Source organism: Mytilus galloprovincialis, chromosome 5, assembly GCF_965363235.1.
Source record: "Mytilus galloprovincialis chromosome 5, xbMytGall1.hap1.1, whole genome shotgun sequence".
NCBI classification, from domain to species: Eukaryota; Metazoa; Mollusca; class Bivalvia; order Mytilida; family Mytilidae; genus Mytilus; species Mytilus galloprovincialis.
Window position 1 is genome coordinate 13,315,203 of NC_134842.1, and position 288,358 is coordinate 13,603,560.

The 288,358-nt window shown below is 32.6% G+C and overlaps 4 protein-coding genes and 2 long non-coding RNA genes across 19 annotated transcripts; 5 read left to right on the forward strand and 1 right to left on the reverse strand.

Annotated features, from left to right (window-relative positions):
• The first annotated feature begins 4,814 nt into the window (after nt 1-4,814).
• LOC143075190 (uncharacterized) lies at nt 4,815-15,498 on the forward strand. 2 transcript variants are annotated; one of them, XM_076250529.1, is made up of 6 exons: nt 4,815-5,105; nt 6,475-6,572; nt 8,307-8,430; nt 10,049-10,212; nt 11,167-11,380; nt 13,781-15,498. In XM_076250529.1, exons 2-6 carry the CDS (start codon nt 6,497-6,499, stop codon nt 14,280-14,282), a joined length of 1,080 nt encoding a protein of 359 aa, XP_076106644.1. In that variant the 5' UTR covers nt 4,815-5,105; nt 6,475-6,496; the 3' UTR covers nt 14,283-15,498. The 2 variants fall into 2 exon arrangements, with proteins under 2 accessions (XP_076106644.1, XP_076106643.1); XM_076250528.1 differs by lacking the exon at nt 4,815-5,105 and having other exon boundaries at nt 5,526-6,572.
• A 53,344-nt stretch (nt 15,499-68,842) lies between these two features.
• On the forward strand, nt 68,843-88,052 carry LOC143075191 (uncharacterized). 3 transcript variants are annotated; one of them, XM_076250530.1, is made up of 6 exons: nt 68,843-68,899; nt 70,114-70,219; nt 72,237-72,363; nt 84,315-84,478; nt 85,998-86,211; nt 87,520-88,052. In XM_076250530.1, the coding sequence occupies exons 2-6, from the start codon at nt 70,156-70,158 to the stop codon at nt 87,557-87,559; spliced, it is 609 nt and encodes a 202-aa protein (XP_076106645.1). In that variant the 5' UTR covers nt 68,843-68,899; nt 70,114-70,155; the 3' UTR covers nt 87,560-88,052. The 3 variants fall into 3 exon arrangements, with proteins under 3 accessions (XP_076106645.1, XP_076106647.1, XP_076106646.1); XM_076250532.1 differs by lacking the exon at nt 68,843-68,899 and adding an exon at nt 68,910-68,960; XM_076250531.1 differs by lacking the exon at nt 68,843-68,899 and having other exon boundaries at nt 70,043-70,219.
• Nucleotides 88,053-93,169: 5,117 nt separating this feature from the next.
• On the forward strand, nt 93,170-173,411 carry LOC143075192 (uncharacterized). Of its 4 annotated transcripts, none has more exons than XM_076250533.1 (6): nt 93,170-93,229; nt 98,285-98,382; nt 99,887-100,010; nt 102,187-102,350; nt 103,685-103,907; nt 105,024-105,980. In XM_076250533.1, exons 1-6 carry the CDS (start codon nt 93,183-93,185, stop codon nt 105,523-105,525), a joined length of 1,158 nt encoding a protein of 385 aa, XP_076106648.1. In that variant the 5' UTR covers nt 93,170-93,182; the 3' UTR covers nt 105,526-105,980. The 4 variants fall into 4 exon arrangements, with proteins under 4 accessions (XP_076106648.1, XP_076106650.1, XP_076106649.1 ...); XM_076250535.1 differs by lacking the exon at nt 93,170-93,229 and adding an exon at nt 96,961-97,121; XM_076250536.1 differs by lacking the exons at nt 93,170-93,229; nt 98,285-98,382; nt 99,887-100,010; ... (1 more) ...; nt 103,685-103,907; nt 105,024-105,980 and adding exons at nt 161,551-161,634; nt 163,831-163,915; nt 165,219-165,345; ... (1 more) ...; nt 169,770-169,983; nt 172,890-173,411.
• On the forward strand, nt 113,921-152,272 carry LOC143075189 (uncharacterized). Of its 5 annotated transcripts, XR_012978245.1 has the most exons (7): nt 118,610-118,744; nt 119,913-120,003; nt 130,236-130,341; nt 130,633-130,799; nt 134,636-134,852; nt 145,417-145,559; nt 150,312-152,270. It is a non-coding gene; the product is annotated as an uncharacterized LOC143075189 (long non-coding RNA). The 5 variants fall into 5 exon arrangements; XR_012978244.1 differs by lacking the exons at nt 118,610-118,744; nt 145,417-145,559 and adding an exon at nt 113,921-113,964 and having other exon boundaries at nt 150,312-152,268; XR_012978247.1 differs by lacking the exon at nt 145,417-145,559 and having other exon boundaries at nt 134,621-134,852; nt 150,312-152,272.
• A 3,795-nt stretch (nt 173,412-177,206) lies between the features above and the next one.
• On the forward strand, nt 177,207-182,564 carry LOC143075194 (uncharacterized). Of its 4 annotated transcripts, XM_076250537.1 has the most exons (6): nt 177,207-177,257; nt 178,373-178,575; nt 179,552-179,675; nt 180,660-180,826; nt 181,167-181,386; nt 181,965-182,564. In XM_076250537.1, the coding sequence occupies exons 2-6, from the start codon at nt 178,449-178,451 to the stop codon at nt 182,500-182,502; spliced, it is 1,176 nt and encodes a 391-aa protein (XP_076106652.1). In that variant the 5' UTR covers nt 177,207-177,257; nt 178,373-178,448; the 3' UTR covers nt 182,503-182,564. The 4 variants fall into 4 exon arrangements, with proteins under 4 accessions (XP_076106652.1, XP_076106655.1, XP_076106654.1 ...); XM_076250540.1 differs by lacking the exon at nt 181,167-181,386; XM_076250539.1 differs by lacking the exon at nt 179,552-179,675.
• Nucleotides 182,565-221,221: 38,657 nt separating this feature from the next.
• LOC143075195 (uncharacterized) lies at nt 221,222-223,581 on the reverse strand. Its single transcript, XR_012978249.1, has 2 exons — nt 223,250-223,581; nt 221,222-221,783 (listed from the first exon to the last, which is right to left on the reverse strand). It is a non-coding gene; the product is annotated as an uncharacterized LOC143075195 (long non-coding RNA).
• Between the last annotated feature and the right edge of the window lie 64,777 nt (nt 223,582-288,358).

A 288,358-nucleotide genomic window follows, 5' to 3' on the forward strand; every position in this document is an offset into this window, starting at 1 on the left:
AGTAAGTGAAATCTCTCGTAAATTAGAAGAAAATGAAAACAAATGAAGTTTTAGACGTTTTTGCCGCCATTTTGGAACAGGAAGTCACTTTTTCGCCATGTATGTATTGTGTCATCGTACTGTCGGAACAGTTATCTACGTTCTATCAAAACTTACATTGGATTATACCTTCAACACATCTTTCCAGGGATTTACGAAATATAGCCATATTCAACGTTTTTGCCACCATTTTGGAATCGAAAGTAAATTTTTCGTCGTACATGTAGTTTTCATCGACTTTAGGAACTGTAGTCTATGTTTTATCAAAACTTACTTTGGATTTTACCTAAAGTACTGTTTTTAATGTATTACCAACTGTAGCCATTTTCAACGTAATTGCCGCCATTTTGGAACCGGAAGTCCCTTTTTCGTCATTTATGTATTGTTTCATCGTATTTTAGGAACTGTAATTTACGTTTTATCAAAACTTACTTTGGATTATACCTATTACACAGCTTTCGAATGATTGACGAAATGTAGCCAATTGGATATGACGCAATTTGTAAAATGAGTGGTGGCAATCTTGAAAAAATGCAAATTTTTATGGCCAGCAGCTGATTTTGCTTTGATTATCGCTAAGTCAACCTTTACACCAAATTTCATGCTTGTATCACGATTTGCACAATTATTTCCATAATATCTCCCACTATAAATACATACTAAATTTCGATTGATTAAATGTTCACTTATTCCCTTAATTCATCCAATTGTAAAAATATTAACTTATAAAAGTCAATAAAAGATTTGGTCGCCTAAAATTAACCCATACTGATCCAAATACATTTATGCTCCATCTCCTACTAGACCGTACGAGTAAACGCATACAGTCCGGACCGTATGCGTACGGCCCAAATACTCATATGGTCTGGAACATTACATTGTATATGCCTCTTTCAAGTCAGAAGCCTGAAATTCAGTGGTTGTTGTTTTTTGTCGGGTTACATTTTTTTTTGTGTACACTGATTAGGCCGTCTTCTAGTTTTGAATTGTTTTATATTTGTGATTTCAGTGCCTTTTGTAGCTGACTTTGCGATATCGGGTTTGCAAATTGTTGAAGGACGTATTTCTGTTAATTTTTGTGTCATTTGGTCTCTTGTGGAGGATTGTCTCATTGACAATCATACCACATCGTTTTTTTTTAGATAGGTGTTTGTATAAATTTGATTTGAATGGTTCCTTACGCTCAAACAGACATGAATTTACTGTATAGCCCTATCTAACATAAATATAATAGGTGAAAAAACCGTTATGTCAAAAATAAGACCGTTTAGAAATTTAAATATACTAGTAACACAATGTATCTTAATATATGAAGGTACATGTATATATGGAATTTCTTCTAGATACAATTGTATAAACATAACAATTGTATAAACGCAGTATAAATATGATTCAAGTGTTCCCGCTGTTTTTACTGTTCAGCCATACCTGTTCAGACTAAAAATAGCAATGAAATACACATCTTGTGTTTATTATTACATGTGTTAAATGTTGTTTATAATCATTTTGTTTATCATGTGACGGATTGGTATGTATTTGTACATTTTATATAACACACCTACTTGTTGTTCTACACAACATGCACAATACTTCATTATTATTTAGGCAAGCCGGCAGTCGAAAAAATGCAATTACAAAGATACTATACCGCACAAGGTAAATCGTACATACACACCGACAAAACCATATGTTAGACTGAAATATATATCAACCAATCTGAGACTACTATGTTATAGTAGTCTCATCATCAATTGAACAACTGAAAACTAACTATCGTATTCCTTCATAACTTAATTGGTACAGATATTTTCAAAAGACAAGTAGTGAGTTTGTCACGAAATAGAAGTTAATTTTTTCATAATATAAATTCTTAATGGAATAACTATTCTGGTATATCATTTTCATTAGAATAAATATAACAGTATATGTTATAACAGTATATGTTCCTAACGGAATAAATGGTAAAAAATATATATGTTCCAACGACCAACAGGGACAAATAATATGACATTGTTTATAAGAACGTTTTCAGTGGAACTTTTATCACTAGGTGAAACAAATATACGTTGACAGGTTAACTTTGTTGTATGACAGTTGCATAGAGTTCTGTTATATTGACGAAATAGTGTACATGTATACCAGTGTATACATTATAAGACTTAGTTTAAAACTGAGAATGGAAATCAGGAAATGTGTCAAAGAGACCAAACCAAAGTGCAGAAAACAGCCGAAGGCCACCAATATGTCTTCAACACAGCGAGCACATCCCGCATCGGAGTTGTGTCTCAGTTGGCCTCCAAACAAAAATGTATACCAGTTCAGTGACAACAGACGTCATATCCAACTCCGAAATATATAAATGAACTAAAATTAAAACTCATATAAGTAAGTAAGTAAGTAAGTAAGTAAGTAAGTAAGTAAGTAAGTAAGTAAGTAAGTAAGTAAGTAAATAAGTAAGTAAGTAAGTAAGTAAGTAAGTAAGTAAGTAAGTAAGTAAGTAAGTAATGACTTTATTTAAAGAGGGTGACTCAATTAGCTTTCGCTAATCTACATCAATACGCACAGTAAAACTCAGGTTAAAGAAAGAACTACATTAAAAAAGAAAAACAAGCAAACCTAAAAAAAAGGACAAAAACTACATATAAAAACTAATCAAGACACCAACAAATTTTTTTTTGTAACTGATAGAAAATCCTAATTTGTTTAATATGGTTTAATAACATATTTTTGACATACACTCACAATCCCGACAAAAACAGTAACCGAATGTTAAAGAAGGTTAAAAAAAAGCCTGCTTGATAAATGTATATTTGTTATTTAAATTTTAGCATAAAACTCATATCAATCAAAACATATATAATTATAATATACATCAAAGATGACAACTGGCTAGTGTCCGCTTTCTGATCATAGTTATGTAGAAATAAAAGCAGCAGTAGTATATCGCTGTTCAATATTCACAAATCAATTAAGTGAAAACAAATCTGAGTCACAAATCAAAACCGAGGGAATGTATCTACTGCAAGTGTAAAATAACGGAACAACAGAAATACTGAACTGCTACAAAAACAAACACCAACATACATTGAAACGAAATATTTTATAACAAATGCTATATTGCTGATATGGTACAGTTGACTATACTAACCTCCCGCTAATATGGCAATGTTGAAAATACCGCTAAAATGCAATACTGCTATTAGAAAAACATACATATAATAGTACATAACAACGGACAACTTCCATCCATTTACAGTACACCACAATAGAATTAAGAACGGTGCGTCCCACGAAAGTATCAACGCTACGAAATGTAACATTACATGTTAATTTCTAAAATCAGGATATAAAAATGGAATTAAGTTTGCACTGATTTTTGTTTAACTGTTTCAAGAATATTAATATAGAAAAAAAATGTATAACCTGTATTAACTAACCATGTAAGTTTTTTTTCTAAATCAAAACTTTATAAAAATAAATAAATCCTGTGCATAGGAGCCTATAGTTGTTTTAACCTTAATTTCATATAAAATATATTAACAAGATGATTAGTTATCTTAACTTAATATTTTTCAAACGATTGCTGGTTTAAAATAATCAATTCAGGTTTTTTTCCTTTTTCTTTTGTTGGTCTTATTTAAATACAAAAGCAATGTTTGTGGATAGGTACAAATGTATCATATTTTTTTTTATGGTTTTTAGATGATCAACGACTTACTACTTTAGATGACAGTAACCAATCCAACGCCGTACAGTAAACGCAGTAGTTTGGCCGTCTCCCGCGTTAACAATCACTCCAAAACCCATTGTATCATCGGGGAGTGGTATGCCGATTAACGTCCGAGGGCTATATCCTAGGTGTTAGATGCTTGACCTTCATTTCACTGCCTCACGGCTTTGGTCCTGACTCGGGGGGGCCACTTGCTATATAATTAGTGGTAGGGATGAGCCGCTGGAATAGGTCACTTTTTCATGCTCTATCATGATATATGAAAAGGGTGAGAAATTCAGATGAAATATATCAATAGGTTGATATTATCACTTGCTTGATTATATCGTAAGTATCTGAAACTAATCAGATGTCCGCATTTATTCTTGATGCGGTTAAACCACAGTCGTAAATCCATCAGTTATTTGTCAAACCAATTAAACTCTATTTATTCTGATGTGGTATTTCCACTGATGCCAGTGATAGATGCAATAAATCCAACTATTTTGACATTTGCACCTAATTATCATTCAAGGGTTTGTATACATAAAACATGATAACAATTATTTAAAGAAATTCCATAGTGACAGCGTCCTTTACGAGGGAACGGCAATGAAACTGTTTCTCAGTTTTTAATTAATAATTAAACATGTTAAAATCAGTTAAGGTGTTACGCTCTGGGGTGATATTACATTTATCTGACCATAGATGTAAAACCATCTATGATCTGACCAAACGTCTTTTATATGTATTGTATTTTGGAATTGAAATATCTTTATAATGAAAGATGTAAAATGGGCAATACGAAAAAAGTGTTTAAGATATATAACGAATTTATTGGGAAAAGAAGGTGATTTTATTGCGACTATTTTGCTTCTTAATAAGAACGTAATGATAAGCGGTGAAAATATTGAAATATATCTATAGGTCTGTTTTTTGTTAATTAATATATGACAAGGTATATATTTTTGATTAACAAAATATATGAAAAGGGTGGGGTACTTGATGTCTCAGCTGCTCACCCCTACCAAAAGAAGTTTGAAGTGGCCCCCCCCCCGAGGGTCCTGATAACGCTTCCTGTCATCTTTAGAACTACGTCCACGAATCATCTACCAGTACTCCACCATCGAGGTTAGCAGGCTGCCAAGCTGACCAAACTGGTCCTGAAAGCAGCCGTTGTGAAGAAATAACATCAAATTAGTCAACATATCAAATCAAAACAACTCACAAAACCAAGATGGCGACCTCCAAAATGGCGACCACCACTCGTTCCTGACTGATGGCAAAATTATTCAAACGTTCACCAAACGCCTTCGGGCACCGAGCCGACCGTGCGAGGGCTGTATAACCAGTCAAGGTCGTTAAACAATTCCATATATATAAAGTATAAGTATTAAGAGAATGTATGATTTTAAGTGCATATCTGTATAAGAATACATGTTCGGTTATGTTTTAATCTACAATAAACAATATCAATATAAGAAACATTAACATAACACAAGTCAAAGATATTATAACTGTTGTGAATTTTTAACCTATTCAGAATGGTTTATTCAAAGGATCGACAAGTTTTAAATGAATCGTACTTGTATCAAAATTTAGGTGCTCTATAAACATCATCTCCGTAAAAATATGGATGTGATAAATAAAGGCAACAGTAGTATACCGCTGTTCAAATCTCATAAATCCATGGACAAAAAACAAAATCGGGATAACAAACTAAAACCGAGGGAAACGCATTAAATATAAGAGGAGAACAACGACATAACACTAAAATGTAACACATTTGTAACCCATTTGTAGCATTTTCTACAGATGCAGCAAAATTTCCATATCTTGTATTTATATCTTTGAAAGATTTAAGTAAATGTTTGAAGTTGAAGACGAAACTCCGAAGTTAAATCATTATAATATGAACTTTTTATAATATATTTGCCAATTTGAGGTTTGTTACTTTCTGATTGACCGAAATTTGAAATGTGATAGTTCAAGCGAGGATGTTGAGTTTTAGAGAGAAAGATAATGCACAATAATTTCATCATATATACCAGGATTCAAAATTTTATATTTGCTCTAGACGCGTGTTCCGTCTATAAAAGACAAGTCAGTGATGCTCGAATAAAAAAAGTTTAAAAGGCAAAAAAAAGTAGAAAAGCAAATCAGACAAATTAGGGTTCTGAACCAATGTCATTGCCAGAGGGAATGTAGTGGTCATTTTATTTGAAAGCTTGTTTGATTATGATAATATATTAATAGAGTTATCAAAAATATTGATAAAGGATAGGAGTAAACTGTTGCTGTTCATTATTTGCATCTTGTATTTATTTGGTACATACATCAAATTCACCTATTCCGTTTTAGATAAGACAACTGTCTTTTTTTCAAAAAATGGTAAAATTAGGTATAAATTGTAACAAGTGAAGGCATATGATCGTGACTTCTGCACTATTTTTACGTGAAATTCTGTTGTAACCTTCTCTTATGCAACGTTCGTTTAAAACAAACAATTGTTCTTCACAAAGCATTTTGAACAAAGAGGTGTCAAAATGCATCGTCTTTGCTTATACGAGTAGAGTTAACATTAATAATTTGATTTTTACATCTTAGATTGTGCCATGTCAATATTGTATTACCGACTGCCCTTTGATATAGAAAATAAAATTCATGTTTTCACACTTTACTTCAGCTTTTATTATGAACGTAATGTTATTATGTTACATTTTCAGGAAGCAATTACTTCCGGTTGATATGGGACAACGTTGGTCCAGCTTCGAGGGAGTAACGTGTTCTAAAGATACAGCTTTCAAGAAAGCTTGGCAAATTTGTAAGATTCAAATCGAATGTGTTTGATATTCTTCCTAATTGTATGTTACATCTACATTATACATAAACATTATAATTTTAACACAAGTATCTCTAATACATAAAGCAAATTCCAAATGAAATCTTTTTTCAACAAACCCCTTTCGAGTTCGTTGCATTTGCGTCCAAAACTTTTGTTTTAATGGACATCATGCGTGAGTGTAGGGGCAAAGTCACTTCCCTCTCATGTTGAGCGAGCGGTTGATAGATATGATGCCATTTTGCACGAAATATTCGACAAATTGAATTATTGTAATTGATAATCAGTACCGTTGTCATTAGGGACTTGGGATAAATTACCTATGGGATAGCAATTATTTCTAGTTTATACTGCAAAACCACGACCACGAAGACGCTTGTAATAGTTCATGTTACAGGAAATCATCCTATCTGGTAAACAACTTCATTACGGCGCGAATAAATGACGAAATATCCGGTTGGTGGACAACTCGTAAGTGGTCAATTGTTTTTCTTCATATCTCACTTGCTAATCACAGGACGATGTTTGGAATTTACGACACAAGTTGTAATTTCATGTTTTCACTTACTCTCTGTGTCTTTATTTTATTATCGATGTTTCATGTTCTTGCCTTGAATACATACTTAATACGATGCAAGATTTGTCCCTGTATAAGACTTTTGAATCAGTTTCGGATGATTCATGTATTTCATATGCCCTGTCGCAACAGCTGGTAAAGATAGAATTTGATTTCGTGAAATGTTATTTTTTTCACGTGCGCTTTGTTTTTCTGTTAATAAGCATCTACATACGTTATTTGCAATGGATATTGATATAGTATCTTATATTTCAGACACCAGATATTTAAAAGTGAAGTCCTATTTTTATTTCTTGGCATCACTTAATGTTTAAACTGCTGTCCAGCTTTTGTTTTTGTTTTAAAGTACAAAATGATGAAAACTTAGTAATCTTTCTTCTATATTATTCATTTATCAAAGAAAACATGTCTTCGCTTTGTCAGAGGTTCAACATCAACCCGGCATGAAGACTGCTATATTTATACATACATGTAGTTTCTACATATTATCGTTTTATTAAATTTAACGTCCGAGCCGTCAATACTCTTGATTAGCCTACCTGTGTAATGTATTCATACTTAATAGGTCATTCAAAAAAGTATTCTGCAACACACGCTAAGTCTTCATCATATTATCAATATTTGCTTTCTCTGTCGTATAAGTTTGGCGGGGGTTATACAAATGTGTGATCCCTTAACATTGTACAGTGATTAAAAGAAAAGAAGATGTGGTATGATTTCCAATTTTTTTCCAATTTCAAAATGACACATAATTTAACAACTATAAGTCAATGTACGCCCTTCAACAATGTGCAAGCCTATGATAGTAAAGCCCAGAACAAGGTCAAACTGATAAAACTCAGTTGTTAATGGCTTGACTTATAAGAGATTCAGATTATCGTTTTTCTACTGATTCTTAAAATGTGTAATTTCCTGTGTATTTTAAACTTTCATTTTAATAAATGAATGGACTCGGAATGAAGAGACAAAACGACTTCGAATTTTGATATACTAGAAGGTCGATTTTAACGTATTTTTCATACAATCCCTAATCATGTTTAAAAGATTAGAAATTTAACGTGTAAATAAATCATGATAATTGTCTTAAACAAACCCATTTCTTTAACATTTTTACCATGTGTTATTTTTTTCTTTTACAGCAGACAGCAGTAATGTCGATGTAACAATTATAATGAAAATACAGACAGAAACGAAACAATTCGGTGAAGTAGTGGATCGTTGGACAAGACATACAGAACTAACAGCATTGACAATAGCTTGTTTGTATGTAATGATATAACCAATCTGTTGTGTTGGTTGTTGTAGTCGAGCCTTTTGATTTGTGATTAGGTTTCATTGACTTCCTTCTATTTAATTCAATTTGTTATTTTGATTTTTTTTGTATTGATAAATACACAGTTCATGATAAGTGAAAGCACCAGTAGTGTGCTGATTAACCTCATGAAAGAGTACAACTCAATGTAATAAACACAAACTTAGGATTAGCAGAAACAACAAGAAAAAAACGACTGTTGCATTTAAAGATCTCAGACAACGACACACTGTTGATAGTGAGTTGAGACATATCAATTTTTTGTGTGAGGTGAGTGTCCACACAAGAGCATGAAGTATCAATTGCATTTATCGATCTGTCTCAATATTGTCAAATATATCAACATAAAGAATAGGCCTTCTAGTTTCGGAAGTATCCTGCATGCTGAATTCGTTGCGGTATTTGAGATTCGATCGAAATGTTATGTCATTGAATGACCGTACAACATCAAAATGTCAAAAAAAAATCTTAAAATGAATTTTAAAGGATGTTGCAAGATGTTTCTTCTAATCGTCTTTGAGAGGTTTTTTAATGCTTAACATGAATACAAAATTAAGTCGGCAGGTTTGGATACAGGTTATTTTTGGTAGAAAACAAATGTATTTTACAAATTTACATTTTGTATGACCTTAAACAGGAAATATGAATATGCGATATTAATTACAGGTGACTGTGTTACCAATGCGACGATGTATATGATCATTTAAACTATTATAGATAATAGTAGATTAAAGCCAAAAAAAAAAAAAAAAAAATAAATAAAAATCCTCATTCATAAATTTAACATAATTTTACCGGAGGCCCTCTTTTGCTTTAGAAAGAATTGTGGTAAGAAATTGTTAAGATGGACGGTTTAAAAAAAATATATATATACATCATTCTATATGACGTTAATCTGTTCTTATACATCCCGTCATTGTGTTATTGTTCTATGGTAATGTTTGTATTGTTATATTTGAATTTTGCTAACATGCTTTGTCTATGAGACTTTTTATGTGTTTTGTTCCCCTTTTTTTACATATGGCGTGGCTCTGTTATTATACATCCTGTCATTGTGTTATTGTGTCTATGTTTTTTTTTTATATTTGTTTGTTTTTATAGTGATTGAGATAATAACACAATGTGGACTGCTGTACTCTTATTCTTGACATTTTTACCTATTATGACTGTTGGCTTTGTTCACACCTCGTTGTCAGTATAATGGAATTTTACGCGACGGTCATACAAGTGAGAGTTTAGCTAACTATAAAACCAGTTTCTACTAAAGAAAATGCCTGTACCAAGTTAGGAGTATGACAGTTCGATATGTTTGAAATTTCAATTTTGCCATGTGATTAAGGAATATCCGTATTGAATTTTCCTTGGAGTTCAACATGTGTGTGGTTTAACTTTTTGAAATGCAGGTATCCAATTAAACGACGGGAGATTTTTATTGTCCTTATTAATGTTAACGAAATGAGATATCAGGATATACATACTTGAAAGGGAATAAAATCAAGATTAAAATCCTAAATAATTTGTTGAATCTTTAGCAATCACAATTTACCTCTGATTGAACTTACATTTCAGGAATAATGATGTTAAACTTGTTAAAAAATTGATAAAGAAAGGTGCAGATGTTAATTTAGTTGCCAGGGGAGATCAACATGAAAATTACAAAAACAGTGTTCCACCCATATTCTATGCTGCAAATAATAGAAATGCTGACATTGTTAAACTTCTGATAAACGCAGGTACGTGGTATATTTTTTTTATTGTTGGTTCTCAATGTCCATGGGCCAGTGGCACACATTGCATACAGCCAGTCAAAAAACATGCGATTTTTAGATAAAGTTTTTTTTTTTTATCTCATTTTAGAATAAATCACTTTAAAAGAGGGACGAAAGATACCAAAGAGACAGTCATCGACAATAAACTGACAACGCCATGGCTAAAAATGAAAAGGACAAACAGACAAACAATAGTACACATAACACAACATAGAACACTAAAGAATAAACAACACGAACCCCACCAAAAACTAGGGGTGATCTCAGGTGCTCCGGAAGGGTAAGCAGATCCTGCTCCAAATGTGGCACCCGTTGTGTTGCTTATGAGATAACAAATCCGGTAAATAATCTAATTCGGTAGGTCACATTTATGAAGGGGAAGGGGACTGTAGTTACGACGTGAGGAACATATCCGATGTCATTTGTGAAACGGTTTAACTAGAGAAGATCATCAAAGAAATATGAGCTTGTGGAATAAAAAGGAAACTGAATATTCATTGACAAAAAGGACGCATACTGGTATCAAAACAAATTACCCAACTTTTTGTAGGAACAGGATATCAATATGCATCAAATCGAATAAAAGTCGTGCAGACATTTAAGATATTCATATGTGTTGATATAATTTTAGTTTTAAAGTCGCGTATTAGGGAGAATATTCAGAGCTTATTTTGACATCAAAATGACATAAATTCCATATTTGTAATTTATAAAACATATTAATGGTATCTACATCAGTGATCTGTCACAATTCTTTGGACAACTATCCATATATACAACTACACTAAAAACGCTCTTTGTCTACATTATTTAATTTAATTTCGCTGTCTTAATATGATAAATGTACTTCAAACATATAATGTAGGTCATTTGTATATCAAAGTTACCTAAAAGCACCTGTTGTGTATTATATTGAAGGTGTGGACATTAACAGATTTCAAGGACTTCCACAGTGTATAAATTTACAGAAACCAGATGACCTACGTGCAATCATTGGTCCAAATAGGCCTCAATCTTTTGGATTTTCAAGACATTCTGGTAGTCCCCAAATGTTTTTGAAAGTACTTGAGCAGTTTTTAAATGCTGGTGTAAAACTAAACACTACATCTTGGGGACCATGTCTTTTTTTAGGGTAAGTGTTTGTATATTGATGTTGATGTTTAAATTATATCTGGTTGAAATACATTCATTTAAGAATATAACAATGTACATGCTTAACCTTAAAAAAAGGTACAACCTGCTTAGCAGTATCATAAATTTTGTCAGCGTTTGTGTGATTTGTCATGGGAAAAGTTAGTTTAGTTTTACTTAAAGACTATTTATTTTCGTTCTTATGTTGTACTGTTATACCACTGTCCCAGATTAGGAGGAGGGTTGGGATCCCACTAACATGTTTAACCCCGCCACATTATTTATGTATGTGCTGGCCCAAGTCAGGAGCCTGTAATTCAGTGGTTGTCGTTTGTTTATGTGTTACATATTTGTTTTTCGTTCATTTTTTTTTATATAAATAAGGCCGTTAGTTTTCTCGTTTGAATTGTTTTACATTGTCTTATCGGGGCCTTTTATAGCTGACTAGGCGGTATGGGCTTTGCTCATTGTTGAATGCCGTACGGTGACCTATAGTTGTTAATGTCTGTGTCATTTTGGTCTTTTGTGGATAGTTGTCTCATTGGCAATCATACCACATCTTCTTTTTTATATATCAGTTATATTATGTTTTGTTATATGTCAAAAGTCATAACCTACATAGACATAACGCAGAGATGGGCACGACCTGTTATAATGGCCACGAACAGATAGACTTTAACAAAATATACATCAGAAAGCCAAAAATATAAGTCAGAAGGCATAGGAATTAAAATACAGATCACCTTAATTATACTGATCTAAGATAATATAACAAAGAAGATGATGTATGATTGTCAATGAGACAGTTCTCCACAAGAGACCAGATAACACAGAAATAAACAACTATTGGTCACCGTGCGGCCTTCAACAATGAGCAACGCATAGTCAGCTATAAAAGACCCCGAAATGACAATGAAAAATAATTCAGACGAGAAAACTAACGGCCTAATTTATATACAAAAAATGAAGTTAATCGTTAGTCATTATATATTTTTAATACGTTCTCTAATGATTGAAATTGTTGCACAAGAAAATGATACTCTCGTACATTAGAAACCGCAAGGTTGACTGGAGAATAGTTATACGGTCACTTTGGTTTTCTATCGACTAGCAAATAAAAAACCCGAAAGATACAAGAGGGAAGTCAAACTCATAAATCGAAAATAACCTGGCAACGCCATGACTTAAAATGAATAGGACAAACAGACACAACATTATTATAAACGTTATTCGAAGTGGTGCGTACGTTTAACCGTGCGGGATGTGCAAGTACTCCACAACGTCCGGTCAGAGCAGGAGCGTTAAATCCGATCCATCGGATAAGAGAGTGACATACTCTCTGCATGTCAAGAACCCTTGCAACAACTCTATTTGAAGTCCGTAGGTCGTCTTTTACAAGGTACAATTCTTGCCCCTTTCAAAAATACCCTCATTTTCAGTGGCATTAAAGAATTACACACGTACAATCTTAAACACAATATGATAAATGATTGATTGGTGGTTACATAACGACAGTGGTACATATTGTATGCAAGTATTTCATGCATGTTTTCTTGTCATCCCCTTTTTTTTTCATATGCCATTTTTGTTTTTCTTTATGGACACAGTTTTTAGTTTTTATATTAATGAAGATTATAACACAGCATTGACTACTTTATACACCAATATTTTATATTTTAACCTTTTTTAGCTGGTTTGTTTTGTCTATATCATCAAATTGTATGTGACTGTTATACAGGTTGGATGTTTAGCTAGCTTTAAAATATTTTATATTCTTGAAATCGCCTGTACCCAGTCTGATATATGACTGTTCTTTCAATTCGTTTGTTGTCTTTGAGCTCTTGGTTTTGCGCTTTGAAAAGGGACATTCTGTTTGAATTTTCCGTCGAGTTTATTATTTTGTTTTTCTCCTTTTCATTCTACCTTCATGTTGGAGGGATTTTATTACAGGACGTACCTACTGTTTGAATTTGTGTTTGTCCTCAATATGCGTATCATATTTAATACATAAGCATATGTACAATTTTATCAAGTTGATTAAGTTGTATAACAATACAAGACGAACGACGAAAATCAATGTACAGTCAAACAGTCAAACCTGTTTTAAGACACCATTCAAGGGAGATAAAAAAAACAGTGGTCTCCTAAAACAGGTTCAATTAATATGAAAGGTACTAAAGAAGGATCTAAGATTGATAGTCCTTTAAAACAGGTTTTTGTTAAATACATGTGGTATATTACACAGGTTTGACTGTAATTGGTTTTGTATCATTACATACTCAGCCTTCCATTTATTGTAGTCCGGTAAAATAGGCGAACTGAATTTAGAATTTGTATTTAAATCAGATTTGTAATTACAACCTCATTTTTACAATTTATAACTTTCTTTTATACATAACAGGAGAGGTAAGGTTTATGAGGCAAATCGTCCAACGACATTACACATATCCAGTCCGTGGTTTATTTGTACTGCAGCAATAGTGTTACTACAACATGGAGTGGATCCCAACTTGTATAGTTTTGGAGATATTTTACGTCAATGTGGGGAACACTGCATGTTCTCTCGGCAAGAGGACTACTGTATGGATGACAAAATATTTTTAGCAACATTTGTATCTTCTGGGTATGATTTGACCGTATCTGATATGAATTGCTATGAAAACGATTACTTTCAAATTGAAACTGACTATCACTTACTTAAAGGTTTTGGAAGACCGCCAAGTTTAAAGCACCTTGCTCGAACACAAATTCGGAAACACATCAGGTTCGTCAATATGGACACATCTGTATTTCCAATAATCGACAAGTTAAAACTTCCTACGATTCTTAAGGATTTTTTGAAACTATTCGACGTTAGTCCTGCTGATATATCGGCAATTGTTTGCTATGAACACAGACGATGATAACTGTATAATAAATGTATGTAAAAGTGTCATTTCCTGGAATCTCACATGAACCTCACATTCAATCATTGTTATTTTAACATGACACAAAAGAATATATTATATGATCCAATGAACGCTCACAAAACACGACGAATAAGCGGAATCATGATAATTAGAAATTGAACGAAATTTAATTTCCTTTTTGAATATATTACCATATTGTGTTTTTTTACGTGTAAACCTCATCAACCGAACATTGTACAATATATTATTTGCATCCGAACTATAAAGAGTTCATGTTTCCAAAAGAAATAACAGTAAAATGAATTATATTTCATATTTACCTGTAAAATCGTTATGGGGCTCAAAATGGAAGGGTTCTATAGGATTCTGACAGTACTGAAACTGTACTGACACAATCAGTACTGAAACAGTACTGTAAAAATCAGTACTGAATTTATAGAACTAGTTTCGATACAGTCATTAAACAGACACAAGTTGTTTCCTTTTTTTCCCTTTTCCTTTTACGATATTTAAATTTTGAATAAAATATTCGTCCAAACCGAATTTTAACAACTTGTGTCTGGTCAGTTATTATATAATAATGAACAGTACTGAAATAAAAGAAAGTATAACATTACAAGTTTTCAGTCTTGCCAAACAGTACTGATATGTACGAGGGTAGAAATGTTCCAAAGTAAACGTGGGAAATTCTTGTTAGTGTATCCCTTTTAGTCCAATTGTTTTATTTTTATTTGTATATTATTCACAAAATAAACATTGCAAACAAGCACAAATTTCAACAAGTATAAAATCGTGAAATAATTTGTCTACACCAAATCGGAGTTGTACCATATTTAAAACACAGATAATTTACAAAATTTTCCATCAGCTTCACATGAATATTCCTTTAACCAATCATTATTTTCGTTAACCTGGCTTTTCTATGCAATGTAAATTGCTATAGTATGATATTACCGACTGTACATACTTAACCATATAATAGATGTAGGGAAGTAAGTGTACAACTGCTTATTCTTCCAAACAAGGAGAAACCCAAGGTATTAAGCGTGTTTGTTGTAATATGTAACTACTTTTTATGAATTGTATTGTGAACCATCGTTTCTGCCTGTGTCTTTGTTTAGTGTGCAATCATTACGTTTATTAATCGCATATTTTTTCAAAGATTTCTTGTACAATATGAAATGCTGAAATTAAGAGCGACAGTATTCAATCGATGTTCAAATTTGATTAATTGAACTAAGAAGAGATAAATCATGATAACAGACGAAAACTTTAAAAATCGCTCAAACTTCGAAAAAAAACCGCGACAGGATGCGACGGTAGGGTAAAAGTCTCATCCTATGCATGCATCGATTTTGTTACATTTTGTCAAAACTTCATAAATAGATATAGGAAACAATCGGTAAGATTACAGTTGTGGTGACAATTCTTGTATCTAAAGATGACCAGTGTGTTGCAAACATATATGAACAAACATGTTGTATTACACTATTTTTTCATGTTATTCACAAAGGAACAACTGCCTATGCTTAAAAGGCAAGTTATCTTTCTCCTGAACTCTTGTATATATGGAATTACCTTTGTTCAAATTGTTGAAAAACATACTGCTTGTTATCATGCAATGAAGTTTTTGTTTTATCTTGCAACGCCTCATATAGGTTAACAGAATATCAAAATAGCTTAAATATGAAACTAAGGAATTGTGGTATGATTGACAATGAAACAGCTTGCCTGTAAATTTCCAATGAACAGATGTAGGCAATTGCAGGCAACCGTACGACTTTCAACAATGAAAAAACCCATATCAAGTCAACTATGAAAGCCACCGACCTGAAAAATATGAAACTATTCAATTGAGAAAACTAATGCCTATTTTATAACAATAATTTACGAAAAACAAATCGTATATTTGAATTAAATAGATATGGCAAAAGCTGTTGCTAAGTCTGCCAGTAGAGCATAAGGATTGTTAATTGCCAAAAGTAAAGCTAATGGTGGTTTTGAGTTTCAATTTTTACAAACGTTTTGATACACTGGTTATGCCATTTATTGAATATGGTGCCTCAATATGAAGAGCTAGGGAATTTACATGTATTAATGCAAATAAAAATAGAGCTATGCGATTTTTTAAGGGTGTTGGAAAATATACTCCAAATTTATCATGATATGGAGATACGGGCTGGATGCCATGTATAGTTAAACAATGGTCATGTATTTTTAGACATTGGTCAAGATTTTTGAAAATGAATAATACCAGACTTAATAAAAAAGTGTTTGTACGGTCAAATAGAATATGTAACAATAAAATTAAAATCTAGAATTTTAAATTTGGAGAACCTTATACCAAAAAGTTTTGTAATATAAACTGTACTTTTAATAACAAAAGATATGAGACATATTGAGAGTAATGTTTTTGATATTTACAAGAGAAAATGGTGTAATGATTTAAACACACAAATGATCGCAGTAAACCGCGTACCAATATGTTGTTTAAAGAAGAATATCATGAAGAACATTATTTAAGTGTTCATATGCCAGGAAAATATAAAAGAGTCGTTCCTAAAATTGATGTGGCGTGGCGCCAATTAGAATTGAAACAGGCAGATATGAAAGGATTTTATGTGAAAATTGATTTTGTTTTAATGATTTATGTATGCAATAGAAACTCATTGAAGATGAGAAGCATGTTTAACTCAAATGCTCTTGATATTCATATGTAAGCTTAAGACAAGAGCTTTTTACTAGAGCAGTTTCTTTTAATAGTGTTTTTTTTTAGACGTAATTGATAATGAAAATATTAAATATTTTTGATAAATGAATATTGTGCTTATATTCTGGCAAAATCTGCAACGATATTTTATTTCAAAGGAAGAATGTTTTACATAGATAAAAACAAAGTGTTTTTTTATCGATTTGTCCATTTGTATGTAAAAGTCTCTCATAACTCTTTTGAGAGTGGCTCTCGAATACTTTTAAGGTTGTTTTGTAGTTTTAATTAAAGCGTGCTGTCCATTGTATTCATGTTTGTATTGTACATGTAGAGAGGTGAGATTATAATATAATATTTGATTGATTTGAATTGATTTGTAAACCTAGCCATTGTTCAATCAATCCTTCGTCATCTTCTAATTTAAACATTTATAAATACTGTGAAACTATGTATTCACACCAAATCTGAGCTGTACTTTATTTTAAACGCAGATGAATGACGAAATTGAATACACTTGAATATTCCTTCTACCAATCTGTATTTTTCGTTGAACCTGGCATTTTGTATGCAATATGAAGAGAATATCATATGACTTTTTCAATATCGCATCCGTATCAACCCGAGACACCAATATAATTCCAAGAGCTCTGCTCGAGGGATTATATTGGTTGAGGGTTGATACGGTGGCGATATTGAAAAAGCCATATGATATTCTGAAATGACGTCATACAGATTAGGGATTTGATAAAGCCTTTGCAACAGTGACTGCAATCGATGACTGTAAAAGTTGTAATTTTGTTCAGGTCTGACGAGTTTATGCAGAAGTATAGTGCTTGCACTCAAATAATCAGTTTTCAAGACTTTTTTTGTCTTGCTTGAAGATATTGATTTGATGATTGGTATATAGTTTTATCATTACAAGATACAGATCAACTTCAAATTATGATCCGGTCTTATGATTTTGTGCAGAGGTATGGTCCTTGGACTTAGAAAAATTCACTCTGATAATTAATGTTCCACATCTATTTTGTCATGATTCAAGATTGATTGATTGATTGTTGGTTGCTTTACGCCGCATTAGCACAAAAAGGCTATATCGCGGCGAGTCATGATTGAAGATATTGACTTGATACATGCATTTGTTTAACAGATTAACACCAGTTAACATCATGTCTAGTTATAGACCAAAGTTAGCATTTTGTTCCAGTAAAATGAATTTGTAACCGGTAGCGGACTATGTTTTGCAAGGCAATACTCGCAGAATGCTTCTTATGAAATATTCCATGTAAACTATCAAATACTGGAAACAAGAGCCACAGTATTCAACCGATGTTCAAATCTCATTAATTGCACTAAAAAGTAATAAACAAAACCGTAGTAAATCGCACAAACTCCGAAAGGAATGCGAGAGGATGCGACGGTAGTGTAAAAATCTTATCCTATGCATGCATCACTTTTGTTATTGTAATGTTTATTTGTGTATTTTTCTGTCTTGAATGTTCTTGCATTTATATGTACTGTAGTCCTGTCATGTAATGTTATCATTTTAGTGTTATATTTAACATTGCAATAAAAGCGCCAGGTTTGACTAGCCACAAAACCAGATTCAACCCACCATTTGTTCGTGAAATGTCCTGTACCAAGTCAGGAAAATGGCAGTTGTTATCTTATAGTTCGTTTCAGTGTGTGTTGCATTGCATTGCAGTGTTTCTGTTGTTTCGTTGTTTTCCTATTAAAGTTAATGTGTTTACCTCAGTTTTAGTTTGTAAACCGGATTTGTATTCTTTCCATCGATTTATGACTTTCGAACAGCGGTATACTACTGTTGCATTTATTTGCTACATTTTGTAAAAACTTCACAAAAAGATGTTGGAAACAATCGGTAAAATTACAGTTTTGGTAACAATTCTGGTATCTAAAGATCTTACACCCGTGAGTTGAAAACTTGTATGAATAAACATGTTGTATTACACTGTGTTTTCATTTTATATCTATTACATTCACAGAAGAACAACTGTTTATGCATAAAAGTCAAGCCATCTATCTCTTGAACTCTTGTGTAAATGGAAATACATGCGTTCAAATTGTTGCAATACCTGTTGTTTCATTTCTAGTCATCATGCAATTATGTCTGATTTTTACATCTTGCAACGCCTCATACAGGTTAACAGTAAATTGAACATAAAACTATGGGGATGTGGTATAATTGCCAATACATTAATCAACTAGCCACCAAATGTCAAATGAAGCGGATGTAACACTTACGGTTGCCCGTACGACCTTCCACATTGAGAAACAATTTACGAAAAATTAATATAGCATGAACCAAGGACAATCACCAAACTTCAGTTTTCTGTCTTGCAATAGGCCTAGATAGAATTTGGCGGTGTTTGTGAGCGCTCAATACTCCCGAAACCTGGGACATCGGTGTCACTGTCCAACATACGAATTTGGCGGTGTTAAACATGTTTGTGAGCGCTCAATACTCCCGTAACCTGGGGCATTGGTGTCACTGTCCAACATAAGAATTTGGCGGTGTTAAACATGTTTGTGAGCGCTCAATACCCCCGTAACCTGGGACATCGGTGTCACTGTCCAACATAAGAACAAACAAAAATTATGTCGATATATTAAAGCTGTTAATGTGAAAGTCTCTCCTCCTGGTTAATGTATATCATTTTCCTCATACATGCACTGTATATGATATTGTTGTATATACTTATTGTCTCTATAACTATGTCATTAGTTGATGAGAATAAAATTCATTCATTCATTCATTCATAAACATCTGGTGAAAAGTCTTGACTCAATAGATCGATACAAAGCAGAAAACATGAAACAAAAACACAGAAGGGACGCGCAAGGAGTTGTTTTTATCCCTTGCAACAAAAAGACATTAAAGGGATAATTCGCGATTTTTCACTTTTCATCTTATTATGTTCATAATACCATAAAAAACATATTCACCAAGTTTTTTTTTTATATGAAAACTAAAAATTGGGAATTATTAATTTTATTTCTTCAAACTTCCTGACTTATGTGACGTAGTTTAAGGCTTTTTGCATGCCGGGATTGAAATTAATCTCATTTAAGTCTTGTTCGTTAACCATCTAATAACGCGATTTAAAGCGCATCGACGACTTTTGGTGTTGCTATTAACCAACAAAAAATAAGTGATAGCCATGCAACTTTTAAAATTAGATTGTAGGATTTATGTGTGGATTTTTTTAAACGAATTTTAGTAATAAAAGTAAATCAGACAATAGAACATTTTTATGATTTTTTTCTACAAATATTTTAAACAAACATATGAAATTGACATGATCGATAGTTTATGAAAAATACATGTTTGTATCTTGACCTTTTTGCTTCATTCCAGCAAACATTTACACTTGCTTGTACTGTGGAAATAAAATGTGTATTGTTTTGTGACACTTAGTGAATGTTGAATACGTAGTTCAAACTCAAGGTAATTAAAAGATTAGCATTGTGTAATTCTAATCTTTTGATCTTCATTCAGTGAATTCTAAACACGAGTGTATGAACTAAAAATTGTACTATTTTAAATTAGAATTGGCAACCTTTAATATTTCAAACAGATCATTAACAATTGCAATTATATAATTTAGTCCATCCAAAGCGATCTTTATTTACCTATTTAAGGAATTAATGTTCTCATCAAAATATTTTAAATTTCACAACGCATGAATAATACTTCAGCTATTTGAAAAAATATGTTTTAAAAATTGACAGGAAATTTAAAGGATCTTCTTGGAATGGAATCGAAAAATTACGAACAGATATTCTTTTCAAGTGTGAAAAACATCAACAAAATTTATACATAATCGGGAATGTCCTTATTGAAATAGTCTTCGTCTCACAACGTATAATACTTAAGCTATTTGACCAACGATGTTTAACAAAAAGACAGAACGAATTTGATGTCATCTTTCCCTATTTCTGAATGTACTTATAAGTCTGTTTTAACTGGCAAGAATCGTTTTGAAGTCCTGATACGAGAATTACTGAGCGACAGAACAGAATGATATAGGCATAGGGAAGGACGATAACAACTCTTATTGTAATTGATATAGCATTGAAACAAACATTTCACATTAAACATAATGTATTTATCAACACCATAATTATCAACACTAATATACTTACTTCCCCTTTAAAATTAGAATAAAACAAGGTGATCAATGGAAATACCTTCTAGTCAGATTGAAACATATCATGTAATAAATTAAGTTTCATTAAACGATTTTTTTATGTACAATATATCCTGTTCACATTGCTTTATGTACATCAACAATTTACTGTGAAACACCAACATGTGATGATGATATTGACTTTATAGCAAACTCACCAAGAAATAATCTCGATGATGCAAAGTTATAGCAATTACAAACAAAATATGTTATCCGACCAACTAAAAGTGTTGTCCTTTCACAGGTAGTAACAATAGTTCACTCTTATAATTCCCAATTAAGGAGCAGAAAATCATTCAACCATATTAAGCTGTACACCTGGGTAATAAACATTATGCCAATTTTAAAGAGACTATCACCACGCATATATGAAAACATCTCCGAAGCAAGACAAAGTATGTATGGCCTAATGGGCGCAGGACTTCACGGAAAAATGGCCTTTATTCTACAACACGAAATCATATATATACTTGTACTAGTATGCCATACAGATGTTGTTTCGTCATTCTCCTTCTGGTTAAGAAACATCTAGATGATATAGAGGTATTTACAGAAAATCAAAGCAAATTCTATCTATGCCAAAAAATACGTTACAATCCATAAATGTGCTTTAAACACATAAAAAAAATTGAGCTATGGAGTCATCTGTGGAGAAAGACCATGCCTTAAGACAACTTGCTCTTGTTGGATTCTCAACCTCTAGCTGGTTTGAAAATATTCAAATCTCCTTCCCAGTTATGACCTTCTATCAGGACAATTTTCAGGACATTCTTGATAAGAGCAAGAACCGGTCGAAGTCAATAGCAAAATAAAATCAGTTGACAATTATTACAAACTCAAACAGCATCCAAGAATAGGCTTTATTCATTTCTCCGCTTCTTATCAATCGGAGATTATCACACCTGAGTATAGCCAGCTTATATACCTCTTCTCAAGATATAAGTAGATTATATGCTAAGCTGAAACTGCTGCCAGGTACTTAATATCTGCAAAGCAACAAATGTTCCTTCAATTTAAATACAGTATATCCAATATGTGCAAGGGAATGCTAGAAACAATAGATCATTTCCTTATGGAATGTCCAACTCTGTATGAAATCTGAACACCCGATCTATACGAATCATATTATAAGTTATATACGTTTATATCCGTAGATATGAATATTTTAACACCCTGAAGTATTCAAGTACATCCTAGGGCGAAGCCGATGGGTGTACAGGGCACCGAAAGGTGTTAGAATATCCATATCTACAGGTATGAACGTAAATAACGAATTATCGCCGGTCTAAGTCTAAATCTGACGATTTTTTTTTTTTATAGAAATCAGACTACAAAGTTTAACGTGAAAGCAACGTTTTCTCCGTTTTTAAATATCTTTTATTAAAATTTGGGAATTTGACATATTTTTTACGTGTAGACAAATATAAGAAATTTTTAATCCAGAAACAGAGAAACTGAAATGGGTCGAATTTGGCGCTCAATGATGTGAGAGTTACATCATAGACTGTGTGACGTCAACGTGGGTCATTCGAATAGCTATGTTAGTAGCTCCATTCTTTTGATAGAATAGTGATGCATTTACTATAAAGAGTGTAATTAATCGACATAATAAGATAAAATCGTTAGTGAATTAAGTATAGTCATCATAAATAATCTACAGAATTCGATATTTCATAAGGAATAACAATGGAACTAAGGAAACGCGCATGAAGTTCCCCGATGAAATGGATAACATCGTCCGGGGATATGGGTTAACAACACTCAGGGGCTATGGGTTTGTAACGACGTGAATTAACCAATCAAAATCCTAAAAATAAACTAAGCCGGGGACAGATCTTTATATGTATTTTTGATGTGTGCATGAAATGTAGTACTCATAGGAACATCACCCCAGACACAATCTCTATATGGGCTCCAAGTAGCTTCATTTGTGCTTGTGGTAACAAGCGTAATTGTTCTGATGCTAGCTAAACTATAAAATACATAACCAGTACGCTATGTTTTGCTCTACACGGACAACGAACACGTATCATCGTAGCCCTTTTGCCTATCAAAGGCAAGGGTCTTTGATAGTAACCAACACTAATTCCGCAAAGCGTCCCTTGTATATCATTTTAGGTTTTATAAATGTTTTATCCGACATTGTGCAAAGTGCTCCTTGGAAGGAGCCCATTTTTTTTTATAACAGAACATATATATAACGACATTTGTAACGGATCTTTGTGTTGACATTTTAATTTTTATGCTGAAGAAATGCCCGCATGTACCAACAGTTTAAATTGCATATTGCCTGTTGATAACGAACGTGATCAGGCATGTATAATTGCAATCCAGAGAGGAAAACGCAATAAATCAGCACCGAAATATAACACCGCAACATGTACAAATAAATAAACAAAAGATATCTAGAAGTCAATGAGACTGCAACCTGTACACTTTTTATAGAAGTATGCACTTGTATATATTCAACGAGCATGTCTTATCAGCTGGTTTGAATAAGTAAGCAAGCCTTGTCTACCGGTATTATCTTGAATTATACAGACATTTGTAATAATTGGTAAAGAATCAATTAGAGATATCTGGACAAATAAACCCAAAAACAGTGATTACTATCTCCAGTCTTCCGAAGATTTGATTGAAGTACATGTTAAGTACGAATAAAAGTTCTATTCGTAGGGTAAAAATAAATAAGGAGTCAAATGATGTATGATTTAGGATTCATGTTCACACTACACGAACTTCATTAACAGTGGTTGGCTCCTTAAACAAAATCTTCTCCAAATAAGCCAAGAGGAAGAACGACTGAAGTTGACATTAAATAAATTTACAACAGCATTATGCATTGGTTTCTCGATACGATACTGTATAGCGGGTTATTTTCGAGGGTGTAAAATTTCGCGATTTTCATTGAATAATGTATACGAAATATTTTGATGGTTATTATTAGACGGATTCAATACCTTTGCATGTGTCGTTTTAAATTGGCGGAATTTATTTAGCGATTTTGTTCTATTCGCGAAAATAAGCAAAAATGTGCACCCCGCGAAAATAACACGCTATACGGTATTCTGAAATCTGAATGTTTTCGCGATCTTAGACTTATAATATATTAAGATATGACACTACTCTGATAACAAACGTATATTGTGTGATGGTATTGACAATGTTAATTCTAAACGATGGAACTGTAAACATGTGATTGATTGTGTTTCTTTTAAAAAGTGGCAAACAAAAAGCTCTTGAAATGCTAATTAGCTACGCTTAGCTACGATGTGCAAATATACATGTAGGTCAAAGTACTAAAACAAAGAAATGGCACATATTACTTAATAGGTTTGGCTGAACAATTTAACCATATTGGTTTAATACTGACAAAGTCAATTTCATATCACGAATCTTAAATTTGTATTTCCTTGGTGATATTTAACTAATCGAACCAATCGAATTGCAAATTGTTGAAGATCTGTTGATTGCGTGTGTTGTTTGGTACTCTCAACATATTTCTTATATCTTAATTCGTTTCCGTCTTAGATTTATATATGTATCCCAATGATGAAGTCATAATACATCGGATAAACTTTTTGTTTCATGTATAAGGTACGCACAAGTCTAAACAACACATCGAATGTGTATGTTAGGTTAAATGTACTACTCGATAAAAAAATATAACAATATCAAAATGTCAAACTTTATTAAAGGATATTAACTGCTTATAATTTTGGGTCCAACGTATATTGTTAGAGTTTAATAGCAGTGCATCATAAAGTCTTTGAAGGCTGACTGACATGTAAATAATGTATTAAATATGTTGAATTACTATGTAATATCAGGTTGCACTTAAGAATTGAATACTTCTCTTTGTAACTTCATTGGGGTGTAAAAGCGCTTAAATCTAAAAATGTGAACACGGTCAACGCTTTTACAACCCTATGAAGTTACAGAAAGAAGCATTTAAATACTTATAATTACATTTTTTAGCTAGGATGAAAACACAATTTTTATCAAGGTTTTTTATTTATTTTTACTTGTGCACTTTAATGTGGGACCTCGTGTCATCGTGAGTGATACATTTGATTGTGTAATGAAGTTGATTAAGGAATAACGCGAGATTGCAGTTAGCCAATCCAAATAACGTATTATAATGGAATATACATCTAATTTAATTATTTTTAAATAAAAAAAATATATATATATATACATGTTGTTTATGCTATCTTAACTGCAGTGAAAGAGTTATAAACACTAAACAGGCTCGAACCGCTGTTTATTTGTACAAAAATCAGGTCGCCCTCAGCTAGATTCACGTTAATAGTTTGGGATGCCATATTATAATCTTTACTGGTGAATAGCCACACCATAATCACTCCATTCTTTCTTAGAGTAAGGTGAGAAGGTTGATCGCCTGACATCATGGAAACAGACAAAGAGTAAACACCAGCTCGACCTGTCGGAACAGTAAAAATACCCGTATCTAAATTATATACAGGTGGGGATCCTGTATCACAATGGACCTGGTTGTATTTGACTCTATTTCCTACTGTAACTGGTGTATCACCTACAGGCAATGTCGCTGTAAATGCAACTGAAAAAAACATTTAAAAAGAATGAACAAAAAATATATATTATGCACTTCCCCATATATAGACGCTCATACAGTTCTTTAGAATAAAAGGCCCTACTGAAACTCTTGGACACTTTATCATGCGGTCAGCTGTCTATTGCAAGTTAAATGTTTACTGATAAAATAATCATAATTCTTGAATTTTACAATATGTGTTCTGTTCGTGCAAATGCATATTTTGTATTGGCTGCAAGTCAAATGATTCCAATTGAAGTTGAAGCAATAGAAATTGATACAGATCGTAATATTAAATATAAATAATCTGTCGTTTTTATGAATGCAAACTAAATCTTTAAACACTAAATTCTGTCAGAAATTGTTATTAAAATGAGAGCAGTTTTATTCCATCTGAAAGCTGTTATACCTTTCGGCCGTAGTTTCTATATATACACTTATATTTACTTTAAAATGGTCAACTTTGATGTATGAGAAACTTCAAATGGAAGAAAACTGCTTTCATTTCAGTAACATTTTTGAAGAAATTTGTGCTAAAACATTAACTTTGCATTCGAAATATAATAACAGATTGTTTATTTTTATTTCAAAGATCTGTAAATAAAGGAATTAAGCCCTTTCGCATAATTTATCCAAATTGAAAGACAGAAAAATTACCATGCAAGAACGTTTTGTAAAAATGTGAAATAAAGTTGTTTTCATGAAAACAAGCTAAGATATCAAAACCACTCTTTTTAATATCGGTTCAGCAATTTGATTTAGAAAATGTAAAGTTACATCGTAAAGCTGACATGTTTGTGTAATTATTATATAGTACGTCAAACCATCATGGGTTACTATATTTATTGTTTGGTAATATCGACATATACATTTCTGTCTTTCATTAATGCGGGTAAATTTGGTTGTTTGACTTACCTAATTGCTTTATCAAGAGTACGGATTTCTAATGCAGGTAAATAAAAGGAAGTGATATTAGCGCTCTGTATTGAAGACGACCATCAGTTTTATTGTACACCAATATTGCTTTTATATAGAATGTTAATATCACCCTGGGAGACCAAATGTCAAATGTTTATTCAAAATACATATATATGTAACCAGTTTTTATAGATGCTATAACCAAGATAATGAATATAACTGGACTGCTTCAATATAAAACAGATTTAAACTTTGCTTTCGATCCAACCGTTATAGGACTTCAAGAATGTGGTCTTCGTTTTAAAATGCAATGTACGTAAATTGTTTGTCATTTAAAAGTGTATCAAAGTCGATTTCGGTTTGCAAAAAAGGTAAATCTGTAATGTTTTGAATTTCAGTTAAAATTGAAAACCTAATGTAATGTTTATATTAAGAAAGAAAGACATTCAATCACAACTTTAAATCGTGATTAGCATAAAGTATTACCTGATGTAGATGGACTAGGTAGCGGAGCTCGACATACATGTATCAACACAAACAGGGTGCATGTAAAAATAGATGTCTTTATCATTGCAATTGACAGGCAATCATCGACTCTGTAATAATGAAAATTACTCAAATATAATATCCATATATATAAACCAGTCTAAATTGAAAACAACGTTCAAACCTATGATTGCGTTGGATAAAAACCGCAATTTTTATACGTGTGTATGTAAAACAGATTTCGTTGTAGAGGGGTCTACATATATATATAGGCGTAAAAAATAATTTTCACATGTGCAGATATATATATTCATTAAATAAAAAAATAAAATAAGTAAAAAGTTAACAGTTCCATTCTATCGATTTCATCCTTCCATTGGGACTCTTCAGGATAACTGATGTAGTGTCGCTATAGGCGACGTCGTTAAGGAGGTTTATGACGTTCCGTCATTGTTCGTTATTAAAAGTTCTCTGGATTTAATTTTGATCGGAACGTTGTTATTAAATAACGTTCCATCTCTTTTCTATATGCTTCATCCCGTCTACATTTAAAAATAGGCATTATTTGAAAATGCTTTTTACCACAAATGTCAAGATGGGCACTAATTGGCGAATTTCTGTATTATGGGTGTTTTATTTGTTCTTTGTGAACTCGCACCCGTTCACAGAGGCTATTCCCGGTCTGTCCAATATAATTTTCATTGGCAAAAAATTTCATGTGAACGTCAATATGACTTGTAAGACAACAAACCTTATTTACTGCGTCACATGTCCTGGTTGTCACGAAAATTACATCGTTTAAATCAAAATGTCGTTTATTCTTAAACAAGTGAAATAAATAAAAAAAGTTTAAATGATGTTCAGTGTTTTGTAATGACTTGAAACGGAAATATTTTACGGCCTTTTCGAGTACGATTTTCGATTATTATCACTGTTTCATTTCCGTTGATTAATCATCAAAACGCAGACTACTCAAAGAGTATAAATAGTTTAACTGTCTGATTTATTCTCCCCAGCTACTTTATATTTGCTAGATGAAATGAAATGTTTGAGCATAAAAATTAGGTATTGGGATGAGAAATCAGAAATTACTTCTAACAATATTGACCATTTGCAGATGTCTTTACTAATCATTTAAGTTCAATTTCATGGCCAATAAAAATCCCATTAGTTATGTTCCGTAGACATTAAGATTTTTTTACTTATAGAAATGAAAGTCATACTATATTCTTTTCTTGAATTCCTAGGATTTCTTTGAACTAACAGAATTTTTAATTGCCTGCCTTTTGCAGATTTCATTTTTACCATACTGAATGTAATTGCCTTAGTTCGTTAATAAAAAGTATCAATACATGTACTTTGTCATATTGGCCCTGCAACATGCCCTTGGTAATAATAATGACCTGGTACAGTTGTAATGGCCCTCGGCGTTGCCTCAGGGCCATAACAACCATCCTTATCCATTGTTTATACCTCGGGCATGTTACAGAGCCAATATGGAAAAGTCCACAAATTTAGACTATAATAATCTATCTTGACGGGGAATGGGATTGTGGAAAAACATATAATTTTCTTTTTTTGTTCGAATTGGTAACTTGCAACACTCATCGACAATCCCAGGCTTATATTGTAACACCCAATGCATGCGTTATTACTGTACAGCACTTACCAGTGATGCTTGAAATAAAACAGACAAATTTACATTTAAAGATTGACCGCAGTGTACAAAAAAAATAAGAGGGATGTGCAAAATATGGCTAACTGAACCTAAGACACTGGAAAAAAAGACCTTGCAAAACACAAACACTTACCGTCAATTAATTATGGAAATTCTACCAAACAGAAACAGTAACCGTTGTAAATAATATATGGAATGCCTACTAAAACACAAACCCTTACCCTGATCAATAATTGATGGAATTCCTACTAAAACAAAAACACAAACCCTTACAGCCCGTAACAGAGAAGTGATCGAATTGATGTTTCTTTACCGTCAAAATTAGCTAACTTAATTGAGTAGTGACCGAACTATTGGTACTTTAACGTTAAAACGATTGAGGTAAATTGTACCGTGTCTCCCCTTTTCAGGTCTGTCATTCGTCTAATTCCTGTTTGGCGGGGCATCTCTGTCTCATAGACACATTTTCTCTGTTTTCTATTACAGTTTATACAGGAAAATTTTGTTGAAATTTATTTTTTTCATATGACAAAATATTGAGGCAGCAGATTTTTTTAAGTCAAAATCAGGTTCAGAATATTGTTTCTAAATACTACCAGGCCCCTTCCTCCATGAAAATTAAATGGTCCGTGGCAAAAATCAAAAATTCCCACATGTTCAACTTCAAAATTTGACCAGATTCTATTCTTAGCTGTCGGATAATATAATTTTTGACATGCCTGAACTCATTGACGATAATGTAAGGTGCTCTATTAGAAAAAAATGGATTTCTAGTTCGGGTTTGAAAAAGAAATTTCGCCTTTTCTTGAGCCTGTTTTGTACATTTAGTTTAACAGATATGATCCAATGGAAATTTTCACTTGGAACCTTCGGTAAATAGGAAAATAAAAAGATATGGGGTAATTTACAGAGAGACCACACTCCATCCATGAGAAAAACGGAGGGAATTTAAAAATCTAGAGGTCTCCACAAGGCTTTCAATAAGGATGGAATCTCACTCCTTCTGAAAAGCTCTAAATCGCCTCAACGTGTACATACGTTTGGTCATCAAGAGATTCTGGTTTCTCTCTTTGTGTGTCATAAACAATCAATTCGGATTTGAATTTAATTTACCGAAACATTTCCGTACATTAAATCTTAGGACGGTCAGCACATTTTAAGGAAGCAACAGATCGAAGTACAATTTTAAGTAGTACATAGATGTGCAATAATTCAGCTTCCTGTACATGTTCATGAAGTTCTAAATTTTGAATGTTGATTTCTTTAAAAAAACACCACTTTTTTACAATAAAAAATCTCAAAATGTCCGTTAACAATGAAAAAGTTTGACCATGAAAAATCACATATCTAAGAAAAGCAGTCGTTCAATTGATTATAAGAAAGTTTCAGTATATCATGTCAAATTCCTTTAATTTGAGAGTTTTCCTTTAGTTACAAATGTAGCTCCATGTCTGATGGTGAAATAAAAATGAATGTCTCAGAAAGTGGTGAATTAGTTTCCTTAAATGACAGATGAATCGGGCCAAGCTTAGTAACAACTTACAGTTAACAGACTACTGTAACATTGACGCATTCGTCGATTTGTTTAAAAGATTTGTGTTTATGACCAAAAATTTATATACAACTTCATTTATAAATTAATCTGAATTTCATAGCGCGTCGTTACAATAATGAAAGTTATAAAAAAAAATCTATAACCAGCAGATCTATACTTCTATGAAGAAAGTATTCTTGTACAAAAGGGTATGTATTATAAAATGGTCCTAACTATAGAATAGATAGTTTACCACAGAAATCTTAAACGGAAGTTTCGACAATTTTAAACAGAAGAGATTTGAAAATAAATTTAACTTTAAATAAACACTGAAATAATTTTAATACCTCGAAGGTGTAAAGAATAAACCAACAATCTCAATCTTTAAAAGTGTCTTCATTGCACTAACCGACTAGTTCATGTTTACAGTAGAAACAGAGGATGTGACTCCAATAAATTCATTATCATTGTAGTCATGAATATTTATCGCTTATATAAAATTGATAAAGATTTTATCGAGGTCGCACCAACTGTTTCTACAGCTAAGATCAGTTACATGTAACACAAGCATTAGCCTTTCAAAAAGGGCTAGTCGACTCTTAGCTGATGAAAATGGAAAGTGCTCTCGCTTTGTAGATTAATTCATTTACAAGAATAGCCACGTGCATCAATCAACAAATTTTACCACACACGTGAGGTCACACGTTATGAAGTAGTATATATCATTTAACGTTGTTGTTTACGAAACTCCAGAAGATTCGACTATTTATAGATAAAAGTTACTTGTGTACCAATATCATGAATATGCATGATTAATGACCAGGCAAAATCTAATTGCTAAAATAGAGAGGACAAATCCGATACTCTACGGGATTGAAGGACATTTACTAGGTTTGGATTGTCCTAACCAATCAATAAACTTTGATTATTCACGTCTCGTAATATCTTCCAATCAGGTAGCAAGAAAAATTCACGCACTAACTGTCCATCGTTCAATTCTAAATATCGACTCCTAGGAGTCGATAATGATCTCGTCGATTCGCACAAAGAAGCCATTGTTTATGACAGAACATACATTCTAGATTATGTATTTTTGTTTCCGTCAGTTCGAAAATATTTGATCATTTCAACTCCTTTGTATTTCATAATATGTGTCATGAACAAAGACATATGTTCGATTGAATAATGATTTCCTCGTAACAAATGATAGAAATTTCGGAGATCCCGTATTTGATCCTTTACAGTTAAAATGAAAATGCCAATGACAGAGGTTGATTATAAAACATGTTTTACTGTGTTAAAAAAAAAACCCGACTTAAACAATGAAAACTTACACGTTGGACATGAAATATTTTGTCGATGAAGAAAATTAAATTATGTCACTTCTGAAATAAGTTTGTCGATAACGTAACTTATTCTGACGGTAAAGAAACGCGAATTCGATCACTACTCTGTTACGGGCTGTATCAATAACTTATGGAATTCCTACTAAAACACAAACACTTACCGTTATCAATAATTGTTTGAATTCCTACTAAAACACAAACGTTTACCATTATCAATAATTGATGGAATTCCTACTAAAACACAAACACTTACCCTTCTTAATAATTGTTTGAATTTTTACTTAAACACAAACACTAACCCTTATCAATAATTGATGGAATTTTTTACTAAAACACAAACTCTTATCCTTTACAATAATTGATGGAAATCCTACCTAAAACACAAACATTTACCCTTATTAATAATTGTTTGAATTTTTGCTAAAACACAAACACTAACCCTTATTAATAATTAATGGAATTCTTACTAAAACACAAACACTTACCCATATTAATAATTGTTTGAATTTCTACTATAAGAGAAACACTTAACCTTATCAATAATTGATGGAATTCCTACTAAAACACAAACATTTACCCTTATCGATAATTATGGAATTCCTACTCAAACACAAACACTAACCATTGTCAATAATTAATTGAATTCCTAATAAAACACAAACATTAACAATTGTCAATAATTTATGGAATTCCTACTAAAATACAAACACTTATCCGTGTAAATTATTTATGGAAATCTTACCTAGACACACACACTAACCTTGTCAATAATTGTTGAATTCCTACTAAAAAACAAACACTTACCCTTATTAATAATTGATGGAATTCCGACTAAAACACCAACACTTACACTTATCAATAATTTATGTGATTCCGACTAAAACACAAACACTAACCATTGTCAATACTTATGGAATTTCTACTGAATCACAAACTCTAACCATTGTCAATACTTAAAGGAGAAGGAAACCCAAAATAAAAAATGTATTTATATCAAAGAATAGTTTGAAGTAGTGTAAGCGTTTCTTTTTTTAAATATATCTGATAGAATGGTAAAATGGTCAGATGAAAGTAGGCAATTTTGAATTTCCCGCTATTTTATTGGCAGCGACATTTTGTGGAACTCTTTCGAATTGAAAAAAAGAAACACAAAGATCGTAGTTTGCTACGTCACACCGTCAATTCCGGTTTTCCCACTAAGCTGAAACATCACAAGACGCACGTAATTTCTCATCGCAAACAGATTATGCCTTCCTGTTAAGCCAATAATTGTACAAATACAAAAGGGAGGTGTGATAAAAGCTGTTTTGAAATCCCTGATCCCAGAAATCCGCTGAGAAAAGAAAACAGTGCAAACTGTGGATCGACCACCTACGGAATGACAAGCTAAACATATACACTTTCCAATGGAGCAAAAGTCGTGTTGTATGCCAAGATCATTTTGAAGAAAACTGTTTTGATAGAAGCTTAAACTGTTTTGATAGAAACTTAATGGCCGAATCAAAGGAACATTGAAACTGAAGCCGGGATCAGAGCTAACAATAGTAAAGCCAGGTTCAAGCGTAAGGCATAAGAAACAAGACATACACTCTACCCAGCAGTTACTAGAGCAATTTTGAGAATTCAATGCTTCCCATATTATACACTTGTACACAGCAGGTGATTTAACTGTATAAATCCCAGGCACTTGTTTCTACTATGTGGTGTCAATACTGAAACTTAGGTGTTTGTTTACCTTGCCATTTTCTGCATATTGGGGAAAAATGTGCAGTGAAAGCCAGGTCAGTTGTCAATTTTTTTTATAGTACATGTATCATACAAACAGTGCATCTTTTTCATAATTAAGGCATGCCATGCATGAACACTTTTCTTGATGCACAGGGTTCACTGTTGTATATGTACTGAGAGGGACGTTTGAGAGGGACTTTTAAGGTGTAAAAAACGGCCAATATTTTTCAATTCTTTAGATGAACCTAAACCAAGGATAAAATATAGGTCCTTTCCTTAACCAGTTTGGGAATAATATGATTCCTCTGCCCTCAATGACAGATAACCTCTTTTTCAAAAACACCTCTTTTTACTTCAAAAGGGCACACATTTATAATACATTATTTGCAGAAATTTTTCTTAAAGAACAATACATCTATCTGCTATTAAATTCACAAAAAAATTCTATTATCGCCTATGCATTTTGGAATACGTATGGCCTCATTTGTCAATCTTCTTTATTAATGAAAATAAATGGACCCTTGACCTCTTTTAGAAAAGTTAATTCAAATTAATATAAAGAATTTGACCCTTGTCTTAGGAACATTCCCTCGTTTTTGGGTTTTTTTCCCAACCTGTTGATAAGAATAAATAAGGCACCAATCATTTATCATTTAATGGGGGCATTGTTTTTTTTTCTCTGAACAAACAATTTTTTTTCAGAAACAATCTATTTATTTCAATAACAAACATTATCAAGATTTTTTTTTCTAAAACATCATGTTGAATATTTGTTTGTACTTTGAAAAGAAATTCAGATTCAAACTATATTTAAAAAAAAAAAAAGTAAGATGAAAATTTCAACAATTAATTTATGGTCTAGGCCAAAACACTTGTAAGACAGTACATTTAAACTAAATTTCGGAGAAAAAAAATCAAGAATGCATGTTTACATGCAATTTCAATGTTCTTTACATCCATATATCATGTATTATATATCATGATCCCTTCTTTTTTTATTATGCATAAACTTATAAGTGTTTCTATTGTAGTTTTAGCTAAGAGACAGTACTGTAGCTTTTATAGGTGAGAAAAATGATGTCGGTTCTAAAATTTCTGGTGTTAAAAGGAAGAGTGTGGTTGAACATAGACATTGCGCACCAAAGAAAGACAAGCCTTCATCAGTGGAGCACCAGGAACAAAAGCAAGACTTTTCATCTATTGACATGATTGAGGTACATGTACAATGTAAATTAGTTATTAACAAGCCACAGGCTTTATTATTATTATTACATAAAAGCATATTTAGAACAAGTTAGACATGTTAATAGAAGAGCATATTCTAATAAAATTTGACAACTATGATACTATGCCAACATGGGATTTATAAACCTTATAAGTTAAGATGTCAAATTATAATTTCATATACACTACTAACTAGCAGTTGTTTATCTTAATGCCTGTTATAGAATAAAAAAACATAGGGATAACTATAAACACAAAAAGATGTGGTATGATTGTCAAAGACACAACTCGCCATTCAAGACCAAAAGCAGTGAACATAAACAATAATATGTCACAGTGAGGTTTTCAATGTAGAGCCTTGACTTACACCACAATGTAAGCTATAAATGGTCCCACAAAATACCATTGTGAAACAATTCAGACAGGACAAAGTAACGGCCAGATTTAAATATGAAAACAATACACGAAAAACATATAGTACACTCAGTAACAAGCGACAACAAATAACTTTCATGTACAAGTTACAGGCTCGGCGACAGTTTCGCATCCACATATTTTGAACCCTGTCTATGCCACTGGTGTATGTATCTTTCTGAAATTGTACCAAAAGGTTCCATATCACAAAAGGAATGCTGGTATTGAGTTTGAGGGTAATTGTCCTAATGGTTTAGGAATTTGGTGCCCAAAACAAGCAATTTTCTAGTTTCCAGACGATAAATTGTGTTTAAGTGTATGGATCTCTCTAAAATTGTAATGCAAGGTATCACAACACAACGGGAAGGCTATTGAATTTTGGGGGTAATTGCCACAAACTTTCAGTAATTAGGAGCCAAAAAGGGGCCAAAAACAAGCATTTTTTTCTAGTTTCCAGACAATTACTTGAGGTCAAGTGTATGGATCTCTCTGAAATTGTACAGCAAGGCACCATTACACAAAGGGAGAGCTGGGATTGAGTTTGTGGGTACTGAAAGTGGGGTTAAAAAAAGGGGGGGGGTAATTTTTTTTTCTTTCTTAATTGTTTTTAATTTTTCCATTGATTTATAATTCTTATTTGTGCATTTAAACAAAAACAAAAATGATATGACAGGAGATACCCACCAGATATAATGTGTAAATTATGATATAAAGTACTGCGCAATAACAGGTAATCTTCAATTGCATATCGTATTGCACTATATAGCACAATATTGCACCAAAGCAAGAAATCTTCAATTGCACAGTATTGTGCAATAGCAAGAAATCTTCAATAGAAATTTAATAGAAATATTTCAACCATTTCAAAATTTAAAGATCTTTCACCACAATTATTTTGTGTCAGAAACCTATATCATGTCAAAAATTTGATCATAATCCAAATTCAGACAGTTTCAAACTTGAATATTGTGTCCAAACTTGCACCAACTGTTCAGGGTTCGACCACTGCGGTCGTATCAGGCTGTTGTGTTCATATTCCGGCCGGGTTTCACCTCTGCAGCTGGATCAAACTGTGCCGAGTGTAGCCTTTTATTATGATTTAAGTCTGTTTCTAACTCTCTGATACAATAATCAATAGGTAAATTATATTGAGTGTACAATTAGGCCAAGTAAAAAAGTATGTGTATCTAGGGTTTCCCTAACTACCCTATATTTTTTTATGAAAGAAAATTCCTAGACCCTAAACTTTGTGTTTGCTATTTTTGGACAAGCACTCTTAAAAAACAAAATTTCTTCGCATTGAACCATGGTAAAAATTAAAAAAAATTCTATCTACCTTAATTTTTATGGAGAATAAATCTTAAACACACCTATTTTTTTGTTTGGCTTTATGTGATACCTGTTGTGGAACTTTTATCCTTAAGACTTTGAACATGAATCAGCAATGATAAGTCAAGCTGGCAAAACATGTTAGCATGTGAACTCTTATGAATATATTATTAAGTTTCAAAATAAAAAAAAATCATGACATACATAATTATGTATAAATGTGTATATCAAACAAGTATTTATTCACAATATTTTTTTTTTGTGAAAAGGATTGTTGAATTGTTCAACTGCAGCATATTGGAATGATGATCATTGTTAATATTTGTGCTTTTGTCTTTTCATGTCCCATCTGAATCAATTTTGTGTGTGTTCCAGAAATACTTTCCTGTGGTCACCCTTGTGAAACTTGTATCAGGTAAAATGGAAATGAAGGCTTTAACATGTTAACAATCAAGGATCATAGCTATTCCAAGTCAAAGGACAGTACTTTAAATGCTTCACATAAAGAAGACAATTTAATAATACAACCGCATACTACTACATTTAACTTTATATCATCAACACCCAATAAGCAGGATTTTGTTGAGGCTTATTCAAAAAGGGATACTTGTACAGCTAACAAAAATGAATCATTTTTAGATGAAACATTCATTAGTCTGCCTCATGATGATTCAATGACAAGGATTGTATAATCGATTCTGAAGGAAGTGAATGCGATTCAGTTGAACAAGTCATCATAACGCCAGAACAGTTACATATTAAGGAAAACAAATATCTTGTTTTTGAAAGTGCTATTGAGACTCTAGTCAATATGTTAAAATGTAATTTATGTGGATGTCCAGTAGATCCAAATGACACCATAAAAGACATAACTGGTGGTACAGTTCTCACGTTAAAGATATTTTGCACTAGTGGGCCTTTGATAACTAATTGGAGTTTGCAGCCATTTGTCGGTAAAATGCCTGTAGGAAACTTACTGGTGAGTGCGGCGACCTTATTTTCTGGACAAACTTTTACTCATTTATCGCAATTTTCAAAACTTTTAAACATGTAATGCATATCACATACAACATTAAACAAGATTCAGAGAGATTGTTTAAGGCCGGTCGTTAAACACACATGGTCATTGCTTCAAAAAGCTGACTTAGACAAAATAAAACAACAGGGAACCAGTTTCCGCCTTGCTGGTGACGGGTGATGTGACTCGCCTGGTTTCAGTGCCAAGTTCTGTACGTACTCACTTCTTGACAGTTTGTAGTGATAAAGGTTACAGAAACGAGTTCCTCCTCTAAAATGGAAGTAGAAGGTTTTAGAAGATGCATGACTTACTTATTAGATCAAGGATTCACAATTGAAGTTTTGGCAACTGATCGTCATGTGCAAATTAGAAGTATTATGAAAAATGTAGATCATCAATTTGATGTATGGCATTTATGCAAATCACTAAAGAAAAATTTGACTGGAAAAGCTAAGTCAAAAGGTTGTGAAGATTTGAATTTTTGGATTAAAGCCATTTGCAACCATTTATGGTGGTGCGCCAGTAACTGTGAGGGTGACAAGGCCCTGCTATAAGAGAGTTGGTTGTCAATTTGTGATCACATAGTCAACACACACACCTTTGAAGGAAAAATTTTCAAACAATGTGCTCACACTTTTATTCCAATAGATGTTGCTGCAAAGAAAAAATGGCTTGTAAGAAAATCAAAGGCCCACAAGGCACTTAAGGAAGTTGTTCTTGATAAGCGACTGAGAAAAGACATATGTCATACTGGCAATTTAGAAGTATATCATACTATTGGCCTTATGTTAAAATATTGTCCAAAACGACAGGAATTTGATTATGATCAAATGGTGACAAGGACAACTTTAGCTGTTATTGATCACAACTTAAATCAGAATCGGGACCACAAGATTAACAAAAATGGGGAGAAGGCATACAAGTTAGTGTGCTCTAAAGCCACCGGACAATGGGTTGTAAAACCAGTATTCAAAAACAAATCTTATCAATGGGTATATGCAATGATGGAAAATGTACTTGTGCAAAAAGACACAATTGGGCTCCAGTACAAGAAAGGCAGAATGAGAGCAACATTGCACCGAGTCCAGCTCCTCATATAACAGAACTTATTCATAATTTGTTTTCGAGATTTGATAAAACTTCTAAGTAATTTTATTTCACCTTTTATTTGTTATAGAATTTTTTGCTACAATCATATACATTGCATATTTTTAAATGCAGAACTTTCTTTCAGGTAGCATGATCGTCTTAATTAAAATGCTGATTCTTTGATTTTAAACTCATCTATTGTTTTTATTGTTCGTTTTCAGGACGTACATGTTTTATTGTATACTATTGTCTGGTTGTCTGTCTGTTCGTCAACATGTCGGACATTAATTCAAAAACACTTTAACCAATTTGCATAAAACTTTAGTTAATTGTTTATATCTATTGACGTCAGCTCCCTTAATTTTTTTTTATTAATTTTAAAATTTCAATATTCGAGAAATGGGGATTTTTTCATTAAAAAAGCTTTGGGATTTTTCCAGTTTTGGGACAAATCTCATGAAACTTTAGTAAATAGTTTATATGTATTGGTGTTAGCTTCCTGTTGATTTTTATAAATTTTAAATTTTACGTTATAAGTTATGAGTTTTTAGTCATTAAAAAGGTATTTCCAGTTTTCAGAAAATAACTCAAAACCGATTTCAGCAAATCTCATGAAACTTTGGTGAATTGTTTATACATGTATTTATTGACGTAAGTTTCATTTCGATTTCATGGCACAGCTGTTTATTTTACCTGGGCATGGTGAAAAAAGAATTACTATAAAGGGCAAAGACTTGACAACTCAATTATGTGTCCTGGTTGGATGATATGTTTGCACTTAGAATATCTGACTCAGGTGGTTACCCTCTTAAATTTATAAATTTCATAAACAAAAATATTGGAGCCTAAGCATGCAGTAGTTCTTTTGGTTTTGACTCCATTTTCAAGATTCACTGAACATAGAAGTACATGTATGATAGTTGGAAACACTACACTCGCCGGTAAACTTTTCATGCCCCGCCTACAATAGTAGAGGGGCATTATGTGTTTTGGTCTGTGGGTCTGTTCGTCTGTCCTTATTATGTGGTCTGTGCAAAAATGTATTTTGCATGCCAATTTAGGGTTTTAAGCACTTTTGTATGGTTCACTGAACATAGAAAATGAAAGTGCAAGTTTGGCATTTTTGTCTTTATTGGTACAGGGCATCATTGTCTAGTACATATAGTACAAAACACTATTCATATAAAAATCGAGCTGACATTGGTGGTCTAGTTAAAAGCACATTTCTTACAAAAATAAAACTGACAATGTAGTTCTAATACAGAGTACTATTCATATAAAAATCCAGAATACAGTGGTGGTCTAGTACATTGCACGATTCATATTCATCACATACAATTCACTGTTATCGTTATCAATCCAATTTCATAAATCATGTACCGTATATAGTTTAGTAATATGCTCAACTTGATGTTGAAGTCCAGCGAAACGAGACAATTTGTCATTAACCATTCATCTTTTGGAAGGGGGCGTGTTTTTTTTTTTTTTTTTTTTTATTATTTCATATTTCTTGAATAAAAGTTTAATGAACAGGAGTGTTTCCATTGATGATTTAGGGGGAAATGAATTTGTCCTTGAGTCTCCCAAAAAACATTTCTGATTCCGAACATTCCGATCACCCACACATAAAATAAAGATCTTTTACGGTTATTGAAAGTAAGTGAAAATAAGCCAAAATCAAAATTTAGAAAATGACCTTGACCTTTGACCTTGACCTAATTTTCATTTTTTTGGACTAAGGACCTCAAATCTAAAGACCCTAGGTCTCTATCACATATGATTTACCAGTAAGAAATGCATATTACTTATATCAAACATAAAGGGGGGGGGGGGGGCTCCCATATGGAATCTATAAACGGCTTCGGTCAAAATAAAACAAAACATCCTGAGGATATAACGAGCAATTTGATAAAATAAATTTGTCGGTTTCTTATACGGTTGCGAAGCCTTAGAGATCACAAGAAAAACAGTGTTCGGGGAGATAACTCTTATATGGGAAAGTATTCGGTTAAGCGGTGTCAGTTTCAAAAGCGTATAAACTGTTCGATATCACATTCCAAATATCTAAGCGACATCTTGTGAAACAAAACAAAAAACAGCGAAGGAAAAAATTAGGATGGAAAAAAAATAATAATCAGAAGAAAACCAATAGGTCTTTCCACGGAAAAGTGGAAAGACCTAATAAATATACTAAAATACACAAAATCTGGAAAACATATTTTTAATGATGACAAAGGTAAGAAAAAAGAAAAAAAAAGTGTGATGTTAAACAAATAAGTCCAGAACATCATCAATAGCCAACTTGAATCCAGTATAATCACCATCATCATTTAGGAATGCATCTCTGATTTTTCTAACAACACAGGATGGAATAACCACTCTATTACCCTTTCCAAGTCTGTCACCTTTCAGCATCAACTATTTGTCTGTAGGCAACTAACCGTGACTTTCTGAAATAGGATAAATACATATACAATGACTGATTTCTGTGAGATTTCACAGTTTGATATTGTGCATGGTAGACTCACACACTTCACTTGTCTTGTGGGATATTCTACTTGAGACCTGGTATATACCAGCATGTTTTTTTTTGTTTTTTTTATAGTTTCAGGTTAATGTCTCATTGATATAAATATCGGCCTCTCCTTTTTTTCAAATTAATTATATAAATTATATTTTTGAAATTATAAATTTATCAAATAGTAATCCCTACACCATGTTTCAATATATTATGCTCTGTGTAAAATATTCTGCATGTATCAAAAAGGCTAAGAAGAAAAACTTTTTCTCTGGGAAAAAATGTCCAAGATGTTCTAACGCTTATTTTCTTAACCCCCCCCCCCACTCTTTTCACCGCACCGTAATGACAACAATGATATCAGATAATATTATATAAAACGGCAAAACGGCACTTTCTTGTAGTTAAAAAAATCACAGTTCCAATGGTTCCCTCTTCCATTTTTTTCGCATATTTAAAGAAATTACCTTGAGTTTAGCTGGTCAGGTGCACGACCACGTTGCCTCTTAAATCACCATCTGTATAAATGCCAGTGCCAAAACATCGGAGTTTAAAATAAGGTTGTCAAAACTCTCAATTTGCGTAATGCACTGATAGTCCTCTAAATTTGGGTAGACAAACTCTGCATGTCAGCAACATACACATTCCTCTGTGGACGGCATTTGCTGGCAATTTCCACAATCACACCATTCTTCCAGAGTCGGGAATGCCTGTTGTGATGTTGGCTCGGCTACGGAATTAGTGTTCAAAATTATATGGAACCAAACCCATTTTATCTTCTCTATCCATGAATAATCGATGAATGTTTTTGTTTTGCTTTGATGGTATTACGTAATCGAACGTTGGAATCTAAATAAACGGGGTTACGTAACTAATAAAAACAAAATGGTATCTGCCATGAAGGCGGGAAATGTAAAAAGGGTAATATATTTATATAATTTTTACAGGTTTCTGACATTATGTCAAAGATATAAGACGTTATATTACTATACAAATATAAAATAGTTTCTTAACACAATTAGATTTTGAGAAGGTTTCCTTCCCCTTTAATTGAATTCCTACTAAATCACAAACATTAACAATTGTCAATAATTTATGGAATTCCTACTAAAATACAAACACTTATCCGTGTAAATAATTTATGGAAATCCTACCTAAACACAAACACTTACCATTGTCAATAATTGTTGAATTCCTACTAAAATACAAACCCTTATCCGTGTAAGTTATTTATGGAAATCCTACCTAAACACAAACACTTACCATTGTCAATAATTGTTGAACTCCTATTAAGAAGAAAACACGTATCCTTGTAAATAATTGATGGAATTTTTACTAAAACACAAACGCTAACCATTGTCAATAATTAATGGAATTCCTACTAAAACACAAACACTTACCAATGTCAATAACTGATGGGATTACTACTAAAACACAAACACTAACCATTGTCAACATTTCATGAAATTCCTACTAAAACAAAAACACGTATCATAGTAAATAATTGATGGAAATCTTACCTAAACACAAACACTAACATTGTCAATAATTCATGAAAATTGCAACTTAAAAACAAACACTTATCCTTGCAATTAATTGATGGAATTCCTACTAAAACACAAACACTAACCATTGTCAATAATTCATGAAATTCCTACTAAACACAAACACGTATCATAGTAAATAATTGATGGAAATCCTACCTAAACACAAACCCTTACATTGTCAATAATTCATGAAAATTACAACTTAAAAACAAACACTTATCCTTGTCATTAATTGATGGAAATTCTACTAAACCATCAACACTAACCATTGTCAAAAATTAATGGAATTCGTATTAAAACTCAAACACTTACCCTGATCAATAATTGATGAATTCCTACTAAAACACAAACACTAACCATTGTCAATAATTCATGTGATGCCTACTAAAATACTAACACTTATCCTTGTAAATAATTGATGGAAATCCTACCTAAACACAAGAACTAACTATTGTCAATAAGAAATGGAAATCCTACTAAAACACAAACATTTACCCTTACCAATAATTTATTGAATTCTACTTAAACAGAAACACTTACCCTTCTCAATAATTGATAGAATTCCTACTAAAACACAAACACTTACCATTGTCATTAGTTCATGAAAATTCCTATGAAAATACTCACACTTATCCTTGTAAATAATTGATGAAAATCCTACCTAAACACAAGCACTAACTATTGTCAATGATTAATGGAATTCCTACTAAATCACAAACATTAACAATTGTCAATAATTTATAGAATTCCTACTAAAATACAAACACTTATCCGTGTAAATAATTTATGGAAATTCTACCTAGACATAAACACTAACCTTGTCAATAATTGTTGAAATCCTACTAAATCACAAACACTTACCCTTACCAATAATTTATTGAAATCCGACTATAACACAAATATAAACCCTTATCAATAATTTATGGAATTCCTACTAAAACACAAACACTTACCCTTATCAATAATTTATGGAATTCCTACTAAAACACAAACACTTATCCTTACCAATAATTTATGGAATTCCTCCTTAAAACACAAACACCTACCGTTATCAATAATTGTTTCAATTGTACTAAATCACAAACACTAACCATTGTTAATAATTTATGGAACTCCTACTAAAATACAAACACTTATCCTTGTAGATAATTGATGGGGTTCCTACCAAAACTCAAACACTAACCATTATCAATCATTTGTGGAATTTCTACAAAAATACAAACACTTATGCTGTAAATAATTGATGGAATTCCTACCAAAACTCAAACACTAACCATTGTCAATAATTAATGGAATTCCCACTAAATCACAAACACCTACCGTTATCAATAATTTATGGAATCCCTACTTAAACACAAACACTTACCGTTGTCAATAATTAATGGCGCTGCTTGCTCTACAACTCTGAAGTTAAAGTTTTGTCAAAGGGCTGTGATATATGTTAAAGGGAACACCAGTTTATATATTTTGAATCATTGGCATGCATATGTAAATACATCAAACAAAAAGAAAATAGAACGCAAATATATGCAATAAAAAAACGGTAATTGATATTTTAATGCATAGAAAATTTTTAAAGATTTTTTATCTGTAAAATATCTTTACTTCTGAAACAAGTGGAAAGCCTTCCTTTCCACCAAAAGATGTAATCTTGACACCATGAAAATGAATAAATGAACGTTAAAAGGATCTGATGTACATTTGTGTACTAACATTAAGTACATGTGGCTTTTCAAATATAGTCGAGTGAATTTAATGCATCCACCTAACATACAGCTATGTTATATATCATTTGCAAGCTTATTAACTGCACTTTCTGTTTTGCACGGTTCTCAATAACTCGAACGTTGCAATTTTTGTGATATCAATGTCAAATGTCAAAACTGAACATTCTTAAATATTGCTAGATTTAACAAAAAAGCCATTTTCTTGTACTTCTATGGTATTTTTTTTCTAAAAATAAACTTATCATTATTAAACATACAACCATAATTCTCAATATTATAAAAGGAATACTAAAACACAAACCCTTACTGTTGTTCATTATTGATGGAATTCCTATTAAAACACAAACACTCACCGTTGTCAATAATTTATGGAATTTCTACTAAAACACAAACACTCACTGTTATCAATAATTGACGGAATTCCTACTAAAACACAAACTTTTACCCTTATTAATAATTGCTTGAATTCCTACTAAAACACAAACATTTACCCTTACCATTAATTTATTGAATTTCTACTAAAACACAAACACTTACCCTTATTAATAATTGCTTGAATTCCTACTAAAACACAAACATTTACCATTGTCAATAATTCATGAAAGTTCCTACTAAAATGCAAACACTTATCCTTGTAAATAATTGATGGAAATCCTACCTAAACACAAGTACTAACTATTGTCAATATTTATTGAATTCCTACTGAATTACAAACACTTATCCTTGTAAATAATTAATGGAAATCCTACCTAAACATAAACACTAACCCTTATTAATAATTTATGGAATTCAACTAAAACACAAACACTTACCCTTACTAATAATTTATGGAAATCCGACTAAAACACAAATATAAACCCTTATCAATAATTTATGGAATTCTTACTAAAACACAAACACTTACCCTTATCAATAATTTATGGAATTCTTCCTTAAAACACAAACACCTACCGCCATCAATAACTGTTTCAATTGTACTAAATCACAAACACTAACCATTGTTAATAATTTATGGAACTCCTACTAAAATACAAACACTTATCCTTGTAGATAATTGATGGAATTCCTACCAAAACTCAAACACTAACCATTATCAATCATTTATGGAATTTCTACAAAAATACAAACACTTATGCTGTAAATAATTGATGGAATTCCTACCAAAACTCAAACACTAACCATTGTCAATAATTAATGGAATTCCCACTAAATCACAAACACCTACCGTTATCAATAATTTATGGAATCCCTACTTAAACACAAACACTTACCGTTGTCAATAATTAATGGCGCTGCTTGCTCTACAACTCTGAAGTTAAAGTTTTGTCAAAGGGCTGTGATATATGTTAAAGGGAACACCAGTTTATATATTTTGAATCATTGGCATGCATATGTAAATACATCAAACAAAAAGAAAATAGAACGCAAATATATGCAATAAAAAAACGGTAATTGATATTTTAATGCATAGAAAATTTTTAAAGATTTTTTATCTGTAAAATATCTTTACTTCTGAAACAAGTGGAAAGCCTTCCTTTCCACCAAAAGATGTAATCATGACACCATGAAAATGAATAAATGAACATTAAAAGGATCTGATGTACATTTGTGTACTAACATTAAGTACATGTGACTTTTCAAATATAGTCGAGTGAATTTAATCACTACAAATCATTAAAGTCTGAAATGGCCTATATCTGTACTCGACTGTACTGATTTTTACTCGACCAGTCTGAATTGGTCTGACTTTTACTTGACATTACTCGACCCCAGTCTGAACCATACTTGACTGTACTGAATCGTACTTGACCCTTATCTTTGCCGTTGAAAATAGTCTGAACTATTACTCGACCAGTCTGAAACAGTCTTAACCCATTCTCGACATGTACTCGACCTATTTTCCAGTCTAAACCATACTTAACCAAAGGTCTGAACAATACTCGACCAGTCTGAACCATACTAGACCAAAAAACCTCTACTTTTTTAACTGTTAAAATAAATTTCTTTTTAACTGACATATATAACAACAGCCAACAAAATTTATAAAAGATTTTAACCTTATAAAAAATATATTATATATAATTTATATCAAAAAGGGATGAAATTAAATAGATAAATAAAATTGTTTTTTCTGATTAGTGGTGAAATATAAAGTATAACCTCTGCTTGGGGGCAAACTCATAAATAAGATCACACCTGGTCAGAGGTATTAAATTCTAAATAACATTGATTTAAAATTGCAACATCCTGTTTAAAGAAAATAAGAAGGCCTCTCGAATATACTTCTTCTTCTTTGTATAAGCTTCCTATAGACAGGAACACCTCTAATGATATTAGAGTATATATGAGGGTACATGTATGTACTAGATAAGTAATACACGAATTTAAGAAAATAAGGCTTTCTTTTTTACCTGTAAAACACACATGTACTGAGGTAATTAGAACATATTAAAGTGCTTTATGTATGCCATGTTAATTTGACAAAAAAATGCTTAAATTAATTGAAAAAAAAATTTGCTGTTACTTTGGAATACATTTCCTTTTTTAAAAAAGGTTATCAAGGATTGCTATGGAAATTCTATTATAATGATTATATTAAATTCTTGATTTAATAAAACAAAACAATTAAGCTCTCATTTTTTTAAAAATTTATTAGTTGTTTTATATTCTATTTTATATATATCTTTAAAAAAACATTCACTGCATTATTACCTGAACTCAACTGACACCATAAATCTATACTAGGCTTAAGTTAATGGTGAAAATAGTCCAGTTACCATAAAATACTTCCGAAATATTCATAAAATTTTGAATAATATTAAAAATATTAATCACAATTCATGTTTTTTAGATTATTTGATCAGCTTGTTTTCATTATATTTTAAAAGTTGATATGTATTATTATGTAAGTTTTGATTAATATTGAGTTGAAGTTATATTATGATTGATTATTGTGAAATTTTAATTTCAATACTATACATTTTTAATTTCAAGTTGTTGTTCAAATTTCATTTTTATTAAAAAAAAATCCTAAATTGATAAAATTCAGTTGATAGATAGATACAAAGAATAGGTCTAGTTTGGTTAAGACTTGGTCGAGTATGGTTCAGACTAAGTCGAGTATGGTTCAGACTAGGTCAAGTACGGTTCAGACTAGGTCGAGTACGGTTCAGACTAAGTCGAGTACGGTTCAGACTCGTATAAAACAGTTAAGAACTAGACAAGTGCACATTCAGACTGTTAAGTATGGTTCAGACTACAGTCGAGTATTATCAAGTAAATCTCAGACGAATTCAGACTGGTCGAGTAAAAATCAGTACAGTTAAGTACAGATATAGGCCATTTCAGACTTTTAATGGTTTGTAGTGAATGCATCCACCTAACATACAGCTATGTTATATATCATTTGCAAGCTGATTAACTGCACTTTCTGTTTTGCCCGGTTCTCAATAACTCGAACGTTGCAATTTTTGTGATATCAATTTCAAATGTCAAAACTGAACATTCTTAAATATTGCTAGATTTAACAAAAAAGCCATTTTCTTGTACTTCTGTGGTATTTTTTTTTCTAAAAATAAACTTATCATTATTAAACATACACCCCTAATTCTCAATATTATAAAAGGGATACTAAAACACAAACCCTTACTGTTATCAATTATTGATGGATTCCTATTAAAACACAAACACTCGCCGTTGTCAATAATTTATGGAATTTCTACTAAAACACAAACACTCACCGTTATCAATAATTGACGGAATTCCTACCAAAACACAAACTTTTACCCTTATTAATAATTGCTTGAATTCCTACTAAAACACAAACATTTACCATTGTCAATAATTCATGAAAGTTCCTACTAAAATACAAACACTTATCCTTGTAAATAATTGATGGAAATCCTACCTAAACACAAGTACTAACTATTGTCAATATTTATTGAATTCCTACTGAATTACAAACACTTATCCTTGTAAATAATTAATGGAAATCCTACCTAAACATAAACACTAACCCTTATTAATAATCTATGGAGTTCAACTAAAACACAAACACTTACCCTAACCAATAATATATGGAAATCCGACTAAAACACAAATATAAACCCTTATCAATAATTTATGGAATTCTTACTAAAACACAAAAACTTACCCTTATCAATAATTTATGGAATTCCTCCTTAAAACACAAACACCTACCGTTATCAATAATTGTTTCAATTGTACTAAATCACAAACACTAACCATTGTCAATAATTTATATTGAATTCCTACTAAAATACAAACACTAATCCTTGTAACTAATTTATGGAATTCCTACCAAAACACAAACACTAACCATTATCAATCATTTATGGAATTTCTACAAAAAAACAAACACCTATCCTTGTAGATAATTGATGGAATTCCAGCTAAAACACAAAACTAACCATTGTCAATAATTAATGGAATTCCCACTAAATCACAAACACCTACCGTTATCAATAATTATGGAATCCCTACTTAAACACAAACACTTACTGTTGTCAATAATTTATGGCGCTGCTTGCTCTACAACTCTGAAGTTAAAGTTTTGTCAAAGGGGTGTGATATATGTAAAAGGGAACACCAGTTTATATATTTTGAATCATTGGCATGCATATGTAAATACATCAAACAAAAAGAAATAGGACGCAAATGTATACAATAAAAAAAACGGTAATTGATATTTTAATGCATAGAAAGTATTTGAAGATTTTTATCTGTAAAATTTCTTTATTTCTTAAACAAGTGAAACGCATTGCTTTGCACCAAAATATGTAATCATGAAACCATGAAAATGAATCAATAAACATTAAAAGGATCTGATGTACATTTGTGTACTTACATTAAGTACATTTGGCTTTTCAAATATAGTGAATTTAATGCATCCACCTAACATACAGCTATGTTATATATCATTCGCAAGCTTATTAACTGCACTTTCTGTTTTGATCGGTTGTCAATAACTCGAACGTTGCAATTTTTGTGATATCAATGTCAAATGTCAAAACTGAACTGTCTTAAATATTGCTAGGTTTTACAAAAAAGCCATTTTCTTGTACTTCTATGGTATTTTTGTTTTTTAAAATAAACTTATCATTATTAAACATACTACCATAACTCTTAATATAAAAAGAGTACTTAAACACAAACCCTCACCCTGATCAATAATTTATGGAATTTCTACTAAAACACAAATACTCACCGTTGTCAATAATTGACGGAATTCCTACTAAAACACAAACTTTTACCCTTATTAATAATTGCTTGAATTCCTACTAAAACACAAACATTTACCCTTACCAATAGTTTATTGAATTTCTACTAAAACACAAACACTTACCCTTATTAATAATTGTTTGAATTCCTACTAAAACACAAACATATCCCATTGTCAATAATTCATGAAAATTCCTACTAAAATACAAACTCTTATCCTTGTCAGTAATTGATGGAAATCCTACCCAAACACAAGTACTAACTATTGTCAATATTTATTGAATTCCTACTGAATTACAAACACTTATCCTTGTAAATAATTAATGGAAATCCTACCTAGACATAAACACTAACCCTTATCAATAATTTATGGAATTCCTACTAAAACACAAACACTTACCTTTACCAATAATTTATGGAAATCCGACTAGAAATCAAATATAAACCCTTATCAATAATTTATGGAATTCCTACTAAGACACAAACACTTACCCTTAATTAATTGCAATACTCATATAAGAAGACCCTATATCAATACTGAACGAATAACAATGAGACGAAGAACAACGATCATGAGTTGTTGACGTATTTTCTAAACTATGTTAAAAATTAATCTAGAGTTGTCTCTCTTTGTCTGTTGTTAATTGTAATTCACAAATACCAAAATTAAAATACTACAGACTTTCTGTATATCATACTCATTTGTGTAGAGGTTCCATCCTCTGTATTTCATTTACAACTTATACAAAAACAATCCTTTGAATTAAACATACATTTTATTACACCAACTTGTATTTACATTTTCATGACTAGAATATACATTTTTACTTTGTGGCATTACTTTGGCTACAGAGTATTCTATAATATTTTGTTGAGGCGCCAGGGTGACTACCGATTACCTTTACACAATGGCTATCAGCTGACCTATGTTGACATAGTGTCATAAAACCCCTGGTAGTTAAACACGGTTACACCACCACCTACCATGGGGAGTGACCGGGGAAAACACTCGTATTACCAATGCTCCAGTTATTAGTGCCCCACCTGTTGGCAGATGTAGGCCTCCCCTCTATAAGATGAGGTGGAGGAGGTCCCAGAGTCACCCATCTGTAGACCCCACCGTTACCACTAACCACATTTTCCAAACCTGCAAATTTTAGAACTTGTCAGGCCCAAAGCAGGGGCCTAGTGAAATAATCCCCCAATCACTACCAGTCTTCCTGGACCGCCACATGAGATCCCAAGTCAGCTACCAAATCTGACATGGGTTCTCACCTCCACAAAATTTTCATTATTGAATCTTAGGAAAAGTTTATTATGTTGTGCGTAGGAAAGACTCAACCCCCACACCCTTGTATATTATTCAAGAAAACCTGATTTCCAGTTTGTGACAAATAAGTTCCATTTGTTCTGTATAAAGACACTTCACTTGCCCTAATGTTCTCATGTAATATAGCTTTACCCCCATTTTCTGTAACAAAGTTTTGGCCACTAAATTCACTCTTTTTCTGTTCTGTTCTATTATTGCACCCGCATTCAAGGGTGCAACATGCCAGTATCGCTCTGTAGCATTGAAGACCATATTATAATAACCTTTTTAAATAAAGCCTGGTAACGTAGAGTAGACCATTTTTACATTTTCAATTAAACCATTCCCTGTCAATTCTAAATCTGTCAAATCATTAGCTCCACAGAGAATAATAATACAATGAGGAGATGGTAAAAAACAAATATTCTGTTTACATCCAGTAGGGAATCCAAATCTTAAAGAGACTATAGAGACAATAACAAGTGAAAACAAGGAGCTATCGTTCATAAACTCGGAACAGTTACTTATCAAGTCCAATTTGGAGATTTAGTATGGAAGAGACATATTGATCAGATTCGTGAATTCGTACCGCAGGAAAATAAAGACATACCAAACATACTTGAAATTACCATATCTGATATTGACACTGAATTCATAACAATACCAACATGTAATTCAATTGCGATACCGAAAACTCTGAAAAACAATGAATCCGAACAAACTAAAATAACCGAAAATAAAACAGTTGAAAATGCTTATGATACTATCGTTATGCACCGCACAGAAAGAGTAAGAAAGGCACCAGAGAGACTTATTGAAAACATATTACTATAAATTTTTGTGGTTAAGTTAGTGTAGTGATATAACTGTAGGTGTAGGATTTCATAATTGAACATTAAATATATAGACAGTAAAACTTGTAGCTATTTAGTTCAATTGAGTGCAAATTGAATTTATTACTTTCAATCACTAGAGATTAATTTTGTTTATCTTGATCTTCTAAAAAAAATTGTACTATGGGAGATGTGATGTGTAATAGCCAATTTTCACCGTGTATATTTCCCCAAGATAAATTGGGATTCTTTTCTATTTTTAGCCTAAATTGCTCGTCATAGGTGGCCCAGTTTTCTGACCTCGTTGCCGCTAGTCTTATATCGCGCATATATTTTAACAATTCCTGTGCCCGTGTGCTGTATTTCTCAATTTAGACACTCATAAAAACCATGAATGCTGAAGTCCATTCATTTATGGACAAATAAACACTCGACGATCATTTTTCAATGCAAATTTTCCCCCTTTTTAATTTCAAATCGCCCTCGTCCACCTCTTCCATTGCTTTTTGCGTTCTCAAAAGTTAATGAAGCTCAATAAACTTTCCCTCCCAAATTTTTTCCTTAATTTTAAAAGGCACGTGTTCCCCATTACTGTGTCATAAATGCTAAATTCTTGTGACGGAGTGAAATCAATGGAATTATTTGCAATTTCAAAAGTTTGGTGAAAAGGGTCGTGCCTTAAAGAGGGGAACGCTCGTGCATCCTCCTCCGACTCATTACCTGATGAGAAATCAGTAGTTTCCACCGGTCCTTCTGCCACCACGTGTCCGACCCCTTGTGTTTTCTTGGCAGTTCTTCTCTGGCCAGCTCCGTCCTTCTTTTGTGGGATTTCCCCGTTCTGTATTCTCTGTCCGCCTGTCCTGTTAGCCGTTCTTCTGTTCTTTCCCATGGCCCTTGATGGCGATCCTATGGCATTTCTCTTGTTTGGCATCTTTTCTTTTTCTTTTAAATAGTTTAACTAATTTGTGAAACACCTGCTTTCTAGTCGACAGCGATTAACAAGTGCCCGATACTGGAATTCCGAAATTCTAATTCAAGCTGATACGGAAATTCCAAAATTCTGATTCAAGCTGCGAGCGCCATCTATGGCCATGCCGAATATGGCAATGAGCTACAGACTGCAACACCCACGCACCCACACAAATATTTGATTGAATTAAACCAGATTATTGAAAATATAAAATTTTTATAATCTCTATTATCAATAATTTATGGAATTCCTACTAAAACACAAACACTTATCCTTACCAATAGTTTATGGAATTCCTCCTTAAAACACAAACACCTACCGTTATCAATAATTGTTTCAATTGTACTAAATCACAAACACTAACCATTGTCAATAATTTATGGAATTCCTACTATAATACAAACACTCATCCTTGTAAATAATTGATGGAATTCCTACCAAAACACAAACACTAACCATTATCAATCATTTACGGAATTTCTACAAAAATACAAACACTTATCCTTGTACATAATTGATGGAATTCCAGCTAAAACACAAAACTAACCATTGTCAATAATTAATGGAATTCCCACTAAATCACAAACACCTACCGTTATCAATAATTTGTGGAATCCCTACTTAAACACAAACACTTACCGTTGTCAATAATTAATGGCGCTGCTTGCTCTACAACTCTGAAGTTAAAGATTTGTCAAAGGGTGTGATATATGTTAAAGGGAACACCAGTTCATATATTTTGAATCATTGGCATGCATATGTAAATACATCAAACAAAAAGAAATAGGACGCAAATGTATACAATTAAAAAAGCGGTAATTGATATGTTAATGCATAGAAAGTATTTGAAGATTTTTAGCTGTAAAATTTCTTTACTTCTGAAACAAGTGAAAAGCATTGCTTTGCACCAAAAGATGTAATCATGAAACCATGAAAATGCTTCAATGAACATTAAAAGGATCTGATGTACATTTTTGTATTTACATAAAGTACGTGTGAATTTTCAAATATAGTCGAGTGACCCACCTAACATAGTATAAATAACACATAGGATAGAGGGTGTTAGAGCAGATTGGTACCCCGAGAAAACATTGTCAACAGCGGCGAAGCGATACCAGGTTACTGACTGTATATGACATAGAAATATACAGTCAACGCATTGTGACTGCTCAAATAGAATGAGTGCAGTATAAGATGTTTTATTTTTTTATTTGAAAGTCAGATAATAGAATCCAAGCCAAAACGCAAAACTTTAAGCATTCTAAAAAATTGTCACCCGCTCAGCCATGTGATAGAGTAAATAAACACCATCGTATTAGCCAATCAAAATATGGCATTTTAACTTGAAGGATAATAAACAGCTGTGATATATATCATTCTAAAGCTTATTAACTGCTTTTTCTGTTTTGCCCGGTTGTCAATAACTTGTACAGTGCAATTTTCCATTATCAATGTCAAAGGTAAAAACTGAACATTCTTAATTTTTGCTAGATTTAACAAAAATATTCGGCTTACGATCGTTCCTGATGAAGATAAATTCAGAAATGCGCTTTGGAGTCCTGCAGTGTTTTACGGATTGCATGACGATCATATATTGCGTTTTATCATTTCTAATAGTTTTGAGTATTGAAACAGAAGGAATATCGAATCCATGGTGTCGGAATGAAAGTTGTGTTAGCCTCGAAAATAGGATGTTGTTGATATATAGTTTACGTTGCTACACGCTATTCACAATGAATTTAAGAGTAAGATAAATATCAGTAGCTTGTAGCAAGGATAATGTTCCCACTCGTCTTATAATTACAGCCCTTCTGTCCATGTTATAACTGGTGATTTAAACAAAATTCAACATGAAAATCTCCGGAAGGTGATTTCTCATTGTCCCAAGTTTAGAGAACCCCAACACATCAATTGGAATCCTGAATTTAAAATAACTATGGATTCCATTGAGGACTACGCCAGAGCATGGGCTAAACGAGAAGAAGTTGAACTAGACACTTTGTCACAATGGGTAAAAACTATCAGGTCGCATTCATCAGTTGAAAAGTGTGAATGATCGACCAAAGTCCGTTTTCAGAAACAAAGAGGCCGTGAAATGTCTTTTATGTCTTCATGATAAGTGTGTTGTATTTCTTCAAATAATTTTGTCTTTGTATGTAAATCGTATTACTACGAATGTCGTATAAAAGAATGAGGAATAAATGAGGATTTAGGTAATCCCACATACAAAGACATATCATTTGACATTGATGAGATTTTAGTAAATTATAAGTCCTTCATGGCTTCAATGAACATTACATTGAACACCACATCGGAGGACTTTCCTTGTTTGTATTGGATACCCGAGCTTCACAAAATTCCGTACAAACAACGGTACATTGCAGGCTCATATGCATGATCCACTAAGGAATCGTCCGTTAGACTGACTAAAATTCTGTCCACAGTGATGGAGGGTCTTCAGAAATACTGTGAAACTGTTTACTCGCGTAGGGGTATTTACCATATGTGGATTCTAAAAAATTCTAAAGAACTTCTAGATAATTTTAAATCTCGGTCTTTTTCTGAAATTAGTTCTATCAAAACTTTGGATTTTTCAACCCTGTTTACCACCATTCCTCATGTGAAATTGAAAAATCGACTGAAAAAATAATCAAGAATGCCTTTCAACATAAAAATGGTTGCATACGCTATAAATTTATTACTTTGGAATATCAAAAGGCATATTTTGTTAATAGTGAACAAAAGGGTAAAACATGCTACACAATGAGAACAAGTGATCAGTATGCTGTAGTTTCATATCGACAATATATTTGTTGAATTTGGAGGTAGATCTTTTCAACAAATTGTCGACATTACTATGGGAACGAACTGTGCGCCTCTCCTTGTCGACATCTTCTTCTTTTCATATGAATCGGAGTTCCTTCAGACACTTGTCAAACACAATGAGATAAAAGAAGCCAAATTATTTAATTTCACTTTCATATATATTGATGATGTTCTTTCCATTATCAATCCGAACTTTTCTGATTGGGTTCCTTTAATATATCCCCAGAACAAGAAATTAAAGAAATAACAGACACGGCTTCCTCCGGCTCATATTTAGACTTATATCTCGAATTTGACATGCATAGTCATCTCAGTACCAGAATCTTTGACCAACGAGACGATTTTAATTTTATAATTATAAATTTCCCCCACCTTAGTAGCAATATACCAACTTCACCTGCATATGGGATATACATTTCCCAACTTATTCGATATTCAAGAGCTTGCAGCTCCAACTCATACTTTGTAAAACGTCACCAGTGTCTGAGCAGAAAGTTGATGAACCAGAGGAAAGTCAAAAACGTCTCGTCCTTTTTTTTAAAAAGTTAATCGGAAGGTAACTAGACCTTATTGATAAACATTCCGTATCAATTTCACAATTAATACATGATGGTCTTGATGTATAGATTATGCGTACTGACGTTGTTTATCATCTTAAAAACGTGTTATAATGTTCTTTCATGTGTCTTTGATCTATTATTAATATTAGTTTTTCTGTTTGGTTTGTTTTCTGTAATATTCATTCGACTTGGCTCGGTACTTATACATCCCGTCAATGTGTGTTTATTATCTTTCAGTTTTGCTTGTGTATTTTGTATATAAGACTTTTTGTGTTTATTTGGTTCTTATAACGTGACTCTGTACTTTAAAAGATCCCGTCATTAAATTATTGATCTATTTTATGTCATTATATAACTGTTCTATTTTATGTCATTATGTTCTATTATAAATTTGAAAATACTTTGGACGAAAAACGACAAAATTATTTACCCGCGTAATGGTATTAACCGTATGTGTTTTTTTTTATATTTCTAAAGAACATCTGGACAATTTTAAATCTCGGTCATTTTCTGAAATTATTTCTTACATAACTTTTGATTTTCAACCCTGTATTTCACCATTCCCAATGTGAAATTGTAATTGTTTTGAATAAACATTGAACGACAACATTTTTTTCCTATGTGACGTTAACATTTTCTGAGGTCAGACACGTGAAGCAATGAATGTGTTTTTTTTAAATTTTATAGATGCTTTTGTGTCTTTTTGTAAATGATTGTTTGTTTTGAGATCGTAACACAATGATGACAGCTGTATCCATATTTTGACTTTTGTTTATTATGTCTGAATTCTAATTCTTATTAGAAATTTCACTCCTGATTATACTGATTATGGCTATTATTATAAAAATTGATATAACTAAATATACTCGGAACAATGATCCAATAATCCAGATTATTTAATGATGTTTTTTTCAAAAGAAGATATAGTTGAACCAGGCTAGGTATAATGCTCAATACAATATTTGTCTTTTAATAGATGCAATTCAAATATAAGACATTTACAAAGAGTCAAACAGTTCAAATTAAGGTATCAATCAAAATAATTACCCCTTCTATATTTGAAAATATATATTTCATGTTATAACTTGTAATGTTCATTTATGCATTTTCGTGGTTTCATGATTACATCGTTTGGTGCAAAACAATGTTCATCACTTGTTTAAGAAGTAAAAGAAAATTTCAGATAAAAATATTCAAATACTTTCTATGCATTAGGATATCAATTACCGTTGTATGATTGCATACATTTGCGTCCTCTTCCCTTACACATATATCCACACCCCTTAATTGACAAAACTTTAATTTCATAGTTGTATAGTACACAGCGCCGTACGTTTTTGACCATGGTTAGTGTTTGTATTTAGATAGGAATTCAATAAATTATTTACAAGGGTAAGTGTTTGTGTTTTTGTAGGAATTCTATAAATTATTGGTAGGAATAAGTGTTAAGTAGGAAAAAGTAGGATAAATAAAGGACAACGGTCAGTGTTTTGGGTTTAAGTACGAACTCCTAAATTATTGATAAGGGTAAGTGTTTGTGTTTTTGTAGGAATTCTATAAATTATTGGTAGGAATAAGTGTGAAGTAGCAAAAAGTAGCATAAATAAAGGACAACGGTCAGTGTTTTGTATTTTAGTATGAACTCCATAAGTTATTGATAAGGGTAAGTGTTTGTGTTTTAGTAGAAATTGCATTAATTATTGACAACGAGTCATGCTACAGTGCTAATATGACAAATTCCATGTATTGATACTTTTATAAACCAACTAAGGCAACTACATTCAGTATGATTAGTAAAGTGCAGACAATTAAAAAAAATATATTAGAGCAAAGAAATCATAAAAATTAAAAAAAGAAGATATGTTGATTTTTAAACTTATATGAGTAAAAAAGTTGAATGCCTAAGGGACATAACTAAGATTGTTTGTTTTACCTATACAAGTAGCTCTGACTGAATACAGAAATTTAAACAATTAAACAAAGAATAAGAATCTTACCGTGAAGTAGACACAAGAATTAATAGCAGAACTTGTATTTTAGCATTCACAAAGGATTTTTGGTCGACATTGTCAAAAGTAATTTCTGATTTCTCATCCAAGTACTTGATTTTATGCTCTTACATTTCATTTGATCTAGCAAATATAAAGAAGCTGGGAAGAAAAAATCAGACGGTTTAACTATTCTTACACTTTGAGTAGTCTGCGCTGTGATAATAATCGAAAATCGTCCTCGGAAAGGCTGTGAAATATTCCCGTTTCAAGTCATTACAATACCCTGAACATCATTTAAACTTTTTTGTATGATATTAAGTTTAAATAAAAAAAAATGTTTTTAAAATTGTCACTTAAAGAATAAACGTCATTTTGATTTAAACGATGTCCCGCTTCATCTGTTTATAATGCATTGCTGCGATTTCGTAATGCATGACTGAGATTACGTAATGACTGTTTGTAGCAATATCTCCGTTCAAAATGACCGGTTGTTGAAATTTTTCTTTTATAAAGTATGGGCATTTCTAACATATTGTATGAAGTTGGTTAATGAATATGGTTACAATAAGTCGTAGTTTTGTGTCTTGCTGCAAGTAGTTATTTATTGAACCCTTTTTGCTCCTTTTTAACTTTTTTAAATTTGGTTTAGGAAGCCAGTAAATTAAATCGTAGACAAAACTTATTTGGTTCCGATGGACATATTTGTAACGAAATAAGACCGCAATATGAATATCAAACCTCTTCTGTCAACAGACCGCACTAAGATGTGTTAGAATATGAAATGTCTAACACTGATTCAGAATTGGTTGTTATCATTTATAATGTAGAATTCATGGTTTCAATAAATGTTAATATTTTATTACATTACGCTTTCAGTATTTCATGATAATGTTTTAAATGGTTTAATCGCAAATAAAACAAAATGTCTTCTGAAGAGTCGTTCTGAGAACCTTTGTTTGGAACGCTTCAAACTGAATATTTGACACTTCTTTTACATTCGTCCGTTGTTTGTATTTTGTACAATCGGGAATTTGATTTGGTCAGGTTTTATGAACACCCCGTTTGTTGAATCTATTTTTGATTTCTGTATTTCTGTCGATATATTTTCACAGAAAAAAAGTGATTACCTGTATGGTTTGTTCCTGAAAACAAAACGATTCTTCATTGATTTAATATATATATATATATATATATATATATATATATATATATATATATATATATATACATATATATATACACCCCTCTACAAAGAAATTTGTTTTACATACACACGTATAAAAAATGCGGTTTTTATCCAACGCAATCATAGGTTTGAACGTTGTTTTCAATTTAGACTTGTTTATATATATAGATATTATATTTGAGTAATTTTCATTATTACAGAGTCGATGATTGCCTGTCAATTGCAATGATAAAGACATCTATTTTTACATGCACCCTGTTTGTGTTGATACATGTATGTCGAGCTCCGCTACCTAGTCCATCTACATCAGGTAATACTTTATGCTAATCACGATTTAAAGTTGTGATTGAATGTCTTTCTTTCTTAATATAAACATAACATTAGGTTTTCAATTTTCACTGGAATACAAAACATTACAGATTTACCTTTTGAAAATCGAAATCGACTTTGATACACTTTTAAATGACAGACAATTTACGTACATTGCATTTTAAAACGAAGACTACATTCTTCAAGTCCTATAATGGTTTGATCGAAGGCAAAGTTTAAAACTGTTTTATAATGAAGCAGTCCAGTTATATTCATAAGCTTGGTTATAACAGCATCTATAAAAACTGGTTACATATATACGTGATTTTAAATAAACATTTGACATTTGGTCTCCCAGGGTGATATTAATATGCTATATAACAACAATATTGGTGTACAATAAAACTGATGGACGTCTTCAATTCAGAGAGTTAATATCACTTCCTTTTATTTACCTGCATTAGAAATCCGTACTCTTGATAAACCAACTATGTATGTCAAACAACCAAATGTACCCGCATGAATGAAAGACAGAAATGTATATGTCGGTATTACCAAACAATAATTATAGTAACCCATGATGGATTGACTAATATAATAAATACACAAACATGTCAGCTTTACGATGTAACTATACATTTTCTAAATCAAATTGGTGAACCGATATTTAAAAGAGTGGTTTTGATATCTTAGCTTGTTTTCATTAAAACAACTTTATTTCACATTTTCACAAAACGTTCTTGCATGGTAATTTTTCTGTCATTCAATTTTAATAAATTATGCGAAAGGGCTTTAATTTCTTTATTTACAGATCTTTGAAATAAAAATAAACAATCTGTTATTATATTTCAAATGCAAAGTTAATGTTTTAACACAAATTTCTTCAAAATTGTTACTGAAATGAAAGCAAATTTCTTCCATTTGAAATTTCTCATACATCAAAGCTGACCATATTTATCGAAAGGTATAACAGCTTTCAGATGGAATAAAACTACTCTCATTTTAATAACAATTTCTGACAGAATTTAGTGTTTAAAGATTTACTTTGCATTCATAAAAACGACAGATTATTTATAATTATTATTAAGATCTGTATCAATTTCAATTGCTTCACCTCAATCGGAATTATTTGACTTGCAGCCAATACAAAATATGCATTTGTACGAACAGAACACATATTGTAAAAATTCAATAATTATGATTTTTTTACAGTAAACATTTAACTTGCAATCGACAGCTGACCGCATGATGAAGTGTACAAGAGTTTCAGTAGGGCCTTTCGTTCTGAAGAACTGTATGAGCGTCTATATATGTGTATGTGCATAATATACATTTTTTATTCATTCTTTTTAAATCTTTTTTTTCAGTTGCATTCACAGCGACATTGCCTGTTGGTGATACACCAGTTACAGTAGGAAATAGAGTCAAATACAACCAGTTCCATTTTGTTACAGGATCCCGACCTGTATATGATCTAGATACGGGTATTTTTACTGTTCCGACAGGTCGAGCTGGTGTTTACTCTTTGTCTGTTTCCATGACGTCAGGCGATCAACCTTCTCACTTTACTCTAAGAACGGATGGAGTGATTATGGTTTAGCTATTCACTAGAAAAGATTATAATATGGCATCCCAAACTATTAACGTGAATCTGGCAGAGGGCGACCTGATTTTTGTACAAATGAACAGCGGGTCGAGCCTGTTTAGTGATTATAACACTTTCAGTGCAGTTAAGATAGCATAAATGACTAATGTGTACCTTATACATGAAACAAAAAGTGCATCCGATGTATGTATTGTAAGTATATCAACCATATCGTACTATTTTGATATGAGCGTCACTGATGAGTCTTATGTAGACGAAACGCGCGTCTGGCGTACTAAATTATAATCCTGGTACCTTTGATAACTATTTATACCACTGGGTCGATGCCTCTGCTGGTGGACGTTTCATCCCCGAGGGTATCACCACCCCATTAGTTAGCACTTCGGTGTTGACATGAATATCAATTATGTGGTAATTTTTATAAATTTCCTGTTTACAAAACTTTGAATTTTTCGAAAAACTAAGGATTTTCTTATCCCAGGCATAGATTACCTTAGCCGTATTTGGCACAACTTTTTGGAATTTTGGATCCTCAATGCTCTTCAACTTTGTATTTGTTTGGTTTATAACTATTTTTATAAGAGCGTCAGTGATGAGTCTTATGTAGACGAAACGCTCGTCTGGGGTACTAAATTATAATCCTGGTACCTTAGATAACTATTTATGCATTGTATTATGACTTCAACATTGTGATACATATATATATCTAAGACGGAAATGAATTAAGCTATGAGGGAATACGTCTATGAGAGTACCAAACAATACAATCTACAGATCTTCAACAATTTGAAATTCGATTGGTTAATTTATAGTTGCATATCACAAAGGAAATACAAAATTAAGATTCACCAGTATAATAAAATTCATCAGTTGAATTTACGCACTAAGTTTCGAAAACGCAATGCAATTCAAATTGTCCGTTTGACATTCGTGAAAAAAATGGATATACTTAATCATTTACTGAATAAACAACTAACTAACAGTCTTATGCTACATATGTATGAACAAGATATAAGTCATGACAATTATCGTCTGTTTTAATCATTATGTGTTTTTATTCACTTTGAGCTGAGTGTGTTGGTCTAATGTGAAAAACGACCCATTTCACATTTACATGTTCTCGTCCTTGAAACAAAACTTTCAACTAAATATTTAACTCTTTGTTAAGATATTCAAACTCATAAGTTGAAAACGAACTTACCATGTCCTGGAAATTATAAACCCAGAAAAAAGACGAAAAAACACATGCACATTTTACAAAACACAACAAAAAATGAAAGATCACAAATTAAATTCAACCAGATACCGGAAGTGATTGCGGGTGCTTAAGAAGAATAATGAGACCTTGCCGCCGTCGTGTTGCTTAAGTTAGTAAAAACCAAGTGATAAGTTTTCGGTAATATACTTTCAAGCAATTGAGGTCGTGTTTTTGGTTCCGACAATTTGAACGTATTCGTCGTCATCTGTGAAACATATATCTTCTAACGACCAATCCATTTTATGACGGCGTCCTTTTGTGAATGAATGATATCAATTTCACCATTTGGAACACTTAGTTTAAAAGCTTCTATGTAAGCAGCAAGGATATCATGAAAGGAAATGAAGCTCTGGAATAGCGTAGACCCATCGAAACAACATCTGATAAACAAATTTAATAATACTTTTAGATATTTGGATGATATTTTGGCTCTCATTAATGACGACTTCAGTATGTATACTAAAGAAATTTATCCCGTTGAACTTACTTTAAATAAAGCTAATACTAACAATGACCACTGCCCTTTCCTCGATCTTGATATCTATATCACACACGGAAAGCTTAATACTAAAATTTATGATAAAAGAGATGATTTTTCATTTCCTATCGTTAATTATCCATTTTAAGATGGTGACATTCCCTTGTCACCATCTTACGATGTTTATATATTTTAACTTGTACGATTCGCTCGTGTATGTAACAATGTTTTAGATTTTAACGAGAGAAATTTATGTATTACTGAAAAATTATTACACCAGGGTTTTCGATATCACAAACTAGTCAAAACATTTACTAAATTTTATCATCGGCATAAGCACATCATTCGAAAATATAGCTCAACATGCAGACTTCTTATACGTTCAGGTATTTCACATCCAATTTTTATGGAAATATTCTTTATAAAGCACAAAAATGTCAGTATTCACCTCAGAAACTAACACAACCTTTAAACAGACTTATTTAGAAGGGATATAGTTACCATACTGTTGTCAGGTCATTAAAGATTGCATATTTTGGTGTTAATATTGATTCAATTATATGGTTGTTGCATCGGAACTAAACACATTTATTAAAAAACCAGTTGTTGGCATGACACGGGTTATGTTCTTCTCATATATGTTATGATGGTACGATACTAAACCCTTAACGGGAAGTATTGTGCCTGATATTCATATGATGAAATCATAATCTTTCAATCAGTTTAATTGAAGTCTGGAGCTGGCATGTCAGTTAACTGCTAGTAGTCTGTTGTTATTTATGTATTATTGTCATTTTGTTTATTTTCTTTGGTTACATCTTCTGACATCAGACTCAGACTTTTCTTGAACTGAATTTTTAAATACGCGTATAGTTATGCGTTTACTTTTCTACATTGGCTAGAGGTATAGGGGGAGGGTTGAGATCTCATAAACATGTTTAACCCCGCCGCATTTTTGCGACTGTCCCAAGTTAGGAGCCTCTCGCTTTTGTTAGTCTTGTACTATTTTAATTTTAGTTTCTTGTGTACAATTTGTAAATTAGTATGGCGTTCATTATCACTGAACTAGTATATATTTGTTTAGGGCCAGCTGAAGGACGCCTTCGGGTGCGGGAATTTCTCGCTACATTGAAGACCTGTTGGTGACCTTCTGCTGTCGTTTTTTCTATGGTCGGGTTGTTGTCTCTTTGACACATTCCTCATTTCCATACTCAATTTTATTTATATCAATATAAAAATATATACTCAATTTGCAGGTGCTGCTGGAATGTTAATACTTAGGAATGAAAGATCACCATCGGGAAGTTAAAATCATTTATTTTGTTGTAAAGTTTTGTTCTAAATCGATTTCAGAGTTTTTATATCGAATGTAAAGCTACAAAAAAAAGCGCGTCGGACCCACGACATTTATCATGTAGTATTATAATCATGAAAGCTTGACAACTGAATTGGGAAATCAATGCGAAAACTTAAATATTGAAACATAACATGCATAATTTTCAACGAATTATAAACCCTATCTAAATATAGAATGAATGGTTTTTTGAAAATAAAGATTTTGAATAGCTGAATATTAAAATCAAACGGATTATCCAAAAAAAATATCAAAGTATCCAAGATCAGGCATTTGTTTTACCCTGCTTTGAAGGAAATGGGTTTATACGTCCGTTCGTCTCTATGTCCATCATACTTCTTTCCTCGCATGTATTTCAGAAATTGCAAGTAATAGCTTTCTGAACTTTTTATACATATCAAGTAAAATTCAGACTCTATTGTGTTGATGAGTTTTCTTACATCTACATCTCTCTATAAGTACTGGTCGACTAAAAACCAGTACAGTCGCGTACAAGTATACGCCATTTCAGACTTTGTTGTGTTTGTTACAAAGAGTAAGAACAAATCCGAACTGGATTTATATTTTTTTATGATTTTTTTATGATTTTTTTATGATTTTTTTATGATTTTTTTCAATGGTTTTATGAACAATTACTCTATGATTTTTTTAACGTATAAAAATGTAACAAAAACTATTTAAAATCGTTGAGATTTCCTTGTTTCATTCTTTTTTAATAGCTAATAACCTTATTGTTCAAGTGGATGAATCATTACTAGTACTACTATACTGATTTATAAATATAAATTTATAAATATAAATGTACAATTTTTGTACATCCATGTCGTTAACATTGTTACAGGCTAAAAATAAAAAAGCATATTTTAAGATGTCAAAATATGTTTAACCCTTGCATCCTTCAGTTGGGGAAGACTACCAATATATTTTTTTTTATCAATATTATGCAAAAATGTCAATATTACAAAGGAGAAAAGTCTAGTTATAATTACCTATGGTTAAAATCCAGAACAGATATGGGGAACATATCAAATAGGTAACAACCCGAACAAAGAGCAGATAACAGCCGAAGTCCACCAACGGGTCTTAAACGCATGGAGAAAATCCCGCCCCCGGGAGTGGTTCTCAGCGTGGTGTTACATCTTTATATTTAGGAACGTGTATAGGAAAAATAAAACCGTTTTGGTACATTTCGCGGAACTTATTTCAATGATCAACATTCATCAAACATTCTCAGTATGACAAAGGCGAACAAATTTACAACGGAAAACTTAAAATTGCTAGTTTTAGATATGGAAAAAATATTTCAGTAACTTTTCAGAGAGAAAACTTTGTACGTATGTTACTTTTCAATGAAACTTTGCTTGCAAACATATCTTGGTGTTGTTGGAGGAAGGTAACGCATATCAAGAATTCTTATAACCAATTACTTATAGAGAAAGGTAGATGTAAGAACACTCCTCGGTACAATAGAGTATTTCAAAAATGGTGCGGTAATGTAATTGAGGATAAAATATTGTCTTTTCAATTGTGAGTCTATCAGAGGAACGAAAAGATATGATATCAGTGATAACTAATTGTTGGAAGAACTTTAAAGAATCAAATCCCAACAAATAACCTGATATGGTAAATGAATAATGAAGATGAGAAATTATTCTAAACATTATGCATATTTAGTAAGAAAAAAAAACGTTTTGAAGGGAATGACACAAACACGTCTATCGAAGTATTTCCTTTTTTAATTCGTAACTAGATCTCAGATTATATTTTCTCTTAAACTTTAGAATTTTCCATTTATGAGGTCTAGAGCATCGTCCTTTTGTGAATATTGCAGAGTGACTAACCCCCTTACCGATGTGTATTAGACATGAGGAAAACCACTTTTTTAGAAAAATAAGCATGTATTTAAAGCTGGTTCTAAATTATCACTTTTTGATAACCTCTCCATTGTCGTGATAAGTTCATCTCTGATATTTACTGGTCATGTTGTCAACTACTCAAGATGAATCTATGTTACTTGTTTATTTTTTCGTTATATATTTAATATCTATTTTGTTTCAAATCGACCGACTAAAAACTAATAATATCTTAGGTTGGTCATGATTATGTGTTTTCATTGGAATTTTTATGATCGCAAGGTTCATAATAATTATCATTTCTAATCACTTATACTATAATGTTAATGTATCTTGCCTGACAAGAGCCCAATGTGAACATAGTTTTAAATTGTAATTATCACCCCAAGTCAATGAGCAGATCGGCTTGCTCGAAAACTTAGTCGTAGCAAAAAGGTAAAGTTCTTTTGAATATCTACTGTTTTATAATTTTTTGTTAAGACATTTTGAATATTGTTCCGGCTGGTTGGATATTAAGTGTCAATTATCGAATAACGAATAACAAGCCGACTTCTTATATCGAATGCATACATTTCCGCTTTTAATAGCTGATCACACGGACATTACTGTTAGTCTATAAATAGAAATGATATGTACAATATACATATCGTCGCTGTCTTCTAAAATGTCGTATATGACTTTTTTTGGCTAAAAATACTTTTTGACACCAATGTTCTGGGCGGGAGGACATCTTTGGTATTACAAAATAGCATACAGTTAGACCAATCAAAATGTGTGAAATAAGACATATTACAAAATTGCCAATATCAGTTGTTTGTAAAGTAAGCTTCCAAAATGGTGTATGAAAACTTGAAAATCGTTGAAGAATGGCTTTGGGAAAAAAATAATTGTAAATTTCCTTATTTCTGTGAAAATAGTTTAAGTTCTTGGATAATCCAGAAATGTCAAAGCTTTTATTTCACTGCTATTTACAAAAATGTTCAAGTTCACATACGACATTTTGGAAGCATGTATTTTGCCTAAATTTTCAAAGCCTGTTTGTGAGATATTTTTTTATTGAAAAATTTGTAATTTACAACAATTTAGAAGCCCAGCGACGATATATTACGTCGTATTTTTATCATTACACGTGTGATATCCTTTGTCGAATAGGTATGTATTCGTAAATCTATAGGATTCTAAGTAATTTTATAGTTCAATCAAAAGTTTCTGTCCTCCTAGATGAATTATATTTTCCCCAGTTATGTAAACAATCGAAGAGATTGTATATTGTTACACAGAATATGAACAAATCTGAATTGCATTAATAGAACTTTGTAACGATTTTATTTCAATTTTGTCCTGAACAGTTACTTTATGGTTTTATAATAATTTGTTAAAAATGTATAACAAACCTATTTACTTCTTTATTGTGTCATATACCCTGTTACTACCAAATTTAAATCAATGTAATGTCCGACTGAAAAATATCACAGCTCTTGCTTAGTTTCATTCGTTAAAACAACATTTTGGTTCAATAGTTCGGATGTAACACGTCTTCCGATTGTCTGAAAGTATTTTATCTATCAGCTAATGGAATTTCATACACAAACGAAAATAAAACAGCCACTTAATTCGTGTTTTAAACTTCAAAATAATATTTGATAGAAAACTTAAAGTACTTGAAGCAAATAATATGAACCAACAACTACAAACAAATTATACTTTCGACGTTATCAATAAGTAAACCCCTCAATAAGTAAGCATTATTTCAAATTCAAAAACATGAAATGGTGTTTTTCAAATTCTAATAGCAAAATCATTTTTATTGTCAATAAACCTTTACAGTATCTTTTTGTCAATGCAAATTTAAACAACCAATAAACAACAAAATAAAAAAAACCAATACAAAACAAATATGTGATATATCCTCCATATTACGATATTCAAAAGCCATGTTCGATGAGACATCTGCCCTCCATTCTAATAACCTAAAAAAGGCATTAATTCTTACATGTTTAAAGAAAGCAGGGTTTAGTATGTAAGATAAATTTGCTCATCGGGGAAATGAATGAACTGATCATTATTTAGTTGTACATCATCAAATAAATTTTGTCTGAATGTATTTTTGTCGAAGATTTTACAGGTTTTACACGGTCTCTGTCCTTCATGAATATTATTGTCACTATCATTTTTGTAAGACCATGATCACTTTTGTACAAAGTTCCTGATAAAAAAATCATGAAACAATAGGTAAGAATTGGCTTCAAGTGAAGGTTTAACTTTTAATACAGAAAAAGATTGCTAATCTCGTCGATTTTATTTATTTTACATTTATATAGCTTTATATGGTTGTTTATTTCATTTTTAGTTTCTGGTTTTAAATGATTTAAATCTGTTATATTCTCACATTTGACCAATTCGTCATTAAGGTTATTATCTGGTACGACGTTTTTATCATATGTATACAAAGAATATACAACTTGTAAATCAAGAAAACTCGACAGTTTCTTTATCAAAATGACTTGGTAGATGTACTTGTCTCTAAAATCAAGTACATATATACTTTAATATATGAAGGTATAATGTAATTTATTCAGAGACAAGTGCATGTGCGACTTGGATATGGCCTAGAAGAAAATCTACTAAAAACTCCCCAAGATGTATTTGCACATAATTTTAATTCAAGTGTTCCCGCCGTTTTGACTGTTAAGACATACCTGTTTAAACTATAAATAGACATGAAATACACATCTTGTGTTTATTATTACATGTGTTCAAAATTACCTATCATGTGACGGAAAGGTATGTATTCATAAATTGTACAGCAAGCACTTGCTATTCTGCACGATAACTCGTTATTTAGGTAAGCGGACATTTGACAATAATCAAACAAAACAACGAACTCCACGGTAAAAAAAGGGGGAAAGTAAATACTAACTGTCAAACCCGATTGAGGTACTGTTAAAACAACTCATATATTCCTGACATATTACAGTAACTGTTACTTTTTCACGAACAAAATTGTTTGACAGCTTCCTATACCTTGTCACTGTTTTTCGTTGACCATATACAAATATGGAGGATTAGTATGATTATATAACAAATGGACAAATATCCACCAGAGTTCAAATGAAGTGCATTCAGCAATCATGAGCATGCCCACTCGGATATTAAAGGCACTGACTGACAAATATGAAAAAAATCAGTTTGTAATGTATCAATAATCAATGATAATATGACAAATAAATAGTGATCAAATTATTATTTCTGCAGAAATTATTTTGTTGAAAAAGACTTGACTTTGTTTAATTGTTAAATTATCAATGTAATCAATATGTAAACACTTGTATGAAATTGAACTTAATTGTACTGCTCAAATTATTGGGCGTCATAATTGACAATAACAAACTTTGTATTTGTACTTGTATTGTAGCTTATTTGATCGGAAAAGGGGAGTATAGAGAGTGTACTTTTTCTATTAGAAAATATACCATTTTGGCATAAATATTCCCAAAAAGTGTAAGCCTTGCTATTCTCGATTTCGTCAGTTGTTATTCCATTTTCATGAATTACGCCCCCCTTTTTCCCAATTGTCATAAATCCCTGATGGAGAACGTGAAAATAACAATAACTGTATTCAAAGAGGGTGAATCAATTAGAATTCACTTATCTACCTTGAGGCTCTCACATACAGCACACAGAACAAAAATTACAGATACTACACATTTTTGAACATATAACTAAACTTTCATGCTATATATATAAATATTAGATTGTTAGCAATACAATTTTGTTAATTTAACTTCTCATATGCAAATACCGTGTAATACAGAAGATTATTTTGACCTTAGATGAGCGATGAATTCCTCCGTCCCTCAATAGGTTAAACGCGTAGATTGAACTCTTTTGAGCTTTGAATTTTGTTGAAGTGCAACAGTGCTATGCTAGTATTGTATTTATGACTAAAGTAAAATGTACTTTAAATACAAAACAGTTGTTTTTTCTCTTTACTGCAGCATTGCACATTGTCGTTGATTTTTCTTTTTCCGGAAAAATATATGGGACAACTTTGGTCAAACTCCGATGGAGTAACATGTCCTAAAGAGACAGCTTGGCAAATTTGTAAGTTACAAAATCAGATGTGTGTTGGTTATTTTCTTCATAACTTTCCGTTATAACAACATGATACACAAAAATGATATGCATTATGTGCAAATATTTCTATTACATATGTCAAATTTAAATAGCAATCGCAATCTAAATTTTAATTCCAAGAAAATGAAATGAACTTATAAACAAAGGTTTTCCAACTATGAGTTTTTTCTACATACAAACTCACCTTGTTATTTGTGTTTCATGTCCCTCGATGGAATACCTTATTCTGCCATGTTTATAACTGTATACTACTATTGAATCAAAAGGGCATTTCATATGCTTAACACGGTTGGAACATCTGGTCTGAATCCAATGAATGTTGTGAAATTTCATTCTTTCTCGCAAGCATTCTTTTTGTAAATATAATTATGATGTGTGAGTAAACATGGTAAATTCTTACTTTTAGATTAAAGGTAAATGAATATACTCCTTTTCAAATGTTTAGAAATCTCTTTAATACTGTTTTTTCAAATTTTGTACAAGTATGATCATTTGATACTAACGGCACTAAGGTCTTAAGCACTCACGAACAGAGAATACTTCAAATATAAAGAGGATTGTTTATGTTTTCTGAGGGATTATGATGACAGATTTTCAGACAAGGATATACGAAAAACCTTTGCACTTTTAAAACAAATCCTATGCAGACTTCATATTTTTTCTCTTAAATATGAAAAAGATAATGTTGTATGAATGTAAATATACTCATCATTAATTACACCGGGGTTTTCGATATTACAAACTAGTGAAAACATTTACTAAATTTTATCATCGGTACAAAGACATCATTCGTAAATATAACTCTACATGCAGACATCTTATACGTTCAGGTATTTCACATCCAATTTTTTATGGTAATATTCTTTACAAAGCACAACAATGTCATTATTCACCTCAGAAGCTAACAAAACCTTTGAATAGACTTATTAAGAAGGGATATAGTTACGATACTGTTGTCAGGTCATTAAAGATTGCATATTTTGGTTTTAATATTGATTCACTTATAGGGTCTTTGCATCGGAAACACATTTATTTCAAAATCAGTTGTTGGCATGACACGGGTTATGTTCTTCTCATATATTTTATGATGGTATAATAATAAACCCCTAACGAGAGGGATTGTGCCTGATATTCATATGATGACGACATAATCTTTCATCCAGTTTAATTGAGGTCTGGAGATGTCATGTCAGTAACTGCTAGTAGTCTGTTGTTATTTATGTATTATTGTCGTTTTGTTTATTTTCTCTTGTTATCTCTTCTAACATCGGACTCGGACTTCTCTTGAACTGTATTTTACTGTACGTATTGTTATTGTTATGCGTTTACTTTGACGTTTGACGATCGAAACAAATAAGTAAAAAGGACAAAATTAAAGGAAAACGTTAATGAACATTCAAAACTAAAATATCCGAGATGAGGCATCTTTCCAACAGACACAAAATGACGTACAAGTAGGTAAATTGTGACCATCGTACAGCCTTCAACACTGAGAAAAATCTATACCGTATATTACATTATAAAGCCTCGACATTACAAATGTAAATCAATTCAATCTAGAAAAGTAAAAAACTAACGATCTATATGTGTACACAAAAATCAACGACAAATCAAAAATGATATATTGCAACAAACTACAACCACTAACTGCAGGCTCCTTACTTCGGCAATGTACATTCAGAACGAAGGGGGGTCTATCAACAGAGTTGTGAGCGACGAACTCTTAATACACTTTGTACAATCGAACAGTACAATACAAGAACAAGCTGTACAATATAATAACCGGTAAAACAAATAAGATATACCACAATAATAGAGAAAGACAGAAAAGTTTGAAATATTTAACATTATAAAGTATAGGAGTCATAACGCAAATTATTGATGTTGTATTGTTTTTTGGATAAGATTTCATGAGCAGGGTCTCCCACAATTTATTACAGTTGATATAAGGAAGAGTTGATAATTTATTCTTTTGTGTTTACAGCAAACAGCGATAATGTTGATCAAACAATTATTATGCGTGAAAAGACAGAAACGAAACGTCGTCATAGTGATACAGTTGATCGATGGACAAGATATACAGAACTAACAGCATTGACAATCGCTTGTTTGTAAGTAATAATTGGATATAGGTTGCATTTCTGTAAATATCGACAATGCAATTTCCAATAGGAACTCCTTTTACAACTAAAACTGTCCCACTTTTACTATGAAGTTTGAAAAACATTATATCCTAGAATGTAAAGCTTGTATGCACTACTATTTGTTTCAAATGTCAAAATATAGGTCTGTGCGGCATATTTTCAACGTGTATATACCCGGAAGTTCTAAAGTTTAAGGTGATACTAAAGTTCTGTAGGCTTCTACCCCTCTTGTTATTTTGTTGAAGTATTTATGTATCTCTAGCTTAAATGTATTTATTTATGTCGCACTGATAAGAAACATAAATCAGGTGCAAAGGCATATGTTGTGGTTTTCAACAGGACAAACAAAAATACCCAAACAGCAATATGCATCAATGGTCAATGATTTTTAATGACTGCAAAGAGTAAATATAAGCGCTGCTCAACAATTAAAATTAAAAATGAGAATATATTATGAGTTTACTTTGCATTTGCATATAGATCCTCAGGTATACTATGCATATTGTTAACTGTGAATGTATGCTGAGTCATCACAGTAAAGACCAAGGATTTCCCAATCTTCACAAAATATTTGTATAACTTTATATTTGAGTAAATTTCATTCTGATAATAAACCAGATTTGGTAAAATTATACATGTTCTCTTTCATACCAAATAAGTGTTACATTTCTGTAAATATCGACACTGTATTGTCCGATAGGAACCCCTTAAATGGCTAAAACTGTAACACTTTTACTATGAAGTTTTGAAAACAATTATATCCTTGAATGGAGAATTCAAATACACTACTGATTATTTCCAAGTTCAAAATATAGGGCTGTGCAGCATATTCGAAACGTTTATATACCCCGAATTTCTCAGAGTTTAAATTTATACTAACATTCTGTACTCCCCCAATCTTGACTTCATTATAATTTGACCGCTATGCATGTATATAATTTCTGGTAACATTACCAAGTTATATCTCTACGAGATGCGACATAGAGATCATATATGTGAACCAGTACGTAAGAAGAACGAAATATCTATGAATATTATATATCTCCCTGAAAGAGGCGTGGTTTGTGAAACAGTTGTATTTACAAAGTGCAACCTATAACTTCGTCCATTGGTTGATATAGTCGAGCATTTGTTACGTCTGGTTTAATTGAAAAAAAATCACAAAAATACTGAACTCCGAGGAAAATTCAAAACGGAAAGACTTTAATCAAATGGCAAAATCAAATGATAAAACACATCAAACGAATGGACAACAACTATCATAGTCCTGACTTGGTACAGACATTTTAAATGTAGACAATGGTGGTTGAACGTGGTTTTAAAGCGCTTAACCTCTCACTTGTCTGACAGTCGCGTCAAATTCCTTTACATTGACGGCGATGCGTGAACAAAATGTCACCAATAGGGGAACAACAACAACAGGAACCCCACCAAAAATGGCGGTGATTTCAGGTGCTTCGAAAGGGTACGCAGATCCTGTTCCACAAATGGCACCTGCTGTGTTGCTCATGCTATTACAAAGCCGTTAAATAGTCTTATTCGGTAGGTCACATTTGTGAAGTACTTATCCTGCCGATGAGTGGAGTTTTCTCAGGTAAAGTCTTTATTTCTTGATTTATGAGATATAAACATCGGTTCGAAGTAAAAAAAACAAAAAATACCGAAGTTCACCCAACTGTCTCAACTAGGGCGAAACGATATTGAAATTAAGCAGACTTTGAAGTTTCTGTTATATTCTTAATTTCAAACTCACTTAGGTATATGATATGCAAGCACTCACTAAAATGTAGGTAATTGAGTGACATGCCATCATCAATTTATCTATCAGTAAAATTAAAGAACTTTGTAAGACTTTTTGGGTCTTTTTTATTCCTCAATTGTGTGTACATAGATCGTCGTGTTGGGATTTATAATGTGTACCAAAGAGATATCGACATCTGCCGAAAGAGCCATCCAAACTCTACCCTCCGTGTATTTGTTTTTTGAATCAGTCCGGCTCTTCAAAAAAATATATTTTGCATGACCCAAACAAATAAGGTGAATCCATGATTTCCATTTATGCAGACGAAGGTCTCTATAATGAGACGATGTATTTCATATTTCAATTGAGCATGGCCAATAGTAGTGTAAAGCGTAAGAAAATAAAATAAGTGGGTCTCAAGATCCTGTGTCGCTTACCTGTATCTACTGTGGTTTGGGAAATCATGTACAATAACGTAAATCATTATAAATAGTATAAGATACCCAAAAAGTGATTGAGACCAAGTTGTGTTTAATTTATCCTCGTAGTTAAATTAAAAGCAGGTCATCCCAGTGTAGTCTATCAATAGTTACTGAACACCCTTTTTCCTTATTTAGATTAGTGTTCAAGTTATGACCATTTGAAATTTTTTTAACAATTTTCACATAGAATTCTATAGTAGAGCCCTATGTTCTATTTTCAGCCATGCTGGCTAGCAGGGTCATTGTTAGACTTTTCAAACAAGATACCCTAAGGAAATTGTGGTAAAGTTTAATTCTATTTGGCCCAGTAGATTAAGTGGTGACGATTTTTGTTAAAGATTACAAAAATTGTTATAAATATTGTAAAAAAATCAACTATAAATGGTATTAAGGTGGCTCACCCCAATAGTGACCCCCGGTAGAATTTTTTTATTTTCACATATTCTGTAGATTTTTTTATGCTGAATCCAAAAATGCAAAGAAAAAAGGGGGTCACCAGGCTCGTTTTCTCCTCAAATTGAAGCGAAATGTGCGATTTTGACCCTATTTCCAAACATGCCCACCCTTCCAACAATAACCGTTACATCAAATTCAAAGACTTTTAAAACCAAGTCAGTATGATTTTTATGTGAAAAAACATTAGAATTTGAAATGTAAACCTTTCCCTTGGTTGTTTTTGACTTAAAAATCCTTTTATTTTCAGATTAATGTCTAAATTTTGCATTTTCTAATTTTAGTTTAAGGCAAAAAATATTGGTTTAATCGATTTTTCGTAAAATTTCCCCGGTAGATTTTTTTTTAAAAACAGATATGTCAAAGCTATGAACTTTTCGAACATTTTAAGGTAAAATAAAATGCAATCTAATTAAAAACCGATCTCTCATCGCTCCTGTTTCTGATATGTCGCGTGGGAGTTCTAACGAAACCCGCTTTGAGGTCACATGTGAGTGACCTCGTGTGTGTCTTTTTCGACCAATGAAATTGAGTCTTCCACGATCTTGGAAGTTTAACGTAAGGCAAAGGGATGTAACTCATTTCATTTACGACGAAATCGTCAGTCAAAATAATTCATAAACTTTTTTGATTGGCTTATTAATAGGTCGTCAACTCATTTGCATATCTTTATAAATTCATGACTTTTAGTTCACTCACATGTGACCTCAAAGCCGGTTTCGTTAGATCTCCCACGCGACATATCAGAAACAGGAGCGATGAGAGATCGGTTTTTAATTAGATTGAATAAAATGGGGGTCACCAGGCTTTTAAAAAAGTTACGAGCTTTTGTTTAACCCCTCTACCCCATAAGGTCTGATTTCATTGCACTCCATTAATTACTTAATTGTGAATTCTTTATTGATGGCTTTAATAAAATAATGTTTGTAATTATATCAATAAACGATTGCTGAATATAAATGTGGTTATCGTATTACTGTTTCTTATCAAAAAGTGAAATTTTGATTATCTTGGTGAAATACGGTAATTTTGTCTGGCGCGAGTTGCTTCCCTCTAATTTGGCGCCATTATCGGACCAGAGGAATTTCAAGGTTGCCATTGCCGAGCAGCATACTATATTGATGAATACGACCATGTACATGCATAACAGACATTGTGGCGAATATACAACGATGAAGGTAGAGTTATTACATAAGAAAACATAGATTTCGATATATTAGGCAGCCAAATGTTATCAGTATAACGAAAAATACAAACTTGGGGGTTGTCTCAAAATACTCGCTACTGTTGAAAATCACTGCGGCTGAAACCTTGCACGGGCTCAATTTCTGTTCCATGTTTAATATTATAGATCGTTATAGCTGGTATCTTATTTATGTGTTTATTTTACCTTTTACAGACAAGTTGTAAACATGTCTGGCCAGTTTTGCAAAATATCCGTGTGCAAACGGCCGAAGAGGAAGGGATGACATCTACTGTCATTTTTACGCTACCGTTAGCAATGGTTAGTGTCAATGAATTAGTCTTTTTTAATCATCATTTTTAATAACTTATTTCGTAGCCAAGTTAGGTTCATATTAGTCCGAGATTAGCCCCAGCTTGTCTGGCAAAACAGCCGTTGAACGTCAGAGAAATCTCGGACTAGGGTCATATGTATGTGGGGTACCCCATAACTTCCATCGGAACAGTTTCTACTCCTTGACCCCAACTATATTTCTCTTCCCATTTTACTCTAAACCCCCCCTCCTTTTTACTTCAATTCTTCCATCTCCTTGCCCCAAGACAAAATATATTTCAAAGATACCCCCTTTTCCCTGATCCCTCATTCCCCTGTCTCCTTACCCCTGTCCACCCCTCTATTAAGGTCTGGGGTTTGATTGACTTCTTTATTTTCTTGAGAATATGATATAATTGGCCTAATTTGTAAATGATAAACCCTACAGTAGGAGGCAAACGAAAGATTCATCTTTATCAATCACAATTTGTTTACCATTAACCCCCCCCCCCCTAATTCTGTTAGGTATACAAAAATGTCTTAAGGTCTAGTAATAGAAGTATCAGGGTTAAACATGTACAGAATGCGGCCATAAGTATTTGTCACTTGAGATTTTTAGCTGTTTTTATATATTGTATATAATATAAAAAAGAAGATGTGGTACGATTGCCAATGAGACAACTATCCACAAAAGACCAAAATGACACAGACATTAAAACAACTATAGGTGTATACATTTTTTCAAAAAAAAAATATTTTGGATTGATTTTAAGCATTCTGGTACCAATAGAAGCAGTATTATCACAGGTTTATTTTTTGGTTATATTTTTTTTGTGTCTCATTTTCATTATTTTCTGTTCAGAAATTCGATATACATGTATATTCAACCAAATTAAATTATAAAAAAATATTTTATGTTTTCTCAAGGGAAAACAAAAATAAATGAAAACGAACCTATTATCAAATAAACACATATTAATTTAGACCATTTTAGTTCTTTTAAGGTTACCCTTGCATTGTCAGTCTTATCAAACTTGCATGTACCTCCCAAATTTGGTTTCTGTTCTCCAACTTCAGTTTGCCTCTACCAACGTTATGAAACTAATACACAATTAATGCATATATATATGCTTACTACATTGTACCAACAAGCACACATGAAGTTTCAATTTTTGGTGGGGTCGCTTTTACTTTTCTAGAGTTATGCCCCTTTACAAATTAAAAAAATGCTGAAATTTTGTTCCTTTCTTTAACACAGGTTTGCTTCATCCAAATGTTCTGAAACTTATATGCAATGCTTACTACAACAACACTCAGATCAAGTACAAATTTGGGTGGTGTCACCCTTTTCATCCTTTATATGCAAGCGGCTGCTCGTCTGTGTCCCATGGACACATTACCATTATGAACTAGTCTACATCTATATGCTTTTGAATGTCAATAATTGTTGATTTTCTGACAGATTTACTCTTATATTTAATTTCAGTATTTAAGTACATTTGTACATGTACATTGCAAATGGAAGGAGTGAGCTTGGAATGTTCAACTTTACTTGGAAACTATTGGCAAAGTACTGACAGAATTTCATGAGAAGCCAGTATCATATTCTAGTCTTGCAACCGGAAACTATGCGTAAAGTGCTGAAACTTAAGAACAACATTCTACATGTATATATGCAATATATGTTGCCACAATCCACTTAAGGAGCTAAGATCAACTATAAATTGGAACTACATGTATATGCTTTAGTGCTGTCAAAATCCTTTAAAAAAATCAAATCAAAAGGACCTACTTCACCTATATAGCTACCTGTCCCAATGATGAATACAGATCATATATATGAGTCTACTCTTATAAATAAAACAGTGAAGGAGAATAAAAATAAAGAAAATATAGAGCTGCTCAGCTACATGTAATGATTGTACATGTACATGATGTATAAATGGCAACAATTCGTACATGTATACTAGTACATTGAAATTAATTATATTAATAGATGTTTTATAAATTTGATCTCATAGATATTAGAGGAATAAAATCAAATTTGAAAAAATTTGATTTAGTTGAGCCTTTTTTTTAACACCAGTTTTCAGGACATATTATGGTATACCATTGACTGTCCGTCGTCAGCATGTCGGACATATACTCAAAAATAATAAATACTAATAGGTACATGTAGTAGTCAATATTGTGTAATCAATAGGTCATCTTCATGTATATTTGGTGTATGAAATGATTATTAAATGTCTTATCACAAATTAAAATATCAAATGAGAGGATGTGATATGATTGTAAATGAGACACAACAGACCAAATAACACAGAAATAACTATACCTGTAGGTCACCATATGGACTTCAATAATGAGTAAAACATATTCTGCATAGTTGATTTTAAAGGCCTCGAAATGACAAATGAACAATTTAAAACATTTAAAATGAGAAAACTAATGGGTGATGTATGTACAAAATAATAAATGAATAACAAATATGTCTGTCTTGCAGGGTTTATCTGAACTTAACCTCATTTTCATGGACTTGTCTGTTTCTTGAATTCTAAATATGTTTCAAAATATTTGGTTGATGGGATGATTGTTACAGAGTCCGACATAGGGTGGGGGCTCATTGGTGGATTATATTGCAAATAACTGAAGCCAGCCCCGCTTTGGCAGTCAGTCCCCACATTGCCACTAGAGAAATAAAATAACTAAGAAAAAAAAATTAAATCACGATAATTTCCTGTCGATATGCACATCTACATAGTATGTCCTTATTATCTACAAAGTTTCATGAAATTCTGTTGTGTGGTTTCAGAGGAGTTTCAATGACAAGCTGTTTGCAGTTGTATACTGCAGCAAATAAGTTCAAAGGGGCATAACTCCTAGAAAAATAATTCGTAATTTCCTGTCGATATGCACATCTACATGGTATGTCCTTATTATCTAGAAAGGTTTTATGAAATTCTGTTGTGCGGTTTGAGAGGAGATGCAGTGACAAACTGTTGCAGTAGTATATTGAAGCAAATAGGTTCAAAGGGGCCTTACTCCTAGAAAAAAAATATGTATATCTAAATAGTATGTCCTTATCTAAAAAGGTTTCATAAAATTCTATTGTGCGGTTTGAGAGGAGATGCGATGACAAACTTGCAGTAGTATATTGAAGCAAATAAGTTCAAAGGGGCATAACTCCTAGAAAAAGTTTGAATCATAATTTCCTGTCGATATGCACATCTGCATAGTATGTCCTTATTATCTAAAAAGGTTTCCTGAAATTTTGTTGGGCGGTTTGAGAGGAGTTGTGATGACAAGAAACAGGACTGATAGACTGGCTGATGGACGGACGGACGGGTCAAAAATGTTATACCCTGCGCCACTTCCTTGTGTAGGTTATAAAAATAGGAAGATGGGGTGTCATTGTTTATGAGGCAACTCTTCACCAGAGACCAATTTACATAGAAGATAACAATTATGTCCCTATACGGACTTCAACAATTACTATAAACTGATATACCACATAGTCAAACAAATAAAAGTCCCAGAAATTACGTTTTTTTTTTATATGACTGCACATAATGAAAATTAAAGTTGTGCATACTGAATGATCACTGGCAAGTATTTCAAGCATAATACGGATGAGAACATGCAGATAAGTATCAATTATGAAAGTTATGCAAAGTAAGACGGGAGCTAGATTTATGGACTGCCATAAAAAAAAAACGAATGGACAATTACGCTTGGTGCATGTGTAGGCAAAATTCCCCCTTTTTACCCTACGAGGCTTCGTATGTATACATCCAGCTGTTTGAACACCCTGTATAATCAAGGGGTCATCTGTCAGATTAGTCATATTTCTATGTTAACCATACGATATGAAAATAAGCAGATGTGGTATGATTGCCAATGAAACAACTATCCACCAAAGTTCATATTTAAAATTCAATATTATAAATAAAAAAAACATTATCTCCTTTTATCATCACGCATAGATCGATGATTAGTTATGCATTTCTTTGCCACGGTAAGATCAAATCAGTGTTCACAAACAAAATTGTCATTCACATTTTTTGCCGCATTGACATCACTCAACTATATTTGTGATCATTTGTTTTAATCAAGAACTTTCCTTATTAGCTTACCTTTTAAAAAAGCATTTCAAAAATTAAGATTAAAGTTAAAGTTTGCCAACATCACCGGCTAATAAAGCGTTCTTCAGGGAGTAGCTTTTAAATTACAATCCAAACTTTTCTTGAACCTAGTAGTAGTATAGATTTTTTTTATATATAAAGTCTTTAGTAGTGTTTGAGACTGCCCGGCACGATGCGGGTGAATGTCCTAGCAAAATCCCGACATGGTGAAACCAAAAATTTTGCGGTTCTCCGCAAAGCATGCAGTATTTAGGAATTATATCATAGACCGATATATAAGGTCGGAATACTAGGCCAGTCCCGGTTACTTTTGACAGTGATGGATCCAGGGGGAGGGTTCCGGGTTCCCCCTTTTTTGGACGATCAATGCCTTTGAATGGGGAAATATAGTTGGAACACCCCCTTTTTGTCCTGGGTTGGGAACCCCCTTTTGAAATGGCTGGATCCGCCCGATTGATCGTTGCTGGATCCATTAGTCTATTTTAATAACATTCAGTGTTCTGATTCAATTATTTTAGTTTAAATGCTGATATTTCTTTTTTTTTAATATGAACTCGGTTGACATATTGATAGATACAACAGAAAATTGCAAATCAACAAAATAACAATTCACAAAATAAGTAATAGAAAAGTATCATAAAAATAGAAAACATTGGTCCCGATGTCTTAGATTATAGGACTAAGTCTAGTGTTCCGGAAATCATGGAATTGTGATACGAGAAAAATTATCAGATGATTTTCGTGCAGGTAAACATATCTTTAAATGAAAATGTTAAGTATTAAGTCTGTTAGAAAATTGACATGTTCAAATTTGTTTTGGTATAACTATAATTATCAAAATTTTGCAGTGGAAAAATATATCGCATACTCGGGAATAATCTCCTAAAAATACTTGGAAATAAAGATATTTCAAGTTTTAAATATATTTATGACAGAAACAAACTGTTATAAAACGCCAAACGGATTATATCATGATAACAAACCCGCCCCGATGTTTTAAACCATACTATACGGGCAGAGACATATATACACATACATGTCTCTGATACGGGTCACAAGTTTACCTGTTTTTGAAAGCTGTACGATGACATGAAGTTGTTTACATCGCTATCATTTGTTTACAGTTAATCACTGCGTCATTGGCAAAACATTTTCAAAAATAAATATCCACGACATCATTTAATTCAACTGGTATTTAAGTGAATTCAAAATATGGTACGAACGGACCCAAGAGGCGACCGTGTAAGATGAGAATGCGTTTTGGGAGCGAAGCGGCACCAAATACCGTCGACGTCATACATGTGACTTTGTCAGTATTTATATATTCTTTTTTTTTAATGTTATGCTTAAATCATGTATATTTTTCTCCTTTTAAACTTTTATGCGAAAAATGAAGAAAGCACTGTGAATTTCTGACCGTTCGTATTTCCTGTTTTGAAGAACGTTTAGCGTCACTTGTTTACATCGTCAAGGGTGCTTTCATACACGCCCGCGTTCCAAGGTCGTCAAAGCTATTTTTGAGAAGACCCCTTAAAGCGACCGTTTCCAAGGAACTCGTCGTAAGAAACATGCGTTAAAATATGCGCATTGGTAAAGGGCCGAGCCACCTTAACTCCTGGAGAGGTCAATTGACCATTTTGACCATGATGACGTATTCGTAGATCCTACTTTGCTGAATATAATAATATTCAAGATAATAACCAAAAACTGCAAAATGTCCTTAAAATTACCAATTCAGGAACAGCAACCCAACAACGGGTTGTCTGATTCGTCTGAAATCTTCAGGGCAGATAGATCTAAACCTGATGAACCGTTTTACACACGTCAAGTTTACTCTCTATGCTTTAGTTTTAGAGAAATAAGCCAAAAACTGCATTTACCACCTATATTATATTTTATGTCATTGCGGCCATGTTGGTTGGCAAGCGGGGTCGTCGGACCCATTTCTTTAAATTCGATACTCCAATGATGATTGTGGCCAATTTTGTTTAAACCTGGCTTAGTGGTTTCAGAGGAGAAGATTTTTGTTAAAGGATGACGGCCGACGACGACGATGGACGCTAAGGGACGAGAAAAGCTCATTTGGCCTTTCAGGCCAGATGCGCTACTAAAAATTTGATATTACTGCATATATGTTAAGATTTCAAAAGTATAGTCAGTAGCTGTTTATGATTTAAAACGCCACATCTGAATGACATTGCTGGTTGAATATACCTTATCACAATATTTCTGAAAACCATTATTTATAACTGTTGAAAGAATGGGGTTACGATTGTAGAAAATTGATAAATGGAACATTTTAACAAACGGTTTTATATCGTTCTTTAGGAGTCATACCACCAAATGTTAGTACGTCACATCCGGATGCATACGATAAAGGATAAATAGGCAAATATTCCATTGAATTCGACAGTTGTAGGAAATAATTCCTGCATGTTATTGCAGTAAAAAAATCTGGGTCATAAACAAATATATATCTTAGTTCTTTCAAAGCACCATTATTTTTTATTTTGGTGTTTCTATAGAATATTTTTGGAAACTGCAGGTAACATGTTTACTAAAGCTTGTACATAGGTAAAGTGGTGAAAATTTGATTGATTAACTAACAGTGATGGTTGTTTTTCTTATATGCCATGAAATTTGTATGAAATTTTGTTTGTGATACTGGACAGGATAAAACTTTACTCATGCCAAGTTTTACTTTATTTGAAACAAAGATAAATTCTGCACATTGTTTTGAAAATCAACAAATATTGATGATGTACTGTCTCTTAATAATAATAGATTCAGTGATCACTTACATTTAATATATCCAAGTGAACTTGAAATAAAAGATACTACCGACACAGATAAATCTGCTTCATATTTAGACCTTTTTCTCGAAATGACTACTGATGGTAGGTTGAATACCAAAATTTATGACAAACGCGATGATTTTAATTTTCCTATAGTGAACTTTCCATTTCTGTGTAGCAACATCCCAGCGGCACCAGCATATGGAGTGTATGTGTCTCAATTGATACGTTACTCTAGCATGTCTAGAGCTTGCTCAAATTACGTTGATTTTGTTGAACGAGGAATACTGCTTTCTCAAAAGTTGCTAAGACATGGCTATGAATCAATCAAATTAAGGTCATCACTCAAGAAATTTTTCGGTCGCCATCATGAGCTGATTGGCCATTATGACAAAAGTTAGTCAGAAATCATATCTCATATTCTTCCTCAGTCATAATAACCTTCCATCATTACCGAACTGAACAAAGAAATAACACGACGGGTGCCGTAAATGGTGCAGGAAATGCTTACCCTTCCGGAGCACCTGATTTTACTCCCGGTTTTTAGTGGAGTTCGTGTTGTTTTTTATTTATTATTTATAACTGTTGATGAAAATGTCCTTTGGTTTTTTTAGTCTTTGTTTACTCCTTTGTTTTGATTGTTTTTGTCTTATACAGCCGGGATATTTTTATCGTCCTTATTTGTATTAAAACCAAAGAAGTGATAAGAAAATACATGACCGAAAGTAAATAAAAACGTAATTTTACACCTTAAGACTATCATAAATTATTCGCAATTATAGTTAACATCTTATTGAACTTATATTACAGGAATAATGATGTAAAACTTGTTAAGGAATTGATAAAGAAAGGTGCAGATGTTAATTTAGTTGCCAGAGGAGATCAGCATACAAATTACGAAAACAGTGTGCCACCAATATTCTATGCTGCAAATAACAGTAGCGTGGAAATTGTGAAACTTCTTACAGATGCAGGTACGTGGTATATTGCAGAGGTTGGGGTAGTCAGTTCGATATCGGCTGTTGAATTTAGTTATTCCATTTGTATCTACTACTTTGATTCTATGTATTGTAAACCACCATTTTCTTCTTCAGAATAGTTACTCGTATTTCGTCATGTTTACTGTACCAAAAAGTAAAATAAAAAAATACCGAACTCCCAGTAATATTTTAAAACGGAAAGTCCCTAATCAAATGGCAAAAATAGAAGCTTAAACGCATCAAACGAATGGATTAGAACTTTCATATTCCTGTCATGGTACATAGATTTTCCGAAGAAGAAAATGGTGGATTACAATACCCCAATAGGTTTTTTAGGTTTGTGATACAAAATGGAATACAAACAATGACACACACAAGTTCGAATTAGAGTGAAGTATCCAAGTAATTATTGGAAAGAAAAATATATTAATAAGCAGCAAATCGAATGACAGTCGTACATTCATTTTAGACAAATATATGTGATTTTAATACAATTTATATGTAACAATTTTTTTCATTTGCTAAAAGTTACCGTCAAATCCACAGTTGACCAGGCGTAACTAAGGACGGACCCGCTATTTTGAATTGATTGGATCAACAAATGTTCGATTACTACAATATTGTCGAAAATAAAACAACACCTATCACGAAATCGCCGTTTTAATGTGATTTTATCTGAATTTGAATCGTAGAGGTAACGTTATAACCTCCAGTTTGTAGAGTTTCATTTGTATGATGTCACTTTAAGCCATGACGTCTTTGCGCTAAAATTATTCATGAAGTTTCGCGGGAAGTTTTTGTATGTCCAATTTATACATTTTTTCAAACTCTAACGTATTATTTCTTTTTGTAATGCATTAGAATCGGAATAACAGTTCTGTAGTTGAAGAGTTGCCACCGTCAATCTTGATTTGACGGTCGCAAAATTCCGTTAACTATCTTCGCTACGTGTTGCCAGACGTGAAACTACATTAGCGACCATCAAATCGACTATTGACGGTGGCAACTCTTCAACTACAGTACTGTTATTCCTTAAATAACTGTCAAATAATGTTAGCTCACATTTCAATGGATAATTCTTTATCTATATTCAACCAGAAAAAAACATAGTTTACTAAATAAAAAAAAACAATGGTCTAATTTCTTAGTTTATATTTTAGTTTTACGACCTTGTATCCGAGCGGACTTACAGACTTAATTGTGGCATCAAAACAAGCGTAACTCCTTATTTGTAACACAAACACTATATTGTGTATTGTGTACTGTTGTCTGTTGGTCTTTTCTTTTTCAGCAATGGCGTTGTCAGTTCATTTACGCACATGAGTTTGAAAGTCCCTTTGGTACCTGCGGCCTCTCTTTAAATTGTATCTACCTCTATATTGATCCATAATTCTTTGCAAAGTTATCTCTGTATACAACTACAACAAAACAGCTATATTTTCTATATTTTTTAATTTTATTTTCTCGTTTCAATTTTTCCAACATTCCTGTAAAGTAGTGTCTTATATTGCAGGAGTTGATATAAATAGATTCCAGGGACTTCCACAATGTATCAATTTACAGAAACCACCTGACGCACGTGCAATCATTGGTCCAAATCGGCTTCAGTACTTTGGATTTTCAAGACATTCTGGTGGTCCTCAAATGTTTTTAAAAGTACTAGATCAGTATTTAAATGCTGGCGTTAAACTTAACACTACATCTTGGGGACCATGTCTCTTTTTAGGGTAAGTTTGATTTCATTTTTAAACAAGTTTATAATCCTGGTACTTTTGATAACTATTTGTTTTAATTGCTATGTTTACTCGTCGATATTTTTATTGAATTTTTTCAAGATAAAATCATTAAAGATTTATGTAAATATACAAGACCAACTTTCAAAAAGGTATAAAGTGCTTCGCAGTATCATAAATTTTGTTTTTTGTGTCTTTTAGATTTTTCAGTTAAAATGAAGGAGTTTTTATTTTATCCGTATAAGTATTTATAAGGTCTCTATATTTTTAATTTTTGGATTCTCTTGTTTGGGTATCATTTTATTATTAGTTATATGTCATGAAATCAAAAATTGTAAGGACGCTCATAAAGCAGAGATGAGCCTTCCGTTCAGTTGACCACGAATTGGTCTAGCTTTTAACAAAACATACAAGAGAATAACCCAAGCATCTTATTCCTTGGACCTTGGAATTAAAATTTAGTTCACATTGATAAGACTGACTCAAGATGAATGAATGTTTATAAATGCATATTTCATTACGTTCTCTAATGATTGAAATTATTGCAGGTAAAAGCGACACTCTTGTCTTTATCGTTAGTTTAAGGTGGTGCCTAACACTACAGGGAGATAACTCTGTAAAATCAGCTAAACGTTTTAATCACGTTGTGTTGTTAATGGAATAGTAAGCTTCTCAATGATCAAAACTAGTGTTGGTCAAACTGCTATGTAACCAGTATAATTTTTCTGATAAAATGGTTGGTTCAAATTTTTTCAAAATTTTATATTTTTGTCAAAGGGTCAAAGTAAATGCTTTGTCAAAATTTTATGAAAATTAAACGAGCCAAATTAATTTTAGTGAAGGTGTTTGGTACCACCTTAAGGTGATACATCACACTACAGGGAGATAACGTTGTATAAATCAGCTGAACGTTTTAATCACGTACTATTGTTAGGGAAATAGTAAGCTTCTCAATGATCTAAGTTTGTCAAACTGCTATATATCCAATTAAGTTTTTCCGATAAAATGTGTGATTTTATATTTTTTTCGTTGACGGGTCAAATTAAATCATTTTGTCAAAATTTTATGAAAAATGAAATTTAACAAGCAAAATTATTTTTAGTCAAGGTACATGTATTTGATACTACCTTAAGTAAACAGTGAGAGTTAAACATGGTTTAAATTAATTATATTCAGATGATGACAAAAATATATTGTTGACGTTATCACTTGCGTGCGATTCGTTGGCACATGATGTATTTCAGTCACATCGTAAATGAAGACTCTTTATTAAAGCTTATATCTCTTTCATATATTATACAGGAGAGGTAGGGTTTATGAAGCAAATCGTCCAACGACCTAACACATATCCGGACCGTGGTTTATTTGTATTACAGCAATAATGTTACTACAACATGGAGTGGATCCGAACTTGTACAAATTTGGAGATGTTTTATGTCAACAAAGAGAACATTGTATGTTCTCTCGACAGAACGATTACTGTGTTGATGACAAGACATTTGTGGCAACATTTTTGGCCGCTGGATACGATCTTACCGTATCTGATATGAATCGCTATGAAAATGATTACTTTAAAAGTGGAACTGACTATCAAATAGTGAACGACTTTGGAAGAACGCCAAGGTTAAAGCACCTTGCTCGAACACAAATTCGGAAACATATCAGATCCGTAAATGAAGATACATCTGTATTTCCGGTAATTGACAAGTTAACACTTCCAACAATTCTTAAAGATTTTTTAAAACTATATGACGTGAGTCCTTCTGATATGTCATCGATTGTTTGCTATGAACACAGACGATGATTACTGTATAATAAAGTGTATAAAATTGTAATTTTACTTACGTTTCTGCAGAGCATCGCCTTAGATCATCGTTAGTTCAACCTGAAACAAAGGAACAACTGCCTATGCTTAAATGCAAGTTATCTGTCTCTAGAACTCTTGTGTATAGGGAATCACCTTTATTCAAATTGTTGAAAAAACTATTGCTTGTTTTCATGCAATGACGTTTGTTTGTTTTTTGTTTTGTGTTATCTTGCAACGCCTTATATAGGTTAAAAGAATAACAAAATAACTTGAATATAAAACAAAGAAAATGCGGTATTATTGCCAATGAAACAGCTGGCCTCCAAATGTCCAATGAAGCGGATGTAAGCACTTGCAGACAACCGTACGACCCTCAATAATTCGAAACCCCCATATCAAAAGTCAGTTATAAAAGCCCTCGACATGAAAAATATAAACAATTCAATTGAGAGAATTAATTGCTGCATTTATAACAAAACAATTTACAAAAATTAATATGGCATGAACAAACGGCAATCACTGAACTACAGGCTTCTGTCTTGCAATAGGCATAAACAGAATTTGGCGGGGTTAAACATGTTTGTGAGTGCTCAATACTCCGTTAACCTTCGACATCGGTGTCACTGTTCAAAATGAGAACAAACTATAAAAATTCTGAAGAAAAGTCTTAACTCATCAGATCGATACATCATGGTAACAGGCAAAAACTTAGGAAATTGCACAAACTCCGAAAGGAACGCGACATGATGCGATGATGGGGATAAAGTATCATCCTATGCATACATTGTTTTAACTACATTTTGTCAAATATCACAAAGAGATATAGGAAACAATCGGTAAAGTTACAGTTTTGGTGACCATTCTGGTATCTAAAGATGAATAAACATCCTGTATTACACTGTTTTTGTTCATGTTTTATCTCTTAGATTCACAAAGGAACAACTGCTTATGCTTAAAAGGCAAGTTATCTTTCTCCAGAACTCTTGTTTATAGGGAATCACCTTTATTCAAATTGTTGAAAAACCTATTACTTGTTTTCATGCAATGACGTTTGTTTGTTTTTTGTGTTGTGTTATCTTGCAACGCTTCATATAGGTTAACAGAATAACAAAATAACTTGAATATAAAACAAAGGAAATGCGGTATAATTGCCAATGAAACAGCTGGCCTCCCAATTTCCAATGAAACAGCTGGCCTCCAAATTTCCAATGAAGCGAATGTAAATACTTACAGACAACCGTACGACCCTCAATAATGAGAAAGTACCATATCAAAAGTCAGCTATAAAAGCCTTCGACATGAAAAATATAAACAATTCAATTGAGAAAATTAATATGCTGCATTTATAACAAAAAAACTTACGAAAAATAAATATGGCACTGAACTACAGGCTTCTGTCTTGCAATAGGCATAACCAGAATTTGGCGGGGTTAAACATGTTTGTGAGTGCTCAATACTCCCCGAACCTGGGACATCAGTGTCACAATTCAAAATAAGAACAAACTATAAAAATCTGGTGAAAATTCTTAACTCATCAGATCGATACAAAGCAGAAAACTTCTAACAAAAGCACAAAACGAACGCGCAAGGTATTTATTCATCCCTTACAACAAAGAGACACGAAGTACAAATTTGAGAGAACTCACAGTTATTGACAGCCAGTTCGAAGCTAATAACAACTTATAAGAACATGTATCTAAGACTAAATAAAGGCAACAGTATACCGCTGTTCAAAACTCGTAAATCGATGGACAAAAAACAAAATTGGGGTAACAAACTAAAACTGAGGGAAACGCATTAAATATAAGAGGAGAACAAAGACACAACATTAAAATGTAACATACACATAAACGGACTAAGCATTAGACAAAATCCGATGAGAATAACAAATATAACCTCAAAACCAAATACATGAATTTGGGAAAGAAAAGTACCGTGACACGTCTAAAAGTAATGTGAATTCACACTCAAATATAAGAGAAAACAAACGACACAACGGAAACACAACGTTAAAATGTTACACACACAGAAACGAACTATAATAAAACAATGGCCATTTTCCTGACTTGGTACAGGACATTTTTAAAGATAAAAATGGTGGGTTGAACCTGGTTTTGTGGCATGCCAAACCTCGCACTTTAATGACAATGTTAAATATAACATTGAAATGACAACATAATATTACAGGACTACAATACAAATAAATAGGAGAACGTATTAGACAAAGAAACACATGATTAATAGATAACAAAAGGCATCGGGTTTAAAATTCAATACGCCAAAAACGCGCCTCGTCCACACAAGACCCACCAGTGACGTCTAGATATAAAACATCAAAAGTAAAAAAAAAAGGTACAAAGTTGTACAGCACTGAAGATCAAAAGTTGAAAAGGTTGTGTCAAATACGGCTATGTTTTTATGCTTGGGATAAGAACATCATTATTATTTAGAACAATGTATGCTGTGCAAACAGTAAATTTTATCAAATGAATATAAAAGATATACATAATGAAACTGAAGTATTAACTAATTACAGAAAACAAAACCCGAATACATAATGCAAAGACCAACACAGAAAAATAGACACACCTGACTTAGTCCAGGCCTCAACGCAAAAAATCATAAAAATAACGTCACATACGAAGTGGTGAAAAGGCACAAAAATTACGTCACATTTGAATTTCTGAAACATCACAAAAATGACGTCACATTTGAAAAACTATATCTCAAAAGTAAGATAGAATTAGGATTTATTTAACATTATAATAGGACTAAATACTGATTTTACATTTAAACACAATGCACATTGAAATACTTGTTAATAGCAATTAACTATAATATATATATGTCCAGTTTGTTTTGAATCCAACTTCAAACGTAAATTATCGTAGATTACCTTGAACAAAATCAAATCTAATAAATGAAGGCGGTGATTAATTTTCTTTACCATAACACATGAATATAATAGAAAAGACGTCAACAAATTTGATAAAATCCGACGAGAACCACAAATACAACATCAAACTAAACACATGAATTTGGGATAGACAATGCGAATTCACCCTCAGCAAAACAGTCACAATCGGAAATAAGTCTCGTTCGGTAATTAAAAGATAAGACGACGTAATGACAAACCACAATCTACCATGAGGTAAAAATGTCCTTAGCTAGTTTGGTCAAAGACACTAAAATATCAATCAGTACACATCCAATATCCAATGGATTTAGTTTAAAGACGTGAAATGCCAAAATAAAGGTATCAACAGATTGCAGTTCCATGAAAGTGCATATGTGTATAACAATAATGTTTAGTAATTATTAAATTTACTAATAAAAACAAAATATTTTTATACCAATATTATATACATTGTGGTATTGTACTAAAGTAATTTGTGTATGCTTTTCTTTGATTTTGCTAATATGCTTGGTCTATATGCCATTTTGTGCTTCTTTGTTAAATATCTTTTTTTAGTGATTAGGATTATAAAACAATATTGACTATTGTGCCCCTGTTTTTGACATTTTTGCCTGTTATGTCTGTGTTGTTCACACATCGTTGTCAATATAAAGGATTGATTATACAAAATAAACAATTGTGTAAAAACAGTATAATCATAATTCAAGTGTTCCGGCCGTTGTTACTGTTAAGCCATACCTGTGTTATCTAAAATTAGAAATGAAATAAACATCTTGTGTTCATTATTACACATGTTAAAAATTATTTATCATCATTTTGTTTTTCATTTGACGAATAGGTATGTATACGTAAATTTTATATAGCACACACACACACTTCTTATTCTTAACAATTATTCATTATTTAGGCAAGCCGCCAGTCGGAAAATAAATTACAAAAGTACCGAACCGTCCAAGGTAAATTCAATAAGTGGGAAAATGCATACACACTGACAAAACCATACGTGTGTATGTTCGACTATATCAACCAGTTGAACGACTAAAGATTAACTTTCGTATTCCTTCATAATTTGGTACAGGCATTTTCAAAAGAAAATTGTGAGTTAAACCTGGTTATTCAGTTTATAGTTCCGTTATTTGACAAAAATAGAATAAGACATGATGATATGATGATATTATGTGACAAAAACTGGGATGAGACAAAACGCCACAAAATTTTAAAAATCCTCATCAATGGGCAATAATTTCAATAAGAAGATTGAACGATTTCCTCCATATATTATCTTAATCACAGAACTTGTCGTGCTGATAATTTTTGCTCATTTCAGTTTCTATCTGTCTATTATAATTTTTAAGATATAAGGCAAAAACGCAAACAAAATAAAACAAAAAATCATCATCAAAGGGCGATAACTTTCATGAGAAGTCGACTGACGATTTTGACTTTCAGACTTATTTGTAGATTGATTAATTTTCTTTACCATAACACATGAATATAATAGAAAAGACGTCAACAAATTTGACAAAATCCGACGAGAACCACAAATACAACATCAAACTAAACACATGAATTTGGGATAGACAATGCGAATTCACCCTCAGCAAAACAGTCACAATCGGAAATAAGTCTCGTTCGGTAATTAAAAGATAAGACGACGTAATGACAAACCACAATCTACCATGAGGTAAAAATGTCCTTAGCTAGTTTGGTCAAAGACACTAAAATATCAATCAGTACACATCCAATATCCAATGGATTTAGTTTAAAGACGTGAAATGCCAAAATAAAGGTATCAACAGATTGCAGTTCCATGAAAGTGCATATGTGTATAACAATAATGTTTAGTAATGATTAAATTTACTAATAAAAACAAAATATTTTTATACCAATATTATATACATTGTGGTATTGTACTAAAGTAATTTGTGTATGCTTTTCTTTGATTTTGCTAATATGCTTGGTCTATATGCCATTTTGTGCTTCTTTGTTAAATATCTTTTTTTAGTGATTAGGATTATAAAACAATATTGACTATTGTGCCCCTGTTTTTGACATTTTTGCCTGTTATGTCTGTGTTGTTCACGCATCGTTGTCAATATAAAGGATTGATTATACAAAATAAACAATTGTGAAAAAACAGTATAATCATAATTCAAGTGTTTCCGCCGTTGTTACTGTTAAGCCATACCTGTGTTATCTAAAATTAGAAATGAAATAAACATCTTGTGTTCATTATTACACATGTTAAATAGTATTTATCATCATTTTGTTTTTCATTTGACGAATAGGTATGTATACGTAAATTTTATATAGCACACACCCACACTTCTTATTCTTAACAATTATTCATTATTTAGGCAAGCCGCCAGTCGGAAAATAAATTACAAAAGTACCGAACCGTCCAAGGTAAATTCAATAAGTGGGAAAATGCATACACACTGACAAAACCATATGTGTGTATGTTCGACTATATCAACCAGTTGAACGACTAAAGATTAACTTTCGTGTTCCTTCATAATTTGGTACAGGCATTTTCAAAAGAAAATTGTGAGTTAAACCTGGTTATTCAGTTTATAGTTACGTTATTTGACAAAAATAGAATAAGACATGATGATATGATGATATTATGTGACAAAAACTGGGATGAGACAAAACGCCACAAAATTTTAAAAATCCTCATCAATGGGCAATAATTTCAATAAGAAGATTGAACGATTTCCTCCATATATTATCTTAATCACAGAACTTGTCGTGCTGATAATTTTTGCTCATTTCAGTTTCTATCTGTCTATTATAATTTTTAAGATATAAGGCAAAAACGCAAACAAAATAAAACAAAAAATCATCATCAAAGGGCGATAACTTTCATGAGAAGTCGACTGACGATTTTGACTTTCAGACTTATTTGTAGAACTAGTAATGCTGATCATTTTTGCGTTTTAAATTTGTCTGTTCCTATAATAGTTGTAAAGATTGTGGTCAATTTTATATTTTAAACAAATATCTTTGGTCTCTAGATATTCAATAGTCTCAGGTTTTCTAAATCAAGTAATAACTAAACTATTATTTAAGGTATCAGAAATTATCTGACCTCCTATACATTTCTAGGAATGTGATTGGTTAAAAGCGTCCGCGTGAAGACCGTGTATATTTGATATTAGGTTAGTCGGGAGGCGAGGCTTATTTCATATATGGTTAGTAGTGGAGTAACGTCCCTTTATATTCCATATTAGGTAGTAGGGAGGCGGGGCTTATTTCATACACGGTTAGTAGTGGTGTTACATCCCTTAATAAAAACAAAACGGAACTGAGAAAAAATCTTAAAGGTTTCAACAGACGAAGAAATTGATGATTAAGATTGAAATAAATTCATTAAACACATTTAAACCTCACACGTTGTTATCGTTGGTTATTTATTTTAGAATCAATGGAAGTAGTTTCTTAATGCTAACAGTATTGAAGAATGACTTGCTCATTTTGATAGACCACAAGTCTAAATTTTACACGTTAAGATAGTCGGTAAGATAAATTCGTTACATAGTGTGCTAGTGACGTAATACGGTATATATACGGGGTCAATAAATTCCATATGGAGATTCGAGCTTCGCTCTCACCCCATATAGAATTTACCGACTCCATATATACCGTATTAGGTCACTATCACACTATATTACTAATATATCATTAATAATAAAAAAGAATACAAGGAAATCAAGTACAATATTTCTAAACGGTTGTATTGTAATTTTAGTGTATGTATTGTTTACCTCTTGGATTCTTTGACGATCCGTTCAAATTCAATCATCATCATGTTTTCAATGGGAAAACCTCTTTTTATAAGCCGAATCACACAATAACATTACGTGCACGAAAATAGAACGTTACAGTTCAAGGTTAATCATGTAAATCACTGTCAGTACGTACATAAATATAGAATTTTAAAGTAACAAGCACGATTTCATACGTCTCGACACCGATTTAACAATATGAAGCATGTAAATACAAGTAACTAAAGAAATGTAAGATTCATAACAAGCTAGAAAACAAAGATGGTATCACGATGACAATTAAGGTACATTTGAAAAGTTAATGGACCGAAATACCTCACGGTTAATTTTTGTCTTATCTTGTAGATAAATATAATATCCTTTCATTCAGGCATGTCGTAGAGTGCCAAAAGGATGCAGATTTTTTAAAACTGCGGTCAAAGGTCAAAACGGGGGATTCTGAAAAATCGCAAATTTTAGACATTTTGGACACTTTCTCAGTAGTCTCTCATCTTAACTGAGATTTTTTTTCGATGGAAGCATGCGCTGGGAATGCTGCAAAAATACTACAGCTAGTCATATTCATGTCTGACTAACAGAGATTAGTGATATGGCGTGAATATAAAATTTGAATCCTGGTATCTACAATGTATGATGAGTTTATTTGAAACCACTGGGTCGATGACACTGCTGGTGGAGATTTTCTTTACCCGAGGGTATCACCAGCCCAGTAGTCAGCGCCTATGTGTTGATTTGAGTTATCATTGATATGTTCATAATTATAAATTAACTGTTTACAAAACTTAGAAGTTTTGAAAAATTAAGGTTTCTCTACCTCAGGAATAGATTACCGTAGATGTATTTGGCAAAACTTTTTGGAATTTTTTATCCTCAATGCTCTTTATCTTTGTACTTCATTTGGCTCTAAAAACATTTTTTGATGCGAGCGTCACTGATTAGTCTTTTGGAGACGAAACGCGCGTCTGACGTGCATATAAAATTCTAATCCTGGTATCTATGATGATTTTATTTGCAACATGTTAAAAAAAAAAAAAACACACATTCAAGGAATGAATGTAATGTTTTTTCTGTCTATGAAGAAATAACATAAACAAATGGTGCACACTGAATAACGCGCGTAACATGTTATTTAACAGTGTGCACCACATTTTTTATGTTATTTCGAATAGACAGAAAAAATATTACAGTCATTTCTTATATTCAATTCTAAATTCCATTTTAAACCGTAGAAAACCATGAAAAAACGTTGATGACGTCACGGTCACATGACTTAATTATGTCTATGGGCTCATAACAAAATAACGTCAGCTAATCAGAAGACACGTTACATCCAAAATTAAATTATATCTTTATATACGGAATTTATCGACAAAAATATTTATAATTAAGATTTAGCCACGCAATAATATATGGCCAAATATAAAGATATTTTGGGGAAAGTTTTGTTAAAATGCCATAAAGAACAGAGTAGAAATAAGAATTGTAAGGTTAACACTCGGTTAATGATGTTATGAACAAAAAATGATGAAATTCTTGGCTGATTATTTAAACTTAAAAGGATGTGAGAACTATAAAAATTAGTCTTTATGTTCATGAAACTATAGTATATGAAGTTTGTTTTTATGTTTATAAATAAATCAGTACTAGACCAAAAGCACATTGAGAAGATCTGTCCCCCTTTTTTTATAACACAACGACATACGTGGTTGTCGTTTGTTGATGTGGTTCATAAATGTTTCTAGTTTCTATGGTTATGATAAGATCGTTTCAATGGTTTTACAGTAGTCTTTTAAGGAGCCCTTACTGTTCGGTGTGAGCCAAGAATCCGTTTTGAAAACCGTTCTTTGACCTATGATGGTTAACTTTTACAAATTATGACCTGGATTGAGAGTTGTCTCATTGGAACTCACACCACATCTTCTTATATCTATAAACAATGGAAGAATAGTAGACTTGATAGACCGATATATGTGAGAACTACAAACAACGATTCACAGGGATAATCTTGTTAATGGCCACGGAAGATGCAATGCTAGCTGCTGTCACCCGATCAATGATACTATTCTCTTCTATCCTGCTGATCGGTTCTGCACCACCCAATATCTACTTCGGTGTGTTATGTTAATAACAATATCAATTTTTAAAGAAGCAATAAAATAACAACAGTTAAAGATATGATTGCAGTTGTGAATTGATAACCTATTTAGAATGGTTTATTCAAGAGATCAACAAGTTTTAAAGAATCGTACTTGTATGAAAATTTACGTAATTTATAAGAATCATCTCTGTAAACATACGGATGTGATAACTTTTTTGTAATATTTTTTTCAGATGCTGCTAATATTTCAAATCTTACATTTTTATCTATGCAAGATTTCAGCAAATATTGAAGGTGAGGACAAAACCCCGAAGTTAAATCATTATATTTGAACTTTCTAAAATAAAGATGCCAATTGGAGATTTGTTACTTTCTGAATAACCACACATTAAAATCAGATAGTGCAAGTCTATGAACACGTATTCCTGTATCATTCCTATATATCATAAGGATGTTAAGTTATAGAGAGGGGAATAAATGACAAATTCGGGTTCTGAACAGCTTCTAGGCACAATGTTATCGCCGAAGAGAATGTAGTGGTAATTCTATTTGAAAGCTTCCATACTTATGGAGGCAAGTTTGATTATAATAATATATCAAAAAAATTACAAAAGAAACAACTGATTAAGGTGGTACCTAACATTACAGGGAGATAACTATGTAACGTCAGCTAAACGTTTTAATTGCGTCGTGTTGTAAAGGGAATATAAAGTTTCTTAATGATCAAAATTGGTGCTTGTCAAACTGCTATATAACCAGTGTATTTTTTCTGACAAAACGGTTGGTTCAAAGTTTTAATTTTTTTATATGTTTGTTAAAAGGTCAAAGTAAATACTTTGTCAAAATTTTATTAAAATTAAACGAGCCAAATTAGTTTTACTGAAAATGTTAGGTACCACCTTAAGGTTTTGAGTTAACTTTCACTTTTCATTATTGCATCTTGTATTTTTTTGGAAATACATAAATTAATCTATTCAGTTTTAAATAAGACCACTACCGTACGGTGACCTATATTTGTTAATGTCTGTGTCATTTTGGTCTTTTGTGGATAGTTGTCTCATTGGCAATCATACCACATCTTCTTTTTTAGATACTCTCTTTTTTTCCAAAAATGTTAAAATTAGGTATAAATTGTAACTAGTGAAGGCATATGGTCGTGACTTCTGCACTGTTTTGCGTGAAATCTTCTTGTTACCTCTTCTATGTGGTTTCCCCTAGTCGTATATACCAAACAGTTGTTCTTCACAAAGCATTTTGACCAAAAAGGTGTCAAAGTCTACCGTCTTATACGAGTAGAGTAAGCATTTATAAATAAATTTTACAACTTCGATTGTGCAACAGATCCATGGTTGTATTGTATTACAAACTGTTCGAATTAAAAAAATCAAAATACAAGCTATCTCGTTTTTACTGCAGCATTGATTATGAACCTGTTGTCGTTATTTTTTTATTTTCAGGAAAAAATTGCTTGCTGTTAATATGGGACAAAGTTGGTGCAGCTCCGATAGAGTAACATGTTCTAAACGTACAGCTTTAAAGACAGCTTGGCAAATTTGTAAGATACAAAATCAGATGTGTTACTTTCTTCTTCATAATTGCATGTTACATCTACATTTTACACAAACCTATAATATATTGTATTCATAATACATGTGCATATGTTACAGTGAATTTGTATAATCAGGGATCATGTAGAATTCCTGATGTAGAATCACTAAAATAATAAGTGATTCTATTGATTCATTGAAAATGATCAGTGATTTTCTATAATCACTGAAAATTTTAATTATTATTCTACAAATTCCCTAATATGATTTCAGGGATTATCAATAAGCAAACGCTTCAAAGATGATGAAACAAATTAACATAGACAAATTATCATTTTTTTTCTTATTCCTTGAAACTATTTTAAGTAAACAGTTTTCATTCCTGATCTACTATGTGAATCTTAAGTGATGAGTTTTCCCCTTTATATTTCATTCAAGTGTCGAACATCATTATGTCACTAACAGATAAGCTCGGCATGGGCACAGATGTTTGTGCTGAAAACTCTATTTCTCTGAGACGTGCCGTAAAATCTGATTCGATTTGGAGAACAAGGTTTTTATCAATGTTGATATTGTGGTAAAAACAGATGTGAATTTGATAGATATGCCTGTAAAAAAGCAGGGCAAATGTGTAATAGTAGATGCAATCCAAATTTAGTTTGTAAATAAAATGTTTATTTTTAAAACATTGTGCATAACATTAACATATATCAAAATGATTGTACGCATAAAATTAATAGTTTTGATAACAATTTCATTTTATTTTATATTCTCAACCTAAAAACAAATGCTGAAACAATACGATAAAAAGAATAATCATTATGCCATTTAATATTTTCATACTGACTTCATCAACCCGCCCGTGTGGGCTCGCTTGATATTATTAATGCTGATACAGTCAGTATTAAAAAGGGCTTGCTTGATATTATTACTGATAAAGTCTGTATTAAAATCAAAACATTTTTTTTAAATATATTTCAATATGTTATATATTTTAGTATCATTTCAGTTATTCTGTATAATCCCTGACGTTTTTTCTAGTGATTATACATAATCCCTGAAAATTTTAGATTATATATAATCCCTTAACTTTTTTGCTTTCTCTGTCTTTTAAAATGTTGCGGTATTATATAAGTTTGTTTACTCTTCCCAAAAAATTAAACAGTTGGCTTAAAGCATAGAAGAAAATCATACTATTCAAACTCAGTTGGAAAGGCTTGACTTATCAGATCGTCAGGTTATCAATTTTATACGATTTCTGAAAATATTTAATTTCCTTTGTATCAACTCACATTTCAATTCTGGAAAAAGAACGGAAGGAAGAAACAAAACGACTTGGAATTTTGTAAAAATAGTAAGTCAATTTCGGCGTATTTTTCAAATAAGCCCTTATCATGTTTTAAAATATTAGGAACTCATCTTGTAAATAGTGGCTTAAACATTTTTTTTTTATATAGGATTTGTAAACTCATTTCTTTAACATTTACCATGAATCTTTCTGCTTTCTTACAGCAGGCAGCAATAATGTCGATAAGACAATTACTATGAAAGTAAAGACTGAAACGATACGATTTCCGAATGAGGTTCGTCGATGGACAAAACATACTGATCTAACAGCATTAACAATCGCTTGTTTGTAAGTACTAATTGGATATACCGTCATACGTTGGATGTTATAGTCGAGCGTTTTGATTGGTCAGGTTTTATGTACTCCCCTTATTTAATTCACCTTGAAGCTTTGTATTTTTTTTAAACATACTTAACTGATGATATCAAATGAAGGCACCAGTAGTTGGCCGATAAACCTAACATACTTAACGGATGATATCAAATGAAGGCACCAGTAGTTAGCCGATAAACCTAACATACTTAACTGATGATATCAAATGAAGGCACCAGTAGTTAGCCGATAAACCTAACATACTTAACTGATGATATCAAAAGAAGGCACCAGTAGTTTGCTAATAAAACTTATGAAAGAATACAAATCATGGTAATAAACCATGAGCGAGATTGTTTTACACTAGTCATTGTGGGACTCTTTATATGTTGCTGTTCGATGTTAGCCAAGCCTCTGTGTTGAAGTCTCTTCTTTGACCTATAACTGTTTACCTTTTAAACATTGTAAATTGGATGGGCAGATGTGTCTTTGGCACTCATATCACATATCACATTTTCTTATTCAAAGAGACCTTTGTCGACAGGATAATAATCTCTTTCTATGCATGAATCAGCAGCCATGCACATCCCCACTCACCAAAAGTGCCACCACAGAAAATAGAACACAATCGGTAACATGATAGATTAGACGACTATAGTAGCATCTAAACAAGGAAAACTGCAATATTATGTCGCTAGGTTTGAGACACATATATATCGTATCAGTCAACGAATTCGTGATAATAATGGATTTTTTTTTAATGCAGAGTCGATTTCAGTCTACCTTACTCCATATTCCTTTGGACCAAATTTTATTTAAGAAGCCATGCTAATGAGGTCCATATATATAGTTACATGCCCGAGTGTAATGTATCAATTGAGATATGTAAACGCCATACGATGCTGTAAAGCATATGTTGTTTTGCTTTGAAAAGGGAAGTTAATAATTTCAAAGTTGAAATCACCTCGTTTATTAGCAAACTCACAATTTTGACAAAGTAGTTTCATTTTGTCATGTAAAGATTTATCTCATTACTGAATATGAATTATTACACTGTAACTATTTTGAAGTATGCATAGGTTCAATCATACACATATTGAATAAAATATGAAACATTTAACCTTAAAATTAGGTGCTGCTGAAGTTTTATCATCTCCTTTAATAGATGGAGCATAATCAATATAATTCCAACTTCGAATTCAGTAATGAATGTAAAAGACTCGAAATTGCAAAGCAGAACGCAATGTAAGATGGACAAAAGTACACAATAAAAGGATTGGTAAAACAATCTAACAAACTCAATTTAATATTTGTTGAGTGAAGAGAATAGGGTTTTAGTTTGCATTTACGTCATATATATGTGTATGTTATCAGTATCTTCCATTGATTTGATTTGAAAAGTTAAAATGGTGAAATATAATTTCCTTTTTGTATATCCATGGCAACAATCTGCATTTATTTACAATAACATATTGCAAAATGGGGCGTGAAAATGTCACATATTCCCCCCAAATTTGGTGTAAAATAGAACTTCAATGCCTTTGAGTGATACGTTTTCTGAAACTGTTGTCATTAATCTACCACATGATCAAATAAAACATGTAAAACATGGGTGTCTTTCGCCTTTTTTTTTCCGTCAAATTTCAACTTAAAGTTCGTGCGAATAAAAGTTGGAAAAAACATTACAATAATTGCCGGACAAATGTTTTGTATGGATATGCAAATACGGACTCTTATACAGAAAACATCCCATAATACATAAATTACACAATCTTGATGTTCCTTTAAACCCACTATGAAGGCTATTTTGATTTTAGCTATCCACAAATGAATTTTATTGCACACTAGCACTTTATTTGAAAAATCCACAGGGGCCGAAGCTACACATCTAACTGTGGTGTGCTTCCTAATACTTTAGAAATTGTTTAGTCGAACGGTTCAAAAAACGGCTATACATCATTCTTTTTGAAGATGTTTTAGGTTCAGGTATTTAATAAAAAGACGAGAGATTTTTATCGTGCTTAATTATGTGAAACAAAGGAGAGATCAGGAAATACATGTTGGAAAGGGAATAAAAACATGATGTAAATCCTAAATAGTTTGTTGAATCTTTAGCAATTACAGTTTACCTCTAATTGAACTGACATTTCAGGAAGAATGATGTTAAACTTGTTAAAAAATTGATAAAGAAAGGTGCAGATGTTAATTTAGTTGCCAGAGGAGATAAACATATAAATTATGAAAACAGCGCGCCACCCATATTCTATGCTGCGAACAACTGTAACGTCGACATTGTAAAACTTCTCATAGATGCAGGTAAGTGGTATATAATTCGGAGTTTAGTGTTTGATTTTCGACCTAGGAGTTAAGATATCCCCTTTGTAGCCCCCGCCTTTTTGTTTAAGTAAAAGTTACAAAGGCATTCATTTTATTTCATATTTACTGGAGATAAATAATTAAAATGTCTTCTTTGGAAAGAGTTGTTTCACAATCTGTGCGTAGTTTTGAATTCTAAATTTTTCTCTATTCCTAAGTTTGCAAATACCTATCATTTGAGTGGTAGTTATTCCAATTGCAATGTACAGTTTTCAATTTACACAAATATGCATGGCTATTATAAAAGATTGTTATAGATAGGTATCTTGATCGTGATGTTTTATGCGAACTATGCTTATCTTTGAAATGTTTCCAACACCACATAAAATTGCACTAAGAATGTAGAGAAACTGACGATTCAATATAACAAAATGTAATACTATATGTACACTGACTTAGATGTTGACTAATACATGTAATAGCCACCGAAAGTAAAATCATTAGTGGTCTCCTAGACTTTACTGAATTTTGAGATAGGTAAAACAAATAAAATATCCTGGTTATTTTCAAAGCTTATGAATGTGTTTAAGTGTACTTTGCACTTTCAACGTAACTTTAAGTTTTACACAAGATGGCGTCCAGTAACTGTACTTGTGGTTTTTAAATTGGGATTTTATATTAGAGTTGAATTTTTTTTTAAATTAGGCAAGACCAGCATAGTTGGTAAGGTATTTGGTATAGAATAGCATATAACATATATGACATAAAAATACTGTACCCAAGTACCTGTAGAAAATATTCAGCAAATCGAATGACAGTCGTACAGAAATTGCAGAGAAAAATATATGGGAAAAAGTAAAATCACAAAAATACCGAGCTCCGAGAATATTCAAAACGGAAAGTCCCTAATCAAATGACAAAATCAAAAGCTCAAAAACATCAAACTAATGGATAACAACTGTCATATTCCCGACTTGGGAACGACTGTAAAATATATTAGCCTACATTTCAACAGATTATGCTATCTATATTTTCAACCAGCAAAACATGTTTGCCTTAATAATAAATAATGGTCTTATTTGACGTTGAAGTATTATAATCGGAATTCCATATTTTTTATACATAAACCATGTTATGGTATCTACCTCTTTGGTACATCCGATGGTCACAAGTCTTTGCCTAATTATCTCTATATGCAACTACAATAAAACGGCTATATTTTCTACATTACTTAATTTGATCTCGCTGTTCTTATTCTGCCAAATACTCTTCCAACATATGGGGACATTTACAAAGTCATACATTAAAATCATATGTAGTATACAATTTTGAAGGAGTGGACATTAACAAATTCCAGGGAATTCCACAAGATATCAATTTACAGAAACCACCTGACGCACATGCAATCATTTATCCAACATGTCCGAGTAGATGGCAGGATTTTGGATTTACAAGACTTTCCTGTGGTCCACATATGCTTTTAAAAGTACTCGAGCATTATTTAAACGCTGGCGTTAAACTTAACACTACATCTTGGGGACCATGTCTCTTTTTAGGGTAAGTTTTTTTCTGGAATACGCTTTTTTTAGTACGTAGTTCTGTCGAGTTTTTCAAATTAACATATAATAAAAGTAAGTTCGTTTTGGTATTTAGATGTTTGGCTTAAATTTTATTCATTTAATCAAGGTTATAAGCCTGGTACCTTTGATAACTAATTATAGAATTGGGAATGTACTACGGAGAGAGGAGAAAATTATACACGGACGATTTGAATCCGGAATTGAATATACTAACAGTTTTTGTATTTAAGTCCCGATCGCACTGGAGTATACAATGCGACTTGTTGTTATCAAATAGTTTGTTTCTATGTATGTTGGCGTTTGTTTTTGTTGCACCTCAGTGTTAATGTTGTTCCATTGTTTTCCTCTAAGAGTTGTTATGTTTCCGTCGATTTTAGTTTGTTACTCGGATTTGTGTTCTCTCAATCGATTTATGACTTTTGAAAAGCGGTGTACTATTATTGCCTTCATTTAGCCTAACCCTCCGCTTAAATGGCAATATTAAAAGATATCGCTGAAATTGACAACACTACGTGACAGTACAAACAAACGCAATAACCGTGAATAAATTAATAAAATGTAAGAAAAACATGTAAATACCAATACGAAAAAATCACGCCCATCTTTGAAGAGAGAAAGAAGCCTTATTTGGTATATACAAATAAATCAGAGGTAACAATCAAAACATAGTTTGCCTATATGCAAAGAAATATACTTGAGACATAAAACATATTTGCACCTAGAACAAGTTGCAGAACAAAGAATTAAATAAGTTAGAAGCGTAATTTGGTTTATTTCTTACACGGATTTCCACTTATTGTAAGCTTATACAATAAGTGTCAAATCAAGGTCAGAAAACGAAGCGAAAACACAGGATCTGTATTATAATCATATTAGTAATTTCCGTCTCTTTATTTCAATTCTAAAAATAAAACAACTCGCTATAGATGAGTCCGCAACGCTTTTCTGAATTTATCTTCATTAGGAACGCTCAATGCCGAATATTTGAAAGCAAAATCTGTAAAAGAACCATCTGAGATCATCTTTGTCTGAGGGAGTAGAGCCGTAGTTTCTAAATAATTTCAAAATTATATCTTTCTTTTATATATTTCAGGAGAGGCAAGGTTTATGAAGCAAATCAGCCAACTACCTTAGAAATATGCGAACCGTGGTTTATTTGTACTACAGCAATAATGTTACTACATCATGGAGTTGATCCGAACTTGTACAAATTTAGAGATGTTTTATGTCAACAAGGGCTACACTGCCCTTCCGATCGACCAGTGAACTACTGTATTGAAAAAAAGACATTTTTAGCAACATTTTTAGCTGCTGGATATAATCTTACCGTATCTGATATGAATCGCTATGAAAATGATCACTATAAAAGTGAAACTGACTATCAAATAGTGAACGACTTTGGAAGAACGCAAAGGTTAAAGCACCTTGCTCGAACACAAATTCGGAAACATATCAGATCCGTAAATGAAGATACATCTGTATTTCCGATTATCGACAAGTTAACACTTCCAACGATTCTTAAAGATTTTTTAAAATTATATGACGTCAGTCCTGTCGATTTGTCGTCCATTGTTTGCTATGAACACAGACGATGATTACTGTATAATAAATGTATATAAAAGTATCATTTCCTGAAATCTCTGCAGAACCTTATCTTTAATCAATGTTATTTTAACTTGTCATAAAAGAATATATATGATCTAAAGAACGTTCACAAAACACGACGAATAATTTTCTGAAACGCGGAATCACGATAATTAAAGATTGAACGAAAATTACCTTTTTGTATATATTAACAAATTGTGAACATGTTTTAAGCGTGTTAACCTCATCTACCTTACATTGTACAATCAATCTTTCATCATTTAAATATCAAATTTGCATCCAAACTATAAAGAGTGCATGTTTCAGATTTTTTACAGTAAAACGAATACTAGTTCATATTAACCTGTAAGATCATTGTGGGCTCATATGGAAGGATCCTATCCCTTTTTATCCAATTGTTTTATTTTTATTTGTACATGTTTACAAAATTAAAGTATAAAATCTTTAAATTATTTATTTACACCAAATCTGGGTTGTACTATATTTTAAACGCAGATAATTTACAAAGTTTGTCATGGGCTACACATTTATTTTCCTTTTGCAATTCTTTATTTTTCGTTGAACCTGGCATTTTTAATGTAATGTTGATTGCTATAGTATGATTTCCTCGACTGTATATTTTACCATATTTTACCATATTACACAAAGGGAAAAACGTTTCACCAAAGGGTGAGATATGTGAAAAAGGAACTGCTTACTCCTCCACACAAGAATAAACCACAGGTATTAAACTGGGTTTTATTGTTCTATCTTTACTTTGTCTGTATTGTGTTGTGAACCATCGTTTCCGCAATATCATTTATTTAGTCTTTATTGAAGATATTGACTAGATATTTGTTAAATAGTTTACAACATGACTTGTAATATATCAAGTTAGCATTTTGTTCCAGTACAATGAATTTGTAACCGGTAGGGGCTATGTTTTGCAAGGCAATACTCACATAATGCTTGTTTTAAAAGATGTCTTTTACAATATCAAATACTAAAAATAAGACCGACAGTATTTAACCGATGTTCAAATCTCATTCATTGAACTAAGACGAGATAAATCAAGGTAACAAACAAACGTACAAACTCCAAAAGGACGGCGACAGGATGCGATGGTAGGGATAATCAAGGTAACAAACAAACGCACAAACTCCAAAAGGAACGCGACATGATGCGATGGTAGGAATAAAGTCTCATCCTATGCATGCATCGATTTTGCTACATTCTGTCAAAACTTCACAAATAGATATAGGAAAAAATCGGTAAAATTACAGTTTTGGTGACAATTTTGATATCTAAAGATCTAAGACCAGTGTGTTGTAAATATTTATATAAACATGTTGTATTACACTATGTTTTCATTTTATATCTATTACATTCACAAAGGAGCAACTGTTTATAAAATTGAAAATGGAAATGGGAAATGTGTCAAAGAGACAACAACCCATCCATAGAAAAAACAACAGCATAAAAGGCAAGTTATCTATCTCCTGAACGCTTGTGTAAATGGAATAACATGTGTTCAAATTGTTGAAATACCTGTTGTTTCATTTCTTGTCATCATGCAATGATGTCTGATTTTCAAACCTTGCAACGCCACATATAGGTTAACAGAATTACTTGAATATAAAACTAACGACATGTGGTATGATTGCTAATGAATCAATCAGGTAGCCACCAAATTTCAAATGCAGTGGATGTAAACAATATAATTATAGGCAACCGTATGACCGTCATTTATGAGAAAAACCAATATCATATAGTCGGATATAAAAGGCCCCGACATGAAAATTAAACAATTCAATTGAGAAAACTAATGGCCTAATTTATTACAAAACAAATTATGAAAAATGAATATGACATAAACCAATGACATCCACTAAACTACACGCTCCTGACTTGGAGCAGACACATAAAGCATGTGTCGGGTTTAAACATGTTTGAGAGCACTCAACTCTCCCCTAACCTAGGACAGTGGCGTCATTGTTCAACAGAGGAACAAACTATAAAAATCAGGTGAAAAGGGCTTAACTCATCAGATCGATACAAAACAGAAAACATTTAACAAAATCATCGACGAGACGTAGCAGGGTATTTAACAGCCCAAACAACACAAGAAAGAAGTACAGATCTGCGAGAACTCTAAGTTATAATTGACAGCTAGTTCAAAGCCAAAAACAACTATTAAAAAATCATGTGTCTAAAATGTCAATCAGTATACATCCAATATCTAATGTATTTAGTGTAAAGACGTGCAATGCCAAATTATAGGTATGGACAGATTGTAGTACCATGAAAGTGTATATGTGCATAACAATAATGTTTCATCCCCGAGGGTATCCCCAGCCCAGTCATTAATATCAATTATATGGTCATTTTTATAAATTTCCTGTTTACAAAAGAATGATTTTTTCGAAATACTAAGAATTTTCTTATTCCAGGCAAATATTACCTTAGCCGTATTTGGCACAATTTTTTGGAATTTTGGGTCCTCAATGCTCTATAATAAAGGCAACAGCAATATACTGCTGTTCGAAATTCATAAATCTATTGAGAAAAAAACAAATCCGGGTTACAAACTAAAAATAAGGGAAACACATCAAATATAAGAGGTGAACTACGACACAACAGAAACACAATATTAAAATGTAACACACACAGAAACGAACTATAATATGAGCCAGTCCATGCGAAAAGGTACAAAAAGTCCTTTTGGTAAATTTCACAGGACACGTTATCGAAGTATGTTATAGTATTTTTGAAAAACGATTTTATCCGAAAAAAAATTACATTAATGTAAACATTCATAAGATTGTCAATTCTATCCCGAATTTGTCAACTAAAACAGAAAAAGACGTAGAAATATCTGAATTTTTGGTATTTGAGCAAGTGTAAAATCATTTGTTACCCGGACTTATGCTATACCGACCAGAAACTATAAAAGTTTATGACACTACAGAGACAAAAGTCAAGAATTTCCGTCAGTTCTACAGGTTTATAGAAAGTAAGACAACATTAAAACATGAGGGAAAATACAAAAACTATGACATCTTGTGTTTTAGAAATTGAAATTGAAGTTAAGTTAAGTTATTTAATATTATATGAATCAACCTTAGTTGCACGGGATTCGAACCGTTGCCCGGTTTAATTGCATTGATATCCGCATCGTAAGCGAGAGCCTTATCCCCACTGCTCCCGGGGTTAACATTATCAATTGGCAAATCAAGCCATGTAAACTGTACTTTGAAAATGATTGAAATATATGAAATAATTCACTAAAAATCTTGATAAAACTAAAGGGGGGATCTCAACACTCGCAGGTGCGTGTAGCTCACAGCTTGATGATATGAGGGAAAGTAAATGTGTTTTATAAATCACAAATCTACTACCAATAATTATGCACACTTTTTAGAATTTCGTAAATTTTTCGTTTTTGTACCTTTTCGCATGGACTGGCTCATATAACATTTTTCTGACTTGGTACAGGACGTTTGAAGAAAAAAATGGTGGGTTGAACCTGTGGCTAGCCAAACCTAGCACTTTTATGGCAATTTTAAACGTAACACTAAAATGACACCTTTAGATGACAGGAATACAGTAAAAATGCAAGAACATTCAGGACAGTGAATTCCGCAAATAAACAAAACAATACATTACGTTTCGACAACGAAACAACATAAACAACAGAAACACTGAAGTGAAAAAAAAACAACAAAAAAAAAACCCACACAAACGACAATGCAACACACACAGAAACAAACTATACGAAAACAATTGCCATTGTCCTGACTTGGTACAGGACATTTTGTAGAACAAATGGTGGGTTGAACCTGGTTTTGTGACTAGCCAAACCTCCCGCTTTCATGGCAATGTTAAATATAACATTAAAATGACAACATTACATGACAAGACTACAAATAAATGGGAGAACATATAGGACAGAGAAACACACAAATAGTAGCTATCAAAAGGTACCATGTTTATAATTTAATACGTCAGACGCGCGCTATGTCTACACAAGACTAAACAGTGACGCTCAGATCAAAACAGTTCGAAAGCCAAAACAGGTACAAAGTTGAAGAGCATTGAGGACCAAAAGTTCCAAAACATTGTGGCTAATAATAAGGTTTTTGCCTGGGATAAGAACATCCTTTTTAATTAGAATAATTCATACTTTTGCGAACAGTAAATTTATAAAAATTACTACATAATAGATATACATGATAACACCGAAGTGTGGTGACTAACCAACTACAGAATAAATACGAATACATAAAACAACCTAAACCAGCACACAAAAAGTCACAGCCGAGTTAGCCGAACAGATCGACGCACACAAAGTGACTTTGTACTTGTTTGGCTTTATAACTATTTTGATCTGAGCGTCACTGATGAGTCTTATGTAGACGAAATGTGCGTCTGGCGTATTAAATTATAAGCCTGGTACCTTTCATAACTATTTAGTATGGGTTTAATTTACTGATAACAAAATCATTGTTTAAACCAATAAAATCATTATTCAAAGATCTATTTACAGTGTTGAATTGGTAACCTTTTATACTCAGTTAACTTTAAGGATTGATAAGTTTACCAGGGGTCGTATCTAAATTTTCGGGCTCTGTAAACAACATCACCATAACATTTCGGATGTGCAATTCGTTTAAACTAAGTTTTCTACCGGTATTGTCAAACTTTCCAACCAAATATGTGTATCTTTGGACAAATTTAGTAAAGGTTCTAAGTAATTTGTGGTACAAAATCCCTGCCTTAATTATTTACAAGTAATACATAGATTACGTTAATTAAAATCATGTTTTTCACTAAAAAGCGAACATTCTGTGTAAAGTTAAAGTTAGCATTTAGTTTTACATTTTTGGTAACTTTTCAATACTGCACCAAAATATATAAACACCTCGAAGGGAGATATATATATTTATTATTTCCCACAAAAGCTGTTATTGTTTTACTGCAAAATATATAATCAGAACAATATGGACTTTTCTGTGTATCCATTGTTTTGTCTTGTTCTCCTCAAATTTACATGAAAGATTTATCAAAGCCACGGATGAGCTCCGTATTCAGAGACAATCTGAAATGGTAACCATGTTATTGGAGAAACGATTCATACATATAGCCAATATTTTGAACAATATAGGTAGTAATTGAATTATTTTTATGTCAAACATCCTCTTCATATTCATATGAAAGTTTCCATTCATTTAATTTTGTAAGACATTTTTTTATTAAGAGGATTTGTAAAATATTTGTAAGACTTAGAGGTCATAAACCATACTATTAGTCCTTGGTAAATTTCGCAACCGATAAAATTGAGTCGTTATCAGATACCTGTCACAATTTGTCATTACCTTAAACAGTTTAAGATAGTTGTATCATACTTATGTTTCTATAACAAGTGACGGTTTTTTTTTTGGCTTTTAGCATTCCGCTTCTGGTCTCTATGGCAGTTCGTATGGTTTAATTTGTCCTTTTAGCTTTTGAATACTATTTATTGCATATCTAGATTTTTTTCAGTCCTCTTATGTGCTATTGATTGTCAACATTGATTCTCCACTATGTTAAATCTAAAGCATTACTGTAAAGTATCATTTCAGATTACCAAAACTGTATTTTGCAAAATAGGTGGAATATTATTCTTTTTTCGATTTTAAACATAACTTATTAATTACCACCTATTATTATATACCTTTTTGAGCTTTTGATTTTGTCATTTGAGTTCAGTATTTTTGAATTTTACTTTTTAAATAAACGTCGTGCAGGGAAGACATTAAGGGGACCCTGCATTATTACAGTCTCATTTGTCTGGGAAAATGCAAACGAGGAAATAAAAACTATAATTGAAAATGATTTTCATCTATCTATATATTTTTTACGCTATGTTTAATCATTTGAACAACATATTTTTTTCATCTGTATATTTTTCTCATAAGATATTTCTGTTTATTAAGCAGTTTCAATTTTAAAGCACTCTTTCGTTCTTTTTTATGCTGATTTTTTTTTCATTACGGATGAATGATCTTTTACAACGTGCTGTTCGTTAAAATTTATTTAAAAATACGTGTTATTTATTATGTGATAATAGTGTGAGCTCACTCACTTACATTTTTTTTTAAATTTAAACCAGAAGCGTAGCTTTTTCTTTAAAACAGGAACTTTTGACATACAATGTGTCCTGTTGTGAGCTTTCTTATGAGGCAATATTTTAGCAGCACATGTATGTTGAGTATATATCTCCCAGTTGATACAATATTCAAGAGCTTATGTTTCCCAGATACCATATATTCAAACTCATAAATCGAAAATAAACTGACAACGCCATGACAAAAAAAAGATAAAGAAAAAGAGACGAACAATAGTACACAAACACAACATAGAAAAATAAAGACTATGCAACACGAACCCCACCAAAAAAATAGGGATAATCACAGGTGCTCCGGGAGGGTAAGCAGATCATGCTCAACATGTGGCACCCTAAAAAAAGATTGCTGTTAAGAAGGATGCCTCTGAATCAGCGGTATTACGATAAAATTGGAGTCTATTTCCGTAGTTTGACGAAAGGCATAAACGACCATGTGTGTATTCAATTTGATGAAGAAACTTGCATACCCTCTTAGGTTTACAACTTATTGCCAGTTATTGACGTGGAAAATTGGATCGAGAAACTCGGTGAGTACTACTACCCTTGTGTACTAATTGATTAAACACACAGGCTTAAAGGGTGTTCGTTTTTTTATAAAATTTAGGTTCCTATCTAGTATTTTGTGGATTGTTTTTTTTTCTGTAATTAATGGTGTTCTTTCTTTTTCGTCTTATGTTTTTTTTAAACCTAACCTTGATATCTTCTCTATTTTCTTTTGTCATAAAGTAAAGTGTCGAGCATGAGAATAAAGTGTACATTCACAACATTCATTGACAGTCAAAACATGTGACAATCACAATACATAAAATAGACAAATATCTTAAATTAACAATTCTCGTTTGAAAGGAAAAGTCATGTTTTCAGGCGAATACTGAACATCCGCTCGAAAATGTTCTAATTAAGAAATATAGAATTATTTGTTTATGTTATTTTCAGAAATCTAATCTACGTAATGAAGATGAACATCCGATTTTGTCATCTGATAGACCTGAGTAATTTGGATAAGGCAAACATGTACACTCATGCCACGATCAACACATAGTAAAGACATATTAGGATACCGTTGTTCAAAAGGTGAACCTCTTCATGGGGGTTTTTGATGATGTGATTACTTTTTATAGTGATTATTTGATAATCAGACCAAATATTTCATGATTGTTTGATTATTATATAATCTATGACTGTATTATTTATTATTTGATAATCTTGTTTTAAAAAATAGTTAATTACTTGGACACCCCCATGATAGGCCTCAATAGTTATAAATCGATTGAAAAAAATAAACATATCTGAGTTACAAAATAAAACCGAAGGAAACACATCAACTATAACATGAATAACAAAAAACAACGGACCAACAGAAACACTGAAGTGCAACAAAAACAAACGTCATTATACATATAAACGAACTTTTTGATGACAACTGCCATATTCCTGACTTGGTACAGGATATTTTAAGCCAAAATGGTGGGTTGAAACTGGTTTTTATCCAATAAAAGAAGATAGATTATTGAGACGATTTTATGGTTGATATATGACCTGTTTGAAAATACACATGGGGGTGAGCAGTCGGAGCCAATACCACCCCACCCTTTTCCCTTTTGGGGAAAAAAGTATTGTTAATCAAAAGAAAATGAAACGGGACTCTGAAAAACATTTAAACAAGAAGACTGTAGAAGGGTTTTTTTCTGTATTTTTAGTCAGAAGTCACCTTTCCAACTTTTCAACTACTACTGTGCAAGTTTATATCATTCTATAACTAATGTATTATAGTAATTTGAAGGTTATTAGGACTTTGACAGGATTAGTTCAGAAATCATATATAGTAAGCTACATATAGATTTTTTTTAACGTAACGTGTCACTTTGAGGCCCTAGAATATTCGTGTATCAAAAATGAAAACATTTAGAGCCATCTTTTTGATAGTATTGGACAATCATAATTTACGATAGAAAATTATTTATATCGGGGGTTTCCCTGATATATCACTACATTTTACAACATGATTATCATTTCAAGAATTCTTTTGAATATCTACTGTTTTATAATTTTTTGCTAAGAAATTTTAAATATTGTTCCAGCTGGTTGAATATTAAGTGTCATTTATCGAATAACGAAGAACGAACCAACCCACCGCATATATCGAATGCATGTATTTCCGCCTTTAGTAACTGATCACACGGACATAACTGATAATCTATTAATAGAAATGATATTTCCATATATATATACATATACATCGTACTGTTATCATTCAAGCAGTTATTTATCCTTTGACGAATAGGTATGTATTTATTATTCTACAGTATAGGATTCTAATAGGTATGTATTTATTATTCTACAGTATAGGATTCTAAGTCATTTTATAGTTAAAATCAAAAGTTTCTGTCTCCTAGATGAAATATATTTTTCTCAGGTATGTTAATAATTGAAAAGATTGTACCTTTTACTACAAACCAGTAAAAATCTGAAATGGCCTATATCTGTAGTCGACTGTACGGATTTTTACTCGACCAGTCTGAATTGGTCTGAAATTTATTTGATATTACTCGACTGTAGTCTGAACCATACTTAACAGTCTGATCATAATATACTTGACCAGTGATTAACCATTTTATACGTGTCTGAACCATATTCGACATAGTCTAGACCATGCTCGACCTAGTCTGAACCATACTCGACCTAGTCTGTACCATACTCGATGAAGTCTTAACCACCCTAGACCTATTTGGCTTTTTGTATATATCTATTGTAAGATACACCTGTGACTTAATTTTTTTGTTCAAACTCTCCATTATTTTTCAGAAATGGAGTTATTTTTTATTGTTACTCTTCATTTATCCGGACGTTTTGTCCTTTTAATATTTCCATGGACACTTCTTAAAAAGTGTTCACCCATAGGCATAATTCAAAAGGATGTAACGCGAAATTGAACATTGTTGAATGAAGATAAAACTAAAACGACTTATTTCTTATTCGTGCCCTCAAACGTAAATAAAGTATTTATGAACAAAAACTCAAACACATATCTATAGGAAACAGTTCGCCAGACGAGTGCAGCAAAGTTTTATTATCAAATAATTCAACTGTCCTCAAATCACTTTGCCAGCACACTAAGACCGCTGCAGCATACATGTCTTACAAACATATCTACAATGAGAAATAATGAAATAGAATCTTTCATATCACAAAACCATAATTTCATAATGTTATTTTTAACATCTGCAGAAAAAGCATAATGCATGTACAATATTATAAGCTTATACAAAAGATGTACACAAGGGGAGGGGGTGGGGGGAAACTTCACTACACTAAGACTGAGCTTCGAATGGTCAAGCTATGAAAATGTATTTACCAGTCCGTGCTATCATACAAAGAACTTTAAACTCTTAACTTTGTTAAGGTGACTTATTGTTATGCTAAAATAATTTAAATACTATTGTAAACATAAACACATGTTCCCAATATAACAACAAACCCATGTGCTATCGATAGTTAATAAATACATTAATACTTGATTTTTTTTTAAATTGGGATCGTAGTAATGCAATGAACATTAAATATCCCATTACTTGTATTAACAAACAGCTTTTATTTGCGAGACGTAATTCCATTGTGTAAAATAAAGTGTTGTAATCACTAAAATTCAACAATATAATCCACAATTTGTTTTCCGATGCAAATCTTGGCTGAATTTCTGTCACAGATAGTATCCAAGTGGGTAAAAACGAATATTTCCTATTGAGTCTCATTCCTCTGTGCAGCTACAAAATATCAAATGTTTTAACTGTGTGTGAGTCAGTGAATCATATTGTAATATTGAACACATTTACTGTATTCATTAATGAAAGAAAGAGAAAATATAGTTCACATAAAGATTAGATTTAAATTTTACTGTTTAACAAATGTTTAAGATATCATTTCCTTAGAATATTTTAATTTTCCACAGCAAAAATCGTATATATATATATATGTATATATATACGAGTCTAAATTGAAAACTACGATCAAACCTATGTTTGCGTTGGATAAAAACCGCAATTTTTTATACGTGTACATGTAAAACAAATTTCGTTGTAGAAGGGTCTAAATACAGCAAAAACAACATTTTCCAAGAGACCAAAAAAGTGAAGAAGTATATTTAAACAAAACGCATGTGACTAACAGGTCGAACAACTGATGTTTTTTTAACCCTGCTGACTGCCATTGGCAGTATATATATATTGTATATATACAACTCGTCTATACATCAACCCAACAATGTTAGATCTGTAAATTTGCTTTCACAATTTTTTTGTTTTTCCCTCGCCGGGATTCGAACCCATGCTACTGAGATATCGTGACACCAAATCGCCTGCACTTTAGCCGTCCCGCTAGACCACACGACCATCTGGGCTTCACTCTATATATATATATATAACACCCGGCCACCGAAAGCTTCATTTTTATGAAGCCCAGGTGGTCGTGTGGTCTAGTGCATCGGTTACAGTGTTACGATTTGGTGTCACGATATCTGAGTAGCATGAGTTCGCGTAATATAATCGAATTCATTCACTGTTGTTATATGTCCAGTGGAAAATATAACAGATATATCGGCAGTGCAAATAAACGGCGTTAATCTTGAAATAAATGTTTAAATGAAATCAAAAGGTAGACCGTTGCCCACTTAAGTTAAATACATAAAAAACGGAATCCAGAATGTTTTTAATCATGCAGATTTTTGTTTCAAAAACCTTTTGCCTTCCTTTCTGATATTAGGAAAGGATGAAACATTCTTTCAGTTTGCTTATATCAGTGTATTGCTATTTAGAAATGTTTTGTTCGTTGTAATTAGCAAAGGAAACGACAAAATGTTCTGTTCTGCATGAAATACTACTTTCTTGTTTCATTATATTTCATCGAATAAAATGTTTTATAAATATAGAACCACATTTGGTTTTGTAAATCCAAGAATTTATATTACCATGATAATAGAAGTTCCATATTAATCCTTGATAACTTTTGAATGAAGGAAATATGTTCCAAAGTTGCAGTCAAAATTTGTGTTGATAAATTTAGAAAAGTTTTGTCAAAATTAAAGACATGGCATACAAGAAGCACTTTGATAATGTTTAATTACCTCAGTTTATGTGTATTTTACAGGTAAAAAGAAATCCATATTTTTCTTAAACTCGTGTATTACTTTTCTAGTCAATTCAAAATGTCTTGTGATTTAAGATTTACAGGATGTTGTAATTTCAAATTGATGTTATTTAAAATTCATTGCTTTCTGACCAGGTGTGATTTATTTTAATGAATTTGCAGACGGCATTACTTTATAGTTTACCACCAATCGGAAGAACAATATAACTAATTTCTTTTATATTGTTTTATCTCTTTTTGATTTATATTATATTTATGTATATCTCAAACTGTAATAAGAATAGATATATATTTCTGATATGAGGTCAAACAATTTCAGTAATTGTGTAAGTTGCTGTTACCTCATTAAAAAGATAGTTATATACCTATTGTATGTAAACATGAAACCTATATAGATTTTATTAAGGAATTTAGGAAAATTAAGTTTTGTTTTAAAAAAAACATAGGCCAAAGAAGAAGCACCTTAATAAGGTTTCATTACCCTAATTATAGGCGTGGTTTTCAGGTAAAAGAAAATCTTGTTTTTCTAACAGAACTCTAACATTTTGAAATTAGATAATTTAACTATCTCGATTGGATAAATCTGAAAATCATGTAAGGATGTAAAAATTGGTTTATTTATATCATTATTCTCTTGTGACAGTTGTCATGTCAGTTTAAAAAAAGTTATTCTAACAGTTAGAATAAAAAAATAGAGGTAATTAGGTCAAAATATCGTTCAGACCTTTGGTTGAGTATGGTTCAGACCGAAAAAAATATAGGTCGAGAACTGGTCTAGTATTGGTCGAGTACAGGTCAAGAATGGGTTAAGACTGTTACAGACTGGTTGGGTACTAGTTCAGACTTTTGGCAAATATAAGGGTCTAGTACAAATCAGTACAGTTGAGTATGGTTACGTAAAATGCAGACCGATTCAGACTGGTCTAAATCAGTACAGTCGCGTACAGATATACGCCATTTCAGACTTTTACCGGTTTGTAGTCTTTGTTACAAAGAATATGAACAAATCTAGACTGGATTGATCAATTTTTGTGATGATTTTTTTCAATGGTTTCATGAACAATTACTCCATGTTGTTTTTAACGTAAAAAAAATGTAACAAACAACCTATTAAAAATCACTCCTCTTACCTTGTTTCATTCGTTTGAAGTCCATTTTTTTCAATAGCCAATTTTTCTGGTGAATTAACTACTAGTACTAATATATTAATACGATAAATATCAGTATATATTATTGTACTTCTGGATCCTTTTCAGTGGCACAGGATAAAAATAAGGGCTTTAAAAGAATATTTTAAGTTGTCAATGTTTTTCCATCCTTCAGTTAAAAGAAACATTCACGTATTTGATCACAAAATCAAACCTATCATTTTATACAATTGCGAAAAATAATTTGCTTTAATAAATCAATTGCCTGCTCAATTCAGAATGGGATTATCTTTTTTGAAAACTATCAGAGTCTAAACTTTAACTAACCTGTTGAAAATGTTCTAACTAAAGAGTGTAAAATAATAAAAGAAACAAAAATACTGAATTTCGTGGAAAATTCTAAACGGAATATATGCAAATGGCAAAATCAAAATCTTAAACATATCTGGATCCTTTACAGTGGCACAGTATAAAAAATCATGTATTCTTGATGTTCTAAAGGAAGTACTTACTGTTCTATTTAAGTTTTACGGAGTTTGGAAGACTAATAATATATTATTAAAAAAAATAATTTAATACTATTACAGGGGTGAACAATCTAGTATTAATTTCCTAAAGTCATATCTTATCATATAACGTGAACATAATTTTAAATTGTTCTGACCACCTCAAGCCAATAAGAAGATCAGCGTGCTCGAAAACTTAGTCGAAGAAAAAAACATATATTTGGGAAAATTGTATTATGCTTAGGACTGAATGGAACACGTCTAAATGGTAACTAAGAAGTGCTTTATATTTTGTCTTTACATAATTACTATTTGTAGTATTATTGATATTATTTTATAAATGTGCAGTTAAGATTAACATATTTCTTTTTAAATGTCAGTGTAACAAGTTCCAATACAAATGTCTCGATAAAAAATGAAACTGAAACATTATGTATGAGCATGTATATTTTTACATATAGTTTCTTTTAAGAACATACGATTGTGGTTTAGAAATACCTGTTTATAAGTATGGTTTCCGGCGTAATAAACTGTTAATTTTTTCAACTTTATCTTAAGAAAAATCACTGTTCTATTGACCCGCGTCATCGGTGTTACCATGGACATGTGTCCTATCTGTCAGAACATTGGGAATTCCTAATTAATGTGTCCTTTATTTGCTGTTTGTGGACACTGAATAATTAGCTGTTGTTCATAATTGTTTTTCCTTTAATGTTTTGTCAGATTGTATATTTTTTCGTTTGAATTAATTCGCAATTTGTTAACACGTGTATTTTATAGCTGACTATACGATGTGGGATTGCTCATATTTAAAGGCCGTAAGGAGTAAAATTGAGAATGGAAATGGGGAATGTGTCAAAGAGACAACAACCCGACCAAATAAAAAACAACAACAGCAGAGGGTCACCAACAGGTCTTCAATGTAGCGAGAAATTCCCGCACCCGGAGGCGTCCTTCAGCTGGCCCCTAAACAAATATATAGACCTATATTTGCTTTTATCCGCTTCATTTGCACTCTGTTGGATAGTTGTTTTATGTAGACGTCTTCAAATTCGTGCATTTTCCTTAACTTTTCCTATGTTGCAATGCTAATTTTATTACGTCAGTCACAGTAAGAGCAAACTGTTCAATGACAACCGGTGTAAAACATTCATAAAAACAACCCGAGATTTTTCTATGCAATCATACCTCATCTTATATCTTGTAATTCATATGGTTCAGCTCGGCACTTATTTTATCGAAGATACGTTTTGCTTTACTTACTTAATTTTAGTATGAAAAATCTGTATTTCGACCACGGGTCATCAGTTATCACCCCTTGGCCCGTTAATAGTTAAATGGAGATGTGTCCCAAATATATGTTTCTATTCTTTACTATAAAATACTTAAACAAAATTATTGCTGGTTTTGTTAAGTATGTTATGTGACTCTTTCAGGAAAAAATACGTTTAATTAAGATGGGACAGCTTTGGTCTAACGAAGTGAGATGTTCTAAAGATGAGGCTGACAAAACAGCTTGGCGAATATGTAAGCATTAAAATTATATTTTCTTTTTCTCATTCAGAGCTGGAAATCTTCATAAAAAGTTTGCTAATATTATAGTAGGTTGCCAGTTAACTAATTTGATCGATTTAGGTTAATGGAAAAACACACGGCTTTGTTTTATATTATTGGAAAGGAGAACTCAAGCCTCATCGAAATACCGATGTCGTCGTTGTCTACAGTGGTCACGATTGTCAAAGCTTAAATTTCAAGGGAATTGCAGATACACGTTTAGACAACGTGCCGCCCCAGATTGTAAGGAAAGATCTTTTAGCTATAAGGAATCAAATTCACCAAGTAATGAAGAACTCTGGATCTAGAACAATATAAAGAGGTCAAATTTGAAGCAGAATAATTGATCTGGAACTTGCCAATGCCTAACAAATTCTGTAAAACAGATATCGAGGAACAGCAACTTAGTAATATTGCATATATGCAATGGCGGATCCAGGGGTGGGGTGGGGGGTTAGTCCGGAAGTCGGAACCCCCCTTTTTTGGCCGATCAATGCATTTGAATGGGGACATATAGCTAGAACCCTCTTTATCCTGGGTTGGGAAACCCCCCTTTTTTAAATGGATGGATCCGCCGCAGATATGAGTTTGAGGTTATGATGAATAGGACCAAAGTAATATTGTATATATGAGTTTTGAGATCATGATGAATAGGACCAAAGTAATATTGTATATATGAGTTTTGAGGTCATGATGAATAGAACTCAAGTAATATTGTATATATGAGTTTTGAAGTCATGATGAATAGGACCAAAGTATATTGTATATATGTGTTTTGAGGTCATGATGAATAGGACTAAAGTAATGTTGTATATATGTGTTTTGAGGACATGATGAATAGAACTAAAGGAATATTGTATATATGAGTTTTGAGGTCATGATGAATAGGACTAAAGTAATATTGTATATATGAGTTTTGAGATTATGATGAATAGGACCAAAGTAATATTGTATATATGAGTTTTGAGGTCATCATGAATAGAACTCAAGTAATATTGTATATATGAGTTTTGAGGTCATGATGAATAGGACCAAAGTAATATTGTATATATGAGTTTTGAGGTCATGATGAATAGGACTAAAGTAATATTGTATATATGAGTTTTGAGGTCATGATGAATAGAACTCAAGTAATATTGTATATATGAGTTTTGAGATCATGATGAATAGGACTAAAGTAATGTTGTATATATAAGTTTTGAGGTCATGATGAATTGGACTAAAGGAATATTGTATATATGAGTTTTGAGGTCATGATGAATAGGACTAAAATAATATTGTATATATGAGTGTTGAGGTCATGATGAATAGGACTAAAGTAATGTTGTATATATGAGTTTTGAGGTCATGATGAATAGGACTAAAGGAATTTTTTATATATGGGTTTTGAGGTCCTAATGATTAGGACTTAAGGAATATTGTATATATGACTTTTGAGGTCATGATAAATAGGACTAAATTAATATTGTATATATGAGTTTTGAGTTCATGATGAATTGGACCAAAATAATATTGTATATATGAGTGTTGAGGTCATGATGAATAGGACCAAAGTAATATTGTATATATGAGTTTTGAGGACATGATGAACAGAACTCAAATAATATTGTATATATGAGTGTTGAGGTCATGATGAATTGGACTAAAGGAATATTGTATATATGAGTTTTGAGGTCATGATGAATTGGACTAAAGGAATATTGTATATATGAGTTTTGAGGTCATGATGAATAGGACTAAAATAATATTGTATATATGAGTGTTGAGGTCATGCTGAATAGGACCAAAGTAATATTGTATATATGAGTTTTGAGGTCATGATGAATAGGACTAAAATAATATTGTATATATGAGTGTTGAGGTCATGATGAATAGGACTAAAGGAATTTTTTTATATGGGTTTTGGGGTCCTAATGATTAGGACTAAAGGAATATTGTATATATGACTTTTGAGGTCATGATGAATAGGACTAAAGTAATATTGTATATATGAGTTTTGAGGTCATGATGAATTGGACCAAAATAATATTGTATATATGAGTGTTGAGGTCATGATGAATAGGACTAAAAGATTTTTTTTATATGGGTTTTGAGGTCCTAATGATTAGGACTAAAGGAATTTTTTATATATGGGTTTTGAGGTCCTAATGATTAAGACTAAAGGAATATTGTATATATGACTTTTGAGGTCATGATGAATAGGACTAAAGTAATATTATATATATATGAGTTTTGAGGTCATGATGAATAGAACTAAAGGAATATTGTATATATGAGTTTTGAGGTCATGATGAATAGGACCAAAGTAATATTGTATATATGAGTTTTGAAGACATGATGAATAGAACGCAAGTAATATTGTATATATGAGTTTTGAGGTCATGATGAATTGGACTAAAGGAATATTGTATATATGAGTTTTGAGATCATGATGAATAGGACCAAAGTAATATTGTATATATGAGTTTTGAGGTCATGATAAATAGGACTAAAGTCATATTGTATATATGAGTTTTGAGGTCATGATGAATAGAACTCAAGTAATATTGTATATATGAGTTTTGAGGTCATGATGAATAGGACCAAAGTAATATTGTATATATGTGTTTTGAGGTCATGATAAATAGGACTAAAGTCATATTGTATATATGAGTTTTGAGGTCATGATGAATAGAACTCAAGTAGTATTGTATATATGAGTTTTGAGGTCATGATGAATAGGACCAAAGTAATGTTGTATATATGAGTTTTGAGGTCATGATGAATTGGACTAAAGTAATATTGTATATATGTGTTTTGAGGTCATGATAAATAGGACTAAAGTCATATTGTATATATGAGTTTTGAGGTCATGATGAATAGAACTCAAGTAGTATTGTATATATGAGTTTTGAGGTCATGATGAATAGGACCAAAGTAATTTATTATATATGAGTTTTGAGGTCATGATGAATTGGACTAAAGTAATATTGTATATATGAGTGTTGAGGTCATGATGAATTGGACTAAAGTAATGTTGTATATATGAGTTTTGAGGTCATGATGATAGGACCAAAGTAATATTGTATATATGAGTTTTGAGGTCATGATGAATAGAACCAAAGTAATGCTGTATATATGAATGTTGAGGTCATGATGAATAGGACTAAAATAATATTGTATATATGAGTGTTGAGGTCATGATGAATAGGACTAAAGGAATTTTTTATATGGGTTTTGAGGTCCTAATGATTAGGACTAAAGCAATATTGTATATATGAGTTTTGAGGTCATGATGAATAGAACCAAAGGAATATTGTATATATGAGTTTTGAGGTCATGATGAATAAGACCAAAGTAATATTGTATATATGAATTTTAAGGTCATGATGAATAGAACTAAAGGAATATTGTTTATATGAGTTTTGAGGTCATGATGAATAGGACTAAAATAATATTGTATATATGAGTTTTGAGGTCATGATGAATAGGACTAAAGTAATGTTGTATATATGAGTTTTGAGGTCATGATGAATAGAACCAAAGTAATATTGTATATATGAGTTTTGAGGTCATGATGAATAGTACCAAAGGAATATTGTATATATGAGTTTTGAGGTCCTGATGAATAGAACTCAAGTAATATTGTATATACGAGTTTTGAGGTCATGATGAATAGGACCAAAGTAATATTGTATATGTGAGTTTTGAGGTCATGATGAATAGGACTAAAGTAATGTTGTATATATGAGTTTTGAGGTCATGATGAATAGAACCAAAGGAATATTGTATATATGAGTTTTGAGGTCATGATGAATACGACCAAAGCAATATTGTATATATGAGTTTTGAGGTCATGATGAATAGGACCAAAGGAATATTGTATATATGAGTTTTGAGGTCATGATGAATAGGACCAAAGTAATATTGTATATATGAGTTTTGAGGTCATGATGAATAGAACTCAAGTAATATTGTATATATGAGTTTTGAGGTCATGATGAATAACACCAAAGTAATATTGTATATATGAGTTTTGAGGTCATAATGAATAGAACTAAAATAATATTGTATATATGAGTGTTGAGGTCATGATGAATAGGACCAAAGTAATATTGTATATATGAGTTTTGAGGTCATGATGAATAGAACTAAAGGAATATTGTATATATGAGTTTTGAGGTCATGATGAATAGGACTAAAATAATATTGTATATATGAGTTTTGAGGTCATGATGAATAGGACTAAAGTAATATTGTATATATGAGTTTTGAGGTCATGATGAATAGGACCAAAATAATATTTTATATATGAGTTTTGAGATCATGATGGTTAGGACTAAAGGAATATTGTATATATGAGTTTTGAGGTCATGATGAATTGTACTAAAGTAATATTGTATATATGAGTTTTGAGGTCATGATGAATAGAACCAAAGGAATATTGTATATATGAGTTTTGAGGTCATGATGAACAGGACCAAAATAATATTGTATATATGACTTTTGAGGTCCTGATGAATAGGACTAAAATAATATTGTATATATGAGTGTTGAGGTCATGATGAATAGGACTAAAGGAATTTTTTATATATGGGTTTTGAGGTCCTAATGATTAGGACTAAAGGAATATTGTATATATGACTTTTGAGGTCATGATGAATAGGACTAAAGTAATATTGTATATATATGAGTTTTGAGGACATGATGAATAGAACGCAAGTAATATTGTATATATGAGTTTTGAGGTCATGATGAATAGAACTCAAGTAATTTTGTATATATGAGTTTTGAGGTCATGATGAATAGAACTAAAATAATGTTGTATATTTGAGTTTTGAGGTCATGATGAATTGGACCAAAATAATATTGTTTATATGAGTTTTGAGGTCATGATGAATAGGGCTAAAATGATATTGTATATATGAGTGTTGAGGTCATGATGAATAGGACTAAAGGAATTTTTTATATATGGGTTTTTAGGTCCTAATGATTAAGACTAAAGGAATATTGTATATATGACTTTTGAGGTCATAATGAATAGGACTAAAGTAATATTATATATATGAGTTCTAAGATCATGTTGAATAAGACCAAAGTAATATTGTATATATGAGTTTTGAGGTCATGATGAATAGAACTCAAGTAATATTGTATATATGAGTTTTGAGGTCATGATGAATAGAACCAAAGTAATGCTGTATATATGAATGTTGAGGTCATGATGAATAGGACTAAAATAATATTGTATATATGAGTGTTGAGGTCATGATGAATAGGACTAAAGGAATTTTTTATATGGGTTTTGAGGTCCTAATGATTAGGACTAAAGCAATATTGTATATATGAGTTTTGAGGTCATGATGAATAGAACCAAAGGAATATTGTATATATGAGTTTTGAGGTCATGATGAATAAGACCAAAGTAATATTGTATATATGAATTTTGAGGTCATGATGAATAGAACTAAAGGAATATTGTTTATATGAGTTTTGAGGTCATGATAAATAGGACTAAAATAATATTGTATATATGAGTTTTGAGGTCATGATGAATAGGACTAAAGTAATGTTGTATATATGAGTTTTGAGGTCATGATGAATAGAACCAAAGTAATATTGTATATATGAGTTTTGAGGTCATGATGAATAGTACCAAAGGAATATTGTATATATGAGTTTTGAGGTCATGATGAATAGAACTCAAGTAATATTGTATATACGAGTTTTGAGGTCATGATGAATAGGACCAAAGTAATATTGTATATGTGAGTTTTGAGGTCATGATGAATAGGACTAAAGTAATGTTGTATATATGAGTTTTGAGGTCATGATGAATAGAACCAAAGGAATATTGTATATATGAGTTTTGAGGTCATGATGAATACGACCAAAGCAATATTGTATATATGAGTTTTGAGGTCATGATGAATAGGACCAAAGGAATATTGTATATATGAGTTTTGAGGTCATGATGAATAGGACCAAAGTAATATTGTATATATGAGTTTTGAGGTCATGATGAATAGAACTCAAGTAATATTGTATATATGAGTTTTGAGGTCAAGATGAATAACACCAAAGTAATATTGTATATATGAGTTTTGAGGTCATAATGAATAGAACTAAAATAATATTGTATATATGAGTGTTGAGGTCATGATGAATAGGACCAAAGTAATATTGTATATATGAGTTTTGAGGTCATGATGAATAGAACTAAAGGAATATTGTATATATGAGTTTTGAGGTCATGATGAATAGGACTAAAATAATATTGTATATATGAGTTTTGAGGTCATGATGAATAGGACTAAAGTAATATTGTATATATGAGTTGTGAGGTCATGATAAATAGGACTAAAGTAATGTTGTACATATGAGTTTTGAGGTCATGATGAATAGAACTAAAGGAATATTGTATATATGAGTTTTGAGGTCATGATGAATAGGACCAAAATAATATTTTATATATGAGTTTTGAGATCATGATGGTTAGGACTAAAGGAATATTGTATATATGAGTTTTGAGGTCATGATGAATTGTACTAAAGTAATATTGTATATATGAGTTTTGAGGTCATGATGAATAGAACCAAAGGAATATTGTATATATGAGTTTTGAGGTCATGATGAACAGGACCAAAATAATATTGTATATATGACTTTTGAGGTCCTGATGAATAGGACTAAAATAATATTGTATATATGAGTGTTGAGGTCATGATGAATAGGACTAAAAGAATTTTTTATATATGGGTTTTGAGGTCCTAATGATTAGGACTAAAGGAATATTGTATATATGACTTTTGAGGTCATGATGAATAGGACTAAAGTAATATTGTATATATATGAGTTTTGAGGACATGATGAATAGAACGCAAGTAATATTGTATATATGAGTTTTGAGGTCATGATGAATAGAACTCAAGTAATTTTGTATATATGAGTTTTGAGGTCATGATGAATAGAACTAAAATAATGTTGTATATTTGAGTTTTGAGGTCATGATGAATTGGACCAAAATAATATTGTTTATATGAGTTTTGAGGTCATGATGAATAGGGCTAAAATGATATTGTATATATGAGTGTTGAGGTCATGATGAATAGGACTAAAGGAATTTTTTATATATGGGTTTTTAGGTCCTAATGATTAAGACTAAAGGAATATTGTATATATGACTTTTGAGGTCATAATGAATAGGACTAAAGTAATATTATATATATGAGTTCTAAGATCATGTTGAATAAGACCAAAGTAATATTGTATATATGAGTTTTGAGGTCATGATGAATAAAACTCAAGTAATATTGTATATATGAGTTTTGAGGTCATGATGAATAGGACCAAAGTAATATTGTATATATGAGTTTTGAAGTAATGATGAATAGGACTAAAATAATGTTTTATATATGAGTTTTGAGGTCATGATGAATAGGACCAAAGTAATATTGTATATATGAGTTTTGAGGTCATGATGAATAGGACTAAAGTAATGTTGTATATATGAGTTTTGAGGTCATGATGAATAGGACCAAAGTAATAATGTATATATGAGTTTTGAGGTCATGATGAATAGAACTCAAGTAATATTGTATATATGAGTTTTGAGGTCATGATGAATAAGACCAAAGTAATATTGTATATATGAGTTTTGAGGTCATAATGAATAGAACTAAAATAATATTGTATATATGAGTGTTGAGGTCATGATGAATAGGACCAAAGTAATATTGTACATATGAGTTTTGAGGTCATGATGGATAGAACTAAAGGAATATTGTATTTATGAGTTTTGAGGTCATGATGAATAGGACTAAAATAATATTGTTTTTGAGGTCATGATGAATTGTACTAAAGTAATATTGTATATATGAGTTTTGAGGTCATGATGAATAGAACCAAAGGAATATTGTATATATGAGTTTTGAGGTCATGATGAATAGGACCAAAATAATATTGTATAAATGAGTTTTGAGGTCATGATGAATAGGACTAAAGTAATATTGTATATATGAGTTTTGAGGTCATGATAAATAGGACTAAAGTAATGTTGTATATATGAGTTTTGAGATCATGTTGAATAGGACCAAAGTAATATTGTATATATGAGTTTTGAGGTCATGATGAATAGAACTCAAGTAATATTGTATATATGAGTTTTGAGGTCATGATGAATAGAACTAAAATAATGTTGTATATTTGAGTTTTGAGGTCATGATGAATTGGACCAAAATAATATTGTATATATGAGTTTTGAGGTCATGATGAATAGGGCTAAAATAATATTGTATATATGAGTGTTGAGGTCATGATGAATAGGACTAAAGGAATTTTTTATATATGGGTTTTTAGGTCCTAATGATTAGGACTAAAGGAATATTGTATATATGACTTTAAAGGTCATAATGAATAGGACTAAAGTAATATTATATATATGAGTTCTGAGATCATGTTGAATAAGACCAAAGTAATATTGTATATATGAGTTTTGAGGTCATGATGAATAGAACTCAAGTAATATTGTATATATGAGTTTTGAGGTGATGATGAATAGGACTAAAGTAATATTGTATACATGAGTTTTGAAGTAATGATGAATAGGACTAAAATAATATTGTATATATGAGATTTGAGGTCATGATGAATAGGACCAAAGTAATGTTGTATATATGAGTTTTGAGGTCATGATGAATTGGACTAAAGTAATATTGTAGATATGAGTGTTGAAGTCATGATGAATTGGACTAAAGTAATGTTGTATATATGAGTTTTGAGGTCATGATGAATAGGACCAAAGTAATATTGTATATATGAGTTTTGAGGTCATGATGAATAGATTCAAAGTAATGCTGTATATATGAATGTTGAGGTCATGATGAATAGGACTAAAATAATATTGTATATATGAGTGTTGAGGTCATGATGAATAGGACTAAAGGAATTTTTTATATATGCGTTTTGAGGTTCTAATGATAAGGACTAAAGGAATATTGTATATATGACTTTTGAGGTCCTGATGAATAGGACTAAAGTAATATTGTATATATGAGTTTTGAGGTCATGATGAATTGGACCAAACTAATATTGTATATATGAGTTTTGAGGTCGTGATGAATAGAACCAAAGGAATATTGTATATATGAGTTTTGAGGTCATGATGAATAGGACCAAAGTAATATTGTATATATGAGTTTTGAGGTCATGATGAATAGAACTCAAGTAATATTGTATATATGAGTTTTGAGGTCATGATGAATAGGACCAAAGTAATATTGTATATATGAGTTTTGAGGTCATGATGAATAGAACTAAAGGAATATTGTATATATGAGTTTTGAGGTCATGATGAATAGGACTAAAATAATATTGTATATATGAGTTTTGAGGTCATGATGAATAGAACTAAAGTAATGTTGTATATATGAGTTTTGAGGTCATGATGAATAGAACCAAAGGAATATTGTATATATGAGTTTTGAGATCATGATGAATAGTACCAAAGTAATATTGTATATATGAGTTTTGAGGTCATGATGAATAGAACTCAAGTAATATTGTATATATGAGTTTTGAGGTCATGATGAATAGGACCAAAGTAATATTGTATATATGAATTTTGAGGTCATGATGAATAGGACTTAAGTAATATTGTATATATGAGTTTTGAGGTCATGATGAATAGGACTAAAGTAATGTTGTATATATGAGTTTTGAGGTCATGATGAATAGAACAAAAGGAATATTGTATATATGAGTTTTGAGGTCATGATGAATAGGACCAAAATAATATTTTATATATGAGTTTTGAGATCATGATGGTTAGGACTAAAGGAATATTGTATATATGAGTTTTGAGGTCATGATGAATTGGACTAAAGTAATATTGTATATATGAGTTTTGAGGTCATGATGGATAGGACTAAAATAATATTGTATATATGAGTGTTGAGGTTATGATGAATAGGACTAAAGGAATATTCTATATATGAGTTTTGAGGTCATGATGAGTAGGACTTTATTAATATTGTATATATGAGTTTTGAGGTCATGATAAATAGGACCAAAGGAATATTGTATATATGAGTTTTGAGGTCATGATGAATAGGACCAAAGGAAACAGAGTGCATAATGTGCTTTTTATTTTTGTGTTCATTATTTATCCGTTTACATAATTTGTATAAGAATACATAAGTTATTGATACATATATTTCTGCTTTCAGCAGACAGTGATAATGTCGATCAGATAATTGTTGTGCATCATCAGATAAATAATAATTCTAGTGAAGAAGTTGATACAGAACTAACAGCTTTGACAATAGCTTGTTTGTAAGTAATAAAATATAAAATAGATATTGTCCGTTATAACTTTATGTTTTGGGTTTCTATCTTCATTTAATTGTGTTTCTCCTGAAGGATCACTTATTCTATTTGCATGACTTTGGTTATTTGGTATTAACGGCGATGGGAAATTTGCATATGTCTCTTAATGGTAAACAAACATTTAAAGAACGTTTAGCAAGAAATTTCTGCTCGGGAACGATAATTTACCTGAATTATAAAAAGATTTGTTGAATCTGTATCGATCGTAATTTCAATCTAATTAAACTGAAATTGCAGGCAACACGATGTCAAACTCGTCAAAAAATTAATACAGAAAGGTGCAGATGTTCATTTGGTTCCCAGAGGAGTTCGCCGTTTTACAGAAACCGATAACTGTGGACCACCCATATACTGTGCGGCAACCCACAATGATGTTGAAATTATAAAACTTCTCATAGATGCAGGTACTTGATTAAATTTTGGTTGTACAGACAATTAGTTATACAAAATTTGCTTTTTCCAAAACTAGAATTAAATGTAAATTACTTTTATGAAAAAAGTGATGTTAATGGTAATTAATTTTAACCCTTTATAATACGCTTATTTAAATATTTTTGTGGCCAAAACATGGATATGATTTCACCTTTTTTATTGTATCAAGAGACATTTTGTTTGTGATTTTAAATGGGCCTATTTCAAAAACAGCTGTAATACTAGGTAAAACAAATCTCTTCACAAGGAAACATTATAGGCAGAAAAAAGTAAAATCACATAAATACTGAACTCCGGGGAAAATTCAAATCAACTGGCAAAATCAAAAGCTCAAACACATCAAACGAATGGATAACAACTGTCATATTCCTGACTTATAATCCTGATACTTTTGATAATTGGTACAGGCATTGTCTAATGTAGAAAATGGTTGACTAAACCTGGTTTTAAGCTAGCTAAACCTCTCGCCTGTATGACTGTCGCATCAAATTCCATTATATTGACAACGATGTGTTGTAAACAAAACAAACAGACATAATAGGTAAAAAAATAGGGGTACAGCTGTCAACACCGTGTTATAGTCTTAATCACTATGAAAACAAACAAATATGTAACAAACAAAAAAAGGCACATTAGCAAAAATTAAATACAAGAATACAAAAAATTACCATAGCACAATAACACAATGACGGGATGTATAAGTACAGAGCAACGTCGTATATATCAAAGAAACATAAAAAAGCATATATAGACAAAACACCTTAGCAAAATTGAAAGACAAGAATACAAAATTATCATAGAACAATAACATGAATAACACAATGACGGGATGTCCAGTGTATAAGTACAGAGTCACGTCAAATGGATATAGCCAAAAACAGACTAAACAGTAATAGTAATATTCATAAAGACAACAAAAGAATACTAAAACACGTTATAAAGATGATAAACCATGTCAGTACCTAGAATCTATACTTAAAGACCATCGTGTATTATTTGTGAAGTTGATACGGAATATTTATCAACAAGGTCTTGGTACCTTCCGATGAACATTTTTAGAAAAAGGACAAGACGTTGCTTGACATACCCCTGGTTCATCAACTTTCTACTAAGACATTGGTGACGTTTCACAAAGTCTGAGTAGGAGATGCAAGCTCTTGAATATCGAAGAAGATGGAAAATGTATATCTCATATGCAGTTCAAGTTGGTATATTGCTACTAAAAAATATAAGTTGGGGGAAATTGATAATTTCAAAATTAAAATCGCCTCGTTTGTCATAGATTCTGGTACTGAGATGACCGTGTATGTCAGATTCGAGGTATTAGTCTAAAAATGAGGCGGAGGAAACCGTGTCTGTTGTTTCTTAAATGTCTAGTTCTTGGGGATATATCATTGGAACCCAATCAGAAAAGTTTGGATTGTTAATGGAGGGAACATCATCAATATATCTGAATGTGCTATTAAATGACCTGGCTTCTTTGATCTTCTTGTTTTTGACAAGTGTCTGAAAGAACTCCGATTCATATGAAAAAAAAGAAGAGGTTTTCAAGGAGAGGCGCACAGTTCATTCACATAGGAATGCCGACAATTTGTTGAAAAAAGTCTACCTCTAAATTCAACAAATATGTTGTGAATAAGGAACTCCAACATACTGATCACTTGTTCCTCTGTGTAGCATGTTTAACCTTTTCGTTCCCTATTGACAAAATATGCCGTATGGTATCCCAAAGTAAAACAGTTTTTATGTTGAAAAGCATTGTGGATTATTTCTTTCAGACGGGTTTTCAATTTCACATGAAGAATTGTGGTATACAGGGTTGAAAAATCAAACGTTTTGATAGAACTAATTTTAGAAAAGATCGAGATTGAAAACTATCCAGAAGTTCTTTAGAGTTTTTTAGAATCCACATATGGTTAATACCACTACGCTAGTAAACAGTTTCATAGTATGTTTGATGACCCTCTTTCACTGCGGACAGAACTTTTGTCTATCAAATGGACAATTCTTTAGTCAAACATGCAGTTGAGCCGGCAATGTACCGTTGTTTGTACGGAATTTTGTGAAGCTTAGGTATCAAATACAAACAAGGTAAGTTCTCCGATTTGTTGTTCAATGCAATGTTCATTGAAGTCATAAAGGACTTATGATTCGCCAAAATCTCATCCTTGTCCAATGATATGTTTGTGTATGTAGGATTACCTGAGTGCTAATTTTTCTTATTCTTTTACAAGACACTCGTAGTAACGTCAGCACATTTTGAAGGACGTTTTTCTTCCTATACGGACACTGACGTAAAACTTAGTATAATATACTTGTGGCTTAAACAGTTATTAATAAATAAAACCATTGGAAAGCTTCTTAATATCTTTATGTTTAAGATAGATAAAAAGAGCATCCTTATTATGAAAAAAGCATATATATATATATATATGCTGCGTATAATTCAAGTGTCTTTAGCCCCTCCCACGTAATTTTAAAGCTTTAAACAAGATATCGTCGAGCTCATTGCCTTGTTGTTTTCAAATATAGGTATTGTATCAGTGTCAAATCAAAACTAGGCAAGACAACCAATGTAGTGTTGGTTATGTGATATTAATTCAGACGATTGTAGCTTACCTTTCCGGAGCACCCGAGATCACCCCCAGTTTTTAGTGGGGTTCGTGTTGCTTAGTTTTTGGTTTCCATGTTATGTCTTGGTGTACTATTATTTGTCTGTTTGTTGTTTTCTTATAAAGCCTTGATGTTGTCAGTTTATTTTCCTTCTATGAGTTTGAATGGCCCTCTGGGATCTTTCGCCCCTCTTTTACCAATGTTTAAATATCTTTAAACGATTAGGAAGAGACAAGTCAGAGTAACAAAATTGAACTGATGGAATCATATGAACTCCAAAAAGAACGAGACAAGGCCTTTCGGTCATAAAACTTTCGAGCACGATTTTTGTACTCAGACTTAAGAATCAACCTATCAAAATACTGGATTTTGTGTTTCGAGCACTTATTTTGTACTCGGAGTACTGAGTAAAGTTTTATGACCGAGTGTCCAGGTTCGTCGAAAGAGTAAGCGTTTCCTGCAATGCATGCATCACCTGCCATGAGAATTCATATTAATAACATTAGAAATTGAATATTCTATTCAAACAATTTCAAATACAATATAGAAGTCCTATACCAAATTGCCTATGGAAGAAAGATGGCAAAATTCAGCGAATTACATCGCAGTCATAAGGGAATCGCAGAGACAAATATGCATGAAAAACCGTCAAATTATGGCTAAAATGTTTCCTTAATGAAGATAAAGGTTTTATTTGATATTTGATATTTAAGTTCGAATTTGAATTTACTGCTTAAATCCTGAAAAACACGTTAAAAACAAAAAGAACAGATTTACTACCAAATACAATAATCATATGGTTTTAAAAGAAAGTGCCTTCTGGTATAGATTTTGCGCCCTTTATGGCCTTTTATGAAAATTGAAAATTTAACCATGGAATATCCCAACCAAGAAACAATCCAATCACGTATCAAGGAGCATATTCAGAGCTTCTCGGATCATCGACATTACTGGAATTTCAAACTCTTAATATGAAAACAAAGTTAATAGTATATACCTTTATAATATATCTAACGGTCAACATTTATTTGCATAATTATTTCTATATACAACTACAATAAAACGAGAATAATTTTGATGTTATTTAATCTGATCTATCTGTTTCAATTTGGTTAAAAGTAATTTTAACATGAGTCATGACATGAAGGACACAAAAATCATTAATCTAAAGTACATGTAGTTTATTATATTTTAGGAGTGGACATTAACAGATTCCAAGGATTCAATCAGTTTACATATTTACCGAAATCACCTGACAAACGTGCAATCATTGGCCCATATCGACGGGATGATTTTCCATTTGCTACATACTCTTTTCTTGGTCATGAAATGTTTTTAAAAGTGGTTGAACAGTACTTAAATGCTGGCGTTAAATTTAACACTACATCCTGGGGGCCATGTCTCTTTTTAGGGTAAGTAATATTTCATTTTAAAAAATATGCTTTGTTCAAATAGCTACGTACTTCTTTCGAGTTTTCAATCTGATCAGACTTAGAAAATAGAATTTAAGAAGATTTAAGTTTAAATTAAAAATCCCATGCCTATCATTGCAGAAACAAAACCATAGTTTGAAATTACAAGTAATATCAAAGATAGCAATCAATGTGTATTTATCTATCTGCAAAGCTTGTTATACTTGTAACATAAAATATATGTTCTAATATCATCTGAATGAATTTCCATCCTCAAAAATTTGTAAATGTTCTATAACTAGAATAGAAGAAGTTAAATAAGAAAGAAAAACTCATCAAAGATACCAAGCTTAAAAATTGGTATGCTAAACATTCGTTTCGTCTACAAAAGACCCATCAGTGGCGTTCGAATAAAAACATTTTTAGTGAGTTTAATTGTATCTCTTGACTTTGTTGTAGTCTCATATACGTCTTACCTTTATATCCAAAATCCATTGAAAGTACATGGTTACTGCTTATTCGTGTATGTGACAATTTTTACTTCCGGCTCATAAAAAAAGTAATGCATGATATCATAACACAGATTTTCCTGCACTACATATTAAATATAGTTGTGAATTGAAAATTATATAACTGCAAATTTTAACTTTGAATAACCATCAAATGTATCAATAAAATGATATTTGATATATATGTTAACCAAACAACAACCAATCTACACGAAAAACCAAAAGACACATAGAAGTTATCATACGGATTTTCCCCCAAAAGAAAGCAAGTCAAGCTCTTAATCGTCCAAAGTCTCAAACAATGTGAATAAATTTAACAGAAACTGTTAAAGATTTATAGCACCTGAGATCATCCTCGGGTTTTGTTGGACTTTTGTGTTGCTTAGTCTTTAGTTTTCTTTTTTTCATTAGTTGTCAGTTTATTTTCGAGTTTGGATGTCCCTTTGGTATCTTTCACCTCTATTTTAACATCAGCACCATACTACCTTAGTTCATCTGAAAATGTATTGCTTTAAGAATTTTTGCGTGAAACAAAAAAAAGTTAACTCTTTTATGCGTTAAGCTTACGTTGAAGAATAAAATTGAGAATGGAAATGGGGAATGTGTCAAAGAGACAACAACCCGACCATAGAAAAAACAACAGCAGAAGGTCACTAACAGGTCTTCAATGTAGCGAGACATTCCCGCACCCGGAGGCGTTCTTCAGCTGGCCCCTAAACAAATATATAATACTCCAGTTGTCTATGACTTCATATTCGGCGCCATTCTATTGGGTACCTAAAACTAGATGCATAAATGTTTACCAGGTTTCGATTCATTTCCACGACAAAGAACGCTACATGCTTTGATACAAGTTACTTTCTATTAAGAGGTCAGCTCAGTAAGCACTTTGCTTCACAATGAATGTGAAAATTTTAATTCTTATAAAAACCATGCTCAAACATAGGAATAACAACAACAAAGATATGTTTGACGATATATTTAGAAATATTAGATTTTAATACTTTCATTGCTACGAAGCTCATTTAACATATATTATAGTCTATAAAATTCAAAAATTCGTAATCAAGTTAAAATTTTATGAATTATTTATATTTATTTCAATTATTTATACATACCAGTCAGAAACATACATTTGGATAGATTTCAAAGCAATACTTCTACTGAACTGGAGGCGTATGCTGTATAAATTTCTGTCATCTAAATTGTACCATATGTACAAATGTCTATATAAATAGTACAACACAAAATAATGTTCATCATGAAATCATCATATTTAAAATACTTCCACCAATAACAAATTCTCCAACGCAACTAGCCGAAAAATTTAACATATATACAAATTGTCTAATACATTGACTGACAAAGCCCTCAGATAGAATTCTCCAAATATGGATTCTGAACTCCAATCAGCTGCTTCTAAGATAGAATTTATAGATGCACCTTTGTATAAAGCCCAAGAGGGTCCAATTGCTCTAGTTAAATGTGGCTTGATATTTTTCAATGAAGAATCAGGGTACGCTAATTTAATAAATTGAACGATCCATTTAGAAACAGTTTGTGACGTTACAGGCTTATGTGGTTCACATGTAGAAAGGAATAGTTTTCCCTGTTGGTCTTTATCTAAACTACTTCTAAATTTCTTTGGTTTTTTTCTTTATATTGTAACAAACATGTAACAAGTTCTAACTTTTTATTGTCTGTGAATGCAGGAACAACAATTTTTGAATTTCTATGATTTTGTCGATCCTACTTTGCCAAACCACATCTAATAAATGTAATGCCTTTTTGTTGCATCCTCATACAGGAATGGTTCACTCTGAGAGACTGCAAATCGCTATAGAGATTAGAAAAACAGTTTTAAATGACAAATGTTTCAAATCAATATTTTGAATAGGTACGTTCAAAGGGTTCTTTCTGTAATAGATTTAGAACCAACTGCAAATCCCGTTCCGGTAATATTTTTGAGGTTGGCAGTCTAGATTTAAAAACCCTTTTATAAGTCTTGTTATATATAAATGTTGACCTTCTGCAAGATTATCAACCTGAGGTAAAACATTGAAAAGCATAGACCTGTATCCTGCAATAGTCCTATATTGCAATCCATTTTCAAACAGATAGGCTAAAAAATCTGCTACCTGATCTAAAGTTGCATTAAGGGGGTTAATTTCCCTTGTACCACACCAGCTACAGTACTTTTTGAATTTTGCACTATAGTCTTTCTGGGTTCCTTTCCTCCATGAAGCTAAGAGTAAATTTCTAGCTTCTTGAAAAAAGCCCTCTGCTTGGAACAATCTGTCGATAGAAGCCAAGCAGTCAGACTGAATACCCCCGGGCCCGGATGAAACACTTGGGACCTCGGTTGACAGAGAAGGTCTCAATGTATCTGGAGACTGACTGGGTAATCTATCAATAGTTGAAGTAATTCCGGGAACCCGTGTCTCCTGGGCCACAAAGGAGCTTTCAGGAGAATCTGACACTGGAACTGCCTAATATATTGCAATATCTTGGGTATAAGGCAGATTGGGGGATATGCATAGGCATACATTTTCTCCCAAGATAGTGTCAGGGCATCCAAGGCAAAAGCTTGAGGATGTGGAATCCATGAGCAAAACACTTTCGTCTGACGATTCTCTGCCGAGGCAAATAAATCCATCAGAGGTTGATCCCACAAGAAAAAAAGTTTCTGTACAATTTGAGTGTTCAGTGACTACTCTGTGTGCAGAATTGTTTTCCTGCCCGGGTAATCTGCAATTATGTTTTCTTTCCCATTATATGAGCTGCTTTCAGGGTTATATTGGATTGAATTGCTAAAGTCCAAAGTTCCCAGATGGTTTTGTAACACAACTGAGGTAATTTGGTCCCCCATTGTTTGTTGATGTACTGGACCACTGTTGTGTTGTCTGTTTTATCAGTACAGATTTCCCTATCAGATATTTTAGAAAATGTTTGATTGTAAGCACTACTGCTTCTAATTCCAGGTAATTTATGTGTTTCTTGCTCTCTGAAACATACCATTTCACTTGAAAAATGTTCTTGTCTATTTCACCCCCATAACCTGTTTTTGAAGCATCTTTAGTAATGGTTATACAAGTCGGTTGAGGTCGCAAAGAGCGGCCTTTCAGCGTGTTCGCTGAATTTAACCACCAAATTAGATTAGATTTGAGAAGTTGTGTCACTGGGAATAATATTTTGAACTCTTGACATGCTGGTCTCCCAAAGGAGAAGATGGATTTGAATTGGTCTCATGTACAACCGACAATGGAATTAGTTCTATACATGAGGCCATTATCCCCAGAAGATGAAGAAAATCTAAAGCCGTTACTAGGATTACTTTCATTATTTTTTGAATGGCTAGATTCAACTTGTCTATTCGTTCCTGTGTTGGGAACATTAACCATTTTTCCAGGTCAAACAGTGCCCCGAAATAAATCAATTTCTGACTCGGAACTAGTTTGGATTTTTCTTTGTTCACTATGAACCCTAGTGATACCAAGAGATTGAGACATTCCGCTCCATCTAGATTCGCTTTTTGTTGATTTATTACTTACCAATCGTCCAGATATATTACTAATCTTATATTTTTCGTTCTCAAGTAGGCTGCCACTACGGATACTATTTTTGTAAAGACTCGTGGGGCAGATGTTGGACCGAAGCACAGAGCTTTGAATTGAAATGCTTGATTTTGAAGGTAAAATCTTAGATATTGGCAATGACTTGGAAATATTGGGACATGTAGGTACGTATCGCTCAGGTCGAGCGTTATGGGCCAATCTCCTGGTTTTACTATATTCAAGACTTTGTTCAGTGAATCCACCTTGAAAATTTTTTTCTGAAGATACCCATTGAGCGGTCTCAGATTTATGACTGGTCCCTTCTTCCCATTTTTTTTTGTGGGGGACCAGAAAACATGTGCTGTAAAAACCTGATTGAATTTGTTCTTTCTGAACCGATTCTATTGCATATTTTTCTTTTAAAATATTTACCTCTAAAAATAAAATTTCCATATTCTTTTTAGATACTATTGTTTGTTTTATTCCTTGCCAAATTGGTTTCTTTATGAACTCTAGTTTGTAACCTTTTTCTATTACAGACAAAACCCATTGGTCGTTTGTAATGTTTTTCCAATTTTCTAGAAAAAATCTGAGACGACCCCCTACTGGTATCTTGTTTTGATTTTGAAATAAAATTACCTGTATCTCTGAGTCAGATGGACAGTTTCTTTGGGATACGAAAAGAACCCCAGGAACCGGTACCACTGTTTGATGTCTTGGTATCTTTGTCTTTCTTGCCTTTATTTCCAAAGCCACCTCTCTGTAAAGACTTATGAGACGAATTTAAAGAAGACTGTCTATTAGTATTAAAAGACGGTTTCTTATAATTGTTATTGTTATTATTATAAGTTGAGTTCCCTGTTAACTTTGTTTGTTTATTTGAACAACTATCACAACTATCGTAGTCCAACTTTCTTTTGTTGTTTTTGTGAAATTCGGGTAACAAATCTTCCAATTGTTCCCTTTGCTCTTTCCTTTTCTCAAGTTGTTTTTCAAGACCTTGTCCTAAAACACCATCATCAGAAAGCGGTAAATAAAGTACCTTAGCTTGAATATCATTAAATTATTTATGCCTGCATCTGTTGCAGCACATTTTCTTCTAATCATATGATGAAAGGCTCCAGCTCTAACCACTTGGTCAAGAGATTTGGTTGACATGGCAAAAAAAAACTAATTGACAATTTTCTTCACTAGCATTGTCATTTTCTAAATAACCCAACAAAGTGCCTAAAGCTTGTTGCATGTAAGAAATAGATATAATTCCCATTCTGGAAGCTACCTGTCCAGAATAGGCTAGCTTCTCAATTTGTTTCACAGGTTGAGAAAATAACTGTTTTTGTTTGTCCCAAAGATTTCACAGTTTTATTTGTATGCACACGTTTAATCATAGGTTCAAGCATATCATCTAAACTTGGCACTTGTAATACAGGTAAAGAGTTTTCATGCACAAGGAAACATGATCTATATTATACCTTATATGCAGACAAACGTTCAGGATGTTGAGTTCTCCAAGAGTAAGATAAAATCTTAACTTGAGAATTATCCAAAATCAAACCTACTGACTCATCACTATTGTCACCTGGTAAATCATCTTTAAAAATGTTAGCTAGTCTATCAACTTTATTGAAATTGTTGCCTATAGTGTTAATTTTACCTGAAGAATTTTCATCAACAGTAGATATATTCTGTACACTTGAATTTAAGTATTTAGTAAACCTGTCAGTTTACTTAGAATTACTGTTTTTTTTTTCAAGGAAATGACTACTCACTAATTGAATATCACTCTCTTCATGATCTGAAATCAGACCCAACAGATCTCGTCTCTCTCGACGGTCTAATTGTTAAGATATTTCTGAGCGTTCATAAAAATCTCTTATAATTCTTCTACTTAAAACCTCATTCAAGTTAGGTTCCAGAGGTGTTAATGGTCTACGTTCCCTATGTACAAGTACGTTATCCATTCTCGTAACCTCGTTCTCCTGCGTTGCTCACTCACCAGTATGAGAACTATCTGCACTTTTATTAGCTGTCTGTAGCAGACCAAAATATTTATCAAATCTTTTATCAAAGCTTTCTTCCAAGCTGAAGAGCTTATTTCTATGTCCGCTGTCTTGGACGAGCGTCTCTTTGACTTACTTGTTTTGTTGCCAGTTATGACCATTTTTCCCCGTGTACCTGTACTTTCTGTAATACTAATACCGACAGTATCACTTTCTTCTTCAACTTCTGATATTCTATTCGTTTCTTCCATACATTGTAGTTAAACAATTAAAAGTTTATTGTCAAATGACAAAATAAATGCGGCAGTAAAATATTTACTGACCAAAAGCGAACTGAACGTGTTTTGTACACACCGAAAGATAAACTGAAGCATGGCTACACATCCGATCTGATTCAGGGAATGTTTGAAACAAGATCATATGTGTGTTTGCGAGTTATAAACGTAGTAAAGAAAGATAATCCAAAAGTATGTTTCTGACTGGTAACTATAAATAATTGAAATAAAATTATAAAAATTATGGCGTATCATAATGACAAAACATCAAATAAACTGAGGACTATATTTTTTTCGACGATTCTTATAATGATATAGTCATATGCATTAAATAAAAATATTTAAAACATAGTTATATGATTTACTATATAGTTACTATGGCAACTCAAAGGAGGCAAGTTTTCCAATTCAAATCACTAACAAATTGTTAACAATTGTGAAAGTCTTCTCCGTAAATACGCAACATTGCAGACTTTACTAAACCACAATGACTTAAGGAAAAGTACTCATACGCTATCGTTATAAAATATAATTTGGTAGTCGGCGATTCTAGAAATGTTTTTGAAGTTTTCCAAAAATTTTAATTTTTTCGATTTTATACTTCAAGACCATCATGTATTATTAGTAAAGTTGATACCGAATAATAATCAACAAGGTCTTGGCATCTTCCAATGAACATTTTTAGAGGACGAGACGTTCTGTGACATAACCTTGACTCATTGACTTTCTGCTCAGACGCTGGTGACGTTTTATAAAGTCTTAAGTAGCAGCTGCAAGCTCTTGAAAACCGAATGAGTGGGGAACCGTATATATAGCATCAAGATAAGTTAGAAAAAAAACTCACATTTCTACATCTTAATCAACAAAAGCATAACTTTTCCATAGCAACAGAATAATTACCTTAGCAACAGGATACAATTTTGACTATTTTTTGCTGGTTTTATTTTGGTAAACATGTAGTTAACATTCAATATAAAAAAAAAACAAATAGAAAATAAAGAAAAAAAAACAATATCAGGCTTCATCAACTCAGTAGTTAGTACTTCGGTACTGACATGATTTATAACCAACAATCGAAAATTGCCTGTTTATAAATATTGAAATTATAAAGAAACTAAGGTTTCAACTACCTCAGGCAAAGTTGGCCTTGGCTGGATTTGGCAATTTTTTTGGGGTTATATTTGATTAATAGCTCTTCAACGTTTTCGGTCCTTATAAATCCTTGGCTTTCAAATATTCGGTTTCGAGTGTTCCTGATGAAGGTGAATCCGTAATACGCGTCGGACGCATGAGTCGGACGCATGCGTCGGACGCATGACATTTATAAAGTGTTGTTTTAATTTTTTTCATATTATCTCACTTATATATAACATGTTGCTTTTACGGTAGACTTTGTATGAAAGCCCGTTGACATCAATAATGCCTTTAATTGCTGTGTATGCTTACATAAAATCATGTATCCACAGAACCTTAAAAGAAAATATAGATTTTCAACAATTGTTTGAAAAAAGAATCAACACACAATACCACGAAATAAAGTACACTAGCAACACAACAATATAAAATAAAGGATAAAGCAGTTTGTTATTTATCGTACTCGTCATAAACATGCATGGAATATTTGCCACTGGACTTTGAGCAACCTACATTTCTACATTTAATTATGCTACTTATTTTGCATTATATCGAGGCTGATGGAATTGACTCCACATTATCATCTTAACATCGTCCGTTTAAAGATAAAAGTATTGGCTTACAAGCTGTGGGTATTATGGGAATTACAATTTTTTTAAACATTGGGCAAACGATTTGGTAAGTGACTACATAATAAACAACAATCATAAATAAAAGCATTACCTTAACAAGATTGTCTACAGCCTAAGATTAGTTTAGATAGAAGAAATTAAATTTTATTAATCTAAGATTAAGTCCTTAATATTAAGTCACTCATTCACATAAAATAAATGCCATAGGGGCTAAAAAGTCACACAATTTAGCACAAACCTTCATTTCTATCAGAGATGTGTGAATTGACAATATATCGATCTTAATGACTTGTAATTGCCTAGAATAGAAACGTTACAGAGTTATTAACCACAGTCATTCATACATAAAAAATAAGTTTCGGTATTAGTTTCATTTCAATCCCAGATGTGCATACTAACAATATATAATACTCTGCTTTTGCTATATCTGAATCTTAGTACTGTTATGTATGTGCAAGAAAAACAAATGTAACTTTCTTTAGGATTTCAATGTAAAACTTGGGTCTAATTCATTAAAAAGTTCTTACTTAATCAGAAAGTATATTCACCCATTGTAAAACTACTGCGAACAAATTTTTTCCCACTGATATTCTATTTCATGTTTAGCCCTTTTAGTCGATATGGAAGCAATTTATTATCGAAAATGTTCTTTTTTCCCTAATATATTTACCGGTATGTAAGAACTAAGGTTTTTACATTTTCTGATTTAATAGCTTATATATTTGCATTACCTTTCTACTCATTAAAGTAAAAACATTAGTTGGTTAACAGTATATGTAGCAGTGGCCTCGAGCTGAGGCATATACATGTCATCATGTAAGTTCTGCAACACTGCAATAAAATGATAAAAAGATAATTAAATTAGCAGAATATCAAGAAATAGTTGGGTTTTCCAAGTCAGTCTATGACAAGACCTAGTTTCCGTCATTGTTGTTTTTATATTTGTTTCAAGGAAACGAGTTTTGGCAGATTTCTGTATTGTTCAACTATTTTTGGAAATATCTGTTTTTATTTTTATGTATTGTTACAATCAATCAAAAGAAACTCCATCTATAATCCGTAAACAATTTTTCTAAAACATTTTTTTTGTTTTTTGGATAAGATTGACTTGTGACCTTAAATCAAAAAGGCGTCTTCCCCTTCCATTTATCGTCCATCAGCAGAATTTTGATTGAAGACAGGCAACCATAATGAAACGATTTTTCGAATTTTATATTTATTTTTAGTAACGGTGACCTTCACCCTTGCCCTTTGGACCCCTAAATCAATAGACTTTCTCCTCTCTTTAATTTGTATTAGATCCATTCCAATAAAGCCAGGGATACTTAAGTTACTTTCCATAAATCGGGTCCGACACAAGGACAGGCAGACGGAAAAAACAGTTGCTATATATATATAAACAAAATATATCTAGGTGAGCGACAAAGGCTCTATAAAGGCTCTAGTTCGTTTCTAAATTAGTTAACAAAACGATGACATATAATGTACCTTAAATAAGACAAGATCTGGGACTTTTGACACATGATGACACTGTATTTTACAAAAACACCTATGTACATAGACCTAGGTAAGCGATACGGGCTCTTTATATATCTTTGGGAAAATGAGTGTCATCATCATGTGTCAAAGAACCAGAACTTTTCTTATTCAATGCACATTCTATGTCATTGTTTTACAAAATAATTTAGAAAGGAACTAAGGCTCTAAAGAGCCTGTGTCGCTAACCTAGTTCTATGTGCATAATCAACACTGTACTCTCTCCAACATTGTAGACAAGAACAGAGTTTATGACAACAAAAAAATATTTTTTTTCGTTGATTTTGTATTACTGATCATTTTGTCTGTTTAGTTTTTATTTGTTTTCTTTAGTTTTTTCTCAAAACACAAAAGAGGGTAAAAAAATCCTTATTTAAGGGCAATAACTCCTATGAAGAGTGACATTCTACAACTAGTAACAACATGTATATCGGAAACATTTAACTTGTCTGTTGATCTTGCCTGGCTGATCATTATTGCTATTTAAAGTTTTTATTCATCTATTATAATTTCTATTATATAAGGCAAAATGCAAAAACAATATTTCAAAATCGTCATTACAGAGCAATAACACCATAAGGAGTCGTCGGACATTTTCCTCCATATGGTTTTAAATGTATATCTTGTCTTGGTGATCTTTTTTGCTTTTTTAAGTTTCTATCTATCTATTATAATGTTTTGCAACTTAAAGTTTACCTCCATTTATTATAGTTTTCAAAATAAAAGGAAAAAGTAAAAAAATGGTGAAACTTGTCTTTTAATTGCAATAACTCCTATAAGAAGTCGTCTGACAGTTTTAACGTCATGAACAATTGGTAAAGCTCAACATTCTGAACATTTTTGCTCTGTCAGAATTTCTCTATTTATAACAGTTTTCAAAATAACAGACTAAACTTGCATTTTACCCCTATATTCTATTTTTAGCCATGTCGGCCATCTTGGTTGCCAGGCGGGGTCATCGGACACATTTTAAAAAACTAGATACCCCAATGATGAGTGTGATTAAAATTGGTTAAATTTGGCAAAGCAGTTTTAGAGGAGAAGATTTTTGTAAATAGTTATCAAAGGTACCAAGAATATAATTTAGTACGCCAAACAGAAGACTCATCAGTGACGCTCATATCAAAATAGTTATTAAGCCAAACAAATACAAAGTTGAAGAGCATTGAGGATAAAAAATTCCAAAAAGTTGTGCCAAATACGGCTAAGGTTATCTATCCATGGGATAAGAAAAAGTTAACGACTACGGACGACGAACGCCAAGTGATGAGAAAAGTTTGCTTGACCTTTTGGTCAGGTGAGCTAATAAAAGGGTAAGTAATACGCCTATCTTAAAACAAACTTTAAGTTCATCCAAAGCGTGTTGTGCTCGTACAGTCTCACAAAGCAGATTTTGAGGTGGTATGATGTTAATACTACACGAACGTTTATAAGAATGAAATTATGAATTCTTCTATAATTGAAGGCCTTGTACTCTGCGGAAGTTCAAATAGAAATCTAGTATGTCACTGCCACATCTAAGCTTAATGCTCCGTTCAAAAATTTGACTTGAATTGAAACATGTATTGGCAACCTAAACTACACCAAAAAAAGACATGCAAATATCGTTGCATCTGAGCTTCTACTAAGTGTTCTCCTAATAATCGTTCCGTGTTGTTAACTAGTTCCCTAACTAAAATTAAAACAAAATATGTTATTTACTTTCGTAATAAAGCATATGCAAATAATGGAATTAATTATTTTTTGAGTGCTAAGAAGCCCTATGCGCCAACTTTCTGTTACCGAAAAAAAGGCAACAGTAGTATACCGCTGTTCGAAAGTCATAAATCGATTGAGAGAAAACAAATCCGGGTTACAAACTAAAACCGAGGGAAACACATCAACTGTAAGAGGAAAACAACGAAACAACATAAACACTGAAGTGAATGAAAAACAAACGACAAGGCAACACACACAGAAACAATCTATAAGATAACAACTGCTATTTTCCTGACTTGCTATCGGACAAAAAAAATGATGGGTTGAACCTGGTTTTGTGGCTAGCCGAACCTCGCGCTTTTATTGCAGTGTTAAATATAACACTAAAATGACAACATTACATGACAGGAATACAATACAAATAAATGCAAGAATATTTAGGAGAGAAAAATACACAAATAAACAATACAATAGTACATTTCGACATATTAACTACAGAATAAAAACAAACACGTAAAACGACATAGGACAGCACACAAAAACAGCACAACAGAACCACGAACTGTCTTTCACACGATTGGATCAACACCACAAAAGTAACGTCACAGGTAAATTTCTAAAAATTTGATATAGTTCAAGATCAGGTTTGTAACTATGTCATTTGATCTATTTTATAACAATTACAAGAATTGTGTTAGTAATTTGATAATTAATTGTATTATCTAGCTATGTTGGTATTTCTTCTAAATCAAACTGTAAAACAAATAAATCGTGTACATATAGTTGCTTTAAACTAAAATCCTATAAATGAACTGGGTGATTAATTATCTTTACTTTTACATTCGAATAGAAAATAAAAAAAATTTGAATTACAAACGATAAGACTGTTAACAAAAGCCGACCAGAATTACAAATACAACGTCATAACTAAATATATGAATTTTGGATAAACAAATACCGTGACACGTCTTATAGCAATGCGAATTCACACTCAGCAAACCAGTGATATTCGGAAATAGGTCATGTTCGTTACTTAAAAGAACAGACGATGTAAATGGTAAACCACAATATAAGACGTGGTAAAAATGTTAGTTTAGACACAGACCATATCGTATGGATCAACCAATTCGTGATGGTGTCCATGACATTTACGGAGTGTCATTTTTAATCTTTCCTCCTCATCACTTTGTTGGAGCAGTTTCTGCGTAAGGAGCACACTCATGTATATAGTGTAAACATGCACGAGCATAACGTATCAACTGAGCTATGTAAATAAAGGCAACAGTAGTATACCGCTGTTCAAAACTCATAAATCCATGGACAAAAAACAAAATCGGGGTAACAAACTAAAACCGAGGGAAACGCATTAAATATAAGAGAAGAACAACGACATAACACTAAAATGTAACACACATAGACAAATCACACGAGAATAACAAATATAACATATATATATATATATATATAACATCAAAACCAAATACATGAATTTGGGATAGACAAGTACCGTGACATGTCTTATCGCAATGTGAATTTACACTCAAAAATAGGAGAAAACAAACGACACAACGTTATAATGTAATACACACAGAAACGAACTATAATATAAATAAAGGCAACAGTAGTATACCGCTGTTCAAAACTCATAAATCTATGGACAAAAAACAAAATCGGGGTAACAAACTAAAACCGAGGGAAACGCATTAAATATAAGAGGAGAACAACGACATAACACTAAAATGTAACACACATAGACAAAATCCCACGAGAATAACAAATATAACATATATATATAACATCAAAACCAAATACATGAATTTGGGATAGACAAGTACCGTGACACGTCTTATCGCAATGAGAATTTACACTCAAAATTAAGAGAAAACAAACGACACAACGTTATAATGTAATACACACAGAAACGAACTATAATATAACAATGGCCATATTCCTGACTTGGTACAGGGCATTTATAACAATGGCCATATTCCTGACTTGGTACAGGGCATTTTTAAAGGAAAAAATCGTGGGTTGAACCTGGTTTTGTGGCATGCCAAACCTCGCACTTTTATGGCCATGTGAAATATAACATCAAAATGACAACACAGGACTACAATATAAATAAATTGGAGAACACAATTGACAAAGAATCACACGAACAACAGCCAACAATTGCAAGCCGTACTAAACCTGAACGTTTGTAAATCTCGAAAATGTCAAAGTCGTTGCAAGTTCTTCTGTTAGTGACACAAGAGGAGCCAATACCCGTAAACAATTCCGTGCTTTATCCTTTGACACAAAGCTGAGAGAAATGGAAACACCAATTGGTACACGAATATGGAATACAAATCGTATATACTACCATATACCATATTTTCAAAAGAAAAGAGTTTGTTTGCACTTTCCTGTCATTTTAATGAAAAATCTCAATGGTTACTGACCGTGCCTCTTAACATTTCGACGTCCCATTACGAGTATACACATTCAAAACATCCCACTGATGCATCACATTCTATGGAACAATATAAGAATAAGGAGATAAAGTATGATTGCCAATGAGATAGTAATCCACCAGACACCAAAGGTTGAGGATGTACATAAAGATCAGCGTACGACCTTTATTTTTAAAATGTTTCAATAAAAGTTCAGAAGTCCATGTAGAACGAAATGAAGTGCATGTTACAACTGTTTCATTATTCGTGCAAATGTATTCATATCCTAGAATAATTCAAATCAAAATACTTTAATAATTAACAGGATTTTCGGAGGAAATATCGGTAATTGATTTGGGGATGTATGGCGGGCGGGCGAACGGGCGGGCGGGGGTGGTTAGGGGTGAGCGGCTGCCCAACAGTTTCCGTTCATTAACATGCAAACGCTTTCACGATTTCTTTTCATATTTGGATATGTTGTTTCCTGTGACTAAATGAAGGTCAAGTTCAATTTTCACGATTTTAGCTTCTCTCGTTTTTGAGTTTTCGAATTTTTAGAAGTCCATATATATACTTATTATATGATTGAGTTATTTCGTTTGAACAGAAATTGTGAGTTGCAAATATCGTTTTCATTAGATCATAATCTATTTGTTTTATTAAAATATATATTTTATTACATTACATTGTGTAGATAAAATTGATGACATTGATAGATAAGTTGAAGATCTATATTGGTTTGTGACAAATGAAACTATTAATTAGTGTTTTTAAATAATTTTTACCTGTTAATAGATAACAAAACATCTGGTAAATATCTTATCCATATTATCACACAATTATTATTGCAGTGACAGATTTATTTGAAAACTTGCTGTTTCCTAAGTGTTATGATAAGATCTATAGGACAGTATAAATAAAGTTTGAAATTAACTGTTCATTATTAGACATTTTGAAGATAATTACAGATCAGTTTTATAGATTTTTAATAGATATTGTATTAATGATAAATGACATTGTGGATTTTTCTTCATCTTTTCTTTTATAAATTGTTTGAAGAATTTTGTGGTTGGTTTGTTTGTTATTCTGTATAAACTAATTTTCTGAATGCTATATATATATTTAGGAGCAAACTCCTTTAAAAATAAGCTTAGTTTGTCTTTTAATAAACATATCTTTAGATTTCTGATTATGGGCCTAGTTTTCAAGATGGTCCAAATCGGGGTCCAAAATTACACTGAGTTTGATTTCAACATAAATTGAATATATATAGGGTTCTTTGAAAAGCTGAATCTAAACCTGTATTTATTTTCATTATTAATTAGATAATACCCCATTGAGGTCCAAGGGGTCCTAAATTAAACTTTTGTTTGATTTCATCAACAATTCAAAAATTGAATTCTTGGGGTTCTTTGCTATGCTTATGAAAACAATGTTATTAGATTTTGGATATTGGACCATAAAAGGTAAATTTCCGATTTCAAATTTTTCAGTTCTTTGACCAAATTCATTTTGTGTCAGTAACCTATACTGTGTCAAATATTTAATCACAATCCAAATTCAGAGCTGTTTGAAGCCTAAATGTTGTGACCATACTTGCTCAGCTGTTCAGTCTTTGACCTCTAAAGGAAAATGTTGTTTTCTGTCACTCTTACAGCTCTTGTTTTTACTTTATTTTTTATATTTTAGGAGAGGTAAGGTTTATACGAAATTATCAAATCCTCTAGGAATTACTGTGCCGTGGTTTTTATGTACTGCAGCTATAATGTTACTACAACATGGTGTGGATCCGAAATGGTATAAGATTGGTGATGTCTTACATCAATTACAGGAACACTTCAGGTTCTATCGGTTCTTTCATGGTGATTATAACTGTATTGAAGAAGAGACATTTTTAACAACATTTTTGGCTGCTGGGTATGATCTAACCGTATCTGATATGAACTGCTGTAAAGAATATTTTGATAGAAGTAACACGGACATTTTTAAAATAATGCACGATTATAGTAGACCGTCAAGTTTAAAGCACCTTGTTCGAGCGAAAATTCGGAACCACATCAGATCCGTAAATATGGACACATCTGTATTTCCGGTAATTGACAAGTTAACACTTCCTACGATTCTTCAAGATTTTTTAAAACTATATGACGTTAGTCCCTCCGATATGACATCAATGATTTGCTATAAAGACAGCCCAATAAATCGGCATTGAGTAACAAATGCTATTTAATTCATTTCATTACTCTTCATTACTCATCAAACCTGACATATTTTTTTAATGTGCATGCAATGTAGATTGTTTTAGATAAATAACGTACTTGTGATGGTCCTTTTAATTCGGTTGACAGTAATGACACTTCCACAAAATCTTATCAAACATAATTTAATCAAATGGTATTTTGAAAAATCTGATTGAAGATTTATTTTAATCCTTCTCCTGTAATGAAAAGGTAAATATGCTAGATATACTTACTGGAACTATGATAAGATGTTGTCCTTGACAAAATTAACTTACGTTTCCGCATTAAAGAATATCGAAAGGTTTTAAGTATTCATATAGAAACCAATTGTGCCCCTTTAATAGCAGACTTGTTTCTGCCAGTATGAATCCCAGTGTATGACCTAACTCAGTATAGATTTTTCTAATTATATGGAAACTTACAAAAGGGACTTACTTTAACTGTTTTTTTTTTTGTGGCCTTCTATTTGTTTTGATTCGAGCGGCACTGATGAGTCTTATCTCGAAATGGATATTTCAGTTTCCCAAAGGAAAAAAAAACCCAAAACATTATCCTACTAAAGAGACGATTTTTCGTTCCCTGTTGTTTCTATATATAACTGGTAAATTATTAAGTATTAGATTTCGTTACCATGAATCTCTTCAAACTAAATTCTTTCATAAATACAAAGTTTGGAATTTGGCCATACCTGTAGAAATATCATATCCTAAATGTGATTGTGATGGTTATAGAGCACATTAAATTAAATACGATCAATGTTAACTTATTGATCCTTTGACAAAACTAATAAGTGAATAATATCATAATTAAACACTGTAGTGAGATATTTAAATATGTTTTTTATCGTTACTAACATTGCTTTTTTTTCAAATTGCTTTACGTTCATGGTCCTACATCACAACAACATTACAATCACATTTAAGATATGATATTTCTACAGGTACGGCCAAACGTCCAAACTTTGTATTTATGAAAGAATTTAGTTTGAAGAGATTTGTGGTATCGATTTGCTCGTGTATGCAACAACGTATTTGATTTCAACGAAAGACATCTCTGTATTACTGAACCAGGTGCTCCGCAGGGCGCAGCTTTATACGACCGCAGAGGTCGAACCCTGAAGACATTTTCTTTTTATTTATGAAATCTGAAATGAGAAAAATTTACCCCCCTTTTTTTCACATCCCCGTTTCCCTTTTTCCAAAACTGATATCAATTAAAATTTCTAATGGAGTTTGCAACAATAACTACTCTTTTAAATACATCATAAAATATTTAAATGTAAAATAAAGTGCTTGTTATCACTGAATGGTAAAGATTGGTTGGTAGTAAAAGTGAATATGAGCTAAGGCTCCGTGTTGAAGGCCGTACTTTAACCTATAATGGTTTACTTTTTAAATTGTTATTTGTATGGAGAGTTGTCTCATTGGCACTCACACCACATCTTCCTATATCTATATACATTGTTTATTGTATAAAACAATAAAAAAAAACCTCATCAGCAACATTTTATATTGGCAAATTTCCAATGAAGTTATTTACATAAATTTATTGGCAAATAAAAATAGAAAATGACATCATAGTCATGTCTGGCAACTTTCCAACATATATTATCAACTACTATTCTATACAAAGAAAGATAACTCCAATTGAAAATTAATTGCTATTGCACAATATTGTGCAATTAGATATTTCTTGCTATTGTGCAATACTGTGCAATTGAAAAATGCTATTGCACAATACTTGATATGGAATCCTGATTTGGACCAACTTGAAAACTGGGCCCATAATCAAAAATCAAAGTACATGTTTAGATAAAGCATATCAAATAAGCCCAAGAATTTAATTTTTGTTAATATCAAACTTAGTTTAATTTTGGACCCTTTGGAACATAATGTAGACCAATTTGAAAACTGGACCAAAAATTAAGAATCTACATACACAGTTAGATTTGGCATATCAAAGAACCCATTTATTCAATTTTTGATGAAATCAAACAAAGTTTAATTTTGGACCCCCATTTGGACCAACTTGAAAACTAGACCAATAATTAAAAATCTAAGTACATTTTTAAATTCAGCATATCAAAGAACCCCAAGGATTCAATTTTTGTTAAAATCAAACTAAGTTTAATTTTGGACCCTTTGGACCTTAATGTAGACCAATTTGAAAACGGGACCAAAAATTAAGAATCTACATAGTATTACATAGTTAGATTCGGCATATCAAAGAACCCAAATTATTCAATTTTTTATGAAATCACACAAAGTTCAATTTTGGACCCTTTGGGCCCTTTATTCCTAAACTGTTGGGACCAAAACTTCCAAAATCAAACCCAACCTTCCTTTTATGGTCATAAACCTTGTGTTTAAATTTCATAGATTTCTATTTACTTATACTAAAGTTATGGTGCAAAAACAAAAAATAATGCTTATTTGGGCCCCTTTTTGGCTCCTAATTCATAAACTGTTGTGACCTCAACTCCAAAAATCAATCCCAACCTTCCTTTTGTGGTCATAAACCTTGTGTTTAAATTTCATAGATTTCTATTCACTTAAACTAAAGTTATAGTGCGAAAACCAAGAAAATGCTTATTTGGGCCCTTTTTGGCCCCTAATTCCTAAAATGTTAGGACTAAAACTCCCAAAATCAATCCCAACCTTTTTTTTTGTGGTCATAAACCTTGTGTTAAAATTTCATTGATTTCTATTAATTTTTACTAAAGTTAGAGTGCGAAAACTAAAAGTATACGGACGACGACGACGACGCAAGACGCAAGACGACGCAGGACGACGACGCCAACGTGATAGCAATATACGACCAAAAATTTAAATTTTTGCGGTCGTATAAAAATAATTACACCAGGGTTTTCGATATCACAAACTAGTCAAAACATTTACTTAAATTTATCATTGGTATAAGGACATCATTCGTAAACCTAAATCAACATGCAGACATCTTATACGTTCAGGTATTTCACATCCAATATTTTATGGTAATATTCTTTACAAAGCACAAAAGTGTCGGCATTCACCTCAAAAGCTATCCAAACCTTTAAACAGACTTATTCGGAAATGATATGGTTACGATACTGTTGTCAGGTTACTAAGGATTGCATATTTTGGTATTAATATTGATTCACTCATAGGGTCTTTGCATCGGAAATAAACACTATTATTATAAAACCAGTTGTTGGCATGATACGGGTAATGTTCTTCTCATATACATTTCATGATGGTATGATACTAAACCCCTAACGGGATGGATTGTACTTGATTTTCGTATGATGAAGACATAATCTTTCAATCAGTTTAATTATGGTCTGGAGTTGGTATGTCAGTAACTGCTATTAGTCCTTTGTTAATTTATGTATCATTGTCATTTTGCTTAGTTTCTTTTGTTACCTTTTCTGACATCGGACTCTGACTTTTTTAAAACTGAGTTTTACTGTGCGTATTGCTATATGTTTCTTTATTCTACATTGGCTAGAGGTAGAGGGGGAGGGTTGAGATCTCACAAAACATGTTTAACCCCGCCGCATTTTTGCGCCTGTCCCAAGTCAGGAGCCTCTGGCCTTTGTTAGTCTTGTATGTTTTTAGTTCATTTATATGTTTTGGAGTTTAGTGTGACTTCCATTTTCACTGAACTAGTACATAATTTTATTTAGGGGCCAGCTGAGGACCACCTCCGGGTGCGGAATTTTCTCGCTGCGTTGAAGACCCATTGGTGGCCTTCGGCTGTTGTCTGCTCTTTGGTCGGGTTGTTGTCTCTTTGACATATTCCCCATTTCCATTCTCAATTTTACAAATACGCCGTCACTTCAAGTCAGAATGGGGATGTTTAATCCGATGCCTCTAGAAAAAAGAATACCACGCCCTCTATACGTTAAAAACCATTGAAACAACTCAACAGAAAAATTGAAATTGACAAGTTTTTAGGTTATATGCTTTCTTTTATAATATACATTGTTGTTCCACCTTGGTTTTACGAGTTCAAAAAAAGATCGACAAAATTCATCCGTTTTTGAAGATTTTTTGTAGAAGTTTGACACTACGAATTCGAATGATTTGCATTTAATAGAGTACGTTTGGATTTGAATTTTATAACTGTATTTTTTTACGCTAAATGAAAAAGAATCGACCTATTTTATTATTTTATACCTTGATTAAACAACAATATCAAATTCATTTATCTCAGAAACATAATTTCGACTTGGAATGCTTTGTTGGAGTTTCACATTGGCATTGCCAACAATTCCAGCCAGATACGAGGCCTAACGCATAATCAATGGAGTTAAAGAAAGTAAACTTACTTCCTCCTATAGAAGCATATAAGTAAATTGGATGTGCTGCATAACCGACATTCAAATACTGCTATGTTTCCTGAAGATGTATAACTTTTGCTGTCAAATGTTAGAGCATCTAATGAGAGGGTGATTGGTCACGTCATTTGAGATCGTCATCTCAAATGTTAATTTTTTTCTAACCAATCGTATCGATTTCTCTAGGTGGATGCCAGTATGCTTCAAGTTCCAAAGAAAATTCGATCACAATTTACGGGTGGCGACTTTGCTTTTTGATTCCGGGAAATTTTAACATGTTGACCGACATGGTAACAGTAAAAACATATAAAAATTAGTCATATTCTAAGCCCTGTAGTGTTTGCTACAAAGAGTATGAACAAATCTGAACTGGATTAATCAATTTTTTCGTTGATTTTTTTCAAAGGTTTAGCTACCTATAAAACCAGGTTTAATCCACCATTTTCTTCATAAAAAAGAATCTGTACCAAGTCAGGAATATGACAGTTGCTATTCATTCGTTTGATGTTTTTGAGATTTTGATTTTGCCATTTGATTAGGTTTTTTCTGTTTTGTATTTTCCTCGGAGTTCAGTATTTTTGTGATTTTACTTTTTTTATAAAGAATTACTCCTTGCTGTTTTAAACGTATACAACTGTAACAAAAAAAACTATCCAATATCACTGCCCTTATCTAAGTTACCTTGTTGCATTTGTTAAAAAATCATTGTGTTCAATAGCCAATAGCCGAATGTTTCTAGTGAATTTACTTCTAGTACTACTATATTAATACGATAAATAGTAGTTATTTTTGTACATCTGGATCCTTTTCATTGGGAAAGGATAAGAATAAAGGCTTTAAAAGAATATTTTAAGTGGTCAATATGTTTCCATCCTTTAGTCAAAAGTAGCATTCATGTATTTGATCATAAAATAAAACCTATCATTTAATACAATAACAAATGGCAAAATTAAAATCTCACACAAATCTGGATCCTTTACAGAATTACAGAATAAAGAACAAAGTATTCTTGAAGTTCCAAAGGAAGTACTTACTGGCATATGTTAACGGATTTGGAAAACTAACAATATATTATAAACATTATAAATGCAATAATTAAATACTATTACAGGGGAGAAAAATAGAGTACTAATTTCATAAGATTAAATCTTAATAAGTTAAGAAATTGTATAAGTAAAATAAACCGTGGAACTTATTTCAATCATCAACTTTCATCTAGCATTCTCAGTATGACAGGGGCAAACAAATTGACAACAGAAAACCTGTATATATATATCAGATCGGTTCTGGATGTTTCTCTTTTATCTTCAATATATACATGTATATATTTTGAATTGCGACTATCTATAGTTCCGTAACTTTCCATCTAGACGTATAAACCACCGATCGACAAGTGCGTTCATTTTTGTTAAATCAATGTTCCAAAATGTCCATAATTATTGACATCGAGTATACACTGCAATTTATTTTTCCCAATTTACCCTTAAAAAATGTGTAAATAGATTTTTATTTCATTAAATCTTTTCTTGGAAGTATATAGATTTTCATAAATATCATTCTTTACATCAGAAATGTTATTTATAAACAAGCGTGAGAGTTTAGTAATGACTAGTATATCCCTGCTGTGGCCGAGAGAAATCTGCGTGCAGAGTGTTATCCCTCAATATGATACGTCAATGCATGGTCGCAGTGATATTTGCCATTTGTTACTAGCACGTCATGGTGTGAGCATAGATATAATATGTAAGATTAGAAAATATTTCAACAACTATTCATAAGGAAAACATTGTACATATGTTACTTTTCAATGTAGTTTTGGTTGCAAACAATATAATATTGGTTTGTTTAAAACACTTGATGAAAGTTAACGTTGAACAAGATTTCTCCTAACCACTTACTTATAGGGGAGGTAGATGTAATAACACTCCTCGACACAATAGAATTTGCAGTAATTAGATAGAAGACAAAATATTCCCTTTTCAATTGTCTATCAGAACAACGAAAATATATGATATCAATGACAACTAATTTTGAAAACAATTTAAAGAATCAAACCCCACATATAACCTGATATGGTAAATGAATAATGAAGATGAGAAATTATTAGAAGAACGAACTATGCATATTCATTAAGAAAACAACCGTTTTGATGGGATTGACACAAACACATATATGGAAGTATTTCATTTCTATATTCGTAACTAGAACTCAGATAATATATTTTCTCTTAAACTTTATAATTTTCCATTATTGAGGTCTAGAGCATCGTTCTGTTGTAAATCTTGCAGAGTGATTTAGCCCATACTGATGTGCATAAGACATGAGGAAAACCACTATTTTTGTAAAATAAGCATGCATTTGAAGCTGGTTCTAAATTATCACTCCTTGATTACCTCTCCAGTGTCGTGATTAGTTCATCTCTGATATGTACTGTTCATGTTGTCAACTATCTATGTTCTTTGTTTTATTTTTTCGTTATATATTTAATATCTTTTATTAAATCGACCTTAAAACATCACACACTTAAGACTGATAATAATTTATGTTGTTCATGGTTATGTGTTTTCATTGAAATCTTTAATTATCACATGGTTCATAATAATTATCATTTTCAATTACTTTTTTTATGAATTGCATGTATCTTGCCTGAAGAGGGCCTATAATTGGTTGATAAATTGTCAAATGTCGAAAACTTTGTTGTTGAAAAAAGCAATATTTTGAGAAATTGTGATATGCGTAGGGCTTTGTGATACACTATGAAAATTGGAAACTGGGAATGATATAGATTTTGTCTGTACATGATTATCTTTCTTTTCTTTTATAAATATGCAGTTAAGATTAACATTCTTTTTTTCAGTGTTATAATTAGTTCCTAATACAAATGTCTCGATAAAACATAAAACTGAACATTATGTATTTGTATTACAATAACCTATTTTAACAGATAGTTTCTTTTAAGAATATACGAATGTGGGTTAGAAATAACTTTTAATCAGTATGGTTCCGGCCTAACAAACTATATATGTGTCAACTTTATCAGCAGAAAAATCATTTTTCTATTGACCCGCGTCCTCGGTTTTCCTATGGACATGTGTCCTATCTTTTCTAAATTAGAATAGACATTATGATACCTTCTAAAACACCAACGATACTTCATTCTTTTCATATCCGGAGGTTTAGTCGATAGATACTTTATTCAACATTTGTTCCTTTGCCATTGACAAAACTACAAGATAGGATCTTTTAAGTGGTCGATGACACTGCTGGTGGAGTTTTTATTTCCCGCGGTTATCACCATTTAGTCAGCATTTCTGTGTTGACATGAATTATCATTGATATGGTGATAATTATGAATTAACTGTTTACAAAACTTTACATATTTGAAAAACCTAATGCATTTCTGCCTCAGGATTAGAAATGCTTTTCAACTTCGTAATTTTTTTGGCCTTTTTAACTTTTGTTTTATTCTAGCGTCATTGATGGGTCTTTTGTTGACAAAACGCGCGTCTGGCGCAAATACAAAATTTCAATCCTGGTATCTATGATGAGTTTATTTAAGCATTGAATTATAAATAAAAAAGTGGCGTGGTTAAACGTCTATGTCAAACCAAGATACCAAAGCAATAAACAAAGGGACAGCTTGAAGTCTACAACATTGAAGCATATACATTACGCAAATCTCATTCTTTTTCTGTCTCTGAAAAATTTCTTTCATGTAAGTCAATAAAATTATATCCAATTTTGTTTAAGGTAAAGTTTGCATGATACCTGGAATTTTTTCTTTTAGTATCATTTAGTTTTGGGAGGAGTACCCGATAATTTAATGAAAAAAATCAAATATCGCCCGTCCTGTTTTTTTTGTGAGAAATGAGTTATGAAACTTATACACATTGCTAATTACCACAAAACACTGATCAAGTTTAATTTGAGTAGTGTCACTTTTACCATTCTAGAGTTTAAATTTGGGTAGTGTCACTTTTACCATTCTAGAGTTTAAATTTGGGTAGTGTCACTTTTACCATTCTAGAGTTTAAATTTGGGTAGTGTCACTTTTAACATTCTAGAGTTTAAATTTGGGTAGTGTCACTTTTAACATTCTAGAGTTTAAATTTGGGTAGTGTCACTTTTAACATTCTAGAGTTATGGCCCTTTACAAATGGAAAAAATGCTGATTTTTTCGTTTCTGTTCTTTTACTTTAATAGTTTGCCTTAACCTAATATTTTGAAACTTATACACAATGCTTATTACCACAAAACACAGACCTAATTTGAATTTGGTGGCCTTACGTTTACTGTTCTATAGAAATTCCCCTTTTCAAATTGAATAAATTGCCTCGCTGAGCGCAGCTGGATACAACCGCAGATGTCCAACCATAAAAAGTTGGGGCCAAAATGGACACAATATTCACGCTTGATACAGGTTTGAATTTGGATTGTAATTAAATATTTGACACATACATGTAATAGGTTTCTGCCACAGAATAACTGTAGTCAAAGAACTAAAGGGTTGATTCTGCATTCCTTTGATCAGGAAAAACAATAAATAATTAAAGTAAAAAACACAAAACAACAATTAAATATTGTTTCTGTTAGCGTTTTCATCGCATCTCTTACAGTTAACTAGATATAATTGACGTCATTAATAGTAACGACTTGTAAGGTTACTACATAGTACCGTCTCACGGTCGTCGTCATATAAAATGCGGAATAATATTTACATACCGATAGTTCACTTCCTATTCAAGGATGGATGTAATGCTCTACAACTTCGTACTTTATTTGGCCTTTTAAACTTTTTTGGATTCGAGCGTCACTGATGAGTCTTTTGTAGACGAAACGCGCGTCTGGCGTATATACAAATTTTAGTCCTGGTATCTATGATTAGTTTATTTTGTACAGGTGAATTAAGTTTTAAAAAAAAAAAAAATATCTTGCAAGGCTAAAAGTACATTTAATGTTCGTGGAATGTCATGCACAAACGAAATTAAAACAGCCACTTAATTCGTGTTTCAAACTTCAAAATAATATTTGATAGAAAACCTAAAGCACTGTTATCAAATAATATGAGTCAACAACTACAAACTAATTATACTATCAATGATTAAACCTCTAAACAAATAAGCATTCTTTCAATTTTTAAAACACGAGATGCTGTTTTTTTTTCAAATTCTAAAAGTAAAATCGTTGTTATTGTCATTATACCTTTACAGTATTTTTGTGGCATTGCTAATTTAAACAACCAAAAACAAACAAAATAGGAACAAAACTGAATACCAAAAAAAAGTGATAAATTTTCCATATTACATTTTTTAATAGCCATGTTCGATCATGTAAAATAAAAAAAAGTCAATAATTCTTACATGTTGAAATGAAGCAGGGTTTAGTATGTAAGATAAATTTGCTCATCAGGGAAATGATTGAAATGTTCATCATCTAATTGTACATCATCAAATAAATTTTGTCTGAATTTTTTTCTTCTGAAGATTTACAGGTTTTACACAGTCTCTGTTCTCATTGAATTTTAATGTAACTATCATTTTTTAGTTCAAGACCATGATCACTTATGTTAATTTTTGTACACATTTCCTGATAAAAAAAATCATGAAACAGTAGATTAACATTGGCTTCTAGTGAAGATCTAATTTGAAATACAGAAAACTGCTACTCTAGTCGATTGTATCTAATTTATATTTATAAATCTTTATAAAGTAGTTTATTTCATTATTAGTTTCTGATTTTAAATTTTTTAAATGAATATCAATTATGTGGCCATTTTTATAAATTTCCAGTTTACAAAACTTTGAATTTTTTGAAAAACTAAGGATTTTCTTATCCCAGCAATAGATTAACCTAGCCATAGTTGGCACAACTTTTTGGAATTTTGGGTCCTCAATGCTCTTCAACTTTATACTTATTCGGCTTTATAACTTTTTTGATCTGAGCGTCACTGATGAGTCTTATGTAGACGAAACGCGCGTCTGGCTTATTAAATTATAATCCTGATAACTAATTATATCTGTTATGTTCTCACAGTTGACCAATTTGTGTTTATAATGCATACGGTTATAGTCTGGTAAGACGATTTTATCATTTGTATACAAAGAATATAAACCTTGTAAATCAAGAGATTTCAAAAATTCGACAAACAAAATGACTTAGTAGAGGTATTTGTCTCTAAAACAAATACATATATACTTTTAATATATATATGAAGGTATAAGGTAATTTTATCAGAGACAAGTGACTGTGCGCCTTGAATATGGTGTGGAAGACAAACTACAAAGAACTCCCCAAGATGTATTTGCACAGAATTCTAATTCAAGTGTTCCCGCCATTGTGACTGTTAATACATACCTGTTTCATCTATAAATAGACATGAAATACACATCTTGTGTTTATTATTACATGTGTTCAATATCATTCATCATCATTTTGTTTATCATGTGACGGAAAGGTATGTATTCATAAATTGCACAGCAAGCACTTGCTTTCTGCACGATAACTCATTATTTAGGTAAGCGGACGTTGGAAATAATTAAACAAAACAACGAACTCCAAGGTAAAATAAAAAAAGGGGGAAAGTCAATTCTAACTGTCAAAGCTGATTGAAGTACTGTAAAAACAACTCATATTCCTAACATATTACAGTTACTTTTTCCCGAAAAAAATGGTTTGACAGCTTCCTATACTCGTCATTGTTTTTTAGTTGACCATATAAAAATATGGAGATTTGGTATGATTGACAAATGGACAAATATCCACCAGAGTTTAAGGTTCATGTGGACCCTATGGCTAAAATGGCCGTATTTTCAGCTCAAAATTTACTCTGAGTACAGACAAACCTGCGCATCTGTAAAAAATTTCAGGCATAGCATGCCCTAGATAAATAAATTTCAAATATGTTTTAAGTTTTAGAAAAATAAAAACTTACCAGGATTTTGCCGTGCACTTTTTTCATTCCTCCAGAAGGTGCCAAAATAAACTAAGTTGAGAAACAGGTTTGAGAACTTCCCCACAGGTAATAATTGAAGTGAGCTGTATTGCTTGACTTGGACATGAGATGGACAATGGATACCTGACAAGAATTGGTTATTTAAACTGTGTACCTGAGTGGACCATATCAAGGTAAACTCAACTGTTTGTTAATTTTATCATCTTCTGCAGGGACGAAAAAAAGTTTTCAGCAAAATCCAGTTAAGTTATGAATTTTCTAAATCATACAATGTATTTGAATTGTATTTATCTAGGGCATGCTATGCCTTAAAACTTTTCCAGATGCATAGGTTTGCCTGTACTCAGAGTAAATCTTGAGGTGAAAATACGGCCATTTTAGCCATAGGGTCCACATGAACCTTAAATGAAGTGCATTCAGCAATTATAGGTAACGGTTTGGCCCACTCGGATATTAAAGGCACTGACATGAAAAATATGAAAAAAAATCAATTGGAGAAAAAAATGGCTTAATTTTCAACAATAATAATGTGACACATATACATGATATAGTGATCAGTAGCGGATTTGATCGGGAAAGGGGAGTTTAGAGATTGTACCTTTTCTATTAGAAAATATACCATTTTGGCATAAATATTCCCCAAAACTGTAAGCCTTGCTATTTTCGAGCTCGTCAGATTTCATTCCTTTTTCATGAATTACGCCCCCCTTTTTTTTCTCTTCTCATAAAGCCAACCCCTGATGGTGAACGTGACAATAATAATAATAATAACTTTTATTTAAAGAGGGTGAATCAATATAAAATCACTTATCTACCTTGAGGCTCTAACATACAGCACACAGAACAAAAATTATAGATACTACAAATTTTTGAACATATAACTAAATTTTCACAATATAGTTGTTAATTTCTGTGTCATTATGGTCTCTTGTTGAGAGTTGTCTCATTGGCAATCATACCACATCTTCTTTTTTTATATATTTCATGCTATATATATATATATATATGATTGTTTGTAGAAAAGGAAAGAAAAAAAAAGAATCTCAGATAAAATAATGATCGGGATCTAGCAGATAAAATTGTGTAAACTCGCGACTGAAGATATAAAAAAGAAAATGTGGTATGATTGCCAATGAGACAACTGTCCACAAGATACCAAAATGACACAGACATTAACAACTATGGATCACCGTACAGCCTTTAACAATGAACAAAGCCCATACCGCATAGTCAGCTATAAAAGGCCCGATAAGACAATGTAAAACAATTCAAACGAGAACACTAACAGCCTTTATTTATATAAAAAAATGAACGAAAAACAAATATGTAACACATAAACAAACGACAACCACTGAATTACAGGCTCCTAAAGTCATAAATACAAGCACTGCTTTTACGTTAACTGTTGTTGAAAGACTGGAGCAATACAATTTTGTTAATTTTACTTCTCCTATGCAAAGACCGTGTATAACAGAAGATTATTTTGACCTTAGATGAGCGATGAATTCCTCCTTTACTCAATATGTTAACCGCGTAGATTGAAAAATTGATAACTTCTCGTTTTGGCTTTGAATTTTGTTGAAGTGCAACAGTGCTATGCTAGTACTGTATTTATGACTTTAGTACTTTAAATACAAAACGGTTGTTTTTCTTTCTTTACTGCAGCATTGAACATTGTCGTTAATTTTTCTTTTTCAGGAAAAAAATATGGGACAACTTTGGTCAAACTCCGATGGAGTAACATGTTCTAAAGATACAGCTTTAAATACAGCTTGGCAAATTTGTAAGATACAAAATCAGATGTGTGTTGGTTATTTCTTCATAACTTTCTGTTATAACTACATGATATACAAAAATGATATGCATCATGTGCATATATTTCTATTACATCTATCAAATTCAAAAAGTAATTGCAATCTCAATTATATTTCCAAGGAAGTGAAATGAACTTATCAACAAAGGTTTTCTAATTCTGAGTTTTTAACGTACAAACCCACCTTGTTATCGGTGTTTCATGTCCCTCAAAGGAATGCCTAACTCTGCCAGGCTTATAACTGTATATTATTATTGAATCATTAGGGCATTTCAGATGCATACCTGGTGGAAACACCTGGTCTGAATCCCATGAATGTTGTGAAATTTCATTCTTTCACGTACTTTTGTACAAGTAGGGCTATGCGATACTAATGGCACTAAGGTCTTAAGTACTCATGAACAGAGAATACTTCAAATATAAAGAGGTTCGTTTATGTTTTCTGAGAAATATGATGACAGATTTTAAGACAAGGATGTACGAAAGACCTTTGCACTTTTAAAACAAATCCTATGCAGACCATTTTTTTTCTCTCTCTTAAATATGAAAAAGGTAATGTAGTATGATTGTAAATACACTCATCATAGATATCAAGAATAACATTTCGTAAGGTAGACGCACGTTTCGTTCACCACAAACTTGTTATTGACGATCGAATCAAATAAGTAAAAAGGGAAAAGTTCAAGAAATTCAATTAGCACTCAGAACTAAAATATAAGAGATGAGGCATCTCTCCAGAAAAGAAAAAAATGACGTAGCAGTTATTAAATTCAAGGCCATCTTACAATCTTCAACACTGAGCAAAATCTATACCGTATATAACATTATAAAGGCATCGACATTACAAATGAAAAAGAATTCAATTTAGAAAAGTAAAAAACTAACGATATATATGTGTACACAAAAATAAACGAAGAATCAAAATGATATATTGCAACAAACTACAATTGCAGGCTCGTTACTTTGGCAATGTACATTTAGAACGTAGCGGGGTTTGATTAACAGAGTTGTGGGCGCCGAACCTTCCATTTACCTTGGAAAATCGTACAGTACAATACAAGAACAAGCTGTATAATATATTAACCGATAAAACAAATAAGATATACAACAATAATAGAGAAAGACAGAAAAGTTTGAAATAATTAACATTATAAATTATAGGAGTCATAACGAAGATTATTTGATATTGTATTGTTTCATGAGCAGGTTTCCCAAAATGTATTACAGTTGATACTTTAAGAAGGGTTGATAATTTATTCTTTTGTGTTTACAGCAAACAGCGATAATGTAGATCAGACAATTATTATGCGTGAAAAGATAGAAACGAAACGTCGTCATAGTGATACAGTTGATCGATGGACAAGACATACAGAACTAACAGCATTGACAATTGCTTGTTTGTAAGTAATAATTGGATATACGTTGCATTTTTGTAAATATCGACAACGCAATTTCCAATAGGAACTCCTTTTATAACTAAAACTGTTCCATTTTTACTATGAAGTTTTGAAAAAAGTTATTTCTAGAATGGAAAGTTTGTATGCATTACTATTTGTTTAAATTTGACCGCTATGCATGTATATAATATCTGGTAACATTACCAAGTAATGTCTCTACGAGATGCAACATAAAGATCATATCTGAGAACCAGTTCGTGAACGGAACGAAATATCTTCGAATTTATATATCTCCCCGAAAGAGACGTGGTTTGTGAAACAGCTGTATTTACAAAGTACAACCTATAACTTCCGTTGGTTCATATAGTCGAGCATTTGTTACGTCTGGTTTAATGGAAAAAAGTAATATCACAAAAATACTGAACTCCGAGGAAAATTCAAAACAAAAAGTCCCTAATCAAATGGCAAAATCAAATGATAAAACACAAATTGCACCTGTTGTGTTGTTCATGTTATTACAAAGCCGTTAAAGTCTTATTCGGTAGGTCACATTCATTAAAAGGGAAGGGGATGGTAGATACAACATTAGGAACATATCCAAAGTGCTTGTCCTGCCGATGGAGTGGAGTTTTATCAGGTTCAGTTTCACCTGTTATCACCAACGGCGAAACGAAATAGAAATGAAGCAGACTTTTAAGTTTCAGTAATATTCTTAATTTCAAACTCACTTACTTGGTATATGATATGCAAGCACTCCCTGAAATGTAGGTTATTGAGTGACAGGCCATCATCAATTTATCTATCAGTAAAATTTTGCAAGATTTATTTTTTGTCATTTTTATGCCTCATTTGTGTACATAGATAGTTCTTCATGTTGGGATTTACAATTTGTACCATAGAGATATCAACATCTGCCGAAAGAGCCATCCAAACTCTACCTTCCGTGTATTTTTTTTTTTGAAACAGTACGTCTCTTCAAAAAAAAATATTTTGCATGACAAACAAGAAAGGTGAATCCATGATATCCACTTATGCAGATGAAGGTCTCTATAATGAGACAGTGTATTTCATCTTTCAATTGAGCATGTGCAATAGTAGTGTAAAGCGTAAGAAAATAAAATTAGAGGCTCTCAAGAGCCTGTGTCGCTTACCTGTATCTACTGTGGTTTTGGAAATCATGTAAAATAAGGTTAAAATCATTATAAATAGTATAAGATACCCCCAATAGTGATTGAGACCAAGTTGTGTTTAATTTAGCCTCGTAGTTAAAGCATGTCATCCCAGTGTAGTCTAACAATAGTTACTAAAGACCCCTTATCATTATTTAGATTAGTGTTCAAGTTGTGACCATTTGAAATTGTTTTTTAACAATTTTTCCATACGTTTCCCATAGACTTCTATTTTCAGCCATAATGGCTGTCAGGGTCATTGGATAGACTTTTCAACAAGATACTCTTCTAATAATTGTGCCAAAGTTAAATTCTATTTGGCCCAGTAAATTAAGGGGAGACGATTTTTGTAAAAGATTACAAAAATTGTTAAAAACATTGTTGAAAATCGAATATAAAGGGTAATAACTCCTTACGCGGTCAATTTACCATTTTGGCCATTATGACTTATTCGTACATTGTACTTTGCTGAACAGTACTGCTGTTAACAGTTTATCTCTATCTATAATAATATTGAAGATATTAACCAAACACTGCAAAATTTCCTTAAAATTACCTATTCAGGGACAGCAACCCAACAATGGGTTGTCTGGTTCGTCTTCAGGGCAGATAGATCTAAACCTGGTGAACCGTTTTACTCTGTATGCTTTAGCTTCAGAGATATAAGCCAAAAACTGCATTTACCTGCTATGTTCAATTTTAAGTCATTGCGGCCATGTTGGTTGGCAAGCGGGGTCGTCGGACACTTTTTTTTTTAAATTCGATACCCCAATGATGACTGGGACCAATTTTGTTTAAATTTGGCCTAGTGGTTTCAAAGGACGACGGACGACGACGACGATGGACGCTAAGGGATGAGAAAACCTCATATGGCTTTCAGGCCAGATGAGCTACTAAAAACACGATAGGGATAAAAAGGAAAATATTCCCTTGAATAAGACAGTTGTAGGATATTAATCCTACATTTTATTTTAGTAAAAAAAATCAAGGTCATAAACAAATATCTATCTTGGTTCTTTCAAAGCACCCTTCTTTTTTTATTTTGGTGTTCCTATAGAATATTTTTTGGAAACTTCAGGTAACATGGTTAATACTACATTGTAAAGCTTGTACATAGGTAAAGTGGTGAAAATTGGATTGATTAACTAACAGTGATGGTTGTTTTTTTCTTATATGCCATGAAATTTGTGATGAAAGTTTGTTTGTAATACTGGACAGGATAAAACTTTACTCATGCCAAGTTTTACTTTATTTGAAACAAAGATAAATTCTGCACATTTTTTTGAAAATCAACAAATTATACAGCCGGGATATTTTTATCGTCTTTATTTGTATTAAAACCAAAGGGGATATCAGAAAATACAGACCAAAGGGAATAAAGACGTAATTTTTTCACCTTGATAATATCATGAATCATTCGCAAATATAGTTAACATCTTATTGAACTTATATTACAGGAATAATGATGTGAAACTTGTTAAGGAATTGATAAAGAAAGGTGCAGATGTTAATTTAGTTGCCAGAGGAGATCAGCATACAAATTACGAAAACAGTGTGCCACCCATATTCTATGCTGCAAATAACAGTAGCGTGGAAATTGTGAAACTTCTTACAGATGCAGGTACGTAGTATATTGCAGAGGTTGGGGTAGTCAGTTTGTTATCGGCTTATGCATTTAGATATTCCATTTGTATCTACTTTGATTCTATCTTTTGTAATCCACCATTTTCTTCTTCAGAATATTTATATACCATGTCAGGAATATGGAAGTTGTAATCCATTGGTTTGATGTGTTTAAGCATCTGATATTGCCATTTGATTAGGGACTTTCCGTTTTGAAGTTTTTCTGGGAGTTCGGTATTTTTGTGATTTTACTTTTTGGTACAGTAGACATTACGTTGGTTACTCGTTTTTCGTCACTAAAGTAAATCATTACATAAGTTTTTGGAAAGTATCTGTTATTCTAATGGTAGTTCTTACATTTTCAATTGCAATGGACAGTTTTTTTTAAAAATTAAAACAGATATTCATGGTTGTTTTAATTGTTTGATTAAGATAATATATTGATCATTAAGCCCACGCAACTATTGTAATATGTATTAGTATTCCTTAGAATATTTTCTAAAGAACTTAACTTGCCCTTAAAATTGAGAGAAAATGATGAATTAACAAAATACACTTTATAAATATGTTTATTATAAAAAGACTGACTTGAAATGCTGGCAAATAAATAGTCATCGAAAATTAATCATTAGTGATCTTATCAATTTCATCATAATTGAGAGAAAAAGAAAGCATTCTTGTTTCACTCATTTGAATATATTGTGTTTTTTCAAGTGTTCATTGCTATTAATTGTCTTGCACAAGATGGCGCCGCATTACTGGAATTAGACTTATGGTTTCATAATACAGGTTGTGTGCCACTTAAAACTAGACAAGACCAGCAAAGTAGTTGTTAGTATATATAGGAAGATGTGGTATGAGTGCCAATGAGACAACTCTCCATCCAATAGCCTGTGTCGCTCACCTGTATCTACTGTGGTTTTTGGAAATTATGTAAAATAAAAATAAGGTCAAAATCATTATAAATAGTATAAGATACCCAAATAATTTGTTTAGGTTTGTGATACAAAATGGAAAACAAACAATGACACACACAAGTTCGAAATAGAGTGAATTCTTTTTGTAAGGCATTATAATCTAAATAACAGTACTGTAGTTGAAGAGGTGCCACCGTTAATCTTGATTTGACGGTCGCAACATTCCGTTTTACTATCTCTGCTACGTGTTGCCAGTGAAACTGCATTTGCGACCGTTAAATTGACTACAGTACTGTTATTCCTTAAATAACTGTCAAATAATGTTAGCTCACATTTCGATAGATCATTCTATCCCTATAATCAACCAGAAAAACATATTTATCTAAATAATATTTCTTAGTTGATATTTCGGTTTTACGACCTCGTATCCTTGGGAACAGAATTGATTGTGGCATCAAAATAAGCGTATGTTGTGTATTGTGTACTGTTGTATGTTGTCTGTTGGTGTATTTTCGACACATGAGTTTGAATGTCCCTATGGTACCTGATTCCTCTCTTTAAATTTTGTCTACCTCTATATCGATCCATAATTCTTTGCAAAGTTATCACTGTATACAACTACAACAAAACAGCTATATTTTCTATATTTTTAATTTGATTTTCTCGTTTCAAATTTTCCAACATTCCTGTTAAGCATATGAAGTGTATTATATTGCAGGAGTTGATATAAATAGATTCCAGGGACTTCCACAGTGTATCAATTTACAGAAACCACCTGACGCACGTGCAATCATTGGTCCAAATCGGCTTCAGTATTTTGGATTTTCGAGACATTCTGGTGGTCCTCAAATGTTTTTAAAAGTACTAGAGCAGTATTTAAATGCTGGCGTTAAACTTAACACTACATCTTGGGGACCATGTCTCTTTTTAGGGTAAGCTTGATTTCATTTTTAAACACGTTTTGTTTTAATTACTATGTATACTTGTCGAGATTTTTATTGAATTTTATCAAAATAAAATCATTAGAGATTATTAAAATCAACTTTCAAAAAGGTATGAAGTGCTTCGCAGCATCATAAATTTTTTGTTTGTGTCTTTTAGATTTTTCAGTTAAAATGAAGGAGTTTTTATTTAATCCTTATAAGTATTTATAAGGTCTCTTTTGATTTTTGGATTCTCTTGTTTTTATTATTAGTTATATGTCATGAAATCAAAAATTGTAAGAACGCTCATAAAGCAGAGATGGTCGCCTTCCGTTCTGTTGACCGTGAATTGGTCTAGATTGTAACAAAACATACAAGAAAATAACCCCAAGAATCTTAATCCTTGAACCTTGGAATTAAAACTTAGATCTTTTTGATTAGCCTGACTCAAGATAAATTGCTTGCTTATAATTACATGTTTCATTACGTTCTCTAATGATTGAAATTATTTCAGGTAAAAGCGATACTCTTGACTCTATTGTTAGCTTAAGGTGATACATCACACTACAGGGAGATAACTCTGTATAAATCAGCTGAACGTTTTAATCACGTGCTATTGTTAGGGAAGTATTAAGTTTCTCAATGATCTAAATCAGTGTTTCTCTAATTTTTGTGCTATTTTCACATTTCCTGACCGGTGTGAGAAAAATATTTCTCCTCACTTGTGAAAAATCTTTATATTTCTCCCGACTAGTGAAAAATGTTTTTTCTCGGCAAATGATTAGTCAAAATTTGATTATGACGTCTAAATGTTTTGTTTTCTTCTGAATCTTCCTATTGTGACGTCATGAAAAAAGGAGACAATGTCTGATGACGTTGCATTTAAAGAACACAAGTTTCTTAAAATCTTTGAAAAAGAAGGATAAAAATCATTAGAGAAACAGATTCCTACACTTTAACTCGTGTATTACGATATTTCTCCACTCTCGACAGTTAAATTTTAGTTATTTAAAGAGCTCGGCAAGCCTCGCGCTTTAAATAATAAAATTTAACTGTCTCGAATGGAGAAATATCGTAATACACTTGTTGCAGTGTAGGAATCTATATTTCTCTAATGTTTGTGCTATTTTCACATTTCCTGACCGGTGTGAGAAAAATATTTCTCCTCACTAGTGAAAAATCTGTTCTCGGCAAATAATTGGTTGAAATTTAGTTGTGACGTTAAACTTTCTCGTTTTCTTCTGAATTTTCTTATTGTGACGTCATGAAAATGGGCACAAATTTCCTCAAATCTTTGAAAAGGAAGGATAAAAATCATTAGAGAAAGTGATTCCACCACTGTAACTCGTGTATTACGATATTTCTACACTCTCAACAGTGAAATTTTAATTATTTAAAAAGCTCGGCAAGACTCGCGCTTTAAATATTAAAATTTAACAGTCTCGAGTGGAGAAGTATTGTTATACACTTGTTGCAGTTGTGGAATCTATATTTATCAAACTGATAAATCCAATTAAGTTTTCCCGATAAAGTGTGTGGTTTGATATTTTTTATTTTTTTATTTTTCGTCGACGGGTCAAAGTAAATACTTTGTCAAAATTTTATGAAAATGAAAATTTAACGAGCCAAATTATTTTTAGTCAAGGTACATGTATTTGGTATAACCTTAAGTAACAGTGAGAGTAAAACATGGTTTAAATTTATTTTGTTCAGATGATGATAAAAATACATTGTTGACGTTAATACTTGTGTGTTATGTGTGCAAGTTCTAGATCAATATTTTCTAAATAAAGGCAACAGTAGTATACCGCTGTTCAAAATTCATAAATCGACGAGAAAAAAACAAATCCGGGCCACAAACCAAAACTGAGGGAAAGGCATCAAATATTAGTGGAGAACTACGACTCAACAGAAATACAACAGCAAAATGCAACACACATAGAAACGAACCACAATATAACAATGGCCATTCTCCCGACCTGGCACAGGATATCTTAAGATTAAAAATGGTGGGTTGAACCTGTTTCTTTGGCATGCCAAACCTCCCGCTTTCATGGCAATGTTAAATATAACATTAAAATGACAACATTACATGACAGGACTACAATACAAATAAAAGGGAAAATGTATAATGATAGACAATGCATTTGAAATAATTTATAGAAAATATAATTATCTAATATACACAGAGAAAATATGTCAGTGAACAGAGCTATTCAATTTTGAATTTAAATTTAAAGCAATACTTATTGGTGGTATATCATTTAACATTGTATATCAGAAACACAATGGGGGAAAGGGCTTGTGGTCACTTTCCAACAAACATTTAAATCCTCGTTGAAAAAGGTATTCGTTTGACTGTGCGGGATGCACAAGTACGCTGTAACTTACGGTCAGAATGAGGATCTCACATACGATTCCACTAGCAAATGAAATGACACGATCTCTGCATGTTGAGAACCGTTCCAACAACTCTTTCGGGCTGTATGTGATCTTTTGTAAGGCAAAATTTCTGTTCCTATCCAATTTACCATAAATTTGTAGTGACAGTTACAATTATCTCAACCATGAACTTCGATGATCTCTATTACAGGACGTACAGGTCTATGGTATTTATTGTTAATTTGTTCTCGTCCTCAACATTCATGTTTTATATTTGCAAAACATTAAACTTGGGGCAAAAATCATATGGTCAAATAATTGACTCAATGACTTTCAGGTTGTATAACTAGAATATAATTTGGATGAGAATTACGTGTAACTGGTTTAATGTCATACATCGACTTCAACGTTTTGAAGTCATATATGATAACTATTATAGAAAAGTCAGACAGCTAATCGTTGGCACATGATGTATTTCAGTCAAATCGTAAATGAAGACTCTTTATGAAAGCTTTTATCTTTATATATTACAGAAGAGGTAAAGTTTATGAGGCAAATCGTCCAACGACCTTACACATATCCGGTCCCTGGTTTATTTGTACTACAGCAATAATGTTACTACAACATGGAGTGGATCCGAACTTGTACAAATTTGGAGATGTTTTATGTCAACAAAGAGATCACTGCATGTTCTCTCGACAAAATGATTACTGTATTGATGACAAGACATTTGTGGCAACATTTTTGGCTGCTGGGTACGATTTAACCGTCTCTGATATGAATCGCTATGAAAATGATTACTTCAAAAGTGGAACGGACTTTCAAATAGTGAACGACTTTGGAAGGACGCCAAGGTTAAAGCACCTTGCTCGAACACAAATTCGAAAACATATCAGATCCGTAAATGAAGATACATCAGTATTTCCTGTTATCGACAAGTTAACACTTCCAACAATTCTTAAAGATTTTTTAAAACTATATGACGTGAGTCCTTCTGATATGTCATCGATTGTTTGCTATGAACATAGACGATGATTACTATATGATACACATAATAGTATGTCTTGACTTGAATTATTTAAAGCCTCACTTTCGATGATTTTCAGTTCAGCCTATCACACAAGAACGAACGGCAACTTGCACAAAACACATTTTGTGAGCGAAACCCCAGTATTCATGACTTTAGAGAAAGGTAACCTCCATAATTGTCTCAGAAGGAAAAGCCCTTGTTTGCCTAATGAAAAATATAGAAATTATTTAAATACTAACTTACTAAGGCTTTTTCTACCTCAGCTGTATTTGGCAAAACTTTAAGGAAATTTTTGGTCATTAATGATCCTCACTTTCGTACCTTATTTGACCTTGGCCTTTTTAACATTTTTAATTCGAGCGTCACTAATGAGTCTTTTGTAGACGAAACGCGGGTCTGGCGTACAAGTAAAATTTCAATTCTGATATATATTATTAGTTTATTTCATAGCAAACCCACTCTTAGCAAAACAATACGTTTCCTGAAACTGATGCTAAGTAAAATGATCAAAAATGCACAAATAAAAAACCAACCTAAAAATCTTAAATAAAACGTAAAAGAAAAATCGACAATACCATGGCAACATAAAGAAAAACAACGAAAAGATCATCGGTAGCCAACAAAAAATTACATCGAAAGCGACGTATAAAGCAATAAAAAGCTTACAAAAACAAGGAGGTTGATTTCATGTTATTAAGAGTTTCATTGATAAATACTGTGTTTTCTAACATATGTGTCACCCTACAGATTGACCGACATTCCCATGCATCAATAAAGTGGGTTTTTTTTATATTCCCATTTCAGACGTTTAAATTTTTTTTTATAAAATATTGAAAAAATTGAAAGAGGCTAAGCAATCATTTAAAACAAATACCATACATCTGGATATCGATGCTGACAGTGAACAGAATATTTTTTTTTATAAAAAACAGGGCAAAACTATTTAAATTATGAACTCTTCCAACAAGAACTTCATTTGGAATTCTCAAGCTTATATATATTCAAGTGCATGTGTAACTATTTTCGATGAAAGCTACGTTCTATACCAAATGAGTATTTAGTATTTACAACCGCCATCATTATTTGGAAGTAACGATACAGTTGATAAATTACATTATGCGTTTTTCTGGTCATAATCATGACATTTTTCAAGTTTAACCCTTTTCATTGAATTTTAGCTGTTGTTAACTAGTACAATGTACCTGGTTTTCTGTGCTCAATCATCCAGACAATCCACTCATTTATGAATCTTTGTCTGCGTTGTTTGGATTTGTATTTACTAGTAACTAATGTCTAAGCTGAAACTGACAGATCAACTGATTCATTAGAAGTAATCGATGAGTAATGTATCGTACAAGTTGTAGATAGCCTGCATGGTATATGATCTACATACAAGTTGTAGATAGCCTGCATGGTATATGATCTACATACAAGTTGTAGATAGCCTGCATGGTATATGATCTCCATACAAGTTGTAGATAGCCTGCATGGTATATGATCTCCATACAAGTTGTAGATAGCCTGCAGGGTATATGATCTACATACAAGTTGTAGATAGCCTGCATGGTATATGATCTACATACAAGTTGTAGATAGCCTGCAGGGTATATGATCTACATACAAGTTGTAGATAGCCTGCAGGGTATATGATCTACATACAAGTTGTAGATAGCCTGCAGGGTATATGATCTACATACAAGTTGTAGATAGCCTGCATGGTATATGATATCCATACAAGTTGTAGATAGCCTGCATGGTATATCATCTACATACAAGTTGTAGATAGCCTGCATGGTATATGATCTACATACAAGTTGTAGATAGCCTGCATGGTATATGATCTACATACAAGTTGTAGATAGCCTGCATGGTATATGATCTACATACAAGTTGTAGATAGCCTGCATGGTATATGATCTACATACAAGTTGTGGATAGCCTGCATGGTATATGTTCTCCATTCAAGTTGTATATAGCCTGCATGGTATATGATCTCCATACAAGTTGTAGATAGCTTGCATGGTATATGATCTACATACAAGTTGTAGATAGCCTGCATGGTATATGATATACATACAAGTTGTAGATAGCCTGCATGGTATATGATCTACATACAAGTAGATTTTTAAAAAATCATGAAAAAGAGAGGCGAAAGATACCAAAAAGACATTCAAACACATTAGTAGAAAATAAACTGATAACGCCATGGCAAAAAAAAAACCACAGACAAGCAAACAAATAACTGATCACAAAACACAACATAGAAAACTCAAGACTAAGCAACATACACCTATCAAAAGCTAGGGGTGATCTCAGGTGCTCCGGAAGATGAAGCACAACCAGCCCCATATGTGGAAATATAGAAAATGCATAAGCATCTTCATATCCTTTCCTAATCTGTATAAAATGTCGATAATGTAGGCGGATAGAACTGCGATCCATCTGTATCCAAAAGCATCAAGTAATGCTGACGTCAAGACATAAATGAAATTAAGAAATGGAGGGAACCTATAAAACATTCAAAAATCATAACTGACAACGCCATGTCAAAAAACCAAAACGACAAAAGGATGAAAAAGTCATCTTAACACTTTATAGAAATCTGACGATTGAACCCAACAAAAAGACAGGAGTAAACAGATTCTCCGTAAGGATAATTAATTCCTGCTCCACGTGTGACACCCTTAGTATTCAGTGAGTTGATTGTTATCCGTAACTGCAGTTGAGTTGTAGCCAAGTAGGTACTCGTGGAAATTTTTATTTCATTTAAAACTTTAACGCCAAGAACTCCAACTTGTGGACAGGTTACTTCTTCTCAGATTTACTAAGGCCACTATTTGAAAGGTGTTTTGTCCTGATGTCAACCTGGAGAAGAAATGATGTACTGTGGTCAATGTTTGGGCTTCTCTTACTGAAGATATATCTGAACTGCTCAATTATTATTTCCTTGTTGATATTTTTCTTCTTTGAAGCTCATAAACAACTTTGAATAGAGGATCTTTATTTGACTCATGTCAACTACAGAAACTGGCCGTTTCTCACATAAGATATATATATAGCATTTGAATTGGCGGAATGGTAACTGTAGTAGTAGTGATTATGCTTATATACATTTTGGAAGATGAAAAAATCTCTGAAATTTTTTTAACAATTAATTGCAATTGGAATACCGTGTGTCCGTTGAAAAAGCAATTTTGAAGATATCCTTATCTCTGTATTTGTAGTTGAATTTTAATATTTCTATAAAAAATACTATTTGCCGTTTAAGATACGACTGGGCAAAACGAGACAATCTTATATCTTTGAAATGTGTTCTGGTTTACATGTAGGAGTGTCGGCGATTTTTTCAATATTTTTTCATTATTGATTTAAGGAAATGATAGGCAAATGGCAATGTGACACAAGCCAGCGTCGAAAATAGCCAAAAGACATAATATACAGGACAAATACCATAGTCAACAAGCTCTTAATCGTGCCGAATCTATAAAAGTTGTGATTAATTTAGTACATTGATCTGCCATTTAGGCCCAACTTTTATTTTCACTGAACTAGTACATATTTTTGTTTAGGGACCAGCTGAGGACCACCTCCGGATGCGGGATTTTCTCGCTGCGTTGAAGACCCATCAGTGGCCTTTGGCTCTTTGGTCGGGGTGTTGGGTCTTTGACATATTCCCCATTTCCATTCTCAATTTTATTTCCAAATATCGGAAAACGATTTTCAGGTGCATGACTATGTGATCAAGTTTAATGATCTGGGTAAAATGAAATATAGACTCATTATCGTAAGAGGTGTTATCTATATACCTGATTAAAAATAGAAAAGATTTACACAACGTGAAAATATTTACCTGTAAGTTGTGTGGTTAGAGGTGAGTAAAACTTTTATATCATACATGTAGTTTAAATAATCAAAATTTGGCCGTTAAGCAAATATTTACAATGATTTTTGGTTGCAAAATACTTTCAAATATTATAAGGTCTTCTGATTCATAATACATAATATGACAACTTATATTATGACCCGACTAAAACAGAATATGTATTAATGGATTTCAGTGTTCCATGGCAGCGGTTTAAATATTTGCATGTTCATTTTACATCATTACATTCGTGAATTATAACTTCACAATCAGAAGAAATTAGCCTAAGGAATCCAAACTGTCACCGCCTTTAACAGTTTAATGAAGTAAAATTTGGTGAGTACAATAGGGGCATCGATGGCCGAGTGGTCTACGAATTTAACTACCCAGTGCGTCAGTCTACTGTGTCACTGTCAACACTGGGGTTGTTATTTCGAACCCTACATGTAGCTTGTGCGTTCGACTTCGATTTTAATTGATTCGGTTGTCAGAAGAAAAAAAATCACACAAAGCGCGAACATTTTTATTTAGTTTTTTGACGCTATCAATCAAATTATTTTTTTTCAAAATTTAAATAAGGTATGGGGAAAATCTGGATCCAGAATGTTTTTTTTTTTTTTTTGTCATCTGATTGATCAGATTTATTTTTTTTTATCAAATTACGGATATAATTTTTTTTTAGGAAATAACCATACTTTGAAGTTAATGGTCGTTCTCTTATAAGCCCTGTTAATTTCAAGATGAATTTGTTATGTAGTACATTATAATATTTTGGAAATTGTGCCTTTTCTGAAAATCTTTATGAAATGACAATTTACTCATAAACACTAAATTGCGTATAAAAGAAGGACAACAAATAACTCATATATCTCAAAATGTTGAAACGATTTTCAGACAGAACGAAAACCTTTTTCTGCTGTTAGTTGTAGTAGAAACAACTTAAACTAATATACATGTATCATTATTCATGTGCAATTTTGATAAACCTTTGAATATAGTCACACGCTTTCGTTATTATATTTATGCTGTGAATGTAGCCAAGGAATATGAGGAAGATATATATGTTGGAACATTTTACAACCAGAAATTTATAGCATCAAGTCACTTTCTTTTTTTTATTTCAGTGATAACAATATTCAAAGGAATATTCAATTTGCAAAACATTTATGATAGTATGGTAAACATTGTCGCTCACTGGACATGGCAGACTTCTGGTCTCATTCATATGAACACAATACGTACTTGAGGAAGCATAGTTCAAAAGTCCAGCAGTATAATGTTAAGACGTGCAGAAAGGATACAGCTTTAACAACGGCATGGGAAATATGTAAGAGAAGTAATATCTAAAAAAAAAGAAAAGATGTGGTATGATTGACAATGAGAAAACTCTCCACAAGAGACCAAATGACACAGAAATTAAAAACTATAGGTAACCGTACGGCCTTCAACAATGAGCAAAGCCCATACCGCATAGTCAGCTATAAAAGGCCGCGAAATGACAATGTAAAACAATTCAACCGAGTAAACTAACGGCCCAGTTTATGGACAAAAAATGAACGAAAAACAAACATGTAACACATAAACAAACGACAACCACTGAATTACAGGCTCCTGACTTGGGACAGGCACATACATACAGAATGTAGCATTCATTTTCTTAGAAAATATTCATTTGCTGTAATTGATGTGGTTAAATTAAATGTTACCTTTTCAAATATTTTCATGTATTCCCATATTTTTTTTAGTTTAGTACAGCGAGTACTGCTTGTAATTATAAGTGAAGATGCAACTCCATAGACCATTTAATATTATCGACTTTTGAATCCAATTTATATAATTTTTCGACTGAATATCTACCCTGTGGTAGGACATCATGCTAATCGATCAAGAAAGAGCATTGAATAAGTAAAATTAAACATATATTCGTTACAATTCCAGAGGAATGTTAACTGTTTAAAGATAATTTTCTTGTTAATACAAACGGAAGGCAGATAATTTCACACAGTCACACAGTAGGTACCCTGTTGAAAAATATACACTACCGAAACAAAAGTTGGTTACATGAAAGTAGTCTTGCTTTTCCTGGTGTTAAAACTTATTTTTAAATAAGTAGTATCTTTTTTTTAAATTTCGGTACATTTAATTGTATGCAAATTATTTTTTTTTTTAATTGAACCTTTATGATAGTTTTGAATGCAATTTTTCACATTTTTTTTTATTTGTTACTTGTTTTGTTCCGATTCAAATACACCATACATATAAAAAGAAAAGAAAAAAACTGTGATGCTTTTTTTTTTACACAGCTGATAGTGACGATGTAGATCAAATAATTGTTATGACAGAAGAAAGGATTATAAAACGATCTGGTCGTAATGACCGTGTGTTGATAAAGCATATAGAACTAACAGCACTTACAATAGCTTGTCTGTAAGTTATTATTCTCCTGTTTTATATAAAACTTTTTCTATTATTTTGATAAGAGATTTGCGGATATAAAGATAAGAAGATGAGGTTCGATAGCCAATAAAACAACTATCCAATGGAGTACACATGACACCGATTTAAGCAAATATAAGTACTTGTATTTTTTCTTATAATACAATATTATTTCAGTATAAAGGACTTCCAAAGGAATATGTCCACAGCTATGTTTAAATGAAGAAGAAAAATGAAAAGATTGAAAGTGCTACTTTTAAAAGATGAAAGTTCGGCAGAAAAAAATCTATTTTCAAGACCTAAAATGTGTTATTTGCTCAATACATTGGCGGTGTGGAAAACTACGAATATGAGCAACGACTGCACAAAACTAATTGTTGGAATAGAATTATAAAAGAAGGTATAGGGTATATAATTAAAAAGATCGTCTTGTAACAAAAACATTATGCTGATTATAGGTTATAACTTCTATGTTATTTGCACTTGCCGCCAATGGCCATCCAAGTCGATGTAATATAATAGACATATCAAAGACTCCGCGTTGAAGACCGTCCTTCGACCTGTAATGGTTTACTTTTACAAATAGTGACTTTGGTTGAGAGTCGTCCATTGGCACTCATATCATATTATCTGACTATCTTTATCACAGGCGTCCGCTGATCTGCAAATAAATGTTTCAAGATCATGGAGCCAACAATAGAATTACAATGAAAAGCATCACTTTATTTGTGGCTAATACGTTACATTTAGCATACTTAAATCAAAATTTAATTTGGTAAACCGGTATGAATTTATCGCTGACTATGCGGCACGGGCTTTGCTCATTGTTGAAGGCCGTACGGTTACCTATAGTTATTAATTTCTGTGTTTTGGTCTCTTGTGGAGAGTTTTCTCATTGACAATCATACCACATCTTCTTTTTTATATGAAATATTATACACTACAGTAAAGATAAACATTTCTTATTCAATATAGTTTTGGTGAATTAAAACTTGTGAAAAGGCTAGTAGAAAATGGAGCAAACGTCGATCATCCTGCTAATGGAGAACAATCTAGTCTCGAGTACCACAATAATGTACCACCACTATACTGTGCTGCTATCAACTGTGACATAGAAATACTGAAAATTCTTATTGATGCAGGTGGGTATCAAATGCGGATTTGGAGGGGGCAGAGGGTAAGCCCTCTCCCCCTTTTCTTGGAAGAAATTGGTTGATTATATAGGGAATCACTGAAGCATGACCAAAGGGGACCCCCTCTTAGGCAGTCAGCGGGCCCCCACTTATGAAAAATTCTGGGTCCGCCACTGGGTATATCAATCTATGATTTTCATTTATCATAGCTAATTGGCACAAGATATTTGAATTGGTCTAAGGAATGCATTTGTTTTCAATCAATGTACTTGGGTAATCAGTAATCTCGAAATTTTAACAGTCCTTTTTTCTGTAAAGAAAAATCATAATGAAAAGAAATCTTTTGTAGGCGTGGACGTAAACAGATTCCAGGGACTTCCACAGGATATCAACATAGAAAATCCGTCTGACACACGTGCAATCATTGGACCCTACAGTTATCCCAACACATTGTGGGGACTGAACAAACCTTCACCTGACCCAAAGTTGTTAATCAAAGTTCTTGAATTGTATTTGAACGCTGGTGTGAAACTCAATACAACATCATGGGGACCATGTCTCTTTCTAGGGTAAATTCATATCATACTATCATGTTATAGTAGAATAGAAAAAGATATCCCGAATAAATATATAATTTGAGCGGAAGTGGTTGCGTATTCATACATCTGTCAAAGTTATACAGATCTTGTCATATTTCGTTACCCTTGACAACTTCTAATATAAAAAAAAAAGAAGAGGAGTACGATTGCCAATAAGATAACACTCCACCCAGACCAAATGACACAGAAATTAAGAAAAGTACGACCTTTAATAGTGAGTAAAACCCATACCGTATATTCAAATATAAAAGCTCTTGAAACGACAAATGTTAAAAAATTCAAACGAGAAAACTAACGGCCTATACTATGTCAAAATATTATGAACAAAAAACAAATATGTTACTCACCATACAGCAACAAACGTCAACTACTGAATAACAGGCTTCTGACTTGGGACAGGCACATAAATAATCACGAATATAATGCCTATCCATGTTAAAACTGCAATAAAGTATAGCTTGCATCAAATATTTCCTAATTAATATTGTAATTGTATCACTACCTCTCCTAAGCTTGGCTAATTCAGATATATGTGGGTTTTTTTTCAGAAGAGGCCAAATCTTTACAGTTAAGTTTCCAACGACTTGGATTCCGCCTCCATGGTTTGTTTGTACAACATCCGTACTGTTGCTACAACATGGAGTAGACCCGAACCTTTATAGTCTCAGACATATCATGAAGCAACTAGGACAACACTTTAAACATTTCAGAAAGAACGATTACTGTGTAAAGGACAAAATATTTTTGAGAACATTTTTAGCTGCTGGTTATAGATTTACCGCAACAGATATTAAATATGTTGAAAATAAATATATTAAAGACCGTTTTAACTTTGGAAAAGAAGACGAATTCCTGCAAATTGCTGGTCGTCTTGCAAGCTTAAAACATCTTGCTCGAACCAAAATACGGAATCATATCATATCCGTCAACAAAGACACGTCAATATTTCCTGCTGTTGACAAGTTAGAACTTCCGGTGACATTAAAACATTTTTTAAAACTATATGACGTGAGTCCTCCTGATTTGCCATTGGTCATTTGCTATGAGCAAATTCAAAAACCAAACGTTTCGGCAGATGAAGTCTGAACGCTTTTTAAGTATTCTTGATAAATAAATGGATTCAAATTTAAAAAGAGACTCGTATTGTTTTCATGTTCTTGATCTAGTTATTATCAAACTACTCGGCAGTTCCAGCTTCTATCCGCATACTACTCCTCACATATGGAGTAAAGGGAAATAGTTCCGGAACGGAAACGATCACTGTACGGAGTAACTTCTTCACAAAAATTTACATATTGAATATTTTGATAAAATAAAATTAAACGTAACGAGATTTGGTTGGCTTCATGAGAAATATTTATGAAGGTAAATCATTAACTTACAATTTACTAACACTCAAAGCAAACTTAAAATAGTTTTCTCTTCTTTTAATATCTGGTAATGTGTTAAAACCCTCTAGTTAACTTAAACTCTTGATTTTTTGTATTTTTTTTTTGATTTTGTGTCATGTCGACATTTACCAGACATAATATTCTATCAAAAAGACTTTTAAATTGACACATTGGTTGGTTCATTTTGATCTGAATTATTCAGTGATTGTTTTAATATCAGGGTGTAATGATTACCAAAATATCCCTGGCTTAAAAATGTCCTGGCTCGAATGTTACTGATGCAGTGGAATCCAGTAAAGCTCTTCTGACACATGAAAGATATGAGTGTTTCTTTTATTTATTACCTTTATCCAGCCTTATTCACGTTGCGGAAATGAGTCTTCATCGGTGTCGTGTCTTAAATTTGTTAGATGACCAAACTGTTAGTCCTAAATGTTACTACTACAGTACAACTATAAGCGCCACTTAAGTAATAAAACATTATGTAAGTATAATTTATTTTGATTGCTCGATATATAATGCACATTGATTGAAATGTGTTCATATTCAACCGTTCACTGACGTACATGTAACAGAAAATACATTTGTTAATGTTTGCTAGTGTATTTAAAAAAAAAGAATGTACTATTGATAAAAAAATCAGAAGAGGTGGTATTCTTGCAAATAAAACAGCTCTTCACAAAAGTCTTAATATAATAACCTAGAGGTTAACATTTTAAACTATAGGTCACAGGTCACAAAAAACACGATGTTAAGATCTGAAAATACTCGCAGTTTCTGACCGCTAGTTTAATGCTAATAACAAGAAATAATACAACACTTAATTAGGACAAAAGCTTAATAGACATAACCTATCTAATGAAATGCTAAAGTACAGGTATCAACCGATTGTTGAACCGGGATGGCTTTTATCTTTTACAGAGACGCTTGATCATTTTTGTCATTCATGAAATACGACTTTTTTGTACACCAGCATTGCATAAATAATATGTACCACTGAACCTTATTGATATTAGTTGCGCATTTCATAATTTGATGTCTTTTCGATGATGCTCGACACCAACATGTGGTAATCCGAATGTTACACGAATGACCTGATAAAACCAACAATAACTCGATATTCTTTATAATGTGTTTCGAGTCTTACGTCGTTTAAGGTGGTATGGGTGTCTTTCGCCATTTTGTATTGTAAAAAACAGAGAATCTATGGTCAAGATTTTCTTTCAGGTTATCAAAATTTGATGCAGGAATGCAGATATTTAATGTGAATATTCATTTAAAAGAACCAATTTATAAGAAAATAACTTATAAATATTAATATTTTTAAAAGTGCAGATTATTTTTGGTTGTTTTTAAATGTTTTCAAATTGGCATTTTAAGGGGTAATTTCAAACAGTGCATTTTCTGAAGGAATCTACATGGAATTTTCCTATTTTGTATTTAGCCGTAAAAAACGTACGGTGACCCTATCTTTTCTTTTGATATTTTCAAAGCATTGTCTGTAAGCTATCTTTTCCAAATTTATTTTACAATTCTATCATTTTGTTTAGTTTCTAATCACAAAATTTTTTTTCCCTGTATAATCCATACAAAATGTGTCATTTTGTCAAAACCTGTAGCTTGAGAAAATGTGCGGTGACCTATCATTTTTATAATATTTTGAACATATATCAATGGATACTACGTTTTGGCAAAGTATGAACAAATTCTATCATTTTTATTTTAGTCTCCCATACCTCCTTAATCATTGTTTCAATTGTTGTATTATATTATGTGTCTTGTTGCAACATCACGGGCAATTTGATCCAATACAGACGGAGCCTACCTTTGGAGGCCAAATAGCGAAGCAGAAGCTGATGCTGTCAGAGATAAGTTTTCTATTCGTACGTTATGAGTACATAATTCATTCGTATTTTTATAACCCACAATAGCAACTATTCATTGACATCACACCCAAGTGTCTAATATTTGGCTTCTTTAGTTTTTATAATATAATGTCATAATCATATTGAAATTACTGTTAGTCTAATAACATGTAAATGGACACGAAGGTTTTTTTTAGCAATGACTGCCATGTTGTAACTAAAACGATCAAGATATTAAGGACTTCAAAATGAGGTAGCTTTTGATTAACAAATATCATTAAAAAGAATAAGAAATGTAATAAACTAAGATCTGCCATTAAAGATATCATTCTAAAATTGGTGCAATTAATTTATGTTGTTGTTAAATTATTGGGTGTCTGCTCTTAGTTAATATGTGTAGAGACATGTCAAGTAGACAGAAACTAAGTGTGTTTAACCTACATTGATAGACAAATTCTGTTAAATGTTAGTTTCAATGCAGATTTGATGGGACCAATATTCATACAATCAAAATATTCTATATTAACGAAAAATAAATTCAGCGAAAACAAACAGAAAAGGGTCCGGTTGCATAAGTTATTTTACTTGAAAGTTCTCTCATTGCGAAATTTAGCACAAAGTAAGTTAAAGGTACAATCAACCTACTATATGTGAACATGTTGAAGGAAATATCGGAAACATTTTGTCTTCAGTACGCATTATGAACTCAGAGACGCAGTCTGATATTTAAAATGCATAAGAAAAGAATACAGTGGACCGTTCAATGACAGTTAATTCGTCCTTATCTTTCAATGTCTATCGAACTTGAATTACAGATATGCTATCAGAGATAAATATACTATCAAAATTTTTTTATGAAATTATCATTTTCAATATGTACGTGGATGGCTTGAATCAGTAAAAATGAATGGCAAATATTAACTTTTCATGTTATCGTTTTAGTCCTCTACTCATACAAAATACAACAACCGGTTTAAAGCAGCAAAATTTAATACAGCTTGTGATTGGTCGGCTCAGAGTTCATAGGGTCATTCACTCTCTAGATTTTTCATTAATCATGTGCGACTCTTTAGACTTATCCTTCACTGTTTTATGCAAATAATGTAAAACGGAAGTAGTTGTATTTTGTAGGGGGAATAAAAACGATCACATGAAAATTTGTTGACAATTTTTGTGTACTGGGGGTAAGAGGTACTCTTAGGGTAAATACAATGATATACGTTGATAGTGGGTCTTCCCATGGATAGAAACAAGTGCATGTGCTTTAATTTATGAGATATTCTCAACGCGCCAGTTTGATAACAAATTTTATCGCAAAAGTCTTACAGTGCTCTCTTAGGCAGCAACCATTTGATTTTCGGGGGGGGGGGGGGGGGGGCTATGGTTTTTTTTCTGTACAAACTTTTTTTTCGCCTGCGGCTAAAAACAATCTATTTTTTTGGCGACAAGCCGAAAACAATTTTTTTTCTTTCAATTTTAGCATTCCATATAGTGGCAGCTGAGGGTGAAACAAACAATTTTTTTTTCTCAGAATCAAAAACAAATTATTTTTTCTCCAAAAACTGGAAACAAACTTTTTTTTCCAAAAAAAATCATAGCCACCCCCCCCCCCCCCCACCCCCCCACCCATAAAATCAAATGGTTGTTGCCTTAACTGCAAATTAAATTTAAATGCAAAGTGTCACATTCATCCCTCTTTACATATTGAAAACGAAATTATTAGTGTTTTTTTTATATGAATAGTAATACCCTGTATAACCCCGATACAGATGAACAGATGAAACCGGACGTTGACGCGTTCGAATCGAACACACCGTTTAATACTGAGTTCAGACAGTACGGAATTAATATTTTCAAAAAAAATCCAATATCTATTCTTCGGATACATTGTATTTTGCTCCAATATGTTCTTTGTCATAATATTCATTAGTTACTAAAGTGTTTTTTTCAAATATGTGACATTTTTATATACAAACATCAAAAAACCCACGACGATATCAATGATAAAACGAGCTTGGTACTTTAACTTAATGTTTCGCGTACCTCATAGTTTTTCAACATACATTTTTGAAAATTTCATTCTTTAAATTAACAAACTTATAAAGATCGCATGTTTATGTTGTATCTAGAAACCAAAAAAATTACACGTTTTAAAGTGTCTTTATTTTCATGTTGTGTACGCTTCGTTGTGTTAACACCTTTTTCTACTGTATGCTTCGTTGACACAATATTGCGTTTGTCAATTAATTTTGCATGTATTAAATTATGCTTTGAAATGATTAGAACCAATATGCATGTTAGAAAAAAATAGTTTACCCCCATAACATCCAGACAGCAACCTATAATATCCGTTGTATTGTCGAAACACTCTTGGAGGTATTTTGTACACGTAAAAAATCCTTATGTATACGAAAGTGTAAATTGGTAGAAAATTTTGAATGTGTTTACCATACGACAGTCAATGTACTGTTAGGGGGTGGGTTGGGTGTAACATGTTTAATCCAGCCATATTCTGTATGTGCCTGTCAAAATTCAGTGGTTATACATTTTTTTCACTATTTGTGCATAAATTAGGTCTTTAGTTTTTTTTCGTATGAATTGTTTTATACTTGTCATTTCGGTGTGTTTTATAGCTGACCATGCGGTATGGGCTTTGTTCATTGTTAAAGGCCATACGGTGACCTATAGTTGTTCATTGTTCATTTTTGTGTCGTTTGGTCTCTTGCAAAGAGTTGTCTCAACACAATTGCTTCTTTTTGATAAAGACAGCAATCAAAATCAATCATTGGTTTATAGGCTTTTGGCTTGAATATCAGAGGCGGGTCTAAGGGGGTCATACATTACAATAGTGTTACATTAAGGCTAAAGAATATGTGTATGCAATGAACATGTAACTTATAGCCATCAATAGTCATACAGTTTCTTTAATGTGAAGATATAAAGATGAAGAGATGATTCTTGATATTAACTGGTTTGCTTTCTTCAATTATGTTTTTTTTGTTTGTTTAATTATAAAGGTATAAAGAAATTTCATCGAACATTACAGTCTTTCTACTGTTGTACCAAAATCTAAATGATTGGTAATTCTGGTTACAAAGGGACCATAGTTATACTTCCCAGTTACTTTTGTCGGCATCGGTAAATTATGCGGTTGAGCAAAGCATCAAGCATCAACCTAACCTTAGACATTTTCTTTGTTTCTTTTTTTATGTCTTAATAGTTATCAATAAAGAATTAAACGTTTCACAGTTGGTACTGAACAATTTCTGGATCCCTTTATTTGTTAATGACACGCGTACGTAATGGCTGCTTGTTGATTGCTTAACGTTCACTTGCAAATATGTCATGCATGTTCAGGATAAGCACAAAGTAGCAACACATACTACATGTAGGTCCTGGAAGGAGGCCCTCCAGAATTACGGAAGGGAAGTTAGAACTGCCACTGGATAAGATGAGGTATATTGAATAAGGACACACATGTTGCCTTTCAATAGGCCATTTATGGACCTCTAATAAAGTTTTTGCAAAGGTTCGTACAGTGTAGTTAGCGTGGTGCTCTCGCTGCACGAGACATTGGATCTTATGTTCCCATTCGGACTGCATATGACTGCGTACTTTTACATCCCACACAACTAAACGGGTGGCCTACTTCGGTCAAGTTTTACTGCCGGTCGAAAAATAACCAAAGTGACCACACTTATATTTCCCAGTCATCCTTTACCAATTTCTTTCATAAATAAAAATAAAATTGGCTACAATGTAGAAAGTTTTTCTGCTCCTGTTAAATCAAAACTTCACTTAACATTATTACAATATATGCACACTTATGAGAACTCATAAGATCGTACATCCTCTCGATACTGTTTACTTATACTTGGCGTTGCACAAGTTCATGCGTTTTAATACGTCTTTACCTAAAACCGTTGGATATATATACTGACTAATACTTTAGATACATGATTTACCTCTTAGTTGTAATTCGCTTTGAAATAACTATCAGTTACTACAATTATACTCCTTTGACGATATTTTATGTATATAGTTTTTGTGCCTTGTACCGACATTTTGAGTTTAGCCAATTGCATCTGTACAGGTTTTTTATCATGTTGCGCTGTTACACAAGTGTCACAATTTAAGGAGAGGGTTGGGGCTCACATGTTTATTTCCGTCGCATTTTTGTTGTGTCGGTCCAACGTCAGGAGCATTGGTTATATAGATCTATCGGTTTTTTTTTCTTCTTTAATAAATAATTCATAAGTTAAAACTATATAACCGTTAGTTTTATCGTTTTAATTTTTTCACATTTTTTTTTTTTATATTGGTTTTTTTTGGCCGACTATATGGTATAGGGGTTCCTCATTGTTTAATGTAGTACATTGGACTATAATAACTGCTTTATACACCCACTTCATTTAAACTTTGGTGGAAAGTTGTCTCATTGGCCAAACACCACATCTTCAAAGCTTTAAATGTAAAAAAAAAATAAAAAAAAATAAAGGAGTTGGAATGCTATCTAAGGCATTCGGCAAACTAAGTTCAACGAGCTCCTATGTCTGTTTTCGTCTAGGCGAATTTGGACCAACATCGGCATTTGGAAGAGCCTCAAATTGTGAAAAATAAAAGTCATTAAAGTTTTATTGAATATACTAAACTTTTTGAAATTTTATTTCCTCTGGAATATATTTATTTACTGTTCATTTCATCTGGAATAACGTTGAAAGTCCCAATTTTCAATAGAAACATTCCTATCAGAACTCTGGTCAAACATTGCAAATTTGGCTTTGGATGACTGATATTTTAAGTTCAACTACTTTGACTAAGTTAAGAGATAAATATTTACAATAAAAAATAGAAAAAAGGGTCGCCGACAGAATCTCGAATACCTTGAAAAGAATGTGATTTGTGACGGTTTTTGTCAACGAACTGTACAGTGATTATTTAAAAACGCACAACGAACGGGACACATTTGGTGGAAAGAACAATACAGTAAGAGAAAACTTATTTAGTATGATATTGCGTTTATTCTAAGTTTTAGGGAACATTTGAAGGCACGTAGTAATTCAACGTGTAGTTATTTATTATTGCTTAAGGTATTAATACGCAAAGGTGTGTGCACGAAAAGATATTCAGCATTGTTTATCTCATAAAACGTATGAAATTGCACCATGTCTGTGCATTTTGCATCTAGCAGTTTTAAAAACCAACTTCACATCGCACCTAGGCTGACTTCTTTTATCTGCGTTAATTACACAACATGCCAACACATTGCCGAAAAAAACGATGTACTACTTTGTTCCCTTATATACTCTAGATAGATCCCTTAAGGTGGCTCGGCCCTTTACCAATGCGCATATTTTAACGCATGTTTCTTACGACGAGTGCCTTGGAAACGGTCGCTTTAAGACCGCGCTGAAGTACGTCCATTATTCATAGTTCATTATTCATTATTCAATAATGAATAATGAAATAGTTCACTTTTCATTATTCAATATTAAAAAATGAATAATGAATAATGAAATAGTTTATGTTTCATTATTCAAATTGAAGCGGTGAATAGTGAAATAAATATAAAAAAATGACTGTTGACACTAAAGCTATATTTTGATTCGCAATGACAATAAGGGGGTTTACGGAGGACCTAAATGCCAGAACATGCGTAAAAATGAGGAAATATAAAAAAGAAGATGTGGTATGATTGCCAATGAAACAACTATCCACAAAAGACCAAAATGACACAGACATTTACAACTATAGGTCACCCTACGGCCTTCAACAATGAGCAAACAATACCGCATAGTCAGCTATAAAAGGCACCAATAAGACAATGTAAAACAATTCAAACAAGAAACCTAACGGCCTTATTTATGTAAAAAAATGAACGAAAAACAAATATGTAACACAAACAACATAAACGAAGTACAACCACTAAATAACAGGCTCCTGACTTGGGACAGACACATACATAAATAATGTGGCGGGGTTAAACATGTTAGCCAATTTTGAATAATGAAATGGATATTTTGAATAATGGAATGGACTGGCAGGACCCTTCAGCCTCTAATTACAGATACATATTATACATCGATCGAAAGCTTATTTTAAAAGAGAAGAACAAAAGGTATATAGTCAATATGTTCCGCAACGCATATTAGAGGAGTAACGAAGGACTTAAATATCGAAATACGCCTGAACATTGAGAAATAGCCAATTTTGAATAATGAAATGGATATTTTGATTAATGGAATAGACTGGCAGGACCTTTCAGCCGCTAATTTCAGATATATATTTTACCTCGATCGAAAGCTTATTAAGAGAGGAACAAAAGGTATACAGTCAAAATGTTCCGCAACGGATATTACAGGAGTAACGAAGGACTTAAATATCGAATTAAGCGTGCACATTGAGAAATAGCCGATTTTGAATAATGAAATGGATATTTTGAATAATGGAATGGACTGGCAGGACCCTTCAGCCCCTAACTACAGATATATATTATACCTCAATCGAAAGCTTATTGAGAGAGGGACAGAAGGTATATAGTCAGTATGTTCCGCTACGCATATTACAGGAGTAACGAAGGACTTCGATATCGAAATACGCCTGAACATTGAGAAATAGCCAATTTTGAATAATGAAATGGATATTGTGAATAATGGAATGGACTGCTGCGACCCTTTAGTCCCTAATTATAGATTAACCTTAGACCTCATTCGAAAGCTGATTACAAGAGGAACAAAATGTATATAGTCAATATGTTCCGCAACGAATATTAGAAGACCTAAATGCCAAATCACGCGTGAAAATTAAGAAATAGCCAATTTTGAATAATCAAATGGATATTTTGAATAATGGAATGGACTGCGGCGACCTTTTAGCCCCTTATTATAAAAAAACCTTATACCTCATTCGAAAGCTGATTACAAGAGGAACAAAATGTATATAGTCAATATGTTCCGCAACGAATATTAGAAGACCTAAATGTCGAAACACGCGTGAAAATTAAGAAATAGCCAATTTTGAATAATGAAATGGATATTTTGAATAATGGAATGGACTGCGGCGACCCTTTAGACCCTAATTATAGATAAACCTTATACCTCATTCGAAAGCTGATTAAAAGAGGAACAAAATTTTTATAGTCAATATGTTCTGCAACGAATATTAGAAGACTTAAATGCCAAAATACGCGTGAAAATTAAGAAATAGCCAATTTTGAATAATGAAATGGATATTTTGAATAATGAATGAATTGCGGCGACCCTTTAGCCCCTAATTATAGATAAACCTTATACCTCATTCGAAAGCTGTTTACAAGAGGAACAAAATGTATCTAGCCAATATGTTCCGCAACGAATATTAGAAGACCTAAATGCCAAAATACGCGTGAAAATTAAGAAATAGCCAATTTTGAATAATGAAATGGATATTTTGAATAATGGAATGGACTGCGTCGACCCTTTAGCCCCTAATTATAGATAAACCTTATACCTCATTCGAAAGCTCATTACAAGAGGAACAAAATGTATATAGTCAATTTGTTCTGCAACGAATATTAGAAGACATAAATGCCAAAATACGCGTGAAAATTAAGAAATAGCCAATTTTGAATAAAGGAATGGACTGCGACGACCCTTTAACCCCTAATTATAGATAAACATTATACCTCATCCGAAAGCTGATTACAAGAGGAACAAAATGTATATAGTCAATATGTTCCGCAACGAATATTAGAAGACCTAAATGCCAAAATACGCGTGAAAATTAAGAAATAGCCAATTTTGAATAATGAAATTGATATTTTGAATAATGAAATGGACTGTGGCGTTTTAGCCCCTAATTATAGATAAACCTTATACCTTATTCGAAAGCTGATTACAAGAGGAACAAAATGTATATAGTCAATATGTTCTGCAACGATTATTAGAAGACCTAAATGCCAAAATACGCGTGAAAAATAAGAAATAACCAATTTTGAATAATGAAATGGATATTTTGATAATGGAATGGACTGCGGCGACCCATTAACCCCTAATTACAGATAAACCTTATACCTCATTCGAAAGCTGATTACAAGAGGAACAAAATGTATATAGTCAATATATTCTGTAACGAATATTAGAAGACCTAAATGCCAAAATACGCGTGAAAATTAAGAAATAGCCAATTTTGAATAATGAAATGTATATTTTGAATAATGGAATGGACTGCTGCGACCCTTTAACCTCTAATTAAAGATAAACTTTGTACGTCATTCGAAAGCTTATTTCGAGAGGAACAAAATGTTTATAGTCAACAAGTTCTGCAACGCATATTAGAGAAGTAACGAACGACCTAAATATCGAAATACGCTTGAACATGAAGAAATAGCTTATTTTGAATAATGGAATGGACTACTACAACCCTTCAGTCCCTAATAAAGGCAAATTTTATATACCAAATTAAAGCTTATATTTCTAGAGGAATAAACTGAGTATAAACGAAATGTATTGCAATGACCATTAGAGGGGTTACGGAGGACCTAAATGCCAAAATATGCATGAAAATTAAGAAATAGCCAATTTTGAATAATGAAATGGATATTTAGAATAATGGAATGGACTGCTGCAACCCTTTAGCCCCTAATTATAGATTATAGATAAACCTTATACCTCATTCGAAAGCGTATTACGAGAGGATCAATATGTATATAGTCACGCATATTAGAGAAGCAACGAACGACCTAAATATCGAAATACGCTTGAACATTAAGAAATAGCTTATTTTGAATAATGGAATGGACTACTACAGCCCTTCAGTCCATAATAAAGGCAAATTGTATACACCAATTTAAAGCTTACTGATAGAGGAATAACTTGAGTATACATGATATGTGCCGCAATGACCATTCGAGGGGTTAAGGAGGACCTAAATGCCAAAATACGCATGAAAATCAAGAAATAGTCAATTTTGAATAATGAAATGGATATTTTGAATTACAGAACACTTGTCTTACAGAATGGACTGTTGTGACCCGTTGACCCCTTATTACCTTATACCTCAATCGAAAGCTTATTAAGAGATGAACAGTACCATGATTATGAGAGTTCTGCCACACCCCAATTTTGAGGTTGGAGTCGAGGGAAAATTTTTCTTTGTAGATGAAATAAACACACACACACAAAAATAGAAATTCACAGATATAATAAACACAATGGTCTTTAAGATTACAAATATGTCTGGTCAGAGATAGAATACGGCGCAAGAGGTAGAAATTCTGAATAAAACTGGCCGCTGTTAAGGCCAATCGAGAACAGCGCTGCAATGATGAGGAAATTATCAAATTGCGAAAAGTAGGGCAGGACTCACCCTAGATTGTCAAAGACATTAAAGAATTCGACACGAAGTAAAGGCCTGCAAAATTATAACCTTGTGCTGGGAAGCGGAAACTATTCGCACATGGGGATGTGAGAGATTAAATAAGCAGCTGACTACCGTCTTGGCAAAGAGAGAACCGACGGAGCTGTGCAAATTGTGAGCTATGGGATGAAAAATCATGACGCACCGCGTACGTTTTACGACTTTCTTATTTTTTATAAGGATTGTAGGATCGAAAGTGTTCGAATATATATGTTTTGTAGGCCCGAAAACTGGATCTAAAAACCAGTAAATTGGGAATGGTGGTTTTGGGGTGACCTAAATTGATTTTTTTTGGTTAGGAAAAAGACATTGATCCAATAGTGAACATGGAGTTAGTAGTTGAAAACGTCAAAGCCCTGAGGGGTATAGCCAAAATGAACCACCTTCGAGGGTAATCCCGGTTGAGGAAAGATCAGTTGGTTGAGAGTTGATAGAAACGAAGACAAATCTTAAAATTCATCGTCGTCCCAAACCCCACACGAGGAGATTGTCACCCAGGCAAAACAACTTGGGTTGAAAGGGGTTAGCAGGCTGTCGATAGATCGACTGCTAAAGAAGGTGCAGGAAAAGATTTTGGAAGAGAGGAAAGCCATTGCGGATAAAATTGAGGTACATTCGCCGAAAAAAACGTTTAAAGATTTATTTTACTACCTGGAATATGACCCCGCTTATTGGCATGGACGTGCATACCTCCCTTAAGGTCTCTCTGATGTCACGGATGGAAGTTATAGACGATTGGGCGTTTTAAGGGGCAAAACAATGTGATCATGCACTGTATGTACCTTTGTAAATATTAATCCAACAGGTAAGGCGGATGATGAGAACGAGGGTTACTTTCACTCGGGACACTAGATTTTCACCGCGGCCACGGACTTTGTTGAAACCCTTGAGGAGATGGATAAAAAGATCGTAGAAGGCCCAGTGGACCTCTGACAAAACTAGGGAAATGGTGAATACTTCCTCGGTCCAGCGGGGGATGTATCCCTTCTCGAATGAACCTTTCTTCTTCGGAAATTCGCGGTGGTTGTATGGGAGGAAAAGGTTCCAATACAACTTGTTTTTCATGCTCCTTATAACTTTCGGCAACATGGGCGATCTTGATAGCGGTGCTTGGTGGTATTGTACTGGCAAACAAGATCGTCCCGGACATCGATATAGGTGCGTGCTGAAAAGTATTTGAACATTTTATCTTTCATGGTGCGGCTCCAACGTTTGACAATACTCGAATTCTCTTCGTTCCCGGTGGAGTAGATATTGATACCATGCTTTTGAAGCAGCTGATTTACGTGTTTGTTGTAAAATTCAGTGCCTTTGTCTGTCGATAGCTTCTTTGGCACATCGCTTGGAATGCATCCCGCACCGTCACCCCTTCTTTTTCTTGAGTGGTATCATCCAGCCATATTTGGAAAATACATCGATAATGCTCAGGATAAATTTATTTCCCTTGTTGTCCCTGGAGAAGTCACTCATATCAAAAAGGTCGTCCGCCCAGGTCTCATCCACAACACCCACCGCTACACAGCGTTTATGAAACTAGCGTCGAACTGGTTTGTGAACCCCTCAGCTCGCTCATCGGTCCAGCGAACTTTTTTTTAACACCCAGACCGAATCCAACTTTGGTACCGATGATGGGTCCGACGATGCTGCAGTCCAAGTGTTAAGCGAGGCTACATTGTATCATAGCTTCGTGAACGATGGAGTTGTGTGCGGATGAATCCTTGTACTGGGCATAACAAAGATCGTGGTGATATGCTGCCTCGTCAACTTGATTAATGGGTTTTGACCAAGCCTTCAGGGTGCCGTCGGGAAGTAGTCGCTTTCTAAGTTAAGTCCCTGGCCTGGTGAAGTTGTGTCCGGGTAGATGCATTTCCATGGGTAATCGGTTGATTTGATTGTTCATGAACCCTGTACCGGTTGTCGCAACAAACTGAGACATCTTGGCATCGCACACCTTGCAGTTGCCAACCTTTCACCGTCGCCCGTTGCTGGTCATTACCTCGCTGGTGTTAACTGTGTCCGTCTTCCTACGACTTTCACACAGAAAATCATAGCTATTTTATTTTAATAAATGAACATTAAGGACATTTCATACAGTGCCAACGCCCACACGAGGAGTAATCAATACCTCCTACTTCAATGATCGATAAGACGGTCGATCATTGGGAAGTCGGACTGTGGTAAGACGACGCAGATAAACAACCTATTCCTGCGCGATGGATGGCTCCGACTACAATCAATTGTTCGTCTTCGGATAATCCATTCACCAACCTATCTACCAGCTGATGGAGCAAGCGCTGGAATAAAGCTTCGCCAAAGAAGATATCCGAGACCTCCTACAGTGCAAGGGCAAGTCACCCTACTCGTTGATCGATGGGGTCAACACCTTACTACCACCACGACACTGGAGTATCGACACTTTTTTTCTTCGAGCAAGGAAGCGATGTACTAGACCCCCGAGAACTTGACCCCAGCCGTAAGAACATCATGGTGAACCTCATGGTGTTCGACGATGTTGAGAAAACAGAACACGTGTGAAGACAACGACGATTGTTTCTACCTGTGCCAGAACTACTTCACACTGCCCAGCCAGTCGATCCGGGAGAATACCTACTTCTCCTGCCTCTTCCAGCAGAACGCTAAGAATATCGACCACATCCGACGCAATCACTGCAACGATCTCACCAAGAAACAGTTTGACGCTCTGTGTAAGCATTGCTGGTCCAAGGCAAATGGAAAGTATCGATGCAAATTAAATGAGTTCTATGTGGTATAAGATAAAGAATGGATCAGCTCGAATATTTCTTTAAGTATGATGAATATATGGACACAGAGGAACCCAGCCCTGCAAGTTCGAATGGCCCTGCAAATGCAATTTTGAGTGGATTCCAGTCGATATGAGGAGCATATGTTGAAAATGCGGTTGCGTGATCCTTCACCCGATCTAAAGCGATGGAGGTGATTTCAACGCATGGACATCACCATTATGGTAAGGTGGAGCAATTTTCTCAATCCCAATGCCCTGCCAAGACGATTTGAGGCCACCAGTGCACATACCCATGACACGTGAATCTATCGAAAAAAAGGGATCCGTATCAGCTGTGTAATACCTTCATGTGCAACTCATAAATTAGGGCGTTCACACAAACGCTTAGGGGCGTGCAACAGCATTCGATCTATTAAATAAATGACGTAAGTTGCAAGACACCAAACGGAAGATTCAAGCCAGTTATATGCAGCATCGTCTCCACAAGAGTGAACTTAGCCGGGACCTTTAAAAGGTGTTCAAGCCTGTGGTTGAGGCTCAGCGAGAGGCAGCTTCACAGATCACCGAAAATATGGCAGACCTTCCTGCAACAGTACCAGCCAGCCACCCCTTCACCACCGCCAGAGTTTGCCGACCCACTACTTATTGCAACACCTACAGACACCGTCCTCGGAGCTCGTGCACAGCAGCATTTGCAGCTCAGTATGACTTTTCCCGCCAACCACGGCTTTGGATTGCGATCTGAAAATGTGGTATCTTCATCGGAAGCTCACTAGTTACTTTTGACGGCGATAATGTGTTTATGGATAGAGAGAAGTACAAAGGAACCCTTGGCTTCTTGGAAGTCATGGTGAAAAAGAAACCATAATCGTTCGAGCTCGACGACCCTGACGACTATGCAGAGATCCTTAAAAGTTCCGGTACTATGTATAAAGGCAATTTCATCCTTTCAAAAACCCCGAAGGCGAATAAGAATTACAAGTGGAAGGGAATCGTGTCCCACATCTACCAGAAGTATAAGTTTGGCATTGAGCTGCAAACCGTGCTTTTTTCAACTTCAAGCAGCTTCTCGATCGCTTGGAACTGTGTGCTGCAGCTTACGGAGCAGGAAATAATGGTGTGCGCAACGAAATTGTATCGATATTCCATGCTATGAAAAAGGGTAGACATATCAGCATCGAAGAATATATGGCGCTTCATCATAGCATCCTATAAGCAAATGTTGCAAATCAAGAAAGGTTACGCCTGAAAGTACGCATACGGTGGTAGAGGACTGTTTGAAACAATCGCCAGTTTGGGTGGACACATGTTTACTTCATCTGCCACCAATACCACAGGAAGTAAGGCCGTGAGTGCAAACACCAATGCAGCCTTGAAATGTGTTGCAAAAGGGGCACAAAGCCGTCGACTACGTGGTTGATAAAGTTACCCGCCCCCGAAACCGAAAATGTCCACTCAACAGTCCAGTGTTCAACACAGCAAACCGCAGCAAACCAAGTTGAACATCCTGATCTCCGGTTCTGGCATTGGTACCATCCACGACTTCGTGCAGCGCTTTAAATAAATACATAATGTCCAACATCCTTATAACCACCGAAGGGTTGTCCTTCGACGAAAGTCTCCAATAATATCAGGTTCACGAATACAAACCTCAAGCTGGTGCAAACCTGAATAATCCAGGTGAGATCCGAATCAACATCGAAACCCAAGACTTGTTCCTCCATCCCGCTGAAAATTATCTCTTGGTAAAGGGGTGACTGTACAATAACGACGGTAGTGCATCTGCTTATGCAGATCAAGTGTCTCTCATTCTTAATGGGATCATGTATCTCTTCAAGACCATCAGTTACAATTAATGCAAGCTCTCAAGCTAGCTGATCGAACATCCTAGTCGTGGCCATCATCATGCTGGGAATGTTGATTTATTTCTCCAAATTCCAAGGATTCAACTAGCTGTGGTACAATGAACCATCTACCGAAGCCGAGGCCGAAAACAGAGGGTTTGCAGGTCATGGGAATATTATCACCAAGCCCGCCAACAAAGGATCGTTTTCATTCACCAGACCTCCGAGACACATTTTCGGCTTTGCAGACGATTACAACAAGAATGTGTATGGATCAAGCACGAATTGTCACTCGTACGCGACTCGGACGACAATGCCATCCTGCTACTGCCGTCAACGACGTGGCGAAAATCAACCTGTGGACGTGGCGAAAATCAACCTGAGTAAGATCTCTTGGTTTGTTCCTCACGTCCTTCCTTCCTTCCGATGAAAAAAAAAAACTGCGGTTGTACAAGACCATCTAGAGCAAGAGTAAGATCGATTGTGGTTTCCGAATACGACAGTGTGATTCTACAAGTGTTACCCCAAACTTACAGTTCCACTGGCGTTTGTCTATCAAGTGCGGTCGGGAGAAACCGAGATACATCATCGTAGTACGATCAGACTCAAAATGCAATCGTGTTCGACCACTGCCAGTTGCGAACTATCTACGTCACTCTCATCGCAGAACGCTACCCGGCGGTAGACTTCAATGCGAGTTTCACACAAACAAAGATCGCCAGAGTGTACAAGAAAGTCGCAGAGTTCTTAAAAACTACTTCAACATTAACCTCTCCGATTTCGTCGAACTGTACCCACTTCTTGTCATTGATGTGAGTCACCAGGACGAACGGTTGAAAGAGTCGAGCGTTGACATTCAGATCCTGATCGAGTTCGAGCGCAAAGTACCTGCAAACACCGAGGTATTTGCACTTGTGATTTCCGACAGAATCCTGCAGTTTGAATTTGATGGTCAGAAGATGAATGTCGTGTACAAAAGTTAAAAAAAATGGATAAATTGCACCTTCAAATTACTCCTCTTTACATTGTACCAGCCGCCCTGCCGAAGTATATGCAATCGAGGTGAAGGTAATTAAACAACTTAGAAGTATGACGGTATCGAAGAGTGGAAGCAAATAAATGTGACACTGGTGTACCATAAATAAATCGATAACACATGGTTCAAGCAAATTGATAAAAACACCAAACCCAAGCATGGGGTTTCTTTCATCGTTTCTAGAAACGATAGCCAAATCCTTACCCGGTTCAACCCCACTGCAATTCAAGGAATCCAAGACCTACGAGATGGCATTGGTGAACCTGGAAACCAATAACTCCATCCCTAACATTCATATGCATACAGGTAATAATTCCTTCTGCTACTCTCCCGGCGATGGTACCAACTGGTTTTCCATTGCACTGAGCACATGTTACTATGACATTAAAGACATCAACAATGAAATCCAGCGGAAGCTACGGCTCAACAAACACAAAATGAAGATCATCATCGATGCCAACTGGGCGATCCTAAAAGCAACACTTTAGAAATAGATGTGTTTAGTTCCGATTCAAATACTCTATCAGTGAATCAATATTAACGCCACAATATGCAATCTTTAATGACCTGACAACAGTATCGTAACTATATCCCTTCGTAATAAGTCTATTCAAGGATTTGTTAGTTTCTGAGGTGAATACTGACACCTTTGTGCTTTATAAAGAATATTTCCATTAAAAAATGAATACATTGTCGATACCAATTCTGGATTTAATATAACGGTTTGAGAGAGCGCGCAGATATATTGACGAGCATTTAGAGCAGATTTGACGCTCTCTACGCTTGATGCGTGCACTTAGTCTACAGTGTTGTGTAGCTGATTCGACGCGCTATCACTGTCTTTTCAAAGAGTGAGTTTGAGTATTGTGGTGTTTTGCTTAGTGAAATGTCAAAACACTTAGAGTGATTCTAACTTGTTTTCCACAATATTTGTTGCGTGGTATCCTTCGAACTTTTTGGCAGTTATGTTTCTCTTAGGACGTGCTTTTTTTAGAAATTCGTCTGGATCAATAACGGGAATCAGCCCCTGAACCACTTTGTACATAAACATCAACTTCTAGCTTGTTCGTCTTGCAATTTTAAAGAGGTCTTGTAGTTCCAGTTTGGCAATCATATTGGAGACAAAACCGTCCTCTCTTGACTTGTAATTGATGGTGATGAATCTTGCCGCTTGACGTTGTATCCTTTCTAGCTTATTTGTGTTTGTTACCGTGTATGGGTCCAATACTATGGTTCAATATTCCATCGTTGATCTGACGAGTGAAATGTTAGCTGTTTGGTTTTTTTTGCAATCTTATTGGCATTATTACAAGTTTCTTCTTTGAAAGCCTAACGTTGAATTGAATTTCCTTTCTTTGCCACGTTTAATATGTGGGTGGTCCATTTGAGGTCTTCCGAAATATTTAGGCCTAGGTACGGGTCATGCCTGACTTGTTGAAGTATGTGTCCACTTAAACTGTAGATTGTATGGCTTTTGTTTCTGATGCTTAGGATGTAGAATCCTTTGCATTGAACCGCATTCCCCAGTACATCCACAATGTACAAGCTTCTGCCAAAATGATGATGCCTTAGAAAGAGTTATTAATAAGTGATCCTCTTTGTCCCGTCACCATCCATTAGCGCCTGAACTGGGTAGCATAAGAGCCAATTCCAAGCTCGTCCCCCCTAAACACCTGCCTTAGTATATTGCACGTTTTACATGCTGGAAAAGTCTAGACCAAGTTGAGGGAATACCCTCAATAATTCTTCCCTTTTGCGCAAATAGTTAGTTTCTTAAATTGTTAACCATGTTAACCTCATCTGATATGTTTGTGTGATCTTACAGTTAAACCTCGGTGATTTATGCTGATCAATCATCATTCTTTATGTTAAATTCACATCTTCAAATTGCCATCAATGTCGCCCACATTTTTTTCCTTTTCAAGCAATCAGAAAACTATATCACAACCGGTAAAGACATGGATCACAATAAGTGTTTGTAATCACTCATTGCCAGGTGCATTTGAATGGTCATGGATATATATTTATCAAAAGCTTTTTTGCCCTCCAAACCACAACCCATAGTTCGTCTATCCCTGTCACGGAATAGCGAAACATTAATGACAGCATCATCAGTAACGACTATTCGAATCATGACTCGTGCAAGTTCGTGTTTCATCACATCAGACACATGCAACATGATTCAATCGCAGCCTCTTAATGTTGACATGGTGATAAACTTGAAATACATCACGAGGTAGATAAGATATAATATCAGGAGCATTTTTTATAAGAAGCAAGAGCTACATTTAGGGGAAGGGGAATACACAGACGAACCCAGAGTCCTAACAAAATCCTCAAAATTGGCAAAGTGTTCTGAAAGATGACGACAATAAGAAAGAAATTTTAAGTTTTCATTCGCAACAGATTGCTCAAACGATTTTGAGGAAAAGGTAGTTGTTGCAACACTTACTCATGATGTTTTGTGTTATCCACCACATGATGATGTATTAAGCTTAGCACCATGTTCACACGAAGAGGCCGACACTTGAATCAAGATGCATGTGTCTGATGCAGTGAAACACAGACTTTAACTGAGTCATGGCTCGAACAGTCGATACTGATGTTGCTGTCATTGCTGTTTCGCTATTCAGTGAAATAGGGGCAGACGAACTTTGGCTTGAATTTGGAAGTGAGAAAAGCTTCAGATAAATATCTATCCATGACCTTTCAAATACACTAGGCATTGAGAGATTACAGTTTGCTGGAGAAGGAACTGCGTTTGGGAAATGGATGATTTTTTAAGATGTGACTCTCTCATTTAAAATGATGATTAATACTCAACGTCTCCAGATATGGATTTAACAATGTCGTTGATAGAACGACCCGTGGTTTTGTTGTAAGATCGATCAAACTTATTAGATGGGGTTAACGAAGCAAGAAAACATGTGTTTTTGGAATAGGAAATACTTATGGAGGCTATTCCCACGACTTGGTCTAGTCTTTTTCACCAAGTATAAAACGTGCATTATACCATGGCGGGTGCGAATGAGTAACAAACTTTGTATTTGTTTCTATGTAGCAAATTAACCTGACGATATCGGGATATGGGTATTTAGTCGGATCTTAACACGTACTTGTGATTTGTTTAAAACAGGTTTTAACGAAGAAATGTCGAAATGTTCAGAACTTAATTAAATCTGTTTTTGGGTAAGATGGTGCAAGCATACGATTTTTGTTGCGTCTTACACTTTGAGAAGCGAATAATCTTTAGCTACTTTATTTAAATATTGTGTAAAAACGTTAATTATGAGCTATGGAAGTCAAGTGGCTCTAGCATTTTACTGAGGAAGTTTTAAAAAAATGCAAAGAAATATTTTAACAGTGGGTTAGATTTCATTAGTCTTTACTATCTATAGATTAACAACTTTTGGTTATATTTATAATTTAGAATCATCATTGAAGGTATAGCGCGATTGCACAGTTAATTAATCATATTGATGTGCCATTTGTATGCAAGAGTGACATTCCGTTGTATTATGTGCCAATTCGAAAAAGTTATGCGAGTATTGTCTCCCTTTAACAGGTTCATTATTTTATAATTAAGTTTAGGTTTCTGATATAAGTTTGAATAGTTACAAAATGTATCAATTCAATATATTTCAGTTTTTGTTATTGGTGTATCAAAACCATTGATGTACGAATATAATTTCATAAATTTGAAACGTTTAAAATGATTACATACCAATATAAAGAACCGTTCATCATTTTTGAAAAAGACTATGATTGAAATTCGTATTATTTATCTTCCCTTATGATAGATTGATTGGGAAACGAACCAAAGTTCTCTACAGGTAATCACAGATAGGGACTAGAAAGCATTTTTTAATTGTAGCTTATTTAACGTTAAAACAACTTTCCACATAATAGTTTATACAAATATAAGGACCTTGTTAGCTAAATCTACAAATTTTATTAGATATTATGGATTTTTATTACAATAGATTAATATGCTATTCTATGCTAACTAGTCAAGACGCTTATGAATGGCGAAGGGAAAAATATGATCCATGGGAACCCTTTTGGACAACTCTTTGTGAGGCCTCTTCATCTGATCAGGAGTTTGTACATTATAGATGTAAGAAAAAATGCCACGATCTTTGTAAATTTGGAAAATAAGCTCTCCGATTGTGAATAAACATGTATTTGCGGCCATAAAATAGTAATTTTTAAGATGTTTAAGAACTTTAGTGATTTTATTCTGTTTTAATCAATCTATCCAAAACTCTTCATCGAAGATATGGATTAAGTACTCATCTTTGTAATTTACGCCATATTGGTTTTTTTCCCGGAAGTGTTAACTTTGTATTTAAACATATAAAGCTGAATAAAATTAGTGGTTTTGAGGATGACTTTAAGCCAAAAATTTAGTGACCAGCTAAAAAAACATTTTCTTTACATTTGGAAAAAAGTTAAATATTAAAATGAAATACTATCAATATTTCTAAGTCCGCCATATTGTGTATATCCGGAAGTAGGGTTTTAAAGAAATATGTCTTATACATTGTATCCATGACAAGCAGCAAAGAAAGGTTCCTGCACAATATATTGATAGTAGCAATAGTTTAAAATACATTTCAATTACCCTCCCTAAAAGTAAGCTTATTTTAGTACAATGTCCACCATGTTGGATTTTACGGGAAGTAGGATTTTTGAAGACGTCTAATCTATATCATATATCCAAAGGAGTACATAACAAAGGTTTGTACCAAATTTCATGATAGTAGCATGTTCATAACGTCTTTTCACATACTAGCCTTCGGTATTGGGCTAATTAAAGTATGATGTCCGCCATTTTGGATTTTACCGGAAGTGAGACATTTTTTCAAATGCCTCACTATCTGAAATAAAAGAGAAATAGTTTAGGAAGGTCTGTGCCAAATTTCATGCTTGTAGCAGGATGTGCCCAAATTTTCACAAAGCCGCCGTACTATATCAACCATGGAAGTTATGTAAATGGTAATACAGCAGTCTTCCATCTACAGCTTTTTTCCCGCAGACGTCCTGGTATGAAAATCATTCAAACCCCCAAGAACCTAGTATACTTGCCAGTGATCTTGCGAACCAGCAATCGCATGCAAACATACCTCAACGACTAATACGGTAGGCAAATCGATCGAGAGGTATGAATAAATGACTTATCACGAACATGGTTTGAACTTGAGAAAAGGTCAACATAATAAACTACAACGGGCTGCCAAGTCTTCATTTGTTTGTCCCATGCAAAGCTGGCTCACCTCTCTAAAGGTTCAAAAGATTACCAAGCCTCTCCCAAAAAGGTACTGGTGGAATGAATCGGAAGCTGAGTACCACCCAAATGAAGGTAAAAGCAACAAGTAGGTGGATATCTACCCATGTTGTCAGGGCTGGCAATGAGGGCACTCCCCATGATAGCAAAAGACCATTCTACCAGCCTTGGGTGTTGGAGCCTTGAGCGGTTTGGGTGGTGAAGTCGTCAACAAGGCCGTAAGGTCTGAATTGTACCTGGAGCGTGGTGGATGCGTTTGCGCAGTGAATCCCAGTGTCAACGGTCTCTACCTCAAATCCTCAAACGCCCGGATTACCTATGGGTATGGACTCTACTTGAAGCGTGGTCAGCAATTCTACGAAGCTGGTCTGATCTTATATTTGGATGCTAACAGCCTCTTCAAAAACATTCCCCTCCTCGGTATGCTCCTATAAAATGAATGAACGATTTAGATTCTGGGTACCGGCGACTATGGTCGATGTGTGTAGAATCAACTCGATACAGAAATTGCATGTATCAAACTACCTTTAACGCCTATGTACGTCTGGACAAAGCTGTATCTGTAACACTGGGTGCTTGTTCTGTGGGTAGTTTGGTGTTAACCAGCAGTACCCTGGGTTCAGCTTTGACCGGCACAGGTGTTATAGCCACCCTTTCTCTGGGATTTCTATCTTGCTTGAATGCTACCACCGTAATGGATCTCACACTAATTTCTAGGCATGTAACCAAAAAGAAAAAGAAACACCACGATAATTTGCGATTGGCCCAGTCCAAAAAGTCCTTGGTTGAACAATGTGTCAGCTCTGCTTTAGCTGATGATGAACAGATCGATGATGCCGAGTTTGCCTCAAAACTACTACGACCATAAAGATCAGATGCAGCAACCCATGTCCAGTTTCAGCGAGGATCTGTCAAAATGTTCCTTTTAGGTTTTTCCCACCATCCCCAATTCAATGGTTTAAACCCGATTTTCAGGCCTAAACAACATATTCTCACACTTCCAATCATACCATTTTTATCAAAAATATAAAAGTCGTGGTAAACACACCCTGTGCGCCTGTTTTTTTTTTTTTTCATCTCATAGCTCACGATTTGCACAGCTCCATCGGTCTCTCTCTTTGTCCAGACGGTGGTCAGCTGCTTGTTTAGCCTTTCACATCCCCAAGTGCGGATATTTTTCTCTTTCCAGCATAAGGTTATAACTTTTGCGAACCAACACTTCATGGCAACATTTTCAATGTCTTTGACAGTCCAGGGTGAGTCCTGACCTACTGTTCGCCATTTGAGGATTTCCTCATCAGTATTTTCCAAAATTTCTACCTCTTGCGCCATTAACTCTCTGATCAGACATATTTTTAATCTTACAATCCATTGTGTTTATTCTATCTGTGGATTTGTTTTGGTGTATTTTCTTTTTTCAACAAAATTACATTTTCCCACGACCCCAACCCCGACTTTTTCCATTCAAACCCAACCAACAACGTTTTGCCCTCTTAACCTTGTCAACGAGCGTGCAAGATTTTCGGATTTTTAGGTACGGTCCCAGCAGAAATTATCCTCAAAATGTTCACGCGTATTTCGATTTTCAGTCCCTTGTTACTGCGCGGAATAAATTATACCATTTGTTCCTCTTTTTATAAGATTCTGAATGAGGTGAAAGGTAGGTCTGTAATTAAGGGCTGAAGGGTCTCAGCAGTCCATTCACTATTCTAAATATTCATTTCATTATTCAAAATTGACTGTTTCTTATTTTTCAAGCGTATTTTGACATTTACGTCCCCCGTAACCCCTCTAATGGTCATTGCAGCACATATCGTTTATACTCAGTCTATTACTCTATCAATAAACTTTTATTTGGTGTATAAAGTTTGCCTTTATTAGGGACTGTAGGGTTGCAGTAGTCCATTCTATTATTCAACATAAGCTATTTCTTATTGTTCAAGCGTATTTCGATATTTAGGTCGTTCGTTACTTTTCTAATATGCGTTGCGGAACTTGTTGACTATATACATTTTGTTGCTCTCGTAATAAGCTTTAGAATGAGGTATAAGGTTTATCTATAATAAGGGACTAAAGTCTATTCCATTATTCAAAATATCCATTTCATTATTCAAAATTGGTTATTTCTTAATTTTCATGCGTATTTTGGCATTTAGGTCCTCCGTAACCCCTCTACTGGTCATTGCGGCACATATTGTTTATACTCAGTTTATTCCTCTATCAATAAGCCTAAATTTGGAATATATCATTTGCCTTTATTAGGGACTGACCGGTTGTAGTAGTCCATTCCATTATTCAAAATAAGCTATTTCTTAATGTTTAAGCGTATTTCGATATTTAGGTCGTTCGTTACTTCTCTGATATGCGTTGCGGAACTTGTTGACTATATACATTTTGTTCCTTTCGTAATAAGCTTTCAAATGAGGTATAATGTTTATCTATAACTAAGGGCTAAAGGGTCGCAGCAGTCCATTCGATTATTCAAAATATCTATTTCATTATTCAAAATTGGCTATTTCTTAATTTTCACGCGTATTTTGGCATTTAGGTCTTCTAATATTCGTTGCAGAAAATATTAACTATATACATTTTGTTCCTCTTGTAATCAGCTTTCGAATGAGGTGTAAGGTTTATCTATAATAAGGGGCTAAAGGGTCGCCGCAGTCCATTCCATTATTCAAAATATCCATTTCATTATTCAAAATTGGCTATTTCTTAATTTTCACGCGTATTTTGGCATTTAGGTCTTCTAATATTCGTTGCGGAACATATCGACTATATACATTTTGTTCCTCTTGTAATCAGCTTTCGAATGAGGTGTAAGGTTTATCTATAATAAGGGGCTAAAGGGTCGCCGCAGTCCATTCCATTATTCAAAATATCCATTTCATTATTCAAAATTGGCTATTTCTTAATTTTCACGCGTATTTTGGCATTTAGGTCTTCTAATATTCGTTGCGGAACATATCGACTATATACATTTTGTTCCTCTTGTAATCAGCTTTTGAATGAGGTTGAAGGTTAATCTATAATTAGGGGCTAGAGGGTCGCGGCAGTCCATTCCATTATTCAAAATATCCATTTCATTATTCAAAATTGGCTATTTCTTAATTTTCACGCGGATTTTGGCATTTAGGTCTTCTAATATTCGTTGCAAAACATATTGACTATATACAGTTTGTTCCTCTTGTAATCAGCTTTCAAATGAGGTATAAGGTTTATCTATAATTAGGGGCTAAAGGGTCGCCACAGTCCATTCCATTATTCAAAATATCCATTTAATTATTCAAAATTGGCTATTTCTTTATTTTCACGCGTATTTTGGCATTTAGGTCTTCTAATATTCGTTGCGGAACATATTGACTATATACATTTTGTTCCTCTTGTAATCACCTTTCAAATGAGGTATAAGGTTTATCTATAATTAGGGGCTAAAGGGTCGCCGCAGTCCATTCCATTATTATAAATATCCATTTTATTATTCAAAATTGGCTATTACTTAATTTTCACGCGTGTTTTGGCATTTAGGTCGTCTAATATTCGTTGCGGAACATATTGACTATAAACGTTTTGTTCCTCTTGTAATCAGCTTTCGAATGATGTATAATGTTTATCTATAATTAGGGGCCAAAGGGTCGCCGCAGTCCATTCCATTATTCAAAATATCCATTTCATTATTCAAAATTGGCTATTTCTTTATTTTCACGCGTATTTTGGCATTTATGTCTTCTAATATTCGTTGCGAAACATATTGACTATATACATTTTGTTCCTCTTGTAATCAGCTTTCAAATGAGGTATAAGGTTTATCTATAATTAGGGGCTAAAGGATCGCCGCAGTCCATTCCATTATTCAAAATATCCATTTAATAATTCAAAATTGGCTATTTCTTAATTTTCACGCGTATTTTGGCATTTAGGTCTTCTAATATTCGTTGCAGAACATATTGACTATCTACATTTTGTTTCTCTTGTAATCAGCTTTCGAATGAGGTATAAGGTTTATCTATAATTAGGAGCTAAAGGGTCGCCATAGTCCATTCCATTATTCAAAATATCCATTTCATTATTCAAAATTGGCTATTTCTTAATTTTCACGCGTATTTTGGCATTTAGATCTTCTAATATTCGTTGCAAAACATATTGACTATATACATTTTGTTTTTCTTGTAATCAGCTTTTGAATGAGGTATCAGGTTAATCTATATTTAGGGGCTAAAAGGTTGCTGCAGTCCATTCCATAATTCAAAATATCCATTTCATTATTCAAAATTGGCTATTTCTTTATTTTCACGCGTATTTTGGCATTTAGGTCTTCTAATATTCGTTGTGGAACATATTGACTATATAAATTTTGTTCCTCTTGTTATCAGCTTTCGAATGAGGTATAAGGTTTATCTATAATTAGGGGCTAAAGGGTCACGACAGTCCATTCCATTATTCAAAATATCCATTTCATTATTCAAAATTGGCTATTTCTTAATTTTCACGCGTATTTTCGCATTTCGGTCTTCTAATATTCGTTGCGGAATATATTGACTATATACAGTTTGTTACTCTTGTAATCAGCTTTCAAATGAGGTATAAGGTTTATCTATAATTAGGGAATAAAGGGTCACCGCAGTCCATTCCATTATTCAAAATATCCATTTCATTATTCAAAATTGGCTATTTCTTAATTTTCACGCGTATTTTGGCATTTAGGTCTTCTAATATTCCTTGCGGAACATATTGACTATAAACATTTTGTTCCTATTGTAATCAGCTTTCGAATGAGATATAAGGTTTATTTATAATTAGGGGCTAAAGGGTAGCCGCAGTCCATTCCATTATTCAAAATATCCAGTTAATTATTCAAAATTAGCTATTTCTTAATTTTCACGCGTATTTTGGCATTTAGGTCTTCTAATATTCGTTGCGAAACATATTGACTACATACATTTTGTTCCTCCTGTAATCAGCTTTCGAATGAGGTATAAGGTTTATCTATAATTAGGGGCTAAAGGGTCACGACAGTCCATTCCATTATTCAAAATATCCATTTCATTATTCAAAATTGGCTATTTCTTAATTTTCACGCGTATTTTCGCATTTCGGTCTTCTAATATTCGTTGCGGAATATATTGACTATATACAGTATGTTACTCTTGTAATCAGCTTTCAAATGAGGTATAAGGTTTATCTATAATTAGGGAATAAAGGGTCACCGCAGTCCATTCCATTATTCAAAATATCCATTTCATTATTCAAAATTGGCTATTTCTTAATTTTCACGCGTATTTTGGCATTTAGGTCTTCTAATATTCCTTGCGGAACATATTGACTATAAACATTTTGTTCCTATTGTAATCAGCTTTCGAATGAGATATAAGGTTTATTTATAATTAGGGGCTAAAGGGTAGCCGCAGTCCATTCCATTATTCAAAATATCCAGTTAATTATTCAAAATTAGCTATTTCTTAATTTTCACGCGTATTTTGGCATTTAGGTCTTCTAATATTCGTTGCGAAACATATTGACTACATACATTTTGTTCCTCCTGTAATCAGCTTTCGAATGAGGTATAAGGTTTATCTATAATTAGGGGCTAAAGGATCGCTGCAGTCCATTCCATTATTCAAAATATCCATTTTATTATTCAAAATTGGCTATTTCTTAATTTTCACGCGTATTTTGGCATTTAGGTCTTCTAATATTCGTTGCGGAACATATTGACTATATACATTTTGTTTCTCTTGTAATCAGCTTTCGAATGAGGTATAAGGATTATCTATAATTAGGAGCTAAAGGGTCGCCATAGTCCATTCCATTATTCAAAATATCCATTTCATTATTCAAAATTGGCTATTTCTTAATTTTCACGCGTATTTTGGCATTTAGGTCTTCTAATATTCGTTGCGGCACATATTGACTATATACATTTTGTTCCTCTTGTAATCAGCTTTTGAATGAGGTATAAGTTTAATCTATATTTAGGGGCTAAAAGGTCGCCGCAGTCCATTCCATAATTCAAAATATCCATTTCATTATTCAAAATTGGCTATTTCTTTATTTTCACGCGTATTTTGGCATTTAGGTCTTCTAATATTCGTTGTGGAACATATTGACTATATAAATTTTGTTCCTCTTGTTATCAGCTTTCGAATGAGGTATAAGGTTTATCTATAATTAGGGGCTGAAGGGTCACGACAGTCCATTCCATTATTCAAAATATCCATTTCATTATTCAAAATTGGCTATTTCTTAATTTTCACGCGTATTTTCGCATTTCGGTCTTCTAATACTCGTTGCGGAATATATTGACTATATACAGTTTGTTACTCTTGTAATCAGCTTTCAAATGATGTATAAGGTTTATCTATAATTAGGGGCTTACAGGGTCAGCGCAGTCCATTCCATTATTCAAAATATCCATTTCATTATTCAAAATTGGCTATTTCTTAATTTTCACGCGTATTTTGGCATTTAGGTCTTCTAATATTCCTTGCGGAACATATTGACTATAAACATTTTGTTCCTATTGTAATCAGCTTTCGAATGAGATATAAGGTTTATTGATAATTAGGGGCTAAAGGGTCACCGCAGTCCATTCCATTATTCAAAATATCCAGTTAATTATCCAAATTGGCTATTTCTTTATTTTCACGCGTATTTTGGCATTTAGGTCTTCTAATATTCGTTGTGGAACATATTTACTATATAAATTTTGTTCCTCTTGTTATCAGCTTTCGAATGAGGTATAAGGTTTATCTATAATTAGGGGCTAAAGGGTCACGGCAGTCCATTCCATTATTCAAAATATCCATTTCATTATTCAAAATTAGCTATTTCTTAATTTTCACGCGTATTTTCGCATTTCGGTCTTCTAATATTCGTTGCGGAATATATTGACTATATACAGTTTGTTACTCTTGTAATCAGCTTTCAAATGAGGTATAAGGTTTATCTATAATTAGGGGATAAAGGGTCACCGCAGTCCATTCCATTATTCAAAATATCCATTTCATTATTCAAAATTGGCTATTTCTTAATTTTCACGCGTATTTTGGCATTTAGGTCTTCTAATATTTCTTGCGGAACATATTGACTATAAACATTTTGTTCCTATTGTAATCAGCTTTCGAATGAGATATAAGGTTTATTGATAATTAGGGGCTAAAGGGTCGCCGCAGTCCATTCCATTATTCAAAATATCCAGTTAATTATTCAAAATTAGCTATTTCTTAATTTTCACGCGTATTTTGGCATTTAGGTCTTCTAATATTCGTTGCGAAACATATTGACTACATACATTTTGTTCCTCTTGTAATCAGCTTTCGAATGAGGTATAAGGTTTATCTATTATTAGGGGCTAAAGGGTCGCCGCAGTCCATTCCATTATTCAAAATATCCATTTCATTATTCAAAATTGGCTATTTCTTAATTTTCACGCGTATTTTGGCATTTAGGTCTTCTAATATTCGTTGCGGCACATATTGACTATATACATTTTGTTCCTCTTGTAATCAGCTTTCGAATGAGGTATAAAGTTTATCTATTATTAGGGGCTAAAGGGTCTCCGCAGTCCATTCCATTATTCAAAATATCCATTTCATTATTCAAAATTGGCTATTTCTTAATTTTCACGCGTATTTTGGCATTTAGGTCTTCTAATATTCGTTGCGGCACATATTGACTATATACATTTTGTTCCTCTTGTAATCAGCTTTCGAATGAGGTATAAGGTTTATCTATAATTAGGGGCTTAAAGGTAGCCGCAGTCCATTCCATTATTCAAAATATCCATTTCATTATTCAAAATTGGCTATTTCTTAATTTTCACGCGTATTTTGGCATTTATGTCTTCTAATATTCGTTGCGGAACATATTGACTATATACATCTCGTTCCTCTTGTAATCAGCTTTCGAATGAGGTGTAAGGTTTATCTATAATTAGGGGCTAACGGGTCGTCGCAGTCCATTCCATTATTCAAAATATCCATTTCATTATTCAAAAATGGCTATTTCCTAATTTTCACGCATATTTTGGCATTTAGGTCTTCTAATATTCGTTGCGGAACATATTGACTATTTACATTTTGTATCTCTTGTAATCAGCTTTCGAATGAGGTATAAGGTTTATCTATAATTAGGGGCTAAAAGGTCGCCGCAGTCCATTCCATTATTCAAAATGTCCATTTCATTATTCAAAATTGGCTATTTCTTAATTTTCACGCGTATTTTGGCATTTAGGTCTTCTAATATTCGTTGCGGAACATATTGACAATATACATTTTGTTCCTCTAGTAATCAGCTTTTGAATGAGGTATAAGGTTTATCTATAATTAGGGGCTAAAAGGTAGCCGCAGTCCATTCCATTATTCAAAATATCCATTTCATTATTCAAAATTGGCTATTTCTTAATTTTCACGCGTATTTTGGCATTTAGGTCTTCTAATATTCGTTGCGGAACATATTGACTATATACATTTTGTTCCTCTTTTAATCAGGTTTTGAATGAGGTAGAAGGTTTATCTATAATTAGTGGCTAAAGGGTCGCCGCAGTCCATTCCATTATTCAAAATTGGCTATTTCTTAATTTTCACGCGTATTTTGGCATTTAGGTCTTCTAATATTCGTTGCGGAACATATTGACAATATACATTTTGTTCCTCTAGTAATCAGCTTTTGAATGAGGTATAAGGTTTATCTATAATTAGGGGCAGCAGCAATCCATTCCATTATTCAAAATATCCATTTCATTATTCAAAATTGGCTATTTCTCAATGTTCAGGCGTATTTTGATATTTAAGTCCTTCGTTACTCCTGTAATATGTGTAGCGGAACATACTGACTATATACCTTTTGTCCCTCTCTCAATAAGCTTTCGATTGATGTATAATATATATCTGTAGTTAGGGGCAGAAGGGTCCTGCCTGTCCATTCCATTATTCAAAATATCTATTTCATTATTCAAAATTGGCTATTTCTCAATGTTCAGGCGTATTTCGATATTTAAGTCCTTCGTTACTCCTGTAATAACTGTTGCGGAACATATTGATTGTATACCTTTTGTTCCTCTCTTAATAAGCTTTCGATCGAGGTAAAATATATATCTGAAATGAGGGGCTGAAATGTCCTACCAGTCTATTCCATTATTCAAAATATCCATTTCATTATTCAAAATTGGCTATTTCTCAATGTTCAGGCGTATCTCGATATTTAAGTCATTTGTTACTCCTCTAATATACGTTGCGGAACATATTGACTATATAACTTTTGTTCTTTTCTTAATAAGCTTTCGATCGATGTATAATATATATCTGTAATAAGAGGCTGAAGGGTCCTGCCAGTCCATTCCATTATTCAAAATATCCATTTCATTATTCAAAATTGGGTAACATATTTAACCCCGCCACATTATTTATGTGTGTGTCTGTCCCAAGTCAGGAGCCTGTAATTTAGTGGTTGTAGTTTGTTTATGTGCTACATATTTGTTTTTCGTTCATTTTTTTACATAAATGAGACCGTTAGGTTTCTTGTTTGAATTGTTTCACATTGTCTTATTGGGGCCTTTGATAGCTGACTAAGCGGTATGGGCTTTGCTCATTGTTGAAGGCCGTACGGTGACCTATAATGGTTAATGTCTGTGTCATTTTGGTCTTTTGTGGATAGTTGTTTCATTGGCAATCATACCACATCTTCTTTTTTATATTTCCTCATTTTTACGCATGTTGTGGTATATAGGTCCTCCGTAAACCCTCTTATGGTCATTGCGAATCAAAATATAGCTTTAGTGTCAACAGTCAATTTTTTTCATATTTATTTCACTATTCACCGCTTCAATTTGAATAATGAAATATAAACTATTTCATTATTCATTATTCATTTTTTAATATTGAATAATGAATAGTGAACTATTTCATTATTCATTATTGAATAATGAATAATGAACTATGAATAATGGACGTACTTCAGCGCGGTCGCTTTAAGGGGTCTTCTCAAAAATAGCTTTGACGACCTTGGAACGCGGGCGTGTATGAAAGCACCCTTGACGATGTAAACAAGTGACGCTAAACGTTCTTCAAAACAGGAAATACGAACGGTCAGAAATTCATTTTTCGCATAAAAGTTTAAAAGGAGAAAAATATACATGATTTAAGCATAACATTAAAAAAAAAAGAATATATAAATACTGACAAAGTCACATGTATGACGTCGACGGTATTTGGTGCCGCTTCGCTCCCAAAACGCATTCTCATCTTAGATCATCTTACACGGTCGCCTCTTGGGTCCGTTCGTACCATATTTTGAATTCACTTAAATACCAGTTGAATTAAATGATGTCGTGGATATTTATTTTTGAAAATGTTTTGCCAATGACGCAATGATTAACTGTAAACAAATGATAGCGATGTAAACAACTTCATGTCATCGTACAGCTTTCAAAAACAGGTAAACTTGTGAGTATTTATATATTCTTTTTTTTTTAATGTTATGCTTAAATCATGTATATTTTTCTCCTTTTAAACTTTTATGCGAAAAATGAATTTCTGACCGTTCGTATTTCCTGTTTTGAAGAACGTTTAGCGTCACTTGTTTACATCGTCAAGGGTGCTTTCATACACGCCCGCGTTCCAAGGTCGTCAAAGCTATTTTTGAGAAGACCCCTTAAAGCGACCGCGCTGAAGTACGTCCATTATTCATAGTTCATTACGGGCAGAGACATATATGTGTATATATGTCTCTGCCCGTATAGTATGGTTTAAAACATCGGGGCGGGTTTGTTATCATGATATATATAATCCGTTTGGCGTTTTATAACAGTTTGTTTCTGTCATAAATATATTTAAAACTTGAAATATCTTTATTTCCAAGTATTTTTAGGAGTTTATTCCCGAGTATGCGATATTTTTTTCCACTGCAAAATTTTGATAATTATAGTTATACCAAAACAAATTTGAACATGTCAATTTTCTAACAGACTTAATACTTAACATTTTCATTTAAAGATATGTTTACCTGCACGAAAATCATCTGATAATTTTTCTCGTATCACAATTCCATGATTTCCGGAACACTAGACTTAGTCCTATAATCTAAGACATCGGGACCAATGTTTTCTATTTTTATGATACTTTTCTATTACTTATTTTGTGAATTGTTATTTTGTTGATTTGCAATTTTCTGTTGTATCTATCAATATGTCAACCGAGTTCATATTAAAAAAAAAAGAAATATCAGCATTAAAACTAAAATAATTGAATCAGAGCACTGAATGTTATTAAAATAGACTAATGGATCCAGCAACGATCAATCGGGCGGATCCAGCCATTTTAAAAGGGGGTTCCCAACTCAGGACAAAAAGGGGGTGTTCCAACTATATTTCCCCATTCAAAGGCATTGATCGTCCAAAAAAGGGGGAACCCGGAACCCTCCCCCTGGATCCATCACTGTCAAAAGTAACTGGGACTGGCCTAGTATTCCGACCTTATATATCGGTCTATGATATAATTCCTAAATACTGCATGCTTTGCGGAGAACCGCAAAATTTTTGGTTTCACCATGTCGGGATTTTGCTAGGACATACACCCGCATCGTGCCGGGCAGTCTCAAACACTACTAAAGACTTTATATATATAAAAAAAATCTATACTACTACTAGGTTCAGGAAAAGTTTGGATTGTAATTTAAAAGCTACTCCCTGAAGAACGCTATATTAGCCGGTGATGTTGGCAAACTTTAACTATAATCTTAATTTTTGAAATGCTTTTTTAAAAGGTAAGCTAATAAGGAAAGTTCTTGATTAAAACAAATGATCACAAATATAGTTGAGTGATGTCAATGCGGCAAAAAATGTGAATGACAATTTTGTTTGTGAACACTGATTTGATCTTACCGTGGCAAAGAAATGCATAACTAATCATCGATCTATGCGTGATGATAAAAGGAGATAATGTTTTTTTTTATTTATAATATTGAATTTTAAATATGAACTTTGGTGGATAGTTGTTTCATTGGCAATCATACCACATCTGCTTATTTTCATATCGTATGGTTAACATAGAAATATGACTAATCTGACAGATGACCCCTTGATTATACAGGGTGTTCAAACAGCTAGATGTATACATACGAAGCCTCGTAGGGTAAAAAGGGGGAATTTTGCCTACACGTGCACCAAGCGTAATTGTCCATTCGTTTTTTTTTTATCCCTTATGAAAAGAGAAACATTGCTGCAACCTTGCGGCAATCTTTTTAGTTCGCCAGAAGACCTGAAAGTTGTTCACCAGTGTTCGCCGCTAGCAGCGACCTTTTGGCAAACATATGTAAAAGTTTGCCGCAAGGTTGCCACAAACTCTTAACTTTCTTAAATTTGAAAGAACTTTGTAAACAAACTTTAAAGGAGTCCTAAAGTTTGCTGGAACTTCGCCGCAAACTTTATAGCATACTGAGCATGTTCCCTGCACTAAAATCAGACTTCCTGCTTCTTTGAATTTGAAATAGGACGGAGTTTTTAATGTTGGTGTTTTCATGTTAAAAGTAAATGAATGTTTTATATGATAGATGTCTGAGTTATATATGATTCAATTAGTTCCTGGAACAGGCCATGCATCATTGATCATCTCTTTGTAAGTTAATTTAGACAGTTTTTGCATGTTAATTTGCTTTTATTGGTACAAAAATTATGTCAAAGAACCCCCATTTTGAAATAACGATTGTGTTACACTCTTATTGCCCTTAGAGAAATATCATTACAGTTGTAATCTTAAACTTTGTGGATATTAATGATGTTTTGCAGGAAAGGTCTTCAAAACAATTTGTAATTCTATATTGTTTAATCACATTTGTCAGATTTATATTTTAGATATGATATTTTATGCTTAATGTTGTAATGCCTTAATCATGTTAATCCCAGTTTCTTTATAATTGGCCTTATAAAGACAGATCTGTTCTTGATTTTTTCATACATATGAATCTGTTAAGAAATTAATCAGCTCATTCTGAATTATGCACGGAGTAAATTAATAAATATACATGTACCTACATTGTTTTTATTGTGGTCACAACTTTTATTTCTCTCTTTCACATTTCTTCAAAAATGTTATTTGATCAGAAGGTGAGCAGATAAATATCAGTTATTGGTCATAATAATTAATTTTGATCCACATGCATGACATGTGCATCATTTTGAATAAGACGTACAGTTTTGAAAAAAAACAAGTGAAACTGCGAGCTACTGCTCACTGATGATACCCCCGCCGCAAGTGGATAATATTAATAGTGTAAAAATATGCAAGTGTTCGGTAAACAGGAAGTTGTCGAGTGATGAATCTGAAAACGCATCACACGGTATACCTGACTTATATAAATCCTGAAACCAAATTTCAGAAATCCTTGTATTGTAGTTCCTGACAAAAATGTGACGAAAATTTTCAACTTGGCTATCATGTGTAAAATCATACAAGTGTTCGGTAAACAGGAAGTTGTCGAGTGATGAATCTGAAAACGCATCACACGGTATAGCTGACTTATATAAATCCTGAAACCAAATTTCAGAAATCCTTGTATTGTAGTTCCTGAGAAAAATGTGACGAAAATTTTCAACTTGGCTATCATGTGTAAAATTTTCAACTTGGCTATCATGTGTAAAATCATACAAGTGTTCGGTAAACAGGAAGTTGTCGAGTGATGAATCTGAAAACGCATCACACGGTATACCTGACTTATATAAATCCTGAAACCAAATTTCAGAAATCCTTGTATTGTAGTTCCTGAGAAAAATGTGACGAAAATTTTCAACTTGGCTATCATGTGTAAAATCATACAAGTGTTCGGTAAACAGGAAGTTGTCGAGTGATGAATCTGAAAACGCATCACACGGTATAGTTGACTTATATAAATCCTGAAACCAAATTTCAGAAATCCTTGTATTGTAGTTCCTGAGAAAAATGTGACGAAAATTTTCAACTTGGCTATCATGTGTAAAATCAGACAAGTGTTCGGTAAACAGGAAGTTGTCAAGTGATGAATCTGAAAACGCATCACACGGTATGGCTGACATATATAAATGTTGATACCAAATTACAGAAAGGGTGGATGTGTAGTTCCTGAGAAAAATGTGACGAAAGTTTCATGGGACGGACTGACTGACGGACTGATGGACGGACTGACGGACGGACTGACAGACAGAGGTAAAAAGGTGTACCCCCCTTTTTTAAAGCGGGGGTATAATTAAATGTTAAGGTAGTCATAGGGCATCATTATCACTTGATTTGCCAGAAGATCACCGCAAACTAAATAAGGCTTTCAAAGTTTGCCGGAAGTTCACCGCAAAAATTACCAGAAGTTCGCCACAAACTATGTAAGGCTATCAGAGTTCGCCAGAGGTTCACCACAAATATTCGCCAGAAGTTCACCACAAACTATATAAGGCTATCAAACTTTGCGGCAAGTCTGCCGCAACCTTCATTTGCATGGTAAAAAGTCGCGGTGAAGTTGCCGCAAACTATTTGCAGCAACCTTACCGCAGTGTTTGCGGCAGATTTGCCGCAACAGTTCGCCAGAAGGCTGATTTTTCAGTAAGGGATGGCAGTCCATATATCTAGCTCCCGTCTTACTTTGCATAACTTTCATAATTGATACTTATCTGCATGTTCTCATCCGTATTATGCTTGAAATACTTGCCAGTTATCATTCAGTATGCACAACTTTAATTTTCATTATGTGCAGTCATATAAAAAAAACGTAATTTCTGGGACTTTTATTTGTTTGACTATGTGGTATATCAGTTTATAGTAATTGTTGAAGTCCGTACGGGGACATAATTGTTATCTTCTATGTAAATTGGTCTCTGGTGAAGAGTTGCCTCATAAACAATGACACCCCATCTTCCTATTTTTATACCCTACACAAGGAAGTGGCGCAGGGTATAACATTTTTGACCCGTCCGTCCGTCCATCAGCCAGTTTATCAGTCCTGTTTCTTGTCATCACAACTCCTCTCAAACCGCCCAACAAAATTTCAGGAAACCTTTTTAGATAATAAGGACATACTATGCAGATGTGCATATCGACAGGAAATTATGATTCAAACTTTTTCTAGGAGTTATGCCCCTTTGAACTTATTTGCTTCATTATACTACTGCAAGTTTGTCATCGCATCTCCTCTCAAACCGCACAATAGAATTTTATGAAACCTTTTTAGATAAGGACATACTATTTAGATATACATATTTTTTTTCTAGGAGTAAGGCCCCTTTGAACCTATTTGCTTCAATATACTACTGCAACAGTTTGTCACTGCATCTCCTCTCAAACCGCACAACAGAATTTCATAAAACCTTTTTAGATAATAAGGACATACCATGTAGATGTGCATATGGACAGGAAATTACGAATTATTTTTCTAGGAGTTATGCCCCTTTGAACTTATTTGCTGCAGTATACAACTGCAAACAGCTTGTCATCGAAACTCCTCTGAAACCACACAACAGAATTTCATGAAACTTTGTAGATAATAAGGACATACTATGTAGATGTGCATATCGACAGGAAATTATCGTGATTTAATTTTTTTTTCTTAGTTATTTTATTTCTCTAGTGGCAATGTGGGGACTGACTGCCAAAGCGGGGCTGGCTTCAGTTATTTGCAATATAATCCACCAATGAGCCCCACCCTATGTCGGACTCTGTAACAATCATCCCATCAACCAAATATTTTGAAACATATTTAGAATTCAAGAAACAGACAAGTCCATGAAAATGAGGTTAAGTTCAGATAAACCCTGCAAGACAGACATATTTGTTATTCAATTATTATTTTGTACATAAATCACCCATTAGTTTTCTCATTTGAATTGTTTTAAATTGTTCATTTGTCATTTTGAGACCTTTAAAACCAACTATGCAGAATATGTTTTACTCATTATTGAAGTCCATATGGTGACCTACAGGTATAGTTATTTCTGTGTTATTTGGTCTGTTGTGTCTCATTTACAATCATATCACATCCTCTCATTTGATATTTTAATTTGTGATAAGACATTTAATAATCATTTCATACACCAAATATACATGAAGATGACCTATTGATTACACAATATTGACTACTACATGTACCTATTAGTATTTATTATTTTTGAGTATATGTCCGACATGCTGACGACGGACAGTCAATGGTATACCATAATATGTCCTGAAAACTGGTGTTAAAAAAAAGGCTCAACTAAATCAAATATTTGAAACGTGATTGATTTTATTCCTCTAATATCTATGAGATCAAATTTATAAAACATCTATTAATATAATTAATTTCAATGTACTAGTATACATGTAAGAATTGTTGCCATTTCTACATCATGTACATGTACAATCATTAGCTGATCAGCTCTATATTTTCTTTATTTTTATTCTCCTTCACTGTTTTATTTATAAGAGTAGACTCATATATATGATCTGTATTCATCATTGGGACAGGTAGCTATATATATAGGTGAAGTAGGTCCTTTTGATTTGATTTTTTTAAAGGATTTTGACAGCACTAAAGCATATACATGTAGTTCCAATTTATAGTTGATCTTAGCTCCTTAAGTGGATTGTGGCAACATATATTGCATATATACATGTAGAATGTTGTTCTTAAGTTTCAGCACTTTACGCATAGTTTCCGGTTGCAAGACTAGAATATGATACTGGCTTCTCATGAAATTCTGTCAGTACTTTGCCAATAGTTTCCAAGTAAAGTTGAACATTCCAAGCTCACTCCTTCCATTTGCAATGTACATGTACAAATGTACTTGCAGCCTGAAATTAAATATCAGAGTAATTCTGTCAGAAAATCAACAATTATTGACATTCAAAAGCATATAGATGTAGACTAGTTCATAATGGTAATGTGTCCATGGGACACAGATGAGCAGCCGCTTGCATATAAAGGATGAAAAGGGTGACACCACCCAAATTTGTACTTGATCTGAGTGTTGTTGTAGTAAGCATTGCATATAAGTTTCAGAACATTTGGATGAAGCAAACTTGTGTTAAAGAAAGGAACAAAATTTCAGCATTTTTTTAATTTGTAAAGGGCATATAACTCTAGAAAAGTAAAAGCGACCCCACCAAAAATTCAAACTTCATGTGTGTTTGTTGGTACAATGTAGTAAGCATATATATATGCATTAATTGTGTATTAGTTTCATAACGTTGGTAGACCTATACACCTATAGTTGTTTTAATGTCTGTGTCATTTTGGTCTTTTGTGGATAGTTGTCTTATTGGCAATCGTACCACATCTTCTTTTTTATATTATATACAATATATATGAACAGCTAAAAATCTCAAGTGACAAATACTTATGGCTGCATTCTGTACATGTTTAACCCTGATACTTCTATTACTAGACCTTAAGACATTTTTGTATACCTAACAGAATTAGGGGGGGGGGGTTAACGGTAAACAAATTGTGATTGATAAAGATGAATACTTCGTTTGCCTCCTACTGTACGATTTATCATTTACAAATTAGGCCAATTATATCATATTCTCAAGAAAATAAAGAAGTCAATCAAACCCCAGACCTTAATAGACGGGTGGACAGGGGTAAGGAGACAGGGGAATGAGGGATCAGGGAAAAGGGGGTATCTTTGAAATATATTTTGTCTTGGGGCAAGGAGATGGAAGAATTGAAGTAAAAAGGAGGGGGGGGGGGGGGGGTTAGAGTAAAATGGGAAGGGAAATATAGTTGGGGTCAAGGAGTAGAAACTGTCCCGATGGAAGTTATGGGGTACCCCACATACATATATGACCCTAGTCCGAGATTTCTCTGACGTCCAACGGCTGTTTTGCCAGACAAGCTGGGGCTAATCTCGGACTAATATGAACCTAACTTGGCTACGAAATAAGTTATTAAAAATGATGATTAAAAAAGACTAATTCATTGACACTAACCATTGCTAACGGTAGCGTAAAAATGACAGTAGATGTCATCCCTTCCTCTTCGGCCGTTTGCACACGGATATTTTGCAAAACTGGCCAGACATGTTTACAACTTGTCTGTAAAAGGTAAAATAAACACATAAATAAGATACCAGCTATAACGATCTATAATATTAAACATGGAACAGAAATTGAGCCCGTGCAAGGTTTCAGCCGCAGTGATTTTCAACAGTAGCGAGTATTTTGAGACAACCCCCAAGTTTGTATTTTTCGTTATACTGATAACATTTTGCTGCCTAATATATCGAAATCTATGTTTTCTTATGTAATAACTCTACCTTCATCGTTGTATATTCGCCACAATGTCTGTTATGCATGTACATGGTCGTATTCATCAATATAGTATGCTGCTCGGCAATGGCGACCTTGAAATTCCTCTGGTCCGATAATGGCGCCAAATTAGAGGGAAGCAACTCGCGCCAGACAAAATTACCGTATTTCACCAAAATAATCAAAATTTCACTTTTTGATAACAAACAGTAATACGATAACCACGTTTATATTCAGCAATCGTTTATTGATATAATTACAAACATTATTTTATTAAAGCCATCAATAAAGAATTCACAATTAAGTAATTAATGGAGTGCAATGAAATCAGACCTTATGGGGTAGATGGGTTAAACAAAAGCTCGTAACTTTTTTAAAAGCCTGGTGACCCCCATTTTATTTTACCTTAAAATGTTCGAAAAGTTCATAGCTTTGACATATCTGTTTTTAAAAAAAATCTACCGGGGAAATTTTACGAAAAATCGATTAAACCAATATTTTTTGCCTTAAACTAAAATTAGAAAATGCAAAATTTAGACATTAATCTGAAAATAAAAGGATTTTTAAGTCAAAAACAACCAAGGGAAACATTTACATTTCAAATTCTAATGTTTTTTCACATAAAAATCATACTGACTTGGTTTTAAAAGTCTTTGAATTTGATGTAACGGTTATTGTTGGAAGGGTGGGCATGTTTGGAAATAGGGTCAAAATCGCACATTTCGCTTCAATTTGAGGAGAAAACGAGCCTGGTGACCCCCTTTTTTCTTTGCATTTTTGGATTCAGCATACAAAAATCTACAGAATATGTGAAAATAAAAAAATTCTACCGGGGGTCACTATTGGGGTGAGCCACCTTAAGTATCCTTGTGAAACAAGAAACAAAAAGTCGAGGAAAGAGATCCCACATGACATAAGAGGCTCTTAAATGTAGTTTGGAAACATTTCTTTATGGAATAGTTATCAAAAGTACCATATTTTATTTTTTTTATTTTTTTCATCTTAGGTATAAATCTTATTTATTAACTATAAGTTTGTAAGAAAATGGTGTTCAAATATTGAGATGTAATACAGATTATGATACATACAAAAAAATTTGAGTAATCTCCCCTACAACACAAATGGTAATCTGCATTTAGGTGACAAAAATCTCAGTTTTATATAATAGGTTTAAAATGGACAGACATTATTCTGACTTGGTACAGGACATTTCAAGATAAAATGGTGTGTTGAACCCAGACCAACGTTATGTTAAACCACCCGCCCTACGATAACGCCAAGAAATATCGCTAGAACGCTACGTGACAGAAACATAACACAAATTCACACAAGATCAGTTACAACACAGAAACGCGTAAACAAATAGTACAACAGTCGATACAACATGAAAACCAAAGAACAACAACAAGCAAACTACATCTACGATCACAGGACATCAGAAACAGCGACGCCACTGCGTAACCAACATAAAATCTGAAACTCCATAGATATATCCTAAAACGGTCAATGACTTCATATGTGGGGTTAAAGGGGAAGATGTTGTTGTTTTCATCAAACAAATTATATAAGTAAACCATCATAGATATCAGAATTGAAATTTTGAATTTTCTCCAGACGCGCGTTTCGACTACAAAAAGACTTATCAGTGAAGCTTGAATAAAAAAAAGTTAAAAAAAAATTAAAAAAAATACGAAGTTGAAGAGTATTGAGTACCAAAAATTCTTAAAAGTTTTGACAAATACTGCTAATTAATAGTTATCAAAGGTACCAGGATTATAATTTAGTACACCAGGTACGCGTTTCGTCTACATAAGACTCATCAGTGACGCTCAAATCAAAATATTGATAAAGCCAAGTACAAAGTTGAAGAGCATTGAGGATCCAAAATTCAAAAAAGTTATGCCAAATACAGCTAAGGTAATCTATGCCTTGGATTAGAAAATCTTTAGTTTTTTCAAAAAAATAGAGTTTTGTTAACTGGAAATTTATAAAAATGACCACATTATTGATATTCATGTCAACACATAAGTCTTGACTACTGGGCTGGTGATACCCTAAGGGAAAAATCAAAATATTTATAAAGCCAAACAAGTACAAAGTTGAAGAGCATTGAGGACCCAAAATTCAAAAAAGTTGTGCCAAATACGGCTAAGGTAATCTATGCCTGGGATTAGAAAATCCTTAGTTTTATTTTAGAAAATTCAAAGTTTTGTCCACAGGAAATTTATAAAAATGACCACATTATTGATATTCATGTCAACACATAAGTGTTGACTACTGGGCTGGTGATACCCTCGGGGACGAAACGTCCACCAGCAGTGGCATCGACCCAGTGGTGTTAATAATTATCAAAGGTACCAGGATTATAATTTAGTTCACCAGACACGCGTCTCGTCTACATTTTTTGACATGTAAATTAGATAATAACGTAAAAGAATCCCTAGAATATATCATTTCATTTACTGCATTTACACAAGCTTTGAAAAAGATGAAAATAAGAAAGGTCCTAGGTCAGATGGTTTTATTGCATCAACATTTAAAGTATTTTGGATAGACATTGGAAAGTTTGGCTTGAGGTCAATGTTTTATGCATGTCAAATAGGGGAGCGTCTGTCACAATCAGAAAAAGAGTTTTAACATTTATTCGGAATAATGCAAGTCATAAATAAAGAAAACAATAGTATGCCGCTGTTCGAAATCATCAATCGAACCAAATCCGGATTACAAAATAAACTGAGGGCAACATATCAACTATAAGAGAAAAACAACTAAACAACAGATACACATAAGTGAAACAAATAAAACAAAGGACAATGTAACACACACATAAACGAATTATAAGATAATAACTGCCTATTTCCTGACTTGGTTCAGGACATTTTAAGAAAAATGGTGGGTTGAACCTGGTTTTGTGGCTAGTCAAACCTCGCGCTTTTATGGCAATAATGAATATAATGCATGAACATTCAGGACAGAGAAATACACAAAGAAACAATATAATAATACATTTCGACATGCTAATAGTTATCAGAAATACCAGGCTGATATATACACGTCAGACGCGCGTTTCATCTACATAAGACTCATCCTAGTTCTTAATACAAATGGCATCTAATTACACTTTATAACACCTTATAGCCTTACTAGCTTCTATATGTATAGGTGAATATATAAAGTCAGTTTTCTAAACAGAAATATTGACTCTAATCAAACCTTTAACACGGGTAAATTTATTGGAGATAACTGAAGATGACTATGTAATATTTTACACTATACAGAAAAAACATGATATCCCTGGTAAATATAATTTCTCATAGATTTTATGAAGTCCTTAGACTCTATTTCTTGGACATTTCTCTTTGAAACACTTACGTATTTTAATTTGGTAAATAGTTTAGTGCATGTGTTCCTGTAAGCTCATGCAGAACAAAATAAATAAAAATTATTTGAAAATTTACCATGTGAAATATATAAATGCAAATTTTACACATTTAAACACTGTTAAAGGTAAAAAAAAATCATTTATCAATTTTTGTTATCTATTTTAAATTCACCATTTTGTCTTAAGTTTATATAAAGTGACATATGCATTTTTATTTCAATCTCACATTGTCTTTTTATATCTACACAACAAACCTAAAACAAGGGTCAACAGTAAACCAAGGTCACAAATCCTATATTGCAGACCAAAATTACCAAAATAATTTAAGGAAAGCTATTAAACCAAGAGTTCTTAGCGGTAAAGAAGAAATCATCCTTTCATAATCTTTACGGACACTATCACGAATTGGTTGATCCTTATACAAAAAATAATAAAACATCAGACGAAAGAATGAGATTATAATGTATACAAAACGGTAGAGTCAAAAAGAAATCCATTATTGATAGCAAACAACGCTGCCATGAAAATTTATTTATTGCATAATTCCTAGCTTTTCCATATTTAATTATAGTGAAACACTGCGCATCATAACAGAGTGCATGAACACTAAGAGTGATATTCTCCCTTTCATCACCAGTCAATACAAGTATATGAGTCAGACTATCAAGATTTTAACGACCTCAGTTCATTCAAATTATGTATGAAAGGGAATTCATATTCATATATTTTCTTATAATAACATTGATTTTAAAAGGTAAATAAAAAATGAATGTTTGTTAAAATTTCTATTTGCAACTATCAAACATTTTATTGTTTTAACTAAGCTGAATATGTTGTAATAAAGTACATGTACCCCTCCATTCACACTTTATACTTTTTAATTCCTTTTACTTCTTATCCTGAAAACATTTCTGATATATGGGGATTTTTAAAAGATAGCTATTTCTCCAGGAAAACTTTGTTTTTTGACAACAAATTCTGATTAGATATAATCGTTAAAGTTAAGAAAAAATCTGCTTGAAATACACACTTGGAGCATAAGTTATCTTTCTGATTAGCAACATTTCAGCAGCACCTGCATACGGTGTATATATCTCCTAATTGATACGATATTCCCGTGCTTGCATTTCCTTTCATGATTTACTTGATAGAGGGTTGTTGCTCACAAGGAAGCTATTAAATCAAGAGTTCCAGATGGTGAAGTTGAAATCATCTCTTCGTAAATTTTACGGACGCCATCACAAGTTGGTTGACCGTTACGGAATAAAGGCAACAGTAGTTTACCGCTGTTCAAATAACCGTTTCACAAATGATATCGGTTATGTTCCTTACGTCGTAACTACAATTCCCTTCCCTTTCATAAATGTGACCTACCGAATTAGTTTTTTTACCGGATTTATTATCTCATAAGCAACACGATGGGTGCCACATGTGGAGTAGGATCTGCTGACCCTTCCGGAGCACCTGTGATCACCCCTAGTTTTTGGGGGCATTTGTGTTGTTTATTCTTTAGTTTTCTATGTTGTGTCGTGTTTACTTTTGTTTGTCTGTTTGTCCTTTTCAGTTTTAGCCAAGGTGTTGTCAGGTTATTTTCTATTTATGAGTTTGACTGTCCTTCTTTTACGAACACATTTCAATTGAAATGTGAGTCATTCAACAAAAAGAAATATTTTCAATGGTCACACGTGCACATTCTGGTCATATAATGGAATTGTGTGCGACATTCATACCAGTGAGAGGTTAACTACCTAATAAACTAGGTTAAGTCATTTATTTAACATAATGCCTTTAACAAATCAGAAATACGAAAACTGATTTCCGAACTTATCATTGTTTCATTTGTAAAGGGACTTTCAGTTTTAAAATTTCCTTAGGCATTTTGGGGTTCGGTATTTAGTTATTTTACTTTTTGCATGGCAATTGATACATGCTTAGCACGAAAAGGTTGCATCTGCGACGAGACTGGTCTCTTACATGCGATTCCCTTTGTCCGTTATGGTTTGAGGTTTTATATTTTGATACCGTCATTAATTAATGAGTAAACTGGCCTTGACTCTCATTTATAAATTCAGTAATCCGCACTATTTAAGGCAAGGTTATAATTCAAAACACCCTGTTTATCAACGCTACATATGCATGTCCCGTTCAAATTCATGAATCTTGTCAGCGGATATCAAATAGGAGAAGTGGTATGATTGCTAATGAGACAACTCTTCACAAGAAACAAAAGTTTACAGATTAACTATAGCAAATATGTCTTTTTGTCAATTTGGAGGATTCGGTGTAAATTTCGAAGTTTTGCTTTTTTCAATCATATTGTTTATAGATTGTTTTATGTATTATATATCAATCTATAAAAAAGAAATGTGATTGAAAAAAAAGTAGATTGTATGTATTTATACAATTAAAATTAAGTAAGTTTTCAATTAGATATTTTAAGTTGTCTCATATATTTTGATAGAATTTTACATAATATACGTATATACTGTTGATGCAAAAAGGATTATCAATACAAATCTTTCTTTTGAAGTACAACAGAAAAAGAAATGTTGTAAGAGCTGCTATTCTGTCATTATTTACGGTTTAAAATGAGAAACATAAGCGATAATGTCCCATCAAATGTTCAGGAGATTAAACAAATACCAGTTTAGTTATACTTTATCAACTTCTTTATAATTTCAAAAGTGTTAAATGATCCATTAAATAATGAAATGACGCTTTGATGCCATATATATGCACATTTTTAAAAATGATAGTGCGAGTGGGGCATCCGTGTACTTAGGACACATTCTTGTTTGTATATAAAGTTAGAGTACAGACATACAGTGGTTGTCGTTTGTTTATGTGTTACATATTTGTTTTTCGTTCATTATTCATTTTTCAGGCTGTTAGTTTTGTTTTTTTGAATTGATTTACATCGCCATTTCGAGGCTTTTTATAGCTGACTGTGCGGTTTAGGCTTTGCTCATTGTTGAAGGCTGTACTGTGACCTATAGTTGTTACTTTATGTGTCATTTGGTCCCTTGAGGAGAGTTGTCTTATTGGCAATAATACCACATCTTCTTTTTTTTATAAACAAGGGTTAAACTTAAAGCCCCTCCGCTATGGCAGGGGGCATAAAATAAGTTTATGAGATACATTTGTACATGTACATCTAGAATAATATCAAGGTTATAACGAAATGCACCCAAATTTCTTTTAGAAAAAGGGCAATAACCCTTCAAGTGTTGTCTGATTCATCAGAAAATTTCTTGTTAGATGGCTTTTGACATGGTGAACAATTTTACTACTTTAGTTTTCCCAAAACTATAATTATATTATTGTATAGATATAAATTAAATGATATCTCTAGGTTGTTTTTTCCAAAGCAATGTCTCAAGAAACATATGTGCTTTAATAAAAAATAAAGATTATAGCTAATTTCCTAATGCATTTTAGAGCAAGACTTTCTTACTTTGTTTGTATATTGTACAATAGTAATTTAGATAACATCCAATTGCTTTTAACCATTATATTTACAGGTTTAAGTTTCCCTATATTTATTGTATGAAGATGTCAGTCTTAATTACAAAGCTTGGGTAAACGTTTCAAAATCAAAATTTTACTCTACAAGCATAAAGAAATTACCTGTAAGATGAACATTAAACTACTGTCACTTAGGGAAAACATAAAAAAATCAATGAAGGATAATAAACTTAATTCAAATAGTTTGGGGTAGGGGTAAAAAGTTTTCTTTAATTGAAATTATTTTATACTTTCCTGTGGTCAATCAATTTTCCCAAATTAAGTTAAGAGGAGAGTAAGAGGGTCAGTGAAAAAAAAAACTATAGATATATAAATTAGGTTTTCTATCTTACATTGAACTTTTGATGTCATCCCTAATTCTGATATTGTTGTCCTCTGTTTTTATCTTATATTTACTTAGCCCAATTTTTTTTGTAATACTACATTGTATGTTACCTGTTCTTTTACTTATTTCTTGTAAGCATAACCAGATATGTCCACAGTGGTACATGTAGCATGCTGATAGAAGGTCTAACTTCTTACTTTAAGGAAGTTGATCTTTATAGTTTTTATAAAATTCTCAAGAAGTGAAGCCGCACAAAACCAATCCTGTTTCACAAATTCTAAAACATGGGTGAAAATTCTATGCTGAAAATCAAATGCACAAGACAATTTATATAGATTTTGATACTGAATTCATTCCAAATAAAAGACTAAATGTACATTTAAATATATTCATTTCATCAGAATCTATTTCATTAGAATCTTAAATCAAGGTTTTTTTGTTTTTTGGTAGTCAGTGTGATACATGTAAGGTAACACAATGAAAAAGTATATAAAGTTGCAATTGATCATGTTTTATATATATAAAAAATTGCTAAACAGTCTCAAACTCGGAACAACCTTATACATGTTTTACAAATAATCATTTTTCGGTTTTCCCGTTTGAATGGTTTTACACTAGTAATTTTGGGGCCCTTTATAGCTTGTTGTTCGGTGTGACCCAAGGCTCCCTGTTGAAGGCCGTACATTGACCTATAATGGTTTACGTTTTTAAATTGTTATTTGGATGGAGAGTTGTCTCATTGGCACTCACACTAAATCTTCCTATATCTATATGTGGTATGATAGCAAAGGAAGTAACTCAGTAAGGGTTCTCATTACAGACTTTTCAAATTTTCATGAGTCCAAAACTCACAGACTACTGAGAGTTACATGTATGAAATTTTCCACAAGAGAGCAAATCTCTTAATTATAGGTCAGTGATAAATAAATAAGCTTTATTTAGAGTCAGCAAGGTATATAAACATAGGGATCTCAGAATCCAGGATTGTGTACCTAATTTTAAAAAAAGGGGGGGCCTTGCCCAAGACCCCCTTTGAATGTTGCACAGGCTGATGTAACAATGTGCAGTGTGCCCTTCGAATAACAAAATTAATATAGTTTCCTCAAAGCCAATTGCAACATTTCACGAACTTTATTCCAAATTACATGGGCCTCTTCACCTGAACAGTTTCATGGTCTTAACATCTCGAAAGCACCACAAGTTGTTGCATAAATTATATACATTTTATATATTATAATACAAAAAATACATATATAATGAATTCAATTGCAAATTAATCTTAAAAGGTTTCCAATCCATTGTGGAAATTTGTCCCAACCTAGTTTTGACTAGGTTTTTTAGCCTTAGAGGACTCAGAACATATGGTACTACATGTACTTTGTGTATAGTTGCAGTTTCAATAGTTTGAAGTTTCAGGTTTGTGTTCACTCACAATGGTCATGTTTTTTTATAGTTTTTTTAGCTTGATAAGTTGAATATCACTATCTAAATTATTCCAGAATCCTTATGTTTTTTATGAGCTACCATTTCATTTGATTTTTATTAGGGGCTAGGATGATATTTGAAAAAGGCAGGGCAGGAGTTTTGATCAAAAATAAAGGCAGGATGACTATTTAAGTAAAAAAAAAGGATAACCCAATTAATATTGGCAAGACCTAATAGACATGCCGATGATAGAGTGGGAAGAAACATGCAAGACAGAGATTGAAACTAAAAAAAAATGCAGGGCAAAACTTTTCATCCTACCCCCCCCCCCCCCCTAAAACAATTAAATGGTAGCTCCCTTAACAGCTTGATGGATGGGTGTGCTGCCTATTTAGCAATAAGACTCCAGTTAAGAAACTCTGTGACTGTAGTTGGTCCGGTGGAACTGGAAACCTAACAAAATATACCGGGCATAAGGACATGATGTAATGTGTATCATGGGTTTTATCACTTGTTCTATCTTTGTTGGTATTAATGGTATTACTTATTTTGCAAACAGAGTGTGGGTACAGAGGCAGCATATTGATTTACCTGAAAATACCACATCTTAGTGCGATCATAATCAACTCTTCTTCATTGGCATTGTCCACAGCTGGTTCATGTACAGTCTGGCAACCTCCACACAGTCTCAGATCTGTCAATGCCGCTGCGTTATTTCTTTATTACATTCAGCGAGCTTTCGTACACTTTTATCCTGATTACATTCAGGAACCCCACATTAATAGGTTAAAACAGACTTATACTGCCCTTCATGTCCGGCGGGACCAACTCATCTGCCATTTGTTATTGTTGTTGTGCAGACTACGCGCCTTTTTTAAAAGAGGTAACCAAGCAAGGGAGATAAAAAATACGGTGAATGACGCATTTCGATGATTTTACTTTAGTGAATAACATTTTTCAAACAAAAATTTTCAAACTTTTTATGCATTGAAAGAGGAGATATGTATCAAATGATTTCTAATATAAAAAAATGTGTGCTAGGCATCTGCTGTTTACAGAAAATCAATATCGAAAATGACCTACTTTCAATGCGTGACACTGTTGTATATGCGGACGGCGAATGCATTCAATCTATTTTTTTCTAGACAAATATGGCATACATCGATGTAATACTATGGTTTTGTCACTTTTATTAATGGATTACAAGGTTCCCAAAATTTCACCATATTCCGTGTATATGGACTTATCAGTTTTAATTTGATTTGCCTGATTCTTACATGGACCTGTACTTAATGTTGTTTTTTTTTAATTTTCCAACATATATTACTGTTGATTCATTATTATTCATTGGATTCCAATTTTTGTAGTTTTCTTTGGTACAGTTAAACCACGAATTGAATGGATCAACGAGTCACAAATACCATATATGCTTTGTATGCAGATATTGCCAAAACCACGAAATCAAATATCCACGAAAATGCAGGTTTTCCTTAATGCATGAAAATTAATACTTAAGAAAATAAATGAATCATGAGCATGTTCTTTTATGTCTACAAAACAAAACCCTATTTTGTTCTATTCCTAAGTTCCTAAGAATAACAACACTTTGTACTTTGATGGTCCTTTACTATTGATATATATCTCTGACACAAATGGCGTATTTTAGTGTTTAAACATTTGAACTAAAAGGGTTATTAGATATAGGAAGATGTGGTATGAGTGCCAATGAGACAAATCTCCATCCAAATAACAATTTATAAAAGTAAACCATCATAGGTCAATGTACGGCCTTCAACAGGGAGCCTTGGCTCACACCGAACAACAAGCTAACAAGGGCCCCAAAATTACTAGTGTTAAACCATTCAAACGGGAAATTTATGTCTATCATTATATTTATTTGGGTATACATAATTAAGAAGATGTGGTATGACTGCCAATGAGACAACTCTAAATAAGAGACCAAATGACACAGAAATTAACAACTTTAGGTCTTCGTACGGCCTTCAACAATAAAAGTTCATACCGCATAGTCAGCTATAACAGACCCCGAAATAACAAATATAAAACAATTAAAACGAGAAAACTAACGATCTGATTTATGTAAAAAAATGAACAAAAAACAAATATGTAACCCATCAACAAACAATATTCTTGTGTTGAATGTAACCAATTGTTATAACAAGATCATTTGTGTGTGTAAATCCCTTAACATATATTAAATACTTAAATGAACTAGGTACTGACAATTCATTTGGAAACTCAACCTCAACATCCACGACACTTACGATTAAATAGGAGATCCTTGATAATCATAAGATGTTCTATTTTCCTTTGGAATTTCAACCACAGTTGGTGAACTGGATCTGTCATCACTGTATTTGATACCTATATGTCATTGTAAACAACGGTATATTGCTCGGTCTCCCAATTGCACCAAGAAACTTCTTACTAAATTATTGACATTTGTTTTTATAGTGATTAAGATTACTGATATTGTTTTTATAGCGATTACGATTATAACACAATGTTGAGTGCTGAACCCCTATTTTTGACTTTTTACTTATTATGTCTGTTTGTTTTGTTCACTCATCGTTGTCAAAATTATGGCTTTATATGCGATTGTCATACAAGTGAGAGGTTTACTTAGGTTTAAAACCAGGTTTAGTCCAGCATTGTTTACATCAGAAAATGTCTGCACCAAGTCAGGAATATAACAGTTGTAACCAATTCGTTTGATGTGTTTGAGCTTTTGATTTTACCATTTGATTAGAGACTTTTCACTTTGAATTTTCCTCTGCGTTAAGTATTTTTGTTATTTTACTGTTTTCTAGAGATGGTTTGAATCACATGTGGATTCTTTAAAGATGGGCAAAAAAAGAGACAGTCAAACTCATAGATCGAAAATAAACTAACAACGCCATGTCTAATAAAGAAAAAGACAAACAGATAAATAATAGTACACAGCATAGAGAACTAAAGACTTCGCAACGATATCAAATAAAAAAAATCCTTTGTCATGTTTGTGTACATCCAATATAAAACTGTTTCACTTCGCAAAATTATTAAACATTTGACTGTTCTACATTTTACTAAATAGTCTCTATTCCAAACTAAGTGACAAATTGAAACATTTGGTATTGCTTTGTTTCATAAGAAAAATAATGACCAACGTAGAAACAAGTATATTGTTTTTGGGAGGAATAAATCAAGCCTCCAAAAATTGTGGACGGTCATATAACCCTATACACATATAAATATGAATAGATATCGAGCACTTGCAATTTTGTTTTCTACGTATGTTTGATTTCATGTTATAGATTAAGCTAATATTTTATCAATCGATTTTACTTGTATAAGAATGATTTTGTTAATGATCGAATCAGTCAACGAAATAGAATATGTTCTGCGTCTGTCAAATTTTCTCTCTCGTTATAGTGGTTTAAAGATAAAAGACTTGTATTTTACCCTTAAGTTCTATTTATAGGATTGTCGACCAAATTGTTTGGCTGGACGAGTCATCGGACATCTTTTTAAATTAGATAGCACAATAATGATTGTAGCCGAGCAGGGTCCATAATTATCAAAGGTACCAGTCTTTATAATTTTATACGTCAGACGTGCATTTCTTCTACGCAAGACTCATCGGTGACACTAAAATCAAAATATGTAATCAAAATATGTATAAAGCCAAACAAGTATAAAGTTGAACAGCATTGAGGATCAAAAATCCGAAAAATTGTGCCGAATTTTCTCAGAATGTTCAGATTGTAAGATTTTTGTAAAAGTTAACTACAAGGGACGAAGACATACTTCAATTGACAAGACGGCCTTTAGGACCAGGTGTTCGAAAAAATTAAATCAATTTTGTTAACAGAAATAAGATTAAAAAAAGGAAATATTTAAAAAACAAAGATTTAACATTCTCAAAATTTCTGAGAGAAATTCAGAAGTGTAGCGTCCGAAAAATAATAACATTTATGGTTATGAAGAATATCATTAATATTCATTTAGGGTCGATCCCCCGTGGGACGAAAATATATATCAACAGGTTCCTTATCGTGCTCAAAATTGGTTACATAAAACTACACTCAAAAAACAATATGAGATCAGATTAAATGTTCTTTAATCATACCAATAAAACTATATATTAAATACGTAAAGAAAGTAATGAAAACGATCTCAAAATACAGAATAACTTGTACATTCATCAGTCTCTGATGCAGAGTTATCGATCCTTGCACTAAAGAGAGAGCAAGAACCGAAAAATCTGCACTGAAGTTTAAAGGTAAAAAAAATTTGAAATTTATATGAAATAAAGACATTGTTTGTCAAAACAAACATTCCGTTTTATTTTTATTGTTCTTACATATGTTATCTTTATCATGTTTATTACATGTTTTATATATTCTTGAAATCGATGAAAAGTGGGATTTTTCGTAAACAACATTCTCGCATTTCTGATTTTATGTTTTACTTTAATGTTAATGAAGCATGAACCAGATACTCATTGTTTTAATTTTCATATTCAACAGATTTTAACATAGAAAATAAACACAAAGAATAAAATATACCTATACATGACACACAATCAACACATACGCACTAAAACTGTTCTATTGGTGTTTTTTTAAATTCACAATGAGGCCTTCAACACGGAGCAAAATATTAGATTATGTCGAATACATATTGATAATAATTTATACATCCAATAATTCAGGTGGACTGGACAGTTTTAAACTTATAAATTTAGATAATAAAAACATACACGAATAAATTGTAAAAGGAGGACATAAAAAACTGTTTCATAGATAAAAAGTACTTGATTTTGTATATATATCCAGAGTTCTGGTAACCAGTACGTTCTGAAGAGAAACAACATTAAAATGATTTTGTTGTATCAATTTGTACAAACGAAAAGATTTAGAGATTTCATACCTGGTACATTTATAATGGCGATGTGTAGTTTGGGTTTGTTTTTGTCTTCCGGCATTTAAGTAAATTCTCAAATATGTATTTTTCATACATTGCTCGTTGCGTAGGTGTGTTTTCTTCATTTCTGTGTTCTTTGATTGTTTAGGTGAGTTTTGCCAATTGTATGTTAAAAAATGCGATGTCTGTCTATCTACCTAGAAACATTCTTTAGTGAGAACCTTAATTGGTAAGGTAGTATGAGGTGAATAATCTGACCTTGACCTCATTATACATTGATAATGTTAAGTTTATTTAAAACATTGTACTAAAATCTTAATCTCAGGACTACCAACATAAACAATTGATGAATAATTAACATGGTAAAGCAGTCGATACATTTCTTGTTGCATCTTATATGCTGCATTTGAAAGCTATGAATGAGTTTGTTAAATTTGATATTTGCCTTGCTATGCTTCTTTGCTAAATATGTGTTTGTTACTATTGGCCATGATATTACAATACGTGTGGTACTTGTACATTCTGTCATTATTGTCAATGGTATTCTCGTATTCTCGACTTTCATTTTTTGCTAATGTGCTTTGTTTATATGCCTTTCGGTGTACAAGTTGCTTGTCTTTCATTTTTAATATGTTCTTTGTCTATTTAGATATAGGAAGATGTGGCATGAGTGCCAATGAGACAACTCTCCATCCAAATAAAAATATATAAAAGTAAACCATTATAGGTAAATGTACGGCCTTCAACACGGAGCATTGGCTCACACCGAAGAACAATCTATTAAGGGCCCAAAATTACTTTGCATTTTTATGTTTCTTTGTTAAATATATGACGTGGATCTGTATTTATTTTGACCGTCATTGTATTATTGCACTATGCTAAATTTGTGTATTCTTATTTTGAATGTTTGCTAATATGCTTGGTCTTTATGCCATTTTGTGCTTCTTTGTTACATATTTGTATGTTTTGTTAGTGATTCATATTATGTTGAATGCTGTATTTTTGACATTTTTAAGTATTGTTTTGTTGACGCATCGTTGTCAATATAACGTAATTTGTTGTGACTGTCATAAAAGTGAGAGGTTAAGCTAACTATAAAACCAGGTCCAATCCACCATTTTCTACATAACAACAGTGTCTGTACCAAGTCAGGAATATGACAGATGTTATCCAATTGTTGGATGTGTTTGTGCTTTTGATTTTGCTATTTAATTAGGGAGTTTCCTTTTTGAATTTTACTCGGAATTCAGTTTTTAATGATTTTACTTTTCATATGTTTAAATTCTCTTCATTTAATTAATTCAGCATATGAACATGAAAGATAAGTCGAAATGTGTTCTCTAAATGAATAAACAAAGAGAAACATGTTGCTAAACAATTTCAAAAAGATTATTTGTCAAAAGGATAATTTTTTTAACAAAATAATGTTATTACTTAGAAGAAGTATTTAAATGGATCACTTTAGGAGTAATCTGCAAAGGCTGCAAACACTCAAAAAGATGTCAATATATATATGTCTATGGTATTACATAGCAGCGCTTATTGCTCTTCAGGCTGGTGCTAAATCTACGCAAAATATACTCGGTAAGTTCTAACTTTCAAAAATAATTTCTAACTTTTATTATATAAATAACACATAGCTGGCATTTTGACATGAAGTATAATAAATCATTTTATCATATGTCAGCGTTGAGTTAATGATTTGTTAAGTTGTTTGTTTTGGGCAGTGTTTGTAGATTGTTTGTCCTTCTTGATCATTGTTACGTTTTGTGGATTTTGTTTATACTTAACCATGTCAGAATAATAGTGAAACATTGAACAATTTAACTATCCAAAAATTTCAATAACAACATCTTTTGTTGATTCATTAACGAACGAATGTTCTCTAAATGAATAAACAAAGAGAAACATGTTGCTAAACAATTTCAAAAAGATTATTTGTCAAAAGGATAATTTTTTTAACAAAATAATGTTATTACTTAAAAGAAGTATTTAAATGGATCACTTTAGGAGTAATCTGCAAAGGCTGCAAACACTCAAAAAGATGTCAATATATATATGTCTATGGTATTACATAGCAGCGCTTATTGCTCTTCAGGCTGGTGCTAAATCTACGCAAAATATACTCGGTAAGTTCTAACTTTCAAAAATAATTTCTAACTTTTATTATATAAATAACACATAGCTGAGAGGGTGATAGAGCAGATTGTTACCCCGAGAAAACATTGTCAACCGCGGCGAAGCTATGTGTTATTTCATTTATTATACTGAATGTTCTGTTATTACTGTCGATTAAATTTCAAATTCAAAGTAATAGACTATGACGTCTTGTACAACCATCCGTATTTAATAAAGCGCACACTTGATCAAGCGTCTCCGTGAAGGGTAATAGAGTATTTGCCATAGGATAGAGTCGTATTTAATAAAGCGCACATTTGATCAAGTGTCTCTGTGAAGGGTTATAGAGTATTTGCCATAGGATAGAGTCGTGATTAATAAAGCGCACACTTGATCAAGCGTCTCCATGAAGGGTAATAGAGTAAATTAACACCCTCGTATTAGCCAATCAAAATCTGGCATTTTGACATGAAGTATAATAAATTATTTTATCATATGTCAGCGTTGAGTTAATGATTTGTTAAGTTGTTTGTTTTGGGCAGTGTTTGTAGATTGTTTGTCCTTCTTGATCATTGTTACGTTTTGTGGATTTTGTTTATACTTAACCATGTCAGAATAATAGTGAAACATTGAACAATTTAACTATCCAAAAATTTCAATAACAACATCTTTTGTTGATTCAGTAACGAACGCGTTTTTACTCTTTTATTGTGTATAAAGGACAATATCTTTCGTATTTGAGATGTTTGAGATATTTGAGATTCACATGTAACCTATATGCATTTATTAACTTTTTTGTTGCAAATAAAGCTTGAGTTTGCAAAGTTTAAAGGGTTGGAAAAGCGGCATAATATTAACTTTTATACATGTTATAGGTACAACAATAAAAATGAATGCTGGTTTTCATTCTCCATTTTATAAATATTTGACTTTACAACTGATTATCAGTCACTGGTGGTTCTTATAAGTAATGTCTTTACTGTACATAAGGTAAATGCAAATAAAAAAGATAAAATATAAGTATCTGATGTAACATATATATATAATATGTATATATATAGAGAATAATACATGGCAAAATCCATATCATATGTCGTATCATCCCGAGACATCAATATTAGCCCAAGGGCCTTTAGGCCCGAGGGATGATATTGGTCGAGGGTGATACGGCATGTGATACGGATTTTGCCATGTATTATACGCTTTATCATATATTCCAGCAGAAGAGTATTATATTATATGAACTGTTTTCTGATCCCTATAGATTAGCACTGGGTTACCTTCAGTTCTGCTTTTGTCTTGGTTCAAAGCCTTAAAATAACTGCTTATACAAAGCACCTGGGTTACCTTACCATTTGCCTGCTGCTGTTTTAAAAATATTTTGTTTATTATTGTATTTATTTGAGTGTTTTGTATTTTTTATAGTTGCATTTAGTGTGCCAAAAAATATGCAAACTTGATGTTCGTGACGTCACATACAATATGAAAACTTGACGTTCGTGACGTTACATACCAAACAATGACGTCATTAAAAAAATTGACCTATTTTGAGGAAATTTTTTCTTAAGCAAAAAAAAAAACAAAAAACTTTATGTAAAAAAAAAAAAAACAAAAAAAAGGTATGCGATACGGGTTTTACCATGCGATACGGGGTATGCGATACGGGTTTAGCTATGCGATACGGGGTATGCGATACAGGGTAGGTGATACAGACTGGAAAAACAACCTTTATTAGATATACAAAATAGCTACATTTTGTACTAAATATATGATAAATATATATAATTATATGCAAATTCGTGTCGTCTGCAAATATCATACTGTATACTTTAATTATTAGATTTTGGCTTTTGAGTGCTAGATTAAACATAAATGATTGCAATTCACCCAAAAAAAGCTATCAAAATAAAATTTGCAAGTTTTCACGTCACCGTTTTTGTTATTGTTAAAGCATTGTATCGCAACTATATCTCAATTAAAAGTGCTTACATTTGAATATGCTAAAATTAATATCCTTAATGTTTAAAACCCCACAGTGCAATGTGTGTTTATTTTAAGAATCAATGTTTATGATAAAAAAAAATGTTTCATTACCGTAGTTTTTATATTTCAACATCTGTTTAAAAAGCAACTTCCCTTATTCAATGCCTTGTATATGTAAATGTCTTAAATGTGCTAGACAATACACAAATAAAATCCTGTATTCTAGTCTTAGAGTGGCGTCTTAAAAACCCAGAATTTGCAAAAACAGGTAGGTTATATCATTATAGACACATGATTATCAAAATACTTGAATTATATAAATCATCTTGTATCACTGGTTAAGATGTTGGATAATCCATATAAAATATATTCTTGTAAATAATGTCCGGTTTCATATTTTTTATTAATTGTGTTGCAACTAAAGTCCTGAATTCATAAAGTAAAGTTGACCTTAGAATGCTTTAACATTTTAATTAGGGTCATTTCGATATTTCTAATAAGCGTGTTAAGGTTTTAGCTACATATTTGTTTTTGTCAATGCTTATCTGAGGAAGATTGTTCCACAATCACCTTTATTGTTTCGGTTTACACATGATTTTCATATTCATTTTCTCTAGCTTTTGGATCGACACTCGAGTAATTATTTTTTAATACCTTTGTAGATAATTAGGTCTTTCCACTTTTCTGTGGAAAAAACATTTGTATTTGTTCTGATTATTATTATTATTATTTTCTCCCGCCAAATTTTATTCTCGCGTAATTTTTTGTTCTAAGCTAAGATATATCTAATATAGTATAATTCTGTTTATTCGCTTTTTATTTACACCCATTCTTAGCCGAACAATTTTCTTTGTAAGCGTTATCTCCCAAACACTGTTATCCTTGTGACTGCATCTCCTCCGTAACCGCAAAAGAAAGCGAAAAAAATGTTTTATAAAATTTTTAGTTATATGCTTCTCATGATTTGTCCTATTTTGACCGAAGCGATATGAACACTCCATATGATAGTTATTTCCCCGAATGTGATAAAAGGGATATGCATTTCTATCTTGTAAATCATAAGTGATAGCAATCTTTTGATTTGAGGTTCTTGGTCCAAGAATGACAAAATTAGGTCAAGGTCATAGGATAAGGTCATATTTCAGATATTGATTTTGGGTTATTTTCAATTCTTTTCAAAAACCGTATAATATATCAACACTATATGCTTCCTAATTTGTGAGTGGCGACAAGTCGTAACACAATAATTTTGATTGAAAGGGTACACTCACATTAAATTGGAGTTTTCTCCCCTTAGATAAAAAAGTTGGCCTATTGGGATATAATTCATTAATCATATATAATTAAGATCTATGTCTTTGAATTTAAAGTCCTTGGTTTATGACCTTGAAATTGAACTCAAGGTCATAGTAAAAATTGGCGTGCTAGATTTTGACCCTTGCTTTTACGTCATATATGTATACATAATAAAGCCATTGGACTTTTTGCATATTGTTGCAAGCCACTTGACCATGGAAAAGCTAACCGAAAGTGACCTGGTTTAAACTGGAAGTAGCTATTGTTTGTACTTGTTTAATTTAAAAGTACATGTATATAGTAACAATATATTCTTGGAATCAGTGTACAATTAGCTATCATCGCAAGATATGATATTTCGAACTGAATGTTCATAGTTGTATATCAAAATTGATCTTTATGGGTGGAAAGACCTTCAATTGTTTTCTTTTAATTGTATCTTTTTATGGTTTTTATTTTTTACAGGCAAACTCACAAAACAACAAGATAGAGATGAGGTATGATATATTCTAAATTAATCACATGTCTTTTTTTCTCAGCAAATTAATTGTCTTTTTTTCTATTGTCAAGTGATTTCTTACCTCTTATATACGATTTAACCCGAGAGACGTAATAAAATGCAAAATCACTTGATTGATCAGGCTCAAACATTTGCACGTTTCGTTTTCCTTAATAGATACTCTCGATTAAAAAAAAACAAAAAACAGAATAAAGTTCAAAGTTATAGAATATTGAAAAAGTTTAAATTCCTAATGGTTTTGCCAAATACAACTTAGGTTTTTTTGTTCCAAGAAAGAAAATAAAAACACAAAATGAAAACAACACGCTATAAATATCATGTGCTTAGATGTACTTTCTGTATCACTGAAAATAATATACACATCACGATTATTCATTGTATCCTGCTTCAATGATCAGAGTACAAACAACGTCACAAACAATTATAAACTAGCTATTGACGCTATGTAATTTTAATGTTTGAGACGAACTGGTAAATGACTTACAACATGTACAATCCGCTATATTCTGAGGCGGCGAGTTTATTATAAGCCTCTGATAGAATCGTTGCAAATATCACTTGGTTATACTTATAAAGATCTATAATATTTAAACACAGGTTGTAGATCGTGTAAAAAGATACAATAACGACAACGCAGACTATATTTATGTTGACCTTGTACAAGAACAAAACAATGGTAAATACATTTTCTTTTATTGTTCATGTTATTAAGAAAATCACATTGAACATGTAGGAATTATTTTATTAGATATACAACCACCTGTGTATTTTTATCATTTATGTTATTCAACCCAAACAATAATTACAAAATATACAAAATGTACCATTTTGGTTATCCCCCAAATAACAGTTAAAACTTTGCCAAAGCTTGGCGTCTGTTTGTTTATATAGTATGCAGCAATATGTAGCAAGGACGCCATAATTGTGGCACATTTAGAACCGTTACAGCAACTGTTTGGTGATTCTGTAATAGACTTGTTGCAAGTTTAAATGATAGTCCCATTTCAATTTATTCTTGTTTTCCACAGACAGTTGAAATTAACGCCTATCATCTCGATGGACTGTAAATTATAAGACATACATATCAGAGGTATATCAAACAACAAACAATCACAATTTTGACTCAAAGACATACCATTAGACGATTTATCCGTAAAGATAATTGCACCAATTAATAATTACATTAGATGTATGTTTCATTATAATACTTTATTCTGATTGGCTAACTGCACATCACGTGTTATTCCGTAAGCAGTTGCATTGCTCAATACAACTTTTCATTCATAATACGCATGGTAAAACAATAAAGTGCACAGGTGAATTAAATAAAAAAATATATGAAATTCGTGTTTTCATGATCATAGCTAAAACATGTAATTATAAGTTTTGAATGCTTCTTTTTGTAACTTGATAGGGTTGTAAAAGCGTTGACCGTGCGCACATTTTTAGAATGAAGCGCGGAAAACAAATTGACTTCGGTCAACGCTTTTACACCCCAATAAATTTACAAAAAGAAGCATTCAATTTTTAAATGTTTTCTCAAATCAAGGCACATGTGATAGAATATATAAACAATAGGCGAAATATATCAAAGGAAGTGAAACTCATAATTATAAAAAATAAACTGACAACGTCACAGATAAAAACACAAAAGTATTCCATACACAACACACACAAATAAAGACTGTGCAACACGAAAACCCACCGAAATTGAGTTTATCTAAGCTAATCTGGCACGATAAGCAGATCAAATGTGACCTACGTTGAATTTACTTGTAGTGGAACCTGGTGATTAGTCAAATTTAGTATATCACTTTTAATCTAGTAAATTTGAAATCATACAGAAATCAGTAAAAATGTGATTGCTATGCATAAATAAATATTGAAATTGATATTTTACAATGTGTCTTTTTTATATTGTAATATTATATTACAAATTCAGGTTAGGATGATGGTTGGCGACTGTTAACCAGTTAAACCCGGTGCAATTGTTTTTACCTGATGGTCAGTTGTTCTTGATTGTTCATGTGGTTCCTTAGTGTTTCTCGTTGTTCGTCTTATAAACATAAAATAGATTTGCTATATTTTTTGTTCTTACAGATAAACCTTATGAAGTAGTTGGTGAGTTTTAACACCTCTGTAGTTTTCATAGGTTATACAATAATAAAACATCAGTGTATTTGCCGTTTGAAAATCTAATGAACTCCTCTGACTATTTTTAAAAGCGTTCATTTCGAAGTTGTTATTTGCTAAAAACAGACAAAAAAAACCTACAGGAATCCTACTAATGGTGATGTGTAGTATTCATTTTTAGGATATAGGCAAATAGCGAAATCACTAAGATACAAAACAAACAAACATTATACGTACACATTTAACCATTGTACATTAGATGCTGAAACAGTGAATTTATGAAGACAGTCTATACGATGATTAGTCTGTACCTAAAGGAACACAATAAAAAGATTGTAAAGCAATCCCAGATTGAAATAGAATCATGCTTATGCATTTTTCACCTTTAATTTTATTTGAAAGTTATATAGGCCTAAAATAAATCGGTTAAGGAATTTCCTCCTTAAATGTTGAATTCTATATCAACACTGATAATATGAAAAAAAAAAAAAAATCAAAAAAAAAAACCTTCCCTTGTTAAATGACAGAATCAAAATCTCTAAAAATTACACGATTGGAATGTGGCGACATATACATGATGTCCAAGAAGTTACAAATGTCAAAACATTTAACATGATCATGTCAATTAACAATGATACATTGAAGAAAACCCAATTTGAATTGCTCATTTTCAGAAATAGGAGTACCTGGACCTCCTGGGAAACAAGGTGCACAAGGTAAGGCGTATTGTACATGTTGTAGATTCATTATTAATTATCACCACGATTTCCAGTGTCTAACGAATGTACCAATTTTTTATAGGAATTTATACAAAACAAATAAACAAATATCATGAAAATGCAAATTTAAGTTATTTATGTGGCAAAATAAAATGAAATTTCAAATAGCTCATTCCTTCAATGGTGTATTACACATAACTTGTTCTCTTCCTAATTCGAATGCTGCATAAAACTATTCAAATATTTAAAAAAAAAGTAAACCAAGCAACCAAAATTAATGTTATCATGGCCACTGTACTCATTCCATTTATGTTTGACATTTTATAGGAATGAGAGGATATCCTGGCCAAGCTGGAACTCCTGGGTCAAAAGGATATAAAGGAGACCCTGGAACAACAGGACGTATTGGACCTCGAGGGTTTATTGGGTCTACAGGACCAGAAGGTCAGATGGGAGATCCTGGAAAAAGCGGTGAAACCGGCCAAATCGGACCTGCTGGACCTCCTGGACAGACTGGACCTATTGGTCAAAGTGGTGCCCCCGGAACTGACGGAGCCAATGGACCACCTGGTGCTAATGGTTCAAAGGGAAAACAAGGTAAAACGGGACCTCCTGGACCCTCTGGAATCTCTGGACTAACTGGTCCACTTGGATCAAATGGTCCGAGAGGACCATCTGGGTCAACAGGAGAAATAGGACCGATCGGACCAAAAGGAGCAAAAGGATCTCCTGGTGACACAGGAGATCAAGGAAACACAGGACCTAGAGGAAAATCTGGGTCAACAGGGCCATCTGGACCCACTGGTCCTAAAGGAGATACTGGTTCTTCAGGACCTTCAGGTACTTAACATTTATAATATTTGTAGTGTTGTATGCAGATGTATTTAACTGTGTGATTATGAAATTTCGTTCATACACAATTTTATAATCATTTGAAAAACCGAAGTTCATGGCATTAATCTATGTATCCTAAAAGCTTACAATATATTTATCAAAATGGCTAACACAAACGTTCTGATGATGTTACGAGTTATTTCCCTTAAACTATGTCTATCTCCCTTATACTAGCCGATAACTGAACCTCTTTCATCATGTGTTTAAATGTTGTCATTCCTAATCTCTGCCAACTTCTTAAGTATCCGTTTGTTTACTCTACTGGTTACCACCAACTTCTTATGTATCTGTTCTTTTAATTTACTATTAACCACCAACTTCTTAAGTATCCGTTAGTTTCCTTAACTGTTCACCACCAACTTCTTAAGTACCTGGTTGTTTCCTGTACTGTTCACCAACAACCTTTTAAATACCCTTTTGGTTTACTTTACTATTCAACACCAACTTCTTAAGTACCTGTTTTGCATCTTAACTGTTCACAATAAACTTCCTAATTATCTTTTTTGTTTATTTACTTTACGCGACAAATTTCTCAAATACTAGTATCTGTTTCGTTTATTCAATGTTCGCCACCAGTTTTCTTGGGTAGCTCTTTCGTTACACCGTACATTAGGACAAAAAGAAAGTTCTACCGTTATTTTAAACTATAAATGGGGTTATACCATTTGCATTAGCCTACTCTTCATCACCCCACTTCGTTCACCATTGCATTTAATTACATAAATGTTTGTGAACTAAGGCTTGTATTCCACTGGCAACCCCCCCCCCCTAAGTCAGACACATTTATCCATACAGTAAACCTATACTGCATGGACGGTAATGAATTCCGTGGCATGCAAATGTGAGCAAGTTCGACGACACTGGAATACAAGTTCCTGATTTGATTCAGGCCCATTAAGAATATTACAGGATCAATTATGTTTTAAGCGCTCAATCCTTTCCTTGTCATCGACAGACGCGTAATAGCTTTGCATTACCTGAAATAAAATCAGTTGCAATTTGCTTTATTCATATGATTGGTACGAAGCAAAATAACTACCATTAAACAATATATTAAATTATAGCACTTAATTTTTCAAATAAGGAACTAGGGTAGCTTTAACGACGTACTGCGACCTTACCATGCTTACATCTTTGCGTACATTTCACATTATATTGTTTGAATATGTCATCAGTTAAACTTAATGTTTTTGCTGTCTGTTTAAATATCTATATATTGTTTGAATATGACATCAGTTAAACTTAATGTTTTTTCTGTCTGTTTTGATATCTAACCAATATTTGTTCAACTGAATAGCCCAATGTATTCCATCATGCCCGGAAGGATATTCTTTGCTAGATAACCAAACTGTTAGTCCTAATTGTTACTACTACAATGAATCTGTAGCCTACCATTGGCAAGAAGCACAGGTAAGTTTTTAAACATTATGTAAGTACCATTCATTTTGATTGCTCGATATCTAATGAACGTTGATTGAAATGTTATCATAGTCAACCTTTCACTGAGGCACATGTTACAGAATATACTGTTGTCAATGTTTGCTTGTGTATTTAAAAAAAAGAGTGCATAATTTATAAAAAATCAGAAAATGTGGTATACTTGCAAATGAAACAGCTCTTCACAAAAGTCTTAATAACAGTTAAAACTATAGGTCACAGTACGGCTATCACCAATCAGTAAAGTAAACCAATAACCGCATAGTAATATATAAATGAAAATGTTAAACAATTGAAATGAGGTGAACACGGCCTGATTTATTTTACACTGATGAACGAATCACACAAATTTGATATACAGCAACACACGATAGTCACTTAATTACAGGTGACCCCTGATTTTGGACAGGCATGTATAGAATTCGAATGTAGCGACCTGAAAGATGTGTATCCTTTACGGAGACGCCTGATCATTTTTGTAAAACATGAAATGCGACTGATTTTGTACAACAGCACTGCATAAATAATATGTAACTGGACCATCTCTATTGATATAAGTTGTGCATTTCATAATTTGATGTAAAAAAAGAAGATGTAGTATAATTGCCAATGAGACAACTATCCACAAAAGACCAAAATGACACAGACATTAACAACTATAGGTCACCGTACGGCCTTCAACAATGAGCAAAGCCCATACCGCATAGTCAGCTATACAAGGCCCCGATAAGACAATGTAAAACAATTCAAACGAGAAAACTAACGGCCTTATTTATGTAAAAAAATGAACGAAAAATAAATATGTATCACATAAACAAACGACAACCACTGAATTACAGGCTCCTGACTTGAGACAGGCACATACATAAATAATGTGGCGGGGTTAAACATGTTAGCGGGATCCCAACCCTCGATGCCTGATACCGACATGTGGTATTTCGAATGTTACACACGTCGATGATATAATAAACTATAATACGTTATTGTTTTTAATGTTTCCGAGTCGTTAAGCGTTTAAACAATGTTTCATGTTGTATTATAATATGTAAAACTTGATATGCGTCTTATAACATCACAGGACTTTTGTTCTAATGAAGAGGGAGCCTACCTTTGGAGGCCAAATAGCGAAGCAGAAGCTGTTGCTGTCAGAGATAAGTTATCTCTGCGTACGTTTTGAGTACATAATTCATTTGTATTTTCATAGAACACAATAGCAACTTTTTATAGACATCACACCCAACTTTTTAATATTTGGCTTCTTTAGATTTTATGATATACATTTGTATTTTAATTTTCATTATCATATTCAAATTTCTGTTAGTTTTATAACATGTAAAAGACACGTATTATTTTTTTTTGCAATGTTATAACTAAAAAGATCAAGATATAAATGTGTTTTAAAAAGACTGAGAAATGCAGTAGGGTAAGATCTGTTATAAAAATATTATTATAACATAGGTGCATTGGTTTTTAGCTCACCTGCCCCGAGGAGCCACTTGACCTATTCTCATCATTTGGCATCCGGCATCCGTTGTCTGTCGTCGTCGTTAATTTCTTACATTTTGAACTTCTTCTAGAGATTCACTGAATGGAATGGAACCAAATATAACATGAATGTTCCTTATGAGTGCTGACCAAGTGTTGTTACTTGGTAGCCAATTCAGTATCCAAGATGGCCGCCAACAGAGGACTTAGTTTATCGTAGGACCCTATGGGAAATACATGCAAATGTCTTCTTTTAGAGAACCACTGAATGGAATGAATGTAACCATTACATGCGTGTTTCTTTTGAGGTGCTTACCAGGTCTTGTTACTTTGATGCCGATCTATCATCCAAGATGGCCACCAGCAGGGGGACTTAGTTTAACATAGGACCCTACGGGAAAAACATAGACATGTCTTCTGTTAGAGATTCATTGAATGGAATGTAAGCAAACACAGCATGAATTTCCTTATGAGCAAGTGTTATTACTTTGTAGCCGATCAATCATCCAAGATGGCTGCAAGCGGGAGACAAAGTTAAACAAAGGACACTATTGGAAATACATACAATTGTCTTCTTTTAAAGAACCACTAAATGGAATGAAAGAAAACATAGCATGAGAGTTATTTAAGAGGTGAAACCAAATGTTTTAATTTGTAGCCGATCCATCATCCAATATGGCGGCCATCGGGGAACTCAGTTTAACATAGGAACCTATGGGGAATACATATAAATGTCTTCCTATTTAGAGAACCACTGAATAGAATGAATCATACATAGCAATATTAAACAAAATTTGGCCTCAAACATTTTCATAAGTATCTACTATGATTTTTATCATCTTTATATGATTTCAAAAACCCATGTAGAGTCAGGTGAGCGCCACAGGCTCTTGAGATCCTCTAGTTTGTAGTTGTTGTTAAGTTATTGGCTGTTCGCTCTTAGTTTATATGTGTAGAAAAAAAACACTTGGTTTCTGTCTACTTTTGAATATTTTCTACACATATAAACTCAGAGAGAACAGCCAATAACTTAAATAAAGTACTTCGATTTATCTAGGTCTGTTTAATTTCATATTTATTTATAGATTTAATGACATGATGATCATCGTGTTTACCTGTATAAGATTGATTGTTTTACGGATCGATTCAGTAAATGAAAGGAATTACTTTTGATTCACCCTCAATGTTTTCCTTTAAATAACAGAACACGTATAGCGCATGCGTTATCCATATCTACATTATGAGTTAAATTCAAATTCACGTTATTATGGACCCAATGAGGTCCAGTTATTTATTTAAGAATTGAATGCTTCTTTTTGTAACTTCATTGGGGTGTAAAAGCGTTGACCGAAGTACAGTTTGTATGAAGCGCGGATGCGCTACATACTAAAAATGTATGCACGGTCAACACTTTTACAACCCTATGAAGTTGTAAAAAGAAGCATTCAATACTTATAACTACAGTTTTTTAGCAATGATCATGGAAACACGAATTTTATTATAGTATTATTTAATTCACCTGTGCACTTTATTGTGGGACCACGTGTTATCATGAATGAAAAGTTTTATTGAGCAATGCAATTGCTTATGGAATAACACGTGATGTGCAGTTAGCCAATCAGAATAAAGTATCATAATGAAATATACATCTAATGTAATTATTTGCATGTGAAACATGTCTCATCAATGTGTTTTTAGCTTAATTTTACAAAATTGAACAATACTTGTTTCCTGAAGCAAATTATTATTTCGCTACAACAAATGAATAATTGAAAAACAAAATAATATAAATAGTTTTTTTTATATATCTCGTAGTTAGGGCTCCTTTAATTTAATTGTCATTGGTGTAGTCTGTGGTAGTTTTCTGTAACGTCAAACTTGTAGTTCGAGGCCTTTATATACAACTAAGACATACAGTTTCAATTGATGTTAATGTATATGTATATGTGTTTGGTTATGGTATTCCATGTGACATATTTCTATTTCGCTATAACAAATGAATAATTGAAAAACAAAATAATATAAATAGTTTTTTTTTATATATCTCGTAGTTAGGGCTCCTTTAATTTAATTGTCATTGGTGTAGTCTGTGGTAGTTTTCTGTAACGTCAAACTTGTAGTTCGAGGCCTTTATATACAACTAAGACATACAGTTTCAATTGATGTTAATGTATATGTATATGTGTTTGGTTATGGTATTCCATGTGACATATTTCTATTAAACGCATAACAACTCAATTCATATTGCAGCCATGTATAAGCAAATATGGACGGGGGCAAATGATATGGATAAGGACGGCACTTTTGAATTTGTCATAGACGGTGGTCCACTTCTAGGAACATTTGGAACAGGTAATTTCAACCTCTTAAGATAATCAAGTATGCGTATTATAAAAAGTTTTTCTTCTTAAATAATTATAGTAATGTTTTAATGGTATAGTCTTTGTAATTAAGAAATACTTTATCATAAATTTTTAAATGTCTTAATTCAAAGTTTGGAAAACAATGAGTATCAAAAAGACGTTAGATATACATCAATTGGACAGTAATCCAAAAGCTCACAAGGATACACATAACAAGATTTACATGTTGTATGCAAGAGTCAACAGCGTGTAAACGTGTATTACAAACATGAAGACTAAAATGGTCATTAGATAAGAATAGAAGTTTGTAGTAGTTCTGTCTGCAAACATACTAACAAAAGTCATTAACACCAAATAATATTGTGTAATTATGATTTATAAGTGAACAGTATCAACATGATGTAAGCTGATGATTTCTCATATCTGTACATGTTCCAGACCATATGAGTACTTAGACCGTACGCGTACGGTCCTTAACGTATACGTATACTCGTCAGGTCCGACCATACGCGTACGGTCCAGCTTAACATACTGTTTTGGGATCATATGGGCTAGATTTAACAAACATTTATCCAAATATTTATCGAAAGCTTAAAATTCAATCAGCAAACTGGGCTTCAATTATTGTATTACTGACATGCTAAATGCAGGAGATTAACAGATTATTTCGAGTGACTTTTTTAAATAGTAAAACAATATTAAGTGTTCATTTCAATTAAAATTGAACTTTTACATAAATTTGAGATATAAGTTATTTTGATCTGTTGATACATTTGTATCTTTTAAACTTGACCAATTTCTTAATATTAGTTAGGCTGTAAGCGTTCAGTCTTGAGCATACATACAGTTATAGGGATACATATTTAGTTATGTTTTTTATTGTCAACAAAACAAAATAGATCTTGTACCAATAAAACCTACAATGTGAGATTTTTCCACTGATAAAATTTGATATCCTGTATAAGAATAAGTTGATCTCAAGGATCAAATCGTTTAATCCATCTTCTTGGTCAGTAAGAAATGTTTTATTAATTATTTGTAGATTGATTTTATGTACTTCGGAAGAAGATACATGTGTCTATGTTTTGATTCGTTATCATTCTTTAAAAAAGTTAAAAGTTTGTTAATCTATTTCTTTTTTCCTATAATAGTTTTTTAACAATATCTTTTATAGATTTAACTACAAAGTTAATATTTATTTTCAAGTAATGATAACTGTTAAGGTGACTTGTTTCTGGTTTGATGTAATCGATGTTTTACAACCACTGTTGTGTTATTTTGATTGGCTTTATATAAATATATTATAGTTATATTAGAGCTTTTCGTTCTCATGTAGAAGAAATGTCCCTAAACTGTTTAACCACAAGTTTTGATTTATCTATTTTTGTGTCAATTAACTAATTTTCTAGGGCAGAATAGTAAAACTTTATACAGGCGTATGAAAGGCTCACAAAAAGCTCAAACAAGCTCTTAGCTATTACTTTTCTATTTGATTTACATTAATTGGAATGTAATGGTGTATTAACGATATTAGCTTCCCTAAAATGATCGGAGCATCCTCCAAGCATGCCTGGAGGAAGCTCACTAGAATAAATATATGTTCCTTAAGGCATACAATCGTCTATACCCAATTTAGGGGTTTGTTATCTCTCACGTTTCTTCCGATTTTCAAATCAAATTTTTTGTACGTAATTATTTCTATTTGTAAAATTAATAATTTACGTATTATTTTTTCAGATCACCTCCCTCAATCACCACAGTTATGTGTAGCCATTGACACACTACTTCCCCTACTCTCTAGCTGGACATGGAGTAAAGAAAATTGTACTTCTCCTCTAACATTTGGTTGCGAAAAACCTACGGTTAGTTTGACACATGTTTGATAAACCTGTATGGAATCATTTTCGAATATCCAATATCATTTCATATGTATCAATAGATATAAAAAAAAAGTAGATGCATGCATATATTTCTCAATCATATCGTAAAATAAGTCTGACTTTTTGCATAATAAATGATTGTAAACTAATTAGAACAATTGCAAAGCATATTGCAATGAATAATGATATCTGAAGGTATTCTATATCTGAAGGGTTCGTTACCTATAGTAAAGTATTCACTAAAGAGTACCATTATTTCAGAGGTAAAATGTACGATACTTTACATGTATTTCAACTATTTCAAATATAATATTTATTCACAGATCTAAGTAATCTTGTTTTATGTATCAATGTATTCATGATTTACACTTATCATATTTTGCTTTTCGAATCAACGAAAATAATAATTGGTCGAAGGAAATTTATCTGTTTTTAGATATCAGAAGATATGCTATGAGTGACAATGAGATAACTCTCCATCCAAGTTATAATTTGTAAAAGTAAACTTAAATATTAGTAAATGTTTTCGTTTTTAATAAGTCGAAGATTAACTTACCATTTTATTTTAAAAAAAAGCACACACACAATAACAACACAATAAAAAACACTGTATAGAACTGCGACGGACGAACCAACACATAAAACTAGGGATAATATTAGGGGATCCGGGGGGGGGATCCGGAAATGTAAGAAGACTCTGTTCAACATGTGACACCCGTCATGACACTGGAAACCAGTGATGACATTAAACGCTGCTGAAGTGTAAACAGACTATGTTAAACATGTGACACCCGTCAAGACACTGGCAATCAAGGATGATATTAAACGCTCCTGGCTGGAGTGTAAGCAGACTATGTTTACATATGACACCCGTCAAGACAATGGCAACCAGTGATGATATTAAACGCTTCTGAATTGTAAGAAGACTCTATTCAACAAGGGACACCCGTCATGACACTGAAAGCCAGGGATAATATTAGATGCGAATGAAGAGTAAGCAGATCCTGGTCAACATACAACACCCGTCATGACACTGACAAGCATGGATGATATTGGACGCCCCTAAAGAGTAAGCAGATTCTGGTCAAGATATGACACCCATCATGTTCCATAAATTTTATTAAAGTATTGTAGTACCATCAAAGTTTATTTTAATTAGGGACTTTCCTTTTTGAATTGTCCTCGGCGTTCGGTAGTTTTTGTAGTTTTTACTTTTGACTGTGTCTACAAATCATCCTTGCAATATTTAAGTTTAATCATTATCATACATAAAATTGATAACTACCAATTAAAATTTGCTTTTATTAAGTCATTTGTTTAAGTCTAAACGTTATAATGTTCTCTATTACAGACCTGTCCAGTATCAACTTAGCAATAGTCATACTCAAACCAAGAGACAATTTTTTTCTGATGCAGAATGAAATAAAATAATCGATTGAAATTACTTTTTATTATTGTCTTATTTGTTCAGCCATTAAAACGATCTATTCCGGATATTCCCTTACTCGCCACGTTTGTGTTCAATGATGAATATAACAAGATTCAAATGACAAAGAAAATCATAAACCAGTTGTTCAAAGAAAACAATTTTAGGTCTTTCCGCTTGAAGCAATATCTTTTGATACGAAAATATTAAAAACCAGTTTATAATGTCATTTCCAGTGTCAAATGATAGCTTCTTGTATGCTGATTTCTAAAATTTATGTTTTCTATAAACTTTTGTTTAAAAAAGGACATAATTTGTTACTTCCGGTCTCAAAACTGACACCTCCAGTATTTGTTGATATTTTACTTGACACTTATTCCAAAAATACATGGTTCTATATACTTTTCACATTAAAAAAAAGCACAGAAAATAGCTACTTTCGGTTTACACAAGGTTATTTCCATTGCAATTTCCAAGGTCATATTGCTTGCAAACTAATGACAAAAGTTCCATGGCTTTACCATGTATAAATATGAAGTTTAAGCAAAGGTCAAATCTTAAACGTCAAATTTACCTATGACCTTGACCTTATTTTCAAGGTCATTTCGCAAAGACTTTATATAAAAAGACTTTTAATCTCTACTAAGTATTGTCAATATGTTATATTACAATACATTTTACTTTACACATTTAAGGGGGAAAACTTCTAGTGAAAGTTACTGCTTCGTTTTGAATAAAAATGTCCAATTACGACGGATGACAACTACCAATTAAGTGAAAATCTTTTGTCGATATATTTTAAGGTTTCTTGGGAGTAGCATAAACACCCAAAAGCAAAATATTGAAACGTGACATTGACCTTTGACCTTGACCTTTTTTCATTTAAATGGACCCAGGACCTCAAATCATAAGACCCTAAGTCTCTATCACTTAAGACTTATGATTGATTGATTGTTTGTTGCTTAACGTCCAGTGGTATTAAGACTTATGATGTTCTTTTATATTTCTCTCATGTCAAATACATATGGGGGAATAACTCTCATATGGAATGTTCAGATCCATTCGATCCAAATGATTCTTTTCAACCTGAAGATGTAACGAGTGATTTTGTCAAATAAATTTTGTCGTATTTTTTTACGGTTGCGAAGGAGTAGTACACACAAGAAAAAAAGTGTTAAGGGAGATAACTCTTACATGAACAGTATTCGTTTAAGCGAAGTCAGTTTCAAAATCGTATAAACTGTTAGATATCAAATACAAAATATCTAAGCGACATCTTTTAAAATAACAATACAGCACATTAAAAACATTTGGTGGAAGAAAAAACAATTAAAACCAATTGTTTAGAGAACAATTTTAGTTCTTTCCACAACTAAAGATCTATTTTAGCGGGAAATTATCAAAATTCGGTTTAAAATTATCATTTCAAGCTACAAATGATAGATATATTGACCTTGATTCCAAACATATATGGTTCTGTATACTTTTACATTAAATAAGTACAAAAGAGCTACTTCTGGTTTACAAAAAGTAACTTCCGGTTAAGGTCAAATGCCTTGTTCCCTTATGCAAAACGTTCCATGGCTGTATACATTTCAGGTAAGAGCAGAGGTCAAAATCTAGGAAAACAAATATGACCTTTAGCTCAATTTCGAGTCATAAATTATTGACCTCAAATTTAAAGACAAGTTTAATAAGTGTCTTTATTATATATGGTTAACACTGGTTACTGAGTAATATCACCATACACGTAATTTTAAATGCAAAAGGGGAGTTAACTCCAATAAAATGTAAGCGAACTCATTCATCCAAAATGTGTGTCGCAAGTAAAAATTTAGTAAAAACATGTTGTCGATATCTTATGCGGTTTTTGAAAAGAATCGAAAATAACCCAAAATCAAAATTTAGAATAAGACCTTGAACTTATATATTTTTTTGAAACATGGACCTCAAATCCAAAGACTCTAGGTCTCCGTCAATAATGATTTACTACTTACAAACGCAATCACTTTAATATATCAAATACATAAGGGGAGATAACTCTAATATGGAGTTTCCGGAACGCTTTGGTTATAATATACCTAAGTCTAAGCGACATTTTTTTAAACAACAATACAATGCAAGAATCAAATAGCAGGGAAAAATAAAAAAAAGTATTCAGAACAAAAGCCATAGGTCTTTCCTCGGAAAAGTGGGAATACTTAATAAATGTTACATCTTGTGGAAGAAAATACGCCAAAGTAAAACCTCATCTAACAACAGGATTGAAAAAGACACTACAAACAATATGTTCATGTTTTGTTTCCCAGTAACCTTTACTACACGATCACATCCAACTATGAAAATTTTGAAAAAAAGTTTTACAATGTAAGATCAGGCCCTCGGATTATATTTTTTTTTCTTTTGAACAAGAAAATACCAGTGATACACAAACCGGTAAAACCAACATATTTTGACAGACTTTAAAACGCATTTTGTTAATTTTTCTTGATCAAATCATGATTTATTATCAGATTCAACACCTTTTATCTGGAGGGTAATTGTTGTGTCATCTAGGATAAGTAGAAGATATTTGAGAGTTTTCCCCCACTATTTTTCTGCATAAATTAAGGGGGGAAAAGCATTTCAAAATAGTCAAATGAACACCTCCGTTCACACCATAATTTGGGAAAGACTATAAAGAAATTGAAAAGGTAGAGCAATGGCAAACATGTCAAAAGGGGGAAAAAATACTTGCACGTGTACTAGCCTACATTTTTAAGCACAAATTTAGCTTTGTTTTTGGAAAAAAGTAGGCGCAAAACTAAAGGAAAAATGTGCTGCAAATACCAAGAATTTTAAGACTACCAAACGGCTAAATACATTAAAGAATAAAAAACACTAGGGTAGACTAAACAAAAATAATATGGAATCTTTTAGCGAAGAAAGGTTGGTAGAAATAGCTGCATATGTCGATGTAGCAAAAGTAGCAACTATGCCCGACTAAGATATGCTGGTACAAACCCCAAGGATGGAATGTGTGGGAAATGTTGAAAAAAACTACAGAAATTTTACATAGAATTGCCCTAAACAACTGCCAAAATGATGTGGGCCTAGTTAACTACAATCGCACTGGAAAAGCAGAAGTAGTAGCCGACCCACTTTGCGAAAGTTTTGTGGATAATGTTGTAGTATAGGTACCCTGCCTAGAAAAATACTACCAATTGGACCCAAAAAACCAAAATTAAAGAAAAAGGTAAATTTGAATATTGGCGACCAAAATACCCATGTAACTAACCTTTTTTGAGATAATGGGGTAACAAAAATCCATGTAAAGGGTATTCGCCTACAAAAACCAAACAAAGAAGACACCAGAAAACAGCTGTTTAAAATTACTTGCCCAGACGAACCACTAAAAAAAGAACTTGCCTGTTTGTCGAAAAATTTTTGAAAAACTGGGGTAAATACAATGCTAAGTGACAGGCGAGTAACTTTCGAGGACATCGATGTAACTATGGATTTTGGGGGGTCTTTCGACAAGGAAAAACTTATAGATTATTGCCTCGAAACTTTGGGTTACAGTATTCAGCATGGTTTAAAACCACACCACTGCAACAAACCCACTATTGTCGATAACGACGAGGGGTGGGCAGAAACTGCATGACTTACATGGAAACCTACAAGGGGTACATATTATGGGTAAAGTTTATAACAAATTAGTACAAATGATGGAATCTTACTCTGTTGCCAGCACATTTTGAAACCACATGTGGGATTGGTGCAACAACGAAGGAAATCGCCTGCGGGCCTGCATTAAAAAATGCCTTGAAAAAGACCTGGGGCTTGTACGATTCGAAACTACTTTGTACGGAAAAATTCCAACACCCTGCCAAGTTTATGGGGTGTTAGAAAAGACCAGGAAAATTCTTGTGCCCGAACAATGCTACGATACGCCCATTGCAGCACAATGTAGGGAAATTAGCATCCAAATTCGCCGCAATCTTATTGTGTACAACCCAGAGTTGGGAAAAGCAGCAGTGGCCTGGTAGAAAAAAGGAGTTACCAAAAAGATTACTGGGTTTGTTGCTAGTGGCGTAATTCGTACTGCGCATACTCTTGTTTGGTTAATAGAATATACCTTTGCTGGTATTCCTATAGACGTTGTGTATGCTTCTTTCTTGGAACGAGGCAAATATAACAATGGGGGTAAGAAGTTTCGAAAAGAAATTAAGGCCAAACAACCACGATCACCAATGGGCAGCAGAGGAAGTGGGCAATAAAATTCGAATACCAAACAACAACAATATGTATTAAGCATTCGAAGGATTTGCTAACCTCGACCCTGTGGCTTATTGCCTAGATGTTGGCAACAGGGGGCATTTTATGTGCCACAAAAAAGACTATCAACAAAAGTTTTATTCGAGATAGTTTTAGCAAAGTTTTGCCTGGCATTACCCTGCAAACCCAAAATAGTAAAACTCGAGGAAAAGATTAAGCTAATTTTATGCTGCAAACAGCAAAACAGCTAGTGACCGAAAAGGAACACGAAAATAAGTTGGAAGTTGCCCGAGCAACTTTGTTTCATCGAATGCAAGAAGATACAAGAAAAGCAAGCGAGGAAGAATTGCACTAAACAATATTTTCGAAATGACCTAGCAAATTTTGTAAAGAGGATGTGGGTAAGGTGTTTGTGGTCAATGCTGCTGGCAAAACAAAAGGGCCTTTTGGCGACTATTACATTCTTAGCACCGACCAAGGTTTGAACAATTCCGATGCCCTCAGCAAGCAAATTATACCAACATTTGGTCTGCAACCAGTTTTTGTGAATGGTTAGGAAATTTACTGTCGCACAACAAAAAAATCCCTTGTATACTTTGCGAGTAGAAAATTGGCAAAGAAGCAACCGAGGAAATAACTATGCTTTGCCAAACATAACATTGCCACCAAAAGTCGAGGCAAGTACCATACTACCGCCGGAAGAAGCTAATAAAACTCGATGGTATTGTTATTTCTGCCCCTAGCTTACTAAAAGTATACAGCAAAGTACCCGAGGGCAAGGAAAAGCGTTATATTAACAAATTAGAGGTGTGTATTTCCTTGGAAATTGTAGGGCATTATAAGGTAATTTTTCGCTGTCGCAACTGCTATTGGTTGGTGGCAAAAAATGGCGAAGTATACGTAGGGGGATTTTTTAGCAATGCTGCAGTCGAAGCGAGGTTACAAGCTGGTAACAGCGACAATTTTACTTTTGTTTGTACTCGTAAAAAGACAACATCAACAAAGGTAAAGGAAATGGCAGTACAATTAGTTTAAGCTAGGGATGTTTTAAGATTTTCCTTTTTTTACACTCGCAAAAGGAGTGTAAAAAACAACCTTACCGTCGCTAGGGGGCTTTAGCGTTTTTAGGGCGTTTAACAGCGTTTTAGAGCGCTTGATAGCGTTTTACGGCGTTTAACAGCGTTTTTAGGTATTTAACTTGGGCAAGGCAAAAAATCGTTAATTACCAAACTAAAATAGAAAGGCAACAAACAATTTTTCTTAACAATCTTTGGGCAGGTTACAAGTCGTAGGATTTTATGTTGTTTTTTCTCGGGCAATTTTATCGTCTGTAGGGGTTTGGCCAGTTTCAAAATCCTCTTGTAATAAATCCTCTAAAAACCCCTCTGCAAACTCGTCCTCGCCTACGTACAGCATAGATTCTGGGTATTTTTTTTAATCGAGCCAAAAGATATTGTACCCAATTTGTGTAGTAGTGTAGCGATATTCTTCGTCGTTTTCCTCCTTTTTTGGCTTGTTAATGTAAATTGGCTTGTTGGTACAGTAACAAAGAATATTTTTTTCTTCTGCAGGGGCGCGGCTGTATCCCCCATACTTTCTGTTTCCAATTCGCCGTAGGCTATGCAGCGTTTTTCAGCTTAACCTTCTTCGTCGCATTCGTCTTCCTCACATTCGCAGGGCATATCAAAACAGTGTTCAAGTCACGTATACCTAAAAAAACTCTGGACAGACAAAGGTACTGAATTCAACAACAAGGAGGTGAAGGAGCTCCCCCAAAAGTATGGCATCGAACTCTACTCTACCGAGAATGAGTTTGTTGTTTGTTTTCCTTTTATATCTGATGTATTTGCCTGGGTTTTAGTTTGAACCTGGATTTGTTTTCGCTCAATTGGTTTTTGAACTTTGTATACTACAGTTACTGTGTTTTTATTCTTACTGTTTGCATTTATTTATTATTGGGCTCTGAGTATATTGGGCTGAGTTTTCTTAGATACGTATTTCAATGGAAAACAGAGAATCCGGGTGCGGTTGATAACGATTATTGTAAATGACTTTATCTTTATTCATTGATCGAATTTGGTTGATCTTTTTACGGAATGTTTGTCGTTTTAACAATATAATGTAGCTCCTTCGGTTATTATCCACGGAAAAGTCAAAAGGCTGAGGTTAGTAAGTGTAATAGGTTGTACTTCTTAATACTCTCTTATTCACAAACTTTACATGTACATGACAATACTTTTATTCAGTTTGTGATTTAATTATCCTAGTAGTAGATATTTGAGAGTTCTGCCCCACTTTTTTTTCTGACCAAACTAAGGGGGAAATAGCCAAATGAACACCTCCGTTCACACAATAATTTTGGAAAGACTGTAGAGAAATTGAAAAGGTAGAGAAATTGCAAACATGTCTATCAAATCGCAATTTCCAAGTGACGAAGAAAAGGTTGGGGTTTAAAAAGAAAAGATTTTGAGGTGGCAAGAATTACCTCTTGAGACGTAATATGGTATCGAGGAGGTTCGGATTTTGCGGCCTAACAAATATGGGGCTTCGATGATCCTAACCCTGGGGGTTGGGATAGAAAGGAGGTGAAGGTGTAGTCAAAATACCAATATCCTACCTCTCCTTCCTTCAAACCATGACTGCACACATATTCTCTTATTAAATTACCCTCTTCCACAAGCCATTTACAAGGCTTAATAAGAGTTCACTATTTATAATGAACTTCTGTAAATGTAAAACATAGGTAATCATCATTTCAATGGATGGAATGAAATAGCACTGACATAGTTTGTGAGGACCAAAAGGATAAATTGTTTTTCTTCTGTTTTCAGGTAAAATTTAATACATATATATCTTGAGGTTTTTTTTTTTTAAATTGAGACATTGTTGTATAAATCCCCTTTTTGAATTTTGATTTTTTTATAGATAAAAACGCTCTATACGAACATTTCAATTCAGACCATTCACCATTAAATGCTTACTTTTTATTGATAAATTTACATGTATTGTGTTTCTCCAAAAAAATCCTTTGCTTTATATATCAGCAGTCTGGCATTGTTTTCTTGAAAGAAAAAAAATTCCCTCAAATGTCAGGAATATAATTAAATAAATATTATTTTACTTACATCCTGATCCCATTTTTTTTTGGTTTATTCTTTATATGTGTACCATAATTTGCAAAATACAAAAGGTTTTTGTTTTAATCTTTGCTCTTTCGTCTTTAATCAGTATACTAGGCCTTTTTCCCAAGTAAAATGCCTCGGGGGATGGTACACTTTGTTAGTGCAGTTATTAAGAGTTTACTTTCATAATTAACTGAGAATGAAAAGTCATTCATGTACAGCATTTCATAGTGCATGGAAAACCATGTACTATGAAAATTAGAGGGGAAAAAGACTGACTTTTCATTGGACGAGAAGGGGTGAGTATGTTCTAAATACTATTAGATCATACTCACCCCAACTTCAATAGTTTCTTTGTATCCATCAACCCTCCATCAAAGATAATCGTGATTGGAAATGCAAACCCTGGAATATTGTATAAATCGGGAGATATATACGTCATATGTAAATGCCGCTGGATTGTTACAAAAAAGACACGGTCAACATATCAACCTTGAAGAACAGCTCAGGAACAGAAGTAATAGACAGTAAGGGGAAAGCTGCTATACTTAATGAAGTTGAACAGTACGATAGTGAATTTACAGACGAAGATATGAAAACAATGCCATCTCTTTCAAACAGCAAAATCGACGACATAGAAAGACTAAGAGTAACAAAAAATGGCGCGAACAAACTTCACAAAAAGCTAGACACATCAAAAGACATAGGGCCAGACATGATACCAACTGGAATCCTAAAAGAGGCAGTGGACCAAATATCTCCATTTCTATCATACATATTTAACAAGACTTTGGCATCTTGGACAGCACCATCAGACTGGAAGCTAGCATATTAAGTGCAGTATTGCAAAGCATGTATGGAACGGATATGAACTCTGCGCCGTAGATTGTGTTCGTACCCAAAAATGAAAATGACGTCAAGTCATTTTCTTAAATTTCCATTGTTTATGACATTTTTTACCAATCTGGACGTTTTGGTGTACACTTTTGAAAATATTACCCAGGATGCATTAGATTCTGAAACGGCGAATTTAGCAGTCGTTTCAAATTATGTCACAAGGTGGGTTGCACTAGACCAATTTGGGACAAAACACTACGCACGAACCCTTCATAAAGTCCAGGGTTAAGTGCACAAAAAGGGTAAGTTGTTCTTGTCCTACAGTGGCACATGTCATGCTACTCACAAATGAGTATTTACAATGCTGCATCTGAACACACTTTTCAAAAAAATAAAAAAATGCCACGCCAACAACTCAGCTCAATTGAGACAACTGACGATACAACAGTTGAGAATTGAAGTCGCCTAACATTCTATAGTCAGAAACTAGAAATTTGAAATAATATATAATTGCAATTATGAGTAAAGGATGCAATTGCACAAAAGTAAAGGGAACACAAACTTCAGAATAAATTTGTGATGATAGTTTGGAAAAGAAATTAAATTTAATATTCCAGAACTTATAGATACTACAATATAGAATTCTGTCTTTGACTTCGAAAATTTCAGAAGTTTAAAAAGTATTGAAAAAAAATAATAAAAAGGAAAAAATGAAAAACATAGATATAGTTTTCTAAGTTCTTCATGTAGCAGTGTAGAAAGTATATGTTTACTTACCAAAAGGGCGAAAATGCAACAAAATAAAAATCTCATTTTCACTGGAAAAGAAACACCTGCTACAGTTTCTTTCTACAGCTGACTGAAAAGTGACAAGTATATAATTTTTCTTCATCCTCTTTAAATTGCAAGGTTGACAAACTATCAAATTTTAAAGGGTCACAAAATGACATTGTATTGAATTACCGATGCAGGTAAGTAAGGACACTGGTGCATAAAATCATAGGCGTATCTATCAGACGAAATTTTAATACATTTCTGTACAGACAAGGTCAATAACTGAATAAAAGTATACTCCTTATTGTGAAAATATACATATTTAGTTATATTGAAAATAAACAGGTGATCAGAAAGTACAGAAACAATAATTTGTTTTGTAGAATAGTTATTTAGTTATGCAATTTATATAATTGCACTTAGTACGTGTAGGAGTCGTTTCTGTTGAGAAATGAATTTTGTTTACTTTAAGATTATTGTCGAGTTTATAAACTTAAGTTAACGCAATCGTAATAAGCAGCAATAAGTTTTTTCTTAGCAAACAACTACGTGACAATAAAGTCCCCAAACGAAGTTGGATACATTCTTATCTCTCAAGCCCTTTTTACAAAAAAACTTAAGTGTAAAATTTATCGTAATTTTACATTTAAGATTTTTTGTGAAAAAGGCTACGAATACTTTGTAAATAAGGCATATAAGAACATACATGGTTTGCAATATAGAGGAACAAAAGAGTACAAATATAACACAAATCCAAAAGTGTACATGGGGTATCATTGCCACTGAGACAACTCTCCACAAGAGACCAAATGACATAGAAATTAACAACTATTGGTCACCGTATCGTAGCTTTGTTTTACATTTGTAGTATTATTTTGGCAATTATTATAGCCTCCACCTCATACTAACATAGTCAACCAGGAAACCTCTGTCTATCATTTTAATGGCTCTTAAAGGGGTCTCATAGCATACACAACGGCCGCTGTAAATTGGTAATATTCCCACAGTATCATTGAGCAATTAAGCATTATCCCAACCCTACACCAGTTGTCGTAGGTTGACTTTGTGGAAACTCTTTCCAATTTCTATAATTAGGTTTAAATTAATTTATAGAAACACACCCGGATGTTAACAACTTCACAAAATGTCAGCATCATTCTTGGTATGGTGTTCCGCGACTAGCTGGGTAAGGCTGCTTTTTGAAAATTCCATCTCATTTTGATTTTTTGACAGAATAAGATCCGGACATGGCTATAGTGTTCCATTATAACCAGTTATCATTGTATGACATAACTAAAAAAATTAAAGCAAATAATCTCATTTGTGATTATCTAAACTCAATTTCAATGAAATAAAGTATATCTTAAAAGCCACTTTACGATATATGACTAGTGTATCTAGACCGCGCTAAAGTATGCCCATTATACATTTTTCATTATTCAAAATTCAATAATGAATAATGAAATAATTCACTATTCACTATTCAATGTTATATTAAGTGATGAATAATGAATAATGAAATAGTTCATGTTTCATTATTCAAGTTGAAGCTGTGAATATTGAAATAAAAATAAAAAAATGACTGTGACACTATAGCTATATCCCGTATTTCTAAATTCGTCATTTTGGTCCTAAATATTCAAGTTAATATCAAAACCAAAAAAAAATAACTCCCTTTAAATTCTATATTTAATTTATTTATTTAGTTTAGGAGGATAAACTATTTGTTACTCTAATAATATCAGTTGTTGATAGGATCTTCCCCGAATGTAATGTACGTAGGGTTGATTATTTCATTGGTGAAGATACATGTTTGTACAAACTGTCATGGCATATTAATCATCTGACGTTCCTTGTGGCAGCCAGTGTCACACTGGGTAAAAATAGGATTCTTATAGACAATTAATACTAAATTTCGATTGATTAAATGTTCACTTATTCACTTAATTCATCCAATTGTAATAATATTAACTTTTAAAAGTCAATAAAAAATTTGTTCGCCTAAAATTAACCCATACTGATCTAAATACATTTATGCTCCAGCTCCTACTAGACCGTACGAGTCTATACAGTCCGGACCGTACGCGTACGGCCCAAATACTCATATGGTCTGGAACATGTACATTGTATGTGCCTCTTTCAAGTCAGAAGCCTGAAATTCAGTGGTTGTTAAATTTTGTCGTGTTACAATTTTTTTTTGTGTACACTATTTAGGCCGTCATCTCGTTTTGAATTGTTTTATATTTGTGTTTTCAGTGCCTTTTGTAGCTGACTTTGCGATATCGGCTTTGCTCATTGTTGAAGGCTGTATGTCTGTTAATTTTTGTGTCATTTGGTCTCTTGTGGAAGGTTGTCCCATTGGCAATCATACCACATCTTCTTTTTTTATATAGGTATTTGTATAAATTTGATTTGAATGGTTCCTTACGCTCTAACAGAAATTAATTTACTGTATAACCCTATCTAACATAAATATAATAAAACGTTATGACCGTTATGTCAAACATAGGACCGTTTAGAAATTTAAATATAGTAACACAATGTATCTTAATATATTAATATCTTAATATATGAAGGTACATATAACTTTAAAATGACAACATTACATGACAGGACTACAAATAAATGGGAGAACATATAGGACAGATAAACACACAAATAAAAGCTATCAAAAGGTACCAGGTTTATAATTTAATACGTCAGACGCGCGCTTCGTCTACACAAGACTAAACAGTGACGTTCAGATCAAAACAGTTTGAAAGTCAAAACAGGTAAAAAGTTGAAGAGCATTGTGGACCAAAAGTTCCAAAAAGTTGTGGCTAACGATCAGGTTTTCTGCCTCGGATAAAAACATCCTTATTGATTAGAATAATTCATACGTTTGCAAACAGTAAATTTATAAAAATGACTATATAATAGATATACATGATAACACCGAAGTGGTGACTAACCAACTACAGAATAAATACGAAGACATAAAACAACATAAACAAGCACACAAAAAGTCACAGCCGATTTGGCCGTACAGATCGACGCACAAAGTGACTTTGTACTTGTTTGGCTTTATAACTATTTTGATCTGAGCGTCACTGATGAGGTTTATGTAGACGAAATGCGCGTTTGACGTATTAAATTATAAGTCTGGTACCTTTCATAATTATTTAGTTTGGTTTTAATTTACTGATAACAAAATCATTATTTAAATCAAAAACAACATTATTCATAGATCTATTTACAGTCACTGTGTTGAATTGGTAACCTTTGTATACTCAGTTAACTTAAAAGGATTGATAAGTTTAACAGGGTCGTATCTTAATTTTCGGGCTCTGTAAACAACATCACCATAACATTTCGGATGTGCAATTCGTTTAAACTAAGTTTTCTACCGGTATTGTCAAACTTTCCAACCAAATATGTGTATCTTTTGAAAACTTAAGTAAAGTTTTTAAGTAATTTGTGGTACAAAATCCCTGACTTAATTATTTACAAGTTATACATAGATTACGTTAATTGAAATCATGTTTTTCACTAAAAAGCGAACATTTTGTGTGAAGTTAAAGTTAGCATTTTTTGTAACTTTTCAATACTTCATCAAAATATATAAACACTTCGAAGGGAGATATATATTTATTATTTCGCACAAAATTTGTTGTTGTTTTACTGCAAAATATATAATCAGAACAATAAGGACTTTTCTCTGTATCTATTTTTTTGTCTTGTTTTCCTAAAATTTACATGAAAGATTTATCAAAGCCACGGATGACCTCCGTATTTAGAGACAATCTGAAATGGTAACCATGTTATTGGAGAAACGATTCATATAAATAGCCAACATTTTGAATAATATAGGTAGTAATTGAATTTTTTTTGTCAAACATCCTCTTCATACTCGTATGAAAGTTTTTATTAATTTAATTTTTAGATAAGTTTGAAGGTCGAACATATCTGTAATGTGAGACATTTTCCTAGTAGACCTTTTCAACATCTCTCAACACCAAGTAATGACACCTACAGTTTACAGGTAAAAAGGAGGGGTCGTCTCAAAATTAAAAAAAAACATCAAGATTATCATAACGTATACATATTCGATTCGGTGGTTATATACTGAATTGACAATAAAGCTACAGAAGATATATCAAACACAAATTAGATAAATATTATACAAATATAGCCTTTTTATGAGGTCGATACAAGGATATATTGACCTGAAAGAAGTATATTGACTGAGAACGAAGTCCGAGGTCGATATACTTCTTTATGTCGATATATCCTGTATTGACCTCATTAAAAGGCTATATTTGTTATATTATTAATTTCAGACCATTATGCATATTTGAATCAAAATCGTCACTTGATTTTGTTTGAAAGATATCATATTGTCTCCTTGACAATAACAACATATTAGTTGTTATTTATCTTTTTTATTTATTTTTTTTGTTTGACATCTTATGTATTTGAAGATTTTTTTCGTCAAATAATTGATCACAGATATCATTTCTTTCAAAATGTTTAACGATATCCTGAAATTCATCACATGACGTCACAAGGTAAGTCGGTTTTTAAATATTCTAAAAATAACCGTGCAATATACTTTTTGCCGGTCAATATGCTTTTTGCTATTCGCCGTTTTCTCTCTACCTTCGAAAATATAGTTTAACATGTGACTATCTCTAAACGAATCAAATTTGTTAAAATATACTAATTCATAATATAGTTTTCTATCATATAATATTCTTATTACATATATTAACACGACATTTCACGTTTAACTAATTAAAAAATCTCTGCAATCATTCCGCATTCTGATCAGCTTTTTTTTTACAATTTATGATTATGCGAGTCTAACAAAGATTGTGACGCATTACAAAAACGATACATTTTTTTCTGTAAAATTATTAGGGAACGAAAATTAAACTTCGGAGGGAGGAGGGTCACCGTTTTTTTTCTCTCAAAAAAAAGTATTCTTTTCCCAATTTGATGAACAAGAAAAATTTTGGTCCGGCAGGTCACCAAAAAAAAATATTATTGAATGCAGATTTCTTCTACACCTTATATTATTGAATTTTGAAAAACATAATTTGATAGATAAATTTATGAAAGATAATTACTGGACTGTCCGTCGTCCGCTATACACTTGTAAACACGATCAAGTAAGTGTTTTCAATCGATTTTCACCTAACCTGATGAACATCTTCAATTCTAGGAGGGGAAAAACTTGTTCCTGGACATAGCTTAATTTTGTTTTTTTCTTTCCGAACTTATATTTTTTTTGAAATGTTATCTCTGACAATACGTAAGAGAGGTTGTTTTTTTTCCAATTAGACTAGTAAATCTCTGTCGCATGTTTTGTGCGCCTGAATCAAGTCCAGAATATGTTGGTAGTTTGCACGTCTTTAACACAATAGAAGTTTTAGTTAATGATGTGATATTTTGACATTATGCTCAACGTATAAAAAGATGAAGAAATGTGATTTAATGCCTATCCTTTTCTTCAAACTAAATTAAAAAAAAATACATGTCATTTAGAATCTATTGGAAAGTTGAATTATTCCAATTAAATAAATTTCAAGCAATACAATTAGTACAGAGATCAATACTTTTTTTTCAATTTTCACTTTTGAGACGACCCCGTACATCTGACCTGTCGTAGTCGTTCTCAACTGTAGGTGTAGACAATTGTTGAAAAGGTTTAGTAAGAGGACTTGTAAAATATTTGTAAGACTTAAAGGCCATAAACCATTCTTTTAGTCGTTGGTAAATTTGGCATCCGATAAATTGATTCGTTATCAGATACCTGTCATAATTCGTTATTACATTTAACAGTTAAAGATAGTTGTATCATGTTTATGTTTCTATAACTATTGTTTATGGTTGTTGACATTGTGCTTCTGGTCCCTATGGCAGTTCGTATGGTATAAATTTGTCCTTTTAATTTTTGAATACTATTTATTGCATATCTAGCTGTTTTCAGTCCTCTTATGTGCTATTGATTGTCAGCATTGATTTTCCACTATGTTAAATCTATAGCATACAATACAATAATGTATAGTATCATTTCAGATTACATAAGCTGTTTTTTGCAAAATATGGCGGAATATTTTTTTGTTTTATTTCAAACATAACTTATTAATTATCACCTATTATTATGTACCTTTTTGAGCTTTGAATTTTGCCATTTGATTTCAGTATTTTTGAATTTTACTTTTTACCTAAACGTCGTGCAGGGAAGACACTAAGCTTAAGGGGACCCTGCATTATTACAATCTCATTTGTCTGGGAAAATGAAAACGAGGAAATAAAAACTATAATTGAAAATGATTTTCATCTATCTATATATTTATACATTACGCTATGTTTAATCATTTGAACAACATATTTTTTTCATCTGTATATTTTTCTCATTAAAAATTCCTTTATATTAAGCAGTTTCAATTTTAAAGAACTCTTTTCGTTTTTTTTATGGTGATTTTTATTTCTTTACGGATGAATGATCTTTTACAACGTGCTGTTCGTTAAAATTATTTGAAAATACGTGTAATTTATTATGTGATGATATTGTGAGCTCACTCACTTATAGTTTTTTTTTTTTTTTTAATTTTAAACCAGAAGCGTAGCTTTTTTTTAAAACAGGAACATTTGACATACAATGTGTCCTGTTGTGAGCTTTCTTATGAGGCAATATTTAAGCAGGACATAATGTTGAGTATATATCTCCCAGTTGATACAATATTCAAGAGCTTACGTTTCCTTAAAATGGGGCGAAAGATACCAGAGGTATATTCAAACTCATAAATCGAAAATAAACTGTCAACGCCATGGCAAAAAACGAAAAAGAAAAAGGGACAAACAATAGTAGACAAAACACAACATAGAAAAATAAAGACTAAGCAACACGAACCCCACCAAAAAAATAGGGATAATCACAGGTGCTCCGCGAGGGTAAGCAGATCATGCTCAACATGTGGCACCCTAAAAAAAGATTGCTGTTAAGAAGGATGCCTCTGAATCAGCGGTATTACGATAAAATTGGAGTCTATTTCCATAGTTTGACGAAAGGCATAAACGACCATGTGTGTATTCAATTTGCTAAAGAAACTTTCATACCCTCTTATGTTTACAAATTATTGCCATTTATTGACTTGGAAAATTGGAACGAGAAACTCGATGAGTACTACTACCCTTGTGCAATAATTGATTAAACACACAGGTTTAAAGGGTGTTCGTTTTTTATAAAATTAAGGTTCCTATCTATTATATTGTGGATTTTTTTTCTGTAATTAATGGTGTTCTTTCTTTTTCGACTGATGGATTTTTTTAGACCTAACCTTGATATCTTCTCTATTCTTTTGTCACAAAGTAAAGTGTCAAGCATGAGAATAAAATCTACATTCACAACATTCATTGACAGTCAAAACATGTGACAATCACAATACATAAAATTGACAATGTCAGTTCTTATCTTAAGTAAACAATTCTCGTTTGAAAGGAAACGTATTTTTTTCAGTCGAATACTGAACAGCCGCTCGAAAATGTTCTAATTAAGAAATATAGAATTATTTGTTTATGTTATTTTCAGAAATCTAATCTACATAATCAAGATGAATATCCGATTTTGTCATCTGATAGACCTGAGCAATTTAGATAAGCAAGAATGTACACTCATGCCACGATCAACAAAGACATATTAGGATACCGTTGTTCAAAAGTGAGCCTCTTAATGGGATTTTGATGATGTGATTACTTTTTATAGTGATTATTTGATTATCAGACCAAATATTTCATGATTGTTTGATTATTATATAATCTATGACTGTATTATTTATTATTTGATAATCTTGTTTTAAAAAATAGTTAATGATTATACGATTATAATGACAACAAATATGATTATGTAATTACTTGGACACCCCCATAATAGGCCTCAATAGTTATAAATCGATTGAAAAAAAACATATCTGAGTTACAAAATAAAACCGAAGGAAACACATCAACTATAACATGAATAACAGAAAAACAACGGATCAACAAAAACACTGAAGTGCAACAAAACAAACGTCATTATACATATAAACGAACTTTTGATGACAACTGCCCTATCTTGACTCGGTACAGGACATTTTAAGCCAAAATGGTGGGTTGAATTTGGATTTTATCCAATAAAAGAAGATAGATTACTGAGACGATTTTATGGTTGATATATGACTTTTTTGAAAAATACACATGGGAGTTAGGAGTCGGAGCCAATACCACCCCGCCCTTTTCCTTTTTTGGGAAAAAAGTATAGTTTATCATTAAAAAATGAAACGGGAAAACAAATCAAAAAGACTGTAGAAGGTTTTTCTGTATTTGTAGTCAGAAGTCACCTTTCCAACTTTTCAACTCCTTCCTTAAACTAATGTATTATAGTAATTTGAAGGTTATTAGAACTTTGACAGGATTAGTTTAGAAATCATATAAAGTAAGCTACGTATAGATTTTCGTTTTTTTAACGTAACGTGTCACTTTGAGGCCCTAGAATATTCGTGTATCAAAAATGAAAATATTTAGAGCCATCTTCTTGATAGTATTGGACGATCATAATTTACGATAGGAAATTATTTATATCGGGGGTTTCTCTGATATATAACTACATTTTACAACATGATTATCATTTCAAGAATTCTTTTGAATATCTACTTTTTTATAATTTTTTGTTAAGATATTTAAAATATTGTTCCAGCTGGTTGAATATTGAGTGTCATTTATCGAATAACGAAGAACGAATCTACCCACCGCATATATCAAATGCATGTAGTTCCGCCTTTAGTAACTGATCACATGTACATTACTGATAATCTATTAATAGAAATAATATTTCCATATAAATATACATATACATCGTACTGTTATCATTACACGTGTTAAATATCATTCAAGCAGTTATTTATCCTTTGACGAATAGGTATGTATTTATTATTCTACAGTATAGGATTCTAATAGGTATGTATTTATTATTCTACAGTATAGGATTCTAAGTAATTTTATAGTTAAAATCAAAAATTTCTGTCCTCCTAGATGAATTATATATTTCTCAGGTATGTTAATAATCGAAAAGATTGTACCTTTTACTACAAACCAGTAAAAATCTTGATATTACTCGACTGTAGTCTGAACCATACTTAACAGTCTGATCATATACTCGACAAGTACTTAAACATGTTAACCATTTTATACGTGTCTGAACCATATTCGACATAGTCTAAACCATCCTCGACCTAGTCTGAACCATACTAGACCTAGTCTGTACCATACCTGACGAAGTCATAACCACCCTAGACCTATTTGTTTTTTTGTATATACCTATTTTAAAATACACCTGTGACGTAATTTTTTTGTTCAAGCTCTCCATTATTTTTCAGAAATGGAGTTATTTTTAATTGTTACTCTTCATTTATCCGGACTTTTTGTCCTTTTAATATTTCCATGGACACTTCTTAAAAAATGTTCACCCATAGGCATAATTCTAAATGATGTAACGCAAAATTGAATCAAGATAAAACTAAAACGACTAATACTTGATTTTTTTAAAAATTGGGATCGTAATAATGCAATGAACATTAAAAATCTCACTACTTGTATTAACAAACAGCTTTTATTTGCGAGACGAAATTCCATTGTGTAAATATAGTATTGTATGCACTAATATAAAATTCAACAATATAATCCACAATTTGTTTTCCGATGCAAATCTTTGCTGAATTTCTGTGATAGATAGTATCCAAGTGGGTAAAAACTAATATTTTCCATTGAGTCTCATTTCTCTGTGCATCTACAAAATATCAAATGTTTTAACTGTGTGTGAGTCAGTGAATTCTATAATAATATTGAACACATTTACTATATTCAATAATGAAAGGAAGAGAAAATATATTTCACATAAAGATTTGATTTAAATTTTACAGTTTAAGATATCATTTCTTTAAAATATTTAAATTTTCTACAGCAAAAATCGTATATATTACACCCGGCCACCGAAAGCTTCATTTTTATGAAGCACAGGTGGTCGTGTGGTCAAGCGGGAAGGCTACAATGCAGGCGATGTGGTCATGTTGGTGTCACGATATATCAGTAGCATGGGTTCGAATCCTGGCGAGAGAAGAACAAAAAGTTTGCAAAAGTAAATTTACAGATCTAACACTGTTGGGTTGATGTTTAAACAAGTTGTATATACATAATGTACAAAGCCATGTTTCACCATCACTGCTGGTGATCTGGTGGATAAATCTGTTGTCGAGTTGTCACTGGCTCAGACGTACTTATAAATATAAATATTTTCTGTGACATTAATTTGTAGGATCCTTTTCTATAGATAATTTAGCTGATCTGTAAAAATAACATCTCCATGCCTTATATATCATGTACTGTAGTACGACACTAGATTAAAACTGACGTGGAAAGGTACCAACCGGCCACCAAAAGCTTCATTTTTATGAAGCCCAGGTGGTCGTTTGATCACGATATCTCAGTAGCATGGGTTCGAATCCCAGCGAGGAAAGAATAAAAAAATTTGCGAAAGCAAATTTACAGATCTAACATTGTTGGGTTGATGTTTAGACTAGTTGTATATATACATACGTAAAAAATACAAAAATTACTCGGATTGATTCTACAATAATATTCTAGTTTAATAGAGAGAAAAAAATAGAAAAAAAAGTCCAAAAAACTGAAATGGTCAAAAAGGCGTATTCGGTATTTTATTTGATTGTTCGTTGTTATAAACTAAATATAGTACTGATGAATAAAATATGATTGGGTATGAATTACATTTGAATAAGACTTATGTTAAATACTTTTCGGGGGTTTTAATCAAATTTCAACAGAAACGCGTAATATAATCGAATGCATTCACTGTTGTTATATGTCCAGTGGATAATATAACAGATATATCGGCAGTGCAAATAAACGGCGTTAATCTTGAAATAAATGTTTAAATGAAATCAAAAGGTAGATAACTGCCGCCTCCAAATCCAAGAATTTATAATACCATTATAATAGAACTTCCATAGTAATCCTTGATAACTTTTTAATAAAGGAAATATGTTCCAAAGTTGCAGTCAAAATTTATGTCAATGAATTTAGAAACGTTTTGTCAAAATTAAAGACATGGCATACAAGAAGCACTTTTATAATGTTTAATTTCCTCAGTTCACGTGTATTTTACAGGTAAAAAGAAATCCCTATTTTTCTAAAACACGTGTATTAATTATCTTGTCATTTCAAAATGTCTTGTGATTTAAGATTTACAGGATGATGTTATTTCAAATTGATGTTATTTAAAATTCATTACTTTCTGACTAGGTGTGATTTATTTTAATGAATTTGCAGACGGCATTACTTTAAAGTTTACCATCAATCAGAAGAATAATATAACAAATTTCTTTTATATTGTTTATCTCTTTTTGATTTATATTATATATATGTATATCTCAAACTGTAATAAGAATAGATAAAATTGAGAATGGAAATGGGGAATGTGTCAAAGAGACAACAACCCGACCGTAGAAAAAAACCAACAGCAGATGTCAGAAGAAGTAACCAAAGAAAATAAACAAAATGACAATAATACATACATAACAACAGACTGCTAGCAGTTAATTGACATGCCAGCTCCAGACTTCAATTAAACTGACTGAAAGATTATGATTTCATCATATGAGCATCAGGCACAATCCTTCCCGTTAGGGGTTTAGTATCATACCATCATAAAATATATGAGAATAACATAACCCGTGTCATGCCAACAACTGGTTTTTGAATAAATGTGTTTAGTTCCGACGCAAAGACCCTATAAGTGAATCAATATTAACGCCAAAATATGCAATCTTTAATGACCTGACAACAGTATCGTAACTATATCCCTGTTTAATAAGTCTATTCAAAGGTTTTGTTAGTTTCTGAGATGAATACTGACACCTTTGTGCTTTATTAAGAATATGTCCATAAAAAATTGGAGGTGAAATACCTGAAGTCTGTATGTTGAGATATATTTACGAATGATGCCTTTGTACCGATGATAAAATTTAGAAAAATTAAGTTTTGTTTTTAAAAAAACAAGAAGCACCTTAATAAGGTTTCATTACCCTCATTATAGGCATGGTTTTCAGATAAAAGAAAATCTTGTTTTTTCTAACAGAACTCTAAAATTTTGAAATTAGATAATTTAACTATCTCGATTGGATAAATCTGAAAATCATGTAACAATGTAAAAATTGGTTTATATATATATATATATATATGCATGGGTTCGAATCCCGGCGAGGGAAGAACCAAAAATTTGCGATAGCAAATTTACAGATCTAACATTGTTGGGTTGATGTTTAGACGAGTTATATATATATATATATATATATATATATATATATATATATATATATATATATATATATATATATAAGTGTCTAAGAATGTAACTTTAACACACTTATGAGTGTTATAAAATTAGTTGTTATATTTTATATATTATTCACGCAATATTTCGCTAAACAAATTAGCTTCATCGGGCGTGTGCATCTATCTAGGTGAAATCGGATACATGACAACAAAATATCTTTCTAGCTTGACGTTTTTGTGTAAAAGTTTAAAATATTGATTGATGGGGTATATACAAGATATTTTTGCCGTTTATTGTACATAATAATTTTTAAATCTAAACAAATAGTTGTTTTAGTTAAATAGAATGAAATTCATGATTTATTCCTTTGGTTTTGGGTAGAACTGTTTTTCATCCCTCTCATTAAGTCCATCAGGTTCAAGAGTACGTAGCTGATGCATCCAGGACCTTTCTCTCTGTTTTCTCCTTTCGGAGTCCCAATTTTGATTTACCTCAATTATTTGAAAGGTGATATTATCAAAAGTATGTCCTGTACTTAAGAGGTGTCTCGTAATTGGACAGTTTCTTCCTTTTGTATAGAACGACCGGTGATTGTTAAGTCTGATGTTGAATGTAGTTTCTGTTTCACCAACATACTGCAGCTTGCAAGTTCCACAAGTAAGAATATAAATACTATTTTCCGTTTTGCAATTAGATGTAACATAGATGTTGTATCGCTGCTTTGTTACTGTGCTGCTAAAAGAGTGGTCAGTGTTGGCGGCTTTACAGCACTTACAATTGCTTCTACCGCATTGTTTGTAACACCCAAATTTAGAAGTTTCTTGTTTCTTTATTTTTGATGTCACAAGTATGTCTTTGAGATTTTTGGGTCTGCGATAGGCAATAACAGGAGGTGATTGAAAAATTTCTTTTAAGGAAGAGTCATTTTCGATAAGACGCCAGTGCTTTCGGATAGTAGATGAAATATTTGTCAAATCGGGATGGAAGGTTACAACAAACGGAATTCTATCTGCACGGGTCGTCTTATCTTTGCATTCCATGAGGCTAGCTCGATCTTTTTCTTGGGCTTTATCAAAAGCGTCTGTGATGTTTTTGGTTTTATATCCTCTTGATTTCAGCTGTGTTTTTAGTTGTCCCAAACGATAGTTAAGTTTGGATTCCGAGGAGCAAATTCGCTTTAGTCTGATGGCTTGACTGTAAGGTATACTCCTGGAGCAGTGTTTCGGGTGACAACATATTTACAGATTGACGGTACTAGTATGGGAACAAAAATGGCACCTTCTTTTGCCAACATTTTTATGGGGGATCTCGAAGAACGCATCCTTTTAAGTGTGCCATACAAACCCTTGTCATGGCTCCGTTTTAATGATGATATTGACATGAAATGGAACGATACTGCAGAACATTTGCAAGATTTCTTAGATCATTGTAATCAGTTCCATCATTCAATTAAATTTACATCTGAATTTTCAAGCGAGAAAATTGCTTTTCTCGACACCACCACATTTGTAAAAAACGGGATCATGACAACTGATCTCCACACAAAGAAAACTGATAAACACCAGTTCCTTTCTCCAAAAAGTTGTCACCCGAAACACTGCTCCAGGAGTATACCTTACAGTCAAGCCATCAGACTAAAGCGAATTTGCTCCTCGGAATCCAAACTTAACTATCGTTTGGGACAACTAAAAACACAGCTGAAATCAAGAGGATATAAAACCAAAAACATCACAGACGCTTTTGATAAAGCCCAAGAAAAAGATCGAGCTAGCCTCATGGAATACAAAGATAAGACGACCCGTGCAGATAGAATTCCGTTTGTTGTAACCTTCCATCCCGATTTGACAAATATTTCATCTACTATCCGAAAGCACTGGCGTCTTATCGAAAATGACTCTTCCTTAAAAGAAATTTTTCAATCACCTCCTGTTATTGCCTATCGCAGACCCAAAAATCTCAAAGACATACTTGTGACATCAAAAATAAAGAAACAAGAAACTTCTAAATTTGGGTGTTACAAACAATGCGGTAGAAGCAATTGTAAGTGCTGTAAAGCCGCCAACACTGACCACTCTTTTAGCAGCACAGTAACAAAGCAGCGATACAACATCTATGTTACATCTAATTGCAAAACGGAAAATAGTATTTATATTCTTACTTGTGGAACTTGCAAGCTGCAGTATGTTGGTGAAACAGAAACTACATTCAACATCAGACTTAACAATCACCGGTCGTTCTATACAAAAGGAAGAAACTGTCCAATTACGAGACACCTCTTAAGTACAGGACATACTTTTGATAATATCACCTTTCAAATAATTGAGGTAAATCAAAATTGGGACTCCGAAAGGAGAAAACAGAGAGAAAGGTTCTGGATGCATCAGCTACGTACTCTTGAACCTGATGGACTTAATGAGAGGGATGAAAAACAGTTCTACCCAAAACCAAAGGAATAAATCATGAATTTCATTCTATTTAACTAAAACAACTATTTGTTTAGATTTAAAAATTATTATGTACAATAAATGGCAAAAATATCTTGTATATACCCCATCAATCAATATTTTAAACTTTTACACAAAAACGTCAAGCTACAAAGATATTTTGTTGTCATGCATCCGATTTCACCTAGATAGATGCACACGCCCGATGAAGCTAATTTGTTTAGCGAAATATTGCGTGAATAATATATAAAATATAACAACTAATCTTATAACACTCATTAGTGTGTTAAAGTTACATTCTTAGACACTTATATAATTTAATTTAGTAACTGCATCAGTTTATTTACAAACTGATCCACACCTAGATAGATTGAATGTTGATTGTTGCTATTTTTAGACACTATATATATATATATATATGAAAAAATATCATAGCTTGAAAAATATTAACAAATAGCAAATAGTTAAAGCTCAAACACATCAAACGAATGGAAAATAACTTTAATGTTCCTTAATTAGAACAGGAATTTTTGTATGTAGGAAATGGTGAGTTAAACCTGCTTTTATAGCTAGTTAAACCTCTCACTTGTATGACAATGTAACGTAAAGTTCCGTAATATTGACAATGTATAAAAAACACCAGACACAGTAGGTCAAAATGTCAAACCTTGGGGTACGGCAGTCATCATTTTTGTGAAGAATTTGGTGAAGCGTAGGTATCCAATACATTCAGGGCAGTCCTCAGACGTGTTGCCTAATTTGAGACTCATTTTAGACTGAAAGCCTTGTGTTTCGCCAACATTCTTGTAAAATAAAGTGTTCTTTTATTTTGGACTAACTGAGTGCTCATCTATTTCTAATTTGTTTGCAAGACACTCGTGGCAATACCATTAGCTTTACGTATTTATGTTACAAAAACTATTATTAAAAATATACCAACACAAAGAAAGCTAGAGTACAATAAGTTCTATTGTAAATCACAATATGGAGGAAGTAAATTGGTATGATAAATTCGAGCAAAACATTTAAATTTTTTGTCCTTGAAGTATCCGTGGTGTAGAATTATGTGTTTCAATGCCGGTTTAACAAACTTTTGGAAACATTTACGATTTCTGTTTTTACTTTTGACATCCATTAACATTGACATATAAATCTATGATGTCTTTGTGTGTGATATCTGATTATTGAGATTTGCTACTATATTGATGATTTTCTCAGCTTAATAACATAACTGTATTTCTGTAATCTTGAAGCATTCTACCTCTATAGAAATGCTGACTTCTTTGTTATTTTATTATATTTTACATTAAAAAAAAATTCTTGAACCTTTCTATAATATATCTCTCAAATGTTTCTTATTCGACGACCAAACATTTACCAAACGCAATGTGTTTATTTCAACTGATAATCGATCCGTAAAGGTAAATATCGGACAAAAACTAGATAACTTTCCATTCTTTGCATTTAGACAAAAACTAGATAACTTTCCATTCTTGGCTGGTAAGATAACGACCAGATAACTTTACATTCTTATGAAAGGCCAATCATGTCAAAAATCCGATAAAGTAACGCGTTAACATTTAACGCGATAAAATCCCAATTAACGCGATAAATACAGTTTTAACGCGTTTAAATAATTTTTAACGCGTTATTTAATTGTTTAACGCGTTAAGCACAAAACTTAGAAAAATGACTGAAAATACTTTCATATTTCGCCATAACAACGTTTTAAGGCGTCAGATTTTACTCAAAACTTACTAAATGAAATGGCCACATGTGTTATTACTTTGTCAATTAACGCGATAAAGTTTATTGATTTTCAGCACATTTTTATTATCATCGTCATTGATTACTTATCGTATTAAAATAAGAATTAACGCGTAAAATGAAGGTTTAACGCGTTAAATGAAGGTTTGACGTGATAAAAGAGGGTTTAACGCATTAAAAGAAGATTACCGAGTAAAAAGATAAGAAAAATACAACTTTAATGCGTGACAATCATTTTTAACGCGTTAAATGTATTTTTACCTCATTAAATGCAACTTTAAAGCGTTAAAACAACTTTAACTCGTTAAAAGAGGGATGAAAGATACCAAAGGGACAGTCAAACTCATAAATCTAAAACAAACTGACAACGCCATGGCTAAAAATGAAAAAGACAAACAAACAACAGCACACACGACACAACATAGAAACTAAAGAATAAACAACACGAACCCCACCAAAAAACTAGGGGTGATCTCAGGTGCTCCGGAAGGGTAAGCAGATCCTGCTCCACATGCGGCACCCGTCGTGTTGCTTATGTGATTACAAATCCGGAAAATAGTCTAATTCAGTAGGTCACATTTATGAAAGGGAAGGGGATTGTAGTTACGACGTAAGGAACATATCCGATATCATTTGTGAAACGGTTATTCCATAATGGTCAATAAACTCGTGATGGCGTCCGTAAAATTTTCGAAGGGATGATTTCAACTTCACCATTTGGAACTCTTGGTTGAATAGCTTCGTTGTGAGCAGCAACCCTATATCAAGAAAATCATGATAAGAAATGCAAGCACGGGAATATCGTATCAATTGGAAGATATGTACCTCGTATGCAGATGCTGCTGGAATGTTGCTACTTAGAAATGGAAAGTTCACAATTGGAAAGCTGAAATCATCTCTTTTGACGTAAAGTTTTGTTTTCAACCGACAAGCTACTGTTACGTGTTGAAGCAACGTTAAAATTTCATTTAAGATTACTTTTCATATGTATATATATAGACTGATCATGTTAATTAAAAGTCCATCTAGATTTACATTTGTCAACCTGTCTTTACGCTTTGTTTTAAATAAATTTTGTTTATATGTCAGGTTTTTCAGATCCTTTACTTTTTTTGCATCTTTTGATGTCTGTATCTAACATAAGGGTTTACCATAAACTTTGATAGTTTGACGTATACTTACAGAAGTCTCTACAAGTGAAGTTTTTTTTCTGTAGATGGTGTAAACATGACATATCTTTACTATATCTTTACTATATCTATCAACCATACCTCAGTTAAACATTACAATCGGATATTGTTACACCGCTGTCAGTCAGATAACCGAGGCATTTTTTGTTTTTCATTCGAGCGTCATAAATGAGTCTTTTGTAGACGACACCCTCGTCTGGCGCAAATACAAAATTTAAATCTTGGTATCTATTATGAATTTATCAGCTAGCAATCGTGTGTGAATTGGGAACATGTTCAATACAAGAGGCTATTAAGAGCATGCATCGAGCATCTAGTAAACCATGCCCTGTATTAATAAAATGAATCTGTTATTAGTGCCTACCTGTAAAGCTGAAATAATCTGTCTCTCTGTCCGTCCGTTTCTCTGCCCGTTATCAGTCCTGAATTTTGTTCAAGGTTATGATTGTCTTTTTGATATTGTTTGACTGTAACCCCATTGTTTTATTTTGTATTTACATTGAGTCATAGATCAATCTTATTCGTGAAGTGATATGTCATTTGATTGAGTTAAGCCATTTCAGTTGATATTTTAAAGTGTGTCTTTCTACGTTGTGACATAACACTATTGTTTCAAGTTGGATTAAGGTTGGTGCCTATTAAAACGTTTAAACCGGCTGCATTTGTTTGCACCTGTCCTAAGTCAGTTTCCTGGTACCGTGGTTGTCGTTTGTTGATGTGCTTCATAAGTGTTTCTCAATTTTTTATATAGATTAGACGTTGGCTTTTGAATGGTTTTACACTAATCTTTTTTTTGGAACCCTTTATACCTTGCTGATCAGTGTGAGTCAAAGTTACACGTTGAAGATTGTAATTCATTCCCGAATGTGCTAAAATGTTATCGTCTTTATTGATGTCATCTTCATGTGTTTGTGGTGGTATGTTTTCATTTGCAGCACTTGTTTTTGATAGTAAATCGCGTAAAGCGATGCATTGAGAGTCCATGTTGTTCAAGATGCCTGTTACAAATAGGACATAAGAACTTGTATGGTTTTCAGTTAACAAACAGTGTTTGCTACTTTGAAATCTGGTTAGTTAAAGAGAATGGTTTAATCGTGAGAGGAAGACGCCATGTAATATCTTCATTATTCTCCTCGTCTATAATGTTCAGGACACCACGATATTCCAAAAAATGCGAACAGATCATAGTATTTTGTTAGGAACATTATTCCATAACTCCACCCAATGATGTTTTATCTTGTTAAACGATGTTTTATTACGTTAAATGATGTGTTAACGCGTTAAAGTAATGTATCGTAGCAACGTAATTGTGTTGAATTTAACGCGTAAATGTGATTCATTATGACACATGTGGCCAGTGCGACGGGTATTGTATCGCGAAATCCGGTTAGTTAAAGAGAATGGGTAGAGAAGGGATTAATCGTGAGAGGAAGACGTCATGTAATATCTTCATTATTCTCCTCGTCTGTAATGTTCAGGACACCACGATATTCAAAAAAATGCGAACAGATCATACTATTTTGTTAGTAACATTATTCCATAACTCATTCCAATGATGTTTTATCGCGTTAAACGATGTTTTATCGCGTTAAACGATGTTTTATTACGTTAAATGATGTGTTAACGCGTTAAAGTAGTATATCGTAGCAACGTTATTGTGTTGAATTTAACGCATAAATGTGATTCACTATGAGACATGTGGCCAGTGCGACGGATATTTTATCGCGATAAACGTCTTTTTTCTACTACGGGTTAAATCCCAAACTTGATAATTGTAAAGTTTAACGCGTTATATATTTTGATTTCTTTACGCGTTAAAATTTTGTCTTAACGCGTTAAAACTGTATTTATCGCGTTAAATATGAGTTTATCGCGTTACTTTATCGGGTTTTTGACATGATCGGCCTTTCATAAGGTTCTATGCCTTTAGACCTTACCATACACGTTCAGAGTTGTAGTGTGCTTATTGGTTGGAACCACTGCGCATGTTGTTGTGGTCAGTTGATGTCACAAAAACATTTACACTTGATATCAAACAAGCAAAAATCTATAAATCATTAACATAAAGATCATTTTGTGGAACTTTCAAGCAAATGGCAATTTAAATTTACAGCGTATTATTGATTCACAGCTTGCGTTTACCAAATAGAATCATAATACGAAACGGGTGTGGTAAATTGATAGAAAAAGGTTACGCAAAAAGGCATATCAAATAAAAATATTAAACAAGGTTTACTCGATCATCAGAGACAATCTCAATCTCTAAGAAAAACGTATCGGAAAAATCGAAGACCAAGGTGATAAAAGAGTGGCGAATGATACCACAGGAACATAACAATTGTACCATGTCAAATATCATCATGCATGTCCTAAAAAAATTTAAGGACAACAACCCGGCAAAAGAAAGACAACAGACGAAAATACAAAACACTACACACAAACAAACAAACCATACATTTACGTTTAAACAATATCTCCTGTTTTCATAAGTTATTACGAATGTGTTGATATTGGTATGTTTACTCATTGATTTTTTTAAAACAAATACTCACAGAATTAATATGTCCTTAATTCCTTTAATTGAATTTGAAACAGGATGAAAAAATGCCTCATTTTTCTATTCTATGTTCCATTCTTTGGTTTCCATGAATCAATTTCAGACAGAATAGTATCTTTATTCTGCAACTTTGCATAGATTGTGCTTTTTAATGTCCTGAAACCAGGATGGAAGGAAGGAGTTCGGACATTCTAGTCTTTTATCTATTCTGAAAAAAGTGCTTCCAAAATAATGTATATATTAGCTTATGTTAAATTTTTTTTAAGAAAAAAAAAAAACAGAACACAAACAACTAACAATTATTGATATAAGAAAACAATAAATGATACAAATAGAATATAAACTGTATTTCAAATTCGACTTATCAGTTGACCAAATATTTTTCAAAGGAAAATCTGCCACATCTATTAAGTATTTTTTGAAGACGTCTTTCTGCTTTTTAACTGATTTCTTAGTTTGTTCTTATGTTGTACTTCAAAACCACTGCCCTAGGTTACATATTTATCTCCATCAAATCCGTTCTCTGTAAGAATCTACATACACAGTTAGATTTGGCATATCAAGAACCCCAATTATTCAATTTTTGATGAAATCAAACAAAGTTTAATTTTGGACCCCGATTTAGACCAACATGAAAACTGGGCCAAAAATCAAAAATATAAGTACATTTTTAGATTCAGCATATCAAAGAACCCCAAAGATTCATTTTTTGTTAAAATCAAAACTAAGTTTAATTTTGGACCTAAATGTAGACCAATTTGGAAAAGGGACCAAAAATTAAGAATCTACATACACAGTTAGATTCGTCATATCAAAGAACCCCAATTATTCAATTTTTGATGAAATCAAACAAAGTTCAATTTTGGACCCTTTGGGCCCCTTATTCCTAAACTGTTGGGACCAAAATTCCCAAAATCAAACCCAACCTTCCTTTTATGGTCATAAACCTTGTGTTTAAATTTCATAGATTTCTATTTACTAAAGTTATGTTGAGAAAACTAAGAAGATTCGCCTTTTTAACTTTTTTGGATTCGAGCGTCACTGATGAGTCTTTTGTAGACAAAACGCGCGTCTGGCGTAAATACAAAATTTTATCCTGGTATCTATGATGAGTTTATTTACAGGATAATGCTAGCGTCTCTTCATTCCTTTTTTGTTTAGCTTGTATTGCTGATTGTATTGCTGTTTACTTTTTGCTCAAAACACAAAAGAGGGTAAAAAATATCCTTATTTAAGGGCAATCACTTCTATAAAAGAGGGAAGAAAGATACCAGAGGGATCTCAGGTGCTCCGGAAGGGTAAACAGATCCTGCTCCTCATGTAGCACCCGTCGTGTTGCTAATGAGATAACAAATCGGTAAGTAGTCTAATACGGTAGGTCAGAGTGATAATCTATTAACTATATTGGGAAAATTGAACTTGTTTGTAGATCTTGTCTTGTTTATCAATTTTGCTATTGAAAGTTTCTGTTGATCTATAATAATTTTTATCATATATGATATATGGTAAAATATGCAACGATGGTAAAAAGTGTCATTAAAGGGCAATAGTTCCAATAAGGTGCCGTCAGACGATTTCCTCTATCCTTCCTTATTCGTAGATCTTGTCTTGCTGGTTATTTTTGCTTGTTCGCGCTTCTAATTTTTTATTATACTTTTAAAATATAAGGTAAAAATAAAAACAAAATTACAAAAATCGTTTTCAAGGGTAGTAACTCTTATAAGAAGTCCACTGACATACTGTTAACGTATGGGCAATTGGTAGAACTGAATATTCTGAACACTTCGGCACCGTAAGATTTTCTACATCTATTATTGGATCAGGTGACATTAATTTTCTAACCCAGATGACCATTCCTTTGCAAACGAACCATCAGGATCAAACAAAAATTCGAACTTGTAAACTATATAAATAAAGGCAACAGTAGTATACCGCTTTTTGAAAGTCATAAATCCATTGAGAGAAAACAAATCCGGGTTACAAACTAAAATCGAGAGAAACACGTCAACTATAAGAGGAAAGCAACAAAACAACAGAAACACTGAATTGGAGTAAAAATGACAATGCAACACACACAGAAACGAACTATATGATAACATCTGCCATTTTCCTTAATGAATACAGGATATTTTCCCGCGAATTCGCATTACTTTTCCGGGTGAAAAAATGACGATCCCGCAAAAAAGTCTACGTTTGACAATATTTGAACAGAATTACAAATACAACATCATAACTAAATACATCAATGTTGGATAAACAAATACACTGATACGTCTTATTAAACATCGTATGGATCAACCAACCCGTGACGGTGTTCAAAACATTTTTAATCTTTCCTTCTCATACCTTTGTTGGAGCAGTTTCTGCGTATGGAGCACACTTCTCTAAATGACGTCTCACAGTGTGAACATGCACGAACATAACGTATCAATTGAAATATGAAATTAATTGATCTATGAATTTCGAACACCAGTATACTACTGTTGCCTTTATATAAGTAAACACATACATACAATGGGGCAGAGGGTATGTTACTGCTGAGAAATTCAGGAATACTTAATTTGCAACTTTTGTGGCTTTTTACAAAAACTTTCTCCTCTGAAAATCCTGGCTAAAATTTCCTCAAAGTTTAGCACAATCATCAAATAGGTAGTTTTAACAAATGTGTCCAATGATCCCACATGCAAAATTAAAATCAATGTGAACACAAGTTTTGTCTAATTTTGGAAAAATGTAGAGTAAATTTGACAGTATCAAACATGTTCTGAATGTTGTAATAGGCTCTTCTAATTGTCCTGGCCCCATAAATGTCAAACTGTCAGACATCTTCTTATAGGAATCATAGATTTAATGACTCATTTCACCATTTTTCCAATTTTGCCTATTTTCTTGAAATCCCTTATTGAAAAAAAGGATCAACAAGACTAATTCTACAAAAAAGTCTAAACGGTCTAAATCAACTCCTTATTTGAATAATTGCAATTTGATGACGATTATCATTTTTTTTGGCGTTTTATGTTTTATATCTTAAAAGATATAAAATAGATAGATAGAAACTTCAATAGGCAAAAAATATCAGCAGGATAAGATTTGGAGGAAATCTTTTGAGCACTCCTTTTTGAACTTGTTGCGCTTTAAAGACGATTTTTACCATTTTTGTTTTTGCACTTTAAATAAGAAAAATGATCAGCAAGGCAAGATATACTAACAGTCAAGTCAAATTTAGTAGACTGTTTCTCTTAAAAGGAGTGATTGGCCTTGAATTCGGATTTTATTTACCCTTGTTTGTGTTTTGAGCAAAATCTACAGAAGAACTAAACAGATAAAATTATAAGAAAAACAAGACCAACAAATTATAGATTTTTGTCATGAATTATATTCTCGTCTACAATGTTGAAGAGTGGCCTTTGTTAAATATGCATATAGAACAATGAGAGCTACACAGGTTCTTTAGAGTCTATAGTTTAACTATAATTTATACCCTTTGCAATGAACTTATTTCGAGCAAGCAACAGCTTATAGGCAGAATGATAAAGTCTTTGTTGTGGCAGACAGGCTTATCATATAATTTTTATTTCTCTTAAAACTATAAATTCAGTCATGTTTCTTTATCTAATGATTTACATAATGCTTATTCAGTAAATGCATTCATCATCTCAGTTTAAATCCGTTCACAAACTAGAACAAGTTGTAGTCCGAATCCCTTAACCTCAAGCAAAATTACTACTGATTTATTTTGGTACCATGAGGAGGATGTAGAATTTTAAAGCATTTGTTTCTAGTTTGTAATTGAACTAAATTATTTTGAAGAAAATTAATAAGAAATTGAGCATGCATTTGAATCAGTGTTTGATATAATTGGATATGGAAGACCTGTTTTGAATAGTTGCCCCTTGGTTTTTCTTTATTTTCATAGTTTGATTTTGGTTCATTTGTAAATATATATTCAGATATGATTT

What these genes read in the sequence shown, in the direction of transcription:
- LOC143075192 (XM_076250533.1), top strand. Translation starts at nt 93,183, where the DNA reads ATGTTAAATAGTATTTATCATCATTTTGTTTTTCATTTGACGAATAG. An exon ending in GTTTTTCATTTGACGAATAG is followed by an intron (nt 93,230 to 98,284) that starts GTATGTATACGT and finishes TTTTATTTTCAG; the next exon opens with GAAAAAATTGCTTGCTGTTA. An exon ending in GCATTAACAATCGCTTGTTT is followed by an intron (nt 100,011 to 102,186) that starts GTAAGTACTAAT and finishes CTGACATTTCAG; the next exon opens with GAAGAATGATGTTAAACTTG.
- LOC143075191 (XM_076250530.1), top strand. Translation starts at nt 70,156, where the DNA reads ATGGGACAACTTTGGTCAAACTCCGATGGAGTAACATGTCCTAAAGAG. An exon ending in GCATTGACAATCGCTTGTTT is followed by an intron (nt 72,364 to 84,314) that starts GTAAGTAATAAT and finishes CTTATATTACAG; the next exon opens with GAATAATGATGTAAAACTTG. An exon ending in GGACCATGTCTCTTTTTAGG is followed by an intron (nt 86,212 to 87,519) that starts GTAAGTTTGATT and finishes TATATTATACAG; the next exon opens with GAGAGGTAGGGTTTATGAAG.
- LOC143075194 (XM_076250537.1), top strand. Translation starts at nt 178,449, where the DNA reads ATGGCAGACTTCTGGTCTCATTCATATGAACACAATACGTACTTGAGG. An exon ending in GCACTTACAATAGCTTGTCT is followed by an intron (nt 179,676 to 180,659) that starts GTAAGTTATTAT and finishes TATTCAATATAG; the next exon opens with TTTTGGTGAATTAAAACTTG. An exon ending in GAAAATTCTTATTGATGCAG is followed by an intron (nt 180,827 to 181,166) that starts GTGGGTATCAAA and finishes AATCTTTTGTAG; the next exon opens with GCGTGGACGTAAACAGATTC.
- LOC143075190 (XM_076250528.1), top strand. Translation starts at nt 6,413, where the DNA reads ATGTTTTCACACTTTACTTCAGCTTTTATTATGAACGTAATGTTATTA. An exon ending in GCATTGACAATAGCTTGTTT is followed by an intron (nt 8,431 to 10,048) that starts GTATGTAATGAT and finishes CTTACATTTCAG; the next exon opens with GAATAATGATGTTAAACTTG. An exon ending in GGACCATGTCTTTTTTTAGG is followed by an intron (nt 11,381 to 13,780) that starts GTAAGTGTTTGT and finishes TATACATAACAG; the next exon opens with GAGAGGTAAGGTTTATGAGG.